This window comes from Tympanuchus pallidicinctus, unplaced genomic scaffold (assembly GCF_026119805.1).
Source record: "Tympanuchus pallidicinctus isolate F22 unplaced genomic scaffold, pur_lepc_1.0 scaffold1, whole genome shotgun sequence".
Classification (NCBI taxonomy): domain Eukaryota; kingdom Metazoa; phylum Chordata; class Aves; order Galliformes; family Phasianidae; genus Tympanuchus; species Tympanuchus pallidicinctus.
In genome coordinates this window covers 57,083,753-57,332,379 of record NW_026294618.1, presented here as the reverse complement: position 1 = coordinate 57,332,379, position 248,627 = coordinate 57,083,753, and the positions used below count along the sequence as shown (strand labels likewise).

The window sequence follows — 248,627 nt, the reverse complement described above, 5'->3', positions numbered from 1 at the left end:
AAGATCCATGGGAAATTTGTTTTTGCTAATGCATTTTTCATTGATGGCAGCAGGAAAAACATTTTAGTCTGGAAAATTAAAATCAACCTTTTTTTTCTTTGAAGTGGTGAATATGCAGAAGTTTTTTTAATTTAAAACTTCTTCAACATATGCTTCGCATTCGGAAGTAGTGGAGACTTCAAAATCGTTATATCCGATTTTTTAAATGTTTTTGTTACAGTGTTGCCACACAGCCCTCCCTACAGCTCCTTGAGAGGCTGTTTCTGTTACCAAATTGCAACCAAGGCCCCAGCTCCAATGCCATGCAAGAGGCAAAGCCCTGACTGGGGCTTTTAGCGGAACATCATAGGTTGTGAAAGACTATCACCATATTTTCTTGTATTCTGTGTGCAGGAAATGATTAAAGTAAAACAGAGTTTCAGAATGGCTGAGGTGGAAGTAAGCTTTGCAAATAATCTATTTTTTCCACCCAGATCAGAGCAGACTCATCTGGAATGGGGAGCTCAGGGATGTGCTCAGCTGTATTTTGACTATCTGCAGTGACTGAGTCTCCACAGCCTATCTGTGAAAAATCTTTCAGCCTTATCAAACTTAGAGTAAAAAAACTAAAAAAAAAAATGTTTAGGAGGAATTAATGTATTCCAGCTCTGGCCACAAAAGGGTTACTTGATGATGCTATATGCAGTTGTAAAAGGACTTTCAAAATTCTTAGCTGCATCAGACAAAAGCACTGCACTTCCTAGAAGCTTAGGAAATATACTAATTAAAGAAAGGAACTTACAGACAAATATGCTTACTGACAAACCATGTAATGAACAGGATTTCCAGTAAAAGAGAAAACTTGAGTTAAAATAGAGTGAGATAGGCAGCCGCTTCTCACCTGTTCCTCATCAGTAAGTTGGAAATCTCAACTCAGCTGTCCCAGACAGGGTAATATGCTGAATAGAGTTCATCAAATGTTAAATCATGCAGAATTAATGATCAGATCATGAAATGATGTGGAATGGTTATTGAACACTGACTCAATTGCGCTTTTGCCTTGTTGGGTTGGTTGCACGGGGAGCTGACTGGATGTGCTTCTTGACAGGGAGAATGTCTGTGGTGAGTACACTAGACATTGGAGTTTTCAAAAATCAGAGAAGTTCTGGAATGGTGTTTACAACCAAATGCCTGCGATTTCCTTTGACTATCTATGATTATTGTGTCAATCTCTTCATGGTAAAACCATCTGAGAAGTAATCAGTACTGTCTGTGTAACAATGTATATATCCTTGAAAAGATAAGAATTTTAGAACACTGTAGGTAGGACAGTTGTGGCTGAGATGATTATTGTCTACTATGATTATTCTATCTTTAACAAGATTAACAGCCTTTGGTCAAGAAAAAAAAAAAAAAAAAGAGTGAATCCTTATGTTGTGGAGGACTGAGGTGGCCCTTTCTTGATAGAAAATAGGAAGGCAACATACTTTCCAAAGACTTGGCTGTAGCAGTGGTGAGAGTTTTTTCAAGACATGCTAAAGTGTGGAGGGGAACTCTTCAATGGGATTATCAGTGGCTGGAGATCGAGGTATTCTCAAAAATTTGTCCAAAAAGAACACAAGTACTGGCCAATGCTGGTTGTTCTCGCTGAAATATTTCAGTAGAAAATGTTTGTGGGGCACTCAGTTTGAGTACCTGGAAGTTATCTCAGTTTCCTTGCAGTTGATAAATCAGGATGGCTTTCTAAAGCAAGAGCCAGAGTGGCACTGATGGGATAGAACCCAGGCTGCTGACAACAACAGCAGCAGCAAACACCTCCATCTGATCATTTCCCTCTATCTTCACCTTGGAGTGCTGAAGCCATGGTTATGAATGGAGTATGCAACCAGAGAAAATAGCTAGGAGACCAAGAAAACAAAAACACAATTTCAATATCAATTTGAGAAAGGAAAAAGAAGAAAGGTAATGGGAGATGAAACATCTTGATGGGTTGCATGGGAAAGGTCCAGGATCAAATATAGGATCTCCAGATTTCCTAGTCTAAGGCAGAATAGTCCTGGGGAGTTCGGGTCACGTAGAACTTGAATTCAGCTGAAGTAAAATGGTCCTCATATTCTTCTAGCCAGTAAGACTTTGAAATATGGTGTCCCATTTCCCAAGTGTGCTTTAATTGCCAGAATGGGTAAAAGTCTGAGAAGGATTCTTCACTTTTCACTGTAGAAATACCTGGTGGAAGCCATGCTGTGCTTCACAGCCGTGGTCACCTATTTGTGGATCTTAGTGGGCCTGTGAATGAGGTGTGTGCTGGGAAACTCAGTATGAACAAGGCTTGGGAAGCCTTGAAGCACCCAGAGGCAAATACCTATATGTCCCGGTGACTGACAAAAAAGTATGGAAATGTGATGTGACATGAAGAAGACTCTATGCTTCTCACCTGTTTTCAGTATTGCCTGTATCCATATCTTATTTTTTTCTCAAGAGAAAACAGAAAATATTTTTAATTGTCTCTGCATTATTTTCCTGCACAAAGATGGAAGAATTACATTTCTGATTTGTCCTTATTTTTTTTTAGATCATATTTTTTATTAACTCTGAAAACACAGTATGGAAGAAGCAGCAAGCTTTGTTCAGAATATCATTTAGAGTCCTAAGTCCCAGAGAAGGATTTGATCCTTCAAGTGAGCCAGATGCTACATCCTGTACTAAGCCTTCTTTCCCATTCCCCATTGAGTTTATTGCTCTTTCAAGTGCAATTGGTAACCAGAATGAAACAAATATGTCTGCTTCCTGTGTATCTTGCTCATTTTCTACAAATTAGGTCCCTAAGTGTTTGCATGTTCTTTTCAAGGATGGAGACTATTTTATGACATATGTTGAACATGTAAAGTATTTATAGCCCTAGTCTGAAATGTTAGGCAGTAAGAAGAAAGAACTACCATTGAAAGACTTGAAGGTTTAATTATTGCCATTTTGGAGAAAGAGAAGGACTTATGCAAGTGTTTAAATTGATCAAGCAGTTACAAACAGTTTTTATTCCTATTCCCTTTTCACAAATATTTGCTGGAAACTGGTAGTTTCATTTCACTCCAATAAACAACAGATTCCTTTGGGGAGAAAATTGGCTCAAGGCAGATGATCTATTTAGCCAACATTTCTCTTTGGCAGGAAAAGAAAAAAATGTCCACACATTCATACAAGTCTGTGATCGATGAGATGTTTTAAGGCAATAGGGAGTATTTCCAATTTCAATTTGCTATGCCCTTAATGATGAAGAAACTAAGAAGCTTGAAATCTTTTATAACATACTTAAACTTAGTTTTTTGCTGGAGTACTAAGGGCAAGACTTTTGCCAAGAATAAAATAAAATTGAAAAAACTTTTCATTCTGTTGAGTGAGGGATTTTTATTTTAACTTAATTTTTGAAAGACAGTATTTGCATTGGTACACAGCTGTGCCAGCATGGCATTATGAATATGACTAAGTGCGTGGTAATGAGTCCTTGAATACAGTACATTTTTATTATTTGATCACTCAGTTGAGAACAAAACTGACAATTTCTGTGGGCATTGTCAGCTGTGAGACCAAGAACTCACTGGTGCCAGCAACCAACATCTGGTCTTTTTTCTTGGAAAATCAATCTTGATTTTCTAAGAATAACTGAGGATTGTAACCAATGAGTGTTGATTATTTCAGGGAATGACTCTCTTATCAGATGTTTCCTCATTATTAATAAGAAAACACTTGTAAGGAAAAGAGAGAAACTTGAAAAACAGGAATTATCCTGTATTTATCACTCATGTCAGTTCAAATTTGTATAGAACATTTTGTAGTATTCAGTCATGTATGAAACAAACTTTCATTTAGAACTTACATGGAAACAGGGGTAAAAGAAAGAATGTTTCATGTCATCACAATATTTTTATTTCTCATCTAGACAAACCAGTAAAGTCTTTCTGAGAAGACATTCCCAATTCTGAACAGACCACTTCCTGTTCCAAGCACTACACTCATTTACACGATTCCATCTTATGAACATATTAAATCTGAGAGATTTAACCACTTAATTTAGTAAATAAACATTATCATAAAAGTAATAGTTTGCCCACTCTTGAGTATTTAAGGCCTCATTCAAAATGAAAACTTGTAGAAGGATCAGAAACTACTCTTCTACTGTATTTCCTGTCTAAGTTTTGATTCTATGGTTTTCCTTAAGTTCTCTTCTAAATGTTGTAATAATACCTACAGTAAAAATATTTTTTCAGTTGAAAGATGGAAAAAAAAAAAATTCTTCTCCTCTAAAGTTTTCTTTGCTTCATGGCAGGAGACAGTGGCATAAGAGGGTACATAAAGTTTGCTGCCTTTGCTAATAGAAATTACACAAAAGAGGAGGGATAAGGAAAGACTATATTACCTGTGACAGATAGAGTCCATAGCACCTGCTGTAACTCTGCCAGCAGTCTTGCCAGATCATGGAGCTTATGCTCCAAACACAGCTTCTTTGGAAATGAACAGGTTCAGTTCAATGCAAAACAATCCAAGAGAATGAGTCATCTGAATGTAAAATTTCTCAATGTGTGAGACATGACAGGTCACACTTCACTTCCCATGTTCTGGATGATTGCATTTGACTTCAAGCTTGTTATCCAGTGTCTGAATGAATAAGAGGTGAAATAATTTCCTCATCACATCACTGTAAGTCATATGATTGGCAATCCATTTTCCTATTTCACCGGCATCACCTTGAAAACCAAAATTAGAAGATATTTTTTATATTTAAATGTCTCTCATAACCCTGAGTTATATCTCTCTTTTAAAGAGAGGTGTTCAGCAAATCTATCAGCAAATTGCAAGAGCTTTGTCTGTAGGCATGGTTTCAGTAAGCCCTCTTGTTAAATGTGGAACTCTCCCTAGACCCTTCTCTGCAGCCAAAAATTCAAATATTCAAATAAATACTTAATGGCTTGATGGTTTTCTTCTTCCCTGGTGTGAATTTTCCTTTATAAGCCAGAGGGACCTAACAAAGGAGCCAAATGGCTTGAATCATGATAGCCACATTGCCAGTAAATGGCAGTCTGCATGTTTTGATTGGCAAAGACACTAAAGAACATAGCAGCTATGAATTATTTCTTCTCCCTGAGTGACAGGTTTTGCAGGACAATTAAAATTAAAACCAGATAATTTTGGTTTGGGAACAATGAGAAACCTGAGGAAAACAATGAAAAAAAGCTGGGAGAAGTCCATAATGATCTCTTCTATGCTGTCTGAAAATATGTGTAGCTAGTATCTATAGTAAAGCTATAGACTGTCTAGATCCCTTTATGGGAGATATGAACCTGAATTTATATCTGTTCTTTTCCTGACACAGCCAATAATGTATTTACTAAAGGGGAGTGTGTAGGTAGGGGAAAGTTGTGCATTAGCACTCTTAGTAAACTGTGGAAAAGATTAGCTAAGAGATGGAAGTCAGAGACTGGAAGATTTTGTTAGTGCATCTAATTCTCAGAGCTATCACTCCAGGAGGATTCTCTCATGGTATTTTCTAGTGACACATCTAGCCTTGCTTAAATCTGCATCTATTAGCTTGTTAGACTTACTCTTGGTTTTTAGGAGTCCTGATCATACAATGCGAGAAGCCAGATTAGCTGTCAAAAAGTTGAAATATCTTGCATCAGAATGTGGGACAGTGACCCAGCAGAAGGCTCCACTACCATTTCTCACTAAAAATGAGCTTTCTTTTTTTTTTTTTTTACCTGCTCCTCAAATGTTGTTACCATGGAAGTCTTGTTTTCCAAATTACTTACTCCATAGAAAATACATTAATTATCTATAAATTACGTTTGTTTTTCTGATATGCTGTTATGGATTCCTTCAGTACAATAAAGTACAGCAGAATATCTGCAGGACAGGTACAATTTCAGTCCTTGACAGACATAGGCTTTATTGATGTTTCAGGTAATGTGGATGGAGCATCATCATGTATACATATTTTTTGTTGTAGCGTTAAATGACTGTCAATGTCCCCAGAAGGAAAGCAGTCAGATGAATAGAGAAGGCTATTAAATTATTCCTATTCCAAGGTGCTAGCCACTGGGAGAAGATTGGCTGGACATGGTGAGGAGTCCAGCACTGATCTGCCCCTGTGCAGCACTAGTGGTTAGCACCTGGCCAGGTGATGCCATCAAGAAAAGGATACAATGCACTTTCCTTTTGCTGGCAAGAGAACATATTATCTTGCACATAAACCTTGAGAAAGAGTTTTTAAAAACAGAAAATTAAAGATCAAAATGCTCTTCAAACTGTTGTGTAAACCGTAACACATCTTCTCACAGGTGTTTATGTGTCAGGTTTTCAGGTAGAGGAAGGCAAACTCTAGAGATCACCAGGAATCACACATCAAATTGCTAAGCTATTACCTGTGGTAATAACACATAGTTTAAACCATCATCAATGCCAAAGAAATTAAAATGAAACTAAATGAAACTAAAATTGACATAGATAATATTGGCCAATGAAAAAATGGTCTTGGAAAACGTAGATTTTTGGGTCTAATTTTCATGCTTAGAAATCAGTAAAATAAAACTAATAAAGAGTAGAACATAATGCATTACAAGAAGGAATAAGAAATGTATACATAACGAACGAGAGTCATGTCTCACAATTCTGTTAGAGCTCTTTGCAAGCAATATTACAGATTCACATAGTATGTACAGACTTTCCACAATCTTTCAGGAAAGTCATTCACCAGAAGTCTTAAAAAAAAGTTTAAAAGTCTCAAAAAACTCACCAGCTAAGAAAGAAGACCCTTTAGGGTCAATACCTTTTGAAGATAAGGAACAAAAACTTCTAACAGTGGAGCAAGGTTGCTCATATATGCCCCTGAGAGATGCATTACTGCAGGCTGCACGCACGATTTGTGAGGAGAATGGGTGATGAAGTCTGAAAGTGATTTGGGATACTCAGTGGTGAAGATGACAGTAAGAAGGTGAAATGCGATATCACAGTATTGAGTAACAGGGGAACAAGATGATAGATGAACTGTAATGTAAAGTACTTAACTGGAGGGGTAAGTGGGAATAACAAACCTGGTGAATTGGCTCAAAAATTGTCTTCCAGTAATCAGATCAAAGACAGCTTCTTTTTTAACTTTCACCCCAAGCATCTACAGAGAACATCTATTGGGCAGCCAAAAACTAGGTTGAATAGCCTTTCAGACTGAACCTATACGGCATTTTGTTGTGGTTAAAAACTTTGAAAATTTGGTAAGGGATGCAGATTTCATGAGCATGCTTTAAATGTTTTCTGCAGTCTTACACATTCCTGTGATGACTAGTTTTATCTAAGTATGTTTGAAACATTAATACTTTAATACTGACAGAAGACAGACTTGCAGGAGGGAATATACAAATTGCGTTATTCTCACCATGCAATCACAAAATCAACGGACAGTAGGATGATGTTGCAAAGGTGATATGATTCAGGAATTTAAATATATTTAAATAACCAAATGTTTTAGGAAAGACGTAAAAGGATACCCTGTAAAAATATAGTGTTTTGGATAAGAAATGAATTTGAATAATAACCTGGCTAAATGTAGCATGGGTGATAATAGTGTACTTAGGTGAATGTTGCACGAAGATCTCCAGTTTGTTTTGTTATTTCTTCCAGTACTCCTAAGTGTTCCTGTACAGACACTGTACTGCACTGGCATTTCTTATATTCGCCTGGTGGTTCAGGGTGTCCCTTTTTATGCCATTTTAAGAAGGATCAAGGCTCTCTGGAGGAGGAAAGTGAAAAACTGTGCTATCAGTGCCTTGTTCAGAGACTTACTATCTCACACTGTTGGGTTATCGTACACCACTCTTGCACAGCTGCCTTTTTCACTGGCCCAGATGGTTGAAGGATGAGGCCATGGAAGTGACTGGTCACTTGGGGACATCTGGCTTGGCCTGGAAGGCCAACTATGTTCCGGGCTGTGTTAAAAGAGGAGTGGCCAGCAGGGAGAGGGAGATGATTGTCTCCTTCTACTCAGATCTTGTGAAGCCCCATCTGGAATACTGCATCTAGGCCTGGGGCCCCAGTACAGGAAGGAATTGGAACTCTTTGAGTGAGGTCCAGATGAGGACCATTAAGATGATCAGAGGGCTGGAGTACCTCTCCTATGAGAAAAAGTTAAGGGAAATGGGCTTGGTTAGCTTGGAGAAGAGAAGACTCCACTGTGACCTTTCAATATTTGAAGGGAGTGTATAAACAGGAGGAGGAGTGGCTGTTTACGAGTGTGGATAGTGATAGGACAAGGAGTAATGGTCTTAAACTGAGACAGGGGAGGTTTAGGTTAGATATTAGGAGGAAGTTTTTCACACATAAGGTGGTGATGCACTGGAACAGATTGCCCAAGGATGTTGTGGATGCCCCATACCTGGAGGCATTCAAGGCCAGGCTGGATGTGTTTCTGGGCAGCCTGGTCTGGTGGCTGGTGACCCTGCACATAGCAGGAGGGTTGAAACTGGATGATCACTGTGGTCTTTTTCAACCCAGGCCATTCCATGATTCTATGATTCTATGATTCTACTATTCTATGATTCTATGAACAAAGTTATCTGTCCTTTTCCCTCTGATGTAGCCTATGCACAGTGTAGGATGCAAAAGTGGTATCTGAGACAGAGAATATTCTGCTTTTTCCTAGAACACTCTTTGCTTCTGAAGAACCATAGTGGCAGAGATGCTGTTCACTCTGCTCTGCCCTCTTGGCTAGATGATGCCATCAAGTGAGGGCTGTATTTTCTTCTGTTTCTTAACTTTCAGTTCTCCTGCTTTCTCTTCCTCTAGATGCTGTCATTAGTCCTATGCTGGAAAGTGCTGCACTTTTGAAAGGCATTATCTTGTATAATAAATCATGAGCTCAAGGATTGCATGTGTTTTGTGATCCTTGTGTGACAATGAGCAGAGCCTAGTCTATTGCTGAAACAGAACCTCTGGAAAGGAAAGAATAATAAATCAGAAAGTTGTTTCTGTCTGGTAAAGTAAAAAAAAAAATCCATGGAAAGAATTCCCCTTCATAAGCTGTAGATTGCACTTGTAGTTTATTGAGCCCAGAACAAAGATTTGATATCTATTTCCTTTCCCTTACAGGTCACAATTCATAACTGGAATTTGCTTTTTTCTAAAAGAAAAAGAGAATTAAAAAAAAAGGGGCTGCAGTGAGCCAACCCTTTAAACACTATTGGACTCTTTAAAATTATATTGTAATTGGAATTTTAAAAACTATGTAGAAATCATTTCTGTGCTGGAATACATGAAATTGGATATTTTCAGCACAAATACTGAACAAAATTTAACACAGTAGAATAGCATAGGAAATTGCAAATTGAAGCTCAGTTTAAAACAGATGAGTGCTAACATAAAATTGGTCTTTCACTTAACACTGCTCTGCTGCTTTGGAAAATGTGCACCAAAATAATGTTGAACAGTTATGTTATTTGAGGCTATAAAATGCTATTGGAAAATTCAAGTCACAGAATAAATAAGATGAGAAAATGAATTTACAGACCATCATGTCCATATAAGTGGACACTGAAGGGACTGTATCTGTCCCAGATGGTGCCCAGCATAATTTTCCCAGTAGCCTTTCCTCCTGAGTGACTAGAGAAGCAAAGAGGGAACAGGAATTAAACATCCAAAACCAGGACAAGCCCAGCAGAGAGGGAGAAATTACAGTGAATGAAAAGAAGACAAATGGCAAGAACCTGTGATTATTAACTGAAACAATTCAGCATAGGTTGTAATTCCACTGGTATGACTGAGCTGATTTATGCCAGCTGAAGCTGGGGTTGTTTGTTTGCCTTCTTAATTGCATTTCAAAAGTAAAGTATTCATTTTTAATCCTCATGCTTCTAGAAAAGTGCTTGAAATCCTAAGTACATCTAATTGTTCAGAAAAGCAGAACACAATTATAAGAGAAACGAATGGTATTATTATTCAATCTTGTGCTATTTAAAGAAAATAATTCCTTTTTTTTTTTTTTGTCTAGTCTGAGAATTTGATAGAGGATTGATATAATGGTAGTTTTCTATACATTTCTGTATATCTTTCAAGCAAGTGCCAAGAGATAGTAAACACTTGAAGTAAGAAAGCTTTAACAGAAAATTTAGTCAGCTTTAATAGTAGCAGGTGTAGAGAGTACAGTAACTAAAAGAACTCCTGCTTGTCAGATGGATTGCATTCTGTACAAAAAGGCCTAGAAATTTTTTGCAAATGCCCCTCATCAGAATCTTCCAACTGAATAGTTGAAACCTATTTTGACCAGAAAGAAAAGAGTGGAAGCCAGGACTGCATTCATGTTAATTACAAACTTCTTATCCATTTCAGGAAGATTTTTCTGATTAATTTAGTATTTTTACAGCACGCTTACTTGATCATGGTAGAGATGGATCTCTGTCCACCATCCAGATTAGAACAAGGAGCAGTGCTTACAGTCAGTCAAGCCTTTAATTACTTTTATGTCTCACCTTTAGAGGTGATCTACTGATGTCTGTGAGTTATTGATTTTGGTGCTGAATCAGCCTATAGGGAATGCCTTTTTCTAGGGGCATTTTCCTGGACTCTAGAAAAGGCAATTATTTTCTTATACTTTTCAAAGAGCGCAAACATGGGAGAGAGTGAACTCAGTGGCTAAGGGGAATGAAGGGCTCAGAAAGGAGGTGGAGAGCATGACAGCTTTGTGCTGCACATCTGTGTGACCACATAATGGATTTGCATATTCTTGGAATAGATTAAACTTATTTTGATGCTAACGTATTATTCCTGTCTTCCTTTGCTGCTCAGTCTACTGGGCATGCTAAAAGAACCATGTAAATGTAGAGAAATTCTTGATGAAGAGATTGCAGACATGAACATTAAGCATCACAAAGATCTAAATCTTCTTCTCTGCCCTATATTCTTAAAGAATACAGAAAAAAAAAAACAAAAAAAAACCAACAACAACAACAAAAAAAAAAAAACAAAGAAAACAACACTGAAACTTGTGTTGAGGAAGGTGTAGGACCATTTTTTTCACAGTGAATTTTTCTGTGCTGGGAGACTTTGCACATGGAACTGATCAAGGATTTCTGTTGCAGCTGTTCCTCATTCACTCCCTCCACATGTTTTTGTTCATTTTTTTTTTCTTTCTTTCTTTGTTTTATTTCTTTTTCTTGAGGAGGTTGCAATATTGACAAGCCTAACAGTTATTCAACAGCAGGTAGCAGCCAGGGGACTGACTTTCCCCATCAACATCAAAGAGAAGTGCCACAAAAAATGTTCTGTGAGCCAAAGATATCTGTGGAGCAAAAAATTGGAGGAGTGCCTTGTGGGCTGTGCTACCATCAGCCTGGTGATCCCACCAGGAACCCAGTCCTACAGGGCAGCTGGATGTAGATAGAGGTGTTGCAGGAGTGCTGCGGAAAATGTAACTGAGTCACTCAGATACCAAGTGAGACAAAGTTAATGCAAGCGTAGAGCTGTCTGAAGTACTACTCATTGAGTTAAGCTCATTCAGGAGGCTGCCTGGAGGGGTGAGAGGAGGTAGAGGCAGCTCTTAGTTTGACTAATGCAACTTGCCCACTCAAAGGACAGACAGGAAAGCTATTTTTAATTCAGGCAAACACTGCATGTCCTCAATGTCCTAAAAGTATCTTCAGTTGTTGGACTTCTGCACTGAGTGAACTTAAAAATTACACTGGTGCCTTAGAATCATAGAATCATAGAATTACTCAGGTTGGAATGGACCTCAAGGATTATCAAGTCCAACCGCAGCCTAACCATAGTAACCCTAACAACCCTCTGCTACATCATATCTCAGAGCACCACATCCAAACAGCTCTTAAGCACATCCAGGGATGGTGATTCAACCACCTCCCTGGGGATCCTATACCAATGTTTAACTACCCTTTCTGTAAAGAAGCATTTCCTAATGTCCAACCTAAACTTACCTTGGTACAACTTGAGGCCATTTCCTCTCGTCTTGTCACCTGTCACCAGTGAGAAGAGACCTACACCGCTCTCACTGTAAGCACCTTTCAGGTACTGGAAGAGAGTAAAAAGGTCTCCCCTCAGCTGCCTCTTCCCCAGACTAAACAGCCCCAGCTCCCTCAGTCTCTCCTCTTAGGGCTGATTTTCCAAGCTCTTCACTAGCCTCGTTGCCCCTCTCTGGACCTGCTCCAGTACCTCCATGTCCCTTCTGTACTAAGGTGCCCAAAACTGAACACAGTACTTGAGGTGAGGCCTCACCAATGCTAAGTACAGGGGCAGGATGACTTCCCTAGTCCTGCTCACCATTCTTGATAGAAGCCAGGATGCCATTGGCTTTCTTGGCCACCGGGAAACACTGCCAGCTCATGTTCAGCTGACTGTCCATCAGAACACCAAGGTCCCTTTCCATCAGGCAGCTTTCCAGCCACACCTCCCCAAGCCTGCAGGGTTGCCTGGGGTTGTTGTGACCAAAATGCAGGACCTGACACTTGGCCCTATTGAAACTCATGCTGTTAACCTTGGCCAATCAATCCAGTCTGTCCAGGTCCCTCTGCAGTACCCTTCTACTCTCTGGCAGATCAACACTCCTTCCCAGCTTGGTGTTGTCTGCAAACTTACTGAGGGTGCACTCAATCCCCTCATCAGGATCGTCAATGAAGATGTTAAACAGAAGCGGCCCCAGTACTGAGCTTTGGGGCACAGCACTCATGACTGGCCACCAACTAGATCCAACTTCATTGACTACGACTCTTTGGGCCTGGCCATCCAGCCAGTGCTTCACCCAGCAGAGTGTACACCCATTCAGACCATGGGCAGCCAGCTTCTCCACAAGAATGTTATGGGGGACAGTGTCTTGACTCAACTGCCTTGAGTTATTACATCCTCTACTAGGTGTTCTTTCAGGGGATTTGCTCTGTTTTAATCACGAAAACTCTTAGGTATTAGAAACTTTTAGGATTAGAAAGAATGTTGCCAGATGTTGAGGGAGGTGATCCTCCCCTCTACTCAGAACTGCTGAGGACACATTTTGAGTTCTTTGCGCAGCTCTTGGCTCCTCAGTACGAGAAAGGCATGGAACTCCTAGAGTACGTCCAATGAAGGGCTACAAATCTAATTAGGAGGCTGGAGCATCTCTCCTATGAGGAGAGGCTGAGAAAGCCAAGACTATTCAGCCTGGAGAAGACTGGGAGGGATCTTACTAATGTGTATAAATATCTTAAGGGAGAATATCAGCAGCTTGGGGCCAGGCTATTTTTCATGGTGTCCAACAACAGGACTAGGGTCAATGGGGACAAATTGAAACACAGGAAATTCTATCTGTGCATGAGAAAAAACTTCTTCACAGTTTTCCCCTTGACAAAGGATTGGAAAAGGCTGACCAGGGATATTGCAGAGACTCCTCTGGAGATACTCAACATTATAAAAGTTCAAGATTCCAAGCAGCTCCTTCCAACATCAACCATTCTGTGATTCTGTGAAACCAAGCATGTACAGCAGCAATTTTCGCAGCAAGGAAACATCTTCAGGGGATGTAAAACCCTCAGTATTTCTGGTTATGCTATGGCTACAGGCACACAATGAGCACCATCTAGAGTTACAGTCAGCAGTATGGCCTTTGGTGGCAAAGGTTTCCATGTGGGTTATCATGACTCACTGTATAAGTGCTTACTGCTAATTATTCCTCTTGATTTCTAGATGGAATTTTCTAAATTCCTCAGAACTCTGGTCTCAGTTCAGCTTGGTTTTAATCTCTTTAAACTCAGAGATTAAGGTTGTCTGAGACCCCAGGGCAATGTGGCAGGATGGTGTCACTGCGGATTGCACTGATTTGTGACTTCCCACACAGTTCTACACCCTCAGCTGCACCTGCTACATTGCCGCCTACAAAGGACAGTGTCCTGTTAGCGGGATTCATCTCTAAATTTCAAGTGAAGGAACACAGAGAGTGAAAATCCAAGTACAGCTGAGGGTTACAGGAGAAGTCTTGGATAAAGAGCACGAGGCTCTTATGCTGCCAGCTGGGTGCTTTTAAAACACTATCATCTTTCTTCTCATGCGCCTACCTCTAAGCATTCATGTTATCTACAGGCCAGAGTACCCACCATATTAATCACTGAGAGTTTGAAGACAAGGTGACACTAATGTTCTAACAGAAACTGAACTTTGCCCAATGCTGCTGCCAAGAAGAAGGTCTCATTTCAGCAGCTTAGTGACTGCAAGATGAAAAGACATTTTCTCTTGTGCTACTGCCACACACCACTGAAAAGAGTCAGTCCTTGTCCCTTTGCCTCCCACACCTTAGGTATTTATAGACATTGATCAGATTCCCTCTGAGACTTCTTTTCTCAAGGCTAAGAGTTCCTGTCTTTCATGGTGGGATCACCTAGGCCAAGGGGAGTGCAGAATGCAGGAGCTCTCCCTGGTCCACAGTACAAACACAGATGGTGTCCACAAGTTGGGCTGGCTGCTCAACCCCTTCTTCTCCTTTGTTCCCTGCTATCTGGAATACACATGTATCCCAGTAGATTGCTTCCTTGGCGGTCAGACTGGGTTCAAAGCCCTGTGTTGAACTGGAAATGCATATCTCTCTAAAACCACATTCAAGCCTGTAACACTTGTAATCTTGTACTTTTCCTGGAGTGGCCCAGGAACTCATTCAACTGGTCCACAGTGCCACAAGAGTCACCCCTTACCCATCCAAAGGACAGTTTCACGACCCAAACTTTGGAGTGGTTTTAACCCCAGTTTCACAGCTACGGGAGACAGATGATGTGATTTAGGACTACCCTTTGGCTTGATTTTTAGCTTTGACTCATTCCTGAGTCTTAACAATAAATTTGATTTTGTTTTAAACTATCTGACAGTTTCTTGCAATTGATAGATTTACTGGGACAAATGGAGACAGTAAATTTATGTTTCAGTAAGTGTTCTTGCAAATATTTTCTTGTCCTCTCAGACAGAGAAGATCAAGATGTTCTGTTGATTGACCCTCAGGTGGTGACTGACCAGTTGGGACTCCCTCCTACTTGCTCAGGACTTTTGAATTTGTTTTCATCTGGAACTCCAGTTCTATAAGCTTGTAAGCAGCATTCCTTTTATTGACAAAATATTGGAAATCCTCTGTGATAGAGGACTGAATTTTAATTTTTTTCTTAAGGTCACAATTAATCGTACTAAAAAATACAGATACTTTTAGACACTACTTACGCATTAACCAGTGGTCTTGTAAGTTGATGTTACTTTTCTTGTAAAGAAATTTATTTCACTTACATGTAGAAGTTATGCCATTACAAAGGCTATAAATAGCATTGCCTCATTCAAACATGCTGATATAATTTATTCTCAAGATCAAAATTATTGTAAGGGCAAACAGCAGTTTATCATTTTTATGCGGCTGGTTACACCCTGTTTCATAGGCAAAACAAGAAGCCATCGGTAAGACATCACACTCAATAAATCAGTGCATTTAGGTCTCAGGAGCATGATTCTGTTCTGACAATTCAGTGTCAGCTGTGCAGGGATTCAACTAGTTCAGCTCTGAACTTGTGGCAAGAGTAAAGAAAACCTGTTAGAGAAAGGAGTGGAAGAAGAAAGTTCACCTTCACAGACTCAGTGACTCAGGAGGACTGGAATAACTTTTTGAGTGGCAATAGCTTGATGGGGTGTTGGAGCCCCATGATTTATAAAATGGGAAAGCTGAGTGCTTGAGAAAAGGTGCCAAGATCTGTGGTTGCAAGAGACCAGCCAAGAAGTCTACAAATGGCCAAGTCTACAAAATCGTCAGCTTTAAGATTCTACTGCTTCACCAATGAGAATATGTCACACAGCTATTGGAATTTAAAAGTTATTTCTGTGCAGCTAAATCAATTTTGATAAGACAGAAAAGCACATAGCCCATAGGAGTTATTTGTTCAAGGCTTGGGAACCACTGCTGCAATGAAGAGATATCCGTGTCAGAAATGATACAGCGATGTTATGCATAACATTAGGCTCACATTCCATCTGGGAAAAGAAAAAAAAAAGTGTATTCAGCAATATATATACACACCAGCCATTCAGATAGACTAAGGCTGATACTCCTCGTCCTTATTCCAAACACTGTGGCTTAATAAATTAATAACAAGTGTTAAAGCAAACTGGTCTTGTCTAAGCTGATATAAAATCTTTTTTGAAAGAGGTGCCTACCTTGCATTTGGGTGTTGGCTCAGAGAACCTTATTCATCACAGACCGGAGAAAAGAAGTTGTACAAGACAATCTGAACCTTTATTTTCTGAACTCAGGCACTTAGTCATCAGTAATTATTTAGATTGGGTAAATGAGCCAAAACACTTCATAAAGCAATGTTTTTTTGTTTTTTTTTTTTTCTGTTCCTCTGTTATTGCATCTACTGCTTTCCCACAACCACTTTAATATTAAAGTGCTTCTGTTGGCATTGTGCCAGCCGAAGGAGAAACAATCTAGATGAGAGTAGGTATATGCCAATCACAACCATTGGGCTGTTCTACAAACAACAGAATTTCTGTTCTACAGGAATAAGCCACAGCAGCTCCTATCATCAGGCATCCACAGCCTTGAGATCTGTATGCACCGTGACAGTTCAAGGTTTCTGCATACAAAAACTCTGTTGGGCAGATCTTGAGATTGAGGGAGGAAGGGCTCTCTGCCAAATAAATAGATTATTTTTTTCCTGTAATAGGAAATAAAAAATGAGCCATTTAATGAAATGACTAAATGTAGAACTGGGTTGATCTGCTTGCTTGCAAACATCCTTGAAGACTATCTGTTAGCTCCAGCTAGGACAACGGTAGCTAGTATTTGGCTTTTGCACCAAATTATGAATGCAGTCTGAAAAAAGGGAAACACACAGCTTGATTTTCAGATCTCGTGGTGATATGTGAGCACTGGAATACTCTTTGTCCACATGCTGTACTGATATGCATTATTACAAACAGCCTTACTGTCCTATTGACTCCTACCTGCTGACATGGTCATCTCAGCTAGGAGCACTGCAGAGGCCTCTGTGCCTGCATTCCCATCCATTAGTAGAGCAAATGCTAACTGTCCCTGACAAATATCAACACTTCAAGTCTAACTTCTTCACTTCAGCATTATCCCCAAAGCTTCTTTCTCACCTTCTTTTTTCAGCCTCACTAAAGAAAACACTGAAATGTCTTTTGCAGCATCTTCAGTAATGTACAGGTTTCTTCTCAGTGGGAGATTTAGGCCTGTCACTTCCTCTGGCAGATTCAGGGGAGATGCAGGCCATTGTGCTCACAGCAGCATCTCACACAACTGTGTGAGTTTAGTAAAAAGGCTGAGGATGGAAACAAATTTGTGAGCCTCCAGCACAGTTTTGATCTATGTCAAAATCAGCCCAGCAGTGTGTGTGTCTAACCTAGAGGTTTGCATTCTACCTTTAGGAGGGACCAGGGCTGAGAGCTGCTGGTGACTACAGCACCTGTGACTGACTCCTCTACATCCAGGGGATGCTTTAAATCCCATCTGTGTTTGAAATCATAGTATCATGGAATCACAGAATGGCTTGGGTTGGAAGGTACCTTAAAGCCCACCCATTTGCAATGCCTTGCTAAGGGCAGGGCTGTAGTGCATTAGTAAAAATAGTTACTTGGAATTAAAGAGGATCAGTAGGCAGAATGCTCTCTCTGTGTTACTTGATATTTCTGTCACTGTTGCAGATAACATCACATGAGTGGGTTCAGAAAGCCCAGGTTCAAACTGTTCTTACACATTTACAGTGATGGAGAGTCCCCTCTGTCCTGAAAGTCTTCTGGTGCTTCACTAAGACAAAAGCTTCTCCTGGGGCAATTTATATTTGATTCTTATGCGATTTTCCAGTTGATGTCCAATCTGATCATAATCAGAAGATCACCTTCCTTAAATGTAGAAAGCATATGGTAGGATAAAACATAGTCAGAGGATTGCTTACTTGCTGAACCAGAGTACAGATATTTCCCAGAGTTTACACAGTTTTCTGGGTAAAGGAATAGGCTAAGTGAGAAAGACTCTTCTTTGAGAAGAGTTAAAAATAAGCAAGAATAAGAGAACAGGATGAGTTAAAGTTATCCATCTGTTACCCAGCAACAGTATATGACTGTCACACTCACAGGGACAGGCTTCTTCTGCCTATGCTAATCTTTTTTGGGTTGATCTTTTCTGCAATGAAATGTGCATTCAGCTTTTCTCCTCCTGCTCAGCCACATCAGAAGCACCATGATAGATGCACTTCACCGTGCCTTTATCCGATGCTGGTGAAAAGACCTGGAATGAGTACCTCCACAAGGAGACATCTACTAAAAAGTGGTGGACTTGACCTCAGCTCCTCTTCAGTTCAATGCAGATAAAGTTCATGTAAGTTCCTTATCTCAAGCAAGAGCTGACACCTAACCAGCGCAGGGGATGAGGGCTGGTTTGGATCACTATTTTAAGGCTTAGCATGCCTAAATCCTATTTTAGCTCTGGCTCAAAATACATCCCGCCAACTTGCAAGAGTGTTTGTTTTGGCTCTTGTTCCACAGTCACCACCATCTCTAGGTTATGGAAGAAGACATCCGTGGATACAGGTCCAGCTCAGCAGTTGGAGCTGCATTACCCCCAAGCTGCCTTACTTGGAGAGCTCAACTTGGATATGACCCACACTGCATTGTTGCAAATATGCACAAAACTCCCCCAAGTACTCCTTGAGTTGCTCTCTGCTTGGGAAATCATAGTATTTCAGTCCTTGTCCTCTGGTGCTCCTGCAAAGCTTTGCAAGTGCTGGGGTTTCCCATGGTCACAGTCCTTCCTTGAACAACTTTTGCAGAAAGACTGTTTTAAATTGGTGGCAGCTCTGTGTTCTGAGTAGTATTGTCAATACCTGCATAATGCCCAACTCAACCATGAATATTTCTAGAAATGACTAGATATGAGCAGTGAGTCATTCCAAGCAAGAATGAGTAGCATACTGGCATGTCATCTCTCCTGGGAAGTGGTGTTCATTGTATGGATCAGAGAAGTGGCAAGGGACTCATCCTGACTCCTTCCACGTGCACAGCCATACCTGTGTAATGTCACTAAGAGGGTTTGTTACGGCACTGTAGTTGTGCCCTGACTCTGTATGTGTACAACAGTAATACCACGGATGTTTCAGAGCAGTGATGGTGTCACAACATCCATCATTCCAGTCTTCTGCCCCTCTCTGTACAAGTGCAGGTTTGATCCTGGGCCTTCCTCCCACCACTCCTTCCTGCCTTCAAGGCAATCATCCCTAATTATTTATTTTTTCCTGATAAAGAAGGAGAGGCTGAAGCAGGGTATATCTTTGCCTGACTGGACCTGCCCCACCTGCCCCAAACCACCTCCTTCCCTTAGCTTGGTACCAGAGAAAAACTGGTGCACACATGGAAAGAGAAGTGCCAGTGCAGCTGGACTCCCAGGACAAGTGTGGTGATGGATGGATGAGGTGATTCAAACTGTTTCAGAATTTTTTCCTTTGCAGTTCTTGCCAGAATTACTGGTGACACATTTTAATTCCAACAGGGTGCCATTTGCCCATGGTGCAGCTTTCTGGTCAATCCTGCCCCATGACAGAGCAGTCAAGAGGTCAGCAGTGTACCTACATGGCTCACATGTGACATAAGGAAAAAGTGTGTGGAGCAGAGGTTCCTGCTGGGGGCAGATCTTTCATGATGTTATTGAGGGAAAATTGTGGTAGGAAGGTATGGGCCTGCATGCCACGGTCAATACAACTCTGCTGCTATTTTCCTCCCTGGACAATTATCCCACAGTGAATTTCTGAGTCACAGGATGGCATCCCATCAGATCAAATCATTTGCTCAGTGATGGAACAAACTAATGTGCAAGCTTGAAATGGAGAGCTGTCTCTGTTTGCTCAGCTGACAGCAGTGCAGCAGTTGCTATTTCCATTGCAACCCCTCAGAGCAAAAAAGGAGAATATGCAGCAACCAGCAAAAGAAAATAGAGACGTTCCGTATTACTCTTTCAACTAAATATGACCAAATGCAGGCAGACAGCTCTCTGCCCTCACTTCCCCGAGTGCAGAACGTTTGCTTTATCCACTGATGCAACAGATTACTAAATAATAGACAAACCTGATATGAACTCTCCCACATATCTCTGTGCCTGTGCTTACATGAGAAGACTCTTGTTGAATTTTTTGCTTGATTTTAACAGCATTACTACCAGTAATATGCCACTGCCCTCTGCTGGAAAAACCTGTGCAATCGTGCCAGGCAAGTGGAAAGAAAACCAGACTGGAATTCAAAAAATGCATAATGTTACTTCATTTGGATCTGAATTGCAACATAACAGGGACAGCGAGAGCCCCAGTGACTGTGAGCTGCACTGCTCAGCCACAGTCCTCTTCTTCCTCTCCTGAGAAATGTCAAAAGGGAAAAAGAAATGGCAGTGGAGGGACACATCTGAGTAAAGTTAAAAGCATTTGCTCATTTTTTTTTCCCACACCTTGCATATGGATTTTCAGAACTCTTTTCTAGCTAAAGCTGTGTTTTTCAGAACTCTTACTAGAATAGCCTGTATACTAAATGCCCAGTTTAGTGGCTTGGAGTCTGTGGCTGACTGATCCATGCTGAAGATTGAAGGTGGCATTGATTTTCTGGGGCAAGTATGTCAACTAACACTCCTTGTGAAAACTGTATAATTAAAACTGCTTTCAGACAGCACTGGTTATACAGTCTGTATGGACACCACCAAAAAATGCACTCTTCTTGAATACTGAATGTGGGATTAATGAAAGAACAATGGCAGCAGTGGATTTGAGCAAGCAGGTGTATCTGAGAAAAGGGTGTCTTTCAATAAAAGTTTTCCAGGATTTGTTTTTCTGTTTCAGATGCAATGCTTGGAGCTTCTCATGCTGATTTCTTATCATGGGAGGCATTAGGGTATCCTGAATTACTGAAATACTGTTGTTATATCAGCCTCCAAGCATGGAGCTGCTGCCTTGAACAATCATGGCAAGTCTTCAGCTTAAACCTGAAGAGTGAAAATATATTTGCTTTGATTTACAAGTGCACATAAAACCATGGTAGTTTATTTCATCTTCTCCATTAGCCTACATCCATCACTGCTCAAGGTAACTAACACATCCTGGGGAGAGGACAAGAAACGATGTGAAAAGCACAAGAAAATGCTAAGCAGGCTTTGACAGACTTCCTTTTCCTTTTCCTTTTCCTTTTCCTTTTCCTTTTCCTTTTCCTTTTCCTTTTCCTTTTCCTTTTCCTTTTCCTTTTCCTTTTCCTTTTCCTTTTCCTTTTCCTTTTCCTTTTCCTTTCACATTCCCATTTTTCCTTTTCCTTGATTTCATTTTCCTTAACCTTTTTTTTTTTTTCTTTTTTTTTTTTTTTTCCCCTTTTCTTGCACTGCAGCAAATGTATGTCCTGAGGATGAGAGTGCCAAGGCAGGGCCAGGAGCATTCCAAATTATATGGAACAAGTAGACAAAGATTGGCTAAGGAGAGGGAAAAGCTTCTTCAGCACAGCAGTGCTCCTCAGACTGGTTTGCATGACTGATTTACATGACCTTCTAAGACCTTTGCCTCATTTTCTGACCCACATATGGTCATACATCTTCATATACAAAAAATGTGAAACAAATCTTTGTAACACCTCCATGAATGACACTGATGTCCTGTAAGTTGGTAGCTATCCTTATGGTTACATAGACATGTCTGAATATAGATCAGCCTCTCAAAAGGAACAAAATGAAGTGGCATTTTATGTAACCGAATGGGTTACAGTAGGAAGCTGTTAACAGTAGAGGACTAAAATAAAATTGTTCTTGATACTTAAAAAGTGATGAAATGAGGAGAAAAATAAATCCACCCTCAAATGCTGCAAATCACTTTTACAAGTTTTGTATCTGCCAAAATCCCACTTGAAAAAACCCGGACTTCTTCTCTCAGAGGGCCCTCCCACACCATTCAAATCACAGAGAGCCCAAGGCAGTGTTCACTGTCCACAAACATGCATGGATATGCTGCCCATGGGCACACTATGCATCCATATTGATAGTATGTGTTTTGCTTTCATTGCCTTTTATAAAGACTATTACTGAAATTTCAAATACTGTGCATTTCTGGGGCAAGGTTTAAGTACAAGGAGAGTAACAGGGGAGCAGTTCTGACATGTTTCACTGAGTTTCCATGTTCTTTAGGTGTAAATATTTAAAGGTAGGACATTAGAGAGTTGCATTTAATGTTTTTATATTAGTGTGCATATTTAATTGATCAGCTGACTACAGCATTATAACAGCAATTAGTCAAAATGTGATTACAGATTAAATCACATTATTCATAATGAAGGACTAAATTTATCTGGAAAGAAGCATATGAATAGAAAGAACTCCTAGTTTTCAATTACTCTTTTGTATTACTTTTCACAGCCTATTTTCTCTTACCTTGATATTCCTTTCTTGCTATGACGCAAGTTCTACCATAAGTAAATGAACTCACCAAACTTTCTGATCACTCACTGGATCTGGCATCTACTTATTAACAAAAAGGAAAAGTATATTCTGCAGAATGCATTCCTCTTCTAAAATGGAGTTATTCTTGCATATTTATTTCCACCATTTTGGCTAGACACGTATCTATCTCACATGTTTAATAAATACAAGATTATTTTTCAGAATTCCACTGAGTAATTTTTGCCATTAAACATTAAAAAAAAGAAAAAAAAGAGAAAAGAAAAAAATCCAACCATTCACTACTAAAAGAAAACTTTAATTATTTGGTACACTAACATCAAGAATGTTTACTTGAAAATGTTTCTTTCCACTTTAGTCCATCTTCAAAACTGTTACACTATATTCCACTGACTAGTATTACAAATTATGTTGATGTTTCCTCATACAGAACTACAGTAATTTTTTCACAAAATGTTTGGAAAAAAATAAAAGAAATTATTATTTCACTCTTTCTCTATGGTGAAGCAGAAGCGAAACAATAACAGATGTAACAGAGCTAAGTATATTTGACATTTTTAACCTCACAAATAAATAAATATGTACAAGGGAGGTTACAGTATGTCAACTAAAAAGTAGAAGTTTTACATTGAACTGGAAGCATTCCAGAGCATCTAACTGACACAGATAGTTTAAGATTACTACATGGTAGTAAAAGAAAAGAGAAAATCTTATTTCAGAAAAAAAATATAGTAGCTGTACATTAAACTGATAGTTAGATTAGAGTTCAGTCAGGATATTGGTTTCTTATTATATTTTACTAATCCATTGTTTTTTATTATTCCTCTTTTTTTTTTTTTTTCAGGAATGTTTTATTTTCCTTCTTTTCACTTCTGAACACCTTAATCAGGTAGAAATCTCACAGTAAGCTCATATGTGAACACTATTACCTACAGTAGTTAAGCAAATGGGATGATATATAAATTCAGTAAATGCTTGTACATAATCTCTTCCTACATAATTTCCTCTTTCAAAGATATCTGACACATTCATCCTTACTAATAATTACATGTTAAATGTATAAGGTTGACTTTCATTCATACCACCATGTAAGTAAATGTTTGCAGTTAGGAGACTGAGGTTTTGTTAAGGTGTGTGTAGCAACAGCAGTGTTTCTGGACAGAATACAGTTAGGACATACTCCTCCTGCAAGGTGTTTGCAGCCAGGGAAAATACTCCATTTGTGCGGTCACAGCATTAAAAGATCTCTGCACACAAAGATGCGTGCAAAGAGCAGAGAGAAGCACAAATTCACATCCCTAATCGCTGAGTATTCACCTGCTTAGCAACAGAACATCTTACAGAGTGACTTTCTGTCATTTTCCCAATGCAGCTAAATAAGTATTTGCCTAAAAATACATTGGTAAAAAGAAGTCTTTATATATATATATTAAAACAATCAAACAAAAAAACAAAAACAGAAAGGAAGGAAGGAAGGAAGGAAGGAAGGAAGGAAGGAAGAGAGAGAGAGAGAGAAAGAAAGAGAGAAAGAAAGAGAGAAAAAGAAAGAAAGAAAGAAAGAAAGAAAGAAAGAAAGAAAGAAAGAAAGAAAGAAAGAAAGAAAGAAAGAAAGAAAGAAAGAAAGAAAGAAAGAAAGAAAGAAAGAAAGAAAGAAAGAAAGAAAGAAAGAAAGAAAGAAAGAAAGAAAGAAAGAAAGAAAGAAAGAAAGAAAGAAAGAAAGAAAGAAAGAAAGAAAGAAAGTTTCCACTAGGAGACATTCTCCTCTGAAATCAGTAATTGAGAACACCTTTGAAGTTCTGGCCCATTCTTTCTGTGACATGTGCAATAACAACTTTTACAACACCTGGCAAGGAGTGAGACATGCTTCATGTACTTTTGGCAGACGTGTTCACAAGCTAACATGTCACAAATCTATATACCTTAAAACGAGTAAGCATTTTATGCTCTTGTCTGTTGTCTGCACATATAGTGAGATCAGTGTAATGACATACACAGTACAGCAATGCCAAAATTCCTTCTTGTTGCCTCAACACTTTAAAATTTGTGCCTCCAACAACTTCAAGCCAATCAGCCAATGCAGGGGCAGGAGAGGGATACTGATACTGACTGTGTCATGTGCCCAGAATGATGTCATGTATTTATTACTGGTAAATGTAACTCAGGTTATGCTAATGTTGCAAAGCCATCTGATGGAGATGCCTATACATACAGCATATCTGAAGTAGAGAGACTGGCAAATGAACCTATGGGATCACAGAATATTAAGCGTATTCAAGTTTACCACTGTTTGCCTTTCTTAGATTGTCTGTAGTACACACTGTTTCCTCTGTAATATTGACTGAGTGCATATTATAAAAGTATGTGTGGAAAGAAATCTAAATATGTATTTATACATTTATATATAGCTTTTTCTGTTTTGTTTAGCAAAAAATAAGACTGCACACACTGGTACAAACATGGCATAATAAAAGTTGCAATGGGAGATACTGCTTTTCCTACATGCTGATCATTAAACATTGAAAGATGATTTTGTGCAAACTTTGGATTTACCTTGTTCTGCACCAATGCAGATGTATGCTGCCATACATATCTCATAGGCTTAAAATTTGCAGAAGATTTACTAACAGCCTACAGGTCTTCCTCATGCAGCAGATCTATGTAGTAAGAGTGTTTATATGTATTTGTTTTCAGAATAGCCTGAATTTACAGAACTAGGTCTATTCAGTAAAAAAATGTTTTTTAAAAATCCCTATAAGACTGGTCTTAGTGTTTTATTCACTTACAAAAACAAACAAACAAACAAACAAACAAAAAAAACCCCAAAAAAACAGGAAGCATCAGACAGTCAGTAAGGAGAAAATAAGGAGAATCTAACAAGTGCTGTAGGAAAATTCATGTTTTTCAAAAGAAATAGACCATAAGTATACTATTAGGTAAGAGCTTGTCTGTACTGCATGACATGTCTGCTATTTTCTCCAGGAGTCAGGATATGTGTCTGTTCAGACTGTATCATTTGGAGTTATGCTTATGGCTCTTCTTCTGTCTTAAAAAAAATATTTATATGATTAACTGTCCTGGTGCCATGTTGGTGGGCACACTCTGTAAAACAGCTCAATATCATGGCAAAAAATTGTCCTTTCCTACAATAGGAATAAGGTAGAGAAATTGGTCCACAAGTGGAATCTGTTTATAAGGTAACATTATAAACTGGAAAAATTAACAGGGCAGATCACATTGTATGATATTCAGTATTCTTCATTCTGGGCAGATGTTTTGGCTTCATTTAGTTTGAAGAATTCAGAAGTCCATTTAAAACTTTGTGCTGTGACTGAATGTGTCAGACATGATGATATTTTTATAAAAGTTATCAGAGTGAGGATTGCAGTATCCTTTGACCTTGTCAATAACCTGGTGGACAGGGATGATTGATGTCTGCTCTCCATCCTCTTGGGCAAATTTTGAAGATGGCTTGTCAACAAAAATATTCTCTAGGAAGAGGAAAAAGAAACAAGAAGTTAGAGCTTCTTAAGCAAACTCATATTTTAAGAGGTGTGTCACTCCCACATGGATATGCCTTCAATTGCCTCTACTGCTGAAAGAAATTACTGCCCTTGAAGCCAGCATGTAACATTTTTGGCTTGGCATTACTTCTTCTAACTTCTTTTCCAATGTCTGTTTTGGTGATCAGGCTTCTCAGGTCTCTCTCAAAATTATCTCACTATCCCTTTGCCTAAAGTTCTGTCACTGCCCATTCATATGTTAATTTAGTTGTTAATCTTACAAAGTACTAGAAAGAGAGGGATGTCCATAAAATATGGCATCTCCATTTAATAAAGTACTGAAAAATGACCTTAAGTGGTTTTAATTACTTCACTTGTGGAAGTTATAATCTATGCATAGGAATAATTGCAGAATGTAATATATGACTTACTCTTAAATCAGATAACCAGAACCAAAACTGGACTATACTTTGCATTTACATAGAATAAAGTTGTATTTTCCATAAAAAAAGGACAGTATAGATTGAACAACTGTAGGGATCAAAAGATGCAGAAAATCCACATCCTTTCAAAGTTTATGTGCTACATGCCAATGGAGGAGTTTAAGAAAAATAAGGAATAAAATATTTTCCAGTAAGGCAGTTTCCAGCAGGGTAGGGGAAATCTTCAGAGGCTAACAGAATTGCTATTCAGAGGATGGGCAGTAGGTAGAGCTCAAGTAATAAGCAATGAGGAACTGAGATTGTAACTTATTTTCTCAAGAACACTGCCTTAATGAGCTTTCTTATCTCTTCCACTGTAGTGAGTACGGCTGGAGGTAACTCTCAACACAGGCAAGGCCTGGGCCATCATAAACCAATAGCAAAATGAAGGATTCTGTCTAGCAGTGTGTTCTACAAGTGGAATTTTTGATGGCTGATTAGAAGACCTAGGTGAAATCACCCTCAAAAATTCCTCAGTAAAAGATCATTTAAAAACACAGCACACAATTTAAAATTAGATTTCACACCATACTTGTCTTCTATATAAACAAATTATTATTGAAAAACAAACAGGAAAGAAGATATCCCATACAGAAGTCATGATATCAAACCATAAGGAATTTTTCAGTATAATGAATTGCATGAAAGAGAAATGGATGGCAGAGCAAGAAATCAAAACAGCCTCGCTCATTACAAAAAGAAACAGGCACGTTCAGGCATATCAGAATGATTTTTTCAAAGCACGCAAGAATGTCCATGAACTGCAGCAAGTAACTCCATGTCCAATAGTGAACTGCTGGGTACTGTGTGCCTCTCAAGTGTATGTATTTACAAGCCAATGGTACTATATTTTGGAATTCTTCTATATATTGAGTAACATTACAAAGATTAAAAATTTAAATCTTAGTTGTTAGAGAAAGTTTTTAAAACTCCTGGAAGTTCCACCCTCCACATACCACCCCCTCACAGGACACCATTACATTGTTAAACAGCTATTTCCTTATGAAATCCACTTGCATGGGAATTATGTAAATTCTTTGAAAACAGTGGAACCCTTATTTTTTTAAGATTCCCATCCGTTCCCTTCCTTTCTGTTCCGTTCCGTTCCGTTCCCTTCCCTTCACGTCTCACCCCTTCATGCCCCTTCATGCCCCTTCACACCTCTTCCCTTCATGCCCCTTCCCCTCCCTTCCCCTCTCTTCCCCTCCCTTTCTCCTCTGTCCTCCTCTATTCCCTTTTCCTTCCTTCCTTCCTTCCTTCCTTCCTTCCTTCCTTCCTTCCTTCCTTCCTTCCTTCCTTCCTTCCTTCCTTCCTTCCTTCCTTCCTTCCTTCCTTCCTTCCTTCCTTCCTTCCTTCCTTCCTTCCTTCCTTCCTTCCTTCCTCCCTTCCTCCCTTCCTCCCTTCCTCCCTTCCTCCCTTCCTCCCTTCCTCCCTTCCTCCCTTCCTCCCTTCCTCCCTTCCTCCCTTCCTCCCTTCCTCCCTTCCTCCCTTCCTCCCTTCCTCCCTTCCTCCCTTCCTCCCTTCCTCCCTTCCTCCCTTCCTCCCTTCCTCCCTTCCTCCCTTCCTCCCTTCCTCCCTTCCAGAATGAACTTCAATACAGAGTTAAAAAGAAGTAAACAAAGAAGCAAACTTGAGTTGTACCACCAAATTCCATGCAGAACTAATTTTAACTTCTAATTTGTGGAAACATTGTATACAATATTTACATACTATCTACAACAAGTTTGCATTAGGCTCATAGACAGCAATGTCACATGGTGCAAAAGTGATTTCCTTTTTCTGCCACAAGTGTTACAAAATGTGCTTTCTGAATTCAACTGGCAATTTGCAGTACAACTTTCAGAGTTCCATAGTTAGTCATTCCAATTCATTTTGGGTGGCTGGATAGGAAAGAACAGTGACTTCTAGTCATTCTAAAATCCGTAATGGCCTCTGACGAGATACACTGTATAATTCCTATTTTTAATACAATTCTTTTTTTAAATCTTCAGATTTTTTTCTAAGTATGTCTCAGGTTGTTTTTGCTTTTTAATACATGCTTTGTGTATGGTTCTTCAATGCTTGACCTTCTTTCCCCAGAGTATAGTACACAAACATTAATATCAGGACATGGTCTGTTTTCTACAAGAGCATCTTCCAAATGCTTCATGCACAATGCAGAGTACAGAAATTCAGAGTCTGAAGCACGCTTATCTTTTGATTCAGCATCAGTGACGCAAGATGTAACAGTGAGAAACAAGCAGTGATTCTGATAAGCAAAGTCCTTAGTGCCAATTAGGACATCATGCAAATGGCAGCCCTCCACCCTGTCCAAACCATGCATCTGACAAAAGCAGTTCTCACTTTACCTGTAACACTCCATCACTGGTGAGGAAAGGGCCTTAGAAGACATTATCTATACCACAAACACATGAATGCCTGTGTCAGTTCCAGGATGCACATTACAACCATATTAGCAAGAGCTACCAAGGCATGTAGCTATTACATTATTTAACTGCAATGTAGCTAAGACATCAAACAAATAATTTTAGCGGTACTGAAAATGAGAACTATGCGCCTTATTTTCTATTATTTTAGAATTGTGAGAAGATACATTGGTATTTAAAAACTTAACTTCAGAAAAAAATATTGAAATATATAAAATAAAATACAATAAAATGTGTATTTTTGGTGTTCAAAGTAAAACGTAAGGAAATTAAAAAATATTGAGAAAACTGTGGTATTCCCTTAACATCTACTAAACAATCACAAGCTACAGAACAGGCTACGATTACAGTACTAACTGTAATCTGCTTCAGGATATAATTTATGCATGGGATTAAGCTCACTACTTTTGAAGAAAGTGCATGATTGTGCTCCTAAGTTTCTTCAAACTTAATTCTTGTCTGGAACTGCTTTAATGTCTGGCTTCAAAACTGCACTGCAAAAACTCCAGGAGTAAATCACCTTGGTAGTCAGACCAATTAAAAGCCCTGAGCCCAGGAGAAAACAACTATCTGCAATGATGAGGGCCTATTTATTGATTCTACATGAGTACCAATGGGAACTCTCTGTTGGCAGACCCAAAGATATTTTGCAGCAGCAAGGGCACGGTGCTCACCTCCTCAGTCATGTCAGACAAGTCCACAGGAACATCTGAGGTAGGGAATGCAATCTATTGCTATTAAGTTCATAGTATAGATTTCTAGACAAAAATTGTTGTGTGCCTAACGGAACCAGGAAATGATCATCAATAAAAATAGGATACTTTCTGGAGAGTATGCTATGTAAATAGAAGGAAGACTGGAACATCGGAAATGAGATATTGGGAACTTCCAGTAAATTCATATAATTCATTTCTAGAAAAGTGCTAGTAACATACAATTTAAAACAAGAAAATAAATCCCCTTGGGTTAAATATGTATGTAGATTTTATTTCTGCTACATTTTAGGAGAGGATTCTGTGCTAATTTTATGTAACTATGAGATAAGATGACATGAGTTAACAAAAACTCAGTAACAAAAAAAAACTTAAATAGTATTTCATAAGATATTTAGGTGATTTTTTGAAATAGTTTGATACAAGCAAACAAACTTGCAAATCATTCTAGCTCCTCTCTTTTTGTGTTCCTTTAGAGTGTCCTTAAAATAAGCACATTTTTACAGCATGAGTGGAATACTGATGCCTTTTATTACATACACTGCTGACGTCTGAATAGATAAGCAGTAAATACTGCATGCTATTTCTAGGACGGAAAAACTGTGTGTACTCTGGGAAAGCATTATTAATTTCCAAGCAGCTTCCACTTGTTTCTTTACCCATGAATGTGTTACAGTCAAATGGAAGCAGTTTTGCTGAGTGAATCAACTGAGGACTTGGATTTGGAATACTTGATTCCTATTTCCAACTGTGCTGCTAGCTTGCATGATACCTTGGATAACAAGCGTCATCCCTCTGTGCTTTGGTTACTATGTGTTTACAAAAGGATAACAGAAGTTCTCTTCTTTTATTCAGAAAGGGGAAAGTACTACAGAAAAAAACTGAAACATACTCAGATCAGAACTATACGTGAGTTGTATTGCTTATTTAGTTAAGATTCTTATTAAACAGTAACACGTATATTAAAAACACTGCAATAATAAAAATTAGTGATTTTTTCTCACATTAATCTTTGTGTAATCTAGTGTACCTTTAACACAAAAGTAAGTATCCACAGATCTACTGTGTACAGTACAAGAACTCACCTGTATGGCTACTTCGTTTGCAGTATGTATTTGTTGTAGATTTGGATTTGGATGTTAAGTACGTTGAATTGGAGCCAATGGAACTAGATGATAGGGATTTCCCAAGATTATCAGAACTCTTCTTTATGATATTTGTTGCTGTCTTGCTCCAATCTGAAAATGATTGAAAAGTTTAACATGGATGACTACTATCAGTAATCGTACTAAATGCCTAATGTATTCAATTACATACATTTCAAGCATTAGATGCATTAGAAGCATTTACAGTGGTCTTACTGTTTGAGGGACTGATCTGCTGAAGTAGATAATACACAAGCAATTTGTTCTCGTTGTTACAGAGTTTTGCATATTGTTGCACCATTAATTACAATGAATAATAATGGTCACACAGTATACCAAATTTTGGCACAACCATTAACAGTATAGGTTCTTGTGTTGGAGGACCTTCAGAAATTAAATGAATTAACTAACATAAAGAAAATTATTGGTGAAAAATGACAATGAAAATCTTGTCATATGTTTCCCAATACCAGTATCCCTCAGAATAAATGAACTACTATTTCTGCATCATATACTTGCAGGTAGATACGAGTAGTTTCACACAGTGATCTTGGTTATCATTCTAATTCACTATATATACTACAGTGAAAATCACAGAAGGCATATAATTAACATTGTCTGCTTTAGCTCTGACTTAAATCCAGAGAAAGCTTTTACCCTAAAACATTGCTACAGTGTATAAGTTACGACTTCTCTGATTTAGCAATGGCACTCTTGCAGTGTTTGTTTCTTTGCTTAACCATAACATGCCCTAAAGTTCACTTCAATCAGATAAGAATGCAGGATCACATTTGGCTCACTGCTCTGTCTGCAAACCCTGTCAGATTCACAGAGAATAAAACCAACCAGACGTGATGGCCTGGCTGCAATGACAGTGCATTAATTACATCACAGACATACTGGAATCCTTCAGGTTCTTATTTCTATCATCTCCACAGGCTGCCCAACAGCAGCATAAAAATCTGGAAATAATTTGGTCTATCTGTGTTTTCCAGTTCAGAAGTTACAACCCGAACCACATGGAAACTGAACATAAGAAATAATTTGGATGTCTGTTCAGAATGAATTCATTTTTCCTAGTTTGTATTAACTCTTTGAAATCATGACTCAGACCTTTTTACTGTAATGAAAGCATAAAAGTTTCATAGTTTACAAGTTTACACTGAGAATGCATCTCCTAAACAAAACTGAACATGGCAAAGCTAAACTCTTGATGGCAAGGCATTTGCTTATAACTTTGAAACATCGTATGGATATCAAGACAGGAAGGACACTGAAGAAGTTGGAGCACTGCAGTAACTCAGGATGGGCTGGTTTACCTCAACAGGCAAGGAGCTCATGCCACTTTATTTATTGGATCCCCGTCACTGAGCAAGAATTGTGCAGTCCAAAACTATGAAATCATATATAGCAAAGGAGGACACAGGAGTCTAACATCATCCAAGATGGCCAAAGGTTCAGGAGACACTCTGCGGTGCCCAAAAAAAATGCTGCAAAGGATGGCTCTCCTTCCATACAGATAAAGATGAACATCACTTCTGGAACCTAACCTGATTTCTGCAACAGGAATTTCCTACTTCTGAGTTTCTGCTGCTCTCTCTCATTAACATGGTGAAGGTCAGAACAGTTTCAAATAACTTTTTAGAATCAATCTTCCATCAATCCAATAGTCAACAATTTAGTCATCATAATTTAATTAGCAGGGAAAAAGGATTAATATTAGTTTCTGAATGACAGAATTTGATTGTTCGGACCTTTATTCATTTTTTTTAAGGCTCCAGAAGGCCTTCCAAAACCATTTGTGTAGCACTACAAAATTCACCAGTTACTTTCGGTGGAAAACTGAAAGAAAAGTTTTGAGATTTTTTATGAAGTGACATTTGAAAAATCCTTTGGCAATTGTTGTTTTTGAAGTGGAGTGATATCCTATGATTAATCTATTTTTCAACATCTCTGGTTTATACAGTATTATATTAAAAACAACATAGCAAGCTGGTTGCTTGGACTTTTCCAGACTACTGCATAAAACAAGTACTCATGACTTGTTTTTACCTGAATTGTCTGCCAGTCGGAATCTGCCGCAACATAGATGTCTCCTCCATTGTTTTTGCACGTTTTCTTTCATTGCACAGTGGAATACAAATATAAATAAACCTTCAACAAAAGCAAATAAAACATGTATTCTAAATGGATAAGTAAATTGTCTAAAATCTGATAACAAAAGATTATGAAGTACAAGCAAAAACAAATCTTGTCATCTATCCACATGCCTCATTTAATATGTTTGGGAATTAATTAAAGCTTTCCCATCCTCTTGCTGCTATACAAGTGTCTGGTGTATCAGAAGAGAGAGATGAGAGCCCTTTAATTGACATTCATATTCAGCTGATTCATACTCAGCTCTCTGTGGATCTTTTAATTATGTTTTGGCTTAGATGTAAACCATTAAATGTTTTGTCTTTGAAGTAGACATAAACTTTGCACTCAATGGGACTGCAAGAACCAGACTGCAAAGTAAATACAGACTCTGTTTTGTTAGCAAGAAGATATTTCACCTCCTCCCATTCTATATCCACAGTACTGTGGGCTGTGTACATTCATAACCCGAAATCCTGAAGTTGGCACTTAAGCATGCTCTCGGATTTACATGTATCACATGAATGTACTTGAAATGATTATGAGAATGGTAAGAATATGTTTGCAAGTACTAATTAGATGTGCAGATACTTTTGAACAAAATTACCTGTTTTTTGCATGCAACTGCAATAAAAGAATTTAAGAATATTTTTGTAGTTTTCACTTTTTTAAGAAATAAAGCTATTTACATTCAAGATAGAAGACGGGCATCTACCATAGGGTAAATAGGTGTCCAGTAGGTCATAAGGTATAAGTTAATCATCCTACAGAGATATTTTGGAGCTAAATATAGCACTTGGACATCTCTTGTGCTCTTGGCACCCTCAGGCACCAGCTGTGGAATCTTCCATCCTACCCTGTCCTGGTCTGTTCTCATTCTACTCTTATTCCCTGGGAGCCAGCCAACATAAGGCTGAATATCTGATGACAAATGTTACTACCAAATCCCACATGATTATATCTTAAAGGCAAGTAAATGCAAAAAATAAATCAATTAGGCAACATAATTAACTGCCATCCTCAAAGACTGCTCCTTTAAGACGTTCACAGAATCACAGAATGGCTCGGGTTGGAAGGGACCTCAAGGGTCATGAAGCTCCAACACTCCCTGCCACAGGCAGGGCGACCAACCTCCCCGTTTAATACTACACCAGGCTGCCCAGGGCCCCATCCAATCTGGCCTTGAACACCTCTAGGGATGGGACATCCACAACCTCTCTGGGCAGCCTGTTCCAGCACCTCATCATTCTCATAGTAAAGAACTTCCCCCTAACATCCAACCTAAATCTTCCCTCCCTCCAATTAAAAGTATTTCCCCTTATCCTGCAGTTATCTACCCTTTCAAAGAGTTGATTCCCCTCCTGTTTATAGCCTCTCTTTAGGTATTGAAAGGCTGCAGTGAGGATACCCTGCGCCCTTTTCTCCAGGCTGAACAAGTCCAGCTCTCTCAGCCTGTCTTGCAGGAGAAGTGCTCCAGTCCCCTGATCATCTCTGTGGCCCTCCTCTGGACTCCTCTCCAACATATGTTAATGGCCCACTAAGTTTCAGCTAGTAAGAATGCAATGGCAGGATATAGGTTGGAAAAGCAGATCTGGTACATAAAGTTATCCTATTTCCTCCAAAATGCTGAGGTAATTTTGGTTGGTCATTGAATGTTGGTCATTGAATTTTGGGTGTATTTGCTTATGGCATTCAGGCCAGGCTGAGACCACCTAGGTTAGAGAACCAAGACAGTTAACTTTGCTAACATTTTGCATTAATGAAAAATGTCAAAAGAAAAATGAGAAGAACAATGTAAGGAAGGTACCTTAATGCATAAAACATGCAAGCTCTGTCCAAATCTGTTTATTGTGTTTGCAGTTAGTAAGATATTTCTGTGTGCGTTTTGTTTAAGCACAGAGTAATTCCAACACAATCTCTAGCAGTCTTTACTTGCTCAGAGAGGTGCAGCTGTTTGTACCCTAAGTACTTCTTAGGACTTCTGCATTACTACCAACTTATTAAACTGATATTTAATTAAATTGTGGTGAATATTTGGAACATTTTGAATGGTTAAAAAAGAAAATGCCAATGTCTAGAGCATTACAGAACAAATGCACTACATTATGTACTTTGCCTTTGCCCTGTCTGGGCTTGGTCTCTGAAATGTTTTTCTCTGTATTTCATTATTCATTAAGTTTACAATGTGCTTTAGTAACACAGCTTTGGTTTTGTTTCCCAGAGACAAATCAGACCCTAGGCTTGGCTCTAGCTTGGCCCTAACTTGAAAGTATTTGGCTTGCCCAGGCATATATAAAACGAGCAGCCAAAAAAGAGATGTTCCCAGATTTTTTACTCTAAGTGTCAAAGAGAGAAAAATCATTTCCTATGTAGATGTAATAGCAAAGTACAGTAACACAGTAGTTGCAGCACTGTACTGTTTTCACTGCCAGTGCACAGACAACTAGGTCAATGGAGGCTTCTGGTACAGCTTAAAACACTAGCACAGCTTTCATAAACATGTGAGAGAAAATAGACATATTTATGGAAGGCTCAGTAATTAAGCTCATACTAATAATGATGGAAGACCTCCACACTGAATTATTTTTGGATGCTAGAAAATGCTTCCTGATGCAAATGCTTAATTTTCCTTCTGCGCTATTTTATCCTCTTACTTCTAGGTAGATGCGTGCTGCACCAGTTACTGGTGATTTGAGATGTTCTTTTCCTGGTTTCTTTAGCTTTGCCTAAAGCTAAAGACACAGCAATAAGCATTAAGCAATAAGATACAGGATTATTATCTTCCTATGCTTGTTATGACCTGTATGAATGTATACTATGCCATCTTTGCTACAGCAATCCATCAAAAGCATATCTCTCATCTTCTTGTGTTTACTTCTCAGGGTTTTTGGTTTCATCTTCTGACCTACTGTTTTTCCATTTGACAGTGCTATTACCCCACAGAGACTTAAGCAGTGGTGGTCAACCTTGTGTGCACTCTGCACGCACATGCTTAATTGATTGCACTGGAAAATCTGGTTAAAGAATACTTGCTGAATTTGATCCTTGGCATGCTCTTCAGAGTTTTAATCTTTTTTTCATGTTCTTCCCATGCTTTTAATCTCTCTAGGCCTTTCTGAATTTCTGACACAGACACATTACAGCAAATATCTCATTATGTGCCTGGGGGAGTATTAGACTTTGGCCACTGGAAAAAAAGTCTTTAGTAAGAACACCACATTCAAACAATTTTTGCCATTTTGCCTAGCCTTTCAGGTTGAAACTGAACCAAAACAAAACTGACAACATCATTCTCTTTTCACGAAAGCTCAATAAATCTTTTTAGTGCAGTAAATATGTCTCTACCCTAACAGATAAAAACCACATAGTGTTACATTAAGTACTCCATTAAGGGAAGCTATTTTGCTGACCTTGGGAAATTATGTATTTTTTTATCTCAGTGTTTGTGTGGCATAACACATGCTCCTCCAATGACATCCTTGGGTTTACTTTTTGTTTTGCCTTTTTTCTTTTTCCCTGAGTAAACTAATATTTTTCATTTTAATATGTGTGTGGTTCAACACGTACCCCTCCAGTGACCTTTGTGGGTTCTCCATATGCTTTTGTTCTTCTGTATTAATGAGTAGCAGAGATGGAGATTTTTACATCATTTGGTACAGAGTAAATCAGCTCTGAACTGAAATTCTTCTGAATGGCAACAATATGATTCTGTAAACTATAATTGATTGCAATTTATAGCATTTTTCAGAAGAATTAACCACACTGGAAAAGTAAAATACTCAAAACTTCAGCAAAAGTAAACACAAAAACCCGCCTACAACAGTCACTGGATTTTCCTTGAGGAACCAAATAATATAATTTATCTCTGTGCCATCTCTCCACATTGACACAGGACTAGATTTTTCCTTATGAGCTTCTCATGGCTTAATAAAATAGTTATGAGCCTTACAAATTCCCTACAGGAAAAAATATAGGAAAGAGACTTCCTATATTTGTTGTAATCAATGAAAGGAAATGTTGAAGGTCATACAGAATCTATCAGCAGAAATCACTGCAGACTGTTAGCTAGGAATAGCACTATTTATAATACTGTGCATTTTATTTAAAAGGCCTTGAAATGTTAATTGATCTAACAAAGACCTTCAACCCATATGTTGTAGGTACAAGTGTTCTACAAAACAGTAAACTAATGATGTTTCAGTACCAGGGTAAGATCCAGAGAACTTGGGTCTGAGTTCCCTAGATGGATCACTGGATGTAAGATCTCCCAGAACAGCAATGGCTCAAGTATTGTTTGTTCACAAGAAAGAGAAATTCTGCTTACCTTGAAGTGAATTGAAAATGGAAAAGAGGTATAAGAAGGGCAGAGTTAAGGGACCCCAGGCGAAAAAGGCAAAGCCCCATGTCATGCCCAAGAGGAAGGTCAGGCTGACCACACTACGGAGATTCCTCAGGATCTCTTCCTTTAGAGTTCGATTAGTTCTTTTCCCATTCCTCCCACAGATCTGCACCATCACTACTACAAACATGGCAACATTCAAGAGAAACATGATTCCAAAGTATCCAGCACCAGTCACATAAAAGACAACCTTATTCTTGATCCAACAGCTGTAAAAAAAAAGTACAATCATTTTTAGGTAGCACATAACATCATTTATTCAACTACAAGGAAAATCTGTCTACATATGGTTTCTCTTCTGCAGAGCTATAATTTCAAATGAAAAATTTCAAATTTCAAGTGAATTATTTGAAATTCTTTGCACTTTGGACTAAAAAATTTAGGAGACAATTTTGTCCATTTTGCTTGTTTTATTCACATATGAGTTTTCCAAAGCTATCTGGATAATGCTTTTTCTTTTCTCCATGCTGAATGCTAAATTGTAAAAGATTGTAAATACTTACAAGTCGTCCCCTTGCCCAGTAGCATCTCTGCCATACAATTCTTTGCCATAAACGTGACTTGCATTTTTATTTGTGCTCGCCAAAACAATTGCTATCACTAGAGCTGGCAAACCTGTAATACAAGAACACTGTAGTTTGCTCTCAAATCTCTTGAACTTTCAAGATTACCGTGCAAAGCTAAATTATCAATGTTTCCAACAGTAGTGCTTTAGTAAAGAGTATCACAAGGTAGCTCTATGTCAGAAAACTACATAAAACTACTTAATGTCCTTTCTTTAAGTTAGAAAATGCTATATTAGGATGTGACAAGGTATTTCTCTCAAAGAACTTGCACCCAGGCTCTCATAATGAAGAAAGGAGACTAACAAATTACTGAAACAATAAGATCAAAGAAGAGTTGGGATTGGGATATTTTTGGAGCGATTTCTTTCCAGGGATGTTGATGTCATTTAAGAAGGATGAGAAACCGGGGAACATGAACTCAAACCTGTAATTTCTGCTCTGCTTCTCTCAGCTGAAAATATCTTCATGTTTTCTAAAACATTAGATGCCCTTAACTTCAACACCAACCAAAAAAAAAAAAAAAAAAAAAAAGAAAAAGAAGACTATTTCTGTTTTATTAATATAGTAAAAAGAATATTTTGGGAAAATAATAAGAAAATAATAATGTGGAAAAGAACTATGCGTAGAAGGAGAGAAGGAGATACAGCTCACATGGAGCAAATGCACATTTCCTGACATGCCTTATTTACATGCCTTATTCCTGCAATGACAAAACAGATTCAAAGGGGGAAGAGGTTAATTTGCTTTTCCTACCACTCAGTCCATGTCCTCTGCTAATGTTGCCAAAAAGGATGCTAGTAGCCGATGGAAAGACATCAATTACCAGCTGGACTGAGGTCAGTGCTCTAGTCATGAGGTTAATGGTTTTGTATTGTACTGTATTATTTCAAACACAATATGTGCTTTCAGACAGAAAGCACAGATTCCTGATATAAAAAAAATGAAGAATAAAAGCCTTTCTGCCTGAGCCTTACAATTATTTTTCAGTATTACATTTTCCAATTCGGTCCTTCAGTGTATGCTTCTTAGGGCAGGAAGAATTTCTCTGTTGTTTAAAAACTGCTGAAGTTCAGGAAAGTTTGATCACTTCTGATTCCGCCATATATTTTTGGCAAGAAACTGCAGGCTCAACTGAGATCTTCTTGAAAGTCAGTGTGAAGATATGAATTTATTTTGTGCCACAGTTTTCTGTCTCTGATATGGCAGGAACATGCTGGCTTCTTTGGAAACACTAGTGTATCTGGTCTCTCTGCTTCTCCTGAGGCAGAGATTGCCAGTTCCAGTGTGTTTTCACTGAACCATCCACAGGAACTCTGGTCTCCGTGACAGAGTCCTCAGCTGGATGTGTGCCAGCACCTCAGGGTGAGGGAAGGAAACTTTAGACTGATTTTGATTCTGTTTTGTATCTGTGACATTGGTCTGCTAAAAAATATCATTTCAAAAAGCACACTGTAAAAACTGCTTCTATGGAACTCACCCCAGCCAATGATGCAGAACTTGAGTATGTATCTCCGTATGTAGGTGTTGAACACTTTCACTAGAGCGATGTACATATGAACGGCTTCTAGTCCCATCCATGTAAAGGTGGCCAAAAGAAAATAGTGTAAAAGTACAGCAACGGCTATGCAGAGGCCATCTATGTCAAACGATGCAATCCAACCATCAAGCAAGAAAGTCAAGTTCAGAAAGAGCAGAGCTGTGCTCAAATTCATTAGGATTTTGGAAGGATAATCTCTTCTTAGCTTCCTAGTGAGAGAAATACAGAAGCATAAGATTAATTGGTTCCAACTACCCAAGGGAAAGTCAGCACTTTTTTGGGCCCTTAATGAGCTACTTAATTGTCAAAATATTTTATCAACTCATTTATTTGCATTAGCAAATCTTCAAATTAAACATAATGCATTGTGTTGTGTACCTAAAATAAAGACAGAAAAAAATTAACAGCAAACTCTCAAAATATAGTTGGCCAGAGGTCTAATTACTTCATATATTAATATCTGCAACTTTTTGGAATATATCATCCAGACCAATATATCCTGGTTTCTTCTGTTACTGGTGCTGTTGTCAGGGATTTTTTGTTTGTTTGTTTTTGCTTGCTTGTTTGTTTCTTTCTTTTTGTAACTGAAACGCATTGAAATGTACGAACTGTGGGGCAATTTCTGCCATCTTGGACAAAAACACTATACCTTAGGTAATGCAATAGCAATGCAATTATTAGAGATTTATTTAGAACTATTTTTGAAGATCTCAGAAGCCCCCTATTTTTTCCCTCAGAAAACTATCCTTTAGTAGAATGGCAGGATGGTTGCTTTGCATTGAGGTGACTTCGTTTTCTCTTTTGACTGTTCATAAAGCTGCATTATTTCAAAACCCTTGCATTTCCTATAGTGCTTTGTTAAAAGTGCTGAATAACTTGGCTTCATGGCTGGTTTTTTTTTTTTTTTTTTTTTTTTTTTTGTCGTTGTTTTTGTTTTGTTTTGTTTTATTTCCTCACAGAAAGCCTGGCTGTGAGTTTTATAATATAGATCTATTTTGGACCTAGAGAATATCATACTCATGAGAGAGTATATTGGGTCCCACGAACCTTGTTGCCTTGCCTGAGGAACATAGCATATTTAAAGCAGGAGAGAATATGAACCTAAGCTTCTTGAAATAAATAAATAAATAAACAAACAAACAAATAAATAAATAAATAAATCTACTTCCATATTTGTGCTCAGAATTTGTTTTTTTTTGAATGCTTTCCTTCCTATGCAAGAAATAATACGAAAAACATATAGCTAATTTATTTTATCACATAAGTGTACTTCATTTGTGTTTGTTTTTTTTTTTTTTACAGCACTAGTACTCACTCAAATGCAATGTATGTCAGAAGAGTTGCAGCTGAAAATATAGCAGATATCCCACAGCCTATGTAAGTGATGAAAGTGAGGATCTTGGTATTCTGTGGGTCTATTTCTGTAGTGGTTCCCTGAAGGTCCTATGGGAGACAGAAAGAAGAGGCGTCAGTTGCAGCACAACACTCTTGGTAATTAGTCAAGTGAAACTTGGAAACACTTTGGCAATAACAACATAACTTGATGTCAGGGTTCATGTTTACCGAGAATACTTAGTTTATAGTTGTTACACCTCTCACTTCCTTCCCACTGTTCTTGAAAACATTGTGCTGTGAGAATTATAAATGCTTGTTTCAGCAGATAGACAGAGCTTGATGATGCTCCTTACAATTCAGTACCAGGAATTTCCATGTCCTTCTGTGGAAAAAATCTTCCCAGATAAAATATATATTTCTTAATTTCTGTTGCTTATGCACAACTCTCTTTAAGAAGATACGAATGTTGAACATCTATTGAAAAAGTAATCTAAAAATTGTTCATAATGAAATGCACAATGTTCTGGGGAGTTTTTGACATCATTTCTTATTATTAGAAGAGCTCATAAGAATCAATTTACCTAGTTGTCTATAGGTGAAACCAAGGGCAAGATATTGTTCTTTGCATTTATGGTCTGTTTTGACATGCAAACTACAGTTATATATAGAATTGCTCAGAAAAATAGTGACAACATTTCAAAAAAAGATTGGAAATGAAGTAGGAACATTCTGGGGATTTTTTTTTTCCAGTTCTCTGTCCAACTGTAATTGCCACATAGTCCTGTCTGAGAATAAATGCCAGGGTTATTTCCTTTTTTAAGGGAAAGAAAAAATGAGAATGTTTGGATCTATATCACCATGGACTGTGTGAGCAAAAATTAGCATTTAATATCATTTGCTCTACAGTCAGTGGAACTGTCTTCCTTAGAAAAAAAGATAGCAACATCTAGCAGAAAGAACCAACGGAAGGCTGCAGAACATGCTATTCTTCAGAAAAAAAGTGAAGGAACTGTATGCAGCTTTTCAAACTCTGTCCCAACCTTGTAACATATTATGTATGTAAAGAGATTGTTATTTGAAAATAATTTAATATCTGAATTAAAGTCAGATAAGATTATTGAAATGGAAAAGCAACTGGAAGGTTCAAAACTGTGTAAAAAATCTGTTGGAACACAGCCCAAATTCAAAGAACTTCTCCCTTATTTCTTAATGTCACTAAAGCATTTAGGGTAGAGAAGGAACTCATTGAGCATATTCTAAAGAAAATCCTTTCCCCTCCCCCTTCAGGGATGAAAAGTGAAACAAAACCACAGTTTAGCTTGCAAAAAGATAAAAAGCTTGTGACTATTTTCCATTGACATCTGAGCATGATGTGAAGAGAGCAACTCTGTTAGGAAGGCTATGCAAAGCCAAAACTGAAAAAGTCACTGCCTGAAACTCCCTGTCACAGAGAAATCCAATTTGTCACTGCAACAATTAAAAAAAAAAAAAAAACCAACCACATCTATTTTCATTAGGAGCATTGCTGCGATAAGAACTCAACAGGTTTTCAGCAGTTTTTAATCACAGGCCAAAGAATAAATTTTGGAGTAAAAAAAAATAAAAAAGGTTTGCCCTATTAGTGAGGGTAAAAAAATCACAAAATTTTAAGCTGAGACAGAAATAATTCATCCTTTTCATGTTGAGTTTTTTTCTTTCAAAAACACATCAAACAGACAAATTACGGGAGACATCCAAATATCACCATGCACAATCATGCCCCTGAGGTGGAAGGTACCCTCGTCCCTCTTCTTGATATGCTAATGTTTATCTATCTCAGCCATGCAGTCTGGAGGTTTTGCCTAATCTTCTGATAAAATAGGAGTTATATATGTTTTGTACCAGCTCTTGCTGGGCAGAGGAGGGTCACGAAGATGATCAGGGGACTGGAGCACCTCCCCTATAAGGACAGGCTGAGGGAGCTGGGCTTGTTCAGCCTGGAGAAAAGAAGGCTGCGGGGTGACCTCATTGCAGCCTTTCAGTACCTAAAAGGAGCCTACAATCAACTCTTTGAAAGGGTAGATAACTGCAGGACAAGGGGAAATGGTTTGAAGTTGAGGGAGGGGAGATTTAGGTTGGATGTCAGGGGGAAATTCTTTACAGAGAGAGAAGTGAGGTGCTGGAACAGGCTGCCCAGAGAGGTTGTGGATGCCCTGTCCCTAAAAGTGCTCAAGGCCAGATTGGATGGGGCCCTGGGCAGCCTGGTGTAGTATAAAATGGGAAGGTTGGTGGCCCTGCATGTGGCAGGGAGATTGGAGCTTCATGGTCCTTGAGGTCCCTTCCAACCCTAGCCATTCTGTGATTCTGTGATTCTCTACTGCAAAGCAACTCCAAAGCTGATCAAATATATATCTTTTAAAAAAGAGGAAGTAACAGTTAATCAATTTTGCTAAATAAAGTATTCCAATTTAGCCCCTTGAATATTGAGATGAGGTGGAATTACTGTGTTCCATTGTCTTGACTTTTTGTTCTCATTAGCTATTACTCTGACTTTAGGACATTTTTTTCTCCCTGATCATTTTCCCTAAAAATACAGTGCTCTGCTTTTTGTTCTGAAACCAGTGCCTCACCTCTTCCTCTAAAAAAAAATATTTCTCTACTTTTTTTCTGTGAACATTTTCCTACTTTTTCCATTTTGCTGGTGGAAGATTTAGTACTGTTCCTTCATTTTATAGTGTCTTATTCTGGTCTTCTTTTTCACCCAGCCATGTCTTGGCTTTGAAATTGGATAATATAATATGCTATTTGCTCAGAAGCCTTTGCCCGAAATCTGCTGTGGCACAGTACTTTCCAAAATACAGAATACTTTTATGGGGACAATTTTATTTCTTTTTTATTTAGCCACATCACTTTATTTGTTTTTGGTGATTATCATTAGATATTTTGTTATGAAAAGAAAATTTTATAGGAGGAAAATGATGTATGAAAATTAAAAATCATGTATAAAAGGAATAGCTCACAAAACAAACATGAATGAGAATAGCTGTCTTGACTGATGAGAAAAACTATGCTATGGTTTCTAGGAAAGACAATCTAGTGAACAATAAGAGTTTGCCTACCATGAGTACCCCAAAGTGTGTGAGGTGGTTGCATAAGCAAACTGTTTCATTTTCATTGGACTCTGCTTGCACTTCACAGCCCGTAGGGTTCCAGCCACCATTGCCACCTGTAGAAATGGAATAGGAGTAACTTTACTTCCCAACAAACATCTATGATCTTCTCATTGGGTTCTTCATCTCATCTTGAGCAAAAGCGGAAATGCATAAATAATAAACATATAACACAAGTGGATATTAGAAGCAATCAATCATTAAAGAAGAAAGTGTTAGATTTCTTAGCTTCTAAGAGAATTCCATCAGACAAGTGTCCCAATTATGGCCTACTGAGAAGAAACAAGGGCTATAGTAAAGTTAGGGAATTTTTTAGCTAATGAACAAGGATCATGCATTTAGACACACGTTAATTTTACCGAAGGATACAATGGTTTTAGAACTCCTTTATACCACCCTGATGTGATGATTGCACCTGCCTTCCTCCTACTCACACATCCCCAGGCACATGAAAGCATTTATGGCCTACAAGCATAGGATCCCACCCTTCCTCTCTGCAGTGTGTGGTACAAAAGATCAGAGTGGATATTCTCAGATATTCTTAAAGAAAACATGAAGTAAACTATCCTCTTCTTATCCCATTTTCTTGAAAAATAAATGTAGAAATATTTTATTTAAAAAAAAACTGTAAAAAAGTAATATTTGCATTCCTGATAACTTCTTTCATTTTTTTCCCACTCCAGTATGAGCTAATTTTGAGAAACTGTTCATGTTCTCTGAGCTCTTCAGGATGTTTTGCCAACTGTAGGAAAAATTCTGCAAATTATCTATCAAACCCCGTAACTTTACCTCCAATTCAAGACAAAATCTTTCAGAAGACTGTGATGTTCCAAAATCATTCAAAACTGTTTCTCCTTGGATGTGCTTTATCAATTTAGATTACTAATTAGTTCTTTCTTTTCTCTCTCTGTTTTTATTCTTCTACATTCTCCCCAGTAATTATGACCGACTTTCCTACTTTCATCTGCTATGTTGGACAATAAATTTTAGCAGGATATCTAAGAAACATGTATCTATCTGATTAGCATTATTATTTGATTTTCACATATAAACAGATCAGTGAAGAACAGTTATCAGATACAGAAAAATAAAGAAACATTACAAATTTAAAATGTTAACCAAGATTACAAGCGAAATTTTTAATAAGAATATTTAACATCTGCTTTTACAAGTGACTTTACTAATAAGAAGAAATGATGTAGTCTAAAGTTGTCACCTAATTTTTCAAACTGATAAAGAAGTAAGAAGAAACAAAGACAGTGACTGATTTTTTATTCACATAAAAGAAACGACGGTATTTTTAAACTTACCATTTTTGGCCATATCCCAGAAGACACAGGTTGGCTTAGGATCTTCCTAAGAACACACAGAAAAGACTATTTATACCTCTGCAGATACAAATCTCATCAATACATACATTTTCAGAAAATGTTTTTCTATGTACATTTCTGCTAGAAAGACAGTACAATACAAGCAGTGGAATTCTGCTAGACCTTATTCTTCTAGAAAGACAGATTTGCACAGATTACAAAAAGGAGTATTATCTTTCCACATCCTCAGAATGAGAACATTTTTTTTTCTCACTAAAGTAATCCATGAGTATGATGCCTTTACAATGTCTAAGTATTGTTTTACTGTTTATGTCTCAGTGAATCCTCTATGTAACTGGCCTCACAACCATGCAAAAGTCTGCTGAACTTGAGTGGAGGTTGTTGTGCCTAACCTTGAAATAGTTATAAAACCAAGAAGTAAAGTGAATTGAAATGTCAAAATAATGAATCAGCTTATCACTGTGTAAAAAATCTACCTATGTACTGAATTTCAACACCGTCTTTCTTCATTTCTCTAATGCTGTTGTCTCTTTTGCAGTAACTACTGGTAGCTGTGGTTTTATATTTTTAACTGAAACTGTAGGTATCGAAGGGTAGCACTGGGGCTTTATTTCCATGAATTAATTATATCTTTAAAAAATGTGGTTCTGCCCATTCTTCTTGTGCAGAAATCCACATAATAAATATATATATATATATCTTTGGGAATTATTAATGAAGAAATTTCTGTTTAATCAAAGAATTTAAGTCATTATAAAGTTCCAGCTTAATAAATAATGTCCCTGGTCATGAGCATTGTCATAAACTGATCATGAAAATGGGTTTTACAAATAGTTATTTGCACAAATTGCCTCTGAGTGCCAGAATCAATAGTCTTTCTAATAAATCATGGATGGATTAGGAATGTGTGAGAATGAGATTATTTATTTTTCACTTTTTGCTTACTTGCTTTGTTAGAGATTTTATTTACATTTGAGTTAATATACAAAATCTGCTAAAATCAATGAAGCTATAAGCTCAGTCTTTACTAATAGGTCACTCTATAAGTAATGCCTCCTAATTATTTCAGTAGAAACTACAACAGATACGAAGGACACAATGCCACCACTTGATAGAGAAAAGTCTCAGCTGCAAAATGCTATTTTTCAGCATAGTCACCACCATTAGCTATGAGTTTTTGCAAGCAAAGAACAAGAGCTTGAATGCCATGCTTGTTCTAGAAATGTGCCCCAGTGGAGGTGACCCACTGCTGCTGTTACCACTGCTGAAACACACTACTCACTCCCTCACTGTGCTCACATCCACTGTTTGATCTCCACCAATGCTCAGCAAGTGTTGATGAATGTCAGTGAGTGTCATTTTTTCCCCATGGAGAAATTCAGTGACACACCTTTGCTTCAAATGCACTTCCATGTCAGATGGCATCTCATCAGACTACCTGTCGCCATCTGTCTCACAGCAAAAAAATGTTCAATCTCTACTGCTGTACTGCCTCATCTGCCACTGAGGTTGAGGGCCTTGATAATAAGATAGGAGGCATTAATTTTGAAGTAGCCCTTTTATACATAATCTGCATTCCTGTTCTTTTGAATAATCAGTCTCTTCTTACTTGAATTTTGGTATGTTTAATTGTAATCTTCACATATTCCTGAAGATCTCGAATAGTTATGTTTCCAATACTGCATGCCACCACAAAACTGGTCAAGTTTCCAGGAGTTTCTGCATCCTTTAAAAGATTCAGAAAAAAACCATAATTGCTTACATAGCACATAAAAGAAAAGCCAGAGTACATTTTCATTTTCGTAGCATGCCAGAATAAATAAACTGTCAGCATTTTTGCATTTTTGATCACGTAATGTAATAACATTCTGTTTATAAACTAAAATAATGGATTTTCTTCATGAAAGTTTCCATATTTTCTTTATAGTCATAAAAATACATAGGCATTATTACAATGAGAGGTTAGAAGGTACCCTTTCCCCTTTTAATAATTTTGTCTGATGCCACCAAAGTTGTAACTCAAAGTAGCAGATAACAAACCATGATATGATAAGCTTATTTCCCTACAGGAGAATGAACTAGCTTTCTTGTCTTGATGTTGACACTATTTTTAAAATTTTTTTTTTTGCTAGGTGCAAAGTTTTTGGAGAATATTCTGTTTCCTATGGACAGTTGTTAAGCCATCCTCCATCTTATTATCATATAGTGAAAAAACTCAAAGGCATACTGTAAGGTCTTATTTAGTGGGAATGTAAATAGAAGACTGAAGATACTAATGCCATCTATATCTTTAAATGAAAAATATCAGGTTGACAATTTTCCAAAAAAGAAATTTTCCTTGTAATCTGAGAATTTATTAAAATGGTAGTGCTTTGAAAATTTGATTTTCCTGTGAAGAAGCTTCATCAAAGCCTGAATGGCTATACAGCTGGTTGTCCTTTTGGGAAACCAGAAACTTTAAACTTCCAGGTCACTACGTACTGCAATTGCCTAAAATGAAGTGTTCACTTCATTGGTTTTAAGGTATTTTCCCTGGTCTCCAGCTAGTCTCTTATCAGGTCATTGTCACATATGCCAGACAGTAATGTCTTTGTAACTTAGGGGGTCACAACTGGCACTGTGCTCCTTTGCTTGGGGTACTGACACCTGCTCCAGCACTAGGATGTGTGCATTCCTTTCCATGATAAAGCAGCTTATGGAATTTTGGTCGCATGCTATGTTAGAATTTTTTTCTTTTGTTTTTGCGTTATGATTTTTTGTTATCAATATTCCACATCACAACATCGTGTATTATATTATGCCATATCACATCCTACTATCATATTTAGTAGATTAATTTTCTCCCTTAGCTTGTTGCCACTATTTTGTTTTTAGGACCGTCTCCCCAGCTTTTCCCTTTTTCTCCCTTCTTACTCTCCCAGGGCGTGGGGCTGTGAGTCCCTCCACACCATTTAGTCATAGAACTGGGCCAAACTGGGCCAAAAACCATTGATAGATTTTCAGTGAATGATTAAGAATCACTTAAAATCACCATTAAAGAAAACACTTAGACTTGGTATAGTTTTATGTAATTATGACAATCCTATATCCGTATTTTCCTGGTTTCTTTACTAAAGAATATTTATCCTTTTTCTCCAAAAAGTAGCCTTAACACGAATACTAATTTAAACAGTTAAACATACTTCAGGTTGTATTTTAGAAGGTAACCGAGGGTCATGGGTAATTTCTTGCCTTGATTATCTGAAGAATCTGGATACACTGCCAATAAAAATGACAATATAGGAACAATGCAATACTACAGAGTTCTGCAGATATACAAGAGTCGAAGGTCACTTAAAATAGTAATGGGAAAACAAACTAAAGCCTTCTGAGTTATCTTCTGAGCTTGCAGTTTACTATAAAATATTTCCATATTAATTAAGCCCTTTTTTTCTTTTTTTTTCTTTTTCTTTTCTTTTTTTTTCTTTTTTTTTTTCTTTTTTTCCAAGCTGTAAAACTCTTTCTAATTCTACTTTTCTTTCATTTATGTATTTTTTTTTATTTTTTATTTTTTTGCATTAAACATGCAGGAAATATTTATGATCAATATGTGCATGGACACAAAGGAGAAGAGAAAGACATCAATCTGGGTCCCTTTTGTTTTCAGGTACCAATATATAGTTATCCTTATTCTGTGACTAGGTTGTCTGTAAATAGATCCAGACATCATTAAAATAAAGTTTGCTTGTGATAGCACATAAAAAGAATAGTATGTATAGAAAAAAATGTTCTCTGTACAATGGTAGTCAGTCCAGAATTTCAGAGTAGATATAAGTAGCCCATTGGGTACGACTTTCAATCAACTCTTTCAAGGTAAAGAGAAATAACAGCAGATTTACAGGCCAAATTCCCAACTGATATAAAAGAACCCAGCTCCACTGAACACCAGTGACTTGTATAAAAGCACCTCTATAGAAGATACTCCCTATCAAGGGCCTCACTACTTTACACTGACTGTAATCAGATGGGATCCAGCTTGCTGTGGATTACTCTGAAAGAAATGTTTACGTCAATGTCACAGGAATGTACTGCTATTAAATTGCTCACACTACTTCAGTGTGGATGGCTATTTTGTCACTGAATTCAAATGTCTCTAATGCCTACGTTTGCTATCACCATTTGATACCTATGGGAAATGTTTAGCAGTTGCCTTTGACTTACACTAGCTGAAATTACTTCAAACACACTGAAGGTTACCTGAAAAAGACCATTTTTATTGAAGAAAGTAAATTGAGCCCTTGATATAACTTCAATGTCATCTTGACTTAAATTCTTCAGTAAACTTGGTGGTAGAATGACAGAAGCAATGGCATTTGTCTGATCCTTGTCAAAGTCTATCTGTTAAATAAAAACAACAGAAGAAAAGAACATATTCAAACAAAAAGCAAGCCATCCTTTGTCCACAACTGTGTTCAAATGCTTTATGAAGATATCTAAAACATTGAACTAGAACTTTCAGCATAAATTTTACCTGTACCTATGCAAGATCCAATTCAATTTTTTTTTTTTTTTTTTTTAGTTAGCTGTGGAGGCTTTTTCACACAGCATGAAATTAAATTTTTGCTACAGGAAGACAGTAGATTTAAAAAAAAAAGAAAGAGCTCTGTTTCACTGATATAATGATTTGAAAATACTGAGATGGCAATTACAGCAGTCTTAATAATTTTCAGTAACCATTAAGATATATTTCCTTGCACAAAACAATGTTGAAAACAGAAAAAATATACTCCAATCATTCTTTATTTAGTTGTAATTTTGTGTTTGATCAAATATCTGAATTAATTCTCTTACTAGCTTTTACAGTTACTATGTCACAGAAAGGTGACATTAAAATAATAGTTAGTGTCACCATTCTACAATTATCATGCAATGCAGCATAAAAAAAAACATTTTTTGTCATGAGAATAATCAATATTGGCAACATGCCAGACAACTGAAAGTCCTTTATGGCACATGAATGTAATAAGTGAGCAAAGATAAAAGAGGATACAAGCTTGTTTTTCATTACCTATCTGTCAGTATGTCTATGACTGCCTGCTGTTACACCATGACAAACTCAATGTGTACCAGGCTATCCATCAGAAAGAGAGGAGTAATTCATCTAATACTGGCTATTGTAAAAGTGTTCAAGAATTTTACTGCAAGATAAGGAAATTCACACTCCTGACTTCTTCAGACCCAAGTTATATTTATGTCTCTGATGACTAATCATATGATTCTAAAAACATCATTATTTATTAGAAGGCTACAAGTCATAGGCAACTGATAGATTTATTCAAATTCTAAATTTTCAGTGATTTACTGTGATTAGCAGGCAACAATGGAAATTAATAAGAAGCAGTTCACTTGAATGAAAGTTTGTCAAAGTGTAATTCTGCCACATTAAGCAAAAGATACTCATGTAATAAAGATGTCCCATTAGGTACTGTCTGCAAATGGAGTGGAAGAGGTTTTTATGAAGAAGCAAGGATATATTACAGGAACAATTTAATAATATGAATCACTATAACCTAACTTAGTCAAAGGTTTGGCAAGAAACAAAAAGACAAAAAGGACTAAAATAGAATCTTTCCAAATTACTATGGTTACACTTGCTTGGTATCTACTTCAAGAAACAATATGAAAGAAAATCTGGAAACACTCTGACATACAGTTTAAAGACTTTAAGGTTCCCTGACAATCCTAGATCATCACACTGCTGGTAAAAGTCCTGTGCTTTCAGAGGAGAATCTTCTTCCAGCAGGGATAGCAAGTATCTTTCTTGATAGGCATGGAAAATAGCAGCTGTGACCACAATAGATGCTGAGTTTTCTGGTAGTAAGGGTGCTAAGAATTCTGGAAATGTAAAAGTCTGTGAACAATCTTGTGTTCCAAAAGGAACATTATAAATAACTTGACGGAGTTTTTATTTTATGATTATTTAGACAGTGCTCTAATAAATTATTCCAGGGCAAGAAAATTCCTGGATGTTCTCAAGCCACAGATGGCTTATTATACAGGCAAATATTCCAAGCCCAATTTCAGAATTTTTCCTTTCCTCTTTCCATGAATACAGAACGAAATCTGGAGAAGAAATATTCCTTTGATAAAAATCAAAGAACAATCAGCTATTGAACGTCAGGGATGCTCCATCCCTGGAGGTAGATGGGGCCATGGGCAACCCTGGCCATGGCAGGGGGATTAGAACTAGATGATCTTTCAGGTTCCTCCCAGCCCAAGCCATTCTATGATTCTGTGATTAATACGAGAGCTAAACAAAAGTAGATTTAAAATCATCAGACATTTCTAATAAAACTGATTCAAAGAAATGTTTAGCTGAAATTTCTATGAATATGAATGTGTGAAACTCAATTACATTCAACCCATTTGCATCTATTTAAATCATCATTTGAGTTTTGCTCCAAAGTCTACATAAGGAGCAAATAAAACACCAGTAGCCTATACTACTAGTACTACTAAACACTGCCTTCATTACTGCTTTTTGCTTTTAAAGTACATAGTAGCTTATGTAAAGATGAGATTAATATCTGGCTAGTTGCATGAATGAATTTTGTTCTGTTAGATGCTTACACTCTAGTGATTATTCTTTAACAATTATCATAGTGCTATGTTTAGTCTGAGTTCAGATTTGGGTTCTTTGGCCCAAATTATAGTAGATTGCTGGTGTTCTGGTGTTTTTTTGTTTTTTTTTAATGTTTTTTTTCTTTTTAATCCCAGTAGGTAATGTGCATCTCAGATGCTATTTCATAGCTATTTCATAGCTGTGTATTTTCATTTGTGAAAAAAAAGATGAAAAAATATTTTTGAAGTGATGACAAATTACTATAGCAGCCTGTATTGTAGTACTGGAGATCATTCTGCATTTTGAGGGATGTGTCCTTTTATTTTCATGCGTCCGTGATGATGGTCAAGATCTGTGTGAATGTCTCGAACACTCATGGACATCCCAGGCAGCAATAGCCTAACAACCTTCATGTGGACAACTGGATCAGCCTTACGCCCCTGTTAGCAGTATTTACACTGTACAGGAAGGTTGAATATCTACTCAATCTGCAGAAAGCTACACATATATATATCTACATTCACTTGTCTCATGCTAAACCTGAAATGCATTGATAAAGTTGTTAGTGCACAATGGGTAACACAACAGGCTGTTAAATATGATTTTCCCTTTTCATTGGTTTAAAAAAAAAAAAAAAAAAAAAGAAGAGGAAAAGATAAGATCTCTTCTGCATTTGTAAGCAAATAATTTTTCATCCATATGGAAGATATGGGGGTCCATCTGGTATTTCTGTCACTCAAGTAAATGCTGTGCTAACCTTTTTGGATGATTACAGGAAAAAAAGGAAATAGAAAGCGGGGGGTGAAGTAGGGAGTTGTAAGCAGTTTCATAAAAATAAATAAACTTGGAATAACAGTCACATTTAATGTTCAAACACAACTGCCCATGTTACCTGGAAATCAGATGCATTATTCTGTGGACTGACACTGAAAGAAGAACCTTTGAATGAAGTTGAATTTACAGAAGACACTCCAAGTGCAAGATTGCGTGTTGAAATACTCATGGATGGTCCTGTGAACTGGATCTTTAAAGCCAAGGCATCAATAGTTTTAAGAGCTCTGAAAACAGAAATAAAATTATTTTATTCTACTCTATATGCTCTCCATGTATTCTCTTCACCTTAAGGCAATGCTCTTATGCTTCTGTCACCCAGTTTTGTATCCACAAGGAGACTGTCAAGCTGTAAACATACGTGTATCTTTTGAACACAGAAGGTTTTGATAGATAGAATTTTTCTGATTTACATGTCACTGGTCCTGAAATTATCTTCTGACAACACCTTAATGTACGCTGTGTCATTCATCAACAGTCTTTTTTTCCATTAAAAAATTTTGTCATGTACATTAATTTTATTACAAGAATAAATATCTGCTTAACTTATTTGGAATTTCTTTTCACAGGAATCAGAAAAAAATGATTTGTTTTATGGTACTTATAGGGAAGAATTAATCAATTTCCTAAATTTTTTTAAAAGCAAATGCAGAAATACTTACTCTGAAGATGATGCTGCCAATACACTGTCTGAACTGTTTAGAATATTGGAAAAAATTGTCACCACAGTAGAACCCAGAGATTCATCAATTTCTTCATCATTCACAATTTTTTTGAGTTTCTGGACAACATCGTTTACTTTGTCTGAGGTAAGCTGCTGCCCTTCACCAGTGAGATTCAAAAGCTGATTGGCAATATCAGCTGCATTTTCTGTTGAAGCAAAAATAGTAAATAATCTGTACCAATCTTGAGGCAATTTAAAAATACAAATTTTTATCCTCATTACTGAAAATATAGAGCATGTTCTGTGGTACTTATAATAAACATGAAACTGTATTATTTTACCTCATTCGTGTTTTTATTTAAAGCATATATAACCTGGTAATTCTTATATACCGTCCGCATGGGTTGTGACTTGCTTTACACTGATTTGATCTGATTTTGTAAATCAGAGCAACTACTGAAACGGCTGATTGATAGAAAGGGGATTAAGAAATAAAACCATATTTTCTTTTTTCTTCTCTTTATGATATTGTCTTTTTTGGGAAGAGATGGGAAAACCAACAACAAAACAAAAACAACAGCGACAAACAACAAACAAACAAAAACCAACAAAAAAAACCCCAACACCTGCTTCTGTGTCCCCCTTGAAGCAAAATCAATGTGTCCCAAAGTCACCACTACTGACAAAAAATTCACTTTTCATCTCTGGGGAGAAAGTCTGACCCCACCATGAATGTTGTCAATTCATTTGCGTGAATGCACTCTTACTGATAGGGCTGGGCAATACAGCACAGAAGCAAATTTCATGAGAAGAATCTTCCTATTAAGGAAAGGTTGACATTTTGTTTAGTGACAAAGCATTAGTATAAACTGAATGTTAAACAATGCTTTGAGCCATCTGGATAGAAAACTAAATACTTAAATTTTACAATGTCAAATATTTTATATTTACTGAAAAATCACAAATAAGATTTCAAGAGAACATCAGCCTTCTTTGGTCTGAATGTGATTGTGGGCTTTTCTAAAGCTGAGTTTTATAATGCAGCTTTTGCTATGTTTGCTGTAGAGTGTCCATTTCAGAACAAAAAATGTTTTCATACAGTGTGACTATAAGTACTCATCACAATCCACTACATTAGGTCAGGCTCCATATGAAATCCCCATCAGTGGTGTAAGATAAAAAGTCTTCTATGGGAAAGCAATGCAGAAGGAACAGCTTGCTGTAGCTCTGAGTTAACTTTGAGAATATCCTGCTCTTCACTAACTCTGGCACTAAAATAGAGTGCAAAAAAAAAAAAAAAAAAAAAAAAAATTTGTCTGTTCATTTTTTAACTCCTTTAACACACCAGAATGATATCAAGGGGTACTTTTCAAACTGATAATAAATCTGAAAATGCCTGATCATAAGCTCTGTGAAAAGAGTAGAATTCCTTCCCCTGGTATCTATGGTCATTGGAAATATTTAAAAATTTGTACAAACTTGAGTATCAAACTGGCGCAAGCTTCCTGCCTCTGTTCTCGATGAAATTACCTGAAGAATTTGATTTATTTCATTAACTGATATCCAGAATGGGTGGGTTGGATTCAATTTGGTGCGCTTCCCTAGAACTTTGTCCATGTGTTTTTCTTTTTAAAAAACAAAACAAAACAAAACAAAACAATAATGGTAAAAATGAGGAATACATTCTGCCTTAGTGTAACTTTCCTCCTTATAGTAGTTAGAAACCAAAATGTACAAAGCTGTCACTTTAGCCAAAAATCAGTATCTATACACTTACCTGTGCAATTTCTAAGATCTGGTTGGCCCCAGTATGATGTGTAATTCTGCAGACCCAAATAGCTAAAGAGGAAAAATGACAAAATGTACATGAAATACAATGGCGTAATTATATAGATGTTTCATAATTGTTTTGCGTGTGTCATAATGATACAATATTGTTGATTCGCAAATTTTCTTGCAATACTAGCTCACTGAAACTAAATGTATGCTAGACAGTGGACATATGTGATCTGTAGAGTGACAGAGTTGAGAAAAACTGCAGTTCCTTTGGACAAATTTAATGCTGATTGCAATACTGACTTGACAAATTGATTAACAGAAAATGTGTATTTCAGAAAAGACCCCAAAATTGACACAAGCTATTATGTCCCTATTTAATATAGTCTAATCAGATGCTGTTTCTGTATTTTTTCTTTGATATAAATGGCTTTGATCAGGTCAATAGCAAGCGTTAATACCTTCAGAAGAACAAGAACAGGGGCTGTGCAGAGATAGAATATTACACCATCTATGAAAACCAGAAGGTCACCATCAGATACAGGTTCAAGATGAGTGACAGGCATAAAAAGACTGTAAGCTTTTTCAAAACGTTTTTCTATAAAACCTTACCATAGCAAAATTCCCACATATGGCTCAGAAATTAAGCACACTTCTTCCTAGATTTCCTTTCAGGAGATACCATAGTATAACAAAGACAGGATTGAGAAAGGGAAAAATTTAGCCTTTCACTCAGTACATGCTTGAATAAAGTTATTCCGTGTTTGCTTGGAAGCACAAATCTAGAAAACACTACGGGGACAGGTTTCTTTGCCTCAGAATAAAACACACCATACCTGTGCTCCGTATAGGTAAAAGCTAATGTGGGCATAGAAAACACAGTGCAACACAGAACACAGTAACTTTTTTTAGAAGTGTGGCAGACAGATAACCAACACTATTGTTTATACCACGAATGAATAATAAAGATAAGCAATACTGGGGCAGCAAAGGCCAGAAGGCTTAATTTTTAATGATTCGGAGACTGACATAAAAACAATCTGACCCATGCGCTACTTACTTTAAAACAAAAGTTGGTCTATCAGAATCTAGCTGTTCTTGTATAAGATTATGAGGCTGAGGAAGTGAGTTAGTTAAAAATAATGCTGATTGTTTTCCTGTTTGGCATAGAACCTCAAAGCTGATTCCTACCCATGTTGACATATTGTTTATAAAAAGTGAAAGATCTAGTCTTCTCAGAACATGTTCCAGATGCAGTGGGTGGATGAGACTACTGTATTGCAATAGGATGATTGTTGATCATCCTAAATACTGAAGAGATTAATTAATACTGCATTCAAGAACTCATAGGAGATCAAAGCCATATTATTCTAGTAATATTTCAAAGGAAGTCATAATATTCTCTTTTTAAAGAGGGGAAATAGAACTACAGTGTTTAAATAATTGGTTGATGTTCACAAAGAAAGGCTATATTAGGGAAAAATTATCCTCAACTTTAAAAGCTTAAGTCCAAATCTTTGAGCATTAGACTACCCACCTTCACATACGACTAATTACTAATAACATTCTTGTTTCAAAGGATTTATTTTACCTTCATTTAACTGGATAAGAAGTTCTGGATTGAATTAAATAAATATACTACTCATCTTTGCAAAACTTTTGTCAAAAAGTTTCTTGCTCAAGTTGAGATTGGTAGTAAAGTAGTAGTAGATATTTGATTTTGGCAACGTTAACATCACAAACTGAAGAAAGCAGTAAGAAGGTGCTATTTTCACTTTGATCATGTATTACATCCTACAGCAGTAGTAGATAAGCTTTTTTCTCTTATTAATGAAGTATGTACTCGTACTGCACACACATGTTCTCTCACAGCATAGAAATCATCCTTCTGAGATATGGTATCATTCAGTGGCATCTGTTGTGGATGATAAGGTCTAACTATATAACCAGAAAACTGAAGCTCTCAGCTTCTCTGGTCTTTAACCACCTACCAGGTTCTTGATGCAATCTGAACTGAACTCCCATGGCAAAATGTAAAGTTGGTAACTGTTGGTCTGGTGTCTGGCCAAAAATAGTTTGGAGGGTTTTCTTCAGCTAAACATTTCTCTGTAAAAATAAAAGCATCTCAATTAGTGTTAATTACAAATTTCTTCATTTGTGTTCCATTTCTGTACTAAGCTCACTATCCATTCTGCAGCATGTAGCTCTCTTCAGATGAAATGCTTGAATGTTTTCCATAGACTAGTGGTAAGGGAGGGTGTACAGCAAGGGACAAAATATACTGCTACTGATGCTGAAGGAAAAGCACTGAATGTGCAAACTGCATCCATTTGAGTTCCATCAGCCTCACCCTTTTCCCTACCAAAGGAAGAGCAATCTTGCACTAGAAGATGAATGCAAAAATCTGGGGGATTCACAATAGCTGGAAGAAGATTGATTAAGGACAATGGTTGATAGAATCACAAAGCGGGCTGAGGAGAGGATATGAGGGTCCTCAGTGGTCAGAAATGTCTCATAACATCTCTGGCTGTATATCATACTTCTTTATCCTCAAACAACCAAAGCAGTCAAAAGGAAATGTCCTAGCCTCTTTGAACCAGACAAAAAAAAAAAAAACAAACACTGAATGAAGCAACCTTGACAGCTCTATTTGTTTTAAAAGAGATATCTTGATATCCCTTCTGAGATCAATGGAGCAATAAAAAGGGACAATTCAAAATCTGAGATAGCTATACTGTTTGGAAATGTATGATTATTTTAACATAGGAGATGCTTATTTTTGGACATTCAAATAAAATCAGTTGTGTAATAAGGCTGAATCTACTTACCCACTGGATCAACTTCCACCATATGAAGCCTATATCCCTCTGCTATGGACTCATTATTACTTATGAGCTTTTGTCGGATGTCTTGCTCTTCTAAATTGATGTTGTTGGTAGCATTATAAACCAGAAGGGCTAGAACCTCAAAACTGCAAGGAAAATTATGCAAATGTTTGAGTCAGAGCAGCAGATCCCAAAGATGTGGAAATAAAAATATTTGACAAACTCTAGTTTTCTCAGTAAGAGCATCACCAAGATGCCAAGAATATTGTTTGTTACTTGTAAATCATACAGCAACAGGAAAAGAATGTATGGTTGGGAAATTTCATTCTGTAGTTACCATTAAAGAAGCAGCTCACTAATAAAGCCAGTAAATATTTTGAGAAGATTTAGATTACCTCAAGATATTTTAAAAGATGAAAGCAAAAAATATTCTCCACTGTGAGTTCCCAATGCCCATTTCTAAACAGGTCCTAATTAAATCCAAAAAAATCTGGTTGCTAATGGCTTAGCAACTTAAAAGCTGTAAAGCTTAGAAGCTTTACAGAACTTGTCAGGCTGGAATAAGTCATCCTCTGGAGGGCCTTTCTCTCCACTGACTACTGAATAAGACTAGAAGACTAATAAAGAATAGATGCTTACTTTTCAGATGCTCAAATCTTGATGGAATGAAAAACACCCTCATACATTTCTATGAAGTGTATTTTAGTTCTAATTAGGAAAATCTAGTTGCTCAGATGAGTAATTCAAGTTCGAGCAGTAATAGCTGTTTTGTACTACAGCCCACTGCTACTTTCTCGGGCTTAAGAAGTAGTTCAAAGTGCCCAAGTCTCTTTCCTGTGAGAGAAATAAAACAGTCTCCACCCTTGTCCAAAAACATAGCTTTTCTGGAAAGAAAATAATGAACGGGAAAGAAGTTCTAGCAGGACACAGGAAAGAAATTGAGAGTGGAAGGCTGAAAGATTTCCTCCTGGGACACAGAAAACCCATGTTGGAGAAGAGAATGTGTTGGTACCCAAGAGCATTGCTTGGCTACGGTTAATGGGAGATGACGCCACTGAAGCATGGAACATTGGATCTTCATGGGAGCAGAAAAGTGGAAAAAAAGAAAAATCAAGCCTGCTTTGGGCTGCCTTCATCTTAGCCTTGCCCTTGTATACCCAGACTCTTGAATTAAGACAGACCTTCCTGGTGTGTGATCAGTTCCTGGCAGCCTGGGAAGTGGCAGCACTGCCAGCACATACAGTGAGCACCAAACAAAGCGTCTTTCACTGGGGGGACCCCAAAGCCAGGAAGTAGCAGTGAGCTGCTGGGTCTGGAATGCTTCTTGAAGAATAGAAGACAAAATCTGCAAGGGTGCTGTACAGGAGTGGGCCGGGAGAGATTTCTGGAACCCCCTCTTAGATAGACTGATGCCAAAAATCTGCCTCCAAATGACATCCCAGAGCTGTTCTTTCTGGAGGTGCCTAGTGTGGTACAGTACAAAATTGGTTTACTGTACGAATGTTGCTGTGTGATGACAGACTTAACTATCTTTCTGCCAGAACTCATGTTGAAAACTGCTTAACTCCAACAGATACTTCTGAAAAAAATCTCATTATTGAAATGGTATTAAAACTGGCATTAGAAATAAAAAACTTATCCTTCTAGGGGAAAAAAGTAAGAAAAGCAAAGCCCAAGACTCATAAAGCCTTCAAGAGTCATGAATATAAGCTAAATACTCCACACATTTCACTATTTGACCCCTAAGAAAAGAATTACACATGTTACTTGTTGTTTGCTTTGTTTTCTTTTGAGCATCTGTACTCTTTTTTTCTTTCTTATATCTGCAGTTTTAACACACTGCTGAAGAATGAGATAAAAATGTGGTACAGGTTACCTGCTGGCTTGGCTTGCTTTTTTTGTTTTGTTTTGTTTTGTTTTTGTTTTTTGTTTTTTGTTTTTTGTTTGTTTGTTTGTTTTTCCTTGCAATGTGTTTCATCAGAGAAATTCCAGCTATTTCTAGCCAGGCCACACTTGACCTGCTCCTAGGTATATGAAATTCCTCCTAACATTCCTTTGGACTTGACAAAGTGGTTAACACATGGCAATAGACTCAGCAGGATGAATGTGCAGACTTTTGCTGTACATGTCGGATATATTATGAGGCACCTGTTTATAATGGCATTTATTTTTAGCAGAGCATGGAAATTGCCTACAGGATTGCCAATACTTAGAGCCCTCCAATGCTTCAGCCCCACAGTCTCCTGGAACTTATCCATCTTTCCTGGCTTCTGGCTTCACTCATGTATTCCCTTTACTTCAGAAGAGGAAAACTTAATATTGCTGATGCCACTCCCTACCTCAGCCCTTGGCTGCAAAGCAGAAGTAGTAAGTGAAGAGACACTGCTACTACTCTGCTGCTTATTGCAGTACTCTCAGCAAAACAAAATGATATTTAGTACCTGTAACTGCACAGGATACACAAAACAGAATTATAGATCAGGTAGAGTTGGTTAGATTTATTTTGAACAGCTATGGGAATAATGATGGATGAGGTAGGAATAATACAAAATACAAAAATAATCTGTTAGACCGTTTTGTTATTTGTTTTCTGAGAAACTTGTAGAGCACAAGTGAAGTATACTATGTATTAAGAGCCTGTTCCATATTATGATGAAAACAAATTCTATAAACTTTTCAGAATGACTCATGCTAGCTTCCCAAAGTACGTAAATACCTACTAACTTGACAGCTGATGCAATATGAAGCTGAGTGCTTCCTTCCACTTTTATCACACTTGGAGCCCAGAAAGAAAACATTTTAATAGAGAAGAAAAAAATCCTCAATTTGTGAAACAACAGATCCAAACTCAAATAAATGGCAATACATGCAATAGTGCCATGCTGTGCTGGTACCGTGGGATCTTACACAGCCAACCTTATGTTCTTTATTGAGTGCCATATAAATGCAGGTGGATTCTTGCAGAAGCAATCTATTAGAAATTACATCACCCGCAGTAATTTGTAGCATTACTGCTGTCAATATAAAAAAAAGTTGGCTCTGGTGTGGGTAAACAGAATAAGGTTCCTTTTTTTCTGTCTCTCTTGTCTTTGGGTGTCAGCTGGAATAAGCAGGAGAGCCAGGAAGATCACTGGCTGTCCCTCTTTGCCTTGGCCTGCTGAGCTCAGCAGAGGGGAGGCTGCAGGCACTGCAAGCTGCACTGGGTCATGGGGATGGTAAGGATGGGACTTGTGCTGCCGTGGCGCTGAATACAAAGGCAGCTTTATTCTCGGGCAGGGTGACTCAGAGCTGTTCCAGGACAGTGTGCCTACACATGGGCTGAGCTCTCACTGCTGCATCGTGCAAGGAACCCGGAGTGAGGATTAGCGACTAACCATGTGAGCCGCACAGCACAGGCAGTGGTGTACCTGCTGGTAATCAGCAGCGCGTGTCTGTTCTCTCATTTAGGTCCACCAGACAGAATGAAATAACTGTGGCTCTCAAACCATTCAAACAAATCACTATTAATTTCTTTTGCTGTTAATGCTCTTTGATTTAAAGTGTAAAAAAAAAAAAAAAAAATTTTAAACCACTTCAGTACTCAGTAAATCTGAACTACCACTGACAGTGGAATTTTTCTCAAATACCCAATCATATTTGAGAAAAAAAAATAAGATATCAACATTAAATTCCTTAAAAATCTTGCTGTTATTCTGGCTTTGAAGATAAGTAGTGATGAATAGATAAAATTCAAGAGTGGGAGTACATATGTAGGCTCCGCTTCTAAATACTGCCAACTCCTGAGTATTAACTAGACAACTAGAAAAGAAAGTTGACTGGCATAGGCTAGTCAGTGAAGACTCAGTAATACAGACAGTAGACAAGATGCTAGAAAACATGCAGAATGAGAGAGAAAGAAATTTGAGAAGTCTGCTAATGAAGTCCATAACGGAATTTGAAAGATCTTTCTTATCAGGAATATTGAGCTCAGTTCTGCAACCAAAAAACTATAGTGCAGTATAGGGCAGTTAGAAGTACTCTGCAAAACCATCTTAATTGTCAACAAATCTTCACTTGAGGTGATAGCATTAAAAAGTTCAGAATTTAAAATATGAGAAGATTTGGTATGAAGACCTCTCTTTACAAGGGAATGTAAGCAGAAAGACAAAGAGAGAGGGATGGAATACCTCTTGGTTCTGCAGTTAGTCTTGGCTGAAATGAGTATTTGATTATGCTTGAAATATCCTCCAGAACAACAAAGGAAATCCCTATTCACCCTGAAAATTGCAATCCAGTACTTTCCTGAAAAATGACATCTGACAATGCAGGCCTGTAAGAAACCCAGTTAAAGTCAGTGGAAAGATGATGGAAGTCAGTGGAAGCTGGATCAAAATGAAACATTTTCGGCAAGAGACAAAGGAGGAATCATTCCTCAGTCACTCTGGTGGAATTCCTGAATTCCTCTATTTGTTAAGAAGGCTTACTTTACAGGTCACTGACAAAAGGTGACAGTAGGACACTATGCAGAAACGTGAGTTCAGATGGTAACTACAAAGTTAAGATCAAAGGAAGCAGGAGCGGACCAGTTTCAAGTTGTTCCTAAAATTTCACCTGCACAAACCAGGAAGACTTACAAATAAGAATAGGCATCACAGATGTGTTCATTTAGAATAACATTATTATTTCATGATGAATAATCCGGAATAATTACAAAAAATGCAAAAGCCTAATATTTTGTTTATTTAACCTTACTCAGTAAAGATCCTTGTAGCAAAACTATGTTGCTCTGATGTTGCTAACACTTGTCTAAAACTATTATACAATCTAATTAGCTTAAACTTTATCTAAGTGTGTTCAACTTTCCATTAAGCAACACGGCAGCCAGGAACACAGCATGCAGGATCCTGAATCTGCCTTACTGACACTGGTGGCAAAACTCCCACAGACTTCAAAGAGGCAGGACTACGCTCAGGCATCTCACATTTCCTGCTTTCCTCTTTATTTTCATTTCTAAGAGAATAGATTTCTTTTTAAGTTTAGTGGTCTTTAAACAGATTGCAAGCACTGCGGTTTTTAATTTGGACGAGTTGTTTAATAGTACTAACCTTAGCATTTTTTCACACAGAAAATAAAAGCAGGAAATAGGGCAAAGTTATGACAATTGAGCAGTGGAAGCTTCAGAAAACACACTTTGCAGATCAAATAGAGAAAAGTTTATAAATGTGTTCAGGCTTCAGTTCTCAAAACTGATTGAAAAATGAAAGGAGAAGCAGGGAAGCTGAGATGCTTAGTGAATATCAATTATCCTGCTGAGGTAGCCCAATTATTAGCCAGCTGACTACACCTAGGATAAGCAGGATCCATCTGAGAAAAGCAGCAGCAGCCACGGAAGAGTATGACATCATAAAAGGCGAAGGATTAATGAGAGAAACAAACACATTCATAATTTATCTACATAACAAACACAAATTGGCATCACTTTCAAAGGTTTGTGCAAAGTTACAGGGGATAAACAGTTATGCTCATATCCCATTTATATCTTTCTGCTTTATTTTGAAGAGCTGCCCTCTCTTTAAGAAATGGCAGCACTATGATGAGAAGAAAACAAAGACATAAACAGAAGTACAGATGTGACAAAATTTTGCCTATTAATGTAGTTAATAATCTAACAAAGTGTTAGAGTGATACACTGCTGTCATCTAAAGATCTTATGGTTTTAAAGGTTCTGATAATATTGTGCATTTTTTGGACTTGGCACTCTGTTTGTCTCTCACCAACATCCATGATAACATTTACTAAGCACACTGTCCTTTGAATTTCTGCAGCTCATAGAACTCAGCAATGAAAGAATAACAGTCCATTTCCATATTTTTGTTTTGTTTTGCTCTTCTCCAGAATGCAGTACAGTTCATAATATTTATTTGGAAAATACATGTTTTTAACTTGCCAAAAATAAAAGCCAGCTTCCTATCTCCCTCTAGCAGCTTCTATTTATTGTTCAAATCTTTAATGATTCTTCCTCTTTCATTTGCAAGAAGACTAGGTGAGGTGATTAATAAGAGCAATTTGTTGATAAGACAGCAAGTTAAGCAAATAAGGGTTGAAACAATGAAAACTGATAGAAAAGTCTGGTCAAGTTTACTGCTGAGTTGTTGTTTTTTAACTGTTGTATTAAATACTAATCCAAAAGGTAAGGGGAAAATATATGAATTATGAGAATTTGAATTAATGTAAAGAGGGAAAACTTCTCCAACAGCAGTTTAAATAATTGTGCTAGTGCCCTACAAGGACGAAAACTATGGTCTTGTGCAAAATTCAGAGATGAGAAAGTTTAGTGAGTTGGACTAGTGTGATTACTTCTGTAAAATGTAAAGATCATAACAGTTCTGGGTTGTGTCTAAAGTTTTACCTGTGGAATGAAATTATATTCAGATGAAGATGATGAAAAATAGAGTAAGTAGTACTTCAAAATTAAGGGAAAAACTGGAGTGTGTGTGAGGAATTTATTCTTACTTCAGCAGAAATAAGAAAAATGTTGGGCAAATATTCATAGAAACAATTTCTAGGAATGTTTCATAGAAACTATCAAAAATTACATTCAGAATAAGTTACATACAAGAACTCAGCTTCAGCATTTTAGTAGATCTAGTTAGACTAGTTAGGATGCCAGTAAGAAAAAAATATTACTTCCACTGTGGATTAAAAACTTTAAACCTGCAACCTGCTAATTTATTATTCTCCAAATTGTTGCTATGATGTGTTGTAGGTTTTGCTAAGAATCTTAACTAGGACAAACTCCAGAAAGTTGAAAACTTAACAAAGCATGATGAAACCAATGTTCTGGAGGAAGTAAACAGAATAAAAAAAGGAATTTGCTATCTGGATTTTCTCATTAGCCCAGGCCATCCTTGAAATACTTTATGACATATTAATAACACATAACACAATTGTCTCTGAATTTATAACATGTATTTATGGCACTTTATGGCTCACAGATGGTGAGCGAAGTAGACAGGCCTAGGGTTATCCCAGATAACAGTGACATATAATAGTATATAGAAGTAGTCTAGTGCTGTAACCACAGTGCAGTAGGGCAATCATGGAGAACACCTTGTTAAAGAAAATGCAGTAAACTGCATGGCTCTGGTTTGTGGCCATAGAACCATATATAGTCATAAATATTGACAGACAGACAGACATATGTACAAGAGGCATACACTGTCAGACAGGGAACTGACACATTTTTCATGTTTGAATGTGCTGGAGTAATCTCTCCCTCTTAAACAGCTTTTTTAATAGATCAGGAAAAAGAAACAAAATCCCAAGGACTGAGTGATGGTGTGGTGCCATGAGAAGAAACCAGATGTTCAGTCTGCAATAGAACAGATGCTGACAATATGGACTGCAGATCTCATAAAACACTCAGCAATAAGGTTGGGAAAAGCTCTGCATTCTCCTGCAGCCTGGGATTGTTCGTGAGACCTTACACATGGTCTGAACTTCAAAGGTTTTGCTGGCACAACTGTATCATTTGAAAGTGTGAAAAAAAACCCACAACCACATGACTATACCCTACCATAAATGTAGTTCAGGGAGCAGAATAGCCCTTTCAGAGTCTAGGTTTATACTATACAAGCTAAATATTTTTTGCCAATAAGAGCTGCCTTTCTGCTGTGGGTATGTGGGAAGGAGATAGTACCATTTATAAATCCTTTAAAGTGTAGGTAAATACTACAGAAAACTGTAAGCACTGGTAACTACTTCCTGATGGTAAACTGGAAATATTGGACTGTCTCTGAACTTAAAAAGCTCAAATTTACCACTGCAGTTCTCTAGGGTTAGCAGCTGAAGATTATGCAGGACTTTTGCCTATGCTGCAAAATGATATGTCCCATATACACGTCTTCCCCCTCCCTCCCAAGACTAATTATGTTTTGGTTTCCTCTCTTTAATTTGGTGCTAAGAGTCACTCCCTGCCCATCTGTCCCTCAGAAATCAGTGTGCTGCTTTCAAAGAAATCCCCTGAGGCCCAGTTTTCAGGAGGTGTGACCGATCTAACTGGCTGCCTTTGAGGCCATCCTAATGCTAGTGCCTCAGAGACCAGCAGAAGTCAGGAAATGAGAGCATATGGTAAATAGTTTAACGCATACTAGTTTGGCTTTCAACTCTAGCATGATTTTTCAGTGTTTTGCATCTAGTAAGATGTGTATTAACTCAAAAGGCTCTGGTTCAAATAAATGCGATGCCAATGGACAGATACCGTGCACCAGAGCTTGCTGCTGAAGGAAGTGCATCCTGCCATACTACAGATACATCTATGATGGTATTCAGTTTTCTGGTGAATGAAACCTGAACTCTGAAAGATGATCTGTTAGAGTTGAAAGAAGATCAGTGGGTTTAAATCTAAACAAACATGATAATCAGTATTAGATTTGTGAGTACACTCAGAGAATTCAGGTCCCCAGCAGTTATATATTTACAGACTAGCAGCAGCTCTAATAAGCTAATAATAAGCAATAAAGTCATACTATTTGTAATACCAGCTGTTGATTCTGTTAATAAAAGTTCTATAAAGTCATTACCGTTTACTATCAATGCTTCTTTTTTCTCTCACTGCCTCTTTTATGGTACCAGGTTGGATGCTATGAAGAAAATAAACATTAATTAGAGTAGGTTAATCCTCTAAAAGGAGTGTGGCATAAATATCTTCTCCCTTCATTTACCTGATATTGACCACATACACAGTGTAATTCCAGTTCTGGAAAGTATGGTTTAGCTGAAAAATAGGAAAGCATTGATCACAGAAATGGCACATTTGCAGTAGAGCATTTTGTCATTTAAAACAGAACTCCACCTCTCTTTCCCCCAGGAAATTCCCTTCAATTTTTCAAAGCAAAAAGAACACACTCCTGGTGATTGTTAAATTGTATGTACAATTGGTAGTGAAAAATGTATTCATTTCTTTTACTGAGAGAAGGAAATCTCTATGAGGTCATGACAGTGAACAGGTGAGTGCACAGGATGTGGAACTTTACTCCCTCTCTGTCATCTTAAATTCTCAGAAGCACTGTAATTAGAAAAGATTCACTGACAAAAATACAGGGTCAGTATTCACCTAAATAAAAATCAACTGCCTTACGATAACCCCTATTTCAGACTTTTCTACAGCTTATTCACAGTTGGCAATGGCTGCTCAGTTTTCCCCTCTGGAGAACTGCTTGCATCTTCTGCCAGAGCCAAGTGACACCTTTATAGATTCTCTGGATAAGGCACCAACATACTTCACTTGGCTACTGCTGCTAAGCGAACAACTTTAGCTGGTGTGGATGACTGCATCTACGGTTTATAGAGCATTATAAATGATTTCTCTTCTCTAGCTTCTGAAAGCTGAAATCCTCCAGGTTTATTAAAGAAAAATAAATACTAAATACCATATACTTATGGCATCACATTTTCATGTAAATAGTTGGTAGACAGTTTGCAGAATGTATGTCATTATGTGAATTGTCAAAAAAGAACAGAGAATATCTCTATTCAGACAACGAATTTTCAGATGTAGAAACTTCAATAATCCTTCATTTTGAGGGCCTTATAAGGAGCTTATTTCTGCTAAAATGGGCTGAAAATCTAAAACTACTAGAAATCCCAACAGCTGACCTATGGGAGAAAACATCTAAAGCAGACAATACTGTAGTGAATCGGAAAAGTTTACTGCATCACACAAATAAACACTGCATGTTTATTGTTATGTCTATCAAGGTTCTGCACCTGGGTTTGGGTAAACCTGAGCACAGATATAGGCTGGGTGGAGAATGGCTTGAGAGTAGCCCCAAGGAGAAGGATTTGGTCAGGTTGGTTGATGAAAGACTGAACATGATCCGGCAATGTATGCTTGCAACCCAGAAGGCCAACTACAGCTTGGGTTGCACCAAGAGAAGAGTTGCCAGCTGTCAAGGGAAGTAATTCTGCCCTTCTACTCTGCTCTCATGAGACCCTACATAGAGTACTGCATCCAACTCTGGGGCTCCCAACAGAGGAAGGACATTAAGCTGTTGGAGCAGGTCCAGAGAAGGCTGTGAACATGATCAGAGGACTCAAGGACTATGGGGACAGGTTGTGTGTTTTTCAGCCTAGAGAAGAGAAGGCTCTTCCAGTACTTGAAGGAGGCCTGCAGAAAAGCTGGGGGGGGGTAGAGGGGGTGATGACGATGATAGATGGGGGGGGGAGAGAGGCTTTTCATAACGCCTTGTAGGAACAAGGCAAAGGGAAATGGCTTTGAACTGGAAGAGGTAGATTTAGACTAGATATTAGAGAGAAATTCTGTGTTGTGAGGATGATGAGATGCTGAAACAGGTTGCCTGGAGAGGCTGTAGTTGTCCCTACTCTGGAGGCATTCACGGACAGGCTGGGTGGGGCTTTTAGCAACCTGGTCTAGTGGGAGGTGTCCCTGCCTACAGCAAGGGGGTTGGAACTAGATGATCTTAAAGGTCCCTTTCAACTCAAATCATTTTATTATTCTGTCACAGTGTAACTTCAAAACCACATTAGTATTCGAAGATAGAATTCGTGTACTGACACAGGAACTTTTAAATCTACATTGTTCAGTGGACAACTTTGATTTCCACATACTTTCCAAAATTTCAGCTAGTATCTCCTGTCCTTAAGATGCTGGCTGGTATAGTGGAAACATTTCGGAATTTTATCCATAGTTCTAAACTCCCAAACTAGACCCAAATTAATTACTGCATAAAGTAAGAAAGAAAACTTCACTTACCCATTCTGCAACCACATCATGTACTTTTGATTCTGAGTTGGAGTTGTAACTAAAGACAGTTATAGATATCCTGTAGAATAGTCCACCTGTCCAGTAAAAACAGCAATAACATTAGAAAGTGAGCAAATTTGCTTTTTCAATAATATGAGACTCTAGTGTCATGATGAATATGAAAATTGGGCTGAATCCCATGTACAAGGATTCCTCAAGCTCTTGTTGATAGTGTATGAGCCGGGGATGAGCAAGCCCTGCAGGCTTGCTTGTTACCATTCTCAATAGTCCTATCAATTTCAACAGGAATTCCCTCCCTCTCCATACTGATAGAGACACTTGAAATATGACATGGAAACTCAGAACTAATGCATCTATAAATAGTATTCTGCATATGCCTTTTTTTGGAGCAAGATCATGGAAGCATCAGGAATTTTAAAATAAACAGAATTACTGAAATCTGTAACATAGAAAATTTTTGTGCTCAGTCATATTTTTATAATCCAGAAACAACCACTACAAATTTGACCAAAAAAATTATGAGAGCGGACAAAGCTCATCAATTAAAAGTCACAAGATGATTGGGAACAGAACTAGGAGAGAGAAGCACTCCAATTCTTATTTTCTCAGCACATGCTTTGCTCTCAGGTCTAGTAATGTCCGAACAATAGAAGAACTCATGTTAGCTTTATTAAAACTGGCAGCTGAACAAACCATCTTTCAACCTGAAAATGTGCAACATATGGCTTAGAGAAGTCTCATATTCATTAAAGTTGTTTTAAACTGATACCAGGTAAATATAAATTCTCTTTAAGCTCATGAGCTGGTAGACAACATTTTATCATAAAAATTGAATCAAATAAACATTACATCTTCTTATGGTTTTGCTCTCTGTTAATCAATTTTACTTATGACAACAAAATTATCATTAAGCTACTAAAAATTCTATCCACTCTTGATGAAGAAATTGGCCCAAGATGCATGTAGGGGGTTGAGAACTTCTGCATCAATTTATTCACATGCATGTACCCATGTGGCATTACTGAGTATTACTATTTAGGGCTATTACCAAATGAGGTTGTGGCTCTTGATCACAGACATATTTTTATGTCTCATAATTTTTAAACATATTTTTAAAGAAATCTTGTGCAACTATTACAGAGGCACTACACAGAACCAGGATCTGAAGACAATTACAGTGAAATAATCTCTTACTATCTCTTGGCTGGAAAGCAAATACTTTTTCTATGTCAGAATATTAAACAAATGACCATTTGTTCTAGTTTTATACATATGGAGGAAATTTCATCATTTTACAGCTTCATAGATAATCATTTTACAAGAACTTAAAATAAAATTATCTGAAGTATCTTACAATTTTCCAATTTAATTGTAATATTGGTTGCTATTTCTTTCCATTCATGAACCTTGCTCTGTCTCTTCATAAGGGACTGATCATATTTTCAGCAAGATAAGTATGAAAATTCCCTGAGATAAAGTGGCAAATAATGACTTTCATACAGGAAGACGGTTTGCCAGTTACCTTTTTTGGTAAGAGATATGAATTTGCCTGTTTTTCAATTGATTGCCTATTTTTTTCCTCCCTTAAATCAGCAAACATTCAAATTTAGTGTGTACTTCAATTGGAAAATGCTGTATCCATTGTTATTATTACTGTGACAGTAAAAGAAAAAAAAAAAGTCTTGATTTTGGACCTTTGGGAAATTGAAAACACTTCAAATTAAGACAGAATCCTATTTATATGTATATATTTTGTATATATACATATATTTCAGTTTGTATGTATAATGTACCTCCTACATGTGCTTATAGATACACATACATAGAAAATGTGCATTATGTATATTCTTATAAATTCACATATACCTTATATATAATTATAGTCTCATTTGAATAATTATATATGTGGACGAAATCAAGTTAATATAGGAATATGCAAAGTACTTTTAAAATCAAACTTAGTATCTACAAACAATAGTCAACAGCTTCAAGATCTACACCAGATGGTGAATAAAAGAATGTTTTAATGAAGCAAAAGAAGAACAAGAACAAAGAACTAATCTACATTTTATAACACTCTCAGGAGACTGCAGTCACAGATAGTGAAAATTAAGAAAAATTTCTCACTCCAAATTAAACAGTGGAAATCCCATCTCAAAGTACTAAATAAAAAAAAAATATTTTCATGGGCAGAAAATTGATGAAAAGAAGCCAAAGATAATCTGGAAAAAAAGAGAAAAAAAGAAGTCGGAAAAACAGTTCACCCACACCCAACCCCAACTACAAACAATGGAATGATCAATGGAATACCACAAGTTTCATTTCTGTTAGTTTCTTTTGTGAAATATTTTCTTCAGGAAATCAAACCCCCAAATATATAGGTACTGTAAGTGAAAAACACTCATAATAATTCAAATAATGAAGTGGCATAAAAATGCATAAAATGCATAGCAAATCAATCTCTATTTTCAAACTATTCTCACAGTCTCATGAGAGTTGATATAGAAAAGGACACAAAAATTAGAAATTACATGTTAATGACATTTACTATCCCCAAGATGTTACAAATTCCCTTCTAGTGTAACTAAAATACTATTTTAAAATATGTTTATATGTTAAATGAATCTATATCTAAAGAATGAAATTCAGCTACTTCTACATTCAATCTACCAACTGAATAGTAGATAAGATGATCTGATTCTACATCTAACTTCATAACATACTGTAGTTGATCTCTTGTCGGCACAGGCAGCCCAACTCAGGGAAGATACAAGACAAAAGGACTGTGGGACAGCTAGTAAGTTGATTCAGTGGTGGGAAAAAGGTGGTATTGTGGCTTGTCTCAGATGATGAATTAGTTAAGGAATGAACATATGATAAAACTGATGACTGATGGTATATTACAGGTGAAATTTGCATTTGGGAATGCATGTGAGAGTCATGGATTGCTGCTCCAGGTGTCATTAGAGAGTGGTGCTCTTTGTGCTGAATAGTAATTCCACTATATGAAGATGGCAAAGGTATCACATCATTAATTACTGAAGTTCTTGATATCAGAAGGGAAGAGAAGCGTCCATAATCAATATTTTCAAAATCCAAGACAGAAGTGCTAAAAATATTCAGAGAAGAAATTCCTCCTCTGTTCTTGCTGAAGGATCCATATACCTCTCCTTCCAAATTCTGATCTGAAAGCCTCGATTTGTTAGTTGATGTCAGAATAGTAGAATTCTTTTTTTCGCTATTAACACTAATGATTTCTTGTTCTCCTGCCCTTGGAGAGTATCTAATACTGTCCTCTTGATTTTCGTTGGAGTTTTTTCCATCTAAGACTGTTATAAGACTTCTTGCTATTTCTGTTGTAGGCAAGTTTAATTCCGCTACATCCCACGCAGGGGTCAGGCTTGGAGAAATTATATCAAGGTGGTTCTGAAGATTCTGTGGGAGTGGAGGTGTAGAGTAGCTGTTGGGAGGTACAGTGATTCTGAATTTTGAGTCTGAATGAGGAGGCTGCTTCAATTCCAAAGACAATGTCGTTACGAATAAGTCAGAACTGTTATTTTTTATAAAAAACCCTGCATCTACCTGAACTTCGCTTCTTGCATTATCACCAGTATTTGTAATAGTATCATTCTCCAAAGCACTTTCAAACTGCCATAATACACGTGTTCTTGTACTGTTTACCAAATCATTAACAGGTGTATTGACCGAGCAAACAGTTTGGCCGTCCTTTAAACACGAAGGCTGGATTCCTGAATGTGTTATAAGGACAGAAGCAAGCTGCTGCCTGTTGTTTTGGACCGTCACATTGGTTCTATTTCCTATTACATCAGTTCCACCTTGCATACTTAAACTATGATAAAACATTAATTTTTCCGTAGAGTTTGCAAGCGTCTTGTCAAAGGGACTTATCTGCACAGACTGGTGCACAGGTGCTTCAAGAGAAGGGAAAAGAAAATCAAAATATAACTCATCACTGGAAGATACAGTTAGATTTGCAAAGTTCACTGTTGACTGCAACTGTGATATTGTCCTGTCATTTCTTTCTAAAATTCTCCTTGAAAGGCCTGGATTAAATAAACTGAAGATTTGCCTTTCTGAAGCCATGGCATGGCTAGAGAAGTTTATTTCTTCAGCTCTGTGATCTAACGACCTAATTGTAGAAGTTTGTTCAGAGATACTGTCCGACTCAGTAGGTGAGCTAATGGATGGCAACCTTTTTGTTGGGTTAGAAAGCAATTCATTAAATGAGACTAACTGATTTTTTGATGACACCCCAGAAAACACTTTCAAATGATAGGAAACCGTCCAGAAATTTGATGTCAAAGAAGGGGAAATATCTAAATATTTTGTTGGAAAAATTAAGTAACCTGGCTTCCAGGAGATGCCAACTCTGCCAATATTCTCAGGTTCTAATATAGAAAAACCTGACTCTTCACTTTTACTATGGAATGCATCTAAGTTGTTCTCAAGTACTATCTTTCTGAGGGTCTCACTTGGCTTCTTTTGAATATGTGCAGAATGTTTTAAATAATTAGACCAGTAATCAGTATTAGACATAAATATGCTGTCACTTTCCAAAGACACGTCCATCAATGATTGCTGATATGTAGGCAGTGTTGCTACAGCATGCTTAAATGCTGAGTTAGTCCAGATTGTTCCTACTGGAAGTGCTGACATAAGTTGTTCTCTACTGTACACTGTCACAGAATTTGTCAGCTGGCTATCAGGCATAATTTCTGTATACGTTTTTTTCATGTTAGAAGAAGTTGTTGGGTTTGTATGTGGCATGTCCACAGAGGTTGATCTTGTAAAGCCTCCTGAGTAATGCTCCTTAATGTACTCAGATGTAAATGGAAATTCACTGTTAGCTGCTAAAATGGAAAAATATTTCTTATTAGTGTTGCCTTCTATCATTTCTAGATAAACATTCTGAGGCTCAAAATCAAGCAAATCCAGTCTACTTCTTTGCAACAATGGCTTCTCCTTCATAGGTGATATAGGTAAGCTAGAAAGAGAATGATACTTCTCTTCTTTAATGTCAGAGGTGATATGATGATGAAATACAGTCTCATTCCAACTTTCAGGCTTCAAGACATCATTTATATGCATGAAATTGAGTGTGTTGTTACTGGAGGATGAAATCCACGGGGCTTCTTCTCTGTGTTCATAAGCAGTGCTTCTGCTAATGGGAAGATGGAATGCTGACTCAGAGTCAGCATAACGCAGCCCATCTGCCAGAGTCTGTGCTTCCTCTGCAGTGAGACTTCTGTTTTGAAGAGGAAATGCTGCATCCACAGAATGATCTGCAACATCATCTGCTGCATCATAAGTGCCATCAGATGAAATTCTAGAATCATTCAGAATATTTTCATTTGGTAACTGATTCATCACAGTATTATCTAGGTCAATATTTTCTGTAAAAGAAGCCAAGGTACCAATGCTGGTCTCCTCAGAGGCAGATGATGTAGACACAGTTGAATGAAATAAGCTGTATGTGTTCTTTCTCTCCAGATTCTCATCTGCTGAATTTTCACTGAAACGGGGAGGCCTTTGTTTCACTGGCCAAATAATTGGGGTTGAGATAATTCCTATGGTTTTGACCCCTTCTATCCTAGACTCTTGCTGCCTTTTTGGTCGTGAATGGAAGGATTCGGGTGAATTTCTCTTCATTCTGAAGATAACTGTAGCAGGAAGTCTGATTTCCTGCAGGTCTGTGTAGTAAGCCACATAGTTAGCGGATTAAAGAAAATATGTGAAACTTTCTGTTCTCAGTTGTCTGTTCTAGGGCAATAAACCAACTTACCACCAGGAATTATACCAGTTAGCTGAATGAAAGTTTAACTTGCTTCTACTGCAAATAAATTTGGCCTACTATTCTCAGATTTTCTGCTTTCTCTTGATAGCAATCAAATCAAATTTCAAAATCAAATAAAGGGCAACTTGTCTAGTTTTTATACACACTAACATTATCAGGGTGTTCAGCTCCTTCTGTGTCTGGGAAAATCAAAGTTGAATGTTCATGGTGAACATGGAGTGAGTGGTTTCACAAAAGAAAAAAAAAGCACACTTTGTAAGTAAGTTTCAAGATTTTCTTTTTTACTTCTACTGCTTACTAAATCCAAACAGAATGAGTTCAGATAAATTCTTTCACAGTGTCTACTATACTGCCTGATTGCCAATATGCAAGAAATGATTTGCCAAAAGGAGAAGCACTCCAAGAATGCTAAATCCTACAGTAACAACTGACACATTTGGGGAAAAAAATAAAAAAAAAATAAAAAAAAATACCCCCAAAAACCCCAAGCAAACAAAAAAGCACTTCCTCCATCCCCAGCCAAAACCAGATACTGATTTACTTCTGGGGAGCACAAAAAATCTTTAGTAAAAAGATCTATGAGCCTCATATGAGAGCTGCAGAAGACTATTTCTGTATTCTTATTAATGTTTAACAACTTTCTTTAGCAGAACAACTTTAGAAACTTCTCAGAAAACGATGCTCAGTCTGTAGGAGACAATGATATCATCAACTTGAGAAAACCTCAAAAGACATCCTTGCTTTTTTCCTGTACTAATAATAGAATCATTTACTATCTGACTTTCTCCCCTTAATCTTGCTAAATGAAAAGTAAAGGATATCTGATACTGTCAACATTTTCCCTAGTAGAGTCTGATCCAGCTCTTGAAGTCAGTGGAAAGATTCCTATTGACTCAGTGGAAGTGGCTTTGCTCCATAGGAATGATTCCACTTGGCTTCCCTGTGTTACCAGTGAGGAATAGAGAGTCCCAGCATACTACCACCCTGGCAGCATTAGCCACTCAATGTCTGATTATCCACAGCATTAAAGCATTTCAAAAGCAGAATTTTTTACAGTTCCTTTTTAAAAATAATTCTCCCATCCCTTATTCTTTGCCTGGGTAAATTCAATGGGCAGCACAAAAGAACAAGGTAAACATGATACAAATAAACACTGAATTTGGTTCTGTTCTCATACCATTCTTACAAGGGCAAGCCTAATAAAATTACTCCAATTTAATTCAGAGTAAATGAAATACATTGAGACATGACCCTTGACATTACACTACGAAAAAACACATCTTAAAATACAATAAATTTTCTCTAGAGACAGTACAAGGTAAAATGTAACACAGGATTTCTTACCATTGTTTGGCTTATCGGTTCTATTAGTATCAGGCATGTTAGTGGTGACAGTGGGTGGTGTAGGAGTAGTAGCATTTACAGTAGCTGGTAATAAAGATGAGAAAGAGGTGAATTTGAATGAAATATGAATGTTAATGAGGTAAGACAAAACGGGAACAATGCATGACAATGTAAACTGAAACCATTGATGCACAATGCCATATATGTTAAACATTTTCTCTTCTGTACAAAGTGATGAATGGACATGAACTGAGTCCTGCAGTCTTCACTTTCACTGACTTCAGTGGGAGTTTTGCCAGTGGGAGGTTTGCAAGTCCTGTACTGCTTTCACAAATTGTAAATCCTCTTATGAGAGCATCAGATCCAAACAGCTGTGCAAAGACCAGAAAACAGACCGTACAGCTCAATGATGAGTGTACTTGGAATAATTACTTGTGAAAAGAATAGTTGTTTCTACTCAGGGACTGAAGACCATGAATAAATGTGAAAATAAAACACCCGTATAAGTTTCTAATTAACTCAATTCAGCTCTATATAGTGAAGAGTATTTAAATCAGACTTGGAATTATTTGAGTGGAACATATATTTTGAAAGCTTCATGTAGGATCTTAGTTGTACTGTTCCCACTGACACTAACAGGAGTCATCCCACACAATACTGGAAAATGTTTCCCAGGAGAACTAGCTAGAACACTTTTCACATTCAGAGTAAGGAGCCAAAACTGAAATTTTCCCTCACTGAAGACTGGGAGGGTATACACTCTAGAGGAAAAAGCACTTCAAAGATCAGACCACTAAATTTTCAAATAGTTTGGAAAATAATTTTTCTAATAGCTCCCTGGAACGTAAATCTTCTCACTGACAGATTTCTTCTTTCCCTGAAAACTCTTTCCACAGAGTGAAGATTTGAGCAGTATACTCTCACAGTATTACATATCTTTTGCAGAGTTTGAGAAAGAACCAACTTGGAAAGTTTAGTTTATCATATTTTAAGTAAGAAATTGCATTTCTGATTTTTGTTAGGTTGTTTTAGTTAACATTTTGAGTCTGAAAGTCATAACCTCAGGTCTCAGCTGAGGAAGTGGTTCATGTTCAGGTTTCAGTGAAACAAGAAACTTGAGGAAAAAGAAGGGAGATTGCAGTAAACGGGGATTCTAGCTGGAAAAGTGAGCATATAAAGTCACAATCTATAATATAAAAAAAGCTCTTCTATGCAACTGCAGGGCTATGTTGCCTGAAAAACAATTTTTAATGCTCCTTAGTGATTTTATCTTTCATCCAAGGTTGTTAAAAGTGATATCTTTCAATGAATGAAAATAGTTGCTAAGCATAATGAAGAAAACAGCTTTGTCATCAGACCATATATGACACAGTCTAGTGATATTGCAAAACACAGAACAAACAAACAAACCAAAGAGGAATCCAAAGTAGCCTTTCAGCTTAAAACAAGCTTGCAGCACTGAAAGAAATACACAGACAGACATGTTTTTATGATTTTTCATTATTAGGACAGTGATGATGACGATGACGATGATGATAATGAACAGCGTGAATCCAATTCGCCACATTCAAAGTAGCAAATGGAGAATGCCAGTGACACTTGACCAAACACTTTTCAGAGCAGGAAAGTATTACTCTGGTGAAAAGTACTCATAAAGTTTGTTAAGTCTAAGACTGTAAGGGAGGGAAGCTGGGAAGGGAACCTCTTTTGTTAGAAGTAGTATCTTCTGCCTAACACGTTAATAAAGTTGAGGCTTTATTAAGTTTTTAGGAAAACATAATGTTTTTGTCTGAAAGTGTGTTTATGTCATGCCATTTTAGTAGAAGAAGTCTTTCAGAGTTCTTTCAAGAGAAACATATATTAACAGTGGCTGTATTAACTTTTTGATAGAAAAAGAATACCAGTGAATAAAAGATGCTGTCCCATTTACATAAGATATTTGGGTACCAGTTTTTGTAACTTACTGTGCTTTGAGACACAGATGCATGAAAATTGCTCTTTGAAAACTGATTATGGACACAACTGGCATGGCATTTCACTTTCCCTATGGGGACCTCCATATGATCCAAGACTCTGAGCAGAATCTACCTTGGAAATACCTGAGAGAAGACACTGGAGACAATCACAGATCTCTTACTGGCTTCCCAAAAGGAGTGCATTTTCCTTTCTAACTTTAAATTAAATCTGGTTTACTTGCATAGAAAATGCTCCAAGTCTTCCTCCCCCTTTTGTATGTTCTCTGCTGTCTCTATCTTTCAACACTCAGCTTGAAAAAGATTACAGAGATTGACGTTATTTTTTAAAATCTCACATATCACTTCACTTGCAGGCCTGTGTTTAGGAATGTATTGTGGAAATGGGCTGATCTTGTTCATGTAGGTCATTTTTATTCACCTGCAGCCTCTAAGCATTAAAGAAAAAAAATTTAAAAAGTAGAGAGAACTGACTGTACCTGCATATGCAATAATTCAAAGAGCATGAACATTTTTACGGTTTGTCTCTTCCTTGCATTCAATTGAGCTGATCCTCCAAGAGACCTAATGAATTTTTATATGCGGTGATTTTGACACTATTAAATCATTACTAAGTGTTGTAACTAGTGTTTTATTAACACTTGATGCTGCATTTTCAAGTGTGAGGTTAGATTTTTTTTTTTTTCTTCTAATCTCAAAGTATTTATCATCAAAATAACCTACTGGAAATACTGGAAAAACCTTAATAATAATCAGATGCTTTGTTCATCTAGAATTTTTTTTTAAATCTAAAGATGTACCTATTCCCTATCCTGTTTTACATTTTACTGTTAAAATATGCAGGAGAAAAAGAGCTGGAGAGAGAATGAAAGCAGTCAATTAAATCAGTTTTGATATAATAATGACCATTTGAAAAACTTAGTGTCAAGAGAGTAATAATATTTTCTCCACCCATTGGATACAAGACATCCACAAATTTGATGTGACTAAAGAATTCCTTTCTTTACAACTACTCATTGCAGTTCAGTCTTTCAGAAATAAATAAACTAAAAAAGAAGAAACAAAATAAAAAAAAAAAACTAAGAAAATTAAAATGTAGAAAAATGAAACTGAAAATAACCTGATTTCCTTACCTTGACAAAGGCTTCCTAGGTTTGCACAACTTGTTGGTTCAATTGTAGAAGAAGGAATTAGGTATGAGCCTTTAAAAGAAGAAAGTCTAACAGTTAGACAGGTTTGTCTACTGAGCATAAAAACAACAGATATATTGCAGTAACACAGTTCTCTTCCTAGTTTCTCTCACTGACAAAACTGGTAATGCCATTTTCCTATAAAACTCTTGCATTTTTTTCTTTTGTTCCTGCTGAGGGATCCATACAACCCTCACTAACTTGCAAGCCACAGTCACTTACATATCCTCCCCTAGTTTTCTCATACTCTTCCCAGCTGTAGCTAAATAACAGCCCATTAAATGAATGCAGCTTGTGTGTACTCTGAAATGGCTCTACACTGAGGGGTCAGCATGTCTGTAGAATTTATGTTACCTTCACAAGCAACAAAACATGTGCCTTGGAGACACATCCATCCTCTGTTTTGCAGGTTACCCACACAGTTCTGAGTAATCTGCCTGTGGCAGACACCAGCCAGATAAAAGGTAATTAAACTTGTTACTGTGCCCAGGGTGTGGGCATGATTAATATTCTGGTATGCATGATTTTTAAGCAGATAATGCTGTAAGTCTGTATCTCTGCTGAATTATTCATCACTGCATGAACATAATCCGAAGATCTAGATACAAAAATGGGGAATGTAAGAATGGCAGAAGGAAAGAGCAAGTCAAACTGCATTAATTACACTTCGTGTATTGCAATGGGTCAGCTGTAGATACAGCTGCTTCTGCGCATTATGCTGAAAATAATGGAGCCATACAGCATGGCATACTCTGAACCTACTGGGAGTGTTGCCCTTTTGGCTTTCATTTTACCACTTCAGAATTGTATTGACTCAGTGAGGTTCTCTCATAAAACACCGTATCTTTCCATTAAATTAAAGAGCCACCACCCACAGCTTGTAAAGATAGCTGAGAAAATATTTCCTGTGATGGAAGAACAGACAAAGTGTGGGGCCTCAGTGCAGAAGTCATGACATGCCACAGATACCATTATATGTATTGCCAACAGAAAACAGGGAAGAATTTAAAAAGTGATTCTGTACAGTGACTGAAGCTGTGTAGTTTTCTGTAGGGTTTTTTGGTTTGTTGTTTTTTTTGTTTGTTTTTGGTTTTTTTGGGGGGGAGGGTTGGGGGGGGGGAGAGAGGTGCACATGTGTTCATTTTATTTTTTTTTGCTGGGGGGGTTTCTTAATAGTTTGAGAGATTAACATTAAGACAAATTGAATTCCTTGGTGCATTTCCTTTCAACTTCAGGAAGAATGTTCTAAGTGAACATAATATATCCTGCATGAGATTTTTTCCCAACATATATTTTCTAGTATTAAACAGTCAACACCAAAACCTGCTGTGAGTAACCTTCTCTTGGTTCTGTACCAGGGAAAAATGACTTGAAAGATGGCAGAAAATCTGCAGACTTGAAAGAATTTTTGAGCTGTATTCCTTTAAAGAGCTGTATTCCTTTAAAGAGAAATAAATTTAGTCAATATATTAGATGAGCTTTCTAAAGTTTTTATCAGGCTGAACTCTGGCCAGATGAGACTTTCCTTCAGTGATCACCAAAGAATTGTAATGGTCTGGCTACAAAGAAATACTTGGCATTAGCTCCGTTAACAAATTCAGCACTATTATCAGTAGTGTGAACAGCAGACATAGTCCTGCACTACAGACAAATTTGTGTGATAAATCTCACCAACTTTAAACGTGTAAAATTCAGACTTCTGTACCTGCTTGTCATGCTAGATTTTCCTTACAGTCAGTGGAGGGAAACAGGCAGTCCTGCAGCATAAAACTTCTGACTTAACTGACACATCTACCCTAATGTGAGTTGAACTGACACTGAGAACAGCCTTTTTCTCTCCTCAATTCAAAGCCAGCACTCAGTGTATTTAGCTCAGCTTTAAACACCTATCCTTCAGCTACCTAATGAAGACAGATTCCACCCTAGCTAAGTTTGACAGCAAAATCAAGAACTTTTATTTGGGAATGAAGGACTTAAGTAAAGTACACAATGGAGAAATCTCAGGTACAAGTGAACATACAGCCAAGCAAGCCTTAGACTGAACAGGTCACATGCTGCTCTAAGTGTAGCCACTACAGGCTCCAAAATCATTACAAGAAGTTGATTAAATACTCTGAATTGTCTACACTGAGCTCTGCACTGATGGTGTCAGTGCTCTCGCTACCTAAATTATTTATTTTAAAATTAGTTTGGCTACCCAGGCTGTGTATATATACCTTTAAATGCAAACCCTGCAAAGGTACAGCAATGAAAACAGAACTCTGTCAAGTCTTCCAGAAACATCCCACCATGATTGCACAGCTGTGAAAACATTAGTCTAAGGAATAAGCTAGGAGAAGGTAATTTAAAGAAAAGATCACTGGGAACAGTTTGTTGGTGTTTTTATCTTCCATAAGCCTACTTGTAAAAGCTTTACCTGAAGAATGATGAAAATAGTATCTCTTGAAAAATCTAAACACTGTTCAGGCAAAATGTGTTAAGATGGTCACTAAATGCTGGGGCTGGTTTTTTCTTTTTTTTTGTTTTTGTTTTTTCTATTACAAGCAGTTCCTGGGAAAGCATCACTGGTGCTCAGAGGAAACTCTTTTCTGCATAAATCCTTCCATTGCAGCTAAATGAAGTCTAATCAGTTAATCTCACCACCAATGTCAGTGGTTTATTCATGGCTGATAGTCTGACACATCAACCCTCCTGTTAAGGGCTGGTTTTACAATGATATCTTTTATTCAAGATGATGAAGGGAAGAAAATTCTAACAATTCCATCTCTGAGATTAATAACAGTTTCTGAAACTGCATTGCATCCAGTGTTTTCTTTTAGGACATGCTTTGTTCTAGGGAACCCTGTATAGTAGTGGGAAATTTAATATCCTTGAAAAAGACTGGTTAGTATTTTCACCCTGCTTACTTACAGGAAGCAACAATTATTATATAGAGATACACTTGAAGCAAACATGGAAAATGGGGCCTACACTTCTGCAAATGTGAGAAAGCTCATACATATTTTCTAAAATAACATTCCTTCGTAAGGAAACCACTTAAACAATGACATCCCCCAAAATAAAGCTGTGATGTGGAATGAAAATAACTGTACTGTTTCTATGAGCACAGCTATAGTGTGACACTTAATGTCACAGGACTGTGTTAATAGAAAAAGGGACAAGATCCATACATTGGTCAAAACCAGATAAGACTGCAGTATCTACAGACACCTTGGTATGTAGTTTAGTAAAAGTGTTGTAGCCTTCATGGATAACAGTTTAAGAAAAGTAAGATTTTTGGAAAAATTACTTTCTTTCAGATCTTTACTTGCTGTTTGTATGGGCAGAAAAGCAACTTCTATGTTCAGAACAACTTCATCAGCCATGACAAGTGTTCAGATTGCCTTTTCATTGTTCTGGTAGGCACCTAGTGGCATGCTGAGAGCTGTCTCAGTGAATCAAGCTACTTCATATTTCGCTTTCAGTAAACTAAAGCAGGTAGATATAATATGCTATAGATAGATAGATATTGATATATAGATATAGATATATAGATATAGATATAGATAGATATAATATGCTATAATAATAAGATATAATATGCTGGCCACCTTAAACCCTCATGAGCTAATAGATACAGAAACTAGCAAGTCTTAATTTTGTCAGGCACTGTTTTAAGCATTCCTAGAATGCTGACAGGTGCTCTGTTAGGAGACAGTGATACTTTTTAAACTATATTTAAACTAAAAAGTACTAAAGTGGAGAGGACAACATTAGATATAAAGAGACCTTACATACTTCAGAACCAGTGTTTGGAATTCTTAACTCTGATATTTTAATTTTTTTTTAACAAATGTATATTTGCTACAATAGAGAGTCTTAGACAACATGAACAAGGAGTTCCATAGCAGTAGATTTTCAATAGCATCCTACATTCATGTGTAAGGTATCGCTGGCCATGTCTCCAGTTTTACCCTATGCATTTTAAAACATCCAAATATCTCTGATGCTTTCACTAATCAAAGCATTTGTTTCCTTCCTTAAAAAAAAAAAAATATATATATATATATATATTTATATTTATATTTATATGTATGTATATGTATAGCTCCAAATTGGCATGGATTTTTTCAGTTACAATTATTCTTCCTTTTTCTGGTTAAAAATTCTGGAGGAAATTGTTAAATAGCTGTAATAATACATGCATATATACAAATCACACCTAGGCATGAATAAGAACAAAGTGTCTGAGCCACAGAATGAGAATAGCTTGGACTGAGTATGAAAATTTGTCTTTCAATGTAATCTACTGGAAGACTGTAGTAACTGCCAGTTTAAAGAAGGGCAGAAAATATATTGTCAGGATGATAAGAATGAATGATTTTGATCTAAAATGCTTCCTTCCCATCTGTTTTCACTAATTTAATTTTTTATTTTATTTTATTTTTGTATTCATCTGTCTTGTATGCATTAGAGTTTTGCCAATGTTTTTACTGTCTCCCTGCACTAACAGCACAATGCTAACAGGTTCTTTTTCTAGGTAATGAAAGCATCAAAAGTTGGGTACAAAAACATTTATTTAATTGTTAGTTAACACACTTCTTTTCTCTCTGGAGACTGTGGTTGGCTAACCTGATGGTTGCAGGTACTTTCCTGTGATCCTCATTTCATGTAGGTAAAATGCCAGTAAACAAATTACTGGGGAAGAACTTTGAATCATAAATTATTTTAAGTAGCATCTCAAAACACGTAGGGGATTTTTCTTTTCCCATAGAGAAACAACTTTATGCCCTTTCAAAGCCTCTGTGTATAGAGTTGAACTAAAGTTGAAGAAAGACAAGTCCTACCTGTTTTTCTTTCAGAGGAACTTTCATTTTTCTTGCTAGGACAAGATATTTTCAGCACAATGCAGAAGTGTGTATGGAGGGAGAATAAGCAAAAAAGATTGGCAAGGCGTACTTACCACAACTCAAATTGTTTTCTGCCTTCAGTGCTGAAGTTGGAATACTCCAGAATTCATTTTCCCAGTCTACAATGTTTCCTTTCACATCGCAGCTGAGGTTGGCCAGTGTTTGAGCATTCATGGTGAAATTCCAGAGGCGGAAGTTGTAAACGTCCCCATTTAGAGAGCTCATTTCATTGCTGTTAGAGCCCAGCACAAGCCTCCCATTTCCAGGGATAACTTTGCCAAACATATCTGGACAGTATGTATTACGATAGATGTTTTTGGCGTATACACCAACAGTGCCCGAGAAACTATCCCCTATGACACAAAGCTGTTCAAATGTTCCTGTGAAAAACTCCACATTTCGAGGCAACGCGTTTTCCAGTATGCACTGTGTGCCTGAGATGGACAGAAAATGGCCTTTTGTGGTCTTCCCAAAGCCGAAAAATTCTTTTGATGATGCATCAGTATAAGAGAAAATCTTCCAGTCATCATTGTCATCACTGCCGCTCTTGGTTGCTTCAAAGCACAGTGTGAACTGGCTGAGCTCTGGAACCAAGACTGTTTCTGCCATCGATACAGCATCAGCGTCGGGATCCTGGGGAATGATGACCTTCTGATTCCTCAGAGACACAGCAACTAGAAAAGAGAGGAGATAAATTATTCAAATTGAAGGTATTCTCATATAAAAATAAAGGCAGACTGGCAGCAGTTTAGTGGGTTATTTAATTATTTTTTAATTTTTATTTATTTTTTTTTATCAGTGCAATATATCAAAAGCAAACACTGTAGGGAATTTGGCTTGGCAGAGTGTTCAACCTAAAACATGTGGAGTTCCTTTTCAACAGGGTGGAGAATGCTGCACTATCTGCAGTTAACTCCCCAAGTTGTACGAAGAGCAATATTAGGAAATATTGCTTACTAGTTTACACTCATTTGATAAAACATTTGTTTATTAACATTTATTCATCAAGGAAAGATGTAGTAGGCAATAGAGAAAAACAGTTATTTGGAAAACAGTATGATTTTTGAAGTTCTAATATTTTGATTACTTGTCTGCATGACTGCATTACACCAACAAAGTTCAGATTTTACTTCTTTTAAAAATCAATACTGCATTAGAAGAAAAATTCCTCTACATTTCTTGGCAAACTGAAGCCCTTTGTTCCTGAATTCTGGTAATGAGTTTCTACAAAACATTAAGCATCTTCTCATTTTGTCTTCAGCAATCTTCAGATTCAGCATTGTAGTTACGTATCCAGTTTGCATTCAAACTCTTCCCTTTTGTAAATGTGTTCCAGATTTTGCATGGGCATCTAGAATTGGCTAGTCCTCTTCTAAAGCAATGCACTGCAGTAAGGGCATGGGCAGAAGTACTTTGTCTCTAATTTTTTAAGCATTGTCACTTGCACTGGCAAAATAGCAGTTAACAAATGTGAAATGCAGTATTAAATGACCATGAGGGTATTAATGACAATTTTGCTGAGTCTACTTTGGAGAAGATTGTTTTTCAAAATATAGTGCCAATATACTCAGTTTTATTGGATCCTTGTGGCACAAAAAAATTCTAGTGAATTTCTCCACAGAAAGAAATTTCAGGTTATCAGTCATGCAAAAGAACTGAAGTCAACAAGACCAGATACACAGCAGTAGCCCTTCTTTATTTCTGGCTCTTTATTTCTGTACTGTGGCAGATCATATCTCCAGGAAATGTCTGACATCTTCCTAACACTCTAGATATTCTGAAACTGAAATTGGATTTTGCTAGACCTGAAGATAACTGCCACATGAAATGCCTAGTCTTCCTTAGGATTTTTAAATGGTGCCATGTTACATACAATAACTATTATACCTGCTCCCTTCTGAGAGTGTAAGAAAAATTTTCCATTTGAGAGGGTAAAATATATAAGAGAAGAGTGATTATTATGCCACATTCTGGAACAGACAGATGAGCTATAAAGATCCTACACGTCCACTGTATTACACTTTCTCTTTGCCAGCAGCCGGCAATGAATCTGAGCCCCAGACTACCATATCTGGGCATACATAAGGACAGAATTTGATCAATATATATATCACAGTAAAATAACATAAAGCATTACCCTTTTATGTGCCAAAGCAGCAACTGGAGAATGGGGCTGAAGAGAGAAATCCTGGGCTTTTACAGTTACTGGATTTACTTCATAGATTTTTCTTCTTTCCCAAGGGCAAAAACATGTTGTAACAATTTTATAGATAGAAAACGTGCTCAACTTTCCACTGAAAACAAGGGCTTTTTTTTTGTGGCTTAATTATACTGTACAGTTCTTTATGTAACATGGAAAGTGTTCCAGAAGTGTAAGGATTCAAGTCTTGAGAAAGAAAAAAGCTCATTCATATGAGCACCACTCAGTTGATGTTGGAATGGTCAGGAGAGTTATGGACCACCTGGTTACATTTAAACAGTGTAAAAGAAATAAACTGGAAGAAGGAAAGCTGCTGTCCTGGTAGTGAACAAATCTACTCAACATTGCTGTGCTTCCCAGAGTCAATCGTTGGCACTTTCCCATACAGCAAAAGCACAAAACTGACAAGTATTCTGTACATGTGGAGAAAAAAAAATCCTGACATCAACATTAGGAGCTCTCTCTCAATCACTTTTGAACAGCCAGTCATCACACTGATGAATTTTGGATGTTAGCACTGAAGAAGATAATTATTCTCTGAGGAAGAATACATATATTCTTGGTCTTTTCATGTAAGAATTTATACTACATTCAGGGTGATGCTAAACTGTTTCTGCTAGGAAGATAACAGCTTTTATATTGGACACATTACTTTTTACTTGTATAAAATGTAAATAAGTCTTGGCAGCTGAAATGCAGCAGAGCAACCAGCAACAGATAGCTCACTGTTCTGAAATCCTCATCTGCATTTACAAAAGTGTTGTCATGACAAGAAGTCTGCTTCTGCTTCTTTTTAGAGCTCCTACCTTACTTGCTTTCAGATCATGGTCTCACATTCTTCCCTTTACATACAAGCAAAAATAACAATTTTACAATAATTCTGGGGGAAAACTGCTTTTCTGCCATTTTCTAGCTTCACAGCTTTTAACTGTCCTTCAAATGATACTGGAAGAAATATACCAGTTTTTTTGAGTTTTACCAGTGTCTACACACCACATACCATATAGGCTGCACTCATTTATTGCTGCTGAGTGTACAGCTCATCTATCTGCTTTTGGTGTGTTGCAGGAGGCAACAACCAGGAAAACCAGCATTTGTGTGGGCAGCCAGCTTGTTACGGATAGCAGGATGTGTTCTGTGAAACTCGTTTTGAAAACACTGTTCCACAAATGCTGTTTTATTCACAGCTAATTTCCTCCCCAAACTCATACTGTTTGGTTTTCCCCACCTATATTTTGCTGTGCACGCATTTTGTATAAGGATGCACTATTTGTTTCATTTTAAGTTAAATTTCTAGATAGCAAACAGTTGTGTATCTTTGAATGGTCCTTTACATTCCTTTATCAAACACAAAACTGAACAAACAACTTAATTTTATTATTTTTACAGGTTTGCTTCTAAGACATGAAGGAAAACGTGGCTACATAACTATAATATAGTAACCTCTCTGGGAGAAATTCACAATATTGCCTGGGTATCGTGTTCACAATAGTAACAATGTCAGTTAGACAATGAGGCTTTGAAACTCCAACAGTGACCTGAAATGAGAGGAGGTAGCATCGCTGCCATGCCTCTGGGAATTCTCTACAAGAGCAGGAAAGTATTGCTCGGACATCTGCTGTGCAGATGTTTCGTAATTTCAGAGCATGTGTGTTGATGATCTAACGTCTACAGGCTTTTATAACTTATTTTCTATGAAAGGAAAGCAGTACATTATCACCCATTTACCAAAACTCTTTTTCTGTATTCACTTCCTGGCTAACAGTTGCCATGCAGAACATGGCCTATATGTTATAATTCGTCCCATTTGCATGCAGCCAGCTCTCCTTCATAACATCTGCAGTCAAATTCAAGTTGAGAGTTACCAGTTCGGAGTAAGGAAACTAAATTCAGGAACCTTCGTCAAGGTAGCTTAACAGCAGGCCTTAACAGTGATACCTAAACTAACACACGTGAAACATTTAAATGTAATTTGCTGGTGGAGTTCACTGACACCTTTAGCCACAATGAAGGGTAGCCTTCTTATTCACAATAAAAGGGTATCTTCCAAGACTATTGAACTGTAAGAGTGCTATCCATGAAGATAGGGCACTCTGCAATTTGGCATGGAGGTAATATTTTTGCTTTCACAGAAATACCAATAGATACGGATATAAAAATGTTTGCCTCCATGGTCCTCTTCTCTTTTCCTCATGTGAGGATAATATTGCATCTTAAATTCCTAATAAAAGTCATTTTATTTGTTAAGATTGAGCACTAGAATAATAAAGAGAAAGAATAACACAATAAACCACGTCGCATAATCTGATTACATATCATTTTATATGATCTACTTGATTTTACAACTCCTTTAAACAGAGAAACTAATTTTGTCTTATAATTCGGGAGATTATTTTAAAATATTATATGTGCAATAAGTATTTTGATATTTCTTTTAATGAAAAAGATTTGCTTGTTACTTAAGAGATGGCTGAAAATTTCCTTTCTAAACAATCAGCTGACAGAACATAAGTGAGCTACAGTTGGGCAGTCCCCAGTACAAGGGATACAAACTAAGCAATGCATTGATTGAGAGCAGTCCTGTGGAGAAAGACATGGGGATCCTGGGGATGAAAAGCTGCACACACCTGATCTAACATTGGTAGAAAAAAGGGGAATGGCGTTAAACTAAAAGGGGAAATTTAGGTTAGATATTAGGAAAAAATTATTTACTCAGAAGGTAGTGAGGCACAGGAACAGGATGCCCATTGAAGTCATGGGTGCCCTATCCCTGGACATGTTTGAAGCCAGACTGGATGGGGCCCTGGGCAGCCTGAGCTGGTGGATGGCAGCCCTGCCCACATTAGGAAGGTAGACTTACTTGAAGGGACTCATGTCTCTTCAAACCTAAGCCATTCTGTGATTCTATGATAAACCAGCAGTATGCACTTGCAACCCAGAAGGCCAACCTGGGCTATCCTGGAATGTATCCAAAAAGCAGTGACCAGCAGAAAGAGCAAGGTGATTGTACCTCTCTACTCTGTCCTTGTGAGGCCCCATCTGGAGTACTGCATCCAAACCTGGGGTCTTCAGCACAAGAAAGATGAGGAGCAGCTGGAATGGGGCCAAAATAGGGCCACAAAGATGATCAGAGGGCTTGAGTACCTATCCTACAATGAAAGGATGAGGGAGCTGGACTTCTGAAGGAGAGAAAGTTTCAGAAAGAACTCACTGCATACTTTAAATATATAAGTGGGACATTGAAATAAAATGAAGAGACTTTTTATCAGGGCTTGTAGTAACGACACAAGGGCAATGGTTTTAAATTAAAAGAAGCAAATAACCATCCTAATGTCCTCATTTATGTGGCTGTCCTTTACTGTTATGCTAAGAACAACTTCTTGCAGTACCTTAACATTGCAAAATAAACATCAGTCACATTTGTCATCTTCACTGAGGAGAAAAGCATGGATAGAAAAGTGTCTTTTTTTGCAGTTGCTAGGATTTTTAAAATCTAATCATTGCTATATATTTAAGAAAATAAAAAAAGGTCAAGGAATACAGGTAGCAGTTTTGCAATGACGGTTCATCCCTGAGAGTTTACGTTACAGACTGGAAAAAACCTTGAAGAAGTTCTGTATTTTGCATGAACTTCTCCCCATTGTAGGGTGATTTACCACGCCAGTGGTTTTGGCTCTCCTTGTTTCTTTTGGCTAAGAACCTGCTCATTATGGTCTTCATATTTCCGTATGTATGTCCCACTTTTAAAGTGCCCAACAAGAATTGTCTGAAAGGGGCACTGCTGGGCCTACAATCTTTGTGTGATGGAAGTTTTCTAATGCATTAGAGAGATTACATGTCCTAGAATAAAATAATTTACTTTCATCTGCAGAAAAGCAAATTAGTTAAAAAAAAAACACACATAAGTCTGTAGAATTATCCTTCAGCTTCCCCATTACCTATCCCTCTCAAGGAGCACATGATTCCTTTGTAAAGTGTAATTCTAATAACCTGTAAGAAATTTACTTCTAGCAGGATATTTTTTCTGTAAAAGGGATAAAATGGTTTGTGTTTACTTACTTCGTACATAGCTGGCATTAAAACCTTTCTTTTGGATACTGAAGTCGCTTTTAAAAGACACAATCATTTCATTTCCAGTAGAATTATATGACAATCCCTTGGCAGTGATGCCACAAAGGTTCATTGGGCTCTCTCCGTTGTCCAATGTCAATGAGTCATAAATGCAGCCCGGTGCTTCTTCAATGTCAAAATCACTGAATGTTAGCTGTATAATGAATCCATGAGGTGCTCGGATGATCCATTTACAAGCTTGGCTGTTGGGATAATCATTTGGATAGCATGGAGAAGTGAAAACTCCAGAGGGGTCAGTTAGCACAGTCCTACAGTTGTAGCATCCATGTGCTGGCAATGAAAACAGAAGGAGGTCAGGAAGAAAGATAATTTAACAGGAAATTAATTGTCAACTCTATGACTGTACATTTCTATACAGAAAAACATGAAGAAATATGGGGGAAAGAAAGGCAAAAGAAAGCCTCATATTCGGTGTGCAAAATGCTGGAGGAATAGCACAGCAAAATACTATTTTACATAAGCATTCCCTCACAAAAGGGACAGAAGTTATACTGCTGAGTATTCATTTGTATAAGCTATGTATATCTGCTATACTTATTGGTCCATTGCGCAAACACCAGTGAAGCAAAAACATTTTTGAATTCTCAAATGCAAATGAATACTTAAACTAAAACTTCAGAGAAGATGACTGGTATCCTTTCTATCTTTTGGCTGTTGGACAGATGCTGACTGTTGCTAATATGCAGCTTCATGCCCCGTCATTTTTCCCAGTGGAATGTCCCTGGAATGCAGCAGCACAAGAGATGGGCTGAGGAGCCACAGCAGCAGCATTCTGCAGTGTCCAAGGTTAGTCATCAACACTTCCGGCAAGTGCTTTCCACATCACCCAAAAGGGGAGCAGTGAGCCACAGGCCTCTGAATCAACACCACATTACTGAGCTTCTTCCCATGCTGACTCAGCTCCACTGAGAAGTTTGTGGCAGTCAGGCTTTAAAATATTCTCATCCTCTTCCTCATGCACCTTTGTACACTTGCTGTGCTCCTTCATGAGAATTTCAGGCCCTGCTAATCCTCAGGGATGCATTTCTTGCTCTTTTTACAGTTACCTTGTAGTGCATTTTATGACATTATGAAGATGAGCTGCCTGCTGTTGAAATATGTAAGTTTGCTGAAGCAGCACAGAGTTAACTAGGTGGGAACAGAATTCTACGAATTGATAACTGAAGAAACTAAGCAGCTCATTTGTGCCAAATTACTTTCCAAACATTTCATCAAGCACCAGACTAAACTAGAAACAGCTCAACAAGTTGTTGTCCAGTTACATAGGGATCAACCCTAAAACAGGAATAAACACAACAAACTTCTCCAAAGTACCCTCAACGTTTCTTTCCACTGCTTGGCTCCTTATGAGTCACATTCATACGGTATTCAGCCTTAGCAAGCAGACCCTAACTCTGGGAACTAATGTGGCAAAAAAAAAAAAAAACAACCAAAAAAGAATACATCTGAAAGGAGAATTCCTAGCAACATTGTGCAGAAGTGTTGCCGTGTATCTTGTGGCCCCTAGAAGGTAAAGAGATTAGTAATTAATTGGATTTTCAAGTCAAATACAGTCAAATGACTGTGTCAAATGACTATGTAGGAAATGTTGGAGACTTATTTGAGAGAAAAAAAGAAAAAAAGATTATCTTAAAGATTTTCAATTACCCCTGGGAATATTTCCCTCCTGAAGTTGGAAACATTATCTGAACAGTACAAGCTGGAACCTGTGTAATCTAACTTCTCTCCAAATCTGTATAATCAGAGGACTACACTCATCTGTCCTGAAATCTTGCTGTTCAATTTCTTAACCAGAGAGGGAATATTTAATTATTAGTGCAATTAGCATAAATTCAGCAGTTGTTCAAGCAGATGACAGCTTTGTACAAAGGATTTTGCAGAGATACGTATCAGTTTTCAGAGAACAGCCCTATACTGAAGAGAAGAGAAACAAGAAAAGCAGCTGAGTCATAAGCCACAGGTATCCTAGTCCAGGGCAAGTGAGCCTCTACAAGGTGGAAGTTGGCTCTGGATGAAGTAGCCCTCCAGCCGGAAGACTCCATGATTCATAATTCATATTCCTGCCTTCATTATTTCTAGGATGAGTGCTACAGTGGCTGAAGATCTGGCAGTATGCTGTACCCACTCTCCTATCCATTTCTGCTAGAGAAGTAAGTGGCACAGAACTATCTGGGCAGTTGAGAGCTTTTGCTATGTATCAACTATGTCCAGATGGACTTGGAGCCAAGGGCTAAGCTGTTATGTTATGAAATCACATATGGGTGCTAAAGCGCTCTCATTCAGCACTGTATCCCTAAAGTATAACTTTAGTGGCATTATAAAACATTGCTGAACTCGAAAAGACTGAAAGAAATGTGGTATTTGTCAGTAAAGGTAGTCTAATGCACCTCTCAAACTGGTAGGATATTGCATTCAACCTAAGACTGGAAAGGGTAGATTTGTCCATCAAAAAGAATGGACTTTCTTAGGAGAAGCCTGACTTCACTACTTTTATTGATCACCATCAGCCAAAACAGGACTCAGCTCTTTTTTATTTATCTTATTTATCTTTCTCCTGAACGATTGCAATTATCTCTAAGCTATTTTTAAAAAATGTCAGAAAACATGGTAAAAATACTTTTGTCTTTTGTCACTGCAAATACAGAAATGTAGATGTTATTTATTTTACTGATTTTTTTTAACTCATTTCATCTTTTTACACTAACATACTCTCATGTCATTACATCCGTACTGTTTTGCTAGTTTTATAAAATTAATGAAGTTAAAAACTGGAGATATGAAAATAAGTACTGCACACTTTACATATGTAGAAGAAACAGATTTGGAGAGGAAAATATCTTTCACTGTGGCATAGCGGCTCTTCTGTCCATGACTGCAATTTGAAGGAGAAATATCCTGTTTTCATGTAAATGTCCACAGCAGTAAGTAAAAAGGAAAGAAAATAAACAACAAAACTATATATAAACAGAATGGTTTTGAATGGAACTTTTTGCACAGCTTCTCATGAGACAGTTATTTTTCTACAAACACTGCCTATTTTACTCATTAAAGAGAAAAATTGCTGTGGCAACTCTAGGCTGTCAGCCAAAGCTGACAGATATTTTGCAATCCCATTGGCCTGGAGCAGTTCTGAACTGTGGATACTGAATACTTGTTTCAATACATGCCACAAGCATTTCTGCAAGCAATGTGAGATAATTTATTAATTTTAATGGGAATAAATATAGGTATATTTTCTTGGTCAAGAACTCTAACTGCACAGAACTTGCCTATCAAAAAAAACTTTCACTTTTTCTCCCCTCTTGAATATGCTAAAAAATATCAAATAAACAGCCTCCAAATGCACGGAAATCAAACACTTATTTTCCACATTTCTTACACTGAAAGCATCACACAGCATCTCATTTATTTCCTTCATGGGAATATCCTGGAGAAATAGTTTTCATTTCATAATCATATTATTTTTTCTAAAGGATTTATGCTTCACTTAATAAATGAGTAGTTAAGAATTGAGTATGACACTGGAACACTATACTAAAAAGTAAAATTAATAAATTCCTCTAGAGAATTTTAGAGCTTTCACGAATGTTACTTGACCCACAAACACTAATGGAGAAGCAGAATTTTCCCTCCTATCATGCCCATTTTGTAAGGACAAAGTTAGACATAGAGATAATAAGAAAAAAATGGCAAGTTTCCATGGATTTTGAGTTCCCAATCTGAGAAACAAGAGTTCTGATTTTCCTTAACTACTTAGTATTTGTACAGCATTTCATATGTCCAAAGCATACTACCAGTGACTTTAAACTCCAACTGGGAGAGCAGTCTGCCAGTCTGGTCCACTGTAGAAAATCAAAAAATGAGTACTTAGTGGCCAGTGGAAAACTATGGTCATAAAAATTTCTTCATCTTTAATAAAAATTTATGAGTGAAGGGGGGGAGAGAATCCTGTTTTCACAGCTGCCAGTTTTTCCTAGCCATGGAACCATTCCCTTTCTTCTGTGAGTCTGTTGCCTATTTCACATATCTACCTTTTAATTTCTACTAAGAGTTAATATTTCTGTGGAACTTTTTCTTATACCATCCTGAATCATCTGAAACTAAAGGGCTAAGGGAACCAGTATGTTATTAATTGAAAAGACCAATGTGACTTACATGACTAATATAGACGTACTTACACAAAACCCATATCCTGTGGAACAAAATTAATAGCCCACCTTGACCCATCAAATGATTTTGCGTTTTTAGAGCCTTGGCACATCCAGTTGAATTAGAGAAGACACCTGTGGACACTGAGATAATGCCATCTGGAAGTGGCTTTCACAAACCATTTGTGAACAGCTGAAACCACAGAGCTATAATGTTGACCACTGGTTTAAAGAAGGAAACTTTCTGTATAAACTCTTCCCATACATTCACACTTCCTTTTTTCCACCTTTTACGTCCAATATACTTCTGCATTTACCTCCAAAATCTGTGCTTACATACATATTTTTATCTGGCTCCGTGTATTTCTCTACTTCTCTCTAGAGTCATAATGTTCCCCCTAAACCTCATCTTTTGCCCCATCATATTTTGCAATTACGTCTTAGTCAAGAGTTTTGAATTTTACTTCTCTGTATGCTTTCACTTCTACTCTTAAACAACCAAGGAGAAATGACGGACTACAAATTTTGTTTGGCCAAGAATTTTTTTAAAAACCAAAAGCAATTCAGCTTGGATCATTGCTCAGTTCAGCTTTAACAGCTCAAAGCATGTGAACGTTAGGATCAGAAGTAAACAGTGTCTATAAGGAAAAATATCTGCTCTAATAATTCGTTCACTATACAGTTTATTTTCATACTGAGTTACACTTTGCAATAGGACTTTTCTTTTTCCATCCACTGGCTGTAGCAATGAACTGGCCCCTCTATGCAGTATTTTCCACCTGACAGAAGTGCAAATGACTACACAGAGCGTAGGCAGTAGCACAGGATACCAATGATAGACTGTGTGGGTTGAATTAACACTGTTTTTCAGTATTTTTTTTTTAAAACCATTGAAAGATTCATAAAAGTAAGATTTTGGTATAAAGTTTAACTCTACTTCTGCCTGTAGAGGAGACACGTCATATGAAAATATCCTGATATGTATCTGTAAATATGGGACTGAATTTTCAGAAAACAAAACAAAACAGTTTATATTACCTTCTGTCTTATTCAACTGAACAATAAAATCTCCCCTGCTGACAGAATTAGACAAATCCTAGACCACAGACAATCTTAGCTACGCTGTCTTGTACTTCAGAGAGAGATATATATATACTTATATATTCATGCATTTCGGATTCTTTAAGCATATTGCCTACATTTGAAAAAGTAGCAATTGCAAGTAGTGTCACTTGTAGTCACACAGAAGTATGTGGAAAGTCGAAAATAGAAATGAAAACTTAAAATCATACACAGTAACATATAAAAAAATACCTATTTTAATGAGCTTTAGGCAACAAAAATTCTTGCTTTATAATAAGCAATTAATTTTTTTCCTATTTCAAAAATGCCATAGTAGAACAGATCTACAGAGATACGGCCAAACATTAGGTTAAACATATTTATGACATAAATAGATGGGTAAGTGAGGACACACCTGCAGACAAGTGAGGGGAAGGTCCAAACCACCAAGATGTGGGTGGGCTGGAAAGGCTACAGAAAAAACAAACCCGTGTTATTTCAATATGAGACACAAACACTGAACCCAGAACAGCTATCACATAGCAAAGGCTCAACGGTAGCCTGTTTCTTCCATTTAAAAAATGATTTCAGACCTGAAAGGAATCTGTAGATGCACATAAATATCTATATGCAAAATGTGGATAAATTTCTCACAGATATGTGTCACATCATTCACTCCTGATATAAATGAATTATCTGCATGCTTACTGCCACCTATAAGTTCTAGACAAATTCTTACGCAGAGCAGCGAGCATTGCACTCTTCTGCAGTCTCTTCCCACCAAACTACCCTGCCTTCTCTCTGTGTAATGCATAATTTGTTTGAGTTCTTTCTGAAGAAGTACAGATGAGGAGAAGTGAGAGGTTTATTTATGCTTCTTTGTTTGCTTTCCAGACTGTAGAAGCTGTTTGATCTGTCAAAAAGATCTTTGCTTTGCCATTTTACCATGGCAAGAATAAAAATCACTTTCACAACAGATAATGCTAGCATGCATCAGAATCCTTAAATTAAGCACACAATACTGAGCTTAACTATTTAAGCACCCAAATTTTATTTATTTATTTAGGCTAAATGGAAAAATATAAGAAAAATATAAGGATTCTCTTTGCTATAAATGGAAGGAAAATAAGATTCTTATCCTGACATGCCTGCATATGTAATGTGACAAGGGTGAGGTCACCTTCACTGTCATGTCTTTAGCCACTAACACTGCCCTCAAAAACATCTGAATGGGGGATCACTACACAGGAGCAGGCACCTTAGCAAGGCAACAGGTGAGGCACTGTGAGGACTCAAGCAGTGAAGAACACCGTGTTATTGCCCCTAATTTTAACTATCTTCTATTCTTTCTAAAGGAAAAGCTTAATAACTGGACCAGCATTAACTAACACCCATGCAAGCAGAGAGATCCTATCTGAGGCATACACTGCATATGAAAAGTTAGTAACCAGATGTTTAATTAATCAACATGAACCATTTTATACCTGGTCTAATGTCCACACAACTATCCATAGTCTTTCTTTTTTCCTTCTAGGGGCATATTCTAGATTCCTAGTTTGCTGACTGAATTTATCTGGGGAGAACAAGGGGTTGATTTTTTTCCCCCCAAACTGCCACAAAAATAGTTCTTTCCAACATGTGGGTGTTGTTGTTGGTTTTTTTTCTTTCTTTTTTCCAAAACTACCTTCTTCCTAAAGACAAGCTTTAATTCTAACGCAGCAACAAATTTTCTAAAAACGTCACTAAGTCAAAGTGCCATATTCCCTGTCTTTCCCTCTTGAAAATAAAAACATTATTTCTTTTGCTGGGTTCAACCTCATCCCACCACCCTTTACTAGTAGAATATTACATTAACTTCCAGCTCTGCAAAGGCATCGGTAGTAGGTTTGACACAGGTTAATATCTGTGTGAAGAAATCAACTTCAGATCACCTTTGGGGGGCTTTAAATTTCACCTGCTACTGAATAATTAAAGTGCTGATTACAAAACACTTGGCAATGTGGTATAACTTATCAACAAATGAATCCCAGTGTAATTTAAATAATACTCTAAAACATTTCTAAAATATTTATGTTAATATGTGTAGAATACGTAGAATCCCCAACAAGATAAACATTACCAGCTTTTGTGTGAAACCATCTGCATTAGCCAATTTGAAATAAAATAAAAAATCTTAAGAACTTTGTACACCTTTACATTATCCTACTTTGGCTGCCACACACAACCAAATGCTTTTTGCACATCGTGAATATAATAAAAATGCAATTATAAATATATATTTTTTTCTGTTTTATTCTTAGTTTGCAAGTGCGACTTTTGTTAATTTTCAGTTAACACTACTTTCAGTACTTCAGTATTAAAACCCCAGCCTGGACGCTCATTCTGCACTGTTCCCATTGCATCATCTGCACAGTACTCCCTGTACCCAGCAAGAATTGTAGGCCTCCATATTCAGGACTGGAAATAGCATATAACCCTGGTGGAGCCTTTTATAATTCAATGAAAGGCAGGACTGTACTCTTACAAAATAATTCAGCAGTTGGGCTTTGGCCACGGAAGCCAGGAGACACAGAGTTCTATATCCTGGCAAATCATATCAGCTTGTCTCACATCTTTTGCTGATGCAGTATGTCTTTTAAAGGGTTGAACTGGAAAAAAATTTCCTTGCAGGCTAATTTATAGGCACACATGAATGTGTAACTGCTGTTTGTGAAGTCACTTATTATTCCTGCTTCCTATTGCTCTAACTCTGCTTTCTAGATTATTTAGAAATTAAATTTTTACTTAAATTAAATTAGAATATATATATTTTTCCTCTCTTATTAGACAAGAATAGGGTTTTTAATAAAATTACATGGTAAATGGAAAACTGATATAAGACAGTATTTTTTTATATGTTACATTAGCCTGCGGGACTCCAACCAGAAAAGCATTAAAGCAGGAAATATAAAATTCAGAAAGCCAACAGACATTTTGCTAAGTATCTAGAATACTTCAGAATCCCTGAAGACACACAATAATTAATAAGAACAGATATAACTACAGGAATTTTAGATTTCATAGCTTGTACCTGAAACTAATCTGAAACAGCTGATCAAGCAATGTATCAATAGCTCCATCCCAATGGCTAAGATCCACAGAGTAGTCTGAGGCTCTGGGACATAAGTGCCAATGCTACTAAAGTCTTAGACTAGCCCCTGAATCCAGGGGGTTCATCTCCAAACCATTCCTGGGCATGGCTCAGTAGCTGGCACAGGCCAGGAACCATTCTGAACCTACAGCCAAATATGGCTACCAAGTTTTTATAACCGTGTGAATCTCGGACACTGACTGAATTGGCCTAAGAGGCAGAGTACACTCCTGGGCCAGCACATGTGTGGGAAAGGGAATGTAACCATGAGAGGAAGAGCCCTAGGTTCTATTTCATAAGTCTTATGTAAGAGCCAATGAAACAGGTATTGCTAGAAGTAGTGTAAATCAAGAAGCAGCAGGTAGTAGTACATCCTATTTCCAGCACAATAATCACAGTTACCTTCCAGGATACACTTGATGTCAGTAACCTTAATAATGCAACAAAAATCAGGAAGAGCAAAGCTTACTTTTAAATCTGAGGTTAAGTTTAGAAAAGCAGAAGTAACGAGTAAAATACTGAGTCATGCAGCATTAACCAGAAAACACTAGCAGCAAGCTGGCCTTTCACGAAAAAAAAGCCACTCACATAAGCTGTGAAAAAGCTATATAGCATGGTTCTACATTTGGAGAGCGTTTAATATTTGTTTTTTTGTAAGTAGATTTCTAAAAGGCAGCAGAGCAATTCTTAACTCCTTCTTTAAGGGATATATATAGTGGACTGGAACCTAACACTAGCTTTAGGTTCTTGTTTGTTCATATTGCTGAGACTTTACTGGGAATTACAGAACCGCAGGGGTTAGAAGGGACCTCAGCAGATCATTGATTCCAACCCCTCTGCTAAAAAGGTTCCCTATAACAGATTCATTGCACAGGTAGGCAACCAGATGAATCTTGAATATTCATCTCCATACAAGGAGGCTCCACAACCTTTCTGGGCAACCTGTTCCAGTGCTCCATCATCCTTACCATAAAGAAGTTCTTCTATGTGTTATTATGGAACTTCTTATGTTCAAGTTTTAGGCCATTACTCATTGTCCTATTACTACGTGCCACTGAGAAGAGCCTGGACTCATCCTTTTCCTTTCCTCTCCCTTTAGATATTTATAAGCATTTCTCAGATCCCTCCTCAGTCTTCGTTTCTCCAGGCTGAACAGACCCAGATTACTTAGCCTTTCCTCATACAGGAGATGCTCCAGGCCCCTTATCATCTTTGTGGACCTCCTGTAGATTTCCTGTCTTTTTTGATCTGGGGAGCTCAGAACTGGGGAGCTCAGGACACAGTAGTCTAAACATAGCCTCATGAGGGCAGAGCAGGGGGGAATGATCACCTCCCTTGACCTGGTGGCTGTGCCCTTTTTAATGCACCCCAGGATACCACTGGCCTTCTTGGCCACAAGGGCACACTGCTGGCTCACTGCCAATCTGTTGTCCACCAGGAGCCCCAGGTCCTTCTCCACAGAGCTCATCTCTGTCAGGTCATCCTCTAATCTGTACTGATGCATGTGGTTATTCCTCCCCAGGTGCAGACTCTACATTTGCTCTTCAGAGACTTCTCCACACTAGCACCCTCTCAAACAGAATCATTCAGATATTGACACGATTTGCTACATGACAGATATCCAATATGTAACCATAGTCTTGGGAAAGTAAAGGTCGATGTTTTTTATCCTCTTAGAGGGGTATGATAGTGCTATATAGGGATCATTAGGAATTCATTGTGTTTATAGATATTCCATTTGCCCCTGGAACTCATTTCACTCTGAAATTCTGTAGGTATTTATTTCTCTTAGGTTATCATTGCCACTAAAAGCTCTGACCCTTCTTGATCATTCTAGCATACTATATCCTACCTCCTGATAGCAATTGACTTTATCACAGCAGTAACTCCAGCAGATTTTAATTGATCTGGGAAATTGAGGGAACCAGCTACAATAGGAGAAAATATGTTCAGAGCCAGGGTGGGGGCCCTGCACTGCCTGTTTCCCCTTAGTTGTTTGGTTTTGTGCCAATGAAAATTGAAGTGGAAACAAACACACTGACTGGGTAAATTTGTCCTGACCCATACGAGTGGAGTTCACATTGTAGACAAAGTTATGGATTTCCCCCAGAGGGAGGGGGTAGTGTGAAAATCCTGTGTTACACCCATTGTAACTTAAGAATATTTTCATTGGCATTCCTGTGATAATCTTATAAAAATAACAGAATTGACTTGCTAGTTTTGGCCTGAGCTGGATATTTTCCTCAAAGTAACAGAAGTTTGGGACAAAGAGTGGCATTGAAAATATTTGACAGTTCAGCTTATATTTACAGGTTTGAAAAGTATTAACAAGTAGGTCTACAGGATAATACACCACGTATGCAGGCTGACATACACATTAGTAAAGAGAGGACTAGGTCAGGAAAGAAATCGAGTGGGAAAGGGGAGACTTTTTTTATGGGAATACTATGTGAAATACAATGGTTTCAAACCACGTATGACAATCACAGGTCAGGCTGAGATTTACCAAAATGATCACCAAGCATGGTTTTTTTGTTGTTGTTTTTGTTTTTGTTTTTCCACTTCAACAAGAAATTCTGATTCTCTAGTTGCTGCAAAGGGTCATATCCACTACTGGAGTAAATTCACAAACTCAGTTATTTTCAGTGTAACAACCTGTATAAGCTGAGGAAGCACACAACTATAAATTCTTGGGTATCATTCATGCAAACAATTGTCACGCTTGCCTGAGAAACTGTTTAAGAATGTCAGCAAGAATGAGTGGGAAAAAAGCTGGGGAAACAATCTTTTAGTAAGAAGTGATTTGTAGGTATTTCAGAACTCACCAGCCTGCACAGATGTGGGGAATAATGCAGTTAAACCTGGGCTGTAAAAGTTTGTCACACATTTACATACAAGAAACATATTTATTCTATACACGCACTGGACAGTGCAGATATTTGAATTTCTGGGTAATGGAATATTTTGTGGAGGCAGAAGACACTGCCTCTTCAATGGGTACGTTACGCCACATATCTAACACATAATAATAATAGAACATCCTAAGCAGCTTCCATTTCACCCCTGGTATATTCAACATCTTATATTGCTTGTAAGATTACAGTTCACTTGCAGAGTTTTGTTTCCCAGGCTGCAAAGTTGGAATGTCTTTTCTGGCTACTACTCAGTACTCTAAGTAACACTTTCAACTGCACAAAGGACTCCAGAAAACAAGAGTTAGGAATGTTGTTACACAGCAGTCAACATAGTCAATGATGTTCTCTAATTTTTGAATGTTTATGAGCTGGATTTTGGCTCAATAATTTTAAAAGATTTTTTTTTTGTAGCTATCCTGTAAAATTTGCTGCTAATAATTTGGATCTTTTACAGCACAGGTGTAAAACTACTTTGATATGATTTGCTGGTATTCAACAAGATTCAGAAATGGCATATAATTACTTTGCACTGGAATTTACTACTAGAGCAATCCCAAGGCATTCCAGACATACTGGAAGATACCTACTCAAAAGCCATTTCTGATGATGATTCTTTTTTAGGGTCTTACGATCTGTCCTTACTAAGAGTTTTCAAACTATCTATTTTAATACAATTTGAGGCATATTTCAATACCTCATTATTGTCTGGGTTCTTTCAGGAAGCTATAAAAAATAGATGCTGTCTATACTTTATCTGTCTCATCCAATCTTCATGTAAGGGAGGAGAAATCTAAGTCAAAATATTTGTAACGTTTTGATTTACAAAACATCACAAAAGCAATTCAAGTTTTTCAGTTACACATAATGAAACACTATCTTCTCCACCATCACAGAAAATCAGTCATAATTTCACATTATAAAGATAATAATATGTTCAATATTAACGCATCTTTCTTGCCCAGATGAGATTATGGTGTTTCTATCAGCAGTAGATACAGAAGGGAATGGTATATATATCTCTCAAAATAGCAATTCCTTCACTGCTATATTACTTATTTCCATTCCTAATTTGTATTTCTCCTTTCCATAACAGCAGAAGAGGAAAGATAATGAATGCAAACAGTAAACTGTCTAGAGTCTCCTTACTTCCTCCATTAAAATTACAATAACTGATTGTTGTGTGTGCCTGAACCTTTTATTTTTGCCAGTCCAAACTGTGTGACTTATTTTTCTAACCTCCACACAGTTCTCCAGCAGCTCTAGCCACTGAACTCCCACTGTTCATCACGAAGACTTCATGAACCGAGAAGTCTCCCTGCAGATTCCAATGCTTTTTCCAATTCTGCTAGCTATTCCTACCAATTCCCTAGAGGAAACAAATTCACGGATGAATGAATTTCAAAGTTAGAAACTTGTTTCTGATCCAATTACATGCATTTAGATCCTTGAGAATGTACAACATATGCCTCACTTCTCCTTTTGTGTGTTGCTTCTTTAATAAAAGTAAGAAAACAAATACAAAACTATTGAATCAGATATAAATAACAATAAAATAAATAAATAATCTGTGTCTGTTTCACCAAGTATGGCTGTTCAACGTAAATAATAAAAAATATTTTCTTCAGAAAGAAAACTATGATAGCTTTGACCAAGTTTTGCTTGAGAATTTGGTAGGTTTCAAAATGCTTTCAGTCTTGTTTTACTATTTGTCTCCATCTTAACTAATATGTCTCTAGATATTGATGTGATGTTATTAATACATCTACTACAGGTTTCTATGTTCAAAACACGCATCACATCTAATTATGTAATGTTAGACAGCTCCAGCAGTCAAATATCAAGAAAACTCTATTCTTTACTGAAAGAGAAATTCTGAAAATAGACTTGTGACTTCTTGTTCCCCAAATCAGAATCAGCAAATTGTTCAGCTTGAATATATTATAAGAACAAGACTTTCTTATTCTCAAACAGAACTTGCTTCTTGTGAAGGAACTTACTTTATTTTCTGCAATGGTTCTGCAGTCATCAGCATTATTTGGAAACAACATCTAAAACACTTGCTACTTAATGGAAACTGCAGAGTATTACAATTGACTGGCTTTGTAATTTCTGAAACCAAACCAAGGCAATCAACCAAAGGAAACTTCTTTCATAAATCTGTTATTTACATATAAAGTAGACAGGAAAGAGGTATTTTGTTAGCTCTGGAGGCACAGTTTAAGGAGGTTTTAAAAGATTAGGAAGTATAATGACAGGTGTACAGTGTTCCTTGAAATGAGACAGGAAGTGAGTACGAGACAGAACTTCATGTCATCATCCTCCTATAAAAGCAAATGGACAAATTGTTCTCTTAATAATGACTATACGCTAAAATTTATAACCAGTGACTGTACCTTTACTTGACCTTTAACACATTGTACTGCATTAATTGCCTTAACTATTCATGCAATTATAACTGATTCCCAGTTTGCTTTCATACTCCTTTTGCCTGAGATTATCTTAAAATATTTTCCTGAAATATAAAATTCTGCTTTTATTTTGTATTCAACAAAGCACTGGAGTTCAAGTAAGTCAACATATGTCATCATCCCAAAACTTAAAATCCTTACTTTGAAACTTTTCAGCTAGGAGTTCTAGTAAAACTCATCCTCAGAAGACACTAGTGGCAGCGATGCTGCCAATATAGTTTGTCATTACATTTTCACTAATTCACAAAGAAAGCCTATTTCAAGGCCATGGTTAAAAAGCGTATGCTCTTATTTTGAGCTGGATTTTGTTTACCCATTTTATCTATTGTTGCACCCAAAATACAAACTAACAGTGATACAAAAGTATCTGATTAATTATGATCTGTCAACAGCATTTAATATCTACACAGAATATCTGATCTCTTCTGAGATTCCACAGTTTGACTGCAGGTTTGCTACCGTTAAAACTTTAAAAACCTCAGAGATTGAATTCTTTAAGATATTAAGCCCCAGGCCTTCCAGTTGGCATCCTTATTGATAACTAAAGTAAAACAGACTTAATAAAGAGAGCAAACAATAATCTACCTCTAATATTGGACACTCAACTCTGAAGTGCCATGAGTGCTTACAGTTCCCACTGCTTTCACATTACTTACTTTTGATTATGCTTTTTAATCACCATTACTTAAAATACTCAAAATCTGAAAGTTAGTGATAAAGTAATCTTTAAGTTGGCATTTCAGTCAGCAAAGGTGCAAGCCCAAAGAAGCAGATATACCAACATGCCTCTGAAAAAGAGGGAGGAGTATTCTGCATCTTAAACATGGATTTACTTTGCATACAGTAAGAAGTTAGAAACAAACAGCTGAAGGGCAGTATGTTTTCACCCATGATTAGAGGGTTGTGATTAGGCAGAGGTAACAGTAAACTTAGGAGGCAGAATGCAATGGGACAATCTCAGTATTATGACATAGAATAATATCCAAGCAATTTGCCATGCGTAAAAGTCTATTAAAATGCTGTGGAATATAAAACATCTGCCAATTGCTATGGCACAGACTACTGCCACTACAGTATATTACCAGTAAGACCTTTCGCAACGTGCTAAGTAGAGCACTAGGTATTAAGCTTACCTCATATGGTAAGTAGAACAAAGCAGCATTCTTCAGGCTCTGTTCTCTTCTTTTACTTTTCTCACATACTTGCACCCTATCATTGTGTCAGGAACAAAGTTATGACAAACTCTGCTCACTGTTGTCCACTCACATGTTCTAGATACCTTTTTAAAAAAAAACAAAACTGCATAGCTTCAAAAACTATCTAGATAGTTTTAAAGAACGTATTTAAACATATATACATTTACTGTTTAGGTATTGTATATAGAAATAATGTGTCATTTATCAAACACCTTATTCTTTTTATTTTACTTTGAGATTCTATGTTTACCAGAAGCTTTACTGCTTTCATGGTCCTTTATAAGACCGTCTAGTTTTACACTTCATCCAAGCACTTAAAATTCCAAGCAACGTTCTCAATTGCTCGCAGTGGAATTTGGATCAAATGCTCTAGACTCATACATGAAAAACTGTAGTTGATTGTAAAAGAACCTTATGACCCAACTGGTGGCCATATACAGTTCTTGAAATGTAAATACATTACCTACTTAACAATCTAAATACACAGAATTTAACAGAAATAAAGAGTGCTTAAGATGTTTGTCAGGCAACAGACTGGAGAAAGCTCTTCATATTACTTCACTAATCTTTGGTGTTAATTTTGAGTCATTATTCAAGGTATACAGAGCAAAGACAAAGCCAGCACAAACAAGAAGTAATCTCTCAAATTATCCCAGTAGTGTTTCTCTATATCTCTACTGTCAGTCTGAATGCACAAAATAACAAATATTTCCAAAGGAAAAAAGGAGTACAAATGCAAATCCCAGTTCAGGCAATATGTTATCTTCACAAATGTAGGGCCAGGAAAGGCAAAAAGTGGCCAAAATCCATGTAACTGTTATTTTGTGAGTCCTATCTGTAACTCAAATCATGAAAGGAAAGCTAACAGCGTGGAAGATACCCTAAGGCATTCCATGGCACCACTTTGCTTGCTATACGAACATAGCATTTTACTCACATGGCAGTGAAACAGAAAACGGCAGGCAGAGATTAGGAAGAAGCACATTAATCCTGCCATGCAGATCTCCTAAAACATAGCATGCTTAGCAGGCTGGTTAAGTATTCCTTGCCATGCCATGGCATGATTTTTTAGCATGCATATTTCAGTCATGCAAGCAAGAGAAGAATGAGTCATGAACAATTTAATAACAGCTCTGCAGAAGTTAATCCAACTCCATCTCTGTGGCAAAACTAAGCAGGACAAGCTGTCAGTATTGAGGAACAAGGAGGGAGAGAACAAAACAATCATTAAGAAACACAGAGTAAAAGAGGATAAAGTCTGTATAAACAGGAAGTAAGGGAAGTCTTGCATTTCACCCTGATTGCAGCGTATAATTGTCATGGATAATACAAATTAAAACAACTCCTTTTAAACTGCTTATATACACAACACAGCAGTCGTTGTATTCTGCATACTGTCACATGTACCTAGATCCAATTTGCTACAGTCCTGTGAGAGTGTCATCTCTTCAATGAAAATCAGAGACTAAGCTGTGAACAGTCACATACTCTCAAGGCAGAATGTTAAGGCAAATCATCTGACGTTTATTTTGGTTTTTGACAGATAACTTTAGTTAGGCCTAGGTTTTTGCTCAAGAGTTCAGCCAATAAAACTTCATTTTTTCTTTCTTCTGGATTTTCTTAATATGTACTCTTAGTAACTCAAATGAAACACAATAAAACGAGCTCCATAAGTTACGGAAAATATTCCCTCTTATTCTAAGTACTGCAATTGACTCTAGTACTAAGATCTGCAAAACAGCTGCTTTCTAAGAGTTAAGGAATTATCTTGTCTAATTTCTTAAAAGAGAAGGGGTATCCCAGATCTCACTGCACTTATTAAATTAAATATTTTAACTTATTTTAATAGCTGTAAGGCTGACACTAGCACCAATCATTGCAAATTTTTTTTTTTTTCAGAGGAAGTTACATACAGGTTTGAGGAAAAACACAGGGAAGTCAAGTCTTTGGTGTACAACACTGTAGCTCTCTGCATGCACAGAAACTGGGAAAATTTTTAGTATCTGTAGATACTAAATCTAATATGAATGTAGTACCTGGTTGACCCATCCAGACATGTTAATATAGTGTAGCAAAAAAAACAAATGGAAAATTAAAAAAGTGGCTGTTGCTAAACAGATATCACAATATGTAGCATAGGAATAATTGAGTAGAAAACCATACTTGTATAAAAAGTGAAAAAATAAGAAACCTTCTTTGAAACAAAAATTTGTGAAATAATTTCAGATAAACTACTTCAAGTCAATCAAAACTTGCCTTTAAAACTTTTAGACAAGTCTTTTTAAAACAATAAGGTTAATTCAATGACTCAAATATTTACTTGGAATTTTCAAGACAGTATTTTTACCCATCATTAAAACAGCATGGAGATCTTCAAAAGCTGTCTGGACATGGGCCTGGACAGCCCGCTCTGTGCATTCCTGATTAAGCTGGGCTTCGGATCAGATAACTCCCAGAGGTCCCTTCCAATCTCAGTCATTCTGTGATCCTGTGATTTCATGATTTGAGCTAGAAGTTTTATCCTGTTACATTTCTTCAGAAGTAATAAATGTGAAAATCAGACAAAATAATTTCTGTTAGCAGGCATTGAGCCAAGCTACCAAAAAAATACGAAACCTTGTCTTTTAGCAATTCACACTATTTCACACTAGGTTTGTGTAAACTTTCCATTACAGAATTCACTGTAAGGAATGATAAAAAGAGACAACAGAATAGAAAATAAGCTTGCATTTTGTAAACACAATAAAGATCTTAAACTAGTATCTGATCACCAAAAAGTGAACTTCGTGAGGCAAGAGCAAATTATGCATACATTTCAGTTTCAACAAAAAACCAACATATTTTTAATAAAAACAATCAAATTTAATAACAGCTCAGTTCCTGATCCAAACAGCTTTCCTGAAATTGTGATATTTTCTTTCTTCTTTTAAGTTCCCTTAAGCATTATTGTGCAGTACACTCTGTGGAAAGACAGATGCTCTGGAAAGCCTTCAGATGCTCTATATAGCTTTGCTGGGATTCTTATTGCTGAAAGGATTTCTCCATCAAGGCAATTCCCATCGCTTTCTGCATTCAATCTCAAGAACAGCCACAACATGTTTTGACAGTATACTGTACTAAAGCAATTATAGCATTTTATAGCTTGTGATAATTGAATAAATATGTTAAAGCCGCAATAACTACAAAAATGAAAATTATCGTAGTAGCATTGGTGGTAACCACTTACATTTTTTTTTACTAATATCTGGATCAGTAATGAAAATTGCAAAACACTGTCTGATTGTCTAAGACTGAAATGAGCCAAACACTTTCTTTCCCAGGTAAGATACTGAATAGACCCTTACAGGTACCCACTCATCTTCATGTTACTCCATATAAACAAAAAGGTTAATGGTCTGATCTCACCAGCTTTGTTGCCCTTCTCTGAACACACATCAGGGCCTTGTCTTTCATGTAGTGACAGGCACAAAACTGAAGACAGTACATAAATATATATATATATATATATATGACATATGTATACACACACACATTATTTTGTAAATGCAGTTATATATTTGCAAAACAAACTGTGCAGTACACACCACGCAATTGCTCACCACCAGCTACCCAATGTCCAATTAATGTCTGAGAAGCCCCCCAGCCAATTCTCCCAGTTTTATGAATGATGTCATCTAGTATGAAATTCCCATATAGGTTTAGGTCAGCTGTCCTGATTCTGTCCCATTCCAGCTCCTCGTACCTGCCCAGCCCCTCATTAGTTCAGTGAACATCAGTAGAAGCTGAGAAAACTGAATTGGCCTTGGCTCTGTACAGTGCAGCTCATCAACAGTGAAAACACTGATGTGTTATCAACATTGTTTTTTCTCCTAAAGCCAACAAATAGCATCATACCGGATGCTCTGAAGATAATCAACTCTCACAGAGTAAGCCAGGACAGTATATTTAAAAGAAATCCCCACCTCCTTCAGAAAGTGCCACACATTCACTCCCCTTTCTTAAAGGCTGTGAAACCACCTTGGTCTATTTGAAGCAGATATATGGCTGCGCTATTGCCTATAGCAGACTTCTGCTCAAAGCAACCTGTTTACTCTGCCCAAAGCTGGTGCTTCTCCCAGGACATTGTTGTCAAGAGAAACTGAAAATGTTTCATTTCAAAATCTGTGACAGGAAATCACCTTGTTCTAGTTATACTCCACGACTCTTAATACAGAAGCCATATGGAATGTGTATTATTACATAGCAGATGACAATGACAGAAAGATAACAATCGTCCCAGTGTACAAATTTTTTAACCTTGCAAAGCCCAAGTGATAGTAAACACTGTAGAGGACTAAGACACTGTTGGAAATAAGCATATTAGAAATAAATATATTACAACATTCAAAAGTACATGATTTTCTTCCTTTTTGGCAGTAAAATACCATAATTTTAGAATAGAAATGTGATAAAATCACATCAGAAAAGATTTTTTCCAGGTATAAAGAAACTTCTTGCTCATGAGACCTTCCTTGCATGCAAGTAATCTCCTTAGTTTTAAAAAAATTCTATGAAGAAAAATTCTAGCTATAAATCATACCCACAATCTCACATATATTTAGAATTGATGAAAAACGTCTTTTTTCTTTGTAACGCTGACAGCCTCAAAGAATTTCAAAGTCTAATAGCTTAAATACTTTAAACAATTTGTGTACTCTTGTTCACACTAGATTTTCCTATACTTACATATTCTTTAAACCATTTTTGTTATTCCCTGCAAATGCAATACTTTCTATTTCATCTAAAAGTTACAAGCCTTCCTGCCCTGAGAAAACAATCACTTTCCAGGAAGTTATAGTATCAGAAGTTTCTTGGCTTTTGGATTTACTGAAAGAACAGAAGTAGCATAACAGTGTTATTTTCCACTTCGAACTGATTTCCGCACAGTTTATCAAACAGAAAGATATAATAGAGCTAGTTGATCTCTGAAATGGTCATCAATAAGAAATAGCCTATTCTACTTATCTGACCATATCTATGTCCATACAAGGTTATGCAGAAAGTGCTTCATCCATTTGGATAGCAATTAGACTCATGACCACCAGATCTGCACTGCGCAGAGGTGACAGGCTTGTCTCTACACTTGCGTGACAGCATGTAACAGTGTGGTGAATTGCAGATGATTTTAGTTCCTTCTGCATTCCAGTTTATTCCTGTCTCTTCTGCATTTCAAAAAAAAAGAACAAGAAAAAAAGGCAGAAATTCAAGCATTCTTTTTGCAGTGACACTTGTGCTCTGAGGGAGTTTTATATAAAAAAACATACAATATATATGTTTTATATAAAAAACATACAATTCCTTCTTCAAAATGATTAAAGCATGGTCTATCCATTCACTATAACTGAAAAGGTTCTTCAGCTAACATTAACAGTTATGATCTACAAGAGTGGTTCTAGTATAAAGTCATAATGAGGAACTACCACTCAAGTGAGCTGCTCAAACCTTTTGTTACAGTTTAATAATACTAGAAGTACCACTCAGTCTTTTCCACTGGTTGTCAACATGAACAAATACCATGTTATTTTTGAGACAGTTCAACCAGCCATTCAACCTGAAGATCTGTTAATAGCATTAATATCTGTAAAGGTTGCTAGTAATTGGTAGTCAGGTAAAGTTGGTTAACTCCAACCTTATTTTTCTCCCTGGCCACATTAGTGCCTCAGTCACAACAAAGGATCTGTGAGATAAGACACATTAGAATTAGTGAATACCTGGCTAAGTGAAATGTGTTTTGGAGAGTCAAATGTTTCTTTACAGTGACATTCTGTCTTACAAGCCTCTTGGAGTCCTCTAGAGTTGCAGTACTTGCGTAAATGTGACACAGTTTACTTAGATATCCAGAATGTTTTCGGCAAAAACTCTTGCCAAAGACTTTAAAGGAAGCTAAGCAGTCATTACATAATTTGGAAAGTTCTAGCATGGACAAATAATTGGTTAAAAGGTAGAGCGTAGGAGTAAACGGGAATCTGTAAAAAAGCAAGAAAATAACCTGCGGAGTTCCACAATGGTATTTGCCTGGTTCCCCCTTAGTTAACATATCTAGAAAGCAGTAAATGAGCACAAAGTTTGTTGATGATAGAATGCTATTCAAGATAGTATATTCCCTAAAGGTGAACTGTAAAGAAGTGCAGAAATAAGTCATTTATAAAAATGGAGTGACTAGGCAATAAATCAACAAATATAATTCTGTCTAGTTAACTGCAGATTGAGTCCTGAGTGCACTAAAAGCCTTTAACTGGCTTTTGGTTCTTGCTGGAACTATGCTGTATGTGCATCTGTCTCTGGTTCAGCCTCCAGCCTGATGACTCCCTCGGTGGACCCTGCACCCAGTTCATCACCTCATCCTGTCTTTTCATCCTGCTCAGACACTGTGGGACTGTGCCTGGTCAGCGAGTGGCATGCTTGCTCTGAGATCACCCAGATCATTCCCTCTCTTAGAATACTTTACTCCTGCCATTCCTACCTAGCTGATAATCCAGGGCATGTGGGAGTGCCCCAGCCTTTGCTTACAGCAAAACCTTGAGCCACATGTGAAGGGTATATGGGCAGAAGTCCCAAGTGGAGATGGTCAAGGCAAATGAGGGAGTAGTCAAATACTCTTCAAGCTTGGAAAGAGATAGATGGTGGAGATCTGATAAAAGTCTACAAAAAGTCTGTGATTATAGCAAAAAATGGACACGGGGAATATCTACTCACTGTCTTCCATTAGATGGGGGCCAACAAATAAAGCCAGGCTCAAAATAAGCAAAAAAAAGTGGTTATTTGTGCAGCAGGAAACGAACGCATGACCCTCCCTGCCTCAAGATGACTGTGGATGTGAGGGTTCAAAAGAAGACTGGGCCATTAGTTGGCAGAAATCCATTTCTGGCTACTAAACAATCCTCAGTGATATTTTCATTCCTGAAATGAAGAGTCAGGGGAAAGGTGAGTTCTGGGAGGAAGCAATATGAACATAAGTTATTGTAATTCTTATATTCCAAGTGCCCATCTATGACTACTGAAATTCTTGGACTAAACCTGTAGCAGCAGATATACTTTTGTTCCAGGGGCAAACAGGGATCAGGACAAAGTCCATAGTTATAAAACATTTAAATTATTTGATTACTTGTAATTCAAAGACTGAAAGTTATTAAACACGTAATTTCTGAAAGACTCTTTTGTCCTATCATTAACTATGTGTCTGAAGTAGAAAAAAACCACACCTCAGCTTTAAAGGAAATCCTTTTTCAAATTTAATACTTTATGAATTTTAAAATCCTTGTTCTTTTTAAGGATGTTGGCACGTAACACACTAAGGAAGCAAGAGGACAATTGGCACTGCATGCATGTTGCAGTCTTTCATGTAGCAGATCTTCACATCAAAGATATCCTACTCTTGACAAAATTTCGTATTTTTTTTTTGCTAAAAAAGGAGACATATTTCTACAAAGCTTTGGGCACCTTGACATTATTTAGTTTACATAAATATTTTATGCATTTCGGAAAGCCCTGTGTTCTAGCAAAGAATGTCACCTTCATTCAAACCTTGTTCTGCATATGATTTACTTAAACAGACTCCAACACTTCCCAAGTGATCCTTTAAATACTAGTGCTGGAGAAACAGAATCCTTAACATTTCTTCTCTCGGTGGATATTTTCTTATTTTTCTTTTGCCAATTGTAACACTGAGTCCTCTGTTCCAAAGGCAGTGTTGCAGGTGGGTTTTCTTTTTTTTTGGGGGGGGGGGGGCTTGATCATTTTTTTGTTTGTTTTTCTTTTTCTTTTTTTTCCTCACAAGAGGACAAATCAATCATCAATAAGCTAAGAACAGCTATATGTTTAAGAATTACCATTGTTTTGGACAACAAAAAGCCAACAAATTACCTGTGCACAATACTGGAATATTGCCCGAGAAAAAATACTGGAGAAGATGGGCAAAGGATACACGCCAAATGTAAAACAAGAAAGTTGTTTTGAAGTTGAACTTGAAGTTATGGATGTGAGAAAAAAAAAAAAAGAAAAAAAAAGATTCACTTGTGATAATTACATGTAAGAAGCACTAGAATAAAAATACTATGTTCCTTTTTTCATTATGAAATAGTATGTTCTGGTATTAGATAAGTCATAGAGAATCAGACTACTATTGTTATAGTTTCTAGGTCATGCAAAGTTTGCAATAAATAATGAAATTAAAAGGAAAATTCTACAGAGGATTAAATTGCCTTACAGTGAAGAGGCATAATTATTCCAATCACTGTCAATTTCAGCTTCCTCAAACTGTCTTGGAGATGTGGTGGAAAACATCCTGATTAAGTGAGAAGACATGAATGAATGTGACAAGAAAAATGAGCAAAAATTTTGTTAGGAAAGAAAGGCTCTCTATGTGTTAAATAAAATTTCTAAGTAAGCATCTCTAACAATGATTCTCTCTCTGTATATATGCACTGACATTAGAAACCACTCCCAGGAACATGCAGGCACTATTAGGATTGCAAAATCAAGGACACTGAAGTTAGGAAATGCCAGAGTTAACCTTTGTTTGGCCTTTGTACGTAGATAATTAAAAAAAAAAAAAACAACTTCAATTACATAATCACACACTACTGTTTTTGCAAGATCTCATTCAGTGCACAGGAAGAACAAATCTCCTGCAGTAAGCAACTTTCCAGAAAGCCTGCTTTACCTTCATTCTTCAGTGTATGACCCTCAGCCTTGCAGCAATTCAAATCTTCTCCTGAGACAGAATTTCCTCACAAGCTCTTCTGTGTTCATTAGTGAAACATTTGAATGTCAAAGAGTCATTCATTAAAGGCTTATAATCTGACTGTGAAGAAAGAAGCATTCTTATCTTCTTTTTATAGAAAAGGAATTGAGGAATATCAAGATCAGAATTGTCCTCTGATGTTAGGTGTACAATTTCAGACACACAGGACCTAATATATTCACTATTTGTAGCCTTATATAAATGTTAATATTGTTAACATAGTACCTATTCACTTCAGCTGAAATTATGAGTAAATTTTTCTTCACACAGCTTCAGATTAGGCTCAGAAAATGAAACACATGAAAAAAAAACATGGAGACAATTTGCTCAGCAATCCCCAGCAGGCAAAACTCAGAGAGCATTTAGTCTTCTAGGACATAATTCAACCAATTTAGCCAAGAGATCTTGTAATCCAGTACCTCATTACATATTTCAGCTCTGGGTATACATTAAGTAAAAGCCTTACAAAGTATATTGTTTTCTTCCTTCTAGCAAGTCTGCTCTATAGAAAGATGGAGGCCAATGACAAAAAGCAGGTAAGTTTGTAACTAAAACCTATATCATCATGGTGCATATGAAAATTGAAAACTGCAGAGATAAGTGCAATTGTTCGATACTGTTATTTCCAGATTATTGAATTGCTGTCTTTCCAACCTTAGTATTTTCCTATTACTATTTTATTCATAAGATTTTGTTCTCTTATTTAAAATAAACTGAACTTTGAAAAAAGTTATTCTGTGACAATCACAGGAAAATTACACCACTGGTTTATGCCTTTATTTCCATCACACAGATAACTGACATTTCAGAAGTATTAAGAGTTGTGGATTTTAGATTATCATCCTCTATATTGGTTTGCCATCTGAATCCCAGTATTTTCCTCACCTCCACATGTGATAGGAAATAATTAGAAAGCTAAAAAATCTTCTGTCAGAGTTGGTAGGAAAGAAAAGATGCACTATTTCATGGCAACAGATAAATAAGAGACATTTAATAGCATGTGAAATTTCAGAAATAAAGCTATTGACTACATAGCTAGAAAATATGAATTACAGATAAATGAAAAAAAAAAATCAAGAAAAATGAACAGCTGAAATTTTCCAGATTTCCCCACGCAGTTAAGAATCTGGCTATTCTCCCAAATCTCCCATATTTCTGACGATTACAAGTTTTATCACAATGAAGAAGAAAACAGACATTCAGATACATACAGATACATCTTTTCCATGGGATAATGGGATCAAAGTATCCCATACTAAAGAGCATAATTAACCTCAAGTGTGCACAAAGGCACTATGCCATTGGACTAGACTTATAAATCTGTCAGCATTCAACAGAAGTACAGGAGATTCACCTGCACAATCCAAATATACTCATATGTGTTTCCATATGGATGTTTACCCTTAAGCAGTTCCAGAAGGTTCGCTCAATAGTTTGCTATATTAAAGATTAAGATGCATAATGACATGTGCTATTTCATAGGCCTTTTTTAATTATTCTTGGTTATGGAAGTGTTTTCATCATACGTGGGATTAATATTGATTAACATCAATATTAACTTTTAACAAGCATAAAGAACAAGCCAAGCATCATTATTTATGACAGTACGCAAGAACAGGGTAATGACCAATTGTACATTCAAGTGTATCTCCAGGATCCTCTAACAATGCTAAATCCTTTTAGTAAATTTATGGAACATCATGCTGCATGGAGAAAATAATGCAATAATGAAAGCACTATGTTTTAATGTTTATAACTTTAAGGGGACAATCCTCATGAAGTGTTATTAAAATTTCAAAAAAATAGAAAGTGAATTGTTAATCTTACTGAAAACTCTGCATGTACATATACACTATCACTTCAAGAAAATTTCATGTGTAAATGTATTTACTAGATCAATGTTCAGACCGGGCATACTGGCCCATGCCTTCAGCATATTTCATTGCTGTTGACAAATTGGCAAGTGTGCCCAACAGTGGTATCTAACGGCACAGATTAACTCCTTGCACTTCAGGTAATTGTTGTTTGAATACATAAACTACTGTAGATGTAAAGTTTGTTTACATACCATGAAAATCAAATGAAGTTTTGCTACTATCAGTGTTTGTATACATACCTCTATGTTCCAGTGCTGTACATTTATGAGCACTTATGTTAAAGGAATAGTGAAGATCATTCATGAGGATTGTTAAGAGAGCATGATTAAAAAACTGAACTGCAAACATAAAGACAACTAAACTACAACAAACTATAAAGAAAAAATTACAACTATCCCAAATGAGCTTCTCAGCAGAACAAAAAACTCCCTTTTATTTTCATGAGCTTTTATTAAGTAATTAACGTTTGTGATACAAAGTTAATGTTTTGGTGGTCACATTCTAGTTAGACCTTTCTTGCTTTTAAAAAATGCTTGTTTTCCATCCTGCCATCTCTTTTTAACATTCCTTATGATGAATTCTACAATGGAAAGCTAATACAAATCTAATGTGAAGCAGTGTGTATTGCTAAAAGGTTAGGTTTTAATGTTTTTGTAGCTTGCCTTGATCCCTGCTAACAGCATACATTTCATCAGATTTTCATATATCTCAAATATATAAAAACAGTAGCTAATTAAGATAAGCATTGCAGACCTCACCCTAGATTAAAACTAGTCAAGCTGGACTGTCTTCTCTCTAGAAACATACACAAAATATAGTATAAATATTATGAAATCTTAAAATATCCTTCATGCCACTTTAATTGAAAATCATTTAAAGAGAAAAATGAAAGCCTTCTTCTTAGGATTAAACCACAGTTAGATTATAGATAGATAGATATTAACAACTGTAGGCATCTGGATTCTTATGATTTTTTTTAACTGTTTCTACCAATTACAGATCACCAATAGGATGCAATTAAGCTAGCTGAAAAGAGGGTGATAAAGCAAAAACACTGTCTTCTCCTTAATTAAGTTTCTGAGATTGCTGAGAATGCTCATTTCCCAGTGAACTGGAAATGCTCAAATGCTCTGAAGTGCTCAAAACTCTAACAAATTGTGAAGTCCTTTATAAAGCCAGAACACTGTTGAAAGAGGAAGATTCTCAACATCAGTTGAGATGTGCTTTAGTGCTTTTAGGAGAGCTTATACTCTTGAGGACTTTTTTTTTGCTGGAGTTCAAGTTAGTTCTTAAGTACCAAGTTGGGATTCACATGACATGGGGATTACGCAGACAAAAAGCACAATACAAAACTCTCTTGCCTTTCAAGCATTACTGGGTGAGATCATAGTAATGTGAAGACAAAACCCACAAGTTACAACACATAATTGCTGCCAAGTGTACACAGCAACTCTTCTTTCATTCTTCAAGCCTTTTTCATTTTACTCTCTGAATAGCAGTGCTGTAGCAACCTTCAAGTTAAATCTTTTAAAGACATGAGATAGTACTTTGGCTTCTGATATAACAACAGTTTGGCCAAGTTATCAGCTTCCAAACAGTTTCTTTAATGAGGGATTTTCAAAAGCATTCAACAGCAGGATATCTCAGCTCCTATTTAAGAGCACAATAAAATTTGCTTTAACTTTGGTGGGACCAAATAAAACTCAGTATTATGCACACTTAAAATGGAGGGACCTTCAGACTACATATAGCTGAACATTTATCAAAGTGTTTAATTATATCTTATTCCAAAACAAGTGCAAAACAATATTTCAAAACTACATCTGCCTCAATTTCAGCATTCTGAGAATATGAAAAAGTCAATGGCATGCTTACTATTAATTTATTTTCAATCTTGTTACAAGTAGGAAAATTATTTTTCATTAACTTTTATGAAAAAGCTTTTTATCTAAGAAAAATATTATATTAAAATTAGAAAATATGATGAATTTTTAAAACTAATGTAATTTTATTCCTTCAAATTCAGAATATTTATGACACCAGAAAACTGATTAAGATAAGTGCTTTTAGAAACCATATATTTATAATAAACCGGACTAACATCTGATCCATTCTGTTTGTATTATGTGTTATTCAGAAAATATCTGTGCAGACAAGTACAAGAATATGTGCACATTTTTTTTCTCCCCAGATGTTGAGTTCAGCTATAATCCAATTGCCAGTCACTCAACAGTGTCATGTTATCAAGTAATATAGATCAACCTCAGATACTTTTATAGACAGCAACAGGCAAAGGAAACAGAAAGAACAGGAGCTGCCTAAATGAGAATATGTCTTGTCCTGAACATCAACACTATCAACAACCAGATGGTGGTGAAGGTGATGTGTAAAGAAACCTCCAAAACAAAAGAAACTGGCTAAGCCAGTATTATTTCCAGCTTACTTTTGCTTTACTAATGAGTAGCAAGGGATTTAGACATCACACGTATGATATTTCCCACATGAAAAAATTTGAACAGCTTTTATTAGAGGGAGCATATACATATACGCTGAGATTTGCCTTTTTAATCCTCAGAACACCCTTCTGTTTCCATGTGCCAGCAAAGAGAGAAATGTGTTATTATATCATAGAATCATTTGAGTTGGAACAGTCCCTTAAATGTCACCCAGTCCAACACCTCTGCAATGAACAGTTCACTTTCACTGAAACCCTTCTAAGAACATGGGAGAGTTAAATGCACTTTGTCTGTAGCATAGTTAAATAATCAATTTAACAAAGTAGCAATTCTCTGTGCACTGAGGCGGATGGAGGGAAGACCCAGCTGTTGGTATTGCTGCTATATAGTATCTTTCCCTGTTCAAAAGACAGGATTTTAGCAGAAGCATGCCCAATCCAAAATAAGATCAAAATAGTGAACAAAACAACATAGAAAGAATAAACAACCAAAATATGACAGGTCAAAGAAAACGAAAAGCCAATGTTTTATAAACTAGTTACACAATAAACTGTAACTAGAATAGTTGGTTCATGCAGCAAATCCGATGAACCAGGTTTGCATAATGAAGGGTTGAATTTCACAATTTTTTTTTTAATTTGTGCTTCTTTTAAAAATTATTATCAAACTATTTTTTTAAACCCACAAATTCTTAACTTGTACAAATGATGCTTTTGTTCAACACCAGTATTACGGCTTTCGTTGTTGTTGTTGTCTGTATACCACAGATGCGATTTCTTGAAATACAACAATTCTTTAAACTAAATTTAAAATCCATGACAAGTTGGATACAATCTGAGGGACTTCATATTCAAAACATCGGATAGACTGATATACACATGCAGCACAAAACCTCCTGGTTATTTTAGCTTCCAGTACAAAAGACACATTATTGGTGTTCCTTTGTGTACATTTAATGACTCAGCTGGCAAGCTGATTTCAGAATTCCTAGCATGCTTCCTGTTTCTTTACAGTGTGACATATGATATATCACTAACGTACTTTGGAACTGGAAAATATTTAAACAGAAATAGAAGGAGAAGTAGTAAAAGATTTAAAATTTAAAGCTGCTTCTCAGCATTTCCTGTAAATTCAAGATGAGGAGAAACAAACACACTTCCTATTGCTCCTCACACAGCAAAACAAAAATCACTGAGGATTGCGTCATTTGCACAGATGCCTCTGTGATAACTTCAACCATGAGGTCTTTTTCTCCACCTAAGAAGTAAGTTCTGATGAAAAAATGACTTCAGCTTCATAGTATGGATTTGTCACTGCACAGTTCTTCATTAGATGAACTGCAAGAAGCCAGAGCGTGCATCTGAACAAAACAAACTCTGTTCGCAGAAGGGAGTTGCAGTTTTCTGTCTGACACCCATTAAGAAGCATATTCATGAGGGACAAAGCTGGAGCTGGAAAAGCTCTGATTGCATCTTAGCTTCTCAAAAATTAGGTTAACTATGTGACAATCTGTTCATGGTTCTACCCTATGTTTTGCTAGATCTAACTCTTGCAGATTTTTAGCATTAAAAAGCCATCATTTTACAATGTTGTGGGAGACAGCTGAAGTACTTCAGGGGTATTCTTAAGAATGGGAACTAGCTTCTGTCACTCTTAACTGCCCCAAATATTTTTCCAACAAATGCTTTTTCAGTTTAGAAGAGGTTTCAAAAAATGTTCTCTGAAATAGGACATGCTTTCATGTCCGTAAAATATGAAATATCTTACATCTTAACTGATACAGCTGTATTTTTGCAACTGTGGTGGCCTCTGTTGTCAGAAGCGACGATTTGCTACACCAGAATTTGGACAAACTACTGAATAACTTAAGAGATGTTCAGAAGCTACAGAAGTAGAAATTCACCAACTGGAGAGCATGCTTGAGGGAGGGAAATCTGGAAGAAATTTTGTTAATTGTTCTCAAAGTAATGAACTGAAAACAGCATACTGTTTAATCTGATTTTGTCCAGTAGGACAGACAATAGGGTAAAAGCAACAAAATGAAAGATGAGGAAACAAAAGACATGAGAATAACAAGTTCAAAGGGGTATCAAAAATGTATGACTAGAGTTATGCTTAAAGTGGGAAGTGAACAAAAGAGCAACAAAATTAGTGTAAATGACACCTGGGGTCCTGCCTATGTAAGCAGAACAGAATCTTTGCACTACGCATTTCATTTCCCTGTACTGCAGCAAGGGTTGGAGCTTTGACAACCATTTACAGCAACTAAGCACACCAATGAGGACCGAATCCAGATAAAACAAGAGGTGTTTCCAGAAGCCATATTTTCCCCTGAATTAGGTGCCTCTATTACCATATTTAGGACAGAAAAAGTAGTTATAGTTCAATGTGCCACAGTAATTTCTCCGATGTAACATCCTTTTTGTACTAGTACTTTATTCCATTTTGTAGAAGATATTTCACAGAATCACAGAATTGTAGGGGTTGGAAGGGACCTCTAGAGATTGAGTCTAAACCCACTGCCAAAGCAGGCTTCCTACACCAGGTCGCACAGGTAGGCGTCCAGGCAGGTCTTGAATATCTCCAGAGAAGGAGGTTCCACCACCTCCCTGGGCAGCCTGTTCCAGTGCTCCATCACCCTCACCATGAAGAAGTTCTTGCGCACATCTGTGCAGAACTTCCTATGCTGCAGTTTCTGGCCATTTCCCCACACCTTAAATATTTATAGACCTGGATCAGGTCCCCTCCCAGTCATCTTTTCTCAAAGCTAACCAAATCCAGTTCACTTAGCCATTCTTCATAGGGGAGATGCTCCAGGCCCTTCACTATCTTTGTGGCCCTCCGCTGGACTCTTTCCAAGAGATCCCTCTCTTTTTTGTATTGGGACCCAGAACTGGACACAGTACTCCAGATGAGGCCACCAGGGCAGAGTAGAAGGAGGGGATCACCTCCCTCAATCTGCTGGCCACGCTCTTTTTAATGCACCCCAGGATGCCATTGGCCTTCTTGGCCACAAGGGCACACTGCTGGCTCATGGCCAGCCTGTCATCCACGAGGACACCCAGGTCCCTCTCCACAGAGCTCCTCTCCAGCAGGTCATCTCCCAGTCTGTACCAGTGCATGCAATTATTCCTCCCTAGATGCAAGACTCTATACGTGCTTTTGTTAAACCTCATCTGGTTTCTTACTGCCCAGCTCTCCAGCCTGTCCAGGTCTGGCTGAATGGCAGCACAGCCTTCAGGCGTGTCAGCCAATCCTCCCAACTTCGTATCATCAGCAAACTTGCTGAGGGTGGCCACTATCCCCTCATCAAGGTCATTGATGAAGATGTTGAACAAGACTGGACCCAGCGCCGACCCGTGAGGCACACCATAGTTGCAGCCTATAGCTGAAATAATTATTTTGCCTCATGAGATTCTTCTCTTCCACACTGAGTGAGAAGTCAGAAAATGCATGCATTAATTTTTTAATCAGAAATATTTCTATATGCCATCTAAACAAGGAATGCATTTTCTGGATGAGTTTTCTAAGTAAAAATACTTATTCCTTTGTAGCCAGAATTGCAGCATTTTTTCAAATTCCTGTAAAATCAAAGTCATGTCTTTTACTTCATTTTAATAATACCTGTGCAAACTGTAATTGGGAAGTATACCTGTCTCAGACATCTCAGTGCTATGGTTGTAAAGAAAAGGCAGGTGATAACATTTCTGTTATCAGATAATGATATGTGGGGCCTTGATCCATTGAACATTTACATGCTACACTTCATGCAAATCATTTAATCAACCACATTAAGTAAGCAAATCCAAGATTGTAGCAAAACAACCACAGATTTTACAATATGCATGTGAAACTTATAAGATCAGCACTTCTTGTTGACAAACACTGACTGGCAGGAGTAATCATTTCTGAGAGGTCTGCTGACATATAAAATCAACCAGTTTAATCACACTGTATTAACTGTAATACTTATTAAGATGCATAACTTCTGGATATATATGTTATCGGGAATACATATATTGGGATATATATTTTACTGGGAAAAGCATTCTATTCTTAACAAAAACCTCCACTTCATCATGCAATATTTCTCATATTAGCAATCAAAAAGAGAAAAATGACATTTTCCAAAACTTCAGTCTTTTAATTTTGTTCAAAAATGTTCATTGATTTTATTGAGAACAGCAGACAAATGCTATAAGGAATGAATTTCTTTACATAATAACCTCTAACAGATGCAGCCCTTTGTAAAGTACTGTCCAGTTCATCATGAGTCACTTTAGAGTCTGTTGTTGTATGTATACCACTGAGTTAGATTCTTTCTCAACCATTGTCACATATAATGTTGAAAAATTTGTCTATGTTTTTGACATTTAACAGCAAAAAGAAGAAAATAAGGCAAAATGCATCATGAATAGATTCTAAAATCTAAGGGTATAAAGATGTGACCTTCAGTGAAAGGTATATTCTTTCTTTAATGTTCTATTCTTCAGAGAAAAAGTTTCTACTGAAGAACGTACTTAAGAAAGCAGTACAGAGAATCCAGGCAGCGAGGACCTAATCAGCTTTGAATTTCGGTCATGTTTGACCATATTCCATTTAGTTTTGGCTTACAGTTGTGTAGTAGGTGAGGAAAATCACTGTGCTTTTAGAGGGATACCTATGGTTAATGCAAAAATGACTAAACGCTTCAGGGAAAAAGAATTATCAACATCATCAAAAAAATCAGAACTCAAAGAGTAAAAGAGTTAATGACAGGCAGCTTCCTGTGAAATTCATTCCAACACTAATTTACTTCTGCATTAAATAAGCTGTCAACTAAGGAAAATAAAAGAAAGGCAACTAGACATTTTTTCTCTGCAAGACTTATATGAACAGAATAACACATCCCTCAAGACACCAGGAATGTAAATATTAAACAAGACATAAATAATTACTTTTGATTTGTTTTCCTTAAACTAGGTTAAAATTCAAAAGAAAACTGATAGGGAATGGGGACAGAACAAAAACACGTTGCAGCAATTCACTAAATATCCAATTTTCCCTGATAACTGCATGTGACATATAGATGCCTGGGCAAGGAAAGAAACTGACAAACTGAATAATTCAGAATTTTTCCTGAGTTTTTCGTAATATTAACAAAGGCAAATTTCCACTCCTTTATTCACTACAAAGCTCTCGGTCTCATTTGCCATTTGCGGGAATATAAATGCACTTATTCCCACCCTTGACATATCACTAGAGAAAAATGTGTCTGTGACAATGCTGGAAAGGTATTCCCTGCCTGCATACCATATGCCAGAGTCACACTGGATGACTGGGCTAAGGTCTTGGTGAGAGAGAGAGAGAGAGGGAGAGAGAGATAAGTGAATGCACTGGCAATTATTTCATCACTTGCCCAGCAATACGATCTTTGGCCCTTGTTTGGAGAAGGCAGACTCAGTGCTATGGTGAGAAAACATGCTTCCTGCCCAATGCAGTTCCAGATAAAATCCATTTCCATAGACGACTGCTAGCACTGTTGGCATAAGCAATGCTATCAATCAATCTCCCTCCCCCATCTCTCAGTTGGCTCCTGAATCCACAGAATCTCTAAGAAATCATCCCAGGATTGTGAGCGGTCTCAGCTTTCAGCAGGCCCATTTAAGGGCCACAACATTAGGGTTGATCCCACACTGCGGACAGATATCAGCCATGTGGGAGAAGACCCTGCTTTCAGATTTACTTTCATCTTATCCATCTTTTCTTGATGAATTAAGAAGAGCTAATTTCCCCCCTTCCCCCTTCCCCTCCTCCCCCCCTTTCAAGTCACCACTAAAAAATGACATGAAGATTTTAGGACCTGTGGTGGAATTAAAACTAACTCTTCAGTGAGGCCCTGAGGATTGATTAAAAACATCACATTTTACTGATGGATGAACAACAGGACAAGTGCTCACTGACACAAGCTACAGTCATAATAATGCTGTGATAACAGCAACATGGGCAGAACACAGAAACTGTGTAAGAACTGTAGGTATATTTATACCATTGCAGGTGCACTTAACTTGTGAAGTTATACATATCCAAGGCAACCAATTAATACTTTCTGTACTGAATTGCTGCTTCTTTGTTTCAGATAAAAAATGACGTTCAGGTGAAAACGCAAACACTAATACTATATTTTAAGCACAGCAAAATCCCTGCCATAATCTGACATATGGAATTTCCACTGAATCTTCTCATTTCCCCAAATTTGAAACAAAATAGAACTCTCCAGGGTAAAGGCAAAAGGAAGGAATACAGAAATTGGGGAAGTTTGGAAATGATCTAACTTATTTCTCAGTCCCCAGAGGAAGAGCACTGAGATTTTAATCATGTCTGGCAGGCATTAACATACGCTTTCAAGGACTGAAATTCCACATTCTGCCTTGGCAATCTATTCCACTGCTGTCTCTACTCTTTGATAAGATTTCCTCCCCTCATTTATCTCGCTGTAATTTAAACCAGTATTTTTTGCCCTTTCAGCTGTCTAAAAAGATCACTCTCCCTTCCCATTGCAGCTATCTCTTCAAATATTTGAACTTAGATGTTACAACTTCTGCTTACTTTAGACCAAAAATTCTTAGTTCCTTCTGTCTGCGCCTGTTCCATTTTACAGAACTGAGCTCACTCTTTTTGCTCCCTTTTGAGCTCTGTGAAATCATCAAAATATACATACAAACAAATAGATTGGGAATGTCTGAATCTCAGACAAAAAGGGTTTTAATTACTTCTCTTTAAAACATCACCATTGTTATACCTCAGCTTCTTTTCAGCGCTTTCACTGGAAGATAGACAAAGTTTTGACAAGGGAGGCAAGAGATACACTTAATCTTACAGACAGAGGAACAAGCAGAGCTAAGTGATTCAGTCACAGCAGCCAGGCACTGCTACCACAGACAGGAACAGAAACCTGTGAAGCTGCTTACTAATCTCATCTGTATCTTCAATCCACATAACACGCAGCCTGCAGCCAATACGCCAAGTACTTCAGGCGGCTGACATTTTATTTTTATCTTTTTTTACATTAATTACTATTTGTTTCTGTGTAAAGTGTCAGAATCCATCCATCAGTTCCTCAAAGGTATCAGATCTATAGTTCGGGATTATACTCCATTGCCTTACTCCACTGATCAGTTTGTAGCTGAAGAGTCTTTCCGCTCCTACTCTAAGTTTTCTGCTGTGTGATCCTTCTCTTAAGCTTTGTTTCTGAAAGTGAGCCAAGTCCTGCAGATCTTCAAAAGTTAAACCATAAAATTATTGCTTTTGCATTTTTTCCATGTCACGGCATGACTGATATTCTTTTCCTTACGAATAGCCTCATAAATAATCCGTAAAACCTGTATCTGATCATCTTAATCCCCTATTTGTGTGTAACCTCCTTTAGGCAATGCTTAATAAGCCCCAGTTGCTTTCTAAGCTTACAACTCACTAGCTAAGCTGGGTGAACATCAGGTTTTACAATATTTTTTCAGTAAATTCAGTAAAGCTTAAGGTACCAGGGAAATAATAGACACCATATGAACACACAGCCAAAAAGATACATTTTAAGGACACAGAATACTTTCCTGTCTTATTTGCCTTGCTCTATTTAAAAGAACAGATGAAAAGGACACATTTTTGCAACTGTGTTTTATAACCTATGCTTTCACATTAACAAAAAGAAAAAAGAAGAAACATGAAACCAAAGGGTCTGCAAGCAAGTACTGCCAAATGGCAAGTTGCTGGAGAGGTGAATGTCTCCTTTTCACTTCAGTCGAGTATTAACAGCAAACTATCTATGATCTCTTTCACTGTTGAACAGCAAACACATTTGTCTATTGAACCTGTGGATGTCTAGTGTTCCCAGCATACTGACTGGGGCCTTCTTGCTCACAGAATTTATTCTTGCTGTACTGTCTGCACTTTTTATAACCATATTCTTATCAAGAAGAATTAGCAAAGACTAAAGGTCTTTGAGCCTTAATGTGCCAGTCACCAGGCAGTAGCCCTCAGCTGTAGATTACAGCAGTTTTTGCTGACTTATTTTATGATGAGGAAGGCAGCTGCAGGATTGCAGGGACACAGAGGCCATCAGCCAGCTGATGACAGTCAGATCCTAAATGTACATTCCTGGCTACACAGTTTAATAGAGATGGAAAACACATATTAAAGTGATGAAAAGCTGGAAACTGCTACTGCACAGCCACTAGATTCAAACATCAAAAAGCCCTGTACATATTATTTAGAGAAAAAACAGAGTCAAAGAAGCTAGAAATTCTTTCTATATATAACATCCTTTTTCCAATAGCTAGTTTGTAACAGCAAAACTACCCATCAGATATGGAATTAGCTGAGCCATACAAGCTGCTCCAAAACTTTCGTCTGCTCCAGAATAAACTGCAGTCTTTTTTTCCAGTAAAGCAGCTGGAGCTCCTAAAACATTTTGCACTCTAGTGGTTAGGAAAATACATTTAGTAAATGAAATCTCTTGTTCATATGTTTAAAGAAATACTCACAATGTGCTATGTTACTCTGTGCCTAAAATGATGTTACATTTAAACTGACTGCTCAGTATATACAGCTTGCTGAGAAGTTTCTATAATTTGATTCATAAAAGAATTTAAAGATAGTAAGTGTATTGCAGCTGTTTTACACAGTCACAACAAATTCAAGAGAGAGGTAGGCATCAACAAGGTAAAAGAAAAAAAAAAAAAGAAAAAAAATAAAAATGTAAGAATTCAAAGAAAAATAACAACAAATAATAAAAGCAAAAAGATACAGAAATAACAACAAAATTAAACAGTAGCAGTAAATCCTATCAAAGCACAGCTAATGATTATAACACACCACTTTCATCAAAATGTTATGCTGTACATGATTCAGTCATGCATAAGCATAATCCTTAGTCGTCAGACTTTGGCGCCTGGACCATTTATGTAAGCAAGAATATAATTTGCTAACTTACCTGCTTGCTGCATGCATATAATATACAGGATAAACAAGTAGAGACAGTGATGCAGCTTCCATTTCCAGTGACAGCACCACATTTCATTTATGTGAGACATCCTGTATGATAAAAAAAGACAAAAACAAAAAAGGAACAATTCAAGAAGTTTTTCAATAAGACAAGAAAATAAGAACATGCTGTTCCTAATCAGTCTAGTAACTAGCATCAAGTTAAACTGAAAACTTGAAAAATTTGTTTGGCCCTAATATAGCTTGAAAACATACAGAAATATCCTTCCTAATAAGGGTCAGAAATGTTGTTGCCTGGTTCATAAATGTTGCCTGCTTCATAATTTATGGCAAGGGGGAAGGCTGGTCATCATTGGGCTCTGAGCTGACAGATAAAGTGATATTTCACAAAAAGAACCAAGCAAGCCTTACGGCTAGAGAGTGTTAAGATGGGCTTTGGTTTTCTGGAGATTGCAAAGTTTTATTTTACTACTTACATCATTTATGTATACAAATATTTATGCTGTTTAAATATATGTATACACACATACACACGCATATTTGTTATTAACTATATAAAGATGAGGTGAAAGAATTTGCCTACGCTCTTGATCAACCCTTCCATATCTTTTAGTGCCAGCATTTTGATAGCTACAACGTCTTCTGCCAACAACTGAAACTTTTGCCAAAATCTAGGGGTGCTGTCCAACTCTGCTACCAGTGAAGTCAGTCATGTTTATTATTTAATAAAAACCTGCAATTAAATAAAAACCATTATTATTTATAACTTGAAATTATAGTTTCCTTTGCCTTGAAGTGTGCATGACATTCAATGGCTAAATCAAAATAATTCCTCCATAATGAGCTGAAGGAGAAGCAAGAAAGAAGATCCACAATGATTATGATCAGAGCTTTAACCACATACACAAAATAAATGGTTCTCTATTACACTCCTGTCTCATTTTATTCAACAAGTTAGCAATGAGCAATAGAGAGAAACAAATCACCAAACAGCCTTATTACTTTGACCAAATCCTCACCCTCCACTTTGAGGATGACAGTCGATAATTGGCTTTAGTTCACTGAGATGTTATCTAGTAATACTGGAAGAAAATCTCTAGCAGAATCCCCAAAATATTTCACAAGTCTACTGCCAGCGACAGCACATAAAGAACCACAAAGACACTGATGAACACAATATATCTTCCAGGACAGTGCATACTAAAAACAGAAAGGATGAAGGTATTTTTGCAAGGGCCACTGGTATCAAATATCAAGACAGAAATGTGAAAGTATAGAGGAGTTCACATTCAGTGGCAAGAAAAAATCATTTTCCTGAACTTAGGAAAAGAGCCTTCTGCTTCACAGACATTGCTATGAGCCTGCTAGTGAAACCTGAGGGCAAATGTAAGCCTTCTCCCAGTATTGGCTTCTGTTTCATCCCAATGTGAAGCTCTATAATGTAGACAAGCCAAACTTAAAGCAGCGAGGTAAACTACTGTAAAGGAACGACTAATGTTTCAGTTTTAAAAGTTCATTAAACCACTTCTATGGGCTAGATGCCAATTGGCCCAGGTAAATGACACTTCAACAGAGATCTGCAGTCAGTTGGGTTTCACTTCAGTGCAGTGTTACATGGCAAAAGCATCCAATTACAAAAGAAGTTCAGCTCTTTTTGGAAAGTTGTATCAAATTAGGGATTTTAAGCTGATTTATTCCTCTGAGATATTGTAAAGTCAAACTTAACAAGTGTCAAAGACAAGCACTGAACACACTGGGCTCTGAAATATAAGAATCTCTTTGATGAAGCCAGATACACAAAATAACCAGATTATCAAATAATAGAATGATTGTCCTCAACTTAATAACCTACAAATGCCTATTGAAATCTCAGACAACAGAATGCTGAGGTTTGGGAACTGTTCAATGTAAATAATTCATAAATTCACAATGCTCTTAATATTAATTTAGAAAACTTACTTTGAACAGAAGCCCTTTTAAAACATATGGACAGTTATATGCACATATGAACAGATACAGCTTGCATACATACACCTCACAGAGAGATGAAATGGAGACGCTGAAGGTCATAGCATGATACAAAAGAAATATAGAAGAATATCACAGTTCCTACAGGAATTTACATCTACTGATAAGATAAGCACTAGTGTGGTACATAATAATCTACTGATGAAAACTTGAGGAAGTGACTACGTTGTCAGATTTTTCTTTTTGAGCAGGCATATTAAAAGTTATTGGCTAGGAAACAACCACAAAAATTTTCAAAAATTTGCAAATTCAGAGCTAACGTGTGTTCATTTTCATCTCATTGTGTCACTGCAATAATTTTTGATGTCTCTGTAAGCTCACATGGAAAAACGAACTGGTAGGTTTTCTACTGCCTAGATTCTGGAGTACATCTATCTAGCCACACTGCCTTCAGTGCCCTTAAAGAATCTGAGATTCTGCATTAGTCTGACATGGCTATTATTTAATTTGGCCAATTTCTCTTTGTTAATGATTGCTTGAATTGTGGTAACACTTACAAGCCAGTGCTCAACTGTGTTAGTTTACAATCTACTTCCTCACCCTCATTCCTGTAGAAAGCACAAGTCAAGAAAAATTTCAAGAACATGGATAGTCAGCAACAGAGCAGTGCACAAAATTGCAAACAACACAGGAAAGAAATGACTACCAAGATTTTTTTCCCAGAGAAAAAGGCTAGATAATAAAATACAACTACTATTAAAAAAATGGACAATTCTCCACCAAAATAAACAAATACATAAAAAATGTCGAGCCATGAATCCTCCACTTATATTATCCATTGCTGAAGGAGAAATAAAAACCAACAATTTTCTTTACAGTAAATCCTTTCAGATAAAAGAAATGATGAAGGGCTTATCAAAGAAGAATGACCATAGCAGAAGCACGCTACAAAAACACTTGACTAATCCAGGCATCATCAGTCAGATCTGTTTCTTTTGGAGAAGACTTTGAGGAAGACCTGTGACTATCCATGGAACAATAATGCACAATCTGTAGCAGAGTGTTATCCTTGAGGAAAAAAAAAAAAATAAAAAAAAAATTACTTATTTGCATGTTTGAGATCTTGCATAGACTAAAAGAGAAGAAATCAGAAGCCTGATTGTTTGCAGTGATGTGCAGAATACCCCTGTTCACACAAGACATTTTCTTGAGTGGAAGTCAGCTAATACTGACAACAAAAAGGCTTCTTCCATTCCAAAATCTACCTCTTACAGTTTGATTTGGCAGACAACCACAGAAAGGGGTTGGAGTAACAGGTAAATACTTGTGAGACATTTTGGGGGAAAAAAAAGTTGCAGATATTATTCACCTGTTCATACACACTGTGCTTGTATTTACTAGAGGTTCATTTTCTTGATTACTAACATTTATTAATGACTAAACCAGAACCCAAACTGTGTAGGAATAATTCAATAGAGAAATTAACAAATAGTTCTGTGCTAGTTTACAGCTTGCCAAATGATGATCTGTGGCATGGTTGACTGCTGCAATAGCACTGACTGTCCAAGAGAGTCAAGACCAAGAGGCCTCATGTTATTATTATTATTTTTTTAAATAATAACACAGAATCATGGGAGTTGGAAGGGACCTCTGGAGATCATCGGGTCCATCAGGTTCAACTCCCTCCTAAAGCAGGCTCCCTACAGTAGGTTACACAGGAAAGTGTCCAGGTAAGCTTGGAATATCTCCAGAGAAGGAGACTGCACAACCTCTCTGGGCAGTACTCTCATAACTTAATATGATAGAAAGACAAGAGAAATGGGATATCAGAGTACCAATGTACTAAAACACACCAAAACAGTAAGTAAGCAAGCAATCCATAATAAAGATGATGAGTCTGAAACTGGCCATCTCAGTCTTTAACCCTAGATAAATTAAAGTGCATAGCATAGTCTATAGTGTTTTTTCTTCCTTACTTTGTTTCAAATAAAATGAGAAAGCACTGTTCTTTTCCCCACTGATAGCAAGGTGGCAGCTACAAACATGTTACAGTATATTTTCAGATTGAGAACCAAAAACTGACATACTGCCAAGTATTTGGGGTCGGTTAGGACACCAGTTGTAGTACCTCCATTACAGTTTGATGTAGTCTCACAACAGTGATCCCTTTTACACACTTTATTCGCACCCACAAAAAGAGTAGAATAATTAGACAGTGTCCTTCCATGGAGTCTTACAGAACTACCAGCTTTTCTATGAACTGGCATTATGGCACTGTAGACACTATGACAAGGCCAGCTATGCAATTCAACAGTCCACTCTACAGCTACTTTCATTTCCTATAACATAGGGAGACAATGGGCTTATTCACAATTCATTCCAGAAGAGCAAAATAGACGTGTAATTTATCTAAGCCATAAATGGATGGTAACGACACAGTTAAAGATTAAATTAGTGGGAGTCTTGCTACATGTAACTAATAAACCTTTTACGTGCCAGCAGTCAGCTAGAGCAACCTCATCACCTTTTAGGGAGTATAGTGCTCTGCAGGAAAATACACAGAAAATGTGAATAATCTTGGAGGGTTTCATTTGTATACTGCACAGCCTCAAATCATGGAACAGCTATTTGAATACACCATCTTCCTTGTTCGAGGCTTCGGCAAAGTTCCCCAGAGTGGGATGTGAATTCTGCCCCAGGCAGAGTGACTTTCTTTGGTCTCTGGCATGTCTAAAGCTGGCAAGAAAAGAAACGTTGCTGACAGTTTAAAATGAAAAGAAAGATAACATCAATTTCACAATTTTTTTTTTTTCTCATATAGGTTGTAAACAAAAAGATCTTAAGTTTAATCACTCTTACGTGGAGCTTCAAGTGAATGGTGATTACAATTCACATTTCAGTTCTAGTGAATTAACAAAGGAGTGGGTCTTAGTTTTGAAACCCAGGCTGTAAAGGATTTCTGCAAGCTTAATTACACAACGTCATGCTAGACTTTCAACCTGTTAACTCTGACATGTTCTTAATTATTCTTACAACCGACTTTGAAAACACCCTCGCCAAATGACATGAAAGTAATGACACTGCCCCGTGATTTAACAATGCCAGCTGCACCAGAGCCGCCTTTGCGCCTTGGCTTCCCTTCCAAAAGGAACTTTCACGAGTCGCAGGCAGCCTATCTGCTGGATGTATGTCACTCGGTGGCAGCGCAGCGCTCGCTTTTTGGGATCCATTCCTTTGTACTTGAAATTTCCCGATAATAACCTACTGGGAAACTCTCCTCCGTCCCCCTGCGCTGACTTTCTCCAGGTCCTGCCTCCTCTCCCTTTTCATCAGGCATCAGCGAAACCCAACCCCAGAGCCTACAGCTCCTTGCCTTACCTTCTGATGAGCGTGTCGGGAAAGGCAAAACTTTTGGGGGAAAGTGCCCAGAGACCGCGACAAAATCCGCCCAGGGGCGGACGGGCGAGAGAGCGAGCGAGCGGGAGCCCCTCTCCGCCTCCTCTCCCGCCGTGCGCTCCGGGAGGAACGGCGGTACCGGGATGGAGCACGCCCGGCCCTCTCTCTCCCTCCTTCCCCCTCCTTCCCTCTTTCCCTCCCTGTGCTGGCACCGCACCTGGAGGGCCGGCAGCGCTGCCGGGATGTAGGGCTCCTCGGCTGGGGCTGGAGCTGGGCGGCGGAGCTGGAGGTTTCGCTACTTGCCTCCAAACGGGGAAAAGCGACCGGAGAAGTCCCGAGCTCGCTATTACAGGGCTGGAGAAGAGGCAGCGGCTGCCTTAGGGAGCCTTAGGGACACGCTGGAGGCTAAGACGGAGCCCGGACGGGGCAGAGCCGCGGCTGTCCTGTCCTCCACGCTCCCGACGCGAAACTCTCCCGTTTCCCCATTCCTTCAGCCCTACCTATCTGCACGGCTCCGACCTGACGTTACTCATCACCCACCACGGGGCGGGGGAGCGGGGAGCCCTGCCTACCTGGCCCGACCGAGGGGTGATCCACGCTGCTCGAGCTGCGGTTCCCCGCCCGAGAACCGGCAGAAAAAAACTTACATGGTGACATCACGGGGCGGCTGTCCTCCGGCTCTCAGCCACCATCCTCCGCCGCTCGCTCTGCCTCTGACCCGCTCCTTCACGGGCTCTTCGCAAAGGTCATCGCTATTTGCCCACCTCTCTTCCACACCCGCCCCCGCACACGCCGCCCGCGGTGGCCATGACCGCGCCGAGCGCTCCTCCCCCCGCTCCCCGTCCTCCTACTCCGGAGCCGCGGTCCCCCCCCTCATGCGGGACCTGCCCGGGGAAGCTCTGGGGCAGCGCTTCACCGCTCCGAGACGGACGGAGCCCCAGGTTCCTGCTCTGCGGGCGGCCCGGGGTGCTCAGCCCCAGCGGCAATCGGAGCAGCGTGCTGTGTCCCAGACCCCGAAGCAGTCAAAGTGTGGGGATTTTCTCTGAGGCGCACTAGGGATGGAAAACAGGTAGATGGAGGCGGTGCATCCCTGCCTCATTTTCAGAATCACAGAATGGCCCGAGTTCGAAGGGACCTCAAGGATCATCAAGCTCTGACCCCCCGCCACATGCAGGGCCACCAGCCTCCACATTTAATACTAGACCAGGCTGCCCAGGGCCCATCCAACCTGACCTTGAACTCTTCCAGGGACATCTACAACCTCTCTGGGCAGCCTATTCCAGCAAGGCAAGGCCATGTGCTGCCAGCACAGTGCTGGCCCACACCTCATTCCTGTCCACCACTGTGGGAAGGTGATAGTTTTCACCATGTGCTAGTGGTCTGGAATTAGTTTGTTTCACTGCAGGGCATGGTACTGCGCTAGAGCTAACAGTAAAAGCATTGAAATGATAGGAACCATGGCAAAACACAAGGTCATAGGCTAGGTCCAAAATTTTCACAGTTCTCCTGGGATCTGGGCTGGCAGGGTTAGGAAGAATGAAGGAAGAGAACTCTTGGCATAGCAAATCATTCAATGAACTTACCAGCATGCAATGCCAGTTAAAAGCAAGCAGAGTTCCTCTGTAAGGAAAAAAGAAAAAAGAAGAAAGGAAACATTACTAAATTTTTCATGAACTTTATACTGAACATTAATAATCACTCATTCTGTTCAATTTTTACAATCTCTCTTTATAAATGTAGAGCTGTAAGCTTACTGAACATATTCCTGTGAGCTCCTCTAGCTGGACTAGATAATCACAGTGTCTTTTCCAACCTTAATGTTTCTATGATTCTCTTCTTTTTGTTGTAACTTCCTGGCACTGGCCATGGACATGGGACCTGCAGGTTGGGGTTCACCAAGCCCCAGGGCCAGCACAGCAGACTTTCCCCCACCCAGAGGGCTCTGTCCTTTGGGCAGCATTGCTCTTCTTTCCACCTTGCCTCCAGGTCTAGTGTCCCAGGAAGAGTCCCCCCATCAGACTTGGGTGGCAGAGGAATTGGTTTGTATTACTTCTCCTCCCAGACCTGTAGTCAGCTGCCCTACTGCTTTCTGGTCAACCATCCACTCAGTTTCAGGATGTCTAAAGTCTGTGTAAAACAACTGTACCTTGCATTTGCAATGAATTTAGTGTTAAAAGTTACTGTATTATAGACAGTAAACCTGCAAGTTCTTACCGTTGTACTCATGCAGATAACATTTACATCACTAATGAAATTTGTGCATCTAAAACGCATTGGACTTGCTGTAGAGGTGCAGATCAATTGAAGATTACAAGTAATATCTCCTGGGCATATTGGAATTACTGTGTACGTGACGTGCACAGTGAGGTAACAGCATCTGGAAGATGTCAGTCTCCTGTTCATGTGCAGTTCATGTCTTCTGGCTATGTAGGAAACTTAATCTTCCTTCCCTGCTCGGAAGGTATTAGTGGTGGCTGTAATTCTGGAGCCCAGGAGTGGAGGAAAAAAAAGAGGAAAAGAAGAAATCACTGGATTTTTCTCTTGTCAAGCTTTCATTGAGCTGTTTCTTATCAGAGCACTGGTCCAAATATAGACATGTTATGTACATATGCTATATATATGTATGTATGTACTTAATGTATACAATTATGTGTATGACAACTTGTACACATATCTAGACATTTCTGAGATAATATCTGATGGTTCCTCACTAAGTGGCTTAAATTTCATCAGTCAAAAACCACACAACAAGAGAGATTCTACATCAAGGGGAACAGGGAGCACAGCAGAGGCGAGTGCTTCCTGAGAGACATTTCTTCTTCATTCAGAGAGCACTGCTACCTCAGGATCCCAAAACCTGGTTGGGAAATGACTGTGCTGTCCCATGGGAATAACTTGCAGGGCAGATTTGCTGGATGACAAAGTAGCATTTTGGTGGAGACTGTCTCAGAGATGAAGAGCAGCAAAGAGCAGAGCAGCAGCTCAGGAGAAAATGGCCATGTTTATCTGGCGGCAGCTCACTGTACCTCATCTGCCCTTAATTAATAGCAAAACTACTTGGTGCAGGGTGTGTACCTGGAGGGAGACTACTTCTCTGAAGACAATGCTTTTTGAATCAATGATGAGGTGTCACATCACTGTTAAAAAGTATATGTAAATACTATTCTGCAGAGAGAGTTTCCTTGTAAGAGTCGCAGACATCTCTTTAACAGATTCACATACTTCCTACTAACTTCCATGGTTGTGGGATTTACTTTCAAGACCAATATGGATAACAACAATGTTTATATTCCCTTTGCAGTATTGCAGAAGCCTGCTGTCGGCTGTGTGTCATGCTGCTGCCTAACAAGAGAGTTTGTGTGCCTGTATTAAAGTGATTTTAAGGTCTCTGTTTCACAGTGAGAAACTGCAGGCTACCTCACAAGAACTGTCTTGGGTTGACATTGCATGCTGTGTTCTGCACAATATTCATGGAAGGAAAAACATCAAAGTCTGGGAAAAAATGCTGTAATCAAACACCTTTGATATGGATTATAAGAAGAATAACAACCAGAAGACCTTTTTATTCCTTCCTTACTGTGTTGATAGTGAAAATGATGCTTATCTGTACTAAACCAGAAGCTGTGGTGGCTGAATATTGTTAGGGACAGAGATGGCATATTCTACGAATATAGCAGAGTGTAATGAAATATGAATAGAATAATATTTAATATGAATATTACAGTCCCTGATTGTTACAGCTTTGTTCATTTTTTTTTTTCTTTTAAACCTATTGTTAGGATGGTGTTCTTACATTTTGTGTAACATTGCATGGGCCTCTCTGAAAGTATTTTATAAGAATGTTAAAGAGTGTTTCATGAAATGGTAGTATGAGCTGTCGCATTTTATGTACGGATACTTCACTTCAAAGTTTTAGAAACAGGATTTTTCTTGGAACTTTTGTTTTGAAACTTTCCCCCTTAGTATATCAATCACTTTAAGGAAAAGCTGTGTTTATTTTCCAAAGAAGTGTGAATACTGAAACATTGGTGCCTGTAATGATGCAGGAGAGAAAACACTTGAACACACAACAATAAAAAGGAAGCTTAAAATAAATAGTGCCAACACTATAAACCTATCAAGAAAATTCAAAATCATATGCATTCTCAGAAAGTCCAAGGGAAAAAAAGAAATTGGCTTTATACTATACAACCATTCCTGGCTTTCTGCCTGGCCATTCTCCTATCTTGGAGAAAACATGGTAGATACCTCCAGCTGAGTTTGTAAGTTCAAAGGTGAGCTCCCAGAAATTGGTTTTAAGAATCAGAGTCTGGGCTTTGATCTAGAAGGTGGAAGGAACAGGGCAAATCTGGACTGCTATTCTCAATATCTGTGATTCATAAGTTACCTCAGAATGTCACAATACAGAAGGCAGGGGCTCTGTTTCACTATGCTTGAAGTAATGTAATCTTTACTGTCTTGCAAGTCTTCTTTTTTGATTCTTTTATCCCACCCAAGATTAACCAGCTCCCAGATTTTCCAAACCAGATCAACCTTCTTTGCTCCTTGCTGGATCACAGCAAAAGCCATCTTTCACAGTCCAGAGAAGAATCTGCCTGAATTTTTGTCTTTTTTTCTACAGAGTCACCTTCCTTATTTTCCTGTATTTTAGAGATCATGAAGAGTCTGATGAAATGTCTCTGACGAATCGCTGATAGCGTGGATATACAGTGCCTGTATACATTGCACTACATAAAATTCTCTAAAGCCTACGTCTTCAAGCAGAGCAGGATAGAGTCCAGCCAGCAAACCTACTCTCACAAAATATTCCAAGTTTTTAAATCACTGATATACTTTAGAGCTTAGTTCATCTCATGGAATCATTAAGGTTAGAAAAGATTGTAAGGTCATCTAGTCCAGCCATTTGAACACAGAATTTGAGGTGTGGCCTCACCAGAGCTGAGTACAGAGGGTTGCTCACTTCCTTAGTCCTGCTGGCTATGTTCTTCCTGATATTTTTCCTTACCCTTGGTCAAGCATTCTGGAGCCCCTAAATATTAGTTCACTGGAACATGCTGTAGGTCGTGTTCTTGTATATGTTTCTTATTGGGAATGGATGGGATGATGCTGGAAATCTAGGCTTGCTTGCAAAACCTCCCAGATTTCCATTTCTCCCAAGGGGAAGAAGAATCTCTGAACTTTTTCCCTGTTTCAGATCAATGAAGTTGGCAATAATGCTCACATTACAAGGTTCACATAGCAGTTAATTGCTATAAGAATTTGTAGGATGATGTTGGTATTGGCAGTGAACAATTATTAGAGACCCAACTCCTGAGAGTTACAACCCGAGAAGGTTTCTGGCATCTGAACAGAAAGATGAACTCAGTTAGCAAGAGCTCATAGAATCAGACAATATGCAGGAAAAGCTATTATTCGTGGTGTGATGCGAAGTACTGGGAGAAGTGGCATAGCAAAGAGAAGATCATGAATATGCTGAAAAGTGGACTTCATCGAAGAGATAATTCATTTTTACTTAGTATGCTTTAAACTTCTTAGGTATCAGCAATATTTTGAACATACTAGATAATGAGTGTGGAGTGCATCAAGATACTCAATTCTTTTGTCTAAAAATGTGTCTGTGTGACTGGAAGTAATTTCAGTGCCATCAGCTAAGTCAAACACCAGCAGAACACTGCCACCTACTCTGAGATCTAACCTTGAAGCTGGATCTATTTGAAGAAAGGGATACGGATAGCTAGTTTCTCCCTCAGAACATTCATAGTGGGAAGAAACAAACAGGTGTCTTTGTACAAAACTTAGACAAACTCTGCTTGGCAGGATCTGTGTTCTATCCTAGGATGTATGAATAAATACTTGTTTGGTATGAGAATGAACCCTCATCCCTGACAGCTTCCAAAATGTCAACGGATTTGTATTTTGCTCTGGGTATGTCATATATCAGTTGATCAAATGTTATGGAGCAAAGGCCTTCAGCTGATCAGGCTACTGTTTGTGATACCAATAAACTTGATTCAGCACTAATTCTGGATTCTTGATCTTTTCAGTCATGGATGAACCAGTTTGGAAGAGTTAATAAAACAGTCATTTTTCACCTATTTTTAGAACACAACTTTTCCTATAATACAATTTCTGGGCAAGATTTCTTATTTCCGGTTTCTGTCCAGATGTTAAAGATTTGGAACAACTGGAAGAAAAGCTGATCTCATGGTATTTCCATCAGGTTCCACTAGTGGAACAACTGGAAACCTCCTGAGGAAAGCCCTTCTCTGTCTTAGTGTTCAGACTAGTTTTGCAGGCTCAAGAGCATAGGAAACTTTGCATAAGCTTTGAATAAGCATCAAAATATTTGGATGCTTGTCAGAACTGAAACTAAAGTGAACATTACGAAGTTCATTCATCATTCATTTTAAAAGCCATACAAGCGACAATTAAACTGCAAGATCACATAAAAAACGGAAATAAATGCACATTAATCAATTAACTTTTTACTATGTCAAAAAATGATATCCTTCTCTCGCGCAGAATGGAAACTAGATGCTAAGCAAAAGTTCAACACTAAATCAAAAAAGTTTTCAATGGGTAGAAAGTTGCAATTTATTGCAAAAGCAATAAACACGTACAAGTATGTATAAACCCTTCAGACATTTAAGATAATGAAAGAAAGTGCAGTGTTTGACACTAAGTAGTTTCCAGCTGCTCTTCTAGAGCTTTTCATTGTGTTCAAGCTACATATGTTCCACAGCAGTATCTTAAGCCAGTACTGTACAGTGTATTTTTCAAGGTATGAGTAAAATGTTCTTGCAATTCTACTTTTCACTAAATTATTCATATAGAACAATACTGATGGGGATTTGACCTCTTCCATTTCTTGTGCATATTCATTGTGATAAGTTACACAAGCCTACATTATTTGTTCCACAGAATGAGCAAGAAATATGCCTCTTGCTTCAGCCTAAAGAACTGAGTGTAGTTATATATACTTGTATCATTTGGTCTGGCTGGATTCAGATCCCCAAACTGAAGGAATAAGAACACTTTAAAAGTTGAACTAGATTAGACACACTTTGGTGTGAGTTCAGAGCAGTAATTAAATTTACACTTCAGACTGCCAGGCCACAGCCAATACAAGGACAGTTAAAATAAGAAAAAGTCCTTCCTATTAAGAGTATGAACTCAGAGAATAAAAATCCAAGAACTGAATTCAATTTTGAAGGACATTTCAAATTGCCCTCGCCATCGTATCTGAACATTTAATAACATGGCACCCTTGAGAAACTGCATGGCCTTATCCTTCTTTTCCAAAAAGGGAACTGCCACATTAAGGGCAAAATTACAGAAAACTGCTCACATGCTAAACATCCAGCCCAAAAGCCCTAGGATAAAATTTTCCAGTGCATTTTCATGATGTATTTATAATACTTTAAAGGTACATTTCTGCTGAGCTCAGGTGTAAGTACTCAGCTGATCTCATTGTAAAGTTAAAAGGTAAGAAGTAATGCAGGAGCTAATCATGAAGTTTAGAATAAAGATCAAACCTTCAGAAGGCTGCAGTAAGCAATGAAAGGTTACACTTGTATCTAAACATAAATCATTATTTGATTACTTTCTAACCACATCCATCTCACTGAACTTCTTTCCAGGAACAATTTTTATCCTTACCTCTCTTTGAAACTGGATCATCTATCTCCAGAACTTTCACTTAAGCCACCGTATTCTACACCAACTTCGTAAGAAACAGATGAAACTTCCTGCTAGGACCTACAAATAAAGAAGACAAACTGTGAAGGAAAAGAGCTTATATGAGAGATCTGACAACATATTTATTTGAAGGAATACTGCTAGATACACCGAAAGGAATTCAGCTTTCCCAGATTAATACACGTTTTCTTTACCCAAACTTGGATGTTTCTAGAAGATGATTTAGGAATCCACAGTTCTGCAGACCTCCCTGCTACTTGTTCAAATCTCTTCACGGAATATAAAATTGTGGAAAACACATTCAGTTAAAAAAAGAACAAAAACAAAAAAGTAAAGCTATATCTACATTAAGAGAATAATTATTAGAACACGAATATCTTTTTATAATAGCGATAGATGAAGAGAAATACTGGTACTGGTATTTCTTTGCACAGCTGTGGAAAAGGGAAAGGGAGTCAGTCCTGAAGAAACACACACTGAAGCTTTTTAGACTGCTTTAATTCAGAGTTGTAATGGAAGACTCAGTCCACAAGCTGAATATGCTTAATTCATTGTGAAAGCTGAGGTAGATGCACATGTTTTCAATTTATTTTATTCATTTTTAAACCTTGCTGTGACTCTCATCACTGAAGCAAGAATGTATAAATTGCAACACAAATGTACAGCCCCATGAATTTCCCATTTAGTGAGGGGTAAATCATAATTTATAAAAATAGATACATACTTCAGATATAAAATCATAATTTATGATGCAGAATATGCTTATAGCTTGTGATAGCTCAAGCAAATTGTCTTCATTTAATCTCTTTTGCTGTTACTTCCATTACCATGCTATGATTTTATCTTTAATTTAAGGGTAAGTATGTAACAAAAACAGTTGAGGTTGTATTTCTTCATCATGAATAAATAGGACTCAGAAAAATCTAGTGGGAGAAAGAATGTCTGCTTCCTACCGTGAAATCAGAGCCTGACAATAAAATTATGCAAGGAGAAAGGAAAATATTTGTCATTTAATCTTCTGTAAACCTTTGATGTTTCATTCTTACCATAATAACTTTTTTCCTTCCTGCTCTGCTTCCCCCTCCCTTCCCTGTCCCCTCGTCTCTCACCTTCCTCCCTGACAACTGAAGGTAAAATTTTGTATTTAGAGATTCTAAATTAAATGTTATTCACCTTAACTCTAAACAGACATACACACAAGTAACAAAATCTGATACAATTTTAAAGTATTAAAAAATCTCTAGTTTGAGAGTATTTTGAAAAATAGTGAGATTATTGTTTATGAAAGAAATTGAAATCCTAGCTCTTATTACCTACATATATTCAGTCATTTCCCTGAATTGTATTAAATTTTTCAAAACAAAATGAAAAGAACAAATCGTGCTACAGAACAAAGTCTATTAAAACCTCTGTGTTTAAAAAGAAAAAAAAAGAAAAAAGAAAAAGCCCCACCTTTAACTTCTTTGTAATTTTTAAGTACTATTTTCCATTTTTGCTTGGGCATATGGACCAGTCTTACTCCCATAGAAATGCACCCTATATTCTTTTGCTGAGATCTGGAGGCTGTTTATCTAACTTCCCTGAGCATTACTTTTATGTGGATGTACAAAGTAATCCTCTGGACTGCGCTCGGGCTGTCGGAACTGGGACTGTTCAGAGGAGGGTAGCGCAGAAATAGACAGCCACGTAATCCCCCACATACCACAGCCGTCTCCCCACGGCTGTGGTTAAAAAGACACTGGACAGACTTTCCCAGTGAAACTGCTCACAGCTACATCAAGAGCCTGTTGCTTACCCGCAGCAGATTCCAGCTGATAGGAAGAAACCACACGTTACTTACTGAAGCAAGGAGCAAACCTTACCCTTGGACCAAGACATGCAAGGAGATGATTGATCCCACAGCCCAGGAATTGCAGCTGTTCCTCTGTTCCCATGGCTTGCTTCACATCTCAGCCTTAATGTGAGAGCTGACCAGGAAAGCCGTTGCTGTACATGCTCTAAGTTTTACAGTATACATACATTAGGATTATTGTGCTTCAAAGGTAAAAGTAATAACCTCCCTTATTATTATTAACACAAATTACTTGTTACTTGCATAGACTCCTATTCTCTGAAATTTATTACAACAGTGGCAAACCATTGCAAATAATGTAAATATATACGAGCTTCAATATTCAGCATTCCAAAAGATTAAAGGTATTTGATTATTATTTCCTCTTAACTTTCCTATATTGATGTTTTAAATTCTTTTCTTTGGAAATGAGCAACCATGAGAGTGTAGAGGCTTATAAAATAAATTCCAAATAAATCCCATGCAAGAAAACATATGAATTTAGTGAAAAACCTTTTTGATAATGCACAAAGATCAATTGAAATGAAATACAGCAATTCTTTTGAAGCTCACCATTTTCATTATAATGTTAAAATATCTTCCTGCAGCTAACTTTTGTCTAAATTATACTGAACGTGTTTATTTTTTTCAAATAGAAAAGGAAATTCAGATAGCTGAATGTTAGTATTGTTTATTAATTTCGCAACATTAATACTATCAGTAATTTATCAACTGGAGATATTTGGTGGATCAGTTAGAGGTAGTGATTCAGCAGCTCAAATATGCCCCCAAAGCATTGATCTAACATACAGGTTCTCCTGTCTCCCACGTTCCAGGAGCCCAGCTCTCAATGATTTGCTTTTACCATCAGCCTACAGGACTTCAAATGTCACCTTTGAGACTTCTGTTTAAAGTGAGGTGAATGGACCCATGATGAGGGCTGACATCTCTATTTTGATAGGTTCACACTTTCCAAGTTATACCAGACAAGACATGCTAGTTGAATGGCTTGGGACTGCAGCAAAATCTACCGCCAGCTCATCCTGTGAAAAGGAAGTCTGCAACACTAGGATCTTACTTACAAATAACAGCATTAAGACATCCAAATAGTACACTATTTAAATTCCAGTGTACTAGAAGTGTTATTTGTGTATCTTTAAACAATATTACAACAGAACTCTGCATCTGAATATTCAGATGTTCCTATGGGTGTTGTTCTTCCTCTCTTCTTGCAAAAAAGTCTCCCCTCACACCCCTGCCGCTGTTGTGTAATGTGTTTTTGGAGTGTGACAAAAAAGACCACAGACCACAGTAATGGCCCCCTACTCTTCTTTCTGTCCCTCAGGCATGCAACACTCCCCCCCCCTTCCACCTTTTCCTTGCTCAGTAATAAGCAGTTGGATCCACCCTGCTGTGGAATTTCACACATAATCTCAGCAAAGAGACAAGCAGACACAGGAGCGTAAAACAAGAAGTCTCTAGAGGGAAGAAGTTCAGAAGAAAGATACTGGGAAAATGGTGTAAGTATTGAAGGTGGTTCGGTAGAAGAAGGCTGGATGAATAAATCAAAGTGGTGCTGAAGAGGTATAGGACCATATAGCAGAGAGACAAGAAATAGAAGTAACACCATAGAATGAGGAAAAAAAAAATGCAAGAAAAGTCATAGTAGTGAGAAAAAGAAAGAACTGAAGAGGACAAGAGATTCGGAAGGAAAACAGTATGTTGAAGGGGAAAATTTGAAAAATGTGAAAGAATTAGATCAATTAAAATTATAATTATTAGATGAAAATAAAACTGGTATGGAGAAGATGATGCAAAACTATGTGGAATTCAGACACTAAAACTATTGTAAACATTTAAAAAAGATAACAGGAAATTTACTTTTCAGAGATCTGTTTTTATATATTACATATACTGTGAGAAAAATGCATGAAGAGATAACGCCCTTTGTCTCACATTTTGTAAGGATGAGCAATCTAAATCAGTACAAGCCATGAATACACAATCACTACATTTCTTCTCCATCATTTTATTCATGGACTTGGCTGTAGATATTATGCTAATGAGGATGTAATCAGAAAGTCTAGGAAGAAAACTCTCTAGCTCCAGTGTTGTAGAAAGCAGCATTCTTTTATTTCATGATACGTACCAGACAACTTGACAAATCAAGCATGTGCTTTCAGAGTTCACATTCTACGTTTAAACAGTGAAGGCATACCTATGTAATACATTTCCTGGAAAGGGCATACATATTCATTCTTTTTCCAAGAACTCACTCATATATATCCCTTTGGGCACAAGCGGTGCGGCTGTACAACCACCTACTTCATCCCCCTTATTACTATATCCCCTTTTTTCAAATTCCTCACAGTGATTTTTGGCCAACTTTCAGCTTTTCTTCCCCTGTTTGGCAAATTTCTATTGCTTTCTATGCCATAATGAGCAACATTTTTTCTTGGTACACTATAGCTCAAAACAATTTATATGAAACTCAAGAAAAGTCCTTGCATTTGTTAGCTCCCCATACATACTACATAATAAAGTGAGGTCTGTATTGGCATTGGTGAAGCATAACCAAAACTGTTAGGCCTTCACATACCAAGCAAAGCTAAACTGGAAAATTTTACTGCACTAGTACACATTAATTCCTTTTGCTAAACTGATGTACTGGTCCTTCAAATAATATGTATAGATTCCAATTTCTAAACCAGCCTATATCAAGGAAGATGGAGCTGAATTTGCTCTAGACTATCTGGAATGGCTCCCAGTACTGCTTTGTTTGACTGACAATAGGATTGAAATCTGATTTCTGTAGAATTTCTATAAATAGCCTGCTCAGATTCAAAAAGATCAAAGTACTCCAAATTCCTACTGAAATCAGCAAGAACACAATCTGCTTTCCAAATTTTGTCTTAATTTCATTACAGAAGAAATCGCTCTACCGTTAAAGCTAATCCTCAAAAAAAACCCTCTTCTTGTCTGAGTTGTAAAGACAAAATTACCTTGAATTATTGACTAAGTTACCTTGAATTATTGACATAAACATTCAAAAAACAAAAAGAATCATTACAATGTCTCCAATGATGGTTATTAATGAAACAATATTTAGAAACTGTAGAGTTCTTAATCTCTTTACTCTCAGTAGAGAAGAAAAAGGTCACTTATCTGTTGTTTTTCTGGCAACTTTCAACACTTAAAATTATTAAAGTACAAATAACAGAGTGTAATAGTAACTCAAGACAACATAAACTTAATTGAAGTGTTGGATCTTGGGACAGGTTACTGATTTCAGCCAGCACTTACTCTGAAATCGGCAGTGGAAATTATTTGAAACTGCTCTGCCTACACAAGCAGAGCTGACCTTCCTGAGGTCAAGGAAAAGGTTCCCATTGACTGAACAGGTTTTGGATTAAGTTGTAAGCTACAAAGGGTAAATGCTAGTGACAGAACCTGGGGCTTTGCCAGACAAACACAGAAGGAGAAATCGGGAATTTAAGAATGTTAAATTCCTGGAAAATACGAGTCTTTCTATCCTTTGTTGTTTTTTTTTGGTTTTTTTTTTTTTTTTTTTTTTTTTTTTTAGCTATGAATATTCTCAATCAAAAAAAAAAAAAAAAAAAAAAAAAAAGAGGAAAGGAGGAAAGGAGAAAAGAATTTTCTCTTTTGTTTTTCTGTTGTTTTCACATCTTCAACAGAATGTGACTGCATTCATGACAAAGTAATCTATTTTGAATATTCTTTAACACACTAACTGTGACAACAGCCAAAATACAAGAACTTACAATCAAGGAGAACTGTCAGTGGTTTCAGAACACATGAGCAATTCTTCCAAACGGGATTTTTTTTTTTAAATACCAGACCGAACACTGTAGAACTCCATTGCCAGCCCTCATTTTTGTGTGCTTGTTTGCAAATAGTTTGACAATTAATATTGGAATATCCTCTTTGACATAATAGATAACACTACTCATCTGTTTATTGAATTTGGAAATGGAGTATTAAGAGATAAGAAGCATTCTCTTTATTTAATTCTGTTTTCATTGAGCTTGTAGTAAGATATGCATATAATAAATGTTTTCTTTTTTTTACCAGTTCACTAGATTTGAACTAAGAGTGTCATAGGGAAGCAAGACTTTGAACTTCCAGTACTGAAGAAAGCATGTACTATTTTCTGAGCCAGAAAGCACATTCATCTTTCCCAGTGTCAGCTGTACAAGTATGTGCAATTTACACATAATTATCTAAACTTCTGAAAATAACATGGTATTGCGGCTTTGTTCTTTTGAAAATACAAAGTTAAGCTTCCCACCAACTTTTTTTTTTTTTTTTTTCCCTCTTGGAATCAAGTAAAATAATTTGAGAAATACAACTAAAAAATCCCTTGACTGTAACGTATTCACCACAAATTAAAACTTAGCATGTAAGTAGTATAGTGATACACTAGGGTTGCCTTGCTATGGTACAACTGTAAGAAGTCATTCTCCAAATAGATTACTACCATGTGGCATCTAAATCAATGCTGTTTTAGTTAATGAGGCAAAAGTTCTTGCAGGCAAGCTGGAAGTAATATTTTATGTTTTACTTTTGTTAGTTGAGGCAGTAAGTATATGGAACCTTAATGAGATTGCAGGTCTTCTCATTTGAGTCTCTTGGCCTGCAATAAATTTTTACTTAAATGCACAATAGATCCAAATGCCTGAGGTTTTGGTTTTATTTTCTGTTGGGGTAATAACTCCTTGACAACTCACCTTTTCTATTTGGTTTGCATAAGAAAAAACAGGACAGCATGAATACTTTGTACAAAAGACTCCCTCTTCAGAGAAAATATCATGTAGCACTAACAAGATACATTTTTATTTATCTTACATACATGCATTTATATATAGTTGGTTAATAACTAATTTATTATCTGCATGAGGATTAAATGAAACAAAGAACTCAGATGCACACTAAAAAGTGTTGTATTCAGAAAATAGCATGTAAAGAGAATCAGATTGCTAATATGCTTATTACTCAAGTGAAATGTTATTTTTATAAAGGAGCTAAGAATCCACTTGTGGCTATATAAATGTAAATATATTATAACTTATTATGTTAACTCTAGATTATGCTACGATTACTTATTTAAATTACCAAAGTAATAAAAACTTTTGCACAGCCCAGTGAGTAAAATCACCTAGACAAAAGCTAAGATGCAGAATTCAAATGAGGGCAATACTGTTTAATCAAAAATAGGTGTTTCCCCATCTAATGCTTTATCCATTTATTTCAGTTTATATCTGAAGAAGATTAAGCCAGGTCAGAGGCAGATTTCAAATCATTCATCTCAAAGCCATGAGAAACCTACCTTTCAAAATTGCCTTCTGAAGTGGCTGCCCTTGGAGGTAGTGTTCTAACAATATAAAGCAGACATTTATGACAACTTTGGTTTCTAAAATATGATCATTCCTCCAACCTCACTTATTGCTTACCTCTTCACAAAGGCTCCTTCCTCTTCTGACGCTCCATCTTCCATCACATCCCAACTAACCTCAACAGTGTTGTGTGTGATCCCTGGGGAGATGTGAGAGGATGCCAGCCTTGAATCCTCTGCCCTGTCTGCCAGGGCTTCTGGCTTTCTTTCCTACTGTTATAAAGCAAACAATTTTTCTGTACTGTCTTTGAGCCATAGGGAAGGAAATAGAAGGGGATCATAAAATCACCAAAGCTGGAAAAGACCTCCAAGGTCATCCAGTCCAACCGCCCACCTATCACCAATATTTCCCCACTAAACTGTGTTCCTCAGTACAACAACTAAATGTTTCTTCAACAGCTCCAGGGTTGGTGACCCCACGCGCCTACAGGCAGCCCAGTCCAGCCCTTGACCACTCCTTTGGAAATAATGTCTAACCTGAATCTCCCCTGGCACAACTTGAGGCCATTCCCTATAGTGCTATCACTAGCTATATGGGAGAACAGGCTGACCCACACTTCATCGCAACCTCCCTTCAAGTAGTTGTACAGAATAATAAGGTCTCCCCTGAACCTCTTCTTCTTCAGACTAAACAATCCCAGCTCCATCAGCCACTCCATTGTACTCCAGATCCTTCATCCAGACCCCCAGGATATTGCTGCAGACAACCTCCTATTAGGGGGGGTTGCTCCTCTATGTTACCCACACCAAGACAGGAAGGGACACTCTGAAAAATTATGATCCAGTGACCCTTGAGTGACACATGGAAGGGCAAAGGACAACCAGTAAGAAGTGAAGAGTAGTGGAGGAAAAGGAATAATCAGAATGGCAGAAAGTAAAACTTACGCACAAACCCCAGTGGCTTGCAGTATCCTGTAATAAAGGCATTAGAACAGTGTAACAGGTGATTCAAATGAGGGGAGCAGAAACTCAGAAAAGGGGAGACCAAATATATAACTGAAATTGACCTTGGGAACCAAGGAGAAAGTGTTTTTTATGTGTTTTTATAATAGCCTATGTTCTCTTTTTGTGAATCAACAATGAAGTTTTTGTTAACTTGCAGTGTTTTGTCCAAAACACTTTTGAAAACTTTTGGTATTTTTTCCTTCTTTTCCTGGCCATTCCTCTGTTATTATTGTGTCCAGGTGAACTACTTCTTAAGGAAGGACATTCTTTCATTTATTTCAAGATAGGTCTAAGTTTTTTCAAAAAGTTGCAGGTACAATTGTGACCTTACCTGACACCATTGAACAACACTTCAAGGTGGGGGTAACTAACTACTGATTTTGTTAACAGTGTAAATGTTATTAATTAACATGCTGAGTTTCACATACTAAGACCACAGCTAAAAGTCTTCACCTCTGACAATCCTCATTTTATTGTCATGAAAAGTCAGTATTAATTGTATATATATGTACTCTTACATACGTGTGTGCGTACACACACACACACACATATATATATAAAACAAATTCGTACTGTGCATCTGGATATGTCATGTTTATTTTTTTGATAAAGTTGCTTCTCAAAATAATGGAAAGCATCTTAAATGGTATTGCACTTAAAATATAAGATGGTGAGATGTTAATTATTAAATTCAGTACTGAACAACATGATATATAACTCCAAACATATCCTGCTATAAACTTTAAAACAGGAAACTGCAATTTCCCAGAACAAACATTTACTTTCGGCTTATTCTAATCAGAAATCCTGTATATCAAAGATTCACAAGTTTTCTGTGCACTCCCTTATTACAGTATACACAACCATAGGAAAAACATAGCGTATAATGATACAGATTTATAAAGGGAGTCAAACTCCAAAAGAATTTTTCCTTCACTTTTTTTTTTTTTTTTAATTCCAGAAGAAATTATTCTAAAATGCTTACCTATTTCAACAACAGCTTAGTTGATAGGAAAAGTATTTCTTCAGATGTTTTCAGCAGCTGAGGATGATTTATGCTGCATGTACAGAAATGAAGTGATAGGACTTCACTCAAATGACCATAAAATGAGAGGAAAATCCTTGTAATGGCTGCCATAACTTATTTGTTAATTTGTTATCCACTTGTAACTTTTTCCCTTACAGAAATTTTTAAAAGAGAATGGACCACAACTAAATTTAATCACAGGAAATTAAAGATGGAAACAGACCCCACAATGTCTCAGTTTCCCATGATACAGTGTTACAGTTCAAGTTCAAAATTCTATCTTCACTAGGTCCAGTCTCCCTTCCCTCAGATCTTCCAGGAGGCTAATCCCTAAGAGTAGTGAAGTATGGACCAGACCAGCAACAAAGCTGTAAAGAGTTTGGAGCACAAGTCATATGAGGAGTGGCTGTGGAAACTGGGATTACTTAGTCTGGAGAAGAGGAGGCTCAGGAGAGGCCTTATTACCCTCTACAGGTACCAGAAGGGAGGTTGTGGTGATGTGCGGGTCAGACTCTTCCCCCATGTAACAGTGATAGAATGAGAGGAAATAGCCTCAAGTCGTGCCAGGGGAGATTCAGCTTGGATGTCAGAAAAAATTTATTCTCGGAAAAGGTGGTGATGCATTGGCACAGGCTGCACATAGAAGCAGTGGAGTCATTGCCCCTGGAGGTGAGGCATGCATGGCTGTGGCACTGATGGATATGGTTAGTGGCCATGGAGGTGAAGGACTGGCAGTTAGACTAGAGGAGCTTAGAGTCTTTTTCAACTTTAAAGATTCTATGAATCTATAACTTTGTTAGGAGGCTGCTACATTCAAAAGCCTTCTGCATTTTGTCAGAATGACAAACATCAGCACATGGAAACAGAAAATTTTACTTGCCACGTTACTGGAAAACCATGCTCCTATTTTCTCTGCTGTGAGATAAGATGCTGCCTTTTAGCTGAATGTTCTCTGGATGCTTTTCTCAGCAGAACCCAAAGTTTACAGCACAAAGACAGACTTTGTATGAGCTATGGCATACATCTGAGCGCTGCATCAGTGTGCATTTCCTTCTTGACTTTTATCAGCCAGCAAGAAATCTCCCTCCAACTTTTTTTTTTTTTTTAAATTAGAAATATATTACTGAAATATCTGAAAAATCTCTTTGGTTTCCATTCACAATGCAGAAGACTATGAATACTCAGACTTCCAGCTGAAAGATCATGGAGCCAACAGGCTAACTCTTTAAAGGCTGTAAGTACAAATTTGTATTATTAACATATTGCAAAAGACCTTGTTGCTTGCATCATTACTGTTGTCATCTATGCCAGCTTGATTAAGATTTCTGAGTTAGCTATGGCATTGTGTTAAAAGATAGATCCTTACTTTGCTGAGTAATAAAATGACTAGAATATTGCAAGGACAAGTAAAAGATATGGAGGCTTCTCTTTGTGGCTTTTTCTAGGACTAAGACCTTGTAACAAAAACAGCTATCTCTGCAGGAACTGTAACTACCACCAATCTAATGTTGAAAGATGCTGAAAGGACATGCAAGAATAAACATGGTTTGTTTTTTTGTTTGTTTGTTTTTAAATCAGTAGTTACTGAATGCTGAATTTGTTTGAGCACAAATGAATACCAGCACTTCACATTTATATCTAACAGAAAACAATTAAACTAAGATTTCAGTTTATGAATGGTGTAGCTAAAAGTTGGATGGATAGTTGCTTTACAATCCACAGTTAGAAAAGGATACCTTCCCAAATATATTTAGCTTCCATTCATAAAATGAAAAAAAACATTATTTGACAACATGACAGAGTTCAAAATTAGAACTGAAGATCTGTAATACTCCTCTAAAACATTCTTAGGCGAGGGGTTGCTTTTCACTAAAAGTCATTAGAGTCACATGAAACAATTTACACAGTTCATCACTCAAGTAACAAGTTCCTAAAAATGAGATAAATGCATTTTTTCAATAGATGCTCTGTCAAATACAGCTTTTGCTCTATAAGTAGCTATCATTCTCCTGTTCGTGCTTGAATATTTCCTTTCCAAGATAATACTTCTGATCTCTGCTCCTCTCCCTTTTGTACACTTGAATTGCACAGCTGAGGCTTTCAAGTCTGAAACACTTGTTATCTGGTTTAGTAGTTTGTGGAGCACAGTTTAAGAGACAGGAAAGGAACATAAGAAATTAGTAGATAGAAATAGCCATGTTTTTGACAGTAGATGGAAAGAGCTCGGAGAGCACACACAGCACTCCATTAATTCACCTTGACTCATGCCATCCTGCCTTTTGCTGGAACTCCTTTTAAGAATTGGAATTTCCTTTGGAAGAGCTTGCAGGTGGCTTAGTGCACACTACTTGACTACTCTTCTTCAGTTCTTTTCTGCTTACTAAAACTGCTTGCTGGTTTGCAATTGATTTACACTTTTTTCCACAACAGAGAATGCCTGGTGCGGTCTGTTACGTATGGGAACATACTGACATGGTTTTCATTAGATTTTTTTTTTTATTATTTATAAAGGACAGCACAATCCTTTCATTGTTTTGTTGATTTTGTAACACTCCACTGGACACATAGGGTCCTTATGCACATCTTGGTTTGTATTTTTCTGTGATCTGTTATGAAAGACATTTGTTCTGGCTAAATGCCACAATCAATCGATACCTGTTCATTAATTTCAAACTCAAAAGACAAAATATAAGGGCAATTCCAACAGTGCAAAAGTTGAAATTTTCTACTTAGTTATTTTTTAAATTGTATATAGATGTCTGCACAGAGAGACTACTGTACTTCTTCAACTATTGAGACTACCAAAGCAATCGTGCCCTAAGCACTGAAGAGTTAATAATGAAATAATTTACCTTTAGGGAAGAATGAACTGTACTAGTACGTTTATGTACTGAAAAGCCATTGGATTGATGTAACTTCCTATATAGTTCTAATAAAATCACTATCATAAAGGCTCAGGCCTGACGTCACACTGAAAATTCTTATCAAGTAATATCTTAATTACTCAAATCAACAACAGAATTTATGGGTTTGATGCTATCAACTATTCAGTAAAAACTGGAGACAGGTCAACAGAGATATATGACTCCTCCCAACATTAAAATCTGAGAAACTGTATATAAAGCACAGATGGTAAAAGAGAAAGCTTTACTACTGTCTGTCAATAACACACAAATGTTATGGTTCTCAGCGCTGCCATTTAATTTAACACATTCAAACTGATAGTTCCACAAGAGGAGCAGCGTGTAGCCAATTTTAAGGCAGGACTTACTCTTTATACCTAATCTATTATTTCCAGTTATTACTTACAATTCTTTCCTTGTAGGGTGCTGCTGGTAATTAAACCATTGTCTGCATGTCCCTCAATCACTGACATTTTTATCTTCTCTTGAATTAATTTTCATAATACTCACATAGTAATTATAAAGAGTAGGCTGCAGTCCGGACAAAGACAGTCAAACTCAAATTGGGTTAAATAACAGCAAAGTACAGCTAACAGTGCAGTGCTGGACTGCTAAGAAAGACGAATTCTGCTGGAAAGTAGAGCAGACCATTTACACAGACTTAACAATGGTGAGCTAAGCACAACTGAGAGCTATAGTACCTGACAGAGAAGTAGGCAGTTCCTTAGATTTTTAATGCCAAAATCCTCCTTCCTATCTTTCTTGTTTTCATTAACTCTCAGGTTATATTGACAATATTTCTCACTCAAGAAAAAAATTTCTGCACTAGAATCAACTGTATTCCTTATCTTACCAGTATTCAGGTACCACTGCAGATAGGTTACTGTGTTTGCAAAGTTTCCAGAATCAAGCTTACAGAGAACACGTCATCACTATTTGAAAGCTAAGGCAAGAAATGTACTTCAGGAAACTTTACTTCCCTAGGATAAAGTTAACTTTGGTGGGTTTTTCCACCTGTATAGAGAGAAATGAGGAAATCTATGCTGCATGAACTCTGCTGCAGTGGTTTGCTTGGCTTTAGTGAATTTGAATGGAATTTTGGCTGCATCATGTTTGAAAATTGCATTTAGCTATAATGTATCTACATGACAAGGAAATTACATCTACTATAATCAACTCTTTAGCACAGATCTGCATTGGAATCAAAGTATGAAAGCTCACGAAGATTCTTTTCTTCCTCCAAGACACTTCTTATTTTTGTTAACTACTTTCCTGAAGTGTAGGCCATCCATGCAGAAATTCTACTTTAAAAGTATCTAAATATAAAAAGAAAACATTTTTTCATTCCTGTTAAAGGAATATATTATTGAAGTATAGCTGATGCCAAATGCACATGATTTATTAGTAGAGTTTTTGTATGTAGTCTTTGGAATACATAAAACATTAATGAAAATTAAATTGGATTTGATGTGGTTCCAAATATGTTTCAGACAGTTTGCTACTGTATAGCATTAAAGTAAAGATCTTCAAAGGCGTTTTGATCTGATGAAAAAAATGAACATGACCAGTGGCAACTTTTCTATGCTAGTAGAAAATGCAGATTTAAAGCATTTAAAATAGTATTCCTAATGTCAGCTCTTCCCTTATAGAGGGCATTGCCAAAATGCTTAATTTGACAGGCAAGCGTGTAACTGAGAACACCAATACTATACTGTTCAGAGGTGTCTGATGTGTTGATTTAAGCATAATCTGACTACTTAAAACAGTAAGTACAGAAATCAGTATTTAAATCAACTCATATCAGGAAAGCACCATAATGCCCTTGCTGCCTGTTCCAACTACCCACAGCACAAATGGCAGCAAAGCACTCTGACACACATTTCAGTTGCAGCACCAGCACATAGAACCACAGGCCAGCAAGGTTAACTAGCAACATCAAATTTCAAGTTATCACGATTTAATCATTACCAGTAGTTACGAGAACTTTGCCACTTTTGTTATAGTAATTCTCTTCTCTTGATGTTTAATAACCAAAATATGTCCTTGCTTTGCATACAGAAACAAAGAACTGCCTCTTGGCTTTATTAATTTGTCTGGATATTCAGGATTTTGACAGCATGGGGAGTGGGAAAAGGATATTTACACAACACAGCTTTAGGCACTTGGTGTACTTCCTTCCCCCTCCTTGTCTCCAGTGTCTGCCAGGTTTACATTTGCTGTGACTATAGCACTTCTGTCTCCTCTGAGAACAAAACACCAGAAGCAGCCTATCACCTCTGGGTTTCTGATAAGCCGCAAGGAAATAGGACTAGAATTCACATGACAGGTTCTCAGCTAATAACTTTTAGTAAATGATATTGCTATTGTGCATATCAAGTAGAGAAAATTATTTGTGTGTACAGCCATTCATCTACTTTAAGTCTTCTACAGAAAAATACTTTTAAGGCTAATTCTGATTTACTCTATTAATCCTTTTCCCACTTATGCAAGATATTGATGTAAGCCTACATCAGCAGTTCTGGTGAAATAACAACTGAAGAGAAGTGTCATCATAGAATATCATCTGATTTTCAGCTGCTCAAGGAATTTATCTACAGAAAGTCATCATCAAAACTATCAGTGAGATGACGAATATGAATATCAAACCTGGAGGCTGAGCATGGTCAGACAGGCAACCACTAGCAAAGACATCAGTTTATAAATATCTTTCTTTCTCTGAATTTCCTAGACTTTCAGTTACGGTTCATACAGTACACACTTACCTGAAGCTTCCTCACCTTGTTCTGAGAAGCACAGGAGCATGTCCTGGGTAAGCATCTCTGGGTGCCCTTCCTCAAGAGGGGCTTGGAGGGGTTGGATCAAAGAGTCTGCAAAGTCCCTTCCAACCCTCACCTTTCTGTGATCCTTGGATACGGAGGCACCTCTCCTCTTTGGTAGATGCGTAATTTAAACCGACCTGAAATCAGACTGATGTTTGGAAAGCAGCATTTTAAAATAGCACACGTAAATAAAATGCAGATGTTCTGCATAAGTAGGGTGGTTATAGAATGGGACATGGTGATTCTGAAAGATGTGCTTTATACTTAAAAGGAGCATATAAATAGGAGGGAGACTGACTTTGTATGCTCTGATACCATACGCTCTGGAGATTATCACAGTCAAGAACAGAATTGTATATAAATACTTAGCCTAATAAGACCAAGGTTTTAAACAAAAAGAGGGGATATTTAGATTTGACGTTAGGAGGAAATTCTTTACCCAGCAGGTGGTGGGGCACTGGCTGCCCAGAGAAGCTGTGAATGCCCCATCCCTGCAGGCATTCTAGGCCAGGTTCAATGGAGCTCTGGGCAGCCTGAGCTCATGTATGACAATTGCCCATGACAGGGGGTTGGAACTTTATGATCACTTCCAATCCAAGCCATTCCACTATTCTATGTCATACCATCATATATGGGATTATTAATGCTGCCCACACGGACATAAGAAGAGTTGAAAATACGAACAGTAATAAAACCAAAACTTTTAATTCTTAAGGTGAAAATGTGCAGTAAGTCCATACCATAAGTTTAATACACTTCTATGTTATGACAATTTATACTTGCAATATGTTTCATTTATTTTCTCTACATAGTTCATTTATACAGAATGAAGTCTTTTGTAGGTAAAAAAAAGCTGAAAGGCCACTGATGACAACTACTTACGTGGTGCACTTGAAAATGACTGTTATGCAACCTGTGACCATCATTAGATTGTCTGCATTTCTCTAGAGAATTTGCAATTTTAATGAAGAATTAAGAGATATATTTAGAATTTTCTTATTTCACAAGAACAATACAGTAATTCCTACTACACTAAGAATTTACATAAAATTCTGTTCTTAACTGTGATGATTTCCAGAACATATGGTAGAACAGAGTCTTAATACATAACCCTTTGCTCAGTTGTTCTCAGTATACTAGTTGTGATTTTCGGGCCAAAAGCGGAGCTTAAATTCAAACAGGATAAGTTGGTGTACATAATTAGAAGTATGGAAACAAATGGATAGGAAGAGCTAGTTTAGCTTTTCTAAAATCAGACACTCATTTAATTTCAGTCTTGTTTCATTCTTTCTTTCTATCATTTGGATAATTTCACTGCCACAAGGAAACAGCTGTGGGTGTCCTCTGTAGTCCTATAATGATACTGAGTTCTTAGATCTTTTTCTGTAAGATTTAGAATCTGGCATGGGTTATGGAAAATGTATCCAGATATCATTTATCCAGATTTCCTTGCTTAATGACTCCCCCAGATTACTTAGACAGAATACATTATTTCCCAGTTTGTTTCTCTTCACCACTGATGTAATTTAGATCTAAATTATTGTATTAACATTTTTTAAGACCAAAAGTCTTGACTGTTACAAATGCATATTAGAGTGTAAATATTTTGTCAAATTTGACAGAACTATAGGGGGAAAAGAATCAGCAGAAAAATACTGGAATAGGAGATTGAAACAGAGAAAGCAGATTAGATCATTCATTGGAGTAATCTTTCACAGTGCTGAATACCAACTGCAAGCAGACAAGGAATATGGGCACAACCACTCTTATGTGGAAATTACTCAACTCTAAGAAATAGAATTGTTGCTGAAAATATCATTTGTAATAGGGCTGTTACATTGTGCATTTCAGGATTGTTGCTTAAAATTTTTTAATAGCTATTTTTTACTGCCAGTTATCTTTGCAGCAAAACAGACAGATCAGTTTGTGAAGACAGAGCCTCTCCAGCACAAGCCTTTCTGTGAAGCCTTTCTTAGAATGAGGAACATTCACCACAGTGGTCTGTTTTTCTTCTGGAGACAGAGTAATTAAGTATTGTGTGCACCAGTGGCAAGTAGTTCTGGGAAGTCAGAAAGATATACTAGAGCATTATCATCAATAAAATTTGTAATTAATAAATCATGCCAGAGGAAATAAGAAGCACTCAATATTTGAACCTTTTACCATTTTGGTTCCTTTAATAGCGATTTTCCTTTAAAATTATCAGCTTTATTGAATTTGTGCTACAAAAAATAGAAATTCTCAATAGAAGGTCCACTAGTTGAATGAAATTCACATGAATTCACTAGTAATATATGTATAGTTTTAAATCATTTAAACTTTATAATAAAAATTCTGTCACTGAATCCAAGTAAAAGCTGGACTTATTTGTTTGTTTTGGTGCCAATCCTGTGTTAGAAATGGTTCATAAAATAAATAATCGAAGTCAGATATAAAAACATACAGCTCTCCCTTCCGAAATTCCAATCTGTTAGGAAGGTAGGGAAGCCAAATCTCTGTCTGACCTTCTTTGCATGGTTTTGCCAAGGAAGCAGTACACAATGTCTGTTGACTCAAATATGCAGGAGTAGGAAGTCTAATTAGTCTGCAAAGAGATGGCTATTCCTTTGTAGTCTAATTGATGCTGGATATCCTTCAACATACTAATACACGCCCATTTTTAACAGAAGGGTGCTTTGTAAAGCTTTGGCATGCTTATACCTGATTCCTTTTCTAATGCGTTTTGTACTGTGGTTAGAAGTACCACCCTAGGCTATCAGTCAGAGCAGCTTCCAAGACAAAATTAATACACGCTTGAATATTATTTTGTTTCTAAAATAACATTCCTATTTGATGGAAATTAGTTACAAACTCAGGAGGAAAAATATAATACACCTTTTGAATACATAAATCCCTCGCAAAAAAAACTGTCAGCAGTTATGCAGGACGATGACAGCTAGAGTGACACGAAGCTCAAGGATGCTGCTTCTAGCTCTCCACCCCCAGATAACCTGAGATTGTACTTTAAGGTTTTGTTATTCAAGAACCTTACAAAATATAATGCAAAACTTTATAAAAATGGTGCCTGCACTGCAAAGAACTGACCCAAGTATTTTTTTCCCCCTAAATTAGTCTTCATACACAGGATTTTCATTTTGGCAAGTGTCGCCAATTTTCACATACAAAACTGTAATTAAAGAAAATGAACAGAGATATATCTTGTTAAGAAATAACATACTCAAAACCATAATGGAAAAAAATGAAAAAGACTCCAGCATTTGCCAACGTGAAATAAAGCTATATGCAGAAACTCATAGAAATATCCCACTGACACAATTTTCTCTTTCTAGTTTACAAATTGCTTGTTTTGTATACAATGCTCAAGAAAAATACATTTATGATTATCTATAAGAAGAAGAACAATAACAGAAGAAAATACATCCTTCGTTAGTCTGCTGACTCTTTGGAGAATTTGAAAGGTACACAAACAAGTGAATCTTTCCACCCATGCCTAGAACTCTTTGAACAAAAATGTGTATCTAGAACAAAAAGTGAAAAGTTGCGGAAATCTATGTTGGCAAACAATATCCAGAAGATAACAAAAAGAATTTCTATAGCATGCCAAGAACATTATGGCACAGGCAGAAAAATGCAGTCTCCAGGAAGAGTTCAGAGTGGGCTATGCCAGATGATGAATAGGAGTTCTGTTCTTAACCTAATCTTGAAAGCTGCAAATGTAGGAATGAAAATATCTGACAAACATGACACATGAGCCTTTAGAATACATAGTGCATTCTATACCATGTCTTCCACAGACTCCAGCATTGCATGGCAACTAGACAAAATAACGATAAACAATGATGAAATTAAGTTTGTTTAAACTTAGAATCGGTGTTAAGAAACTTTAAGAGCAGTTTAGAAGTTAAAATATTCTGATCCAAGTCAACACTAAAACTCTGAACTGATTTTTATGAGTATTTATCTGTTTTCATGATCATTTCTTCCACTTAGAGAAATCTGGACATAGGTTCTCCTTCATCCTCAAACTATTTCCTCCCCCTGCTCTTGGAGGTTTTCCCTACTTCTCCTTTATATACTTTGCAAGAACATGACACCAAGTAATATGATGTCTCTAATAACCTATTGTTCTCGTACAATTACAAGGAGTCATGGAAATCATGTTGCAACTGTGCATAAAATGGCATACAGATGTATAAACGTGCTCCACCTTGGGAGAGCAAAGCCGCCTGTCCACCAGCAACTCATACTTTTCAGAACATAACATCAATAATAATAATAAAGAAAGCTATTGACCAAAGTACCTACCATAACTGTTGCCACATTGCAGGGCAGTGGTTGGGTTTCTTTTAAAATGTTTATGTAATTTTTTCATGATTCATGGCAACTCCAGCAAAGAAGTTGGCTGTACTCATGAAACAGTAATTGAAAGCAGCCAGAGAGAGGAGTAAACAGAATAAAAAGAATATATATTTTTTTGCACATGAATATTGTTATTGCCTAATTTTCTGTGCACAGAAATCCACATGCTTATTTAATGTTCTAATTTTGTCCCCAGGAGAGTGCTAATTTCATCATCTTAGTGGAAGATCTCTATAGGACTAGATTCCTCCTCTGATAAGGAGAAAACTTGACATCTAGACACAAAATTTGGTATGATGGAATCAGACATTACTAAACTACAGGCCAGTGTTTATATGTGGAATTTTATTAGCTTTCTTTTCACGTACAATCTGTCCAGGTCATTTTCTTCCCTCCTGGCCCATTTTGATGACACAAATTAAAATCTGTGGTGACAGGGAAAGGAAGAAACAGAAAAGTCATTATTTGCATTCAACAGCTGAAGGCTTGCAAAGGATTCCAGGATTTAGTGTGATCATGAATCATGTGGGCTTTTCTGAGAATCCCAAAATGCAAGTTATGATTTGTCATTTGGTGGCAAGTTTTACTTTTAAACCACTATCAGATAAAAATCCATGTGCTAACGTTTGAAGCCATGCTTTACAAGTGTGAAGTATGTTGAAAGACAGTTTTAAGTATAACAGTAATTACAGAATCACAAAATGGCCAAAGTTGGAAGGGACCTCAAGGATCATGAATTTCCAACCCCCCTGCCACAGGCAGGGCCACCAACCTCCCCATTTAATACTAGACCAGGTTGCCAGGGCCCCATCCAGTCTGGCCTTGAACACCTCCAGGGATGGGACATCCACAACTTCTCTGCAGCCTCTTCCACCACCTCACCACTCCTTCTGTAAAGAACTTCCCCCTGACATCCAGCCTAAATCTCTCCTCCCTCAATTTAAAACCATTTTCTCTCATCCTGTTGTTATCCACCCTTTCAAAGAGTTGACTCCCCTCCTGTTTATAGGCTTCCTTTAGTTACTGAAAGGCTTCAGTGAGGTCACCCTGCAGCTTTATTTTCTCCAGGCTGAACAAGCCCAGCTCCCTCAACCTGTCTTCATAGGGGAGGTGCTCCAGTCCCCTGATCATCTTTGTGGCTCTTCCCTGCACCCTCTTGAACAGTTCTCTGTCTTCATTGTCCTGGGGGCTCCAGACCTGGACACAGTACTCCAGATGGGATCTCACAAGAGCAGAGTAGAGGAGGACAAAGAGAGCAGGGCTGCTCTCAAGGACTGCTCCTTCCAGTCTTTACAAATGCCTTGGATTCCTCTGGCCCAAGTGCAAAACTCTGCACTTTGACGTGTTGAACCTCATTAGGTTCACTTGGGCCCATCTTTCAAGTCTGTTGAGGTCCCTCTGAATGGCATCCCTTCCTTCTACCGTGTCAACTGCACCATTCAGCTTGGTGTCATCAGCAAATCTGCTGAGGGTGCATTCGATTCCATCGCTGATGTCATTGATAAAGATGCTAAAGAGCACCGGCCCCAAGACAGACCCTTGGGGGACACCACTTGATACCGGCCTCCACCTGGACGTAGAGCCATTGATAACCACCCTCTATCTGTGGCCTTTCAACCAATTTCTTACCCATTGAGTGGTCCACCCATCAAATCCACATCCCTCCAATTTGAAATAAGGATTTGGTGGGGGACCATGTCAAAAGCCTTGCTCAAGTCCAGGTAAATGACATCGGTTGCCTTCCGTTTGTCCACCAATGCCATCACTCCATCACAGAAGGCCACCAGATTGGTTAAGCATGACCTTCCTCTGGTGGAGCTGTGCAAGCTGTCTCGGATCACACCCTCATTTCTCATGTGATCAAACATGTAGTCCAGGATGATCTGTTCCATGATCTTCCCAGGCACAGAGGTGAGACTAACTGGCCTGTAGTTTCCCGGATCCTCCTTGCTCCATTTCTTGTAAATGGGAGTAACACAACCCTTCCTCCAGTCGTCGGAGACCTCACCTGACAGCCATGACTTTCCAATTATGATGGAGAGCAGCTCAGCAACCACCTCAGCCAGCTCCTTCAGAACCCTGGAATGCATGCCATCCATCCCCATACACTTGTACACATTCAGACGCATGAGGCAGTCTCAGACTTGCTTTGCCCTTACAGTGTGGGGGGATTTACTGCCCCTGGTCCTCATCTAGAGGTTTAGGAATGCAGGGCTCAAAGATGCAAGAAATATTGGAATTCTGGCTGCCAGTGAAGACTGAGGCAAAGAATACAGCCTTCTCTTCATCTGTTGAAGCCAGTTCTCCTTTTACATTTACCAGAGGAGGTACGCTCATTTTGGCCTGTCTCTTCTGGCCAATGTACCTGTACAATGTTCTTGAGAGTGAAGATAAATCCCCTAGAAACATAAATATTCAAGAAACTAGTTCAGTAAACTTATCTACATTTACAATCATTTACAAACAGATTGCTTCCCAAAAAGTTGACTGAGCAGTATCAAATATTGCAGTCACTATGAAAAGTGGCTGTAAAAAGAAATTTTCACATTTCACACTGTATCTCATACAAGCTTCAACAAGGGATCGCTAGTGACTATACCAGAGTTTGCAGGAAAAAGCTCACAGAATCTCAGAATGGTTTGGGTTGGAAAGGACCTTTAAGATCATCTAGTTCCAATTCTCCTACTCTAGGCAGACACCCAATAGATCAGGTTGCTCAAAGTCCCGTCCAGCCTGGCCTTGAATGCTCCCAGGGAGAGAGCATCCACAACTTCGCTGGGCAACCTCTTCAGTTTCTCACTGCCCTCACAGTAAGGAAATTCTTCCAAACATCTAGTCTAAGGTTATCTTTTTCCAGTTCAAAACTATTTCCCCTTGTCCTATCACTACATGCCCTTACAAAACGTTCCTCCCTAGCTTTTCAGTAGACCATTGGAAGACTGCTATAACTTCCCCCTGGAGCATTCTTTTTTTCTGGGTGGAAGAGTTCTCAGCCTGCCTTTGTAGGGGAGGGGTCAGCCTCTAAACATTTTTGTGGCGGTCCTCTGGACGCACTCCAACAACTCCATGTCCTTCTTGAATTTAGGGCCCCAGAACTGGATGCAAGAGTGAGCTTCAACAATAGCCCGTTCAAAAGGCTGATGTTCTGACTTAACAACAACAGAAGTTGTCCTCTTTTATATGAACACCTCTATACATGGCAGGGCTTTTATTTGCAGAATTTATGCATATTCCTGCAGATGTTGCTGAGAATAAATATTTCTTAATTAATAGGAGCTGTAGTTACATATAACTGTACCATAAAACATACAAAAAATACATCAAGAGAATACTGTCCTTTTCAGCAAATCTAGTATGAACAGATTCAGTAAGCTTTATCATTATTATTTTGTTCATGGTCTACATAAAATCTTACTATTTCCAAACAGAAAACGTAAGTGGAAAAAAGATGAGTTCTGTCTCAAAATCTGCCAATAAAAAGATTATGAGATTAAAGCACACATTGGAAGAACTAGCAGTATACCAGATTTGGCTCAATTAAAAGCACTGCAATTGTCCCAACTAAATTTTACTGATCAAGCAATATGCCTCTTGCTAAAGCTTTGAACTGAAACACTTATGTACATGAACACTTATCCTGCTTCAGTAGAACCATTCACACAGGTAAAGTTATTCTCGTAATTTAAGAGGAGGAAAAAGGTCAGATGAGCGTAAAGCTTCTATTATGAAAGAGATGCAGTGATCACGAGCACCTATATTTGTAAAAAGAAGCATGCAGATTTAGTATCTATACTGAGTAAGGTATTTTTCCCAAGACTGTGCTGATACACTTGATTAACTTCAGCAAAAAAGAAATAATTATCTTTTTTTTTTTCTTTTTTCTTTTTTTTTTTTTGTCTTAAACACAGCTGACAGGCTGTGTTTTTCACTATTATAATCAAACATACACTGGGCATTAAATCCATGGGCCATAACTCAAGCAGCCAGAAAAACCTTCTCAAAAGCTCAGGGACTGACAAATTGAAATTTTAACTCCAGTTTCACTTCAATCTTGTTATGCAATCTCAATTTATACATTTAACAGGATGTCTTAAATTAATACTTTGTCCCTAATGCCTTAAGAAAACCATTCCATAACTAGACTCAATCTATTTTCACTATACAACAATTTTCATTTCCTTTATCATCTCAGTATCTCTACCTTGCATTCCTTATTAGTTATCAGATTCCATCAACAATGATCAGAATCAAACACAGCATTTTAAAGAAATTTACTTTCTAGACTGAAACAATTTCACTTAATGCACCTATTCAAGACGAAAATACAACATCTATTGTACAGATGGGTTAACTGAGCAAGGAAAGTTGGCAATTTCACTACCTGTTAGACGGAGGTCTCCAAACTCCAAGAGATCCATTTGTTGAGATCTGACTGAAGATATGGCTCTGAGAAAAGTTGATCATCACACATCCTTCCACAAATACTGCTCCCAAATATCTTCTGATGCTCAAGAAGAAAGTACAATCCCTGTATTTTCTCTATAGCCCACATCAGTTGAAAACTCAGATTTGTTAACCCTCCCAAATTACATGAGGAAGTCTAAACATGTGGGCTATCACTGATACTTAGCACAGCATCAAAGCACAACAATCTCCCCTCTAAGGGAAACCACAGAATAAAAACAAACGTGGATAATGGGGAGAAAAAAAAAAGAGAAGAGAAAGCCCAAAATCGTGAACAACATTTGAAGAACTAACACGGATCTCTTCAGGTCTCTACTGTTGCTACATCATTTTCGAAAGGGGCCACCCAACACTATTTTAATAATATAATAAATATGACTTATTTTAAACGAGTGCATAGGTCGCGAGGATGAAAGATCTACTCCTCTCCATTTTCATCACGCTGAGTTTATTTTTTTTATTTTACAACTATCCTTGGTCTTTTCAATCTTACATTTTCCTCCATGCTGCTGTACAAAAAATGATAACAATAAAAAAAATGTTTTTTCTATACTTCTGTCACTTCCACACTTCTGTCTCTTCTACACTTCTGTCTTCTTGTAAACTTCTGCCTTTTCCAGCTTCTATCCCATCTCTTTTAAGGTTGAAAAGAAACTTCATAGCAGTCACGTCTAATGTTCCCATTCCATGTGGCATTCTAATAACCTCTTTGATTCTTTTCTCCAATCATTTCTGTGCCCCATCCCATTTTGCAGTGACTCCCTCCCCCCTCTTCATCTCCCCCCCATCAGCATATGCCTCCACCCTCTTTCAAGTTTGTTCTCAATGCTCCTATTTAACACAGTTCCCATTCTGAGGTCATTTAAAACATTATATTCAGAACCATCATTGTTACCAGACTACAACAATACTCTCACAAACCAAAAAGAGCTCCACTGGAAACACAGGATTCTTTTCTTGTTGACAATGAAATTTATTAAGCAAACTCATGTCTTCTCCAATTCTCATGTTTGTGCTTCAGAAACTTCATTTTCAATGGATAGCTATTAAAAATTTCACCTGAAATGACTTCAACCATTTGAAAAGTATACCTCCAGTATCATAAAATTATAAAATTTGAAAAAAATCTCCACCATTTCACAAAGAGTAACCTGCTTTGCAAGACACGAATCTTGCAATACAAAATGGGGACTTTTCCTGCAGAAATATATGTGCACAAAGAACCACAAAAGCTGTTTAAGTAACACTGAACAGATTTACTAAAATTCTATTTTTTAAAAAAGGAAAAGTGGAACATCAGACAAAGCTTTTTTCTTCCTTCTATAAACAAGATTACCATTCAGAGCTCACAATCTGGGAAAGGCCAGCACATGTAGGTTTTAGTCATCACTGAAGGAGAGAGGGCAGTAGAGCAGCAGAAACAGCATTCTCCTTTAGATACCAATGCATGCATTGGGAACTAGCTGAAGAGAAACTATGGGTTGATACTCTACCATTCAGAGTACCTGTAAAACAGTCAACACTTAGGCAAGCTCACAAGATAATTAACAATGGGGCCATAAATTCCACAGCCTAACACTTATTTCAACTTGGAATAATTGCAGGCAGTCCACCTACATTCTCCTGCCACTTTTAAATATCTACAATTTTTGAACAATTCTACAACATGGGCTTGAAGTTTCAGGCTATCTTGCCTGCCACATTTAAAACTAACCCAGAGGCGGTACTTAGTGGAATAGAAACGCTATGCTATAATTTACTTTAGGCATCAGTTAAGATGGTAAATACTCAGAATGTGTTGCATCAAACATAAGCACCTTCAATCTGTAGCTTCAAAGAAAATTTTGGTGAGCTGTAATAAAACTTCTACATTAAAAAAATAAATGGACAGGACAACATAATTTTATGTAAAATATAATTTAAAATGCTGATTTAAGTATTGTGGTATGAAAGTGAGCATTTATGGTGTGTTTGAACTTACTGTGTTCATGCAAATTTTACATGATCAATCTTCTAACTACTATTTTATGTTCAGAAATAGTGATCTTATATTTTCTCTAGCCAGATAGTCTTTAACTTTTGTATAAGCATTTTTATCTCCATTCCAGTCAGAGAAATACTTTGTTTTTATAGGCTGAAGGTTATACATTTGTAAATGATCACTTACGGCTTTTTCATGGCTTACTTTTTTCCTCTGATGATTCTCCAGTTTCGTAGAGTTTCAACATAAACATGACCAAAATAGTCCTTTTACACACTTTAATAAATGCTTCAATTTAGTTATTAGTCACCTTCATATCAATCACTATGAAAAAATTAATTTTCAATGAAAAGCCTCAAATTAATACACTATTGCACCAAAGCTGGCTTAGTATGAAAGTCTAAAAGTTCTTTTAACTATTTTATAAAAAGATACAGGAAAAATGACCTCCATTCATCAGGGGCTGGGGACTGAATCCAGTATTTGTAAACAGTGATATGATACACAAATGAAAGCAACTTTTGATATTTCTTTTTAATAGCAATGGAATATATGTGCAATGTTCCGCTTCCTTCATTCAACCAAAAAGTAACTTTTCCAATCACATCGTAACAGAAGAATTCACATGGAAGAATTTATAGAAATTCAGATTGATACCGAAGGAGCTATCTTGCATGAAACACTATACAAAACATAGGCTTATTGACTAGGTCTATACAACATAATTGTCAAAAAAAGTTTCAGACAGATTTATTCTAAACATCCCAAGCCAATTAAAATCTAATCCAAATCACTATCCAGATTAGCACACCATACCAACAAAGCCATGCCCGCAGCAGAAAGCAAAACACAAGCAGTTCCAGAGGTGTTCTATTATATCTAGCTTAAAGCTACATCAACAGATGTTGCACTACCCTTCTCAAAGTTGTTGACAAACAGACTCAATCTGCTGTCATAAAATGATACCATCAGCTAGGTTTCAGTGCACGCTTATGCTTGATTTTATTTTCCTCAACTTTCTGCTTTGAGTTTCAGACGCATTTAAGATGCTGCAAAAACAGTGCAGTTACAAATGATGTGCATTCGATCCAAGAGCTTGGAAAGATAGACATATCAGACAATCCGACGTTAAAAGATATTGCATAAATCAGACATACTTTGTGGTGAACTCAATTCCTATGTCATGCCAGTTAAAAGACTACTAAGTCCTTCTTTCAAACTGCAAGGATGAATTCTTAACAACCAAGAGCCCTAAAATAGCAGGAGCACACTTAGAAAAAGACTACAAATTCTATTTCCAAGATATTTTAATTAGTTCCCAAGTCCAAATAGCCTCTACAACATAGCAGATAGAAAGAATATTAGCTGGGAATACAAACTTCTAGATCACTAATACCAAAGATGAACCAAATGGTTGAACCATCCTTCGATTCAGTTTATTAAAGAGATGAAACATCTATGAAGTAAATCTCCCTAAAAGCTCACGCAGGGACAGCTCTCTGTCCCTGGTTTCAGGATCATCTCCACTAAATATCAGTACTTTCTCTTTGTTAACCATACATAAACAAAATTCCCAGTGTTCATGCAAAGAACCAATGATCAAGACTGCATGCAGCAGTCCACTCGGTGGTGGTTGGGTTGGAATGCAATCAAAATTACTCTCCTTGATGTATCAAGAAATGTTTTCAATGCATGTATTAAAATAATATACAAATAACCTCAAGTCCTGTTTAACTTTATGTCTCAGAGGATACTCCAATAATTTAGGTATGGAAAAAAGTCCTGTGTATGTGCCAGTCTTCTTACATGCTTTCTTTTCTGGAGGAAGTTGTGAATTTTGTTACCATTTTAAAGCTATTTAAACTTCTTAGATAATTGTTTGAAAAAAATGAAAGCAGAGCCAGAATTTCAACAGAACATTGTAATGTTCAACCTTTCTGCAGATTTGATATTTCCCAGACTGATAATCTAAATATTGAAATATGAACTCTACCTCTTAATCAGTGTTCACAGTACATTCTTTAGTATTTTGCTTACATCAAACAACTGCATTCATATGCTCCTAGCTCCACTGTTTTTAAAATGAAGAGTCCTACTGACACTGAAAGAGTGATTTCATTACCATAGGTGATTAGATGGAGAGCTTCTGTATATTTCCACTCCCCTAACGGGTACAGTAATAAGCTGTTAGTTCTTCAGGCAAATGGCATGAATCTGTTGGATTAAAGGCTTTATTCTTTGCCCGTAATCAGTAACTTGAGAGCCTTCTGTAGATTCTGTACAGCAGTGCTCACATCTTCATATTGCAAAGCACTGCCAGCATATTTGCAGTATTTTTGAGCTCTGGCAAAGTCCTCTGGAGTCAAACGGACTTCCCCTGCAAAAACATAATTACAACATTATTATGTTTTACTTACATTTGCAGTAATATTAAAAAAAGCAAGATGATACTTGTGGTAATACTACGAATATCACTTCTTTGCTGCTGGTATTTTAAGAAATCAGAGACCCTTTCAAAACATTGTTCTTTTATATAATCCAGTGCCTTTCAGAAGTAAGTCAATACCTTTGAGAAAGATTCGCTCTTTAGCTAAAGTAGCAAAAAAAGAACATTTTAACAATAAGATATCTGTAATCATATAAACACCTGCAAGAAACAAGGAAAGTGTTTTTTGTGCTACAATATAATTAGTTTGTGCCCTCCTTCAGAAACACCACAACCTTAGAAACTGTTCCCTCTACACTGGAATAGATTTTCAATTTGTGGAAACATTCTCACTGAGATGTTTTTGCACATATTATATTTTTGCTTTATCCGAGTAATGTTCATGTTACAATTTTAGGTAAGTTAACCAGAAACAGCATTGATCCCACTACATTTCCCAATTTTTTTTTTAATACTGGAAAAAAAAATTCTCATAACGAAGTATAGAACAATTAAGTGTTATTAGAATATTTCCTTGACATAATCACAACACATGTATTCAATGTTCTAAAAACAGTAGTAGGGACTTGGTATAAAATTGGTTATACAAAGGCCTAGTTCTCTAAGTGTAGATTTTTCACCTTAAGCAAGGACATGAATATACTTCAGTGCATTTTATAAAGTACAATCATAGTTAGCCAGATTTTTTCTTTCAAGATAAAACTCTGTACTGTGAGAACACTTACTGAAGTATCTGAGTTCTTATCAGGAAATATCTTTACTATTTGCTTTCTCCTTTCCCAATCTTACTATTTAAAGACAGCTTTTGAACAAATAAAAGGGAAAACCCGGGAATATTAAAAACTAGACTGGTTTGCTGCTTTTTAAAACAACCATATCCCAGTAAAAAGCAGGACGGTAAGTGCTTTCAAGATTAATTTTATCTTTTTAATTTATTTATTTTTAATGCACACTAGAAAATCACTTATTTTCCCTTCAATAAATAAATCTGACCACAAAATAACTACTGAGCACTGAGGCACATAACAACTCGGTGGGCTCATTTGCACTGCAGTGTATATTAGTTTACTGCCAAATAAGTGAAACCACATTAAAATCTCTTAAAATACACAAACATGGGAAAATACGCGTGAGGGAGGGCATAATTATGAGCAGCACACACTTCGGTTATTTCTAACTTAAATAAAGTCACAGAACTAAAAGCAGCTGGGGTCAATCTGTGACCACATTACTGAACATCTTTAAGAAATCTGAAAGACCAAGTTCCTCTCAAAGTAGCTTTATGCTGTGATGCCAAAAGAAACTAAAAAATCATTCTTTAAAACCAGGCCAAGGCATCAGTCCACTATTCAACTAATTTACTGGAAGGAAGCCTAAATTCACCAGTCTAATCTTATTTTTGCAGTATGAGCTCTACTAATGTTTTGCTGGCATAACGATTTATTTATTATGAAATCTAGTTCAAATGCTATTATGACATAACTTGAGGGAAAAAAATCAACTTCAATTTATAAACCGAACTTTACACAGTGTTGATCTTTTGACGTGTTCAGTGGCCTCAGCTCCTATTGGAGTCAGCACCTCACAATGGACAGGCAGAATAGAAAAACAGCTGCTTTCTAAAATTTTCAAAATAATGCAAAATTTAACTACAATATCTGTACTAAAATTGAAAGTATCACCTCAAAAGTAAATAACTTTGGTTCATACATTGTTTAATAGCTTTGCAGACAAGGAACAACACCCTGGGGGTCTCAGCGGCCATGAGGAACACATGCCAAAAACATGATCTTGCAGAGAAGGCTGGCTAATGGTATCTTTACCTGCACTAGGAGGAGCATTGTCAGCTGATCAAAGGAAATAATTATTTCCATCTACTTAATACTGGGGAGGCTACATCCGTGCCCAATTCTGGATTCCCCAGCACAAAGTGAGACATAGAGCTAATGGAGAATACAATGAAGGGTCATGAAGCTGATAATGAGACTGGAGCATCTTTCATATGAGGAAAAGCTGAGAGAGATGGGACTCTTCAACCCAGAGAAGAAAAGGGTCAGAGGGATCTTATCAGTACAGATAAATAAATGAAGAGCATCAGTAAGGAAGATGGAGTCTATAAGCTCTTCAGGTGGTGTTCAGTGACTAGAGCAGAGATGACAGGCACAAACTAAAAAACAAAGAGTTCCAATGTGCATATTAGGGAACACGTTTTTGACTGTGAGAGTGGCCAGGATTGCCACAGGTTGTCCAGAAAGATTGTGGAGTCTCCCTACTTGGGGATCTTTAAAAGCCACTTAGATATGGTCCCAAGCAACATGCTATAGGAGGCACTGCTTGAGCAGGGAGGTGGGACCAGATGGACCTAGAATTCCCTTCCAACCTCAACCAACCTGTGAGATGGGAAAAAGTATATTGCACTCATCCTGAAACTCACATCTGAAATCATTAGTAATCACACTTAATTCCGAACTGACAAATGGAATCCGTAACTAATGTTAAAAGCCATTATGTTTTAGTTTAAGAGAAACTCAAAGTAAAAACAAAAAGTCAATTTTACTAGATATGCTGAAAATTGTGTTGAGAAAGAAAGCACCTTCATATTAATGTATTTTATATGATGTATCTACATCTCCCTGATATCCTTTCCTATTCATATTTTCCTTTTCATGAAATTGTCCAAATACAAGGCAGCTGGTTAAAGAATATTTTAATAAAATCAGTGTAACTTGTAATATAAATACAGTGATGCCAAATATAATTAATTTTTATCAAAATCTGATGCTCTTTTTTTTTCCTATTAAAGCAGGTAAGACATTCAAGATAATTCCCCGAAGAATTTTTCTTAAGATCATGAAAATACATAAAATGTGTTTATTACTTCTACTCTGTGCATGGAAAAGCAAACATTATTATAAATGCAACCAGAATGGACAAATGGTTTCTCTATACTATGCCACCTGTGGAAGGAAGCATACACTAATGTAAGAACATCTTATAAAAACTCTGTGTAGTACAATTATGAATGAATTTAGTGTTAGCAAAATCTAGAGTTAACAAATTTTTAAAATGAATTAGACCAGAGAAATTCATGAGCATATATTACAAAGTTCTAAATAGCTCTGCATTTTGTTAGTAGACATAGTGTGCTATGCTTAACTGAATAAGCTTTGATATTTTCAAAAGCCAGTGTAAAACTCTAAAATCTGCTCTCACAGGACAGGGCTCTTATTGCAGGATTTGTGCTAACTAAAATCAAAGGAATACTCTAACTAAATTTTCTTTTGATAAATATTCCAGTTTTTTCCACATAAGCATTAATCAGATTGCTTCTCTCATGTTATGGGTTAGAAAGAAAATATGTAATTTATTTTAAAAATATACATTTGATCTTCCTACCACAGAGTCTTCCAGGAGTATGTGGAATATCCTGTTTGGCTACGTCTATACTAGTACATTAAACAGTGCCAGGGAATGTGTCTCAGAACTTGAACTTGATTTTGCACTGTTGAACTGCTGGAACAGATTGCGGTTTGGTTTTGGCCTATGACAACTAGCACTTTCCCAAACAGTTCCTGGGCAAGATTCATGGTTAGAGCATGCTAAAGACCATTCAATATTGGCAGCCTTGATTAACTACCTTGTTTAGAAGGTTTAAAAGTTTAATAGTATGGATGTGAGTTGTTCTGTGCCATCTGCTCTCAATGTCAAATATTTTCAGGCATGTTTAATTTATACAGATATTTATACAGCTATTTTGTCTAAATTGTGGAGCAAACTGTTGTATTCTACTAGCTGTATGGATCAGCTGGAGAGAAACAGTTATTTCCCTTTCTCTCCCTAAGGCAACTTCAGTTCCATAGGAACAGTGCTTATCAAGGTATAACCTCAATATGCAGCCAAGACAGCTATAATATATCTTGCAATTCAGCAACTGGAAAGGGTCCCCCCGTTTTGCAAGCCTGTTGTGAAATACTGGCATTTCCTAATCTACATACAGGAGAAGGAACAGGCTATAATAGAGCATAGTATTTTGGGTATAAAAGGGAATCCTTAGCAATAGGTGGAGAATGACAATGTTGTTCTTACTATTTGAAGGGAGGATGTTTTGGGAACATCAGGCATGTGTGGCAGGACGGAGACAAGCAAGTAACCATGCCTTCCATTGCTCTCAAAATGCTTAATTCTATGCATGCAAACAAAATTGTTACTATATAAAATCTATATACCTTCTCAAGCTCTTGCATACCTGAGACACTATTTTCTAAGCTTTCACAACCATATATTTGCATGGAAATGCAGGGTATGCATTTCCAAAACATTCTCTAACATCACATGCTGTTACAAGACCCAAACTTGTAGTGATACAACAAGACATGTACAGAGGAGGAATGAAGGCATGCAAATACTATACGAGATCAATTTACAGATTCATCACTATGCTTATCAAGGGTATCGATATCCTAATTACAGCTGAGCAGTTATTATAAATTATCAGAAGCACAGAGTATCTTAATTCACTCAATTCATTTTCATTTGTATTTATGTTTATTGAATCAAGTTATTACAGGCTAGAGGGAACAATGTACTGATACACTGTCCAGACACCAAATAACGTAACTTCTAATACTTAACAATGATTTAAAATTTAATTTAAAATTGACATTTTTGTCATTTAGAATTAAATATTCAAACCAATAAACAACTATGACCAGCATTTTCATAGTGGTTATCAAAAAAGCTTTTTAGAATAACTGTCTAGATTATCATGATCAGTTGATTATGTATGAAAGCTCTGCCACCAAACTTGCTTTTTAAGTAGCAGTTCTTATGGTAAATATTAAATAAAGCCTTTAGCTGTTTTCATTAAGTAGCGACCAAAACTCCCACCACAACCCCTAGAATTGCAAAGCCATCACCAAGATTAAATGGTTCAGTGACTGGTTAGAGGTTTTCAATAAAGTGAGCTAACTGTAACAAGAGACATTAATATGCCAGACAGAAACAATAAGATGTACCTTTCATTATTCAAGAGAACGCTAAAAGCAAATCTGAATATTTCAAAGATAATTATTGTCATTTTTCTTCTAAAGACATCTTTGACAAAAATAGCTCCTTATATTAGGTCTTCACATCCTTAAGCATTCTTATGACAAATGACTAAAGTCAAGTTAAACAATGAATTCCTACTGTTGCATTCCACTGATTAAAATGCTTTTTCAGTGAAGCTGCCATTTTTAAAGACAGAAGTAAAATTCAGACAATTAGGTTAGTAGTGACTCTACATCAAAGAGAAACAACATTTAAAGGATAAAAACCTTGATTCAATGGTAAATCAAAACAAGATCATAATGCTTCACTGTACTATTTTGTTTAATATAAAGTTTACTTATAATCAACATGCACTGCTGGTACAGAACACAGCAAGTACACTGCAATAAAAACCACCACTGGAATGTTTTTCTTGATTATTCATTGAAATGAACAAATAATTTACAAATTAACCCTGAAGAAGTAATTGTAAGGAAAGAGAATGTGTACTAATTACCAAAAATAGAATTTAGAAAGGTTATCGGGAATACAGACTTTGTTGAGTGCAGCAAACTTTATCTCAGAAACAACAATGGAGAAAGCTAACACAATGCCAGCTTATTGGCTTGAAAAGTAAAAAAAAAATAAAAAAAACAAAAAAAAATCAGATAACACTATCAGAATATTTAGATGATGTCCATTCTTTTTAACATTTATGAACTGTAAGCATTCTGGTAACTTTATTTCTGGTGACTTTATTTCTCAAAATTCTTTTAAGTGTTGCAAATTAAACTATTAGGAAGCTGGAGGAGGCAGAGAGAGGCACACTCACGCACAGGCAATACAAATGCCACCATCTTACCTGCAGACTGAGCACTGTAAAGGGAAGGATCTACTAGAGGAATATTTTGAGGAGAAGGTTGAATGGTATTAGTCGTCACTCCTGTAAATTAATGCAGACAATTGGAACAGGGTTATTTCTATTTGTAGACTTTAGTAGTACACCAAAAAGTATGAAAATGAGAACAGGTAAACTTAATGATTCAATGATTTTTAACTTAAGCAGTAGATGGCTCCTAAAGTCTTAAAGTCTGTAGCTAATAATCTTAAAACATTGTTGACCAGGAATGTTTTATAAAACAGCATGAAGAATTTACAGGCTCTCACTCATGTTATCAGTACAGTATTTCACAGGAATTTAACTTTCAAGTGTTAAACAAATTAAGAAAATATTAGTCCAAAAATATATGGTTTTCCCTAGTGTACTGAGAAAAATCTGTTAAGGAACAGTATGACTGAACTCTTGTAACTGGAAGTTTATATGCCACCTCTTAATACTACAGAGAAGCTATTTTTAAAGCCTCATGTCTGCCATCTTGTACTTAGCAGCAAGCTAAGTCCTCCCTAATTCCTTTGGAAACAATTGGTGAGAATACAGAAGCTAGATTTGAAAGGGAAACATTGGTGCTAGAAGAAATAACACAGTGAGGTTAAAAATAAGTAATGCAAAAAAATATATGTGTTTCAACAGGAAACATATTCCATAGTTTTCAGATCTGGCAAAAAACAAACAGTAAAACATTTACTTAGACAGAATACAGCAAACAACACGCCTCCAGATTTCCCCCCTTCCCCCTCCCTACTCCCCCCCCCCCAAAAAAAAAACACAATAAACAACTATCTGAAGGATTTCCCTTTGATAAAGCTGAAATAAAGAGCATCCTGAACTTTTAATAGGGTGAAACATTCTTAAAATTACATTCTTTAAATAAGGAGAGGAGATGTGTGAGAAATCCATCTTGTTCTTTTAATACAAAAATACATCTCAACAATCAAATGATCATCAAGATTGAAACTAAGAGCTTCTCACTTGCTAATCTTATTATTATTATATGGCAATGGGAGGTGGAAAAATTGTACGTTCACAAGTATCTAAAAATAAAATCTTTTTTTTTTTTCTTTTTAATGCAGCTACTGGAAACAACTTTGGCTTTTAAAGAACATGTTTTGGGGCCAAAATTGATAGAAAACAAGATGGAGGTGTCAATACATCTATCAGTATATTTCCTATGGCATTTTTACAGTATTACTGTATGAGGTTGCTTTTGACATAAAACATCTACATTATTTTATTTTATATATGATGGAAAGAAGGCTATGATGGAGTTTGCCTCTTAATAAAGGCATAAATTCTTTGCATGTGATTGTCATATACCTGTGTTATGAGGTACTTCAGCTGGAGTATTGGCTGGTGCATGGGCACCTGGTGGAACATGTATGCCAGTGAAATTACTAGTTGGTGTGTTGTTAGCTTCATACGTAGATGATGATGATGTTGGTTGATTTATTCCACTCTGGTGAGAAGATGACCCTGCCTCTTCTCTTTCAAGATCTGTCAAGATGACATAAAACAGAAATGAATCCAACTCTTTTGTCTAAACACTTGAAAACTTACATGCCTTTAATAAACATTCCTAGTTAGCAGAAAAATGGAACCACCACAATGCAATATAGAACATTCAATAAACAAAATCACTTATTTTTGATTTGGCAAAGTTAAAAGGAAATCTGTTTTTGAGAATGAGGGAGCAGGAAAAAACATGCTTTCACTGTACACAGTATCACAACTAAAATAAATTACCCCAAATTTCTTGTCCAGACTTTAAAACTCTTTTTTCTGACCCCTACGGCCCTCATCTGTCTCTTCAGTTCCATTTTTCTCTCAGGACTTCTTCTTCCACATCTGCAATCCCTTGCCCCACACTTGCCTATGTCTTAAACTACCTTGTGATCTTTTCACCAAAGCATTCTGAGTATCATCTTCAAAGTTCCTCAGTAGCTAGTTCACAGTTTTTAGTTACTCCTGCAAAAGCACAATGGTACCCAACTCTAGTTAATTTTCACTGCCTCCTAATTTCCTCATCAAGGATTGCCTCATTTCAATGCTACTTTTTTTTCCTCTTCTCCTTCCTGGTTGTCTCTTCCGGCCCACCCTCCATGTCTGGACTTGTGTATCCTCTGTTTGTGAGTCTGGAAGCTTTTTCCTAACCCAGGCCAGTCTAGAGACTTGTAAATGCCAGCTTCCTATCCACACTGGATCTGAAATACAACTTCAGGAAAGTTCTCTCTGCCTTAGGATTCCCCATGTACGTGGAACCTTTGGAGAATTCTGCTGTAAAAGTCTAGCAAGCCTAAGTACGTGTAAACTGCAATTTCATAAAAGCTCAGAACTTGGGCCAAACACAGGCAGATTTTCTTAGAGACAGGAAAAGCCCATCCCTGAGAAATGGGAAAGAAAAAACATCCAATCTCTTGCCAACTTCTTTCTCCAAGTTTCAAGTCCTCACAGAGACTATCCATCTCATTCTCTCTGATCTCTTTTCAGAAACAATAATAGTGACTGAAATTAATAAAATGAAAAATAAAACTGAAAAAAAAATGAACAACCATAGGCAATATTGGCCATGGAAGATAGGAACTCAATTGGTTGAAGTCTGGCAATGTTAGAAAAGTAAAAAAATAAAAATGTTGAAAGTGTTTGCTATCCTTAATACCAATGCCTGTAAGAGGTAAATTCACAAGAGGGCAATATACTTTTATTCAGGCATATGCATGAAGATCAAGCTCAAACGTTTGCTCATTGTGCAATTATTAAATGTTGAACAGTATTAAAAGTAGCTTTGTTTAAATTAATGCTTGTTAGGTATTTAAAGTGCCCAAATGTCACAGTGTAGTAAGTATTCTTTCTGTAAAGTAAATATTTAAAATATTATTAATCAAAGATTAAATATTAAGACCATGTTGACTTATGTCCTTGCAGTATTCCTTAACAGTTTTAATAGTAGTGGTAAATAAAAGGTTTTCAGGCTGGTGGAAAAGAATTTTTTAATTCAACAATTGCTCATAAGTTCTGTGATAAGAATATCCATACAATTATTGAGAAATATGCACATTTCCAGAGAATGCATGCTAAAAAATTAGGGAATTAACATCTCAAAAAGCAGTACTGGCCTGTAAAAGAGTGACACAATTGCTTTGCATTCATTTTCAGCTCCAGTCAAGTCTCTTGTCTTGGACCCTCATCAGACTTTGTGCTTGGATCCTAGTATAATGGATCCATGGGATCTTCAGATTTTCCTCAGAGCCACGGTACACTCACACTATCTTTCTGCTGTTTGATAAATTATTAAAGCTAAGACTTTCTGGAATAAGACTGATATCCCTGGTTCTAAAACAAAATGTCCAAAGATAATTCTACAAGCATAAAAGATTCTCTAGGTATTCGCTGTTAACCATACAGATTAAATCTATTAAATTTCTGGTAAATTTCATTGCCTCAAACTGCTAGCAATTTTGAGATAAAACCTAATTCACAGAAATAAGCAGAAGGTAGGCATGCAGAAGTGGAACAAACCTCAAAAAGTTAACTTTTATGCTTTGATATGAACTGTGCCAGAAGCTGAGATGTTTAACACGCTCAGAAAATCTTCAGTGAAAGCATTCCATTCTCCACTATTTTAAAAACAAAATCTAACCTGAATTACGTTTCTATTATTTCATTATACAAACACACACTGAATTTGGACAAATACATTTGGAGATTTAAAATTAACCTCAGCAAAATATTACTATCAGACTATTTGTCTTAATAGACTGTTTTTTTAATTGTTACATATTTTTTTTTTTTTAATCCACATTGCAAAATACAGAGACAGCAAAATTCAATAATTGATCAGATTGGTAATTAAAATCAGAGACATCTGTATTTTGAAACAAGGAGTTTAGAGGCTGACAGGAAAGATAAATAACTAATCCACAGCATCAGTACATAGAGACGCATGCTTTATGTGAGAAGACTGTATGTTGAGTGCAAATGTTTCCCCCATTTTGTCTTGATTGGAATGTCTTATTTATATTACAAACTATTATGCCTTATAGTATACAGACTTTGTCCAGAGTAATGAAGCACTAAAAGTAACTTAAATTCAACATCCCAGAGCACTAAATTGAAAACTAACAAAATTTACTTGTAAAGAGTCCAGAGATTTATAAACGTACATTTTTTGCCATCATCTACTAATTTTATTTTGAAAACATTTTATTTTCCTCATTGTCCTGTAATGTCCTCTCCAGCTTGAAGGTTGCTAAAAGATGTAGAATGTGAGGTTCTTTTTGGAACACCACTTCTCTGTCTCCCCTTTTTCTTTTTTTCCCTATCGTGTTGAGAAAAAAAACCAAAATCCTTTTACAGCTCACATACTTTTCTTTCAACTAGTTGGGACATAAAGGTTTCCTGGAACTCTGCAATATAAATGTAAAATGTTATATATTGCAATGAAATTGGTTCAATATTGCAATGAAATTGGACAATACATTTTACTGTAACTATACTGAGACTACTCAAGAAGTCTGTCCCATTAGAAATTAAAATTTCAATTTTCCCATTAGGATAATCTCCTTTTTGATGACCTGGGGCTACTGCTACATGACCTTTATATGTACTCTACAACTTGTATTCCAAATGCATTAATAACTCATGCATGTCATTTTAAAGTTTCCATTGTGGCAATCTGACAAAACATCCATAAATCCAGCAGAACCATACAAAGCATGCCTATGTTACTGTAAAAACATCTCCTAGAGTTACAGTATAGTTTTCAAGAATCACAAAGAAAATAACACTTTGGAAAAAAATGGTAATTTGTCAAGCTATAGAGACCTACTTTCACTCTGTTTAAACATGCTTTTTCCACTAGCAAAGGAAGGAAGAGAATGAGCAAGCAGAAAGGAATGGGGAAGGTCCAGTTGTACACTCAAACAATGTTTCTTTTCTTCTAATGATGCACAAAGTAAGAACTGACACTTTGTTTTTTATGCATCTTTAATAAAAAAATAATTAGCAAAAATTTTTCTTAAATCTTTGTTGTGGAAAGCATTATGGCCAACTACACTATAGAGGTAAATTCAAAAAATGAACAGTAAGAGGTATTTTCATTTACCTGCCCAGAAGATAAAAAATTATCTTACTATATGAAGTATAGCTTAACAAATAGAAAGACTTTGCTGAATTGGATATATTGTAGACTTCCTATGAACACTTTTGTAAATTTTAGCTCGTTCAGCTAAAATTTAGCTTCTTCGTCTCCATGTTATGAAAGCAACAATCTTCACCTTTTCACTTTCAATGATCTGCAATATGGACTAAGGTTACAAATCTGAATTCTGTTTTCCCTCCAATAATACTTTATTCTGCAGTCCTGAATAAGTCAGCTACTTTGGCCTGTACATTAAGAAAATGACAAAAAATACCGTCTACTGCTGCTGAGAACCAGTTATCGTATACAAGTTGCATAAATAATTTTTTTTTAGCCAAAGAGATGTAGTCTTTGCTTATAAATATATTTTTCACAATTAGAAATCATTGTATATAATCTGGTGAGCTTTGTAAACATTCCTATAGCTATGAACTTAATCACTAAAAATCACTCATTTAAAGCTTTAGCATCCACTATCAAAGACTTTTTGTCATATCTTCTCCACCGTATTCTAAAGAAATTGGTGTAATCTGTCTTACAAAGATGTGGTGATGTTTGCACATGTAGTTGCGTCATAGGTCTTGCACTGCAGCTGCAACACCAGTTAAAAACAAACAAAAAACTGCCTTGAAAAAGATCACACGTTGAAGAAAGACTAAGTTTGATAATGCTTGATTTGAAATATAGCTATGACAAGACTGAAACATAAGACATTGCATAAGATCTCCATTCCAGTGACCAAATATGAAGGGTATCTTTAAGTAAGGAAAAAATGATAACCAGTAGCTTGGTAGTCAAACTGCAACATACTCTATTTGATCACAAAATATGAACTTGCATCAGCCAAAGCACCATGTAGCCAGTTCACTACCAAGTCAGATTTATCTCCTCTACAGAGGAAAGAGCCCTCAGCTTTTAAGAAGAAAAAATGGAAATACATACCAAAAGTCTCTCCTTCCATTCCAATAGGTCCAGGCTGAGGAGTCTCTCCATTTTTCAAGCAGTTATGAATGTATGCTGCTTTCCACCTGGCATACTTTCTGTGCTGAACATTCTGGGAAAGGTAAATGGCCAGTTATTTTAATCACTCACTTCTTTGACTTAATGTATTCAAGGAAGTATCATAACAGGTTGGTACAATGGAATATATTTTTTCTATTGCTTCTCCTTCCATTTCTGCAATAATTTTGAATCTAGGATATTCCATCCACCTGTGCATATTGAAAAAAATTGCAATTTTTTAAAACCTGTATTTTTCATCCAGACAAGAGATTATTAAAATGCTGGCACGTGAAGCTCATTTAAGGATAATGCATGAGAAATTAATATGTGAATTAAAACATATATAAAAAGAACAGCTCTAGTAGGATCTCAGAATGAAATGAAAATGCAGAGATCTTCAATTAGTACAGTATATCAGAACAAGGAAATCAATAATACAAACATCATCTAGCGTGGAAGTCAGTGCACTGCATAGTTATTACTGATACATTTTTTTTACATATATCTCCATAAACTTTATTATTTTAATCTGAAGTAAATAATCATCTGAAACAGAGTGCAAATTCCAATCACAGCGTTGAATTTTTTAAAATTACATTATTTTAAATTACAAGTAGGTATTTGAAACCATTAAAACAGAAAGGTTGGTGTAGCTGTGGACTAATATGGTATGTACAGGATATTCTAGATATAAAATATTTTAATATAATATCTTTATAACACTACTTAAACCAGATGAAAGACATCAGCAAGAAATAATAGGCTGTTCATTGCAAGGCTGAATGTGAGGCATCTTTATATAGGATGTCTAGTCTCTTTATTCCAAACAGGACATTAAATAGTTTGGGACCAACATAACCAGATCTTGTCACGGGCTTAGAAAGCTAAAGAACTTTTGTTTGTAAGGAAATTCTACTAGCGGAAGAAGAGAATCCTATAGCACTCATGCATACAAGAAATAAAAATACTTTTTGATTAGCTATGCAGATTTAGTTGGCCTGACAAATATTAAGCACTTATGTGATCAGCACTTGCTGATTCTATTGCAAACTGTGCAGTATCACTGTTTTTCCTTATTTATTTTTCAAGGTTTTATCCTTCCTTTGGCAGTTTTTGAAAATTGTCTCCACCAGTCACAGAATTGAATCACAGAATTGTAGGGGTTGGAAGGACCTCCAGAGATCATCGTGTCCAACCCCCAAGTCCCCAGTCAGCAGTAACTTTCCCTATTTTTTTCTCTTTGACAGAAGTTATCAACAATACCCCTACATTTCCAAAGTGAGTTTCTTATTCAATTAATTTAGCAAACAACACTTCCATTTTAATTCTCAGAACAAGGAATACTTTATTAAGAATATCTGCTCCACCATATCCAATATTAATTCTCCTGTGGAACACAAACAACAGAGAGCTGACGAGACAACTAACTGAAAAGTTTGCTTTAAAACTTTTATTAAGTACGTTTTAATAAGAGGAATTGCAATCTTGTTCATCAGTTCTGGAAAACTTCTTTGACTGCACATGTTTTGCTAAAGAATGCTAAAACAAATCTATGCTTCTTTGTTAGAGAGTAATTTTTAAATATTCATGTCCAAATGGTCAGGCATCAATCCTTTTTTTTTTTTAAAGTAAATTCATGCCCTTCCAACTTAACATACCACCTTTTAATAGTAAAATTTATTATAACACCAAAAATATCTATTTTAGCTAAAATTGTATATAATTCCAACTCAGTAATTAGCATTAGAGATCTTGCTTGTAGGATGAAAAGGGGAAGGTGGAACAGGTAGGAACCTTGCAACATTTCTCCCTATAATCATTCTCATTTGACATAATCCTGTATTCATGAGGCATTACTGATATTATTAGTATATTTTTAAGACATGAAGCATCTTCTAAAAGACAACTGTTATCTAACATTTCATATAATTTGAAATGCTTACTTCAATTTCTTATGATTTAGTAACATGAATTTGATTACAGAATTACAATGTATGTTCTCTGAAGCTCATATTCATGAACTATTTTCAAAAAATTGCAGAATTATAACAGTAACTTGAAACTGTGCTAGGAAAAGCAATCAACTTACACCAAAATCCCTAATACTTACCTCTTCAGAGAGCTCCCCAAATACTGTCAGAACATCTATCAGGAGACTGGCAGTGTAAAAGGACTTTATCATGTTTCTGTAAAAAAGAAAGCATTTCATTACCTCGGTAATATCATCTTCTTAGGATTACTTTTTGTCAACTGGCATTTTAGATTGGCTAGTTTCAAATAGATTGTCACTAATATTTTCTTTTAATCTGATGCCACAAGATTTACTTCATGATGTCTATATTTAGGAATACACTGAGAAGTCTCATGATCACTATGAAGAATTCTTCAGCAATTTTTAAGGCAGGTCATAAGTTCTGCACTTAGTTTCTAATTTGGAATGTTCAATATAGGACATTGGACATCCTGTACTACCTAGGAAAAAGTCCAGCCAAATCATCAGCGTGCTGTAGTGACCACTATAACTCAAACAACACACATCATCACAAACATTTCAATATACAATTTCCATATATTTAACTAAGTTCAGTATCAGTTTACGTTCAGTATTATGTTTTAGAAGGTTCACCAGTATGTGAGCAAACCACTTCAATAACACAAGATGAAGGATACCAGTTAAATGGTCAAGTTAGATACCAAAATAGTAACAAACGGATTTTTCTGAGAGATGAATGCCCAATTCCTGCTTGCAGTCAAATTAACAAGAGCTTGGATAGATCTTAATTCTTACAACAGAGCAAAGATTTTCACCTACTTATGAAACTGCCCAGCTCTGTCTTCATTGTCTGCATATAAAAACATTTTCAAAGCATAATTCTCCACATGAGCAGAACCAACAATTTCCTGAGTAATTGCTTCATTATCACCAAATTGTTTTTTCATCTGAAAAAAAAAAGGTTGAAAAAAATACATTCATTACATTATTAGACCCTAGCACTTTAATCTAAGTCAAATATAAGAAGCAGCTGCTGATTTAGTACAACTGAAAAGAGAAACCATAAACACTAACTATTTTTAAGATCTCCAACTTCTAACATAACAAATGCTAAAGCACCATGCCAAAGAGCAAGTACGTTGTTTTAGAGAGAAAAATATTAAGTAACTCTTCATACTATCTTCTAGTCCTTTAAAAGAAAAATTGAATCTTAAAACAAACACAATGATATGTAACCATAACATTCTGAAGGAATAGCTACGGATATTTTTCCCCTTACTATCCAAAAGACCAAGTGTTCTGAAGCATGTATCACAATTAAGCACAGTTCAAATTATAAAGTACGGTTTGTAAAGGTACTGAAGGGCAGAGTCATTAAATATCATCTCTTTTGCAAAGTATTCCACAGCAGTACATTATATCTTTCACCAAGTCCAAGCCCCACCTTAACTGATCTAGTGACCTATGGATTTACTGGAATTTTCAGTCTAAGCAGCGTACTTCATTTGAAAGACCTCTTTTCAAATACGCTGGACTACAAGAATCCCCACGCTTCCTAATAAAAATCAGCAAAGCAAATAACCCACTAACAGTTACAACAGGTGGATTTACAGCTTCTGAATAGGCTTACTGTTTGAATATAAGGAAATCTCAGGTCATCCTCAGAGGACAAAAACAGGAACACTGCATGATATTAACCGGTAATCTTTATTTTGCCAAGATTTAAAAACAGTATCTGAATGGCTGTTATTTTTCAGAGTGAGCATGAGGAACATTCAATCATGCAAGCTGTATTTCCATAATATTATTCTCTTGTCAACTTTTTAATACATAGAACGTTTTAAAAAAATATGTCAGTAGTGAAAAAATAAACTTTGTAAGGGGTATTTCAAATCTGTTGACTTTTGTCAAACTCATACTCAATATACTTTTCAGTAATTATTCACTTTACAAATTATAGTGCACAGAAGAAAAACAAAATTACACTTCATAAGTTGCAGGATATATATATATTTGAAACAAAATATTTAATATTTAATTACACAGATTTAGAATAGTATGAAATTTTTTGTAAATAAAAACATTGAGTAATTTCCACATGTATCTACATCATTTTATTCTCTGCTACTATATAATTCAGGATCATTTGCAGTTGTAAGTTTCTGTCTTAATCCATAAAATAATCAATGACAACAAGCCACAGAAAGCTGCAAGAACCATTAGAGCAGATCTGCAACACCCCTTTGTGCCCCCTGCTGGTACAGGCAGACTGAAACTGGTTGCTATTAAATTACTGTAGAAGTACTACTGACATATTAACTTGTCAATATGCTCATGCTTCCCAGCTCTCAAAATGCTTCATTTTACCTGCTCCAAAGCATTCTGTCCTGTTTTCCATCACCTGGCTACATGAAAGGAACTGATGTCTTAGCACCAGCTGTCACAATTTTATCAGTAATTCAGGGATTAAATTATAGGTTTTTCTAATCTTTCATAATTTGAACAGGAGTAACCAAATACTGAAGGCAGATTTGTTTGCTGCAGTATCAAAAGGGATAATATAAGCCTTCAACAGGAAGTTAAATTTATGCTCATGCATGCTTACACATGCACATATATACAAACATACATATATATACACATACACGCACAGTTTTATCTCCTCCTTTATTATTACACACAACCCACATTCTTACAGTACGTCCTCACACAGAACAGTTGCACCAATGAATGCTGACAGAGAAAAGACAGCATTTGGAGAAGCCTCATTAGTCATTAAAATACCATGAATATTAAAATATCATGAACAATTTCAGAGAACAACAATAGATTCTACTTACAGCTTCCAACTGATCCATAAGTTTAGATAAAAATTTGCGGCATTCTGGGGTTTTACTATCAATCTTCATCCCTGTTTGCATTGCATACAAACGACCTTAAAGTAGACAAAACACAGAAGAAAAAAATCAAGAGTGCGTGAGTAGCTAAGGCAAAACCCACAGCTCAGTAAACAAACTGCATTCCCCATCATATCCGAAAGACAGATTCAACAATGAAGCAATACACGAGTACAGTGAAGCTAAGCACTGACAGGTAGATATAGTCAAACTTCCAGAGATACGTAGGTTGCTTCAAAAGTATTTGTCTTAGTTTCAGCTGGGATGGAATTGTTTTCTTTGGAGATAACACGCTGATGTTATAGTTGCTGCTGAGCCAAGGCCTTTTGCAGTGAAGGGCCTATGGAGCTGGAACGGAAAAGAATTAGGGCAGCTGAATTAAACTGGACAAAGGGATATTCCATACCATATGACATCATGTGGAAGGAGTTCTGAAGCAGGTAGGGGCTCATCTCACTCTCTTTTGCTGCTTGGGAGGCTAGGTGGGCATCAGTCAGGGATGGTGAGCAATTGCTTGTGCATCACTTGTTAAACGCATTTCATATGTACATGTATATACACATACACACACACAGTCAATTATTTTTCTTTTCCTTTTCTCTATCTTAGTAAATAGTTTTATCTCAACCCAAGGGTTTTGCTTTGTTTTTCTGATTCTCTTCCCTATCCCACTGGGAAGGGGGGAATGTGTTGACTGTATGGTGCTCAGCCACCTGCCTGGTTAAACCACAACAGCATTCCTCCTATTTATTTTCATGGAAACTACAGAGACAAAGAGCACAATAACACTGATAGAGCCAATCCTCAGCTACAAAACTATTTTTCAACATATTCACCACCATTAGCCATGCATCTTCTACCAGCGATGAACAAGAACCTGCATGTCATGCTGCACCAGTGGAAGTGATCCACTGTAGCCACCGCTGAAACACATCACCCACTCCCTCACTGTGCTCACATCCACAATTTGGTTCCTCCAGAAACATTCAGCAAGTGTTGATGAATGTCAATAGGTGTCATTTTTTCTCCATTGAGGAATTCAGTGACACACCTTTGCTTCACAAGCATCTCCACAACAGATGTCATTTTCAGGCTGCCCCTCTGCTGCCATCTGATGCACAGCAACAGTATAGTCAAGAAGGTTCAACTTCTACTGCCATACCACCAACATCCATCTCCATTGCATAGGTCAACATAATAAAATAGGAAGCATTGCTTTTGAAGCAGCTCTCACATCAGGAAATACTATTTCTGAACATATTCCTACAATGAGAATTCCTGCTGATTTCAAATGGATGTCTGTATCACCATGATGCAATACTACCTGCTCTACTAAATAAACATTATCCTCCTATGCAACTCTTTAAAATATAAGCTTCGAGTCAATTGAACACAAATGGCTTTCATACAACTCTCATGTGTGTATATACACACACACACACATACACACACACACACACAGTGTAAAGACATGCCTCAAAAAAGGAACTTAATGTAGAAGGAACTAATCAGCTTTCTAAGCAAACCTGATGTTTAAATCAGACAAAACAGCCTTTACAGACCTTTCCCTATGTGTAAAGTTTCCAGGCTTTCCTATGACTTTAAGAATGAATGATTACCATTCTCTAATTAAAACAAATGAACAGAATTACCAAAAGCTATGAATATAATGTAAGCACACAGCAGAACTTTATATGCTTTGGAAAATAGCAGATAAAGCCAAATAAGCATTATTTACTAGAATTAAAATACACAGACAAGGATAACATACAGGTCATTCAGTAACCAAGCGGAGAACATTCTTCCACAAAACCACTCTAATTTAACTCTCATGCTTAATGGTCAAGGAAGTCCTGCAAACTACTTTCAAAAGCAGATCCTAATGGCACATCCTAATGCCTCTACCCTTCAAAGGATTTGTGCTAGGGAACATTAACTGCCTCACAGCTTTATCACCTCTTAACTTTCAAGCAGCTCATCATACAGACATAAAAAGAAATAGAAAGAGCCTATCTTCTTCCTCCCAGGAAATATACGTATAAAACCATCTGCACCTAACCTGATGCTTCCTGTGAAACAAAACACTATATCCTCAAAAGTTTGCCTGCATTTTCTGTCCATTATTAGCTTGTCAAATAACATAAGATCTCTATATATCTCTATCTACGTCCTGCTTGTAAGCATCTCAATTTAATTCTTTTTTCTATATTTTAACAGTAGTATTTCATGCTTCATATACAACACTCAAGCCAAATACATTCCTTATATAGGACAGTAAAGCTGAAGAACTTTTGAACATTAAAGCTGTTGGGTTGTCCAATCATTTAAAGACATAACAACAACAACAACAACAAAAACACAAAAAAACAACAACCCAAATCAAAACCAAAGGACTTGTGCTCTCTAATGCCCACTCTTATGTTAATAATTGGTGAAACAAGAGAGTACCTTTCTACTCAAGTTTTCCATAAAGAATAACCATTTAAAATTCTACTCCAAGTCAAAATTCAGGAACAAATTAAGGCCATGAAGAACTGAAAGAACTCATCTTGACCAATGAAAGTTTTTGCTGTGTAGTTATTATACAATGCTAATATTAAATTAACTACTGATATGTAGCTATTTATCTTCAGGATGTCATGTTAATATTTACATTATGCAGTTGATATGTGTAAATTTGAAATTATATTCTAAAGAAATCAAAACACAGAAAGACAGCTTGATAAAACAAACAAAAGATTGTCCTTTGCTACTCTGCCTTTGGGAGGCCCTAGAGTACTGCATCCAGGCCCCAGAACAAGACAGATACAGAACTGGAGTGGGTCCAGAAGAGAGCCATGAGGATGACCACAGGGCTGGAGCACCTCTTCTATGAAGAAAGAACGAAAGAGCCAGGCTTGTTAAGCCTGGAGAACAGAAGGCTCTGGGGAGATCTCACTGTAGCCTTCCATTACTTGGAAGGTGCTTATAAGCAGGAGGAAGACTGTTTTTTTGCATAGTCTGACAGTGATAGGACAAGAGGCTTTTAAACCAGAAGGGAGCTTGGTAACTTCTGATACTAAATTTCATCAGTTAGAAGCCAATGTGCTGAAAAGTCTGATATAAAAAGATAATTAAAACAATGCTTTGTGGCCGCAAAAAATTTTCAAGATTTTAAAGCCTAAATAAAGCATTCAGAAAATGCAGCCACTCTTGAAAATAAGTGAACTGTAACTGTAATCTGTATTCAGCTCTATATCTATAAAATCTCTATATCATCTTTGTGATGAAGGCTTAGAACACCAGAGAACAAACACACAAATACAATTACTAGGGCTTTTATAGATCAGTGCATAGAACAGCTTTTAAGTGCATAATCTGCATTTACAACCCACATTTTTTGTTTCCTTTATCCAAACCAAGCAGCAAAAAAGATCTTCAGGTGGCCAACAAAAGGAGCAGATGCATAAATAAAGGGACAAAAGAGGCAAAGACAACAACATTCTGCTTATATCTAAATGTTAATATTTTAAGCAGAGCTAAAGTCACTTGCAATTTTTGACACACAAAGACAGAACTGTTTCACCAATCATTAACTAAAGAGGGTTTGCACTCAGTTTGCAGACAGGACATTTATCTTCAAATTCATAAAGACTTGGCAAGCAGTCATTCTCAGAAAAATGTTTTGCCAAGGCAACTACAAAATTTATGTCTTGATTTGTTGCCCTTAATCTTTGTTCTGTAAATACTAAGTGTGGGTGTGCTGGAAGGAATTATACAGCAAGCTTTACAAAAACCTCTCTGCTTTTATTTGTCACGAAATACCATGTTATTTTTCCTTTGCTAATGCACAGCACAATTTTAGAGAGAGTATTTTGTCTTCAGTATGTGCTAGCCATTCATTCCTAACACACATTAAGTTATTTCAGATTTATATTTGGGTAACAACTGAAACTCCTCCCACTCCCACTTTAAACTAGCCATGCCAACTAAAAATACTGGAGAACAACACATTGATTCCATATACTCATTTCTGTCCTATTATCTAGCTTTTACCTGGTCTACCAGAATTTAAAGATTATTGTTCTTTTCCCCCCATCTGATTATCTTCTAATACTGAAAAAGAAGTTTATGTCGGGAATACTCTTAATATTCTTTCCACTCACTTATCATACAATTATAGTAAATATTAACAAAATCATTTCTATTAAGTTTTCTTCATTTTTGAATTCCAATTAAGAGATGAAGGCATTTTTACTCTGCAATATATATTATTCATCCATATTCTACACCTTTCTCTTCATGCCATCAAACCACTGACAAAAGAAAAAAGTTTGTTAACCGGCACAGAAAAGCAACAGCCTCAATAGAAACGTGGGCAGCAGGGGACATAAAAACCATGAACTTGGATTGTACTCAAAGAATTTTCATAAAGAATGCATCAAATGTAGAAAATGAATTACTCTTGCTTTCATGAACATACCACTTTCTGCATGAAGATTATGAATAAATGCTGTTTCTCCATGGCCAACTCAAAGTTTTTGAAGTAAGAGACATTAAAATAGATTCAAGAGCATTGACAAAGTTTGAAAAGTTTTACACATCCTCTCCATTATATGATACTGAAGGAAATTGGCAAAAGTGAAAGCAAGTATTAGGCTGTTAGCATCAACTCAAAATCTGAAACTTTCCAGAGAATACAAATTAGTTACTTATTTTCAAGTGAAATTAGTTGAAGGAGAAATCTAGCAAAGGAAGAGAAGTGTGGGCCACAGGGAAAGAGGCAACAGCACAAAATTTCACTAAGAAAGTCTTTGTATAGCTTTTGCTCTCAGTACTTTCTTCTCTCTTTATTCTAATTAATATAATGAAATTAAAATAGAAAAACTACCTCGACTATAGAATCTGTAGTAATTGAGATCTCAAGAGGGCAAAAGTAGAAGGCAGACACTTTGGACCAGTTGTGCTCAAGTCATACGGATAAAACAGCTTTTAGTGATTAGATCACAATTTGAAGCACTTCTGCAGAATGCCTTCCAGTTTTATTAAAACCAGAAGAAATCTATTTTACGCACACAAACTACTCTGTGAAGTGAACCAAAGCACTCTAAAGGGGTATGACTGTGAATTACGTTTCCAAAATGCACTTGTGCTTCCTGACCTTACCTGCCTACAGCATCCTGTGCTGCGCTAGAAGCACTACCAGTAGGCTCAGGGATTTGATCCCTCTCATTTACAAAGGACTAGTGAGACAAGAGTGCTGGGGCCAGTTCTGGGCTTCCGAAGACAAGAGGCAACTGAAGGGCCAAAAAGACAATAAAAGGACTAAGAGCATCTTTCTTACCAGAAAGAGCAGAACTGGGACTGCTAAGCCTTGAGAACGCTCAGGGTATCAGCTATTGCTTTTCTGATTTGAGAAGGGAACTTTAAAAAAAATTAACAGTATTTTAATCATAAATTAGACAGCAAATCTATATTCCCAAAGTTCTGACTCTGTCATATTCCATATACTGTTTTGTCCTTTTTTCCTCCTATAGAATTGTGTTGTTTAGAATTGGTTTACATTGAAAAGAGTATTTCATGGATGTCTGATTAAACCTGAAATTTACAGTCAAATTTAACAGATGGGTATTTCTACTAAGAGCTGAATGACTTTTGATTTAAGACTAGCTTTGGGGAGGAAAAAAAAAATTAAAAAATCAACAACAAAAACCCAAATATTTCCTTTGCTTTTCTCTCTCACAAAGTCCCATTAAAAAAACAAACAACCATCAACACAATACCAATATTCTTCAGATGGACTTTTATTGTGCTTTTGTATACGAAGAATTTGAGGTTTTCTTCACACCTTTTTAGATAGATCAAGTCTACTGATTTGCATTAATGAATTCTGAAATGTACCATACTGAAGAACAAAAACAATCACAGTCCTGCTTTGCAGAAGCTACTAAAATAGGATTTCATGCTGCACTGACATTGGGTTTTAGGACCCAATGTAAATTGCACTGTAGGTTGCATATCACTTAGCACCTATGTTTTTTTTGGCAACTCACTGGTGCTGTCAACGTTTTCTTTAATTAAAACATCAATGAACAACAAGTACGCAAGTATTAACTAAACAGCACAACCAACCATCTTTGAAAAGATTTACTACTCCAACACTACCGAATGCGTGAATAAATGGCTATTAAGAAAATGTTTGCTGTAAGTATGTATGCAGATGTTTTCAGAAGACAGAGCTACCTCTCAAACCATGCAGTCCTTCAAAAAAGTAACTTTTCAATAAAACTGCAGCATAGTTTAGAGACTGCTTCAGTAATTAGGCAGACAAGGCATTTTTTATCAAAGCCTGCCTCCTTGTGTTTGCACCACAACATCTTCAAAGTAAAGAGTCACACTCATTTCAGTTTTGTTTCTGTGTTGTTTGTTTGTTTGTTTGTTTTTAAAAACTTATTTTACTTACTACAAGTCACATATTCTTTTGGCTGGGCAATCTATGTAGCCTAACTTCCTGGTATCCCCTTATACCTATTCAATCAACTGAAAACATGACCCTGACATGAAACACCTACAGTATGACTTTAATCAATAAAATAATAAGAACTGTGAAAAAAGTGTCAGGTGGAACAGTACAGATATTAACAGAAAGTGTTGATTATAACAGTCCTGAACACTTCATTAACTACAAATTTCTGATCTAAGAGGAGAATCATCTTGTGAGATTATCGTGTACAAATCAACAGCTAATTGATGGTATGTGAATTTGAATGCCCAAAAACGTGGTGAAGCGTGAAGGGTTTGCAAGGAATATGCAGAACCACAAGAAATAAAACCGGATCTTAATTTCAGCAGTATTTCTAGAAAGTAAAACATTAAATGTGGTAAGCTGCACAACAGCATCCATGTTATTCTGTAGTATTTTATTTTTCATATTGAAAACAATATGGTTGCCCAAAAAACACAAAGCACCCTTACTGCTGCTATCCGTATTGTCTAAAACAGAGGTTAACAACTACCAAATCATATTTTCTTTAAATTAACACAAGCCAGCAATATCAAAATGAATGAATTCTGCTTTCTCCCCACGCTTGTTCCTTGGCTTTACACGAGAACAGCTGTGTAAGCAGCAGTGCAATGGGCCCAGCCGAAATATCTTGTTGTTGTCCACCATACAATTACACAAAGATTTGCCTCAAGTATCTTTAGAGTAGGAATGTGAAGCCAGAGTAATACAATGTCTTCCTTGGGTGGCAGTTCTGGTTTATGCTAACTTAATGCTTCAGATGAACTCAAAAAAAAAAAAAAAAAAGTGAGAGAAAGTTTAAAGTGATATATGCCAAAGAAATGTGCAACTGCCATACAAAATACACCTTTGGCATCAATAGATGCTGAAGATATACAGGATATTAACATGAGCACTAAGTAGTTCCTTCTGACATTTTATTGCTGTGGTACAGACAGTAATATTTCAGGTTGGAAATACATCTTACCAGAATTCAGTTCCTTCTAGTATTCAAATCAGCTTCTGTAACAGCTCTTACTTTCAGAAATATACAAGTAGAATTAAAAAACACATACCCAATACATATTCACACTCAAAACAACAGTGCCATGAAGACGTTATCATTAGGAGGAAAACTTTTGGCTGTGGATGACCCACTGGTGGCAATAGTCCAAAACTAAAAACACCTTAACTCACATCTCCAGTCTGACAGTTGCATTCAGCATATTACTGAGTTGTAGACGTTCCCCCTCATGCAGCAGCTATGCAAGCAGCCCTCTGGCAGAACTGCAGCACTGTCCCATCACATGAGCTTGTACCACAGAGTCCTGTCAGCTGACTGCTGTACCTCACCTCCAGTCTGGCCTTGCCATATACCTGTTTCACACAGACACACACAGCAGTGCTGTGCTGGTGCATTCCAGAACACAGGTAGCTTTTCTCACACAATTTGTTACTGAAAATATATACACCCCTTCTGAAGTGTATTTCAAAAGCTCAAAACAAAGATGTTCTGAACCTTTTTTCAAGTCAGAAATATTTCTTTCTTTTAGCTCTATGTAAAATAAATATATTGAAAAAAGAAAACCACATAAAGACTTCTGCTGACTGCAGTTTGAACCTATTTATGACCTGTTAGCTTTAGGGATCTTTCAAGCGTTGTCATCAACTGTGACATAGATGTTGAAGGTGACTTAGAACAGTCTGACATTTCCTGGTAAGAGGTGTAAATCCTTGAGAAAGGAAGGCTCACAGCTCACACCCTGACAATCAGTGGATTAGACGGGTTAGTCTGAAAGACTTACGTAGGAGAGAATGATTTTTGCTCTTCTCATTGCAATGAAATTGAATAAAACCGAGCCACTTCTCCCTGCTTCAAGAACCCCAAAGAAGTATCAGTACTAGCCTGACAGAAAATAAGCATCATTAAGGTTGAAGACTCTCGATTCCAAGTTGCTTACTCAGCAACAGATCACGCAGGAGGCCTTTTCAGCAGGAGAAAATCTCTGAAAAGACCCCCGGGTTAGTTTTGCAAGATATCTGCTAGAACTATCTTAAGGCAGAATGCATTTGCTCTACATACGTGGGCACAAACACCTATCAGGCTTCAGACCTATCTGCTACGATGCTTATCCCTCAGAAACAGAAGAACAGCGCACTGAGGCTTGCTACCGGGAAGAGCACGGCACCGCCCCAAAAGGAGGGCCCGACCCGAACCCAGCGAGCCCCACCGGCGGCGGAAGGGGAGCGCTGCGCCGGGACCAACTGCCGCTGCCCGGGGGAGAGGCGGGGTGGGGCGGGACGCGACCAGCTGGGCCTGGGGCAGGCGGTACGGCGCAGCGCTGCGACCGCAGCACTCACAGTAATACGCTACCACCGGCTCGCGCTTGTCCAGCTCCTGCGCGGTCCGCAGATGGTGCTGGATGCTCTTGAACTGCGGCGGCAGCGGGGGAAGCGCCGTGGCTGCCATCGCGCGGCGACCACAACAACAACGGGCAGCGCCTGCTCTCGCTCTTGAGCTTGGAGCCGGTCGCTTCCGCTTCCGGCGCGGGGCGTCGGGACGCGTGCGCGGGGCTGCTGATGGCGCGGCTCCCGGAAAGAGCGCCCCCTGCTGGGCGGGAGGCGTGATGCGTCGCCTGCTAGCTAACTGCGGCCCAGCCCATGTCGGGATCCTGGTGGCCCTAGTAAGCGTGTCCGGAGGACGAGAACATGAACAAACGTCAAGGAGCGCTTGTAGGAGTGTAGTGTAGAAGCTGGCTGGCGCAAAGCAGCTGTACATTTGACGCAAAGGCAGTCACGCCATTTTCTGGGTGTACTGAATGTGTTTCACTGAAGATGATGGAAGAAGCAATTATGGCTCCTCGTTAAGTGAGAATTGAAGTGGGTGTGATGTCTGGCTAGAGACTAAGCTGACTGCCAACTCATGCGCCAGGGATTGCGCTGAGTGCTGCTGGAGGAAATGAGGCAGGAAAACAATGAAAAAGTGAAAGAAGCACTTACAGTTTTTGTGTAAGCCACAGAAATACTTCTTAGGGTGTTCTGGGAGACAGACTTCATTCTGTAAAGAAACAGAATCATATCAAAGAAACCCCAGGTTTATTATGTAATTCCTTCCATAATAGGGAAAAAAAGGATTCGGGATCATCTCAAGTAATTGCTAAATACTTGAGTTAAAATCAGCACCATGCTGAAACACAGGCATGCTATGAGTCTCGGTGGGAGTGAGGGTGGAGGGAAGCTGATTGAAAGCAATATAAATGATGACAAAACTGGTGCAAATTTGGCAGAAAGAGAAGTTGAGAGACATTTGAGAATGCAGTGAGTGCCAGAAAACAAATGGCAAATACAGGAAAGAGGAGCATTGGCAACCATGGGGAAATGGTTTCTTTACGTGGAGATAAAATCACCATCCATGTGTTCCAGAAACTGATGATGGAATTGGCCACAGAAAAACATTTGCACTAAAAAGCAATAATGCACACTTTGTTTGCCAGTGAAAAAAAAAATGGAACTGAGGAATTCGAGAATTTTCATTTCATAGGAAATCTGATCTGAGTTGGAACAACTTTCAAAATGTTCTTGACTGTGACCGTCAAAATAAACATACAGCGATGGGTAGTCCAGCTTCTAGACACCCCCAAAAGGGTCCCCAGGCATTCCCATGACAGACCTGGCTCTGCAATACTCCTGGATGTAATAGGAAAGTCCTTGATGAGTTGGGGGCTCTGGCACTCTTCTGGCCTTTCTGAAGTGTTTTGAAATCTGCTGCAGAAGCGTAACAAGGAATGGAAATATACTGACAAGATTGTGATGAAGTTATTTTAATTTTGTATGAATGTCTGATTGAACATGATGTTAGTACCATTTGTCACCACTGTACCTACCACATAGAAATAAATTCTTTTTAGTAGCAATAAATATAGTGTTCTGTTTATAAGTAAAAAGATCTCTTTACCTGAGATTACAAGTTTAAGTTGCAAAGAATAACTCCAGATGAATACTGATGTATACCAGAAAAAAAATTAAGCCTGTATTAATTAAAGCACATCATATTATGCAAACAGAAGTTAGCACAGGGATTCTTATTCCACTTGAAATGCTTGCAAATACCAAATAATTTATTTGATATTTATTTGTTAATATTTATTTTTATTATTGCACAAATTTGATGGTGTTGGCTGGATATATATTTTAGGCATCATATAACTTATTTCCACAGGGAAAAAATAACACAACATTAATGTTTTAATACAGTGAATATACTGAAATTTGTCTTCATCATGGTCACCAAATTAAAAAGAAATCACACGTCTGTTTGGGGCCCACTTTGATGTCAGTGGTGCTACAGACATTTAAATTATACAATTCCAATCACATAACAGGGACTACTTTTGTGGGTGGGCATTAGAAGACTCTCACATCCCAGCGTTTTTTGGAACTGCTTAACAGCTGGTGCTAAAAAGTTTTATTGCAGTTTTTCCTGAATTTTCTAAGTATTCCTGGAAGGACTCAAACACTGTCATCTGCATCTCAACTTCTTACGCTTTTACAGTGACTGTTGCTGAAAATATGTGTTTGTTTGTTTGTCTGTTTTACAGAAGTTAAATTTCATTCAAGAAGCAAAGCTATTCTTCTCCCCTTAAGCGTTACAGGAATCAGGCTGTGTTTAAAGACACCAATAGATTTCATTTAACATTCCTGGTTCCTGAATTATTGTTAAGTAGTGATGAATCTCACACCTGGAGGAGGAATGCCCCTTGGAGAGGAACAACCCCAGGCACCAGAACATGCTAGGTGTCACCCAGCTGGAAAGCAGCTTTGTAGAAAAAGATCTAGGAGTCCGGGTGGACACCAGGTTGAATAAGTCAGCAATGAGCCCTGGCCACTAAGAAGGCTGGATTACACAAAGTATTGCCAGCAGTTCACTAGAGGTGATCTTCCTCCTGTACTCAGTAGTGGTGAGGCCATATCAGTAACCCAGTTTTGGGGTCCTGAGCACAAAAGAAACCTCAACATAGTGGAAACAGTCCTCTGTAGAACCACCAAGATGATCAAGGGACTGGAGCACCTCTCCTGTCAGAAACTGAGAGAGCTGAGTCTGTTCAGCCTGGAGAAGAGGAGGCACTCTGGGATCTGGGATCAGTGTATATAGATACCTGAAGGAAAGATGAAAAGATGGTGAAGACGTGTTCTTTTCAGTGGTGTCCAGTGACAGGACAAGAGGCAATGAGCTTAAACTGGAACACTAAAGGTTCTATCTAAGTACCAGGAAGCACTCCTGTACTGTGCAAATGATGGAATATTGACACAGGTTGCCCGGATAGATTGTGGAATCTCCTCCTTGATGATCTTCAAAATCTGCCTGGACATGGTCCTGGGCACCCTGCTCTGGGTATTGACCCCATGCTTGAGCAGGGTTTGGACCATAGAGACTCAGAATTCTCTTTTGATATCAATCATCCTGTGATTCTGCATTTAAGTCTCGTGGATTATTGAGATCCTGAAAAAATATTTCTCAATTCAGACAGGAAAAATGATGAACAAGGAAGAGGAGGAAATCTTTTCTTTTTAATTTTTGTTTTCTTCTCCCCCTAAGAAATATAAGGTATTTGAAAAGCAAATGAAAAACAGCTGATCATTAATACTGTAATATGTCTATATTGTACACAAGAAACTAACTCGTCCTTTCTTTCCATTTCTGAAATCTGTTTTTGGTTTTTTTTTTTTTCCATGACCTCACTTCAACACAAGGACTAAAATTACTTCTAAGTTTAAAATATATATTAGTCCTTATGAAAGAAAATATAGCATGAGAAAGTATCTTGTTCCAACCTAGAAAAGTGCTTCATGGAATAATTTTAGTATGCAGACTTCATTTTAATTGCTACTCTATCAGCTTTAGACAGAGCAATTGCTACTCAGATAGGGTAATATCGATGAATGTGCTGTCACCACAATGGATTGCAGCAGTGGCACTCGTTGGCACAAATGCTTGTACACTTTCTGACATTCAGAGAAGGAATTTGGAATAGCTTTCCCCGGAAGGCCAATAATCTTAAGAACCAGTGACAAGCACATCCAGTTGCATCTGTTGAGAAAAGTAATGTGTTCTACCAGGTTGTCAATAAAAGTACATACATAAATAATCACCTTATCACAAAGACATTCCTCTAGAATACAAAGCAGCAGGCCATTAAAACATGTTATTGTCTGAACCTTTGATCTATACCAAGAAACAAAGATTATTCATATAATGAAGGGCTTTTTAGATGAGGAGTAATTGTCACATAACTACTCCACAGTAGTTATTGCAAACATGGTTCTCTTCTGCAATGCTGCATAGACGACAGGAGATGCATGCTCCAGGCACCGGTACAATCACCAGCTGGAATGCCTAGAATACCTAATGTAGGAGAGACATATGGTTGTCAGGTCATTTACAGCTGCGCTGCATCAGCTAAAATGGGCATATATTGGAGTATTTTGAAAGCCTGTTTCTAACATATATCAAATGCATAAATGCTTGGGTGGCATAGTGAAGGTGGAAAACACTGGTATGTTTTAATTTGAAAAACTCAGTTGTTTTCTGAAAGGTGAGGATTGTTGTTATGAAGGACTGAAAGTACAACTCCACATTCAGTCACAAATGAAAGATCATTAAAAGGCAAATATTCATGAAAAAGCTAAGTGATAAGTAGCCCAATCAGCTACTACTTCTTATATTGAACAATTATGTTTAATGTTTGCAGTTTATTGTCTTAATAAACAAGAGAATTGCCTGAGGAGTTACAGGCTTGAACTGGTTGTAACTGAGAAAATTAACCTCACTCTGATCTGATTCACATCTGAAATGAAAGACCTCATTTCCATAAACAACAAAGACCAAAACACTGAAGAAAAACGTGAGGACTGATCCAAAGAAAAGAGGAACTGGCCAATTACTGCTGGAGGCCTGAGCTGCATATTGCAGGGCTACTCAACACATGAAAACAAAACTGAGCAAAATTAATGTTGGAGGCCCAGCTATTACTTGCTCTTCGCCATCATCCAAAATATTTATTTTATCCTCTCTGTTTGAAAGGGAAAGAGTTTGCCAATGAAGGCAGCAATAGCTGTTTACAAAACAGCGTCTTAGAACATTTTACTATTGCTTCACATTTTATATAACCAGTAACATATCTAATCCTTTATCACTTAATCTGTCAGTTTCATTGCCTCTACTGGTACACTGCTGTTGCAGGAAGTACTAGACAAAACTGTATGCTTCAGAAGAAATTCTATTCATTTTGCTACTGTATCCATTTACACCATGGCAAAATAGCAACCACCATGCCACCATGAACCTGAAGACACTTGTTCTTGAAAATTAAATGTCCTCTTCTCAATAGGGATCTTTCTAGAACTCAGGCGTGTCTCTTCGGATGAAACATCTGACCTGGGAAGCTCTACTGCCTGGGAGGCAGGGCAGGTACCCAGCAAACCCAGCAAGGATCAAGGACTGTGGGAGCTCTGTGTCCCAGCTTGCTTGGCCTTTTGTCCCTGTGCAGATCCTCGCTCTCTGTGACCCTCAGAAAACACTGTTGGAAGTGCTACTGCCAGCTTACCTGCTCTTGTACTGCTGCCTTGCCTGCTAAACCTTTCTCCCCCAACTGGAGGGACTTGCAGGCCTTCTCACCAAGTGCCAGTGGTTACCCACTGACTGTGGAGGTTCCTTGGCTCTGCTGCTTCCCTGCCCCAGCTGTGATGATAATGGGTTCAATTTGCAGCATCTGGAATTTATAAATTAAATAATTTAAAAAATAATTTTAATTAAGTCCCATAAAAAGGAAGGATATAGCCAAACTTGGAAGCTGTTGATCCAAGATTTTGTATTCAAAGAAATAACAGCAATTTAATTGAGACAAATAAAATCCGAAAGAACGTTATCGCAAATAGCCTAATTGCAGTAACTGTTATTAGCAATTTGTCAGCATACTCCATATGTACAGTTGAAGAACTCCAGTAGAACTCCTGCCATTGCCAAGTTCTGCTGATGGTCACAGCCACGTAGTGAATCATGAGAACAAACCTCCACCTGTTAGTTTGGATCTAGTGAGAGTTTTGTTAGAAGAGTGGAGATAGAAAGCTGGAAAAAGAGAAGAAGCAGCTCAGTGCTCAGTTGCTGATGCTCAGTAGCAGGACTAAGTACTGTTGAGGCCACCAAATCTGAAGAGGAGCTCTTACTCTTTTGCCTCAAGATTCATGAAGGAGAATCCTCTGCGGATGGTTGCAGCATGACTTCAAGTTCCTGTAATAAAAAGTATTGCCTCTTCCTCAATGCATGCTCAATACACAGGGAAACATAGGCAGGAAAAGGGAAGAGGTGGGAGAAGGGCTTCCTTTCACATGTAGATTTGGCTGCTTGTCAGTAAAAAATACCACAGTGACTATAATAACTGTGTGATTAGGAAAAAACTGTTTTAAGTCATCAGAATGTACTTTGCAAGGGGAATCTGCCCTGTATCTACTGGTGTAGCTGAGTGCTGTATTAGGAAGGTGGTGAAAAATGCTTCAGTAACTGTGCTATTTACTACACCTCCTTTATCAAGCAGTTAATTAAAAGTCTTTTTGTCTCACAGAGAACTGTAAGAGGTGTTGTATTAGTAGTATTACACTGGATATCTATTTTTTAAAAATATGACCCGATGCTTCTCTATGTGTAGAAAGCACTGAGGCTTGTATGTCTTGAATGAAATAAAAGTGATAGTGTCTCACAGAGGTATGTGTTCTGCAATAAAATACTGTGCTTTTTAGGATGTATGATGAACCTTCCCATTTAAAAAAATGCAGCAACTACTAGTACTGTCCATTTATTTTTATTTTTATTTTTTTTCTGTTCATAATACATGTGGAGCTTAATTCACATCCAAAGCAATGCTTATTGTTTCCACACTATCATAAAATTACTAAATTAACTCATCACGCTGCATGTTTTTTTTTGATATTAGTAATAGTTTAATCATTTGATTCCTCTGAAATGTCAGTTGCTGTTGAAAACCTACCTTTGAATGCACTTCAAATAATATTTGTGTTGGTATTTCTTATGACTTCTTAAAGTAATGTTTAAAAAACATAATAGGAAAATTACTAGTTTTTTTTGCCACAATGGATCTTTCAATGCTTTTTATTATGCTTTGTATGTAGTAGCCATTGTTTTCACACTAATCGATGAACATGAACCTACAATAATCACAGCGTTTCATCAGAGAAGCACTTGATTTTATTATATTAGCAATAAATAAGGACACATTTTGGGTAAAAACCTGAAAACTGCACATTACAAATGCTACTGTATGTCATCAGCTGGGGACAAAATAACTACTTGATTGGGTCACCTGATCTAAGAAAATCAAATAATTTCCTGTGTGACCACAGAAGAAATATGGAAGCTTGGTATCTGTACTGTAATAAAGACCCTAAAAGAAGAGGTAGCTGGCAATGCTCTGTTGTAGTTCTGGAAACAGTTAAGGAATCACAGAATCACAGAATCACAGAATTGTAGGGGTTGGAAGGGACCTCCAGAGATCATCGAGTCCAACCCCCCTGCCAAAGCAGGTTCCCTACAGCAGGTCGCACAGGTAGGCATCCAGGCAGGTCTTGAACATCTCCAGAGAAGGAGACTCCACCACCTCCCTGGGCAGCCTGTTCCAGTGCTCCGTCACCTCACTGTAAAGAAGTTCTTGCGCATGTTTGTGCGGAACTTCCTATGCTGCAGCTGAACTGAATAAAAAATGAAGTTTGGAGGGGCTGTGAATTAATCCCAATACAAACATATGGATGTCTGCGCTCAGACCCCACTGAATGTGATGATGAATGAGTCTGTTATAAAACTGTTGGTTTCTTAGAAGTGGTTCAAATGCATACCCTATGAACTGAAGCACAGAAAGCTCATCATCCTGCTAGGAGCAACTGAAAGCAACATTAAGAGGATGATTTGAAATGTGAGTAGTATAAGCTGGCACTGTGAGTCTGAATGCAGTCTGCTAAGGCAGCTCCAGCAGTTGTTTGGAACTTGCTTGACAGAAAATCATTCTTTGTTTTGAATTTGCAGGAGCAGCTGTCTGTTGGTTGTCTATTACACACAAATAAGGCAGAAGACGTTGATATCAGACTTGTTCCCAACTGAGACTTCAACTTGTCACCTTACCTGGTGTTGTTTAACCTTTTAATGGATGTAAGTTCTATTGAATAATCACAGTTAAGCAAATAGAAACACAATGCTTGCTTAAAGATACTCTATTGCTTAGAGTTCTGCTGTATAGGGATGAACTGTCACTTCAACGTTAAGCACTCAGTTCGCTGCTTTATTAGTGAATTTAAATGTAATGGCACATAGTGTCATTATTAGATAACAGACACAATGAAAGAAGCCTTATCTCAGATGAAAATAAATTGGTGCCATTAAGATTTTATCTATCAAAGAAGAACTTGAATGCTTATATGACGGGAAATAGCCTCTTCTGTCAGTTTACAGGGTTCTTCACGCAAAGCTTAGCAGCAATGGGGAACTCTGCTAGCCAGAGGTTGGTGCTCAATGGAATTCTGACCAGAGATGGAGGTTGCTTCACATTCAGCTAGAGCAGGAGGCTCATGGTGGCTTCCTTGTTTCCTCCCGACTGGCTTATGTTTAGCACAGAGGAGTGGATAGGAGAACATGCTTCTTATGGAACTTGTCAGGATGCAATGGCTGGAAGCTGACACGGACAGGCAAAAGAGAGCCTAGGTTTATGCAGGCCTCAGACATGGCACTCAATCTGGGAGATGTGTGTCATATATTAAGCTTCTTCATCACAATTTTTTAATTATTCAGAAATCCATGTAATTTAAAAGGTGAATTTTGCAAAGTTAAGAAATAAGCACGAAGAATCTCTCTCTAGCTTTCTTTTCTATAGTCACCATGTTCAATCACTTAACCTTAATGAAGAGAAGTTTTCATATTTGTGACCGTTTCAGTCTTGCCTGTAGCCCTGTGCCCCCTGTACAGAGTACTGCTGACAGACACAGCTTGGCTCTGATAAAACAGTATAGTTACTTCTTCTGTTAACTGGATTCTCAGAAGGAAAAAGGGCTGCATGGCACATATCTGACATTTTTTCTACTAATTAGCTGGTGCTTAGAGCTTGTCTCTGGGCAGCCACAGTTGAATTCAGCATTTCTCTTTTCAACATACCCAGTTTGCTAGCTCATGACATTTCTAGCATTCTCTACACAAATCCACAACAATTCTTTTTAGAGTACTTCCCACAGTAGTTTTCCCAGGGAAACTATTGGCATTGCCTGTGAGATAATTAACATTCATTATTATTTTACCAGTAAAAGAGTAGTAGGTGCTTGATGTTTAGATGCCCCAACTTAGAGTTTGAGGTCTGGCCTTAGAGCTGTAGCCTTAGAAGCTAAACTTCTTCAAGAGTGTTTTGTATCTGGACAGAGATTCCTTACCTCCATCCTCTCCTTTTTCCTTTTTCTGGCTACAATTCCCAGTCACTGCTTGAACACCATTTCTGCTGCACATATAGCAGCACTATCAAACCATTATCTGTTTTGAAACCTGGAGAGAAACCTAGTAATTTATTTCTGCCCTTCAAGTGCTGGGCTCTTGCTTTTTAAGTAAAGCCTCTGACTCAAGAAGCTGGAAGATAATGGAAATCCCTGCCAAAACAAGCTCAAATTAAGAAGGACTGAATTCAAGTAACAATAAAGAAGACATGACTTACTTACGATTATTAGACATTCAGCAGTTTAGGAGAAATCACTCTGTGCCACATGTACACTTTTTCCAACTATATCTGCTGGTTTAGTGTATGGACTTGTAAAATTTTTGTGATGTGCAAGTCTGAAAATAGCCCTGGGATTATTGAGTACCTCATTCTGCCCAAATAGGTGTGAAGGGAGACCTTTTTTGTGCTAGAAGCACAAAAATCTCTCAGTAGAGAGATTTGTGAGATGAAGAGAGATTCCCTACATTTGGGAATTACTGATAAGGCGAATTTGCCTCCCACATCTCCCAGCTGTTGCTGTCTCTGCCCTGCGGTATCACAGATATGCTCCCTCTGCACTGCTTGATTTCAGTTTGTGCAGTTTCTTTCCTACTAAGCAGGCATACCTATCCTGCTCCCTTTCTCCTTTGCTCTCATGCCAAGTTTTGGATCATAGCAGGAATATGAGATTAGCTCTAGACTATAATCTCAAATATCAGACCAAGAGATTATATTTTTTCTTTTGTTTGAAAAGAGAATGATGAACAATCTGCATGCGAGGATCTGAATTCTGGCTGTTTTATGTCAGGGTCTGTGGAGCATTTCCCTCTCTTTTTTGCCTCTGCAGGAAATTATATTCATGCTGTATGAGTATATTCTCTTGCCTTTACACAGACTTCCGCTGAATGACATTAGAAGCATAATCTAACTTTCTGTTTCCTTTGAGCTGGAGACACTCACAGTCGCAAAAGCTTATTTCCTTGCTGTTTGGCTTCAAATACAGAGTAGATAAAATCAAATGCTGTTGAATGCCAGTAACATAAATTCCCACTGAATATGATCCTAATTCTGTCACATTAGGAATTCCATCTTTTGGTCTGCAGGAAAAGTAAAGTGTACTAGGGTAGGAGAAATTCTTCTGGAGAGCAGCAGTGGGAGTCTAATTGTAGAGCATCAAAATCCAAGGGTTCTCACTTCTCCCAGTGGAAGCTGTAAGTGAAGTTCATGCCAACAGAAGCTTCTAAAATTTTCTTCTGTTAATATTCATGCAAAAAGATTCAGGCTTTGGTGCCTTGGTTAAATTGAAATTAAAGATGTTAAATTTAAACTAGCATATTTAAAGAATCATATTGATTGCTCACATATAAAGCAATTTCTGAACAAATAAGTGAAAGGACCACCGCTCATATTAAGGCTTACAGGGCTAAAGACATGGACTATGTGCATGCAAGGGGAACCAAAAAGAATGATTCAGGCTGTTTGCAGGAACATGAATAGTGATGGTTCTAGAAAAGTTACTGTGCACTCAACATAGTAGAAAATACCAGGAACTGTGACATTTCCAAGTTGACAGTAAGGCTGCCTCAGAGGGAGCGTAGGTGAATTTAACACAGTGTGGAGGAAAGCAGAAATTCCTGTACCTTCTAAGAAACGAATCAACATTACATTAAATATCCATTTACACAATTGTAATACTTATAATAGGAAGTTAGAAATATCACAAGGATCGACAGATATAGACAGCTGTAACTTTCCAGAAGAAGAAATACTTCTGATAATCTTACTGAAAGGAGATTTTAGTTAAATCATTGATATTTCTAAAATTTGGTTCCTACACTAGACAATATGCCATGGATAGGCCTTATATTACTGCACAGATCACACCTTTTGCAGTTGGCATTTCAGTGGCCAAACTCATTCTGCCACTTCAATAAGATCTCCATCCATTCATGATCTTTCTCCATGCTCTTCTTACAAACCCATAGTGTTTCAGGATAACTATTTTACTAAAGAGAGAAAGCAAGGTCTCTGCAGTCTTCCATACATCCTCCTTTCTGAGAAGAGGAAGGAGAATAATCAGTTCATCAGGATGTTACTGTCAAATGCTATTATTCATTTGTGTCGTGAAAACTTGAGTCCTGTCTTGCAGCATAGTTACCTAAACTCATAGCTTCTGCTGGAAACAGATGGAACTGTTTGGAGAGCCAATCCATGTGTATGCCCAAAGAAGTAATAGACACTTCCTCAATGAAAAGCAAGAGACACTTTGGGCAAATACTGTACACTTAATAGAGGCAAACATTCTTCATTCGGATATACTGTTTGCATAGTAAATGATGGGTAAAATACATCACCTATCTCTCATTTCCCTATTTGAAGGAATGTGAAATACAACTTTGCAAAGTAAATCCTAAAACTTTAAAAACAGCAGATGGCTCTCAGTAGGATCTTTTCATAACCTGCAGCTGGACGAAAGAATAAAATCCCTTCATCTCCAAGTGCTCCTGTCACTCTGTGTTTCAAAGTGCTGTGGTTTCAGCAGGGTGAGTTGGGAAGATCCGTGCCTTGAGGACGGCTGACCTCCTTACAACGTCCGCCTTGGCGTCTCCGGGAAGGGGAGAGCGCACAAACGCGGGCGGAGGGCGGGGAGGCTCCTCCCAGCATCAGGTATAGCTGGGGCTGCGGAATAAGAAGCGGGCTCGTTCCGCGCTTTGCTCGCGGCTCCGACACCACCCGCGGAGCGAGCAGCACCAGCGCCGCTGGACAGCTCCACCGCGGGCGCGGGAGGCGACTGCTCCGCGCCTCCGCCGGCTGCAGCGGCTCGAGGCGCTCCGTGCAGGGCAGGCTGCTGTCGTTGCTGCTGCTGAGCCCCAGGATCTCATCCTCTTGTCTTCCCGGAGAAGAGCTTGTCAAAAGAGCTGGGGGGGAGTGGCACATATTGTCTTCTTTTGTTGTTGTTGTTGTTGTTCTTGTTCTTTCTCTCTTCTGTGCCCGAGAACGGTGTGATCTCTGCAACTCAATGGAGAGAAGGAGGGAGGAAGAAAGGCGGAAAGGACAGGGGATAAAGTTGTTTGACTTGCAGAGGCGTGAAGATTTTTAATGTCTCCCACCGCACTTTACACTGGAACCCTCCAGTCTTCCCAGAGGTCGAGGATGGAGGCAGAGCTGCTGCCTGAGCTCACAGCACTGCCCCTCGGGGGCAATGGAAGCATCCAGCTGGTGCCAGACACAACCCTGCTCCCTCCGGCATGGGGCATGGCCATGTTCACTGTCCGCTGTGTGATCCCTTCGCTTTACCTGCTCATCATCACTGTGGGCTTGCTGGGAAACATCACCCTTATGAAGATCTTCATCTCCAACAGTGCTATGAGAAGTGTGCCCAATATCTTCATCTCCAGCCTGGCTGCTGGTGACCTGCTCCTGCTGGTGACCTGTGTGCCAGTGGATGCCTCCCGCTACTTCTCTGAGGAGTGGCTCTTTGGGGAGGTGGGCTGCAAGCTCATCCCTGCCATCCAGCTCACCTCCGTAGGTGTCTCTGTCTTCACACTGACTGCCCTCAGCGCTGACAGGTAGGAAAGCTGGGCTGTCTGTTTGGCTAGCCCAAGCTGACAAGAAAGGTAAGACACTCCTCTGACTAAGTACCTTTGGGTTTCAGTCCCCTTAGTTCCACCTGTGAGTTGCCCATAAGTCTCCTTCCCTCTGACTGATGGCATGTCTGATATCAACTTAAGTTAAAAGGTTTCTGCAAAAGGGTGTGCATGTGGCTCCATCTTCCAGGGTGCCAGAAGCAGGAACTGGGGCTTAGCCCTGTTTTCGGCATCTCTGGGATATATATATATATTAAAATTTTATTTGTTAGAGGAAGGTTTTAGGTTCTAAATGTGATCAGTGCCAAGCCACAGTGATATGTCAACAGGCAGTGAGCAGTTTAAACTGAGTCAAACACAGGTGTATTTTTAATAGATTTATTTCTTTCTACTGAGAAAGTGTGTGTGTGTGTCTTTGTGCCTTAAAAGAACAGCAGGTTACCCGAGGTGATCATCTGAACTGGTTCAGCCTCTGAGAACTTTGAGACATTAAACTGTTCTACTGGAGTTGTCACTACTGAACTTTTGATTCAGAAAGTCCATTTTGTCTTCTCTGGAGCTTACAGAAAAATGAGGATAGGGAGAAACAAAACCAGAAGGAAACATCTCCATCTCTACTGCTTCTCATATTAGGAAGAAACAAAGAGCTGGACCCCAAACTTTTCTTCCCAATTAATTTAAATGAATACATTAGGGATTTATAACAAATGAGTAGCTATTATGAGTTAGACCATTCTTCATGCCAAAAAATGCTAAATCTTGTATTGTAATTTGGCAACCTTAAACTAAATTAAATTATCCTGTCTTATTTAACCACTTTTATTTAGCCAGAAATGAAAATGTCAAATTCCTTCTTCATAGGAAGTACCCCTTTTGCTTTTGTTGGATTGTGTTATGGTGCATAAGGTAAAGGCTTGAAGTTTAATAATGTGCCTTCAGACTTATAATAAAGTTTCTTCAAAACTTTAAATCCTTTTTTTTTTTTTTTTAAATATAGTTTAGCTGTAATTTTTCTTTTTCTTAGCCAGTGCAATAAATCATGTGATTTTTTATTTTTACTAGTTATCTAACACTACTCTTCAGTGGCCATCAATTTCAGTGGTATTTAAATCAGAATCTAAAATACTTCTCTTTAAAGCCTATAATACATGAAAATTGATTGTTTTCTTGAAGAGAAGCATGCAAAATGTGCTTTAAAGTGAATGCCTGTAATGCCTTGATTATCTCAGTTAAAGAATATGTCAAAAATTGTCCTCAGAGAGCCAAGCAAACCTTGCATTTTTGTTTCTGCTCTGTTTCTACTGTTTAAAAAGTATGAATGTGGTATATTATTCAAAATGGGAAGAAGCTATTTGAAGAGGAGATCGTATCTCTAGTGAAGTATAATGAGAATGAGTTTGATATTTAAGTCTTTTTTCATTTATTTTTTATATAGCTTTGAAGTTTTTTTCTCCTTTTTTTTTTTTTTTTCCGTTTCCATATTGTTTTATATTCTTCTTTTAAAATCAATAAAAATTCTGGAAGCAATAAAGCTGAATCTATTTGTGCTGGACGCATTTAGAATTGCATATCCTACCAGACAGCTACAGATGGTGTGATGTGATCATATAAGGTCTTGATAAATACATTCCTCTACTAATTTGAAGTACATATTACATGCAAGTATCAGAAATGGATTTATGAAGAATTTAGTAACTTCGTTTCTTTAACTTCTGTAGTTATGTTTTCAGTTACTGACAAAAACAAAACAAAACAGTCAGGAAAAATGGCCACTGGCTTCAGAAAACAGTGTCTTTTATCCCAGGGGACCAAATAAGTGAAATTGGAATGGCTCTGAGTGGAATTTGAATTGGATTCAGTTATACTGTTTTGTACAAGAGAAATTTCTCTTGAACTGAAGAGGAGGTATTGGTGTGAATGTTTTGTTGTTTTTTTTTCTTCTCATTGTTGCACTGATTTGTGGCAAGTTACTAAGCTGTATCATTCAGATATGAGGGAAACTGTGCAGACAATTATGTTGGCAAATGGGTAGAGATGGCAGCATCCTGCAGCTAAGAGGTGATCATAGAATCATAGAATTGCTCAGGTTGGAAAAGAGCTTAAAGGTGATGAGGAGGAGAGGCCTGGCAGGGGACAGTGCAGTTTCCAGATAGGCAAAAGAAGATGCAAGTTGTTGGTAGCTGTGATATGGATATAAGGTTCCATTACAATCTGGTACAAATTTTGGTCTGATAGGCAATAATGGATTTGCAGTGATCTCTTCTTTCACAGCTAATGCTCCAAGTACATTGCAATATGTGATCACTGAAGTATTTCCTACTTTTTACTCCCTACTACCAGAGAACTATATATAACTCCATACACTGATTGAACAAAAGAAGAGGCTTATAAATATTTACAGTTATTTACAATGTTCCTACATGAGTTAAGATAAAAAAAAAAAAAAAAAAAGATATGTTGTTTTCCACAGAGTATTTAACACTTACTGTTTATGTGGAGATTCAACCTAGTCAATTAAACATACAGAGTTCAGTTAGCAGTAACTGGTACAGTAGAAACAAAATTTGAGCAATCATTGCCTACAAACTGAAGCTACAAGGAAAAAAAGTATAGCATACATTGTGTACATCTCTTTTCTAAACTTGCTTAATTTCATGACTTCTTGTCACAGAAGTGTCTCTCAGCATCACTTGTGCTTGCTGCGAGAGGTGTGCGTCTTCTGTCTGGAATCTTCACCACCTGAAAGCGAGATTATTTAGGGGTCTTCTTGTGTACAAATATTATATGAAATTTGTAACACTGCTTCCCAGACTCTCCTAGAGTGTTAACAGATTACATTTATCAGTATGCAACAAATCATCCCAAATTTGCCTGCCCCCATCTCAGGACCAGCTTCTGGTCCCATCTCAGCCTTGAGCTCATGTGGGCTCTGGGACTAGCTGCTGGGATGGGCAGTGGTGCCCTTCTGTAACCTCACACTTCACAGACTACAGTGGTGGTACTGTCAGTGCAGTGCGTTGGCATCAGAAATGGCCATGATTTCCTTCTCCGGCAGGAGATGATGCCCATCTCTGGTGTAGAATGTGATGCAGATGCAGAACGGCTGATCCTGCTGTACTCTCTCACTGCCACAGATGAAATGTCTGCAGGGAGAGTGCCCCTTCTCCTCATGACCACGGTTTTTTTTTGATTTTCACAATCACACAGAAGCTAAACCATCTTTTGAAAACTTAATTTTAAAAAACAAAACAACAAAAAAGCAGAGCGTAGATTACAGAAGGAGAAAAACTAATAATTACAGTTGGATGACAAGTTAAAAAAAAGGACTAGGGGACAAAAATGTAGAAAGCCAAAAAAAAAAAAAAAAAAAAGACAACCAAGGGCCCCATGGGGGCAAAACACCTCCAATAGCACTCAGCACAGCCTGAAAAATCCTGCAGATCCAGAGCATAATGGGCAAGGATGCACTTTACCTAGAGATGTGTCATGGGAAGGCAAGGACTACAGTCTCGAGCAAAGTTCAATGGATGCGAATGTGGATGTCCCAGGACTTAGTATGTTCTTGTATGTGTGAAAATAAAGAGGTGAAGTTTAGAGAGTTCAATTATAGCATGGCATGCAAGAAAAGGTGTGCCAGTATCTCCTTACTGCAAAAAGAGCACAAATTAGCATGGAAACTGACTTGAATTAAACCATGAACTTGTTAACTTCTCAAGGAGATGCTTTTCCACTTCACATCCATGATGGGACATTAAGTCAACTCAAAATGTAAACTAGGGCCACGGGGCTCCTCACCTACTTCTCAGGATAAGAGATTTGTAATACTGTGCTTGATGATGAAGTAGAATACCAAAATGATGTTTCCATAAAGTGTTGAGAGGTGGCTGGAGATGCTCAGGGGTCAGCAGATTAGGAAGTGCTAAAGAATGCACATCTGGCTATTGCTGTTTTATATATGTTAGTGAAAAGCAATTGCATCCATAAAATGCCAAGAGACTTGGGGTGATTAGACTTTGCTGGAATAAATGGCAGCCTTACAACAGTTTTGGATTAGTTTCATTCTCTTAGGCTATAATTTATGCTTTATTCTTTTTGTGAACTGTAAAACTAGGATTAAATTTAATTCTGCTACTTTTTCTAGATTGAATTTTCTTTTTAATGAAGGGTGTAAATGTGTTAGCTCAAACACAGTCCTGCTGCACTTTCATGAAGACTGTGAAGCTGAACAGTGGAGCAACTGGCCCCTCTAAAATTTAAACAGCATCTTCTTTGTGTTCTTCCTAAAAAACTGATCTTTGATGAAGCATTTAATTGAGTAACCAAATAACAGAATTATTTTTATGAGTCCCATGACTCCTTCCCTACATTTTAAAAATATAAGACTAGAATGCTGGAATGAGATGCTTAAAAAAATGTATGCTATAACTTTGTATAGCTAAATTATTTGATTGATTTTTTAAAAAAATATTTGTTTTAATTTTGGAAGATTGTAATTTCTTTAATAAAAGTGTAAAGAATTTAAAAAATATTTTGCTATGTGCTGACCTCTGACTACAGGAGGTGATAAAAAACACTCTGGCTCAATTTGCTTAATAACTACTTCTCATCAAACTACTTCTCATCAGTAAAAACCTTTAAATAGAACTTCTTGTTACTCTTCTTCAGAATTTATTTAAAATTTCTTCTTTTGTGAGGTGATGATTAAAGCTGAAATATAGTGATTGGAGACATCTAAAATCTTCATTTCTTATTACATACAGTGGAATAGATGAAGAAAAAAAGTGGACATGACTTCCTTGCCCACTGCCTCGCCTGCTGTAGGGGGCCTGCTTTGCAGGGTGGCTGGACTTGATCTCTGGAGGTCCCTTCCAGCACTTACAATTCTGTGATTCCTTTACAGCATTCAGGGACCATGACAAGGAAAATAGCATTAAATGACATCCGGGAAAATACTTACAATTAACCAAAGAATAATTAATCTTCTTTTGAGAACACCTCTCTCTACCATTACTTTGCATACAAGATTATTATGAAGATGGGTAGCCAGCAAGCTGAAAGCAATACTCCAGGTACTATGCAGGCTACAAATTGCCTGTCTTCAGTGTTGCATGTGACAAAGAGAGGAGTGGGATATCTGTCCTCAGAGGTCTCAGACTCACAAGAAGCCTGAATTAAAAGCCAATTCTTAAAGGAAGATCAGGTTTTGTTTGTTTGTTTGTTCGTTTGTTTTTTCATATATAGAGTTATTAGCCCTTTTCTGCTTTCTTGTAAATAGGTTGAACTTCTCTGAGAAGCAGGAACAAACATTAATGTCAATTTAACAGTGAAATCTATCTTCACCTCTCCCCACTCCAAAATGTTGTAGCTGGTTTGTAACTGTTCCATTTAGTTAAAAGGAAAACAATAAAAAATATTTAAGAAAGAAAAAAAGGATGGAAAAAAATATGGGACAGTTTTTGTAGCTAGAGCACATTCAGGAATTACCTATTCTAGCATAAGTTAGCTTAAATCTAATTCAAATTACCTGTTGGTTAAGTTCCTCTTGTGACCATCTTTAAACAGCTGAAAATGATTTCTCAGCAAACAATACAAGGCAAACTGTTTTTACCCGGTTCTCAAACTTTGCAGACACAAGTGTCTGTTAAACTTTTCCTTCTGTATGCTCTTCAAAACAGTTTAGTCCTCAAGATGGCAAAGTAAGAAATGGTTGTGGTGTTTATCCTAGTCTGTGATCAAAGAAATGCCTTTATTTTGCTGGCAGCGGACAACTTTGCTTCGATTAATGTAAATTTTAGCGTCCAAAACTGTTTATCCTGTTTCCTATTTCTGTGATAAATTCAGTAGCAAGCTGAATTTTTTTTTCCCCAACTATTTTTCATTTTTTAATGTAGTTTGTGCTTTCATTCCAAGTTTGTTTGATTGTAATTTAAGGATTGTTATACTAACAGCCCCTAAACTGTACTGATGCATGCAGTTATTCCTCCCTAGAGGTAGGACTCTGTGCTTGCTCTTCTTGAACCTCATAATGTTCCTCTCTGCCCAACTCTCTGCCTATCCATGTCTTTCCTTTCCCTTTCCCTTCCCTTTTCCCTCTCTTTCCCTCTCTTTCCCCTGCCTTTCCCTCTCCCTTTTCCTCTCCCTTTCCCTTTCTGCCTTCCCCTTCCCCTTCCCTTTCCCTTTCCCTGTCCCTTTCCCTTTCTGCCTTTCCCTCCTTTTATCTTAAAATATTAAAAAATTACTAACTCTTTCTGAACATTACCAAACTTAAATCTATTGGAAACTCTGACATACACTAATTTTTCTGAATAATAAGTCAATGAAGCACTTTACTCTTACTGTCCTCAGGAGGAGAAATGAAGAAATCAATTATGGTACTTTTGACTAGCGCAGTTACTAGAAAATGGACAAGTAGAAGGAAAAATCCAGATTGTGGACAGTGAACTAGCACTGCAAAATTTGTATGAGCTTGTAAGAAATATGGCTAGTTAATAAGAGGTGAATGGCAAGAGAAAGAGAGAGATGAGAAAATTAAAATTAAGAAAAATTGTAGAGAAAATTCTCTACTCTCATCTGAAATGCCTTGGGAACAGGGCAAGTAATATATGTAATGTGAAAAAAAAAAAAAAAAAGAAAAAAAAGAAACCTAAAATCTATTATTAGATGTCGCCACAGGATTTGCCTCTCCAGACCTAATATGGTGTTTCGGGCGGTAGCATGGGGTACTGCATATGTTTCAAGCCACCCGGTTGTTGCCTCCACCATGGTGAGCACATAATGCTTACCATTGCGAGATCGTGGCAAGGTGATATAATCAACCTGCCATGCCTCCCCATATTTGTACTTTTGCCATCGCCCTTCCTCCCAGAGAGGTTTCATCCTCTTAGCTTGTTTAATTGTGGCGCATGTATCACAGTCATGAATGATTTGTACAATGGCATCCATAGTTAAGTCCACCCCTCGGTCTCTGGCCCATTTGTATGTTGCGTCTCTCCCTTGATGACCTGAGGTCTCATGGGCCCACCGAGCTAGAAATAATTCACCCTTGTTCTGCCAGTCCAGGTCTATTTGAGCCACCTCAATTCTGGCAGCTTGGTCTACCTGATGGTTATTTCGCTGATCTTCTGTAGCTCTACTCTTGGGCACATGAGCATCTACATGACGCACCTTTCTGGTGCAGTCTTTGTGAATGTACGCCACATATTTGGTGTACACCTGGCCCTCTCAGGATCATGCTCTTGATTTGGCTCATCAGGAATGAAATCAGGGCTATGTAGTGTTTCCACCACAGCACATTCTCTCAAATAACGGATGCCTTCCTCCATATCAGCCCATTTCTTCTTCACGGGCATCAGATCGTCTTTGAAGGGGTAACTTTCTCTTACAGCTAACAGCATCCTCTTCCAGAGGGTGAAAGCCTGGTTCTGGCATGTACTAATACCTCTGTCAATGGCGGAGTCCCTAGCAATGCCACCCAATTGGCTTGATTCTCCTTTCCCTTCAGTGGCCTCTGCAACTTGTTGTGTGGGGCTCCACACAGCAGATTTCCATCTGCGATGCTTTCCCACAATACGACACGATCCATCTGTGAACAGGGCATATTTCTTTTCATAGGTCAGCAGCCCAAATAGGCTTGCCCTTTCTTTGCCAGTTATTTTGCTCCCACTGCTGTAACCACCCCCATAAGGCATTTGCTACCATCCATAATCCCGGCCGGGGCTCCTCGAAGGGGGCAGCGCCGCGACCCGAGGCTCCCGCAGCCGCCAGCCCTGCCCGCCGGCAGCACAACAATACTTTAGATTTACAATCTAATAATCAATACTCTAGATTTACAATCTACTTTCATTCTTTTCTGGTTGGGGAAGTCACTTAAAAATGCTAGATCAGACTTTTTATTCAGATATTATTGACCTCAATGGGATGCACCCATGTGTACTGAGGGAGCTGGCAGAAGTGATTACCAAAGCACTCTCTGTCATCTTTGAGAGGTCTTGGAGAATGGGAGAGGTGTCTGAAGACTGTAAGATAGCCAATGTCACACCAGTCTTCAAAAACGGCAAGAAGGAGGATCTGGGAAACTACAGGCTAGCCAGCCTTACCTCCATCCCTTTCCCATTCCCAGATGATGGAACAACTTGTTTTGGATGCCACCTCGAAGCAATTGGAAGAGAAGCCTATCAAGAGTTGTCAACATGGATCTATCGAAGGGAAATCATGCTTGACAAACCTGGTAGCCTTCCATGATATCTTCACCAGTTGGGTAGAGGTGGGGAAGCAGTGAATGTTGTGTGCCTTGATTTTAACGAGGCTTTTGAGACTGTCTCCCTCAAAATCCTTGCAGTGAACCTTAGAAAGTGTGGATAGATGAGTGGACAGTGAGCTGAATTGAAAACCAGATTAGACCTCAGTGGTACAGAGTCTAGTTCTAGGCCTGTAGCTAATGGTGCTCCCCATTGGACAGAATTGGGTCCGGTCTTGTTCAACATCTTCATCAATGACCTGGGCAAAAGGGATAGAGTCCACTTCAGCAAGTATGCTGATGATAGAAATCTGGCAGGAGTAGCTGACACACCAGAATGCTGAGCTGTCATTCAGCATGACATGGACAGGCTGGAGAGTTGGGCAAACATGAACCTGATGAAGTTCAACAAGAGCAAATGTAGAGTCCCATACCTGAGGAGGAATAACTACATACATCAGTACAAGTTAGGGGCTGATCTACTGGAGAAGAGCTCTGCAGGGAAGAACCTGGGTGTTCTGCTGGACAACAGGTTGGCCATGAGCCAGCAGTGTGCTCTTGTGGCCAAGAAGGCCAATAGTATAGAATCATAGAATCATAGAATCACAACGTTGGAAATGACCTAAAAAGATCATCTAGTCCAACTGTCTCCTCATCACCATTGCCACCACTAGCACTAAACCATATCACGCAGCACATCATCCAGATGCCTCTTGAACACTGCCAGGGATGGCAACTCCACCACCTCTCTGGGCAGGCCATTCCAGTGCCTGACCACTCTCTGAGAGAAAAAGTTCTTCCTTATGTATAAATATACAGGGGTATACTGGGGTGCATGAAAAAGAACATGGCCAGCAGGCTGATGGAATTTATTCTCTCTCTACTCTGCCCTGTTGAGGCCATATCTGGAACACTGGGTCCAGTTTTGGGTTCCTCAGTTTAAAAAATAAAAATAAAAAAATCTCCCCAGCAAGAGGACCACAAAGATGATTAAAGGCATGGATCATCTCCCTTAAGGGAAAAAGTTGAGAAACCTGAGAGTGTTCATCTTGGAGAAGATTTGAGGGGAAATCTGATCAATGTTTATTAATATCTAAAGTACAGAAGTCAAATGGATGGGACCTGACTCTTTAGTGGTGTGTAGCAACAAGAGGCAATGGGGAAAAAATGGAACATAAGTTCTATACACACTTGCAAAAGAACTTCTTTACTGCGAGGGTGACAGAGCACTGAAACAAGTTGCCTGATAAGGTTGTGGAATCTCCTTCTCTGGAGATATTCAAAATGCGCCAGTAAACCAACAGATACTGTTTTGTATTCAGATTTACTCATATTATCCTTTTCAAAATATCTGACCTTTTACATTTTGATTTAAAAGTTTTATGAACTGCAAAAAAAAAAAATAAAATAAATAGGAAGGATGAAGTATTTAGCCTTTCCCAGGAGCTTTCAGTTCCCTTTGTAGGATTACTGCAACCCTGGGTAGTATGATAGGCTGTAATCACTGATCAGTGGCTTCTTAATTATTGTCTTTGGGTTGTTTTTTTTTTTCTTATTCTTTCTAATTTGGTTTTGAAGGGCATCAGCACAAAGTACTCTAGAGAAAGAGGTAGGAGTATAACAGAGGAACCACTTACGATGAACCATGAAGCGGCTTCTTTTGAAGTCAAGTTCATGGGAGGGAAATAGCACAATGGATTCAGCAGAGAAAGTTGCTTTCCCAATTAAATTTACATACTAATTGAGAACTGAGACATGCATTTAAGAAGGCATTTGATAATTTATAAGGCTGCAAAATGTTATAACTCAAGAAGAACATATTCTTTCTTTCATGGTTATTTTGGGTACAGGAGGAGATTGCTTTGTAATTAAAACACTCAATAACATGGGTGTCCAACCTTTTGGCTTGTCAGGGCTACATTGAGTGAAAAGGAATTGTTTTGGGATGCATATAAAATATACAAATAAAGTTTATGTATTTAAATAACAAGACAATTTTTTAAAAAATTAAAATACTAAAAAAAAGAGGGCAACAAAAACATAAAAGTAGCAGGTTGGACATTTATGCTCTATATAAACAAAACTAATATCTGCAGAATAGGCAAGTTTTTGCTTGTGTCCACTGGTAACTACAAAGTAAGGAAACTTACTATAAAAATATTTCAAGAGCTGAGATGCTTTTGTCAGCAGTGATAATGACAGAGTAGAGTGATAGAATTTACGTGAAGGAATTAATTAAAGTCAAATACATACGTATAATTATTTCCTGATCTTCCTGAGAACCCATTATTTTATTTTTTCAATAGTGAAGGAAAGGAAAAGATGGAATTTTTTAAATAATTTACCTAAATAATTTGCTTCTTACTCTGATTTACCAATGTTGTTTAATTTATAAAAAAATACACAATTTGTAATCTGAATGGTTGGTGATATATTTTAGCCTTACATAAGTTTTATCCAAAGGAAGAAGCTGGATATTCATTTTGGGAATACTTCTGAGTTCGCCTAGTTTGCATTTGATTTTATCTGTAACCTGTCTCTATGTCTTTGCAGATATATAAACAACATGACAGATTTTGTAAATTGCTTAGTGCTTTCTCCTTCCCGTTGACACAGACTACTGAGATCTTGGAAGAATGCCATCTCGTATTCAACTGAAGGACAATGCTGAAATTTTTTGGGCTGAACCCAGCTATTACTTTTTTTCTTCTCTTGTGGAAAAAAGGCCCTCTGCTTGAAAGACCTCAAATTTGGACTTAGTCATAGGTCAGCAATATGTGTCAAAGTACGAATATATGCCACCTTTTTTGGGAATGTAAAAGCTTCTGAAAACGTCTCCAGTGTAGATATTAACAGAACCAAATACTGCTTAAGCAATGAATTATGACAAGGTTGCTGCCTCATGTGGAGCAGTTGAGGTCCCTCGTTTAGTTCAGCCCCAAGCACCGAGCAGAGGAGCTGGGGGGCAGGGGGCGGCTCATGGCGACTGCAGCTCCTCACAGGGAGTAGAGGGGCAGCGCTGAGCTCTGCTCTCTTTGACAGCGACAGGGCCCGAGGGAACGGCGTGGAGCTGAGTCAGGGGAGGGACAGGTTGGAGTTAGGGAAAGGGTCTCTACCTGAAGGGCGGCAGACATGAAACAGGCTGCAGGCTGCCCAGGGCAGTGGGCACAGCACCAAGGCGATGGAGTTCTAGGAGTGGTTTGGACAATGCTCTCAGACACAGTGTTTGAATTTTGGGTGGTTCTGTATGCAGCCAGGAGTTGGGTTGAGCTGTGTAGTCATTCTGGGTGCCTTCCAACTGTGCATATTCCATGACTCTGTGATTCGGCAAAGCACTGCAATACAAAAATACAGAAAAAAATATTAAGAGTACAAAATATATGCTTTCTTTATTCAATACCCTCTAAGTCCCCATATCAGCCCTTCTGCAGCAATATAGAGTTTTAAAGAAATGAGCAGATGCAAAGACTTGACGTCACCTCAGTTGAATGAAATGAGATAGAAGGTCTGTCTTCATGTAATGAAATCAAGGCAGACAGCAATAGGAAGTGCATTATTGACTAATAAGGTCACAGCTTGTGCTGGGAAGCCTTCATGCTTTACGCAGAAGTTGCTATGACAGTATAAAGGATTTCTTTACACATTTGTGTAGTGGGAGATCTTTGTTTTGTGTTAGAAGAAATAATAAACAAATTAACAGAAACAGTTCAATTTCCTACTCCATGATATAAGTGAAGACACAGTAAAAATCCTTTCTGAATTCAGAGAGAATATGACCATAAATAGCCATAATTTATAACTACTTAATGGTAAGTTTATCACAGTCATGAGAAAGAGTAATCTCCAAGACACATTTTAACTCAGACATTCCCTAAAAAAAGATTTTCTCAGGTACCAAGACAGTACTCCGTGCCAGACATTTCCATGGCATTGTCAATTCAACTGAAGGCTTAAGTAAACACACAAGGCAGGGCATAGGTATATAGCTTCAACCCACAGTTCTCCAAACCTTTGCTTGACATGTTGAGGATTATTAAGTAGTGTCAGGACCTACAGATCAGTCATAAAGTGTACTTGGGATTGCAGTTCCATTTGCCTGCAGCAAATGCATTATGCCACAACCTTAGCCACAGCCTAACCACTTGACAGTATTTAGAGAACTGTTCATATTAATGTATGTTTGTTTTTGTGTATGCATCTACAAGTGTATGTGTACCTAGAAGTGTGGATAAGGAGTTCAATCACTGGGTGGAGACATCTAACTTACAGCTCTTCTCATTGAAAGCTCAGTGAACAGATTTAAGAGAAAAAGAAGCACCTAAAAGGGTATTTTAATATACAAAGATGCTGAATTACTGCTTGAAAGTACATTGCTGACTAGAAGGAGCTTAAGAGGAATAAAGTTAGGTACCTGGAATATGAATCCCTCTTCACTCATGTTAAACTTCTCTTTTCTTGGTAAGTAAAAATAATTTCTCCATTTCTTGAAAATTCTGCTATTTCAAGAACATAAAATCAAATTAAGACAAGAAAAAAATGAGGAAGGGAAAAAAAAGGCATCAGAAAAAGCAGCCGTCCAAATTTCCATAGTTTAGTCAAATTGAAATGTTTTACTAAATGCTCAGTTTTAATAAAAGCGTAAAAACATACTTCTTGAAAAGTAATATCATAAAGAATCATAAAGTTAATCAAAGCATTAAGGCAGCTTTGAAATATTTCTTTCAAAGTGTATTTTAGTGTTTTAAAATTAACCTTTTCTTTTAAGAAGTCTCCCTGGGTATCAACTTATGCAACTATTTTTTTTTTTTAATAGAAAAATTCCTGACCAGAATCTCCTTCTGTTCTTTTGTCAGCTTTCCTGGAGTGATTTTTCCATTCTCTGTAACATTTCCTGTTTTCACTGTAATGGTCATGAAATTATTAATATTGCAAAAGTTTATCTATAATCATTTATTATGGGACAGTTTCCCAAAATGCGGAAGCGGCAGCTTCCAACTGTTTATGTGAACATTCTTATGTTATTTAAGAGTTTAATACTTCTGGATAGGCTCTTGGCAGTCATTCTTGTTTGGCTCTATAAAAAAAAAAATATATATATGTTTTGAGTGTTGCAGCTGGGACAGTATATCTGTGTATACAATGGAGCTAAGGAGTAAAGGCAAGCAGCTGGTGGGATGGCATTGCATCTGCAAGTGGAAATGAGAGGCAGTGACAGGAAGGAAGAGATAAGGAAAAAAACAAGTTGTAGCATGAATGTGCCGGTATGAGAGTGGGATGGAAGTACTGAGGCTGGATGTGCATTGGGGGATTGCTGGGAGGATATGGGACAAGGAAGAACAGAGTGGTAGTGGCTTCTGTGTTTTCACCTGGCTGGCATAGAATGGGTGACAGATTGCAACTTCTCTGCAACTCCTTTTGCCACCTCTGATGGCTGTGTATGCAGTGAAAGACCAGAGATTTAGAAAATGGAAATCTGATAAAGATTACAGAAACCCTATGTTGGTTCAAAAAAGAAAAAAAAAAAAAAAAAAAAGACATTATTTTGATCAAAAGTATGAAGTAGCCTAAATCATTGCATGAAGAGATACCTTTTAGTATGTAACTGCATTTTTATCACTTTCAGGTACAAAGCAATTGTAAAGCCCATGGACATTCAGGCCTCCAGTGCAGTGCTACGGACCTGTGCAAAAGCCATTGCCATTTGGATAATCTCCATACTCCTATCAGTTCCTGAAGCAGTGTTCTCCGAACTCGCCCACATCAATGACACAGATAATGCCACTTTCACAGCATGCATACCATACCCCATGACGGATGACATGCACCCAAAGATCCATTCTGTGCTCATTTTCCTAGTGTACTTCCTTATCCCTCTTGCCATTATTAGTATCTACTACTATCATATTGCAAAGAGTTTAATAAGAAGTGCCCATAATATCCCTGGAGAAAATAGTGAGCACTCAAAACGACAGGTGAGCAATTTGATGTTTACTTCCCATTGAAACATTATGTGCTGCGTGCACTTATAAATGAAAGAACAAAAAATGTAACATCAAAGTTACTAGATTACACAGAGAATCAAGCTCAGATTCTACATGCATGAACTAAGTATACAATTATCTGAAAAATGTCTTTGCTGTAATAATTACTCAGTATTAAATCCAGTATGTAAATGAATACGAAGGAAAATATAAGTTCAATATCATCAAGACATATTCATGAAAGAAATAGATTTGGTGTATGTATGTGTAGCTAGTGTAACTACTGTTTGCAGTCTTACTGACTTCACCTCTCACTGTATGCTACCAACAGGAGGTTTTACATGTTTTTTTTTTTTTTTTAAATTATTATTATTATTATTATTTTTCTTTTACAATTGTCTCTGTTTCTGCTCAGAAATGAAAAATATTGACACAGGAAGGTAAATTTCTTAAAGGGTTGGAAGCTCTTCTCAGGCCGAAGAATGATGAAAATGTCAAGAGAAAGCAATAAGTGAACTTTTTTGGCCTTCTGAGTAGATCTTTCTTGGATGCAATCCTGAATTTACAACTGAACTTTTCTTAACAATCTTTCTGTTGTACTTGCTATAGAATTTTCAGTATAGATTCTGTATACCTTTCAGACAATACATTTTAATAGCCAACTTCACTATAAGGCCTTTTAAACCATACGATAACAAGTGGCTGTTCATTAACACAATTGTTTATATGCCAACCTCAGCATTTGCCATGAAAATGCCTTAACCACTTTGAAAATGCGTTAGTGTTGATAGAGAAAACTACTTATGCCCATGAAAATAATTTAGATTTTTTCTGCCAATGCTGTAGAAAATATCTTTGTGCTCACAGAAATCTCTTTGCTGAGACAGAACATACACATTCTTTCTGAAAGAAAGACCCCATTCCCTCATGTCCTCTTAGCTCAACATTTCATTTCCACTCTAGTCTGTTTCTTGTAAAAATGCATGCATATTAGCACTTCATGTACTATGTTATTTTCTGTGAAATATTGAGAGCCTTTTGGCTGAACTCACAGGATGGAAACAATATTTAATTTATATCAAATTTCCGAACCTACACGTATTTTCAAATTAGGACATTTTTTTTTCATTCTACTTAGGTATTTTTTGTTTAATCTATGGGACTCAGAAGAGTAGAAACATCTAGTGTACTCACATATCTCCCAGCAAGAATAAGTAAATTCAGATTACTGCTATCAGTCCAGGTTTCTTTATGCTATAGCACGAAAGTATGATATTCACACAATGCCTCTGTACCTTTTACTTTGCTACTGCTATCTGGCCCAGTGCAAATCATACCGAATTGCAATGGTACAGCTTTCCCATCTTCTGTGAAACCTCAACTGTTCTTTGCTCAGATTGAGCTCAGAAAATTCCACTTGCAGATCTATTTCATGGATTTTGAAAATCTGTTAGAAAAAAAAAATCACTTGCTTTTTATTTTTTCAAATTTAATAGTAAGTTAAGCAAAGCCAGAAAAACTTCCTGCCTCTGTGAAACTTTGGTACATGCCACAAACAATAAATCTTTTGGAAGGAGTATTTAGAAAGCTTCTACCTCCATTTTGTACCTGTCAATTGGCCAGTTTGTCTCCATTTCTCAGTTTTGGGACCACTGTATGTGCTCATTTCCTTTCAACTCTTCACCCATTCTGAATATCTACATTGTAATCCAATCACACTTTAGTACTGCAAAAAAAGTCATTATTTCTTTCAAGTTATTATTGAAGACTGATGAAGCCTTTCAACTTACTTTGGAATTAAGATGCTTCAGACTGTGTAATACACCTATTTTGCTGGTTTCCATTGGAGAGAGGTGCAAGCCTGAGGCACTTCAGACAAAATAACAGTACATAAGTACTATTTTACGGCTAAAACCCTAGGTGTCAGACTTGCAATGTTTCTTCACTTCAAACCAACAGTTTTAAAATAACTTCTAACTAAAGCTAAGTTTCAAGCCAAGATGTGTCTCATAGCATCGTTTGGTGCATGCTTTGAGGTGATGTGCCAGTACATACTAGGGTCATGAAATTATCTTTCTTCAGATAGAAAGAGTAACCTTCTGTAAGCACAAACAGATAAGATTTTTCACTGTATGTAAACTGAAAGTGGGAAAGTAAATGAAACAAAAAATAATTCAGTATATTACTGGCCTTATGATAATTCTTAATATAAAGTGAAATGCTGCATGTTTTAACTGTATGTTATGTGAAGTAGTTTTTTTCACTGTTGTTGATTTGAGTTCTCTTCATCTTTTTAGATGGAAACTCGGAAACGTCTGGCAAAAATTGTTCTAGTTTTTGTTGGCTTCTTTGCTATCTGTTGGTTCCCCAACCATGTGCTATACATGTACCGGTCTTTTAATTACAATGAGATTGATTCGTCAATAGGGCATATGGTTGTTACCTTAGTGGCCCGAGTGCTAAGCTTCTGCAACTCTTGTGTCAATCCATTTGCACTGTATTTGCTCAGTGAGAGTTTCAGAAGACATTTCAACAACCAGCTTCGCTGTGGGAAGAAATCTCAACAAGAGAGATCTGCCAGTTACTTGCGCAACTCTTCTGCCATTCAGACAACTTCCCTGAAAAGTAATACCAGGAACACAGTGACTAGTGTGACACAACTGAATGGGCAAAACTTGAAACAAGAAATGTCATTATGATTTAGTAGGTATGATTTTTGACTACAGAACAAAACTGAAATTTTTTTTGCAGTTTGTAACTCAGTTTTGGCTCCCATTGCTTAGACTGTCTGAACAGGGAATCTATTAAAGTCTGTCTAGTATGAGATTGTTTCACCTCAGTTTTAATGTTAGACAGAAGTAAAAAGTGCATTGTTTTCAGAAGCCAAAGCTGTCTGGCTTCACAGCATGTGTTAAAGAAGATGTTGGCATATACTTAACATATAGGAAAAACATAAAGGTGTGAAAATTAGTATAGTTCACATAATGCTTGAAAAACAATAGATCTTCTGATCACAAAAATATTTTCAAGTGAATATTAATCCAGGCATATATCTAATAGATTTTTGCATGATTTTAGCTGTGTAGTCTATACAAGTATTTCTCATTAAGTCTTGTAGGCATTTTTTGGACCAATTAAGGAGTTATTCAAAGGCATAGACTCCAGTTTCAGATAAAATATAGTAATATATCAAATGCTAGCTCTCTATCTCATTTAAATCTATCTTGATTATTCACAGACACATGGATGAGAGTTTTAGGGTCATTTGTTTACTATTTAGAAGTCATAAGTTTATCTGCTAAAATTCAATTCTGCTACCACAAAATTAAAGAATATTAAAATTAAAAAGCAATAATAAGATTCCTCAGATACTTACTGGCTTGGGGTCCCAGTCTAATTTCGGATTGTTATAACCAGGAATCTAGGTACTCAAGTGAGTGTCTGTACTAGCGTTAGAGCTGGGACCAGAGGTACTCTTTTAAAGTCATTATCTCTTTCCTGGTTTCAATCTGCCTCTCAGAGTAGTCTCATAATATAGAGCCCAGATCACTTTCAGGCAAAACCAGACTGAAGGATGCCCTGCAGAAACGTACTGGACCACTAACGATCATCCAGCCCATGGGATCAAAAAAGCTCTACTCTGATATTGTGCCTAAGAAATGAAACATAACTAACAGCTAGCACTGTTTGCTCAGTCCTCTTGCACATGCAGTTTACAAGTCTAAATACTCAGTACTGTCAAAAATCTCACTTCTTTTCCTGTAAACTCTTGTGAATAAATAATCAATGAACTTCAGAAAACTCTAGCTAGGAGGCCTATAAGGATTTACAATTTTTCTTGTGTGTGAAACAGTCCAGTTCCTTGGTCAATCCACACCATTTGGTGGCTGTGGAAAGAGTAGTTCTTCAGCAGTATTCCCAAGAGTGCAGTTTCGAAGTACTTGGCCAGAGTAGAGCTAGGACTGAAATAGCAGGGAGCAGTGAGGGAGACTGTGATTGCCCATTACTGTCCTGTCCAGTACACATCTTGCAGGGCAGTTTACTGCTCTCTCTTTTCATTCATAGTTCTTTCTGGGAATATATTTCAAAAGGTTTGTGAAGCTGCTCTTTAAACCATAATGGCAAAAGTGGATCAACTTTAAAAGTTCACATTTAATTTTAAGACTATTTTTCTAGGTTTTTTTTTTTTTTTTTTTTTTTTTTTTTTTGGTTGAATTTGTTCATGGTTCAAAACAAGTAGCCAAGTAGACTGAAGTTTGTTGCTGCATAAACTCACGTAAGGGTATCAATCTAAAAGTTTCTAAACTGTTCCCTGGACAATCTGATTCAGTGGGTATCAACCTTGCTCACTGAAAATAGATGATCTTCAAGGTTTCTTTCAACCCAAACCACTCTAGAATTCTATCAGTTTGGCTGCATTAGCTCTTGTTCAAAGAGCAGATTGATGGGGTAGAATCTGATTGCCCCCTTATACAGGTATGTGCTGTCAGACCAGTAATTATTCTCCATGCCTGTCTTATGAGAAGGAATGGTAGTGGAGTGCAATGGTACTTTCTGAAAATATTTCTTAGGTCCAGTTCATGAACCAAGTATGATTTCTAATAACTCTTCCTTTCAAGGGGTTGGAACTGCTCCAACACAGATCTTTCTTTGTTATAGCACTATAACCTACACTTCTTCAGCAACTTCTATAAAATGAATAGTAGAAGGGACAACTGAAGTTTTGTTTGGCTTTCAGGATTAATTGCAAGTCTCAGAAATTCAAAAACTGATGTATTAATGCAGTATAGCAGCCTACTGTTCGTTTTGTCCTCATTAGAGCACTTGCTATTAATGTTTTATTTGTAATTCTGTGGAACCAACTGAAGTTCAAGAATTCTTTCCTGGACCCTTATCTTTAAGGCTAGACATCTTCAGCCACTATCCTTAAAGCACCGAGATGTTATCTTGGTGTAATCTGTATATGGTTTAAGCTGGTAAGACCTATGGTATGTAACTGTTGTAGCTAGGGCAGGCAGTATGTAGCTAACTGTGGTAGCTCAGTGATTTTAGAGGCTTTCTGGGACACTTCACATGAAATAGCAGGTTGACACGATTCTATAAATCTCTCAGGAATAGTTAAGGAATTTGCCATCCATAACTGCCTAATATTATTTCATCCTCCCTTTGTCTCCATTTCTTCTACTCTTCCCACATGCCTTAAATCTGCATGAGGTTATGCGTTCTCATATCTTCTCTTAAACTTTATGCCACTAATTTCTGGATGCCAGACAGTTTCCAGTTTCTCTCTTCTGATCAGTCTTGAATTATTTTTAGCCCCAGATATTTTGCACCCATAAAACAAAAAATCATAAAGCCTTCCTTTCTCAGTGGTGATTAATAGCCATGATCAAGTTTCTGGTGTATTTTTGCATTTTTTTCTGGTTCCCTGCCTCATTTTATTTGGCAATCTCTGTACAGTGTAGCATTTTATAGGACTTCAAATCCATGTATTTATATCCCCTAAAGGCATTTGTGTCATACAGACTTCTCTAGATGCTACAGAAATCCTACAAGAAAAATATCAATCTAATTTTTAGTAAGATTTGATGATTATGTTTGATTTATACTCCTTTTACTCACTCTCTTAAATTTCTATGTATGGTACAGACAGTGTTAGGGTGCCTTCTGGCAGAACTACAAGCTGAAACCTGTTCTTTTTAATTTTACGGGGAAGGTACTCCCAGGTAGGCTATAACACCTTCTTGGCAGGAATTCAGCATTATTTTCCTGGGGCTAAAACTCAAAATCTGTTTTGAGTAAGTAACCTTAAATGTGTATGCCACCTTGCGAACTCCAGTAGTTTGGTGTTGGGGAATTGCTTAATCTGTCTGGAACTTTGCTAGGCATGTAGCTAATACAATATGCACATTTTGAAAGACTTTGTTACTGTGCTTTTGTACACATTGTATACGAATATAGCTGTATGTATGATGTTGTTTCCAGACAATGCTGTGTGCTAACAATTAAAATATGGTCATAGAATGCATTATATGAAGTATTTTCTTCTAATTCTGGAGTCAAACAAACAAGAAAACATCTATCAATTCATGCCATTTTTCAGGTGCTACTCTGAGATTTATTCCAAAGTGGTTGTTAAAAGGCCATTTGATTCTTTCTCTATTGTAAAAACTTTTTTTTCAGAATCATCATTTTGTTTGTATTCTAGACAATCAATCTTTTATTGATAAAACTACACACACTCTGAAAAATGTGACAATAGGAACAATGACTGTTTCCTCTGTATAAACCATGTTTTTTTCTATTTTTCTAGACTAGAACTGGTGCAAGGTAAGTCTGACAGCATCTTGTCACCCAATCCTGCCTGTAACAGAAATAATACAATACTAAATACTGAGATGTCAGTATGCCTGAGTTCTCAACAGATTTGATGTACCTCAATTTAGTGTGACATTGTGAAGTGAAACTTGTCTTCAACAGGCCACTTTAGTTACAATACAGAATGATATCTTTTCCCAACACCCCTTTGCTTACATTTTTCTTTTCTCTGTGAAAACAGGTTCAAGAAAGATAAGCACAAAGAATAGATTTGGGAGCAGAAGAGATACTTTCTCACAATCTAAACAAACTGATACTAAGTGTTGCTTTCCAGTATCATTTCAGTCATCGCTTATTTCTAGAATAATAGTCTGTTGCATAATATTCAGTATTTCAAAGGTGTTGCTACTTAAGCCCACAAAATCACCAAATACTTTTCAACATCCATTTACATGTTTTGCAGCACTTGTAACAATTACAGCATTCTACACACGTGCTCAGTATTATCTGCTACCGTCTTCCTCCCCTTTCAGGCACCATAGTGAGTGTTCTTATTCTCCTGCCTGAGAACAGCCAGAGGAGCTCAATTGCTGTGCCAGAAGACTGTATGGAAGGAATGAGAATAAGGATAGACTGAAAATAAGCTTTCCAGTGGTCTTCGCTGGTTTAAAGATTGCCAGTATTACTGCATTTTGGCAAGCACGGTTTAAGAGCATAAAATATTTTGATAGGTTAGGGGGCCTTTGGGTCTGGGGATTGTGGAACAGAATAATAGACACATGAAAATGTGCCAGCTCTAATTCAAGAGATGTAGCTTTCCAAGAGGAAGTTTTATGTTTCAAGCTGTGGAAATGTATAACAAAGGTAGAACCAAGTACATCCAGATACTTCTAGAGTTGGTCCTTGTCCAGTGAAGTGGGATTTTTCTAAAGCAAACTGACATCACAGCAGTAAGTCAAAACTCCTGTGAAGAGAACACTCTGGCTGAAGAACTTGAATCTATGCTATACATTATAATACATTTTGCAGCTGCTAAACTGGCAGGTTGACATAAAAAGACATTGTTTAGTCAGATGTGCTTTTCATTTTTGGTTTAATTTATACAATTGTATAATTCATTTGGGACAATTTGCCCTCATTTCTGGTTGTCTCTGATTTATTTCTTATTCCTGGTACTACCACTGTCTTGGAGACTGGCAATAATACTTGCACTTGCTGTTAACAAACATCCATTTATGGCCAACGTCATAAGGAAAATAGTAATATACTACAGCTGAAAATGAACCTTCCCTCCACATCTTCTTTTTGTCTTTTAGGTTGTATAGCTGAGGACTGTCATTAAACAAGGTAAATTTAAAAAGCTAGGATTTTAATGTTATGATTATACACTTAGTACATTTCTGTAGCATCGGTTTTGAACAAAAAGATAAAATCCATGGTGATACTCTAATCAGATGAACTGTTTTTAATCTTATCAGTCGGGAGAGGGATTTTATTACTTCATTCTGTAAACAAAGGAAATAATCTGTGAGTCAGAAGCTCTGTGTCCTCGTTGGGTCTATGCACTGCAGACCTACCTCATAGTGTACCTTATAATCAGAAAAGATACTTCTGAATGAATACAGAGAGGTCTCAGTGCTGTCTTTCTCTCAAGAGAGTGCAGCATAACTGATTTCAATCCAGTTCTGAGCTGCTCCATGAATGAGTGTGAAAAGCTGCCTGTATCACTGCTACCCCATGCCTACAGACTGCCTGTGCCATCCATCTCCAGCAGTCCACTCCAGCAGATCTACTGTGCAGGCCACAGCTTCTTGCCTTAGCTCCTGTAAAGATGGAGGAGGCCCCATCTGCGTTCACACTGTAGGCTGCTCTGGAGTAACATCACTGTTTCCACACAGGATTAAAGACAAGATGTCCTGGTGAACAAAAGCAATTTTCTAAGTCCTTGCTCTAAACCAAGGAGCTCCTCTAGCATTTGTATTGGTAGTACTCATTTGCCTGTCCTTCTCATTTAAGTCCTCTCAATGCCTTCCCAATTTGTGGGCATGCAGCAGCCAGCTTCTCATAGTAGCTAGGGACAAAAAGTACACAGGCAAGCACCTTTGGAAAGCTAGCTCTGCTTGGTGTCACTAATTATGCTTCACTTGATCTAGTAAAGCAATTCTTATGTGTGGACCATAGGCATAAAGGGCGAGTACCTGAGAGCACTTAGTTCTCTCTCCATGCACTGCGACTGTTACTCCTCACACTGCAAACACCAGACTTAAACAAAACCTATAAGCGCATCTCAAGATTCGCCTGCTATTGCTGAAGCTTTTTGCAACAGCTGGTGTGGAAAATAAGCCCCTGACCAAGTGATGAGCTGTTGCTGCCCTGCTGTTCTCAGTAGCATCACTCTCAGCCTTTCCACAGGACTGGACACAGCTGTGCACTGCCCACCGCCCAGGAAGAGATTGGGATTGCTTTCCAGAGTTCAGTTATGCATAACCTATAACTGTGTATATTTTAAGAATTATGACTCTGTTGTTATACTCAGAGAGAATAGAAAAGCTAAAGGCAATGAAATAAAATCAATATGATATAAAAGCACTCCCAGTTACAAAATGACAAAGTATCATTTTCTTCAAGCATCCTAATGCCTGAAATGAAATAGTGCCAAGCCCCCTTCGGCTTCGCCAGTCTGAGAGCAGTGGCACCCAATTTCTGTAGCAGAGCAGCCTTTTCAGCAGTACATCTTTGGCTGAGCCTGGAAGTCTGCAGCAGCTTCTCTGATCTGCTCCTGCAGCAGGAAAAACATCCAAAGGAGATAATGCCAGCAGTGGCAAACATTATAGCTTCTTCTGAAGCTATAGTTAGCTAGCATCAGTTAAATGCTTCTTCCACGTCTAGACACTGTTTGCTTTCATTTCCTCTCTAAACAAAGACAGATGTACTCATATTTTATTATTATCACTTTCCTACAAATTCAGCAAAGAAAACACAAGGCTTTCATTGCAATTTCTCTCTCAGCGGAGAAATGAGACTGTTTCAAACCACCTTACTACCCTCAGGAGCTGTGTAGGTTCTTGTGGTTCAGATTAACATTGTATCTATACTTGCTCAAGTACTCTGTCTCAGCTGCTGGACCAGAGTGTAGAGAAAGGTTAATAAATAAATAAATAAATAAAAATCACTGGTGCCCTTCACCTCTCTTTTAAATGAGACATCGCTGAGATGATTGCTCCTTTTAGGACCAGAGATTCTTCAGTGCTACAGGACTTACTCATTGCATAGCACAAACCCTAAAGATAACACAGGTTATTATATCCAATATTTCCTAATTTTGGAGCACTTCTCTATTTAAAAAATGACCTTTGATTATGATTTTCTCAAATGTTATATGTTTGCAGAGGTTTTTTTTTTTTGGTGGGTTTAGGATTGAAACAAAAAGCCTTGGTCATTCTAACAGCTTGTATCACAAGAAGTCAGGCCACATTTTCCAGCATGCTGGCCAGTAATAACAAGCTCATGAACACAATTCAATTAAACATCAAAGCTTCAAGCCAGTCTATACCTAGGCAGGATTCAGCAGTGCCTGACCAGAAAAGCAAATAAAAGAGACGCATGTCCAAATAACATTATTAGAACCAGAGCAGATGCAAATTCACAGTCTGGATCTTTTGCCCACAAATGCAACAGAGAAGAGAGAATATGTGCAGAAGACGGAAATAGTTCTTTTGTGCTGCACATACAAGAGGACCAGTGTACCAGTGATCACACACTGTGAGATTTCCAAATGGTCAAACGTATGCTCTGGAATTAACCAACTTCGAAACTCCTTTTCAGTTCTGTAAAGATAGTGTAGCACCATCCCTGAAGGTGTTCAAGAAATGTTTAGGTGTTGTACTAAGCAACATGGTTTAGTGGGAGAGTACAGGTGGTAGGTGGACAATTGGACTGGATGATCATGGAAGCTTTTCCCAATTTCAGTGATTCTATGAATGTTGGTTGGTTTTATAATGGCAATTGCAACCTGAATAGGGTCAATAAGAGGAAATTAAGAATATACTGCTGTAGTGCTTTCTGCCTTTCAGTAGAGTGTAATTACGTATTAAATGCTACATGTTAACAGTTGTTTGTATGGGAGGTCAAGGAACCTGACCTCCTCCTATGAATACCCGTCAGCTGTGGCAATGCTGGGTTGTGGACACAGGTTTGGCCTAAGAAATAACGTGCTGATATACACTGTCACTATTCAGTGATGTTGCCAACAACCAGAACCAACTGTGGCCTTCTTGGATCTGCAAATCAGAGTGCACAACTTGAGAAAATGGATACAGTGGAAGTATTTGTAAGCCTTTAGTACACGAGAAAATGAGAAGAATTGAGAGGAGCTTTTTGCTAAAAAAAAAAAAAAAAAAAAAGATTCTTACGTTTATAAAACTCTTATTTGATAGATTAACATAGTATCCTACTGCCATTGTGCTATCCTGCAAAACCTGATCATTATGCTGATCCCACAGAAAAGATAGCTTGCAATATTACAAAAATCATTTTTAAAACACAGAATGATATCTGGAGAAAATAGCCTGAACTTAAAGCAACTTCAAAATTAAAGGAAACATCAACCATCTAAGTAAGCGATTACCATTTAACCATTAACATTTCCTGTTAGACTTCAGAAGATATGAAATTACTACTTCTGACTTGAAAGCTGACAGAAAGTCAGTTAGAACCCTAGTCAAATGAAATTACTTCATCAGATCAACTCTTTACTTTTTTTTTTCCTCTGAAGATTCTCCACTACCCTGTACATCATGCTTTCCCTGATGAGAGTTCTAATACAGCTTTATGCTCTATTTTCTATGATCACGTAATCAAAGAACAGTCTCAGATACAAGTCCTATAACTGTGCCAGGAACTCCCTAAGAGAAACATGATTGAGGGTAAGAAAATAGGCAGACACCCAGTGGTATTTTGTCAGACATCAACCCAGTAGGAGACAGGAAACTCAGGCAGGTGGCTTGATGCTTCATGGCTGTTCTTACACATTATGTTATCCTCTGCCTGTTCTGAACTTCAGAGATACCTTGATCTGTTCTAGGTATACATTTAGATGTCTGTATCCTACTGGCATCACTAGTTGCAAAACGATGTCCAGCTGAAGAAATCTCAGAGCTGCAAGAGGCTGGATGCTTAGGAGGTATTCAAAGAAATATCACTTAGATGTGATCTTTTATTATTATTATTATTATTCCCTTGGCATCTACTTTTGACCACAGCATGAGATACAACTTTTATAATTTTTTTTGTATGCTCCTACACAACTTTTTATTTTTTAGCTCTTACACTGTGGATAGCTGTACAGCTTAGTTATGTTAAATCCTGTTACAGCGCTGGGATAATTAGAAATTATGAGTTAAGAAGCATTTCAGTGTCACATGAAGTTAGTGGGTACTAAACAGGAAACCCCACACTGAATTTTCTAGGAAGGGTTTACTGTAATAATTCTTTATTAAGGTGATAGTGTTGTTTTCAGAAGATGCATCAACATTCCTCTAACTTTCTCACATGGCTTTTAAGGTCTTGAAATTTAACAAGTTATTTGTGTTTATTCTTGGCAGTATAAAGTAATAATAAATATTTAATAAACTCTAGACTTATGACTTTATTTAAAAATCTTTTCCATTAAATGCAAAGTTATTTGTTTTGCAGCAGCCATACACTTGCTGTTTGTAATAATAAGAAGTACATCTGAATACAGAGAGAACAATAAGGAAGCAGTAATCTAGTTCCTCAAAGTGGCTGTGAATAATAAATCAGGCCATGTGGGGCCCATTCACTGCACTACCTCAACATTTACCTCCATTTCAGTATAATTGGGTTCTAATTAAATTTCACTTTCGGAGAAAGGTTGCTAAAAATTAAATCATAAGAACTTTATTTTTCAAGCTGAGAGCACGTTGGCAAGTGTTCATTGTAATGAGCCTGTTAAGAATCCATTTATTCATCTCACTTGGCCTCAATATTTCCCACAGATGCAGAAAAAACAATGAAGAACTCAGGTGTTTTGAGCTATGATTTTCACTAAGATTGTCTGAAAGAAGTGGAAATTCTTCACAAGAAAACAAATGATGCAAAAAAGATGTGTTTTTTTTCTTGTTACATTTCATATGATAGAGGTCACTTAATCTTTCAAGATAAATGACAACATTGTTTTGAATCTAAGGAAAAAGAGGAAAAGAGCAAAAATTTATACTTTCTGCATTAGTTTTACAGCTGGGAAAGTGAATGACAGTCCACATGCAACAACCTAAGTGTGAAAGGCTAAATAAGAAATCAAATTTTAAAGGATCTGCTCTGTGTACAGAGAATTTTTACTTGGGATTCTTTTTGATATGTAAGAAAATTACATGTCTTTTCTTTCATGCTAAAGATATTAGTATGAACAAATGCAATATATTAATTTGACAGAAAGTGCAGAATGTAAAAATAGTTATTCCATCAATCTGTTTGGTGAGAGTAAATGTATTTTCTGACAAATACTTTTATCAGACACTGCTCAAGTAAAGCCAGGGCACATTGGAATCCTTTGATGTGTTCCCAGAACTTGCGGAATGGCAGAACCAAGAGAAAGTTTTATATGAAAAATCATTTTCCTTTCTTACTGAGACAAAAAACATACACAACAGTTATGACCTTTGTGTATCCCCTTCACCCATGTCAATTAGATTGGAAGCTTTCCTGTTCTGTCAGTTGTCTTTCTTGAAATCTTTTTGGATTAATGGCTGTGCAGAATGTTCATAAAGAGCACAAGAACATGTCATGTGACTTTTTAATCTTCCTTGTTTTCAAGCCTGATGAAGGCTTCTGATGAAGAAGCCTGATGAAGGCTTCTATACTCTTCAGTTCCCAAAGACAACACAATCTCTGGTCAGAAGAGGACAGCTAACACCACGGGACTTATCAGAAAAACTGACCCCACAAAAATCAGACAAGTATCAATCTTCAGATGATATTATAAATGTATTATAATATATATATATATATATATATAAATGTTTTATGTGTTATGTATCAATTTAATATTAAGTGTTAATAATGTTGATATAAATATTAACAGTGCTTCATCTGGCTGTAACTATTTATATAGGCTAGACTCAGCTCCCCAGTTCTACCCACCCCTCCTAATGCAGATGTCTATATCACTTTCTGTGGAATGTGTTGCGCTATTGATGTCAGTGCCTTCATTCAGAATAATACAGAGCGTGAACACCTGATTGCTTATATAGAACTGCAACTAATGAGAAGGTGCTTGCTGGGCAGTCACTAGTGAGCACGCTCAGGTTTCTGTACACAGTACTCCTATATCATCATAAACATCATTTAAAAAAAAAAAAAAAAAGGGAAAAAAAAATTCCTCCTGCCTATCAAGACCCAGTAAAATACCTCTATAACTTGCAAATAATATGTTCTTTCCAGGAGAGAAAGGCATAGCCTCTATAAGATCACGCTGAAAGCAAAAGAACCAGACTATCTCAGAGCATGATTACAGTGCATGATTCACTATCTGCCCTAAATGGTAGCCTCCCTTCCATGGCTGGTGCTAGAAAAGATATCTCGATCAGTTCTGCAGACATGTATTCACTCAGGAGGAGTTCCTCTGACACAGGATGGGAGAAATAACAGATAAGAAGTCAGTAGAAAGGTACCAGAGAAGACACTCCTAAGGATTCACAAAAGAGCATGCCATAATATGGAAACCTGAGTTGGCTCCATCTTGAGAGTTACAGTTCAAGATTAAGCAGATGTGTGCTTCATCAAGGACCTCCTTACATTTTCTCAGGATATAAGGGACTCAGACAGGTCAATGCCATAAAGGTATTCTCATATCTTCCCAGTAGAAGAGGGAGATCTTTCTTTAGGAAAATGCAAAGCAATGTCCTGTCATGATCAAAGAATCTGGCAAAACATCCATCAGTGTTTGAACAAAGCTGGAGCTTCTCTTGTTCCCTTCCAGTGAGCACTTCTAATTGTGTATTACAGAGCCGTGTTCTACAGAGGATTTTTCCATTCAATCAGGTATTCTGATAGTTTGTACCATGAGAAACATCTGGAAGATTTTGTATGCCGCAGTATGTGCTATAACAGTCTGCAGAGAATTTTCTCATCCTATTAAAATTCAGTGAGTTTTTAAGCTTCAAGAAAGAAAAAAAAATAACCCCAACACCAGAAATTAATCTTTCATGTAGTAACGTCATGATAGAAATGCCTTAAAAGAAAAAAAGAAAGAATATGATTTTCTCAGTCTGTTCTTATACCCCTAGGCTATGGTGATAAATGACATATTTTCCCTCTTTCTGTGGCAGTGTTAGTGTCGCTCCTTCTAGAATAACTCCATGGTACAAATAACAAGATAAAAATCACTTTCTCCATGGTGGGAGCTGAACATTGAGTATTAAATTGAAAAATCAATGGTTGTCATAAGATTATAGTCTTGTGGAGCAGGGAAAGGAGACATCTGAGACCAGCCTGTAAGTCTTAAGAAGTAAAATATGAGACTTCACAAGCTACGCAGTACTGGCTTCACCTACAGAAAGTTTATGGTGCTTAGGAAGTCAGTTTAAGCTGTCTATAGGTTATCATCTCTGATGTGCCCTATGTGATGACTGAAGGGTGTAATATGTACCAGAACTTTGTGATGATATGAAGCTGGTAGGGTATTTACCCGAGAGCTGAAATATATCTGGTAATATAGCACTGCCATTTCTTCCAGAAAAAAAAAAAAAAACAATCCAAAAACAGTATTATTGATCCTGGTCTTTAAAATTCTAGAACTCCATATATTTACTAATTAAGAGGGAAATTCTCCTCCCACCTCCTTTTTTTTTTGCTAGTATCTAAAAAAGAAAACCTTTATTGTGATTTGCACGAGCAACTTATTGTATGTATAGCAGGGAGAGAGCAAAGTAGCTGAGAAGGTAGGTAAGTGAAAGGATCATTATACACTATTACTTAGCTTTAAATGTAAATTGTAATGCATCCTATATCAGCAGAAGAGAACTTATATTCATTTTAAAAGTGGAATTGAGATAGGCACTGCTATCTCAACCTGAGCAGGTAAAGAAAATTTCAAGAGCAGATCATATGTCTCTAATAACTTCTAAACTATCAGAGAACAAAAGCTATCTCAATACCTTCTTTCTAGTCTTTACATTCAAAAACTGCCAGGTATTGAGGTCCCACAAAAGAATAATGATCCTCAAGCTCCTGGCGCATGAGTGTGGCTGCCTTCTTTGGTGACCAGATGAGCCTGACTTTGCTAAAAATAAACATATACACACACACATGCACACACTCACACACACATGCAATCGTGAGATGAGGTGAGTGGAAGCTTCTGCTCAGGGCACTCAGGCATGCAAGATACGAGTACCATATATCAATAACATATTGGTCCTGTGGGCCTCACAGGCTGTGCGAGCAGCCTGAGCAGGTGTTACAGTATACAACTTACAGATGTTATACAAACATCTGGTACCTCTTGTCTCATGCTGGACCTGCTGATTGAGATACTTCAGAGGTACTTCACCTTCTATAAGCCCTTTATATTGATACACTTGATGGTCACTGTGTTCCCTTCCTTTCTTTTGGTAGAGTGCAGGAGAATGGATTCATAGACCATAGCAACACTCCAAACGCTCCCTTAACACAGGCATGCTTACACACAACGCACACCTTGATAAGAAGGATTAATATGAATTGTCCTGGTGAAAATGACAGATCAGAAGTAAATCTAATAAGAGATATTAATTTAAAACATTTCTACTCTATGTGCTTGCATAACTACACTCTTCTAGTTAAACATCCAGTCTCAGACTAGAAGTGTTACAGTGCCAATGACTGCTCAGATATGTCACTGGTCCAGCATGAACCTGGATGTGACAATCACAGCATGCAGTCTTCCTGGACATGACTTGTTTTAAGATAAGTAATGTTATATTTCATTTCCTTTTCTCTCACTGGCTTATCTATTTATCCCGCAAACCCTTGTATACATATGCTACATTTTGAAGCCGACCACTCTCTGGTGGCATTTTACATACTAGCATAATGAAATGAAACTAATAAAAAGAATGGTGCATTATCTATTTCTGAAGACTAAATGTAATGCTAGACAGATATTTTTGCTACATTTTACTCAATATCCCTTCACAACTCTTCATTCTTATCTGTAAATAGCTGTGCAAAAAAAGACTGCTTTTTGTATATTGTGCAACCCATTTGGGTCTGTAACAATGGGAGTTTTAAGAGCACGAAGTTAGCTGGTCTTGCAGTTTATTTTTGAAAGAACATTTTATAAACTCAGACTTTCTGTCTCCTGTACTGAGCAGACAACTAGATATATCATTAAATTATACAGACACTGGTTTACTTTTCTGAGACATTTCACTTTTTTTCTTATTTGGCACGATAAATTCAATGTCACTTAGAAGGAACAATCCAATCCTGAAAGGTGCAGTTTAAATGTAATTTGAAAGCATTTTTGATAAAGCTCACAAAAAGTGCATTGCTTAATTCCTCAGCCCCTTTCTCTAAAACTGTTTAATTTAACCATTAAAAATAACAATATGGACAAAGATGGCTACTGCAGGAAAAAGAATGAGAAATCAGAAGCCTAATCACTAGACTGTATATATTAGTTACCCCAATTCTATGGTTCTCCCTTAATGACAGTATTAAATACCTAAAACATATAGTAAATAATTTGTCTCCAGTGTACCTTAAAATACACATATCCCCAGTTGTCAACGGCTACCTGGTTCCCAGCCTTCCTGTTCATTCAGCCATTGACTTATTTTGTAATGACTTCCAAGAACAGGGCTGAGTAGTGCATACTGCAGAAGCTGTTCTAATTAAAGCTCTTCTCTACGAGGTTGTGAATTTCATATTTTGGTTGTAAACTGTAATAACTTGGGCTCTTTGTTGACACAGCTGAATAGAATGTGAGATTACTTTAAAACCTCTCAGGACTAGCCCCTCAAACTCTTGCCAGTTCACTTCTCCAAAACTGTATTTAATAATATACACCTTAAAAAATAAAAAAATAAAATAAAAAAAAAAATTTCCCCCCTAAATATTTTCAATACAGAAAGACATTTAGGCAGAGTTGCTACTTTGTACTAGTTATTGAAAGATATTCTAGAGACAATTTACTGGGGGTGTCTAAAGGCTTTTATACTAGAAATTGACCAGTTATCCAAATATATATTTCTCAAGTAGTTCTTCCTCTAGCTTTTCACCTAAGGCCAACCGTCTTGTTATGCTCCTGATGTTACATCAATATAAATACAGAGAAGGCTTAAGCTTCTTGAGAGGAGAAAGGGAAGCTGAAGAATCAGTCTTACTTAGAGATTAAAATACTTTTCTATATAGTCAATGAACGTAAAGATGTTATAATTATGAAATAAACAAGAGTGTTTAGCAAAGATTATAATAACAAAAAGAGAATAAATAGAAAGCTTACCTGCACCCTAGGCTCCCTGCAAAACTCCAGAGGAGGGATTTTCAGATAAGACCCTTTCCTACTGGTAGTCAGTTCTTAAATGGGTCTAGGAGAGCCTTCACCTGTTCTCCCATGGCTGACTCATCGCTCGCCTCAGGTGATCAATCAGAGGTTCAGGCCGTGATTCAGCAGTTTCCATACACTCTTCCTTGGGTAAAGAGTTGCTCTTTAAGCATATCTACAACAATATGACTGACTTTGAAGTAATAACAGCTCAATCCACTACTCATGAAATGAAGTGGTGGCAACTCAGCAAGCCACACTCAGAAAGACTGTCTAATTTGAAGTGAACTATTTTCTAAGGTTTTGAAAAATATCAAGAAAACTAATTAGGTAAGAAAATAAGAAGTCAAAACCTATGTCTAGTGTCAACATCTAGATTTTACTCACTAATATACCCTAAAAAAACCCACCCCTTTCTCTGAGGATTCACAATGAGTTTAAGTTTGGTAATCCCCAGTCAGATTTCTGCTATGTGTATGTTTATTAACATAGCACATACTCTCATCCAATCTTCCCTCTGCATTCATTTTGTTTACCTTTTTTGAGGCATGTGTTTCACAAGTCCTTCCACATCAACAGTCAAAGCAGTGTGGACCTTCAGCAGTGTACTGAATGGTAAATCCAAAACTGGGAACAAGACTTACCTGCTAGAATAGAGATGATGATCTACTCATGATAATCTCAGTCTTTGAGTAGAATGTGAGAGCAAATGGGAGTGGAAAGAGAGTGAGCAGATGAGACTGGGGAGATATCACATAGTAATACGGATATGAAAGGCCACACAGGAAAGGCTAGGCTGGACAGATAAGGCCAAGCAGTAATTCAGGAGTTGGGTTAGAGATGAGGAACTGCAGGGGAAAGAGGCAGCAGGGATCTGAGAAACAGGCTAGTGGAAGTTGGAGCTACTCAGTATGTTTGTCACTAGGCTGCTGTCTCATGCACTTTTTGTCCACGCAGCTTTCATAGCTTCAAGGAAGGGAGCTGCACTATGATAAAATGGCTAAGTGATAAAACTGTGTAGAACCTGCAGGATTTCTTCTGGCGGCCGCTGTAACAGCTTGATTTGCTTTCAATTTACTGTATAGTGCCTTCTGTGAAAAAGTTATAGCTGGGAAGCAAGGAGGGTAGTTGCTTATTTCTGGATGATGCTGACTGACTCCTGCACCACCCTTTGTAGGCTTCCTCTCTTGAAAGCAAGGCCAGGAATATAATAAAACTGTGTGGGTTGATGAATAAGAAACAGCCTGTAGCTAGAAAGTATCTTGAGAAAGGAGTGAGGGGAGCTTTTACAGATACATAAGTGACGAAGCAAAGGAAATTCAAAGCTTCAGAGTGGAATAATGGTAGTCACTGATGAAAATATCTCGTCTTTAAGAAAGAGCAGGAAGGAAGGACAACTGCTTTCACACATTAAGTTCTAATCTGCTTCACTTGATTTGAGGTTTTCTATTTGCAGGGCTAATATTTCCTGCTGAAATGAAACTCAAGAGTAGAAAAAGGAAAAACTGATTTTTAAAAAATTTATTTTTAATCTGCTTATCAGGTGGGCATTCTAACTTATTGCTTACTGACTAGGGATTTGTCACAGCGCCTTTAGAAGCAGAATTCAGCCAAAAGAATATGACATGTGTACCTGTCTCTTAAAGTAATTAAGAATTATGTTTACATTGAAGATACAGACTTGTTTCAGTATATGACCAAAAATTAGCCAGTCCAAACTCTGCATGATCAAAGCTCCAGAGAGCATTCTGGTATTTTTTGTTGCATCTTTTATGGTGAAGATAAAGTATACCTGAGAATACCTCTTGGAGCCACAGGTTCAAACAATAAATTGGACAGAAGTCTTGTATGTCTTTACTGAATGCTCTAGATCTGTATTCACTGTCAGCTGCTCCTTATTGCTGCCTCCTACACGTTTCCTCTGCAAAAGGAAGAAAATATTCAGAAAAGTCCTTTTGAATGGGGCACCACTAACAAGAAGAAAAATTCCCAGCTGGCAAGTCTTTCAGATGTTAAGATGTTGCTGATTTTAGTGCTGCCAAAGTACATATCTGTTGAAAGGTCCTAGGTGCAGATCACAGAATAGATGCATACACTACCAGAGTTCAACAGTGATCAGAACGTGGAGATCCTGGAACAAAAATTTTAGGCATTTTAAGTGGCAAACTTGTATTCCTGCGTGGGACTTAGCCTTGAGAGTTCACATTGCCTTTCATTCCTGTATTGGCAAGTTGAAAAGTCAGTTATATAGATAGCATAAATTGGTTGATCTTTTACATGTTTGTTTAAAAAAAGCCTTTCAAGCAGCTAGCTAATAGCAAATAATCTTTCAAGTTATGCCAGGTCTCTTTCCATTTCAGTTCATTTGTCAATGCAGAAAAAAACATAGAAGAAAGCAGCTTCAAATGAATTTTAGTTTAAACCTAGTTTGGGTAATATCCCTGCCAATACTGGTTGCAGTGAAAAGATTCCAGCACAGAAGCGCACTTGTATGCTACCTGTTCTTACCTTGTACAGCTTCAAGGTCAGCTGACATCATCTCACAGTAACAAGGACCCACAAGTGATATCTTACAGTTTCTAGTCATCTTTCTTTGAATTACTACTTTTCAGTGCAAAACAGAAAGTTTCTGCTAATCACAAGCATCAGAAAATTACTATTACTAAAATACATAGCACATTATGGCAACAACCTAGCAACAGTTATTTTCTTTTGCTTAAGACAAGAGTATTGTAAAGGGAGAAATATTTCTGAAGTTCAGCAAAATTCAGCCAGCTAAGTACTAGGTTATATAAATGATTTCTAAGGGTCAGTAAAATTCAGTTGACTAACCAAATACCAGGTTGTATTAATTACGATATTAATATTGTGTTAATTAAATTTTCCAGTTACTAATACTGCACAACTAATATTAGTGTGAAAAAATATAAAACTCTTTGAACAGAAAGAGTCTGACAGAAAATCCATGCAAGACAAAGTAAATGTTGTCAGTGGACTAGGTCAGTTATTCAACAGAACAATTCATTAGAAGATGCAATTCACAACTGTCAATGGCAGACTGTTTTCTATATATCTGCTATGTTGAATTCACTCCAAAGCCAGTACTTTCATCTCCATAAAAGACTCACAAAGCAAGTGAGTGAAAACAATCTAACCAGTTACTTTACTTATCAGTGTATTGGTGCTCATATCTCAGACTTCATTAATTTGGTTTTCAAATTGTACCACTTCAGACAAGGGTTCCGATGGAAGAAAAATTGATCTTAAACAAAAACAAGGAGTTGTTTGACAGAACTAAATCAGACCACTTAGTTATCCTGGAAATTATTTGTTGATTCTACATGAAAGTATTTCTGCTTTTACAGAAAACCGACTCCCTCTTTTAGTAACAGAGAAAACTGCTCTACTTTCTTGCTCTATTTTATTTTACTGATATACTTTATTGTTCTAGCTATTTTATTTATTTAATTAATCTTGTGGACACTGAGTTAATGACCCAGAACAAAACATCCACATGTTAAAAAAGGCCATGGAGAAGCAAGAATGATATAAGTGTAATGAGAGTAGTTCTTGTCAGGATATCAGCTCAGAGTATATGTTTGATTTCCTATCATTCTTTACTACAGTCTGCTAATTCATGTGATATCTACAAGACTACTTTTCCTACATGAGGATTATTTGTCATATTTCAGCTGCTACATTGTGAAAATGCAAGGCTCAGGGAATTACAAACTCAAATGAGAACTTAGGCATTCTTTCCTTACCAAATTACTTGCAAATGATGATAGAAAGATAGGAAAACTCATTTTCAGTAATGTGATATGAAAGAGCTAAATTAATGGATATACAATTAGAGAGAAAAGAGGATGATTATAAATAAAATATCTTTCATTTAGATCTGAATATGTAGATCTGCTTTGATGATTTAACAAAATGTATTGCCTTTTCAGCATAATATTAGTTCATAATAATATTAAAAATATTTCAATTCTTTGACTGGGAAGAAAGCCAATCCTAATCACAGCCCCAGTAAGTGTGCTCTCATCCCCTTCTGTGTTTTATATCCCTCATATTAGTACAACATTATCTAGTTATTTATAGGCATTGCTAATACAGCACAATCCTCTGGAATGTATGTTATTTTACCCTACTCATGCTCAAGAAGGGTTGCTGCAGTCATTTTCTTTATCACCTTATTAGCCATATAGACACCACGTAGTTTTTGACAGTTATTGTAGTCAGTAGTGAACAGAAAAGGAAGGAAGGAAGAAGGGGGAAGAATTGACAAAAAAAAGGGCAGAGAATGAAATAAAAGAGTCATCCTAATAGGAAGAAAAGCCATTTCATACATTTTATCTGTTCCCGTTCAGCTTGAGGAAATCATCCTAGCTCCTTCAAGGATAATAGAACTATATAATCTTATGAGAATTCAAGCATAAGGATAAAACATGAATGATTTGCTTAAATACCCTTAATGAACCTTCTAGCTTCCAGAATGATGTATATAATCTAGAAGTCTGAAATGCAGACTTTTCCCAGGTTGAAATAATACCATCTCTTTGAGTGAAAGGAGAGAGACACAGCATGAGCCTGAAATAACATAAGCTGAAAAGAACTTTAAAGGCCCTCTTAGTCTATTCTGTCCAGCATTAAGTTTAATCACTGATGTTTTGTCTCTGATAAAGATTTATGAAGTCTATCTTGAAATATAAGGATGAATCCAGTCATTATGATTCCATAATCAGCCTTAACAATGAGCACCATTAACCTAATGTTTGATACACTGTCATTGTTGAACTTTTCTTTTGATATGCCCATTCTTCCACGTATGAAGAGGACACTAACTTACTTTCTCCTCTAACATAACCAGGACCCCAGGAACTACAGGCCGGTGAGTCTCACCTCTGTGCCTGGGAAGATCATGGAACAGATCATCCTAGTTGACATACTTGATCACATGAGGAATGAGTGTGTGATCCAAGACAGGTCATACTTGACCAATCTGGTGGCCTTCTGTGATGGAGTGATGGCATCGGTGGACAAGGGAAAGGCTACCGATGTCATTTAGCTGGACTTGAGCAAGGCCTTTGACATGGTCCCCCACCACATCCTAATCCCCAAATTGGATGGATGTGGATTTGATGGGTGGATCACTCAATGGGTAAGAAATTGGTTGAAAGTCCATAGACAGAGGGTGGTTATCAATGGCTCTACGTCCAGGTGGAGGCCAGTATCAAGTGGTGTCCCCAAGGGTCTGTCTTGGGACCGGTGCTCTTTAACATCTTTATCAATGACATCAGTGACAGAATCAAGTGCACCCTCAGCAAGTTTGCTGGTAACACGAAGCTGAATGGTGCAGTTGACACAGTAGAAGGGATGCCATTCAGAGGGACCTCGACAAGCTAGAAAGGTGGGCCTGGGTGAACCTGATGAGGTTCAACACGTCAAAGTGCAGAGTTTTGCACTTGGGCCAGAGGAATCCAAGGCATCCATACAGACTGGAAGGAGAGGTCCTTGAGAGCAGCCCTGTGGAGAGGGACCTGGGGGTCTTGATAAATGAAAAACTTAACATGAGCCACCAGTGTGCCCTTGCGGCTTGGAAGGCAAATGGTATCCTGGGCTCCATCAAAAGAAGGGTGGCCAGCGGGCACAGGGAGGTGATTGTCTCCCCTACTCTGCTCTTGTGAGGCCCCATCTGGAGTATTGTGTCCAAGCGTGGAGCCCCCAGTACAAAAAAGACAGGGAGCTGTTGGAGAGGGTCCAGAGGAGAGCCACAAAGATGATCAAGGGACTGGAGCACCTCCCCTACGAAGACGGGCTGAGGGAGCTGGGCTTGTTCAGCCTGGAGAAAAGAAGGCTACAGGGTGACCTCATTGCAGCCTTTCAGTACTTAAAGGGAGCCCAGACAGGAGGGGAATCAACTCTTTGAAAGTGTAGATAACAGCAGGATGAGGGGAAATGGTTTTAAGTTGAGGGAGAGAAGATTTAGGTTGGATGTCAGAGGGAAATGCTTTACAGAGAGAGTGGTGAGGTGCTGCAAGAGGCTGCCCAGAGAGGTTGTGGATGCCCCGTCCCTGAAGGTGTTCAAGGCCAGATTGGCCCTGGGCACATGGTCTAGTATTAAATGTGTAGGTTGTTGGTCCTGCATGTGGCAGGGGGGTTGAAGATTCACGAGATTCATCCTTCAGGTCCCTTCCAACCTAGCCATTCTGTGATTCTGTGATTCTGTGAAATATTGGTTCCAGGCTGTGTCAAGCACAGAATGACATGACCTTTGGCTGAAATATCTCCTATTCCTTTTTCTCCAAATAGAGCCTTAAGCCAGAGTGCTCACTTTAAAACCCTCCGATCCCTTTGCCATTCCTTAGGAAGCTGTTAGCTTTCTGAACTGTATTCATTAGCTTAAATTCTTCATATCTTCTTGAATGTAACTAAAAAAAGTGGATAGTTCAGAGGAAATTAAAAAGCCACTTATCATGATTAATTTGGTTTAATAATGGAAGATCCCAAAATGGTTTTCATGTTATTTTCCTAGAAGTCATTATTTTGAACAGCTGAGGACTAGGTCACAGTCTAAGCCATTAAATATTTCCATGTGCCATGAAAATTATATCACACTCTCCCACAGCCTCACACAGATTTCTCAGAAGAAATAAATATTTACAAATAAAAAAAAGCTGGAAACACCTTACTGCTTACCCTTCTATTTGCTAGGGCTTCTTTCACCGTAATCACAGATATACTGGCATCCTCCAAAACGTTGTAATCCCTTGTAGAAATCTACTGCTAGTTATTTACATCATGAACATAAGGTCATGAGAATAGCAGCTGAATGTATGGATGAAAAGAATATTAAGGCACAAAAAGATGTCTGAATTAATTATTACTTTCTGTCTCTCAGATAGTGAAAAGGAGACCAGCATGGACTTAACATACATCTGGACCTCTTGTCTAAGCTAAACAAGACTTTTGAGGATTCATAACAGTGACCCCAGACCAAAATACTGCATGCTGTGGTGCTGTGTGTGATCCAGGTCAGGCTGGTTTCCATGATGATTTATATCTACCACCAAGGTGAGAAATAAAGGTCTCTCATGTATAGAGCTTGTATAGAGCTGAAAGAAATGAGGAAACAGAATTTATAAAACTAGACCACGAGTAATACTTACCATCACCTCTAACTGCAAGTCTGAATATTGGATTACACTTAATTACACTGATCTCTGCTGTTCTATTACAGCCTTCACTAATAAAATCTTGTCTTATCTCTGTTCTGGTTTCAGCTAAAACAATGTTAATAACACACTCACGGTTTTGGTTACTGCTGAGCAATGGAAGACCTCCCAAGACCGGTATGGTTACTCAACAAGGGAAAACCAGTTTGGTGGGGGGGGGAAAGCTACCTGAATAAAGCAGTGGCAGACCCAGCATAGGTGTCTGAATTACGTCAGGGGATTGTTCCATAGCACGTGACATTATAAAGAAGGCCATAAAACTGTAGACAGTTGGTAGAGAGGTGCTGTTTGTGCTGGTGCCACTTACGTTGTTATGTTGACCTTATGTTGTTGGTGGGCTGTCTTGCTGTTGCTGCATACTTGTCAGTGGGTGCTAATTTTACTGTAGTATTATGTATATATATTTTATTCTAATTGCTTTTTTCTTTCCCTTATTCTCTTCTGTCTTTGTAAATGGCTTTTATCTCAACACAAAAGTTCTACTTTCATTTTAATTCATTTTCATCATCCTACTTGAGAGGAATGAGCAATATGCTGAATGTCCAAGTGGAGTCCTGTGACAAGTAGTGTTCCTCAGGGTTCAGTACTGAGACCAGTGCTGTTTAACAACTTTGTAGGTGACATAGATAGTGGGATTAAGCGTGCCTTAGGCAGGTTTGCAGTTGATGCCAAGCTGAGTGCTGCAGTTGAAACACAAGAGGGACCTGAACAAGCTTGAGAGGTGAGCCCGTGCCAGCCTAATAAAGTTCAACAAGGCCAAGGACACAGACCTGATCAGCACAGGGGCAATCCCAAGCAGAAACACAGGTTGGGCAGAGAATGGCTTGAGAGCAGCTCTGAGGAGAAGAATTTGGGGGTGTCTTATGATGCAAGACTCAACATGTGCTGGTGATGTGTGCTTGCAACCCAGAAAGCCAACTGTATTCTGGGTTGCAACAAGAGTAGTGTACTCAGCAGGTTGAGAGAGGTGATTCTGCCTCTCTACTCTGCTCCTGTAAGATCCCACAGCGAGTATGGCATCCATTCTGGAGTCCCTAACACAAGAAGGACATGCAGCTGTTGGAATGGGTCCCGAGGAGAGTCACAAAGATGATCAGAGGGCTAGAACACCTTCCCTATAATGACAGGATGACAGAATTGAAGTTCTTCAACCTGGAGAAGAGAGAGCTCTGGGGGACCTTATAGCGGCCTTCCAGTACCTGAAAAGGACCTAGAGAAAACCTGGGGAGGGGCCTTTTTATAAGGGCATGTAGCAACAAGATGAAGGGAAATGACTTAAAACTCGAAGACAGTAGATTTAGACTAGATATTAGGAAGAAATTCCTTACTCTGAATTCCTTACTGGCACAAGTTGCCCATAGAGGTTGTGAATGCCCCCTCCCTGGAAGCATTGAAGGCCAGGCTGGATGGGGCTTTGAGCAACATGGTTTATTGGGAAGTGTCTCTGCCTACAGCAGGAGATTTGAACTAGATAATCTAGAGGTCCCTTCCAACTCAAACCATTCTACGTCAAAATTACATCTCTATATTTTCAATAGAGCCACTATTTGCACACTTTTCAAAAGCATCACTATTTGCAAGTTTAGTATGTGTTCTGTGATGTATACATTTTATAAGTATTATTTCTGTATCTATGACTTAAGCACTTTGATTATATCAGTATTAACTATATCAGACAGTGACACAAAATATTACATAGAAACTATAGCCTATTTTGTCTTGCTTTCATAGCATTGGGTATGAAACAATATCCTATTTTGTCTTCATTTCACAGCTCGATTTTGGGTGAAAAAATACTAAAATACCTAAAATAAAAGGAATGTTTTCCTTGACACCTGCCTGATTTTTTTTTTCCAAATAGTGAAACGTGTAAACAAAAGCAATTAGAAAATTTATATATCATATTGTACTTGCTCCAATATTTCCGTTCTTTTCTTCTTTTTTTCTATTTGTAAATGAAAAAAAAAGAAAGCTACATCTAAGATCTTGATATATCTTTATGAACTACTAAATAACATCCTTTGTTCTGATTGGTTTTTGCTTTTGTTAACATGACATTATCTTTGCTACATTGTAATGCATTTTTTTCTTAATAAGAAATTGTATTTGTTTTAAGAACAACCACATGAGTTTTTTGTTATTTTCTCTCATGCAATTCCATAATCCTCTGTGACTTGAAGACGGTGTTCTCAGTAAGGGACTAAAATATCACAAAGCTTAATTTTTTGGTGAGGAAAAGACAGATTTCTCTTTGCAAAAGGCAAATGCTTTTCATGGGGTTTTATTCGGCAACAATAACAAAGGGAGCCATAGCAACATAAGTAAGCATGCATATTCTAC

The 248,627-nt window shown here is 37.4% G+C and overlaps 3 protein-coding genes and 2 long non-coding RNA genes across 10 annotated transcripts; 1 reads left to right on the top strand and 4 right to left on the bottom strand.

The window, feature by feature from the left end:
• Nucleotides 1–15,221: 15,221 nt before the first annotated feature.
• Nucleotides 15,222–19,261, bottom strand: LOC128077004 (uncharacterized). Its single transcript, XR_008204772.1, has 2 exons — nucleotides 17,741–19,261; nucleotides 15,222–15,987 (listed from the first exon to the last, which is right to left on the bottom strand). It is a non-coding gene; the product is annotated as an uncharacterized LOC128077004 (long non-coding RNA).
• A 3,460-nt stretch (nucleotides 19,262–22,721) lies between these two features.
• Nucleotides 22,722–133,340, bottom strand: ADGRG6 (adhesion G protein-coupled receptor G6). 4 transcript variants are annotated; one of them, XM_052675622.1, is made up of 26 exons: nucleotides 133,192–133,340; nucleotides 127,170–127,270; nucleotides 90,096–90,437; nucleotides 83,890–84,510; nucleotides 78,891–78,959; nucleotides 75,785–75,868; nucleotides 68,614–68,699; nucleotides 66,563–66,615; nucleotides 66,422–66,481; nucleotides 57,864–58,006; nucleotides 57,027–57,141; nucleotides 55,037–55,098; nucleotides 53,258–53,465; nucleotides 52,657–52,822; nucleotides 49,400–49,540; nucleotides 46,773–46,889; nucleotides 45,143–45,188; nucleotides 43,782–43,888; nucleotides 40,664–40,791; nucleotides 39,289–39,557; nucleotides 37,749–37,860; nucleotides 37,171–37,454; nucleotides 32,763–32,864; nucleotides 30,651–30,803; nucleotides 28,775–28,821; nucleotides 25,820–25,932 (listed from the first exon to the last, which is right to left on the bottom strand). In XM_052675622.1, coding segments are annotated over exons 1-25 (3,585 nt in total). In that variant the 5' UTR covers nucleotides 133,194–133,340; the 3' UTR covers nucleotides 25,820–25,932; nucleotides 28,775–28,807. The 4 variants fall into 4 exon arrangements, with proteins under 4 accessions (XP_052531559.1, XP_052531566.1, XP_052531575.1 ...); XM_052675599.1 differs by lacking the exon at nucleotides 28,775–28,821 and having other exon boundaries at nucleotides 22,722–25,932; XM_052675606.1 differs by lacking the exons at nucleotides 28,775–28,821; nucleotides 133,192–133,340 and adding an exon at nucleotides 132,762–133,055 and having other exon boundaries at nucleotides 22,722–25,932.
• A 33,369-nt stretch (nucleotides 133,341–166,709) lies between these two features.
• Nucleotides 166,710–194,403, bottom strand: VTA1 (vesicle trafficking 1). 2 transcript variants are annotated; one of them, XM_052679829.1, is made up of 8 exons: nucleotides 194,228–194,403; nucleotides 185,329–185,423; nucleotides 183,308–183,435; nucleotides 182,606–182,681; nucleotides 180,436–180,547; nucleotides 175,674–175,850; nucleotides 174,321–174,401; nucleotides 166,710–168,361 (listed from the first exon to the last, which is right to left on the bottom strand). In XM_052679829.1, exons 1-8 carry the CDS (start codon nucleotides 194,334–194,336, stop codon nucleotides 168,216–168,218), a joined length of 924 nt encoding a protein of 307 aa, XP_052535789.1. In that variant the 5' UTR covers nucleotides 194,337–194,403; the 3' UTR covers nucleotides 166,710–168,215. The 2 variants fall into 2 exon arrangements, with proteins under 2 accessions (XP_052535789.1, XP_052535798.1); XM_052679838.1 differs by lacking the exon at nucleotides 194,228–194,403 and adding an exon at nucleotides 186,222–187,722.
• A 12,032-nt stretch (nucleotides 194,404–206,435) lies between these two features.
• Nucleotides 206,436–227,341, top strand: NMBR (neuromedin B receptor). Its single transcript, XM_052687485.1, has 3 exons — nucleotides 206,436–206,951; nucleotides 220,829–221,177; nucleotides 223,484–227,341. The coding sequence occupies exons 1-3, from the start codon at nucleotides 206,482–206,484 to the stop codon at nucleotides 223,883–223,885; spliced, it is 1,221 nt and encodes a 406-aa protein (XP_052543445.1). The 5' UTR covers nucleotides 206,436–206,481; the 3' UTR covers nucleotides 223,886–227,341.
• On the bottom strand, nucleotides 216,474–239,111 carry LOC128082835 (uncharacterized). Of its 2 annotated transcripts, none has more exons than XR_008207859.1 (4): nucleotides 239,011–239,111; nucleotides 223,630–223,804; nucleotides 219,617–219,701; nucleotides 216,474–218,540 (listed from the first exon to the last, which is right to left on the bottom strand). It is a non-coding gene; the product is annotated as an uncharacterized LOC128082835 (long non-coding RNA). The 2 variants fall into 2 exon arrangements; XR_008207860.1 differs by having other exon boundaries at nucleotides 216,475–218,540; nucleotides 219,617–219,698.
• Nucleotides 239,112–248,627: the final 9,516 nt, after the last annotated feature.

Bases quoted from the DNA above. Each gene is read 5' to 3' on its own strand.
- ADGRG6 (XM_052675599.1), bottom strand. The intron at 58,007-66,421 runs GTAATGACTTTA...TTTTCCTTGCAG, and splicing joins AGAAGCATTGATAGTAAACG to TTTTGAGGTTCTAGCCCTTC. The intron at 49,541-52,656 runs GTAACATGGGCA...TTTATTTAACAG, and splicing joins ATAATGCATCTGATTTCCAG to ATAGACTTTGACAAGGATCA.
- VTA1 (XM_052679829.1), bottom strand. From the start codon at position 194,336: ATGGCAGCCACGGCGCTTCCCCCGCTGCCGCCGCAGTTCAAGAGCATC. The intron at 183,436-185,328 runs GTAAGTAGAATC...TTTTTTTTTCAG, and splicing joins TTATGGATCAGTTGGAAGCT to ATGAAAAAACAATTTGGTGA. The intron at 168,362-174,320 runs GTAAGATGGTGG...ATGTTTTTGCAG, and splicing joins TTACAGTGCTCAGTCTGCAG to GGGAAGTCCGTTTGACTCCA.
- NMBR (XM_052687485.1), top strand. From the start codon at position 206,482: ATGTCTCCCACCGCACTTTACACTGGAACCCTCCAGTCTTCCCAGAGG. The intron at 206,952-220,828 runs GTAGGAAAGCTG...TATCACTTTCAG, and splicing joins ACTGCCCTCAGCGCTGACAG to GTACAAAGCAATTGTAAAGC. The intron at 221,178-223,483 runs GTGAGCAATTTG...TCATCTTTTTAG, and splicing joins GTGAGCACTCAAAACGACAG to ATGGAAACTCGGAAACGTCT.